At 45.1% G+C, this 217,553-nt stretch overlaps 3 protein-coding genes, 4 long non-coding RNA genes and 2 pseudogenes across 15 annotated transcripts, besides 23 other annotated features; 7 read left to right on the forward strand and 2 right to left on the reverse strand.

Annotated features, from left to right (window-relative positions):
• Window positions 455-524: a silencer, noted in NCBI's record as "silent region_6351". NCBI's record gives its function as "represses an Ori minimal core promoter by ATAC-STARR-seq in GM12878 lymphoblastoid cells {active_cell/tissue: GM12878}" and the evidence as "EXISTENCE:reporter gene assay evidence [ECO:0000049][PMID:35858748]".
• Window positions 1,118-1,207: a silencer, noted in NCBI's record as "silent region_6352". NCBI's record gives its function as "represses an Ori minimal core promoter by ATAC-STARR-seq in GM12878 lymphoblastoid cells {active_cell/tissue: GM12878}" and the evidence as "EXISTENCE:reporter gene assay evidence [ECO:0000049][PMID:35858748]".
• DLL4 (delta like canonical Notch ligand 4) lies at window positions 1,313-11,046 on the forward strand. The gene is made up of 11 exons (NM_019074.4): window positions 1,313-1,707; window positions 1,820-2,089; window positions 2,598-2,655; window positions 3,476-3,739; window positions 4,144-4,204; window positions 4,290-4,420; window positions 6,521-6,690; window positions 6,871-7,090; window positions 8,201-8,903; window positions 9,391-9,499; window positions 10,002-11,046. The coding sequence occupies exons 1-11, from the start codon at window positions 1,642-1,644 to the stop codon at window positions 10,005-10,007; spliced, it is 2,058 nt and encodes a 685-aa protein (NP_061947.1). The 5' UTR covers window positions 1,313-1,641; the 3' UTR covers window positions 10,008-11,046.
• Window positions 10,174-10,990: an enhancer, noted in NCBI's record as "H3K4me1 hESC enhancer chr15:41230399-41231215 (GRCh37/hg19 assembly coordinates)". NCBI's record gives its function as "activates a minimal SCP1, AML or CMV promoter by ChIP-STARR-seq in naive and primed H9 embryonic stem cells {active_cell/tissue: H9 hESC(naive and primed)}" and the evidence as "EXISTENCE:reporter gene assay evidence [ECO:0000049][PMID:30033119]".
• Window positions 12,273-12,332: an enhancer, noted in NCBI's record as "active region_9272". NCBI's record gives its function as "activates an Ori minimal core promoter by ATAC-STARR-seq in GM12878 lymphoblastoid cells {active_cell/tissue: GM12878}" and the evidence as "EXISTENCE:reporter gene assay evidence [ECO:0000049][PMID:35858748]".
• Window positions 13,623-14,202: a silencer, noted in NCBI's record as "silent region_6353". NCBI's record gives its function as "represses an Ori minimal core promoter by ATAC-STARR-seq in GM12878 lymphoblastoid cells {active_cell/tissue: GM12878}" and the evidence as "EXISTENCE:reporter gene assay evidence [ECO:0000049][PMID:35858748]".
• Window positions 20,273-20,922, reverse strand: ISCA1P4 (iron-sulfur cluster assembly 1 pseudogene 4; annotated as a pseudogene).
• Window positions 24,653-25,246: an enhancer, noted in NCBI's record as "NANOG-H3K27ac-H3K4me1 hESC enhancer chr15:41244878-41245471 (GRCh37/hg19 assembly coordinates)". NCBI's record gives its function as "activates a minimal SCP1, AML or CMV promoter by ChIP-STARR-seq in primed H9 embryonic stem cells {active_cell/tissue: H9 hESC(primed)}" and the evidence as "EXISTENCE:reporter gene assay evidence [ECO:0000049][PMID:30033119]".
• Window positions 24,918-25,177: a silencer, noted in NCBI's record as "silent region_6354". NCBI's record gives its function as "represses an Ori minimal core promoter by ATAC-STARR-seq in GM12878 lymphoblastoid cells {active_cell/tissue: GM12878}" and the evidence as "EXISTENCE:reporter gene assay evidence [ECO:0000049][PMID:35858748]".
• Window positions 25,444-28,485, forward strand: CHAC1 (ChaC glutathione specific gamma-glutamylcyclotransferase 1). Of its 2 annotated transcripts, NM_001142776.4 has the most exons (4): window positions 25,444-25,787; window positions 26,201-26,236; window positions 27,346-27,387; window positions 27,523-28,485. In NM_001142776.4, the coding sequence occupies exons 1-4, from the start codon at window positions 25,557-25,559 to the stop codon at window positions 27,745-27,747; spliced, it is 534 nt and encodes a 177-aa protein (NP_001136248.2). In that variant the 5' UTR covers window positions 25,444-25,556; the 3' UTR covers window positions 27,748-28,485. The 2 variants fall into 2 exon arrangements, with proteins under 2 accessions (NP_001136248.2, NP_077016.3); NM_024111.6 differs by having other exon boundaries at window positions 27,346-28,485.
• Window positions 27,672-28,222: an enhancer, noted in NCBI's record as "H3K27ac-H3K4me1 hESC enhancer chr15:41247897-41248447 (GRCh37/hg19 assembly coordinates)". NCBI's record gives its function as "activates a minimal SCP1, AML or CMV promoter by ChIP-STARR-seq in naive H9 embryonic stem cells {active_cell/tissue: H9 hESC(naive)}" and the evidence as "EXISTENCE:reporter gene assay evidence [ECO:0000049][PMID:30033119]".
• Window positions 29,725-30,261: an enhancer, noted in NCBI's record as "H3K4me1 hESC enhancer chr15:41249950-41250486 (GRCh37/hg19 assembly coordinates)". NCBI's record gives its function as "activates a minimal SCP1, AML or CMV promoter by ChIP-STARR-seq in naive H9 embryonic stem cells {active_cell/tissue: H9 hESC(naive)}" and the evidence as "EXISTENCE:reporter gene assay evidence [ECO:0000049][PMID:30033119]".
• On the forward strand, window positions 34,462-46,934 carry LOC105370789 (uncharacterized). Of its 3 annotated transcripts, none has more exons than XR_007064601.1 (4): window positions 34,462-35,620; window positions 35,974-36,040; window positions 36,612-36,713; window positions 46,871-46,934. It is a non-coding gene; the product is annotated as an uncharacterized LOC105370789 (long non-coding RNA). The 3 variants fall into 3 exon arrangements; XR_001751507.3 differs by lacking the exon at window positions 46,871-46,934 and having other exon boundaries at window positions 34,462-34,512; window positions 34,586-35,620; window positions 36,612-36,786; XR_932166.4 differs by lacking the exon at window positions 46,871-46,934 and having other exon boundaries at window positions 36,612-36,786.
• Window positions 40,066-40,717: an enhancer, noted in NCBI's record as "NANOG hESC enhancer chr15:41260291-41260942 (GRCh37/hg19 assembly coordinates)". NCBI's record gives its function as "activates a minimal SCP1, AML or CMV promoter by ChIP-STARR-seq in naive and primed H9 embryonic stem cells {active_cell/tissue: H9 hESC(naive and primed)}" and the evidence as "EXISTENCE:reporter gene assay evidence [ECO:0000049][PMID:30033119]".
• Window positions 47,862-49,061: an enhancer, noted in NCBI's record as "CDK7 strongly-dependent group 2 enhancer chr15:41268087-41269286 (GRCh37/hg19 assembly coordinates)". NCBI's record gives its function as "activates an origin of replication core promoter dependent on BRD2, BRD4, P300/CBP, MED14 and CDK7 cofactors, with strong dependence on CDK7, by STARR-seq in HCT116 cells {active_cell/tissue: HCT116}" and the evidence as "EXISTENCE:reporter gene assay evidence [ECO:0000049][PMID:35650434]".
• Window positions 50,853-188,253, reverse strand: INO80 (INO80 complex ATPase subunit). 6 transcript variants are annotated; one of them, NM_017553.3, is made up of 36 exons: window positions 187,946-188,253; window positions 168,141-168,326; window positions 167,732-167,901; window positions 167,574-167,641; window positions 164,000-164,155; window positions 159,535-159,655; window positions 157,342-157,556; window positions 152,993-153,046; window positions 151,674-151,877; window positions 146,343-146,538; window positions 145,401-145,468; window positions 143,822-144,031; window positions 142,440-142,520; window positions 141,543-141,638; window positions 131,840-131,899; window positions 130,612-130,754; window positions 128,595-128,679; window positions 127,220-127,337; window positions 125,902-125,987; window positions 121,908-122,075; window positions 121,260-121,393; window positions 120,185-120,249; window positions 119,381-119,474; window positions 116,877-117,048; window positions 99,569-99,709; window positions 92,873-93,098; window positions 88,061-88,188; window positions 77,566-77,660; window positions 69,502-69,574; window positions 59,789-59,947; window positions 59,064-59,166; window positions 57,311-57,399; window positions 56,170-56,325; window positions 55,735-55,894; window positions 54,835-55,050; window positions 50,853-52,413 (listed from the first exon to the last, which is right to left on the reverse strand). In NM_017553.3, the coding sequence occupies exons 2-36, from the start codon at window positions 168,281-168,283 to the stop codon at window positions 52,196-52,198; spliced, it is 4,671 nt and encodes a 1,556-aa protein (NP_060023.1). In that variant the 5' UTR covers window positions 168,284-168,326; window positions 187,946-188,253; the 3' UTR covers window positions 50,853-52,195. The 6 variants fall into 6 exon arrangements, 4 of the variants coding, with proteins under 4 accessions (NP_060023.1, XP_047288654.1, XP_011519988.1 ...); XM_047432698.1 differs by having other exon boundaries at window positions 187,817-187,957; NR_104038.2 differs by lacking the exon at window positions 88,061-88,188.
• Window positions 52,350-56,176, forward strand: LOC124903476 (uncharacterized). The gene is made up of 3 exons (XR_007064602.1): window positions 52,350-52,439; window positions 53,283-53,393; window positions 56,038-56,176. It is a non-coding gene; the product is annotated as an uncharacterized LOC124903476 (long non-coding RNA).
• Window positions 71,247-76,831, forward strand: LOC105376713 (uncharacterized). Its single transcript, XR_001751508.2, has 2 exons — window positions 71,247-71,413; window positions 76,506-76,831. It is a non-coding gene; the product is annotated as an uncharacterized LOC105376713 (long non-coding RNA).
• INO80-AS1 (INO80 antisense RNA 1) lies at window positions 88,773-99,864 on the forward strand. Its single transcript, NR_170322.1, has 5 exons — window positions 88,773-88,808; window positions 90,475-90,601; window positions 91,436-91,535; window positions 96,460-96,610; window positions 99,562-99,864. It is a non-coding gene; the product is annotated as an INO80 antisense RNA 1 (long non-coding RNA).
• Window positions 103,483-103,983: an enhancer, noted in NCBI's record as "OCT4-H3K4me1 hESC enhancer chr15:41323708-41324208 (GRCh37/hg19 assembly coordinates)". NCBI's record gives its function as "activates a minimal SCP1, AML or CMV promoter by ChIP-STARR-seq in naive H9 embryonic stem cells {active_cell/tissue: H9 hESC(naive)}" and the evidence as "EXISTENCE:reporter gene assay evidence [ECO:0000049][PMID:30033119]".
• Window positions 103,984-104,484: an enhancer, noted in NCBI's record as "OCT4-H3K4me1 hESC enhancer chr15:41324209-41324709 (GRCh37/hg19 assembly coordinates)". NCBI's record gives its function as "activates a minimal SCP1, AML or CMV promoter by ChIP-STARR-seq in naive H9 embryonic stem cells {active_cell/tissue: H9 hESC(naive)}" and the evidence as "EXISTENCE:reporter gene assay evidence [ECO:0000049][PMID:30033119]".
• Window positions 178,570-178,770: a silencer, noted in NCBI's record as "peak2303 fragment used in MPRA reporter construct". NCBI's record gives its function as "represses an SCP1 promoter by STARR-seq MPRAs in K562 erythroleukemia cells {active_cell/tissue: K562}" and the evidence as "EXISTENCE:reporter gene assay evidence [ECO:0000049][PMID:32103011]".
• On the forward strand, window positions 180,838-181,150 carry CYCSP2 (CYCS pseudogene 2; annotated as a pseudogene).
• Window positions 187,115-187,895: an enhancer, noted in NCBI's record as "H3K27ac hESC enhancer chr15:41407340-41408120 (GRCh37/hg19 assembly coordinates)". NCBI's record gives its function as "activates a minimal SCP1, AML or CMV promoter by ChIP-STARR-seq in naive H9 embryonic stem cells {active_cell/tissue: H9 hESC(naive)}" and the evidence as "EXISTENCE:reporter gene assay evidence [ECO:0000049][PMID:30033119]".
• Window positions 187,521-187,570: an enhancer, noted in NCBI's record as "active region_9273". NCBI's record gives its function as "activates an Ori minimal core promoter by ATAC-STARR-seq in GM12878 lymphoblastoid cells {active_cell/tissue: GM12878}" and the evidence as "EXISTENCE:reporter gene assay evidence [ECO:0000049][PMID:35858748]".
• Window positions 187,651-187,700: an enhancer, noted in NCBI's record as "active region_9274". NCBI's record gives its function as "activates an Ori minimal core promoter by ATAC-STARR-seq in GM12878 lymphoblastoid cells {active_cell/tissue: GM12878}" and the evidence as "EXISTENCE:reporter gene assay evidence [ECO:0000049][PMID:35858748]".
• Window positions 187,751-187,830: an enhancer, noted in NCBI's record as "active region_9275". NCBI's record gives its function as "activates an Ori minimal core promoter by ATAC-STARR-seq in GM12878 lymphoblastoid cells {active_cell/tissue: GM12878}" and the evidence as "EXISTENCE:reporter gene assay evidence [ECO:0000049][PMID:35858748]".
• Window positions 187,896-188,675: an enhancer, noted in NCBI's record as "H3K27ac hESC enhancer chr15:41408121-41408900 (GRCh37/hg19 assembly coordinates)". NCBI's record gives its function as "activates a minimal SCP1, AML or CMV promoter by ChIP-STARR-seq in primed H9 embryonic stem cells {active_cell/tissue: H9 hESC(primed)}" and the evidence as "EXISTENCE:reporter gene assay evidence [ECO:0000049][PMID:30033119]".
• Window positions 187,896-188,740: a biological region, named in NCBI's record as "H3K27ac hESC enhancer GRCh37_chr15:41408121-41408900".
• Window positions 187,931-188,200: a silencer, noted in NCBI's record as "silent region_6355". NCBI's record gives its function as "represses an Ori minimal core promoter by ATAC-STARR-seq in GM12878 lymphoblastoid cells {active_cell/tissue: GM12878}" and the evidence as "EXISTENCE:reporter gene assay evidence [ECO:0000049][PMID:35858748]".
• Window positions 188,641-188,740: an enhancer, noted in NCBI's record as "active region_9276". NCBI's record gives its function as "activates an Ori minimal core promoter by ATAC-STARR-seq in GM12878 lymphoblastoid cells {active_cell/tissue: GM12878}" and the evidence as "EXISTENCE:reporter gene assay evidence [ECO:0000049][PMID:35858748]".
• Window positions 189,457-190,236: an enhancer, noted in NCBI's record as "H3K27ac hESC enhancer chr15:41409682-41410461 (GRCh37/hg19 assembly coordinates)". NCBI's record gives its function as "activates a minimal SCP1, AML or CMV promoter by ChIP-STARR-seq in primed H9 embryonic stem cells {active_cell/tissue: H9 hESC(primed)}" and the evidence as "EXISTENCE:reporter gene assay evidence [ECO:0000049][PMID:30033119]".

Genomic DNA, 217,553 nt, shown 5'->3' on the forward strand with positions numbered 1-217,553 from the left:
TGACAGCTGAAGCCACAGGGCCCCCGCTGCCCTCGGCGTCGCAAAGAGAGAGCTCCCCGGCACCCCTGAGACTGGGAGAAGCCGGCCCTCCCCGGTCTGCGGTCTCCGGGGATCACGCCGGGTTCCGAGAAAGCAGCTGCGCTGCTGCCGCTTGGAGGAGTGGGGCCACCCAGGGGACCCTCTCGGGCGAGACTTGGGAAGCCGCCTGAAACTCAAACAGCTCCGCAAGCCTCCAGTTCCACCCCACATCCCGCCTTATGAGGCGAGGACCCGGGCCGACCCGGCCTCAGTCCCTCACCTTGATTCTCCAGTGGCCTGAGCCAACTCTGGCGTCAGGAGAGTTCCTCCTTGCCCCAGCTGAGCGACAGGGCGCGGCCGGGGGCTTGGGGCTGCTGGGGTGGGGGGAGGCAGTGGGCGCAGGAACTGAAGCTGGACTCAGGTGAGGGGACGCGCTGGAGGCGGGGCCAGAACCTCATTACCATACAGCTGAGGACGCGCCCCCCTCCTACCTCCGGGACCACGCCCCGCCCTCCCCCACCTCAGGGACCGCGCGTCTGGGTCTCTGGCACGCGCCAAGCCCTGGCAGGGGGCAGAAGGGAGAAGGCACGCGCTGGGCACGCCCCCCCTTAGCTAGAGAGGGAGACGCCCAACAGGTGCACAGAGAGGGCCCCGAGCCTTAGACCCTTAGCCCCTAGCCTTGCTCAGAGTGGCCACAGAGAGGTTAACGCTTCTGCTGGCTTCCCTGCTGCGCTGGGGACGCGTGGTGGGTGGGCACTCATAGGTTGGGGGCCGTTGAGACAAGGGCTCCAGAAGCTCCAGGAAGGAAAAGGAGATCGGATTTCCCTAGCGCTGGTTTTTGCATTCCGGGCTTAAGTTCTTTTTACCTGCTTTGGAACACTAGGTAACTAGCGCCTGCTGCGGATGCACAGCCTACAGGGACTGCCTAGTGTCTCCGCCCCCAAGACCATCCCCGAACCACCCACTCACCTCCTGCCCCATTACCGGGCAACCCCTCTATCCTCCGGCGGCCAGGGTCTCAGCCCTTAACCCCGCCATCACGGAGGACTGGTCACCTCGGCACGCGCAGAGCTGGGGGACCTAGAGGTTGGGAGCGGCACGGAGGGGCGGGGACCTGCGCCCGACTGGCTGACGGGGAGGGGGGAGCGGCGGGGGCGGAGGCCCCCTCCGGGCGGCGCTGGGACTGTAGCAGCTAGAGGCCGGGAGGGGAGGGGAGAATGACCATGAGTCTGAGTGACAGGCGGCGAGGAGAGGAGCCAATATATATAAGGAAGGCCCCCAGCGCGCAGGTTTCAGTAGCGGCGCTGCGCGCAGGCCGGGAACACGAGGCCAAGAGCCGCAGCCCCAGCCGCCTTGGTGCAGCGTACACCGGCACTAGCCCGCTTGCAGCCCCAGGATTAGACAGAAGACGCGTCCTCGGCGCGGTCGCCGCCCAGCCGTAGTCACCTGGATTACCTACAGCGGCAGCTGCAGCGGAGCCAGCGAGAAGGCCAAAGGGGAGCAGCGTCCCGAGAGGAGCGCCTCTTTTCAGGGACCCCGCCGGCTGGCGGACGCGCGGGAAAGCGGCGTCGCGAACAGAGCCAGATTGAGGGCCCGCGGGTGGAGAGAGCGACGCCCGAGGGGATGGCGGCAGCGTCCCGGAGCGCCTCTGGCTGGGCGCTACTGCTGCTGGTGGCACTTTGGCAGCAGGTAACACGTCCCGCGCCCTCTCCGTCCCCTCTGCCGCGCTCTGGGCCTCAGCCCCGGGCACCAGCTGAGCTGACCGGTCCCCTCCCTCCTTCCCTCGGTCCCTGTGCAATAGCGCGCGGCCGGCTCCGGCGTCTTCCAGCTGCAGCTGCAGGAGTTCATCAACGAGCGCGGCGTACTGGCCAGTGGGCGGCCTTGCGAGCCCGGCTGCCGGACTTTCTTCCGCGTCTGCCTTAAGCACTTCCAGGCGGTCGTCTCGCCCGGACCCTGCACCTTCGGGACCGTCTCCACGCCGGTATTGGGCACCAACTCCTTCGCTGTCCGGGACGACAGTAGCGGCGGGGGGCGCAACCCTCTCCAACTGCCCTTCAATTTCACCTGGCCGGTGAGCACAGCCTGGGCGCACTGGGAGGTCGCAGAAGCCGAGAGAGGAGGCGCCCTGGGACCAAAGCCCCCTCCCCAGATTTCCTTGTACACACACCCCCACCCCCAAAAAGCCCAGGATGCATTCTTTCCTGGCTCTTCCCGACTCTCTCCTGAGACTGATCCCAGAAAAGGCTCTCACCAGTCTCCGTCTTCCCAGTTTATGTCCTCCCGTCCCCAGCTCTTGGGACACGATTTTCATTACCTACCACTCTGGGGCGGTACCCTACCACCCCCTCCTCCAGTGGCTCTCCCTTACACTCTCCCGTCTCTCAACCCTCCCTCTACCGGGGGTTCTCCTCTCGCCTTCCCTGCTCAAGCGCTACACTGTGCACAGCCCCGTTATGTTGACCCGGGCGCAGTAACTGAATCCTGCAATTAGATTAATTAAACAGGCTGCCGCAAGGCACCCCCACCTCTCCCCGCTTGCTCATCTCGCCATCTCTCCGTCCCCCCACCCCCTTTCCCAGGGTACCTTCTCGCTCATCATCGAAGCTTGGCACGCGCCAGGAGACGACCTGCGGCCAGGTGAGTAGCTCGCTCCGCCACCACAGGGGGGCGACACGGCGCAGCGCCGAAAGAGTTAATCTGTTCTAGGCGGGGGAAGTGCGGGCTTGGGGGTGGGAGGCAGGACGCTTAGCTTGGCCTGGAGCTGCGCCCCGCGCTGGACGCTCGGATTCCGCTCGCTGCCTGGACTCAGAGCACAATTGCGTTTCCTGCGGGTTATTTTTGGCGTGGGAACGCGGGGAGTACGGCGGTGAGAAAGGCTGAAGCTGCCAGCGCCGCTGACGGGCCCCTTCCTGTATTTTACACCTTTCGCGAATTCCGCTCCTTTGGAAAGGGAATAATGGCTTTGGGATGTTGTTCTGACACAGAGGAAAAGGATATTTCAGCAGCACAACAATTCTCACTTTGAAAAGGAAAAAAGAAAACCATTACCCACCTCTGGAGGCAGAACCCCTGAATGGGCACCAAAGGACCCCCTGCTCCCAGGGTCCTCTCTAGCCTGGGGAGCTTTTCTTTCTTTTTCTCTTTTTTCCATTTTGACCTCTTTTCCTCTTTCCCCTCCCTATCTGCCTCCAAGACCCTGGGATATCTTAACATCCTTCTATTGTCCCCTTTTTGAATACTATCAGGCCCCCTGCACATGCACACACGTAGGGCAGCTACGTAGCGGGGCTTTGGGTCCCTCTGGCCTGTTCTTGCTGGCAGGCGGGGGTCATCTGGATAACTGGGCTGATTGGTTGGCTGATCACCATCATCACAGCCAAGAAGGACATTGGCCAGCCGTCACTGGCACCCTTGGGGACTGGCGACCCTTCCCTGACCCGACCCTCTGCCCCCTCAGAGGCCTTGCCACCAGATGCACTCATCAGCAAGATCGCCATCCAGGGCTCCCTAGCTGTGGGTCAGAACTGGTTATTGGATGAGCAAACCAGCACCCTCACAAGGCTGCGCTACTCTTACCGGGTCATCTGCAGTGACAACTACTATGGAGACAACTGCTCCCGCCTGTGCAAGAAGCGCAATGACCACTTCGGCCACTATGTGTGCCAGCCAGATGGCAACTTGTCCTGCCTGCCCGGTTGGACTGGGGAATATTGCCAACAGCGTAAGCAGTCAAGCTCCCACCTGTGTGGAAGGGGAGGGTCCCCTGAGGAAACACAGTGGAGCTTCTTGGTCACAGCTTGCCTCCCTTGAAGAGTGGGTCTGGGCCTCCTACTAGCTGGGCCTCAGGGATGCTGAGGGTGGGCTTGACCTCAGACCTCCTGTCTCTTCCCAGTGCTCCTCCCATCATGCCAAAGCCCACAAGAACCCCATCATGACATTCCATCCAGTTTGGCTTCTCCTTCCCTGTGCCATTATTTCACTTTAAGACACTCGGGGCTCCTCTGGGAGGCCAGGAGTAGGAAGAGGGCCCAGGAGAGCTAGGGGATCCCCAGGGCCAGCAGGTGAGAATGGGGCTTAAGAGTCCTTGGTATCCCAGCCTCACCCAGCTCTGTGTTCTTCCCTTAGCTATCTGTCTTTCGGGCTGTCATGAACAGAATGGCTACTGCAGCAAGCCAGCAGAGTGCCTGTGAGTAGGGGACAGGAAGTGGTGAGTGGGAGCCCTCCCTTGGCCAAGGCCTCTCACCTCACTCTGCCTCTCTCTTGTTCCCCAGCTGCCGCCCAGGCTGGCAGGGCCGGCTGTGTAACGAATGCATCCCCCACAATGGCTGTCGCCACGGCACCTGCAGCACTCCCTGGCAATGTACTTGTGATGAGGGCTGGGGAGGCCTGTTTTGTGACCAAGGTGAGTCAGGGTGAAGAGAGGGTGCAGAGGGTGCAAGAGATATGGGGCTGGGGGGTGGAAATCCGATTCGTCACCTGGATCCTTCTTACTTGGTGACTGCAGACTTGGCTTTCCCATGATCTTCCAAGGATCTTGGGTCTTTTAAGGATCTTTACAACTGGCCCAGAATGAGGCGGTGGGTCCTTCTCCAGGTGCGGCGGCAGGGGGTGGTGGAGCCAGGGTGGCTGAAAAACCCAGGGGGGTGACAAGGTCGGCAGCCTGGAGGTTGCACTCATAAATCCTAGCAAAGCCAAAGAGAGAGGGATGGCAGGCTCAGTTCCTCTTTCAACCCCGTAGTTACCTATTAACCCCCTGAGTGTTTGCTTACCTTCCAGGGCTGTTTGAGCAGCTCTCCCCTAAACAGCTGTCCGGTGGGGTGTGCCCACCGGCCACCTGAGGCTGTGGGTGAGCTGGGCCTCTGGGCGGAGTGGCATCTAACCGACTTTTCGGTGTGGGCACAAACGGCCTCCCCTGCTCTTACCTAGTTACCACCTGCCTGAACCCATGCGGTCTCTACCTGGTGTTTAGGGGTAGTCACTCTCTGGCTATACAGGGGCCTTTCAGCCCCAACCTTGGGGGAGGAGGAAGCCTTTTTTCTTGCATCCTGCTAGCCAGCTGCAGCCAGCTGCAGCTCCCATTTTCAGGATCAAATGGGTGCACCTGCTGCCCAGAGACACCGGCGCAGGCCTGGGTAGGGTGGGCAGAGAGCTTGCCAGGGTGGAAAGAAATTGCCTAGGCCCTGACTTGCTGTCAACAAGGGGCTTGGGATTCAGTCCCTGTGTTGTGTGTGTGTGTGTGTGTGTGTGTGTGTGTCTGTCCCTTTACTACCATCCCCACCCCAACACTCACACACCTGGTTCCTGCTCATTCTCTTCCCTCTCCACCATATTTGCTCCCAGGTGACACAGTCATATACTCATCATATGCAAACACAGCACTTGCAGGCCATATATTTACTCTGTCTGGTTCTCCCTCCCTGTCCTTCCCAAATAAAAAAACAAATACTTATATTTCAAAATACCCTTGTAACACCTCTTCCTTTAAAAAATGCCCGATTACTGCCTATGGTGGCTCTCATCTCTCCTCTACCATTTCTACCTGTTGAAATTTTATCCCTCCTTCCAGGCTTATCTCAGCTGCCCCTCCTCCATGAAGCCTTTTCTGACTTCCTCCCCGACATGTGGCCTTGCCCTCTGCTCTTCTTCCTTATCTTCATCCTACTTGGGTTGGCAGTTTGTGAGTTTCCCTGGCAGGACGTCTTCCAGTTCCAGTTGTGTTGTTTCACTTTTGGTTGACTGCACTGGTCATATGTGATTCAAGGTGCTTTAAGAAACATGATTTTCATCCTGGCTAACACAGTGAAACCCTGTCTGTATTAAAAATACAAAAGTTAGCCAGGTGTGGTGGCAGGCACCTGTAGCCCCAGCTGCTGGGAAGGCTGAGGCAGGAGAATGGCGAAGTAGAGCTTGCAGTGAGCCGAGGTCGTGCCACTGCACTCCAGCCTGAGTGACAGAGCAAGACTCCGTCTCAAAAAAAAAAAAAAAAAAAAAAAAAAGAAACATGATTTTAGGCTGGGTGCGATGGCCTGTAATCCCAGCACTTTGGGAGGCCGAGGTAGGTGGATCACTTGAAGTCAGGAGTTCGAGACCATCCTGGCCATCCTGGTGAAACCCCTGTAAAAATACAAATATTAATCGGGCACAGTGGCGCATGCCTGTAATCCCAGCTACTTAGAAGGTTGAGGTATGAGAATCGCTTGAACCCGGAAGGCGAAGGTTGTAGTGAGCCTATATCACATCACTGCACTCCAGCCTGGGCGACAGAGTGAGACTCTGTTAAAAAAAAAAAAAAAAGAAGGAAAGAAAGAGAAAGAGAGAGAAAGAAAGAAAGAAAGAGAAAGAAAAAAGATTTTATTGGTGGTGGAGGAAGGATGTTTGGGCCTGGGAGACTTTGAGTTGAGGTGTCTTTGAGCCAAACATGGGGGCAAACATGGACTGCAAGGAGCCTGGAGGTGAGTGCATTCCCTGGCCCTGCTCAGCTGCTTGGTTCCTGTTTCTGCAGATCTCAACTACTGCACCCACCACTCCCCATGCAAGAATGGGGCAACGTGCTCCAACAGTGGGCAGCGAAGCTACACCTGCACCTGTCGCCCAGGCTACACTGGTGTGGACTGTGAGCTGGAGCTCAGCGAGTGTGACAGCAACCCCTGTCGCAATGGAGGCAGCTGTAAGGTGAGGCCCAGACCAGCGCAGGAAGACAGAGGTGTCAGGTGGTGTCTGGGCATCCCTAACCTAGGCAGTTAGTGGATGTACAGCCATGGACAGGCATTGTGGGCAGGTGGAGCCCAGCCTTCAGTCACACATCCCTGCCCCCCAGGGTCTGACTTTGGCCCCTTTATGGTCTCTCTCCAGGACCAGGAGGATGGCTACCACTGCCTGTGTCCTCCGGGCTACTATGGCCTGCATTGTGAACACAGCACCTTGAGCTGCGCCGACTCCCCCTGCTTCAATGGGGGCTCCTGCCGGGAGCGCAACCAGGGGGCCAACTATGCTTGTGAATGTCCCCCCAACTTCACCGGCTCCAACTGCGAGAAGAAAGTGGACAGGTGCACCAGCAACCCCTGTGCCAACGGTGCGTGCTGCTGCCCTGCTAACCTGGTGGACTGGCCCTGGGGCTGAGAGAGACTTCTGGTGAGGGAGGGTCAGGAGAGGAGCGAGGCATTGTCTGCCACTCTGGCCCCCCATCTGCTCTGGAGGGCGAAGAGCTTGCTTGATCAGCTGGGGGGCTGTGGAAGCGGAGCTGGTTAGTTGCACGCAGGCCTTAGGAGCAGGGGTGGTATGCACCCTGCATAGCTTCCATTCCTATTCCCATGTCAGAACCCCGTCCTGGCTGGGGTGGCCTCTGACCCTCCCCAGGAAGTCCTGAGCTGGAGAGAGGGATGTTGGAGGCTTCATGTTTCTCCTCAAAGGAGGCAGTGATTCAGTCAGAGCCCTGCTCCTGGAGGCCTCATCTTGCCCCGTGCCCAGGTAGAGCATGAGGTAGCATGAGGCATCTTGAATGTTTGCACCTTTTGAGGCACAAAGCCTGTTGGTAATCCTTGTCTATCTGGCTCCCAGGTGACCCTCTGTGAGGCAGGCAGGCAGGCAGCGCTCAGGAGCTGGAGAGGGGTGGGAAGGGCTGAGAGGGAGTCTGCTCTCTCACTGAAGCCTCTGGCACTGCCATTTCTTCATCACTGAATGGGAAACTATAATACCTGTCCTCTGTCCTTCATGTGGTTGTGAAGATGAAGTAAAACAGTCATGATTGTACTTATCCGAGCATTAACTATATACCAAACATGGGCTCTTGCCTTCATGTACCTTCCCGGCTATCCTATGAAGGGGCTAGCATTCTACTCCAGTCTAACAAATGGGGAAACTGAGGCTTAGAGACACGGTTAAGCAGCAAGTGCCAGATCTCAGGCCACAGAGTGACAGCTGAGGTCCCAACTCAAGCCTATCTGTCTGATTCTACGTTAAAGTTCTGTAAGATGCTAGTCATTTTTATACATGAGCCCACTGAGGCCGAGAGAATCAAGGTCATGCTAAACTCCAGGTCTCCTGACTCTGTGCAGTTCTCTTTGTAGTGGGCTCTGCAGGTGGAGGTAGAAGGGCCCGAACGTGTTCCTGGAATGGGGCTCCCACCCCCTGCCCCAGGGAGCTCCCAGGCTATCACTGACTTGTGTCTCATGCGTCCTCACAGGGGGACAGTGCCTGAACCGAGGTCCAAGCCGCATGTGCCGCTGCCGTCCTGGATTCACGGGCACCTACTGTGAACTCCACGTCAGCGACTGTGCCCGTAACCCTTGCGCCCACGGTGGCACTTGCCATGACCTGGAGAATGGGCTCATGTGCACCTGCCCTGCCGGCTTCTCTGGCCGACGCTGTGAGGTGCGGACATCCATCGATGCCTGTGCCTCGAGTCCCTGCTTCAACAGGGCCACCTGCTACACCGACCTCTCCACAGACACCTTTGTGTGCAACTGCCCTTATGGCTTTGTGGGCAGCCGCTGCGAGTTCCCCGTGGGCTTGCCGCCCAGCTTCCCCTGGGTGGCCGTCTCGCTGGGTGTGGGGCTGGCAGTGCTGCTGGTACTGCTGGGCATGGTGGCAGTGGCTGTGCGGCAGCTGCGGCTTCGACGGCCGGACGACGGCAGCAGGGAAGCCATGAACAACTTGTCGGACTTCCAGAAGGACAACCTGATTCCTGCCGCCCAGCTTAAAAACACAAACCAGAAGAAGGAGCTGGAAGTGGACTGTGGCCTGGACAAGTCCAACTGTGGCAAACAGCAAAACCACACATTGGACTATAATCTGGCCCCAGGGCCCCTGGGGCGGGGGACCATGCCAGGAAAGTTTCCCCACAGTGACAAGAGCTTAGGAGAGAAGGCGCCACTGCGGTTACACAGGTGAGTGGCACCCAGAAGCCCAGGGCCTGGCCACCGGCCCCGACATGGTTCTGCCTAGGCTCCTCTTAGGCCAGGCGGGAAGCAGTTAAGCAGCTGAGGTTTTGTTACTGACAGGAAGATCCTCCAGTAGGATTTCTGTCAGGGGTCCTTTGTCCTTCCCTCCCATTCATTCATTTGTTCATTCACACATGTCAAGTGTCCCTAGGGTGTCTCTTGTGACTTCCGTCTTTCCACAGTGTGGCTTGCCTCTAGTGGCAGCACTGGCTTTATGCAGGGCTCAGACCCTTCTGGTGAGGTTGGGAGGCCTGTGACTCTCTTAGGGGCCTTTTCCTAAGTGCCCCCCTGCAGCAGCCCAGCACTGGGCACGTCCAGCCCCTGTGTCTTCCCCAAGAACCACCCTGCAGATGCCCTTTGGCTCTCCAGGGTCCTCCCTCCCCCCAAGCCTCTCCCCGTCCCTCCCTTACACGCCTGTCTTGTGTTCCCTCAGTGAAAAGCCAGAGTGTCGGATATCAGCGATATGCTCCCCCAGGGACTCCATGTACCAGTCTGTGTGTTTGATATCAGAGGAGAGGAATGAATGTGTCATTGCCACGGAGGTGAGTGCTGGGCTCGCCTTTCCTTCTGCCTTTTGTGGGAGGGAAAGTGGCCTGGTCACTCTTGACCCATGGGCCATTCCTGAAGGGTAGGTCAGAACCCTGCCTTGGCAGGCCAAGTTCAGTGGACTCTTGGGTCCCTGCTGGCCTCATTGCCACTAAGGGTGTGAAACAGGAACCATGGCGGCAAGCCTGGTCTGGTCCTTTCCTGCTGTATTGGTGCTGGGTTGGGCAGCCACGGCACTGCTGGCCAGCCTCTGATGGGTGAGGGGGCCCCTCACCCCTTGTGCCCTTCCTGCCCCTTCCCACTGGCTTCCTCCATTGACCTCATGAGCGCAAGCTCCCAGGCCCGTGTGTGTGTTGGGCCGAAGACTGGGGAGGACTGCCCCACCTGCCCTTAGCCCCTGCCTGCCCCATCGCCTTCTCCCAGGGAGGCCCAGGGAGGGCCTGGAGGGAGTGCGCATGCCCAGGGTAACCTGTTTCCCTGCCTTCCGCTTGCTCCCAGGTATAAGGCAGGAGCCTACCTGGACATCCCTGCTCAGCCCCGCGGCTGGACCTTCCTTCTGCATTGTTTACATTGCATCCTGGATGGGACGTTTTTCATATGCAACGTGCTGCTCTCAGGAGGAGGAGGGAATGGCAGGAACCGGACAGACTGTGAACTTGCCAAGAGATGCAATACCCTTCCACACCTTTGGGTGTCTGTCTGGCATCAGATTGGCAGCTGCACCAACCAGAGGAACAGAAGAGAAGAGAGATGCCACTGGGCACTGCCCTGCCAGTAGTGGCCTTCAGGGGGCTCCTTCCGGGGCTCCGGCCTGTTTTCCAGAGAGAGTGGCAGTAGCCCCATGGGGCCCGGAGCTGCTGTGGCCTCCACTGGCATCCGTGTTTCCAAAAGTGCCTTTGGCCCAGGCTCCACGGCGACAGTTGGGCCCAAATCAGAAAGGAGAGAGGGGGCCAATGAGGGCAGGGCCTCCTGTGGGCTGGAAAACCACTGGGTGCGTCTCTTGCTGGGGTTTGCCCTGGAGGTGAGGTGAGTGCTCGAGGGAGGGGAGTGCTTTCTGCCCCATGCCTCCAACTACTGTATGCAGGCCTGGCTCTCTGGTCTAGGCCCTTTGGGCAAGAATGTCCGTCTACCCGGCTTCCACCACCCTCTGGCCCTGGGCTTCTGTAAGCAGACAGGCAGAGGGCCTGCCCCTCCCACCAGCCAAGGGTGCCAGGCCTAACTGGGGCACTCAGGGCAGTGTGTTGGAAATTCCACTGAGGGGGAAATCAGGTGCTGCGGCCGCCTGGGCCCTTTCCTCCCTCAAGCCCATCTCCACAACCTCGAGCCTGGGCTCTGGTCCACTACTGCCCCAGACCACCCTCAAAGCTGGTCTTCAGAAATCAATAATATGAGTTTTTATTTTGTTTTTTTTTTTTTTTTTGTAGTTTATTTTGGAGTCTAGTATTTCAATAATTTAAGAATCAGAAGCACTGACCTTTCTACATTTTATAACATTATTTTGTATATAATGTGTATTTATAATATGAAACAGATGTGTACAGGAGTTTATTACTTATTGGGTCCTGTCTTTGTGATGGTACCCCTGCCCTCTCACCCAAAAAACTCTAAACTCCCTTCTACTGCTGCCATGTGCCCCGCCGGAACCCCTGGGACCCGTGCAGACACTTGGATTTGGCATGTCGTACCCCAGGCCCTTGTCTTCTTCCATTCGTTGAGGAGCCGAGCCTCACCCATCTAGTCCCCAGCCTCAGCCAGCCTTCCTTGCCTGCTGACTTTGAGTTGGTACAGTGCCCCCTTCCCTCTTTATGCCCTCACCATTCCTGGGGCATGTTCCTCCTGACCTGAATCACTTCTTCCTTCCTCTCTTCAAGCCTGAAAAAGCTTATGGGGCTCCCTAGTTCTGCCTGTTTTTCTCATATTCAAAAGGATTCTCTTGGCCGGGAGCGGTGGCTCACGCCTATAATCCCAGCACTTTGGGAGGTCAAGGCGGGCAGATCACGAGGTCAAGAGATCGAGACCATCCTGGCTAATAGGGTGAAACCCCGTCTCTACTAAAAATACAAAAAATTAGCCCAGTGTGGTGGCGGGTGCCTGTAGTCCCAGCTACTCGGGAGGCTGAGGCAGGAGAATGGCATGAACCCAGGAGGTGGAGCTTGCAGTGAGCCAAGATAGCGCAACTGCACTCCAGCCTGGGCGACAGAGCGAGACTCCATCTCAAAAAAAAAAAAAAAAAAAAAAGCATTCTCTCGTCGGTGGATGGGATAGGGCCTCTGCACCCTGGTGACATCTGAGTCCTTCCTCCTGCTGTTGCAGGGTGCCTGGCTCTTTTCTTAGCCCCAGCAGGGTACAGGTCTCAGGAGACAGGGCAGGAGGGAGGTTTGCCTTGTTTTTCCTCTTTGTAGCAGACAAGAGCGCTGAGAGTCTGAGCACCTTGTCTGCCCAGGGCTGCTAGAATTTATTGAAGACTGCAAAGACAGGGAGAAAGGGGAGGAGGAGGTAGCCTTCCCTGAGTCCAGGTTTCTCTTGCTGAGGCACTAATGAGGGGGTTTCCAGTCTCACTAGGAGTTTCATGCCTAGCTTCCTCTAAGGCACAGGATAGTCCCTAGGGTGCCACAGCCCTCTCTATAGCCGAAAATATGCTCCTCCATGGAGAGCAAATTATGAAAAAATGAGCCACTGACAAAAAGCTGAGCAGATGCTCCCAGCTCTCAGCCTGTCCACAGTAAAGCAAAATAGACCCATTAGATGCCCTGCTCCTAATGGAGTCCAAGGGTTTGGAGTGCTACTTGCCCTCCCTTTTTTCCTCTCTCCTTGACACAGACACACCATGCCCACCCCAGACCTGGGTGCTTATGCCAGAGACACAGGAGCACGCACACGCTCCACGCCTCACTCATCGCTCCCTGTTCCCTTCACTGTACACACAGGGTATCAAACAGGAAAGCATTCAGGGAACCGTTCCCACAGCCTGAGCCGGCAGCAGGGGGAAGAACAACACGACCTCACTCTTCCTGCCCAAAATGAAACAGGAAAGCAGCTCCCAGGCCCTAGGGGTGTACGGGAGGGGGGAACTGGGCTGGGACACGAAGGCAAGATGACGAGGCTCCCATGTGGGGGACAGGTAGGACACCCGCAGCCCTGCACGTCCACAACACCAGGCTGTGACGGGCTGCACAGGCTGCCAGACTCGCAGAGAAGAGCCCCGGAGAGGAGTTGGCTGGCAAAGCTCACAGCTGCTCTGATGCACTAGATGGGGAGCTGGAGAGCCCACCAAAAAAGCTGGCTTTCTGGGGAAAGTGGGGACCCGTGGGGAACTTGGTCTGGGCAGCTCCGACCTGCAGCTCATGCCAGGCTCCACCTTTAACAACATCCCACAAGCTGGGCAGGCACTTGGGGTGTAAACAGGCCACAGCGGAGGAAGCCCCTTCTCCCCAGGATTTCCTGAGAGTCCAGCCCCTTCTGATAGGTAAGGCACCCAAGACCCTCATGATCACTTGAGTGTCCTGGGGTACAGGAGATTTCCTAGGCTTGGCAGAAAGGAGGCCAGATAATGGTTCTAGACTCACTGTGAGGTGCCTTCCACAGGTTAGCAAATGCCCACCTTTAATTTGCATGGGTATTTCACCAGGGAATTCGGAGTTTAGTAGTTCCTTAACAGCCTGGAGCCAGTGCCCTGCCTGGAGAATCAATTTGACCCCACGGTGACCTGAGGACAGCTGCTTTTCCAGGGCCCCTCGGCTGGTAGAGTCAGGGAGGGGTTGTGCAGAAGGAGAAATGACTTTATCCTGCTTGCTCAGCCAGGGTTCCTCTCCTGCCTCAGGGCCAGGGTCAGCCTGGTCAGGGGGTAGGGAAAAAAGGACAGTGGCTCCCACCTCCCCCATCCCAGGCTAGAAAAGGCCACCAGACTAAACCACGGTGGTGTGGATGCTCCATCTCTTGACTGGGACCCACAGAGCTCTCCGTAGCTTCCCTCGCCGCAGCTCTCCCAGCCTCTCCCTCTGGATCCACAGGATCAGCGGCCCCAGCCCTCCGCCCCACGTGGCTTGCTGCATTCCGGGAAGGGGGTGGAAATGATTCACTGGGGGAACTGTGACTGTCCCTTCCTCGGGCGGGGATGCGCCTGCGAGGTCCCAGCGGCCTTCCCTGGGCGGCTGCGCCCTCCCTCGCGCCCAGGGCGCCCCGAGGCCTGCGCGGCGGCGGAAGGGGCAGGTGCGCCTGCCCGCCCGGGTCAGCCCTCCACCTGCCGCCGCCGTGCCCCGCAGCTCCCGCGGCTCCCCGCCCCCCGCGCTCTTTGTTACAGCCCGACTTCCTGTTTGCGGCAGCCGACCCGGCTCACTTCCCGGGCCGGGAAGCCGCCGAAGGCCGCGAGCTTCTCGGAGGCTCCCCCGCCCGCTCGGCTCCGCCTCCTGCCTCCCCAATCTCGCTCCGGCCGCGGCCGCGGGAAGCGGAGCCGCGGGCGGGCAGGCGGGCTGGACCGCGCGGGCCCCGCTGCCCGGCACTAGAGGGCGCTGCGCGGCCGTCGGGGCTGCGCGCGGGAGGGGCCGCCGACCCCGGGAGGCTCTCTGGGGCCGCCCTTTCTCCGTTCGGGGCCGATGGGACGAAGGCGGCAGGGGGCGGCCAGACGCCCGAGCTCCCTCCGGGCTCCGAGCCCCTAAGCCGAGCGGGCAAAATGGGGAGAACCCAGTGCGGGGCTTTCCCCCAAATATCCTCCCAGTGTCCTGGGGAACAGGCCCTTTCCCCTGCCCCCGCCGTCGCAGCAGCCAGTCCCCCTCGCCACCCAACAGGCCTCCGGCCATCCTGGTCCAGAGACATCCTCAAGGGAAGAGAATGGGGTCGAGGAGGGCCGGACACCGGTGTGAGTTATGGGGCTGGAGCTCCCTTCCAGCGCCACCCCTCATTGCCGGGTGCTCTGGGACAAGTCCATCTACTTCATTCCTTCAACACTGATTAGCATTGGAGGCAGGACTTGCTGTCTGCCCAGGGCCGCTAACTATCTAGCTGCTTATCCTTAACCTCCCTGCTAACTATCTAGCTGCTTATCCTTAACCTCTCTGCGGGTAATGCCTGTTAGGCGTTGCTAGGGGGGTTGAAATGAGGATGTATGGAAGCGTTTGTGAGCAGTGTTGTAACCTCTGCTGGTGGGTTAATCCTCCTCACGCATCTCTAAGTGAGCCACTTTCTGGAGCTCCCACTGCTCCGGCCCGCATCAGCGGGGTGGGACCTAGGGAGGTTGGGGTCTAGCAGGATAGTCCCAGTGTTAGCAGCATCCAGTCCGTGGGGGTCTGCGGCAACCTCAGTTCTTGCCTCCTGAGAAGAAAGAGTTCCACCAAGGGGCATAAGGCAGAAGGAGAGACTGGGGCAATTTTTAGAGCAGGAGTGAAAGTTTATTACAACGTATTAGAGCAGGAACAAAAGGAAGTAAAGTACACTTGGAAGAGGGTCAAGTGGGCGACTTGAGAGATTCAAGTGCGCGTTTGAACTCTGATTTGGGGTTTTCTATGTTGGCGTGCATCCCCCCTCCCTGGTTCTTCCCTGAGGATGGGCGGTCCGCATGCCTGAGGCCTGCCAGCTCTTGGGAGGGGTCGCGTGTGCAGTGTGCTTACTGGAGTTGTGCACATGCTCACCTGAGGCATTTTTCCCTCAATACTCGAGCATTCCTAGAGGAAGGTCAGATACCACTTGAGCTCCGCCATTTTGCCTCCTAGTGTAATCGCTTGAGCCCACTTGCCCACCTCCTGAGATCTTGTCGGGAAGCTGCTGATCAGTTTCAGGTGTTCCTCTCTATTCAGAGACTGCCTTTCCCCGGTGCGGGCTGCAACAATTGTTATTTTAGAGAGACAGGGTAACAACCACCTGACCATCACCTGACGGTTGCCTGAGATTCCTGATGGGGGTCGAGGGCCCTCTCCTTTGCTGCTTATGCCTGTCTACTACCTACTGTTACACCAGCAGTAGCCCTAGGACCAAGCAAGGCAGCTGAGATCACAGGTTTCCGTCACCATCACTTCCATGTGCTCCTGCCTTCCAGGAGCATCACTAATCTACGTCAACCTCCTCTGATGTAGGCAGAGGTAGAAGGGAGGCCCTTGCTGTGGGAAGGGGCAGCAGGACCCCCAAGTCCTTAAGAGTCACCTTCCCTTTGGAGATCTGCCACAAGTGACTTTTTACCACCTTTCTCTGGTCTCTGGGGCATGGTACCCCTTAACACTCTGGTCAAGAGTGGGCTCAGCTTATTTCCTTCATCCCCAAAGTTTCTCTGAGGCCAGGACGCAGGGCCCAAGAAGCCAAGTGAGTCTACAGCCAGACCCTCATGATGGTAACCAGCATCACAGGAATCCGGATTTAGCAACAGGTCGGCTCTGGCGCAGAAGTGCCCCGTGTCATGGCACCCCCTGCAGGGTAGAGCCACAGCCCTGCCAGGCATGGCTAGCCTGTCTGTCTCTAGTGACCCCTCCTCCTGGTGAGGCTTGGGGTTTTGCACACCGGCACTGGCCATTTGACTTGTTGGAGGATTGCTGTCCTTTTCCCACAGTGGCAGGTGTTGGGGCAAGGCTCATGGTACTAAGCCCAGTCTGTTCCGTTTCATTCCTATACCAGCAACTGCCATCCTCAGCGCTTCCTCTTCTGTCTCTCTGGTAGAGGAGATCTGAAAGGCCCTGGACATTCTCCATTCTATTAGCAGTGGGCCCTAGGGAAGAAGGGATCCCAGTTGCTCTCATTCATTTAAAGGGCTTCACTGCCTTGGCTCCCTGTGGGCCGCAGAATCTACACCACCACCCAGGCCCCTTGTGAGCACCTTGACTTCTCCACAATGTAGGTTTTCTGAGGCTTCTCTTCTAGAGCCAGGTCCCACTACACCACAGCATTTCCATGAGATCTGAGGCTCACCCCAACCCTGTGGATCTCCTCTCTTTACAGCCCTGTCGCCCCACTGAAATGCTCCCCACTACAGCTTCTCCTCAGCCCTGCAATGGGTTGCTTCCTGTCCCCACAAATTGTACTTTTCTGTCTCCTTGGAATTGGGAGCACCACCCACCAGTCCTCTGTTGGAACCCCAGCTTCTTTCCTTCCAGGTAGACGAGGACTGAGCTCTGGATAACTGGAATACCGGCCACCCCAGAGGTGCCTGGTCAGCCGGACCTCTCCACCTCCTTGGAGGCTAGAAAATGGGCAGAAAGCCAGGTTTTTCCGCCATCCCAGGCACCCTTTTGCTAGGATATGAGTGAATCTTTACAGTCCCTGCTTTCGTGGACCAATGGCCAAGCAGCCTTCCCCACTTGGCCCTGGGTTTGGCTGGTACGCCCTGCAGAACAGCTGCCTGGGACTGTCTCTCCCTCTTCTGAGGAGGACTGTATGCAGGGATCCACTACTCCATCTGCCCCTCCTTTGGCCAGAATGTCGGTGGGACCTAGGTCCTCTTCGCACAAGACCTGAAGACCTGCAGACACACTTACCTCTCAGAGGTCCGTGGGAGGTATGGTTCCTCATAGATGGTGGATTATTTACTAATTTATTTATTTTAGCACCTTCACCCTATGCATACACAGAAAATCTCTCTTGGCTCAAGCAACTGTTTGTTCTGTCAATAGGATGTTTGTTCTGCTAATAGTGTGCTTGGGTAAGACCATTACCCATTCTGTCTCTTAGAAACATGCCTTGGCTGGGCACGATGGCTCACACCTATAATCCCAGCACTTTGGGAGGCCAAGGCAGGTGGATCGCTTGAGGCCAGGAGTTCAAGACCAGCCTGGGCAACATGGGGAGACCCCATCTCTATAAAAATACAAAACAATTAGCCGGGTGTTGTGGGATGCACCTGTAGTCCCAGCTAATCAGTAGGCTGAGGTGAGAGGATTGCTTGAGCCTGGGAGACAGAGGCTGCAGTGAGCTGAGATTGTGCCATTGCACTCCAGCCTGGGTGACAGAGCTAGATCCTGTCTCAAAAACAAACAAAAACAATTAACTGGGCATGGTGGTGCATACCTGCAGGTCTCAGCCACTTGGGAGGCTGAAGTGAGAGGATCGCTTGAACCCAGGAGATCAAGGCTGCAGTAAGCCATGATCGTGCCACTACACTCCTGCCTGGGGGACAGAGTGAGACCCTGTGTCAAACAAACAAAAAACACAGCCGGATGCAGTGGCTCACACCTGTAATCCCATCACTTTGGAAGGCCAAGGTGGACGGATCACTTGAGCGCAGAAGTTTGAGACCAGCCTGGGAAACATGACAAAACCCAGTCTCTAACAACAACAACAAAAATTAGCTGGATGGTGGCACGTGCCTGTAGTCCCAGCTACTCAGGAGGCTGAGATGGGAGAATCACTTGAGCCCGGGAGGTTGAGGCTGCAGTGAGCCGAGATTGAGACACTTCAGTTGCCTGGATGACAGAGCAAGACCCTGTCTCAAAACACTCCACATTTCTTTGGCACCCTACTTGCTAGAACAATCTGTGAATTGCATGGCGAGGATGGAGAGTGAGATAGCTGGAGATTTCCTCTACTGATCCTAAAATGCTTACCTTGATCACTCCCTCCTGACTTTGTTCTGAGCTATTTCAGAATGAGAGGTTCACTTATGGCTCTGCCTTGAATGAAACGGAAAGTGAAATTGTCTGAAGTAAAGAGAATAAGAAGTCAACATTTGCTGAGTGTTCCTATGTGACGGGTACTGCCTACGGTATTATTTCTTTCAATCTTTTTCAGACCCTGCAAGGTCAATTCTATTACCTATTCCCTCTTTACAGTTGAGAAAACCAAGAACTAAAGACACCGTGCCTAGGGTCACTCAGCTGGTACGTGGTGGAGCTGAGCTCAAATCTGAGCAAGGTGAACTTAGAGGCAATGTCTGGGAAGGCTTTTCTTTTCTTCTTTTTTTTTATGATCACAGAGAGACCACATTTTTAAAATTGACAACTGAATCTCTACGTACGTACAGTTTTGCCCAAATTATAAGTGGCTCAACAATTATATTAATGATGCAAACTCTTGAATGTTTACATAAAACTGCTGCTTTAGGTTTTGGTGCATTTTTTTTTCCTCTGGTTTTTTTTTTTTTTTTTTTTTTGAGATTGAGTCTCGCTCTCTCACCCAGGCTGGAGTGCAATGGCACGATCTTGGCTCACTGCAACCTCTGCCTCCCAGGTTCAAGTGATTCTCCTGCCTCAGCCTCCTGAGTAGCTAGCTGGGATTACAGGCATGTGCAACCATGCCCAGCTAATTTTTGTGTTTTTAGTAGAGATGGGATTTCAACATCTTGGCCAGGCTGGTCTTGAACTCCTAACCTCAGGTGATCCGCCTGCCTCGGCCTCCCAAAGTGCTGAGATTACAGGTGTGAGCCACCATACCCGGCAGTTTTGGTGCATTTTTGTGCCAGCTACTTTAGTAGGTAAAACAAAAATAATGGAACTCAGCTACTTGATTTCCATGAGAACCAGCTTTCAAAAAAAGCACGCAGAAAGTGTATGCATAGTAGCGTTTTAAGAAAAGATCCCCATGTTCTCCTTCACAATTAGGACCACATTCCAAAAGCATAATTCTAGGTTGCTACAATGTCTTCTCTGCTACAAACCATTGTTTCAAAGGTTAAAGAAACAAGAAAGTAACTCACATAAAAGGGTTTTAAAATATTTTTCCTATTCAAAATAAAATAAAAATATATGATCTCCATAAAATTTTATTTATGTGTATATATACATATGTATATGTGTGTGTACATATATATATATATATACACACACACACACACACACATATATGTATATATTATTTATTTATTTATTTTGGGATGGAGTCTCACTCTGTTGCCCAGGCTGGAGTACAGTAGAGTGATCTCAGCTCATTGCAACCTCCACCACCATGCCTGGCTAATTTTTGTTTTTTGTATTTTTTAGTAGAGACAGGGTTTCACCATGTTGGCCAGGCTGGTCTCAAACTCCTGGCCTCAAGTGATCCACCCAGAGTGCTGGGATGACAGGCGTGAGCCACCGCACCCAGCTGATCTCCATAAAACTGTAAAGAAATTATATCAAAATGTTGACCAGACAAGCCAGACCATTTGCCTTCACTGATTGCCTTGGAGGGCAGAGCACATGTGTCATCTACAAGGAAGGGGAGTTGGGGGTAGAGTTCCTGCTCTCCCCGAGCCTGTGGAGTGGGAGCGGACAGGAGCCCTTTGCCTTCCCTGGGGTTTTGCTTCCTTGTGTACAGAATTGAGAGAGGTGGCCTAGATGGCTTTTAAGAGACCCCTCAACTAAAAGTCAGCTTGAGATCCCATCTTTGAGCAGACATATAGGGTGGCAAAAGAAATGGATTAAAAAAGAGATGGATGAAGTCTTTCTCACCTTTTGATACCATCACTCAGAACTATTCTGTACTATAGTTCAAAGAAATCTTTGCCCGGTACTATTAAAGGGTATGCAGTGAGGCATCTGACAATGAAATTTTTGATAAAAAAGAAAAAACAACAACAAAAAGAAAGTTTTGATAAAAATGTAAACAGATTGTGTTAAGTTTGGGTGGAAAAACAAGGCACCACCATGTTACTACCAGCAGTCAGGACGTCCTGTCACTGAATTGTAGGAGTCCCCAATCTGGTTGGGAGAAATGTCGAGGGAGATGCACGTTCAGGCCATCCAACAGAGACCTAATGAGTGCACACTGCTCAGGACATGGAGAAACAGGGGCCCAGGAAGACAACTTTAATGAAACTGGTTCTAAAACAAAGGATGCAAGAGAGTTAAATGGTCCAAAGAGAGTGATGGCTTCTCATTTTCTGTCCCTTACAGAGACTACAAATATCATTTCTTCTGGAATCTAGCACATTTCCAAAATGCATCACTTATATTTTCCTCACAAGGCAGGCACACATTAAGCACGTGACAATCATATGATTTATTTGTGAGCCCCAGGGCTTCCAGGAGCTTTCCCAGAGCTTATGGTCAGAGGCGTCCTGAGATGTCAAATAGTAAAGCTTTCTCCACGGCCACATGTTCCTTTGATGTTTGGGTTATTGAACACAAACTCACTGGATAGTTTGTCTTCAGCATGGTCTTTCTGTTCCTAAAAGTGTTAGTTGTGCTTTCTTTTCGATGAACACTCTGACTCCATCTTGAATGACTTCTTCATCGAAATCTCCCTTGTCTTCGTTTATTCTAGACTATAAGAAAGGTCATTACAGGCCCTGGTTCGGACACCAACTTTTACACCTAATACTCAGGCTTATCTTGAAGAAGTTATTTTATCTTGTTTACTGCTGAAGGTGTCAGGCTGCGGGTGGCCCTCGTGGGCTGTAGCTTCCTCTTGCTCACAGTCCGGACAGTCCTCCGGACTAAGGAAGCCGACCTCTTTGTCGTCTGGTCCAGGTGCTTCAGGCCGGAGCTCGGCTGCCTCAGCCTCTTTCTTTGGACACAGCAGGCCCATTGATGCCACAAGCTCCGGCACACAGCGCACTCAGGCCTCTGGGAAGGTTTTTCATCCTTCAGAAATCAGCAGCTTTATAAGGCAACTTCATCCTTTAGCATATGAATTAGCATCATTCCCTAGCTCCTACAACAGCCTTCCACTGTTTCAGATAAACATGCTGACTAACACCAGGAGGTGATGCCAATCTCTGGTAAGAGAAGAGAGAAGGAACAGATCCTCAGGAGATGAGAGGTAGCCACCTGGAGGGGAACAACAAGGAAACGTTAATTTGGGAAAGATCTAAAAAAGGAAACCACCACGTGCACATCACGTGCACATCATGTGCGACTCTGCAAGGTGGAGGTGATGCCTGGGCCCATCGCTGCTCATAAACTGGCACCTCTGTGGGTATGACATCGGCGGCCCCTTCCTGTGGGGCGTTAGAAGGAAAGACGGGAAGGGTTTGCCGTTGAAGTTACAGAGAGGAACCAGCTAAGTGAGTGGTTTGCTGCCTGGGAGTGTCCTGCTGGGAGGAAAAGAGACAGATGTTGTTGGCAAGAATAAGCAAGGAATGGGAACAGGAAAGACATGTTCCCAGGGAGACATTGCAGATCCCCTGGGCCAGCTTCTGTGGAGATTCCTATTTTGAGGGTCAAGGTTGAACTTGTGTTACACAGGACATGGGATATAGCCCTGGCCTTTTCCAAGCAATAGCCTCACTTATTCTACCTATATTTGTGGAGGATCTTCCACATGCCTGGCTTGTGTTGGTTCTCTTGGGCCTTCAACCATGAACCATACTCTGGGGAAGTGCTCAGGTGAGTGAGAGGCAGGACGCAAACGATTCCCAGCAAGGAGGCTCTGGAGCTGGCCCAGCTGCCTTCAGATCCAGGCTCCACTACTTTCTGCCACGTCACCAACAGGGTTTACCTAGCTTTCCTGCATGCTTATCTGTGAAATGATATTTACCTCACAAAGTAGTGAAGAAATGTGTAATTAGAATGGATGATGTAAAGGCGTTTAGCAAATTGCCTGGCACATGTTATACACATAATAAATGAGTGTTTCTGTTGTAAGCACGAGTTGGAAGGGACAGATAAGTAAACTGCAGTGGCGTAAAGTGTTGTGGGAGTGTAGAGGAGGGAGTGTCTGACTCTGCCAGGAGCAAGATCAGGTTATTGAGGACATTGCCAAAAGAGTTATGAAACACTGGGACTTTGGTCAGGGTGGGAGGAGGTCTGAGAACGGGCATCATGAAAATGTTCCCTAAATGTTTCAGGTATGCTATCCATCCCTCCCCCTCCAGAAAACCACTAATGACTCTTTAAAAGTAACTTTTTTTTTTTTTTTTAGACAGGATCTTGCTCTGTTGCCCAGGTTAGAGAGCAGTGGCACAATCATGGCTCACTACAGCCTCGACCTCCTGGGCTCAAGCAACCCTCCTGCCTCGGTCTCCTGAGTAGCTGGGACTACAGGTGCATGTTGCTAAGCCCGGCTAATTTTTAAAAATTTTTTTGTAGAGATGAGGTTTCATTATGTTTCCCAGGCTGGTCTCAAACTCCTGAGCTCAAGTGATCCTCCTGCTTGGCCTCCCAAAGTGCTGAGATTACAGGTGTGAACCACCACGCCCAGCAAAAATTAACTTATTATTATTTAAAAATTACTTTTCATAAAACTTGGAAAATAGAGGAAAGAATTGCTCACAATCCCAACACACTAGTATTTGCTGCCTCCCTATCTTTATTGTTACTGTTTTTAAGTTTTAATCATAGTTCATGTGAAAATTTATATTTTGCATTTTTGCCTTAATATGCAATCATACACATGTTTACTACGTTTTTTTTGTTTGTTTTGTTTGTTTGTTTCCCGAGACAAACTCGTGCTCTGTTGCCCAGGCTGGACTGCAGTGGTGGGATCTTGGCTCACTGCAACCTCTGCCTCCTGGGTTGAAGTAATTCTCCTGCCTCAGCCTCCCGAGTAACTGGGATTTCAGGCACCTGCCACCATGCCCGGCTAATTTTTTTTGTATTTTTAGAAGAGACGGGGTTTCACCATGTTGCCCAGGCTGGTCTCGAACTCCTGAGCTCAGGCAGTCTGCCCACCTTGGCCTCCCATAGTGCTAAGACTACTGGCGTGAGCCACTGCACCCGGCCCAACATACATATTGTTTCTAATGTCTGCACAAATTTAATGGACTATATCATATTTATGTAACTAATTATCTATTGCTGGGTATTTAGGTTGTTTTCTTTGTGTTTGTGTGTGTGTGTATGTGCACATTTTTCTGTCATGTGAATGGTAAATTGACATAATTTCCTTAAACATTTAGCTAATTTTGGATATTTAAGTAGTTTTTCTTCTTTTGTTTTTGCTATAATATGTAAAGGTCGGGCGTGGTGGCTCACGCCTGTAATCTCAGCACTTTGGGAGGCCAAGGTGGGCGGATCACAAAATCAGGAGTTTGAGATCAGCCTGGCCAATATGGCGAAACCTCGTGTCTACTAAAAATACAAAAATTATCCAGGCGTGGTGGCAGGTGCCTGTAGTCCCAGCTACTCGGGAGGCTCAGGCAGGAGAATCGCTTGAACCTGGGAGGCGGAGGTTGCAGTGAGCCGAGATTGTGCCACTGCACTCCAGCCTGGGCAACAGAGAGAGACTCCACCTCAAAAAAAAAAAAAAAAAAAAAAAAAAAAAAAAAAAGTAACAATGCATTGAAAATCTTCAGGCATATGGCTTTTCCCGTATTTTGAATAATTTCCTGAAGGAGTATTGGGTCAAAGGGCAGGGATATTTTGTGATTCTTGACTTGTATCACCAAGCTGCTTTCTCAAAGGGTTGTTTGTGCCAATTCAGATACTTCAGCAATATGTGGATACCAGTTTCCCACTTCCCGGACTACAACCCACAGCTGGTGAGTGGAAAAGAGGACATTCTTCTAAGAAGCTACCAACAAAGGAGGTGCTCATATGAACGAAAGGGGACAGGATAGAAGAGAAGAGGGAGACTGAATGTGGGAAATGGAGAGAAAGCGAAAAAGAAAGGAATAACCAGAAAGGACCATTTGCTGGTAATTTTTTTTTTTTCCTGATTGGAAAAGTAATTCATGCTCCCTGTAAAAATCCAGACTTTTTCATTACTGTTTAAGTTTGATACTGAAAGTCCTCCTCTGGTGCCAGCCTCTGCTAACTGTTTAGGTATATTCTTCCAGATTATTTATTACACGAATACTTTTTGTTTTTAAAGAAATAGCTTTGTACTATACACACTGTTGTGCAAGTTTCCCACTTATATCTGCGACACCTTCGGAATGAATATGTGAAGTGTGAAGATCACGTTTAGTTTAAATATTGAATTAGAATCGAATGAGAAGCCATGTTGCACATTGCCCCTGCCAGCCATCTCCTGGCCAGTTTAGAGAGAAGGCCTTCAGCTGCCTCTGTTTCCCTTTTACAGTCAGTGACATCCCCTGAGGGCAGTCCCTTGCTGCGTATTGGGTCAACCCCCGGCGGCCTGTGGACTCGGCTGGGAGGCCAGAAGCCGAGGGAGAAGACCAGTAGCTGGCCATAGTCTTGTGGGGGCCTCACTGGGCCCTCCTTGCCCGCTGCTCCCGGAACCTTGTGCCTATGGATTAATCATTGCTGCAAAATCTCACGTCCAGGAAGAATTAAACCCATCGCCTTGGGGGCAAGACTAGCCTGGCTTTTGCATCTTTATAGCCTTTCTCCGCAGGTGCAGCCACCACCTCCAAAGTGACTGCCGGTCGGTCCAAGCGCTCTAACAGGCTCTTCCCCGAGCCTACCTGGGCTCGAGGGGTCCCACACCTGGTCCGGGGCGTAGCCCATGTGAGGCCTGCAAGCTCCGGGCGCCTGGCCTACCTAACTCAGCCCCGCAGTCTCTGCAGAACCCCCTGCAGCCCCGTGGCCCAGTTTCTCCATTTGCTCACAATGGCCAACGGCGTGAGGCACTTGAGCGGAATGCGGACGGTGCCTCCGACAGCTTTCCCGCAGTGCATGATCTCAGGAGGGGCCCCAGAGACGGAAGTTTACGACGCCCAGAGCGCTCCTTCTGGACGTGCCCTGGACTCGACTTGGGACTGAGTCTGTGCCGCCTAGGCTGGCAGGGACTCGGCCAGATGCACTAGCGGCAAGGCTGGGCTGACACCGCCTGGGACTCGCTCGCCGTACCTCCAAGGGGCCCAGGTCATGAGGGGGCGGCTGGGGAGACGCCCGCCCGGTGCCCGCCCTGGGCCCGGCGGGTGCCCCCTGCCCGCCGCCTGACGCAATCCGAGGCGCCCTTGCTGCATGCCGGCGCTGGAGAAACCTCCCCTGCCGTTGCATCACTCCTGCCAGGTTTGCCACAGAGGTGGAGCTGAACCAATCAGCGGGCGCGCTGGGCCCGCGGCGCGGTTAAGTGAGAAGCAGAATCCGAAGTTGATTGGCCAAAAGGGGATTTGCCCCACCCCAATCACCGCGGCAGCTGGCCGCGGTGGGCGTGGTCTCCCGGCAAGAAGGTTTAAAGGGCGCCTCCATGGGGGGCGCTCAGCTGGAGCTACCGAGCGGTGCCAGGCCAGGTGTGTGCGTCCGTCGGTCTTTCCGTGCCCACGCCGGAGACCAGCCCCGGAGGCCGCCTGGGCCTATCCCTGTGCCAGGCACCATGAAGCAGGAGTCTGCAGCCCCGAACACCCCGCCCACCTCGCAGTCCCCTACGCCGTCCGCTCAGTTCCCCCGAAACGACGGCGACCCTCAAGCGCTGTGGATTTTCGGGTACGGCTCCCTGGTGTGGAGGCCCGACTTCGCCTACAGCGACAGCCGTGTGGGCTTCGTGCGCGGCTACAGCCGCCGTTTCTGGCAGGGAGACACCTTCCATCGGGGCAGCGACAAGATGGTGAGCATCCAACCGTGCCCAGGGGAGTGAGGGGGTTGGGGGCGGGATACTGGGCGCCAGTGCCCTGGAATGTCCGGGGCTCTCTGGGCCAATAGAAAGAAATGTGTAAACCTGTGTCTGGGGTTTGTGGCTCATTTAAATGTATGTGCCCAGTGCATCACTGTGATGGCTGGAGTCTGTGAACCTGTGGATCCCTGTGTTGATCACCAACTGGGACCACTGACATGTCAGTGTTTCTGGACGTTTCTCCTACATCCGTGCATCGCTCCCCCACCTTCCCCTGCATGAATGGGACTCAGCATGCAGAGTGGGGCACTTGGAGGCCCGGGTCAGCGGGATTGATAAAGGTTTCCTTGCTGATGGCAGAGCTGATTTCTAACTTGTCTATTTCAAAATATTTCTTCCCTCCCTAGCCTGGCCGTGTGGTGACGCTCCTTGAAGATCATGAGGTAAGTGCCCGAATCATGAAGGGGAACCCTGGCCCAGTGTGAAGGGGGACCAGCAGAGAGAGCTCATAGGCTCTTGGCTGCAGGCTAGCTCTGTCTGATGCTTCTCTGGCAGAGTAGAAACGTGTTCTAGCTCAGTGCTTCTCACCAAATCACATGAGGATCTTGTTAGAATGCAGATTTTAGTTCAGTAGCATGAGAATGGGTCCTGAGACACAGCATTCCTAACTAGCTTACAGGTGATGCCACCACATCCTGGACCACACTTTGAGGAGGAATCCTGTCTTCCCTGGTACTAGACCACTTTGTCAACTGTTTTTTTTTTTTGTTGTTGTTGTTGTTGTTTTGTTTGTTTGTTTTTGAGACAGAGTCTTGCTCTGTTGCCCAGGCTGGAGTGCAGTGATGCAATCTTGGCTCACTGCAACATCTGCCTTCCAGATTCAAGCGATTCTCCCACCTCAGCCTCCCGAGTAGCTGGGATTACAGGCATGCGCTACCACACTCAGCTAATTTTTGTATTTTTAGTAGAGACGGAGTTTCACCATATTGGCCAGGCTGGTCTGGAACTCCTGATCTCAAGTGATCTGCCCACCCTCAGCCTCCCAAAATGCTGGGATTACAGGCATGAGCTACTGCACCTGGCCTCAACTATGCCTTTTTTTTTTTTTTTAAGACGGAGTCTTACCCTTGTCACCCAGGCTGAAGTCACTGCAACCTCCACCTCCTGGGTTCAAACGATTCTACTGCCTCACCCTCCCGAGTAGCTGGGTTACAGGCGTACGCCACCATGCCTGGCTAATTTTTGTATTTTTAGTAGAGATGGGGTTTCACCATTTTGGCCAGGCCGGTCTCGAACACCTGACCTGAAGTGATCCACCTGCCTTGGCCTCTCAAAGTGTTGGGATTACAAGCATGAGCCACCACGCCTGGCCTTTCAACTGTTCTTAACAAAGAGAGTACAAGGGCTTGAGGTACTGCCACCAGATGGCTCATCAGCCGACCACAGCCTCCCTTATAGAGCACAGTCCTGGGTGGGGGTGGCATGTTAGGATAGGAGAGGGAGCAGCAAGGAGCTGTCATGACTGACCCCGGGTGTCCCTATTTCTTCCCAGGGCTGCACTTGGGGCGTGGCATACCAAGTGCAAGGGGAGCAGGTAAGCAAGGCCCTGAAGTACCTGAATGTGCGAGAGGCAGTGCTTGGTGGCTACGATACCAAGGAGGTCACCTTCTATCCCCAAGATGCTCCTGACCAACCACTGAAGGCATTGGCCTATGTGGCCACCCCACAGAACCCTGGTTACCTGGGCCCTGCGCCTGAAGAGGCCATTGCCACGCAGATCCTGGCCTGCCGGGGCTTCTCCGGCCACAACCTTGAATACTTGCTGCGTCTGGCAGACTTCATGCAGCTCTGTGGGCCTCAGGCGCAGGACGAGCACCTGGCAGCCATCGTGGACGCTGTGGGCACCATGTTGCCCTGCTTCTGCCCCACCGAGCAGGCTCTGGCGCTGGTGTGAGGGGCTGAGCCCCTGCGGGGAGTGCTCATGTGGACATCAGGGCCAGACACCCACTCCAGTGCACAAGACAGACTTGCGACCGCTTGAGCCCACTGAGCAGATATGGTGGGTGGCTGGAGGCTTCTCTTTCTCAGTCCCTGCCTGTCTGCCAGCCTGCAGCTCTCCTGCTTGACACTGACTTACTACTTGAAACTTTATTTATTGCACCATGTTGGTGTGGTGGGCAGGTGGAGGGCCTGCCCTGGACACAGGGGCCCTGCTGAGCAGTGGCCCCATCCTGGAACTTGACCAGATTCCCCCCAGTGCTGCTGCTAACCCCACACCACCCAGGCCTCCACCTCCCCAGGGAGTCTCCAAGAGCCTCGATCCTCTGCTCACTCAGCCCAGCCATCCATAGCCCTGGGAATTCCACCTGCCAAGGATCCCAGCAGGCTGGATGAGGGATAGTAGGGCATGAGGAGAAGGAGCCCTGTAAGGACTGAGGCCCCGGCCAGCCCTTCTCCTCCACCAGTTCCCCAGAGCAGAGCTGGAGCTGATGCCTGGACACAGCTGCTGAGCCTGGCCTGGGCCTCTTACCCACTTGGTTGTTTTCTTGTCCCTCTGTCTGTCTGTCTATCTACTTGTCTGTCTGGGCCACTCCTGCCTGTGTGTTGGTCTATTCCTGGGAAGCTCATCACTACAGGCCCTGGCAACCTTCCCAGTCTGTCCCATACTGTTACCCATAAAACTATCTCTTTATCTGTGCTGTGCCGGAATGTGGTTCTTTCTCAGATGGGGGTTTGGGGCAAGTGAGGTGGTGATGCCCTGGAAGGCTCCTAAGAGGGGAAAGGGCTCCCTCTTCCTCTCCTTCCCTCTCTTCCCAGGAGGGGCAGCTGGGCAGGCAGAATTAGCAGGTGACATCACTCTCATGGGTACAGTTCATGCCTTACGCATGCAAATAGTACCCCCTGAGTTGTGCAGAATTCAGCTCATGCTCTACTTGGCAGCCCTGTGAGCAGTGTCCTTGCCACCAACCTGGACTCTGTCTCATCCTGCCCAGCTGCCCCAAGGAGGCTGGCAGGCTTGGAGCTCAGACCAGCTCTTCCTCCAGCTGCAGGGCCAGCGGCTGCCTCTTCCTAACAGCTAGGCCAGAACCCTGGTGTCCTGCTAAAGGAGCACGTGGGTTAGGGTAGGGTGATGACAACTTCTAAGGCAAGGCTAATGGCAGGGACCTGTAGCCTGGAGGACCTGGTGTCCCTTTTACTTTCAGAGTCTGAGTGCTCACTGTTGCCTCCGGGAGTGTGGTGTTGCCTGTGCCTTCCCCATTGCCATCACCTGCCCTGGTTTACCCACACTGGAATGCGGGCCCCAAGTTTACCCCCTGCCTGTCCCCAGATGTTCTTGTCTAGCCCTTGGGGACAGATCACAGCTCCAGGATCTCAGCCTGGGCCTGAGCTCCTCATCAGGAGTGGCCTCTTAGTGCTACTCAATCCCTGAACTTGCAGAATGGGGCAGACCCAAAATGACAGGCTCTAGCAGCAGAAGAGCTTGAGGCCAAGGGCTGGGTGTGGTGGCTCATGCCTGTAATCCCAGTACTTTGGGAGGCCAAGGTGGGAGAATCACTTGAGCCCAGGAATTCGAGACCAGCCTGGACAACACAGTGAGACCCCATCTCTATAAAAAATACAAAGGAAATTAAAAAAAAAAAAAGTGCCTTGAGAGTCCAACCCAGCCTCCTCCTCATTGCCCAGTCACCTCGGAAAAAGCCTTCAGCCCCCTGGGTACAAGTTCACTGTGAGGGGACGATGCCGTGGGATGATGTATGGGGCAGGCTGGGTGGTATGTGTTGCTGCTGTTCTTGCGGCTGGTGTCCTGGATTGGTCTGGGTGTCTCCAGCAGGGTCAACTCCGATCAGGTTGTGCAGCCGTTGTGGCTGGGGAGGGTGCCATGCCTGGGCCGTGTGCTCATGTCTTGGCGGCCTTGTGTCTTGGCCATTGATGGGAAGAGTGTGGAGTCCAGCCAGCTTCTTCTGGGTGCCTGGTGAGGGCAACACAAAAGGAGGAGGCAGCAGGTGGCAGGGAGCCCTGGGCAGCTGCCTCCTGTGTTTCCTGGGCCTCTTGCCAGACAGCCAGAGCACAGCCCTGCTCCATCCTGGGAGCTGATGGTGGGGAGGGCTGCTTGCCAGCTGCACGTAGGGGGCTTTCACCCATCAAGCCATTCGATCAGCAAGTATTTCCTTAAGCTCCCACTGTGTGCCATGCACCATTCCAGGCACGGGGATACAGCGGTAAAGAACTCCTCCTCCTCAAGGAACTTGGAGTCTAGAAACTGATGGTGACCATTCAGCGTGGAATGGGAGAAGAGGGCCTTGAGCACCCAGAAAGGGCTTCTGACTTGAGCAGGGCAGTCAGGGAAGGCCTTCTTGGCTTTCTTGGAGAGGGAACCTGAGAAGGGGCCTCTGAGGAACAGAGAGTAAGGGAACAACACGTGCCTGAGGGGAGGCAAGCTCAGACCAGCTGGAACAGAGTGGCCCGGACAGGAGACACGAGCCAGACAGGTGGCAGGACTGCCGGCCTGGTGAATTGCGCTGTGCCATGCTGCGGGGTGGCATTCCTCCTGGGTCAGTGGGGGCCTCTGGTGGATTCTGAGAAGGGCAGAGATGTGCTTAAGAGAGAACACTGGCTGAAGTCAGATTGGAGGAGAGAGGCCAGAGGGAGCTGTAGGGTGCCCAAGCTGAGGTGTGCCAGTGGGAATGGACAGTGGAGGGATTGCAGAATTGTTTAGGGGTGAGGTTGACAGCATTTGGTGGCTGGTTTGATGAGCAGAGTGAAAGGAGGGTAGAGACAGTAGGGCTGGGGCTCCTGGGACAGTGGCAGATCTGGAAAGAGTCGGGGGTAGATAGCCTTGCGTTTAAGTTAGGGGTGCCTGTGAGGGGAGGAATGACTTCTACGGGGATGTTCAGGGCAGCTGGATATGTTGGTGTGGGAGTCAGGAGAGAAAGCTGGGCTGGAGTTAGAGACTTGGGAACCATACATGTGGAGACTGGGCTTAAAGCCCTGGTAGGGGAGGAGAGGAGAACAGGGCCCGGCCAGGCCCTGAGGACCCCAGCCGCGGTGGTCTGAGCAAAGCAAGAAGAGGTGTCGGGAACAAGCGCTGGAGAGGTAGGCGGAGAACGAGGAGAGGGCAGGGTGAGGAGAGCCAGGGTGGAAGGTGTCTCCAGGAGGTGCACAACATGGTCATGTTGCCAAGATGGCCAAGATGTCAAGAGAAACGAGGACAGAAGAGTGTCCACTGGATGAAATGCCAGGGGGGGTCCCTTGTGGCTTCAGTGAGAGCAATTTCAGGAACAGTATGGAAAGCCACAAGGCAGGGCTGAGGGGCCAGTGGGAGGGGAAGCAGCTTTCAGGAAACATGGTTGCTAAGAAGAGAGAGAAACAGGGATAACTGAGGGCACAGGAGTTGCGGGGGTCTCAGGACCCCTTCACAAATGAAAAATTGTGGAGGACCCCAAGAGCTTTTGTTTATGTCGGATATAGTTATTAACATTTACTGTAGTAGTGCGGTGGCTCATGCCTGTAATCCCAGCACTTTGGGAGGCCAAAAGCGGGCAGATCACTTGAGGTCAGGAGTTCAAGATCAGCCTGGACAACATGGTGAAACCCAGTCTCTACTAAAAAATACAAAAATTAGCCAGGCGTGGTGGTGGGCACCCGTAGTACCAACTACTTGGGAGGCTGAGGCAGGAGAATCACTTGAACCCAGGAGGTGGAGGTTGCAGTGAGCCAAGATCGCGCCACTGCACTCCGCCTAGGCGACAGAGCAAGACTCTGTCTTAAAAAACAAACAAAAAAAAAGGTTTTCTGATTGTTTCTTTTCCTTTTCAGTTGGGAAAGACTTGAGCAGGGTGATGTTTGGGTTTCCAGCCTTAGGCCGCAGCATTAGGGAATTTCAGAGTTAGCAGGGGCTGCAGAATCATCCTATCTGTGCCTCTAGGGCATGCTCCTGGAGAGCCAGGAGTCGGTGGGAAGGATCGGCCGATTCATTGCTTTTTATTGAATCTACAACAGCCCAGGCCCCTTGGCCTCCCACTGCTGTCGGCAGCAGACAAACACAACCACCCCCGCACCTGGCCTGGGAAGGGTAACCGGAGCTCAGGGGTGGGCAAGGCTGGCTGGCTCTGGGGGCCTTAGAGAAGCGGTAGAAATCCAGTGGGTAGAAGGGGCATTCCGGCAAAGGAGAAAGGGCCACGCCGAGTGGCTGACGCTCTGGGGCGCTGGGGAGGAGGCAGGAAGCTGCTCTGGGGTCCGATGGTGGAGGAAATATTAGAGATTCTTTTTTAGAGAAGTTGACTTCTGTAGTGATGCTTGTGTTTTTTTCACGTTTTCCTTCCCACCGCAGGGTCTCTTGTTTGTTTTGTTCTTTTTCTTTGTTTTGTCTGCTTTAAGGTAGACTAGTGTCTTGTTCAGGCCCGGAGGCTTGTACTTGTAGCCAGAGAAAGATGGGTTGCTGGCGCAAGACGTGGTGGGAGTCTGCTGAGATGTTCCGGGCAGGTGTTGGCGAGGCCTGGAGGAAAGGCAGGAGCTGGGACGGTGGTGGATCTGCCTCCTGGCAGCCCACTGGAGATAGAGGCAAGCAGGAGGGAGGAGACTGGGGATCCCAGGATTTTGCCAAGAGGGTGGGGGTCTCTCATCAGCAGGGGACAGGGACTGTGCAGGACGATGTAGCCTTCGTGTACCTTTCTAGGGCTGGTGGGATTCTCTCCAGGTTGTCCCCCACTGGGCTACAGAAAGGACCCCATTCCTCTGGGGGCTGTCATGCCCTTGAAGAGGGAAATGTCAGTTGGAGAAGCAGAAGGTGTGGGAAGAAGGACCACAAATGGGGGAGACCCCCCGTTCCCCAGGCCTGGATCCGAAGAGGGATCGGATGCTCCAGGGCTGAGGCCAGGAGAGGGGAGGCAATGATCACGGGGCGTGTCCCAGATGGCCGGAGTGTGAGCAGAGGGCCCTGCTGCTCCCTGAGGGTAGGGCGACCGTGGACCCCAGCATGGCCAGGTCAGCCCTAGTTTACTCTGTTGTTCTGGAGTAATTATGACTTTGACTCTCAAAAGTGTCTCAGTTTGGACACTAAATTACATGATAGCTGTAGAGAATTGGGACACAGCAGGGTCACTTTATTAGTGGAGCTGGTGGCTGTCAGACGGGCTTGGCCAGAGCCTGCAGGAGCCTGTCCTCTACCCTTCACCACCAGCCCAGCGGCTGGGGCCCGGCTTAGGTCACAAAGCCCGGGTTGGCAGCCAGGGAAGGCCACCGTCCTCTATCCTTCCTCTTGCTGCCTGTGGAGAGTCCCCTGCAGGCCTGTCCTTCCTCCTCAGCCTGCCCTGGCCTCACCCTTGCCTCAGGCATTTCCTTGGGCGTGAGGAGAGCTGGACACGCCCTGAAGGCTCAGCCAGGTCCTCAGCCCTTCCTGGTGGCACCATCACCCCAGGGAACTCCTGGGGTATTTTCCGCGCCCCTGCCCCGCCCCACCACCCTAGCTGATCCTTCCTGCCTCTCCTCCTTCGCCTGGGACTCTGTGCTGCGCACTCCTGGCTCTAACCCCCTGTGCCTCTGTTCCTCGGCCTGGCACTGCCGTCCCCATTTTGGCTCCATCCTGGGTCCTGCCCCTTGCTAGGCCTCTGCCTGTGAGAGGTGACAGCGTGCTGGCAGTCCTCAGAGCCTTCGCTTGCTCTCGGCACCTCCTCTGCCTGGGCTCCCACTTTGGCAGCATTTGAGGAGCCCTTCAGCCCACCACTGCACTGTGGGAGCCCCTTTCTGGGCTGGCCAAGGCCGGAGCCCACTCCCTCAGCTTGCAGGGAGGTGTGGAGGGAGAGGCGCGAGCGGGAACCGGGGCTGCGTGCGGCGCTTGCGGGCCAGCTGGAGTTCCGGGTGGGCGTGGGCTTGGCAGGCCCCGCACTCGGAGCAGTCGGCCAGCCCTGCTGGCCCCGGGCAATGAGGGACTTAGCACCCGGGCCAGCAGCTGCGGAGGGTGTACTGGGTCCCCCAGCAGTGCCAGCCCACCAGCGCTGTGCTCTATTTCTCACCGAGCCTTAGCTCTCTTCCCGCGGGGCAGGGCTCGGGACCTGCAGCCCGCCATGCCTCAGCCTCCCACCCACTCCGTGGGTTCCTGTGCAGCCCGAGCCTCCCCGACGAGCGCCGCCCCCTGCTCCACGGCGCCCAGTCCCATCGACCATCCAAGGGCTGAGGAGTGCGGGCGCACGGCACCGGGACTGGCAGGCAGCTCCACCTGCAGCCCCGGTGCGGGATCCACTAGGTGAAGCCAGCTGGGCTCCTGAGTCGTGGGGACGTGGAGAGTCTTTATGTCTAGCTCAGGGATTGTAAATACACCAATCAGCACTCTGTGTTTAGCTCAAGGTTTGTGAGTGCACCAATCTACACTCTGTATCTAGCTCAAGGTTTGTAAACACACCAATCAGCACACTGTGTTTAGCTCAAGGTTTGTGAATGCACCAATTGACACTCTGTATCTAGCTGCTCTAGTGGGGCCTTGGAGAACCTGTGTGTGGAAACTCTGTATCTAAGTAATCTGATGGGGAGGTGGAGAACCTTTGTATCTAGCTCAGGGATTGTAAACGCACCAATCAGCGCCCTGACAAAACAGGCCACTCGGCTCTACCAATCAGCAAGATGTGGGTGGGGCCAGATAAGAGAATAAAAGCAGGCTGCCCGAGCTTGCATTAGTAACTCGCTCGGGTCCCCTTCCGGATTGTGGAAACTTTGTTCTTTCGCTGTATGTAATAACTCTTGCTACTGTAGCTCGCTTTTTGGGTCTACGCTGCTTCTATAAGCTGTAACATTCACAGGGAAGATCTGCAGCTTCACTCCTGAGACCACGAGCCCACTGGAAAGAACAAACAACTCCCGAAGTGCTACCTTATAGAGCTATAACACTCACCGCGAAGGTCTGCAGCTTCACTCCTGAGCCAGGGAGACCACAAACCCACCAGAAGGAAAAAACTCCGAATACATCTGAACATCAGGAGGGACAGACTCCAGACGGGCCACCTGAAAAGCTGTAACACTCACCGTGAGGGTCCGGGGCTTCATTCTTGAAGTTAGTGAGACCAAGAACCCACCAATTCGGGACACACTTGGACCATCCGCTTCCCAGGAAGCGTCAGCCCTGGGGTGCCCATGCCCAGAAGCCCACTCCAGCCCTGATAGTCGCCTCCCAGCTGAGCCAGGAACCTGGGGCTGAGCTCCATCCTCAACCTTAAAAACTTGTCATCTCACCTGTCCCGAGGATGTGCGGTACCTGCCCTACTTCTACCATCCTCACCCTACTCTTTTCCTGGGCTAGCGTTATGATGTCTAAACCTATCTATCATCCCGTTCTGTGCTCTGTATATTCATTTTCCACATAACGTAAAATGTAGGTCTGGCTAAGCCCCCTCCACATGGACAACGTGGGCCCTACTCTCCACAGACTCCAGCCACCTGCGACCCCTTCTGCCTCATGCTACGTGTGATCACAGCCTTTTCTCCTGTTGCTATCCTGACCGAGATGCTCCTCTAACAAGCTTGTCCACCCTTTCACACCCCTCAGCACACGCCCTGGCTTCATATGGCCGCCTGGTACCCTCCCTGCCGTTTCTGCCCAGATCTGTTCTGTGCCCAGCAGGTGTTATTGGCTTCATCTACTTGCAGGTCTGTCCTTACTAACTGGAACACCCCCGAGGGCAGGAACGGTTTACCCCAGCATGGAGCACAGTTCCGGGGCCCTAGGAGGAGCTCAGAGGACCTGTGGGAAATGTTCCCATGGGCAATGACTCCCTGAATGTAACGTCGTATGTCACCTTGGAGGGAAAGACCCCATAAAAACCTAATCATATTCAAGGGTAAGTGCCAGCTTGGCTCCCCAGGCTATTATTCAATCTGAAGGTTTATGTGCAAAGCACAGGAATGTGGGGCTGGAAGCCACATGGGCAAGGGCAGACCAGCCGGGCATGGCGCCCCTGGTGGGTGCCTGATTGCGGCAGCGCAGACCACGCTGCTGGCCCCCCCCCCCTCCATTTTGGATCGGTTTTTTTTCTTCTTTGATCTGTGAGAGGCCAGGGCCCTAAATGCATACCAGGGGAAGGGGCTGCCTCTTGCTAGTTCCCCCACCTGCAGTGCTAAGCTAGAGGGGCGTTTGTGCATCTTTCATGGAGTGGCGCCCCCACATCCGCCATCTCTCTCCCTGTCCCCACAGGAAAGGAGCTTGGCTTTCCTGGGTACAGCCTAATGGTGTTGGTGACTGGGGTAGGAAGGGGACTCAGGTAAGTAATGTACCCACTTGCAGCTTTCCCCCAGCCAGTCACGTCCAGCCAGGCACAGCCACTCATGGGGCCCAGTCGTGTCCTATGCCAGGCAGAGGGTGGCAGGAGAAGGGAAGGGGCTCTGGCAGGAAGGACGGGGGAGCCCATGGGTGGTGAAAGCTGATGACAAGCTGCCCACGTGGGATGCCTTCCATAGGAGCAGGCCCTCGCCTATGGGGGTTTCCAGAGGGAGACCCAGTTCCTGCTCACAGGCCAGCTGCAGCCCAAGCAACGTGGTATGCACTGATAGGAGCTGGTGGGGCAGAAACCTGGGACCCACCCCCCCCCCCGCTTCCCCGCCACAGGCAGGGACCCTCTCACCTTGGAGCTCGAACCCTCCTCCATTCCCTCATTCTAAAATCTCATCCCTACCAGCTCTAGCCTAGCTAATTTGTCACTCAGGCTTCAGGGCTCAGCTGAGATGTCACCTTCTCTGAGAAGCCTTCCCTGAAGCTTCCCTACCCCTGACCACCTAGATCTGGCTTTGGGGCCCTGCCATGCATCTCTGCCACCCGTGTTGTTTCTCTTGCAGCTTCTATTGTATCATGTTCTCGTCGATTCCTCCTTATCCTGACTGTGAGCCCGAGAGGGCAGGGACCAAGGTCCTAATGTATCCCAGCGGAGCGTACACATAGTAGGTACCTACGTCGTGTTGGTTGACTGAAAGTCTTCTCACCCAGCAGGAGGCAGGCAGTGATGAGGGGACCTCAGAGGGGTGCTCTGGACTGTTACCTCAGAAGAGGAACTATGCAGAGCGGGGCGGGCTAGCTGGGGATGCAGCTCAGGGAGGAGACTGACCTACCGTGACCATCCCACACCTCCGCAGGCACCAGGGCTTGCCCCCTGGGTCAGGGCATCGGACTGTTTAGATGCAAAGAAAGAGTCCTGGGCTGGGAGTCTGGAGCTTCCAGTCTGTTTTCAGCGGTGTGTTTTAGTCAAGGCATTTTTACACTCTCTGGACCTCTGTCTCCTCAAATGCAAAATGAAGAGCTGGACCGGAAACTTTTTCTCGTCCAGTTCCAGTAGCTCATCTTTCTGCACGAAGGATATGGGCTCGGAGTCGGAGGAACTGGGTTCAAGAGCTGGGGCTCCACTTACCAGGTGTAAGTCCTTGGCCAGGTTACTTAATCTCCCAAAGCTGCAATTTTCTCACCTGTAGAGCAGGACTGACAATCATTAGCTACCTCTCAGATTCTTGGGATTAGGTATGCTTTCAGGTGAAAACACTCCATACGCTAAGGCACTATGTGAATGTTGGTGGTGGTGGTTGTTTTTCTTATTTACTTAATTACTTGGCGACAGGGTCTCCATAGGTTGCCTAGGCTGCTCTCAAAACCCCGGGCTCAAATGATCCTCCCATCTTGGCCTTCCAAAATGCTGGATTTATAGGCAGGAGCCACCCACCCAGCCTGGTTATTATTGCTCTTGATAGTATTATTTTTCACCAATACCCAATTAGTTATTGGCTGATTTCTCATCTCACTAGAGTTAAGCTCCAGTAAGGCAGGAGCTGGCATGTTCCTGTTTTTTTGTTTGTTTTTTGAGATGGAGTCTCTATCTGTTGCCCAGGCAGGCTGGAGTGCAGTGACACAATCTCAGCTCACTGCAACCTCCGCCTCCCAGGTTCAAGCGATCCTGCCTCAGCCTCCCAAGTAGCTGGGATTACAGGTGCACACCACCATGCCCAGGTGTTTTGTATTTTTAGTAGAGACGGGGTTTCACCATGTTGGCCAGGCTGATCTCAAACTCCTGGCCTCAGGTGATCCGCCTGCCTCAGCCTCCCAAAGTGCTGGGATTACAGGCGTGTGAACCATTGCACCTGGCCTAGTGTTGTATTCTTGGTGGCCAGCTCAAAGCCTGGCTTGTCTTAGGCCCTTGAAAGATTTATTTGCTCAATAAATAAATGCTAAATGAGTTGAATGGAATGAATGAATGAACTGCACTTACTTAGCAGGGCAAATAAGGTAGACTGGGTTGGAGGGACAGAGGGAAGTGTGGGAGGAGGCAGGGAGCAGAAATGCCGCGCGGGCTGCGGCAGGAGGGAAATAAGGAAAAAAACAACTAAGGGCAGTGAGACAAGGCCACTTCCCAATCCTTCCTGGGCGAGATGCCTTGCAGGGGCCCCTGTGTCTGAGCCGTCTCCCTGGTCATGCTCTCCTCCACTTCTCACACCCCCTGGCGGGTCAGCAGGCGGAGGAAGGAGGGCTGGCTGCAGCCAGGCCATTCTGGTTTGTTTACCAACAGCACAATCCTCCTGGGTCATGACACAGTCAGCAGCATCTGACCCAGTTAAATATATCTGCTCTACTGGCCTGGACCACACAGCCAGCCCCTGCAGGCCATGTAGACCAGGGACCACCTGCTTATCCTTCTGGCTTGGCGCTGGGCCACCTCCTGACCCCAGAGCCCTGTGTCCCCAGGGAGCAAATGGCTGATCTGGGTCTAAACTAAACTGCAGTCTCTAGTTGAACTCATGTAGATAGTTTCATCTTGGACAGAATCGGAGAATTTAAGAGGAGAAAACTATTTGTCCAGCAGTAAACAATAAAATGGTTCATCTCCCTTGGACGGCATATTTGCAGTCATGAATGTTTATGAAGAGTATTTGCTAATGTTAAGAAACATTTTAATCTCTTTACATAACTATTAATGTTATTACTGTAGTGTTAAGTGGGACAAAAAGCATACAAAATTAGACATATAACGTGAGTGTAATCCTGTTTTTTAAAAAGCATGTAAATGTGTCTGGAAGGAATCTTAAACTGTCAACATAATTTGCCTCCCAGGAGGGGAACCGGGCTCCAGGGGATGGGATGGGAGAGAGACTTTCTTTTTATGCCCTTTTGTATGTTTTTAATTTTGAACTGTGCAAGTTTATCATGTATTCATAAGTAGAGAAGTAAAAAAATAGATCTGACAAAAAGCTTTTATGCCAAAAAGAGAAGGTCCACAAATAACACTCAGAGGGTAAAGAGGTGCTCACTTTGGTGATGGGCGGTGAAGAGGGGCTCCCTTCTCTACCGAGAGAAAAGCTGGTCCTATGCCCAGATAAACCAAAACATCAGCCTTACAAACCGGTGCAAGTGATTATCAAAGCTCAGCATCTGAGGCATAACAAAGACATACCTGCTTTAAAATATTTCCCCATGGCGCCTTAAATTGCAGCCTTTGGAGTCATTCCTTAGTCTGAAGTACAGCTTCTCCAAAGTCTCCTTGCAAACATTCAGGGGTAGCGGGGGTTACCATGTTATCTTTGTTTAGTGTTATATTATTTTTTGAGATGGAGTCTTGCTCTCTGGCCCAGGCTGGAGTGCAGTGGCATGATCTCAGCTTACTGCAACCTCTGCCTCCCAGGTTCAAGCTATTCTTCTGCCTCAGCCTCCTGTGTACCTGGGATTACAGGTGCTGCCGCCATGCCCGGCTAATTTTTTTGTATTTTTAGTAGAGACGGGATTTCACCATGTTGGGCAGGCTGTTCTGGAACTCCTCACCTCCAGTGATCAGCCTACCTCAGCCTCCCAAAGTGCTGGGGTTACAGGCATGAGCCGCCGTGCCTGGCCATGTTATTTTATCACATGAACTGAATTGAAATAGGGAGACACACTATAAGAAAGTTTTAACTGGTGTCTCACTCCTGTAATCCCAGCACTTTGGGAGGCCAAGATAGGAGGATCACTTGAGCCCGTGAGTTTGAGACCAGTTTGAGCAATACAGTGAGACCTTAGCTTTACAAAAAAAAATTTTTTAAAAAGTTCTGATTGAAGTCATTTCTTGTTTTTGAGTTTTCTTAATTTTCCCTAAAAATATAAACTTTCTCTTAATAGCACTGATTATAAAATAGCACATGATCAAGTAGCAAATTTGGAAAATACAGAATGTTATAAAGAATTTAAAAATCAGGCATGGTGGCTCACACCTATAATTCACGTACTTTGGGAGGCAGAGGTAGGAGGATCACTTGAGTCCAGGAGTTCAAGGACCAGCCTGGGCAACATGGCAAAACCCTGTCTCTTAAAAAAAAAAAAAAAAAAAAAAAAAAAAATCAGCTGGGCATGGTGGAAGGCACCTATAGTCTCAGTTACTCAGAAGTCTGAGGTGGGAGGATCACTTGAGCCTGGGAGATTGAGGCTGCAGCGAGCCAAGATCATGCCGCTGTACTCCAGCCTAGGCGACAGAGTGAAACCCTGTCTCAAGAAAAAAAAATTTAAAAATTGAACCATGTGCATCACATCCCTGAGGGAGCACTGAGCCTGGCACATTCCAAGAGAAAAAAAAATGTTAGATAGCAGGGTCGCAGGCTAAAGTTGCAAGGCCTGAGGATCCCATTAGTTCTGCAGCCTTTGTTGAGCCCAGCAGGAAACCACTAAGGACTTGGAAGAACAGTGACAGAAGTGTTTTTTGTTTGTTTACATGCCGGGTCTTGCTATTGTTGTCCAGGCTGGTCCTGAACTCCTGGCCTCAAGCAATGCTTCCACCTCAGCCCCCCAAGTATCTAGGATTACAGGGAAAAGCCACTGTGCCTGGCTCAGTGACAGGTTTTTAAAAGAACACTTGAGCTGGGCCGGGCACAGTGGCTCACACCTGTAGTTCCAGCACTTTGAGAGGCTGAGGCAGGAGGATGGCTTGAGCTCACAAGTTCAAGATCAGCCTGGGCAACACAGATCCCATCTCTACGTTTTTTTTTTTTTTTTTAAATTAGCCAGGTATGATGTCGCACCCTTGTAGTTCCAGCTACTCAAGAGGCTCAGGTAGGAGGATCTCTTGAGCCTGGGAGGTCAAGGTTACAGTGAGTCGTGATCATGTCACTGCACTTCAGCCTGGGTGACAGAGTGACATCCCTGTCTCAAAAGACAACACTTGAGCTGTAGATTGTATCACGATAAGAGGTATCCATTATGCTTGGAGAAATTTAAAAATGAGATAAAGGGTATTCTGGAATAGGCTGTTCATATGTACTAGAAATAGAAAGGAATATGAGAAGTAGGATATGCTAGAAATACAGAAATAAAATGACATAAAAGAACTTAGAAATCATTCATAATTCCACCATCTAGGAAAGCTGACTTCCTTCTAGTGCTCCCTCTTTGTGCCCTACTTTTCTCCTAAGAGTATATTCTGAGCATTTTCCCATGATACCAAATATTCTTGAGAATGATTTTTAATGACCACCTAATCATTCTATCATATAGATATGCAAACATTTATTTCACCAGTCCTATGTTGTGAGGCTTTTGGGTTGTCTCAATTTTTTGCTAGGTTCAATTATGCTGTCACGGACTTTTCGTCCAAGTTGCATGTAACGGAAAACCGAGTTCAAACAAGCATGAAGCAAACAGGAGTCAGTGGTGAAACCCAACAGTTAAGAGGAAGGGAGCTTTGGGTAAGGCTCAGTCAGGGATCCTGCTCCATTTCCCTGGAGTTTGCCCTTCTCTGTTGGCAGTGGTGCCCTCAGGCTGGCTCCTCTGCAGCCCTTGGGTGATAAACTTTTCTGTTCATGACCATGGGAGTGGCCTGTTTTGCTCTGACTGGGCCACCTGATGAAAGGTTAGGGATGAGGGAGGGAAGCTAGCCCTGACTGCCTTGGGTCTGGGTTCCCTGTCTGTCCTTGAGCGGGCAACTGTGGCAAGACGTAAGGGTGGCTGTTGCGTGATGTCGGGGGTGGGGGGAAATTTTGAGGAGATAACCAAAGAACATCCTCTGGCTACTCAGAGAGGGCCTGTAGACCAGCAGCCTCCACATCACCTGGGAGCTTACTGGATATGACTCCCAGACCTAGCAGATCAGTCTGCATTTTTAATAAGAGTCCCAGGAGACAGTTCTCACATTAAAGTTGAGAGGCCCTGCCCTCTGGCACCCTTGTGTAGGGATCCCTGAAAATAGAATGGCTGGAACAACAGCAGGGATGTTTTAAAAATTTTTTTTTTTTTTTGAGATGGAGTTTCTCTCGTTGCCCAGGCTGGAGTGCAATGGCGCGATCGCTGCTCACCGCAACCTCCGCCTCCCGGGTTCAAGAGATTCTCCTGCCTCAGCCTCTTGAGTAGCTGGGATTACAGGCATGCGTCACCACGCCTGGCTAATTTTGTATTTTTAGTAGAGATGGAGTTTCTCCATGTTGGTCAGGCTGGTCTTAACTCTCGACCTCAGGTGATCCACCCGCCTCGGCCTCCCAAAGTGCTGGGATTACAGGCGTGAGCCACTGCGTCCGGCATAAATTTTTTTTTTTTTTTTCTTTTGAGATGGAGTCTCGCTCTGATGCCCAGGCTGGAGTCCAGTGGCCCAATATCGGCTCACTGCAACCTCCGCCTTCCGGTTCAAGCAATTCTCCTGCCTCAGCCTCCCGAGTAGCGGGCTACAGGCACACGCTGCCACGCCTGGCTAATTTTTCGTATTTTTAGTAGAGACGGGGTTTCACCGTGTTAGCGAGGATGGTCTCTATCTCCTGACCTTGTGATCCGCCCGCCTCGGCCTCCCAAAGTGCTGGGATTACCAGCGTGAGCCACTGCGCCTGGCCGGCCTAAAAATTCTTAATACACATTGTGAAATTGTCCTATAAAAGGTTCTGTCTCTTCACATTCCCACCCTGGGATCTGGGTGTTTGAGGCCTAAAACTCATGCAATTTGCGGAAGCCTTCTTTAAGAAAAAGAATAAAGAAATTAAGTACAAAAGTACAAAAGTGAATTAAGTACAAAAGTGAGTATTTAGAATAATAGAAAATTTAAAGATACCTTGGCCAGGCATATGGTGGCTCATGCCTGTAATCTCAGTACTTTGGGAGGGCGAGGTGGGATGATTGCTTGAGCTCAGGAGTTGACCAGCCTGGACAACATAGTGAGACCCTGTCTCTACCAAAGTTAAAAAAAAAAAATTAGCTGGGCATAGTGGTGCACACCTGTAGTCCCAGCTGCTTGAGGGGCTGAGGTAGGAGGATCACTTGAACCCTGAAAGTCAAGGGTGCAGTGAGCCCTGATCACACCACTGCACTACAGCCTGGGTGACACAGCAAGACCCTGTCTCCAAAAAAAAAAAAAAAAAAAAAAAAAAGCCTAAAAAATCTTAACATCATTGGTTTTAATTACCAATAGGTTGAAACATTTGAAACTGCCACATTTGTAAGTAAAAATAGTCATATGGTGAGAGAGCAATTCCATGTTGTTCAACCTACTTTTTCACTACATTTCTGGCTGCATTTTCTTTTTCTTAGCAACTTTATTGAAATGAAATTACCCTACCATACAAATTACCCATTAAAGTGTACAATTCAATGGCTTTTACTATATATTCACAGAACTATGCAGCTTTCATCACTATCATTTTTAGGACATTTTCTTTCATCAGACCAAAAAGAAACCCTATTCCCCTTAGCTCTCATACCACTCAGTCCCCTCATCCCTAGGTAACCATGAATATATTTTCCGTTTCTATAGATTTTCCTGTTCTGGACATTTCATAATCATACAATGGTCGTTTGTGTGAATTCTTTCATTTTTTTTTTCTGAGATCTGGCAGAAATTGTTTTCAAGTTTCATTCACGTCGTAGCATATATCAAGTTCATTCCTTTCTATTGCTAAATAGTATTGCATTGTATGGACATATCACATTTTATCCATTCATCAGTTAATGGATGTTCAGTTGTTTCTATTTTTTTAACTGTTGTGAATAATCCTGCTCTGAACATTTGTGTTATAGGTTTCTTTTTCTTTTTTTTTTTGATACAGAGTCTTGCTCTGTCACCCAGGCTGGTGTGCAGTGGTGCGATCTCAGCTCAGTGCACCCTCTGCCTCCTGGGTTCAAGCGATTCTCCTGCCTCAGCCTCCCGAGTAGTTGGGAATTATAGGTATCCACCACCATGCCTGGCTAATTTTTGCGTTTTTAGTGCAGACAGGGTTTCACCATGTTGACCAGGCTGGTCTCAAACTCCTGACCTTAGATGATCCACCCACCTCAGCCTCCCAAAGTGCTGGGATTACAGGCATGAGCCACCGTGCCCGGCCTGTGTACAGGTTTATGTGTGGATGTTTTTTCATTTCTATTTCTCCTGGGTATGTACCTAGGAATGGAATTCGTGGGTCACATGACAAACTATCTTAATAAAAGTTCTCTAGAGAAACAAAACCAATAGGATGTAGATTATGAAGCAGAGATTTCTTATAATGAGCAAGCTGGAGATTCAGGAGAGCTGATGGGTGCAGTTCTAGTCCAGACGCCAGCAGGCTTGAAATCCAGAAAGAGCCAATGTTTCAGTGCAAGTCTGAAGGCAGGAAGAAGCCATCATCTCAGTCATGTAGGAGGAGTTCTCTCTCACTAGGGGAGGGAAGGGCAGGCTTTTTGTTCTATTCAGGCCTTCAACTGATTGGATGAGGCCTGCCCACATTAGGGAGGGCAATCCACTTCACTCGGCCCACAGATGTAAATGTTAATCTTGTCCAAGAACATGCTCACAGACACACCCAGAATGTTTGACCAAATATCTGCACATTGTGTGGCTCAGCCAAGTAGACAAAATCTTAGTAACTATATGTTTAACTTTTTGAGCAATTGCCAAACTGTTTCCAAAGTACCTGCACTATTTTATGTCCCCGCCAGCAATGAATGACTCCAATTTCTCTATATCCTCATCACTTATTTTTTTGTGAAGAGCTACACACATTCTTTGCCTTTTTGAGTGATAATGATATTGCAATATCACTTTCTATAAAAATAATAGGAAGAAAATGTAGTCCTGTGTTTTAGTACATGGGTATAAAATGTTTGATAGTTTTGGAACGTTTTCCATAGCCACCTCTAACTTACTCGCAGATACTTGTCCAGGCTGGGCCTCACTCATTGATCTCTGCAGGTGTGGTCCAGCCAGCCAGGTGCTCATTGCTCCTGGCCCTCAGCCCCCACCGTGCCGATCATTGAGGGGTTCATTGGCAATAAAGCTGGGGTTGTGGTGGTCCAGATCATTCTCCTTGAGGTCAACTTTGAGGTCTGGATGTTGGATGAGGCCCACTAGGGGCAGGTGTCACTGGAGGTAAAGGGACAGCCCTAGGACCACCTCTTCCAAGGCGCAGAGGGTGGCCCCCAGTCTAGAGCCATGCTTCATGCCACATATGCAGAGGGCACACACACACACACACACACACACACGACTCTTGAAGATTAAGCTACAATGTTTCATTTATTATAGCTTAGCCAACTTTAGCAATTATGTGAAAACAAATTTCACCCAGTATGACAGGAAATGCTAGGAATCTCCTTGTTTTATTTTGCATTTATTAATGAGGTTGATGTGATGGTTAATTTTAGGTGTCAACTTGACTGGATTATAGTATGGGGCCCACGTAGAACAAAAAGGCAGAGGAAAGGCAAATTCCCTCTTTTCTAAAGTGGGGACACCCTCCTTCTCCTGCCGCTGGACATCAGGGCTCCGGGTTCTCTGGGATTTGGACTCTGGGACTTGCACCAGAGGCTCCCTAGGCTTTCAGGTCTTCAGGTTCAGACTGAGAGTTACAGCACTGGCTTCCCTGGTTCTAAGGCTTTCAGACTTGGATGAACCATGCTGCCAGCTTCCCTGGTTCTCCATCTTGCACACCACCTATCGTGGGACTTTCCAGTCTCTATAATCATGTGAGCCTATTCCCCCAGTATGTCCCCTCTCATATATCTATATCCTATTGGTTGTCTCTCTGTAGAGCCCTAATATGGCTGAACATTTCCCATGGCTATTACCCATTTGCATGTGTGTATATTTTCTATTTATGTACAGTGCTTGGCACAAAGTGCTTTAAAAAATAAATCTATAGTGTTTTAGCCCACTTTCCATTGGAGTGTTGTGTCCGGACTATTAGCTGTCCATTCAAATCTGTTCTCTTCTTCCCTAATTACATGGCAGCCTCCTTTGGAGTTAGATAGGTTCTTAGGTCTAAAGTTCTCTCTGATAGTGTGTGAGCCACTTAAGGGTCTAAGTCTTAAGGCAATACAGTAGGTGGATCCCCTCCCCAGTCTTCCCCTCCCATAGAACATTTCATTTTCTTTTTTTTTTTTTTGAGATGGAGTCTTGCTCTGTTGCCCAGGCTGGAGTACAGTGGCACAATCTTGGCTCACTGCAACTTCCGCTTTCTGCATTCAACTGATTCTCCTGCCTCAGCCTCCTGAGTAGGTGGGATTACAGGTGCCCGCCACCATGCCCATCTAATTTTTGTATTTTTAGTAGAGATGGGGTTTCACCATGTTGGCAAGGCTGGTCTCGAACTCCTGACCTCAAGTGATCCGCCTGCCTCAGCCTCCCAAAGTGCTGGGATTACAGGTGTGAGCCACTGTGTCCGGCCCCATAGGACATTTCTATAAACCAGTAATGACCATGCTGATGAGGACAAAAGCATCAAAACAGCAGAGAAACAAGATGGAAAGAATGTGGGACCTTCAATGTTCGTGTAGAGCAGATCCAAATTCAAACTCTTACATGTGAGAGATAAGAATTTATATCTTATTTAAGCCATTAAATAAGATATTTAAGCATTTTGGGGTCTGTTACAGCATCATGTGTTACCCTAACCAATATGAACAATGATATTAATTGGTCAGAGGGCTTATGGCCCAACCAGTGGACAGACACTGCAATTACTCCCTAGGGATGACCAGCCTAGTCCAAATTACTCCCTAGGGATGACCAGCCTAGTCCAATAAAGATGAGGCATGGGTAGTGGAGATGAAGTGCAAAGACACTGGCTTTTGAGCTTGCCCATTTCATTTTCACTGCTCCTACTAAAATCCGGTGATGGACTATACTGACTTACTCTGCCTGCAGATGGAGTCCGAGAGGGAGCATGCACCAGTCTACTACCTAGACCCCTTGGCAGAACTTTTCCTAGATGTGCAAGGTGATCTATACTTTTTTTTTTTTTCAAAGAATGAAAAAAAGGAGTAAAATCAACAAACTTTATTGAACTGGTTCAAACCGGAACACCCTTATCTAGAACATGTTACTTTACTTAACCAGAACTGTGGTACTGCGGCCCAGCAGAGGGCCACAGGCATCCGTGGAAAGCATGCACTGAAGCTCAGTCACTTAATTCCTAGGACATCCTACAATCCTCCTCTGAAGTTCTTTTTGTTAGCTCAGAAGTTCTGAGTTAGTTAAATGATTTCCAAGCCCCCAACAATTTAGAAAAGGTACATTAGAAGAAGGGGTGTTAAGATCAGTGTTTGGGGGAAAAAAAGATTTTATTTTTATTTTTTTTGAGACGGAGTCTTGCTCTGTCGCCCAGGCTGGAGTGCAGTGGCGCAATCTCAGCTCACTGCAAGCTCTGCCTCCCGGGTTCATGCCATTCTCCTGCCTCAGCCTCCTGAGTAGCTGGGACTACAGGCGCCCACCACCACGCCCAGCTAATTTTTTGTATTTTTAGTAGAGACAGGGTTTTACCCTGTTAGCCAGGATGGTCTCAATCTCCTGACCTTGTGATCCACCCGCCCTGGCATCCCAAAGTGCTGGGATTACAGGCGTGAGCCACCGCGCCCAGCCCAGATTTTATTTTTTAAGAGGAGCAGCTATCTCATCATATAAATACAAAAACACTGAGGCAGCTGGCACTGGCACTGGTACTATTCAGAGCTTAAGAACTGTGGCTGGAACCCCAGCACTATGGTAGAGGCTGATCAGGGAGGATTGCTTGAACCTGGGAGGTCGAGGCTGCAGTGAGCTGTTATTGCACCATTGCACTCCAGCCTGGGTGACAGAGCAAAATCCTGTCTCACAGACAATTTGTGGCAGTGTAGCTGTTGGCATGATTTAATCCAGGGGAAACAGTAGTACGTCCCAGTGGGCCTGAGAGCACCAGATGCCCACATGACCCCAAGCCCTTAGGAAAGGTTAAGGTATGTTCGGTATGTTCTGTTTAGCCATGCAGTGACACAGTATCCTTAAAAGAGAGTTCTAACCAAGCCAAATTCTGGTGCTTAGAATACCGGGTTAAAATGTTAGCCCTCTGAAAGACTTAGCTATTCAGAAAAATTCTAGGTAAGAGTTTATGCTGCTCTTCCCAATTCCACCGGGCCGAAGGCAAACTAAGACTGCTGAAGCTGAACTGCACTGACAATCCATTGGACCTGAACTCTCCCCACCACTCTGCTCAGACATCCCCAGGTAACTGGCACCATCTCTTCAAGGGTGCAAGGCATGGAGCAGCATAGGTCTTCTGGGACCTCTCATCTGGGAAATGGGAGGGGAGCTCCTTTCTTCTCTGGCAGCCAGGAACAGCTTGGGGGGTGGGCCTCTAGTTCAGGGTGGGGTTTGTGGTGATGTGCTGGGGGGGTGGTAGGAGGGTGGAACATTCTGAGCTGAGGCCGGGCATTCTCTCCCAGAGCTGCTTTAGGGGGGCATCAGCTGAGCAAACTTAGAAAACTCCCCACCACCTCCAACTTTGAACCTCTGTGCCCCCTTCCTTCTTCCCCTGAGGCTGTTGCCAAGTCAGACCCAGAGGGGCCTCCCCAATCCTTGGGCCACATATTTATCTTTGAGATTTGTGTGCCAGAACAATGAAATCCCAAGTGGCAGGAGAGCAGAGGCCTTGTGGGCACTCACAGATGCACATTCCATATGCCTTTCTGGAAGAAAGAACTCAGCTCTCTAGGAAGGAGGTAAGAGTCCAGGAGCCTCTCCCTCAGGAATCCTTGTTTCTCACCAAAGGTGCCAGGAACTGTAGGCAGGGATTCTGTGAGGACTGTGAAGTATCTCAAGCTTTGTAATTCTCTGTATACAGTATTGTTTTTGCCTGGTGTCCTTGTTGTGATGAGCAAGAAAATCCTTAATTTAAAAAAAAGAAAAGCATGATGCTCACTTCTGGCAGCAGCTAGGAGAGAACCAGGAGTCCATCCCCCAGCAGCTTGCCACGGGGGTGGGGGTTGGGGGAGAAACTGGAGCGAGAGAGTGGGTGGTGGCAGTTTTGAAGAGGAAAGGGAAGCCAGCTAAGTCCCAGGACCTGAAGCAAGAAAGAAATGAGGGCGCAGGAAGAGGCCAGATAAGGGAGGCACCCAGCTTCCTCAGGGTCCTTTGATGAGGCAGTGGGCCGCCTTAGTACTTGGACACACAATTTCGTGACAACCGGACGTCTCTGCTTTCTCTAGAACACAACCTGCCTTCTCCCTACCCCACCATCTAAGTGGTCTGAATGTGCACCATGAGGCTGGCTGAACTGGGCACCCATGGTCAACACGCTGCCTCCCCAGTTGGGGGTTTCGCGACTCTCTGGTAGTCTCAGAGAAGCGTGGGAGAGCAGCCAAACGGTCTCCATGCCCCCTGAGAGGGGCTTAGGAATTAGTTGAGAAAGATGACTGATCCAGGAGTCTGGTGGTCACAATAAAAGGACACAGGCACAGGAAACACTGAGTCCAGGGGTCACAGACTCTTCATGACATATTGCATCTTGGTGGAGGCCACACAGGAGAGGGACAGTAGCAAATCTGAGGCCTTCTCTCATACCTAACATGCCCAACAGAGGTGCTACCCAGGAAGTGATGGAGAAAATGATGAACAGTTAGTTTAAAAATGAAAAAACAAAACAAAAATGGAGAAAACATATAAGGGATTGAATTTCTCTAGAAATGCTAGGATTTCATTTTCTGTCATCAGGTGTATTAAGCTGGGTAAGAGGAAAAATAAAGTATTTCCTGCACCGGGCTTCCTGGCTGGGGTGCGGGCATATAAGCAAAGAGCAGAGATTTTTCCTGCTTGGCAGGGCTGGAAGGCACCCTAGGGCCTTGTTATTCCAGGGGTAGTCCAAGGACTAGCAAGCAGCATGGCCATCACCTGGGATCTTCTCAAGAAACTCAGTCTCAAGCCTCAACCTAGACCTTCAGAAACAGAACTTGCATGTTATGATCTCAAGGTGATTTGTGTGCACATTAACACTGGAGAAGCGTTGCCTTAAGGGACAATTCAGGTTTCAAATTACTATCTTTTCTTATGAAAAATCTTTACATAGCATGTAAAGGCAGAGCTGCTTAGTTCTGATGTTGGTTTATTCTGTGTGAGGCCTTGGTCAAGTTCACCAGCAAGATAAACAAGATCCAGAGTATCTAGTAATGTACTTGATGTCAATGAAGAAAGGCTGATCCTTGTGACTGTGGTGGGCATCAGCTGCCCAGGAGCCAGCCCACCCTGACCAACAGCGTGCAGGGTGAGCAAGGCTAGGGAGGCCACACAGCCAGCATACTTGGGAACCACATGAGCCCTACCCAAAAGTGATACAAGAGCTTATCAGTGTTTCACCCAGTCAGAGAAACGCTGGCTGCCAGGCCAGGCTGGGAACTAGGGCTCTTTTCCCAACTATCACCAAGGTAAGTTTTCACAGCCTGGATGTCTCTGGCATCCTTAGGAATGTATTTCACCATTTTCTTTCATGATTCTTAAGAGTGCAGCTAACTTTGAGAACACTGCCACTATTAAGATGACCACTATGTAGCTCTGCTTAATGGCGCCTAGGCCAAGCCGCCCACACCTCAGTCCTGGGGTCTAAGTCCTGAGTCATAAAGAGCCCACCATGGAGACAAGGGCGTTGACCACTGCATGTCAGACAGTTGGTCAAGCTTCCTTTCTGATGGCCAGAGGCAAATTCATAAGCCCAATCAATTCTGCTACTAAGGAAACACCCACAGTCCACTCCTTGTCCCACCAACCCCTGTCCTCTCTGATCACAGGCGAGGGCTCTGCTTTCCCTGTATCCTGCCACATCCACCAAGGGCTCTAGTTTGCCTCCAAGGAGGGGCAGCTGCAAAGACCACAGACACCTCAATTTACATAAAATTATCTCACTCCATTTTATTTAAGATTTTTTTATCCAGTTAGTAAAAGGAAGATGTGTCTCTCTTTATACATATGTACAAGTTCAGTTATAAAAATAGCACATTCAAAGAGAAAAGGCTTGGCATTTTTCTGATTCCCTCTAAATAGCATCTGTACACAGGAATCTGGGTTTGAGCAGGGGAATCTTAATGATTTAAATTAAATGATTCCCCTATACCCCCTACTCCAAAAAAGTTTTAAAAATCAATCTATCGAAACTCAATTCCGCGATTTTCAGGTGTGCAAATCAGAGGCTTGCCCGCCCGGAGGTACCTGCTCCACCAGGGACATCAGGCAGGGACAGGCAGAAACACCTCCCATGCAAACACTGCCCCTCTGTCTCTACTGGAGGGCAGCAAGCTCAGGCTGGCCGGGCTGGGAGGGCCGGTGCCGAGCCTGCCCCCTCTCTCCGCCCTCTTCACCTCACTCCTGCTGTCCCTTCCTCTCTCAGTGCAATATAGACAGTGCATACAGCCAAGCAGGGGACTGAAGGGCATGAGCAGGGAGACTGTGCATTCAGGATGGGCAAAGGGGACTCTGCAAGAGGGGCAGTGAGGCTGTCCTGCTGATTGAGGTGGCTCCTGGTCTCTCTACTGGCTTCTGGGAGTCCCCTGGGTGGAAGGTGCTACGGTTGCTGGTAGGATCTGAAGGTTCTCTTGGTGTGAACCATGCAGGATGGGAGGAATTGCTGGGAACACAACTGCCTGTGGATAGACTTCCTCTAGCCTCTACCATGCTTAGCGGCCTCCACCATCTCTCGCAGTCACTGCTCTCTCCAATGATGACACTCTGGGGTTCAGAGACCTGGGGAGCTGCCTGAAGACTGTGGACAACAGGTATACAATCTCCCTTACTAGCCCTATGAGAAATCACACTCTTAAGAGAAATCTCTACCATGGAAGGCTCTTCACAGCACCTGCGGAGACTTTGCAAGGGACGTGTCAGAGCCGAAGAGTGGAATCGGGATGGAAACAGTATGCCTGAGCATCTAAAGGGGGTCTGTGTCAGGCTTGCCCCGTGAGAGGTTTAAGACTTGGCTATACAGTTCACTTGAGATGCAGTGGGGCTGATCCATGCCCTGTGGCCTTCCTCCTACAGGCACCCCAGATGCTCCTGATGAGACACAGATGATAAAAGTGCTCACACCATCCACCTGCCTGTCCTTCCCCTGCTGGACATTTCCACTTCTGACTCAGGATGCAAGATGCTGCACGGGGCAAGCCATCCAAAGACCACTGGCAGGTCAGGACTCTAGCCCTGGTTTGGTTGAAGGAAGTCGGAGGGCCCAGATGGTTACCGTCCTCCAGAGGGGTTGGTGCCTTTGCCCTGTTTCCGGACCAGAGAGTCTGGGGCTAGGCTGCTGGTCATGTGGAGGTTCTTGGGATTCCCAGGAACATTATTTCCCTTGCTCAAAGGGGAACTCAAAGGAGAAGAGGCGCTTGAAGGTCCAAAGTCAGCAAGGCCAGCAGGCCGAACAAGGGATGTCTGCAGAGGACTGCTGGCGGAGATTCCTGTGGGGACGGAGAGAGACAAGAACGTAAGCACCAGTCCCGCGTAAGCTTCCTTGGAGCCTGTGGCCTTGGTTACCAGAGTCTGAGCTGGAGGAGAAGTGGTGGGCAATTCCTCCCTGCCACTCCTTGCTAACAACTTCTTGGCATGTTTGCTTGCTCTTCCTGTCAACTGTCTTTTCAGTAAGAGGAATAGATTTTTAAGAGAAAATGATACCTACCCAACCCTCTCTATACTACTTCATCCACAGATGGTAAAATGTTCATCTTGACACTCTAGATAGAGCACACATTTTACAATCTGAGACACCAAAGTTACAGGATGAGAGCTGTAACTTACTAGGCACAAACAGGTTTTTCCTTTCTTCTTTCTTGGAACATCAAGTTTGATAAGATGTTTCCTTTTCAATTTCATGCTCCTGCTACTCTCCAGTAAGTCGGGCCAGAGGGTACAAGGCTGCCCACTCTCTATCCTGTGTCTATATTCATACAGTTCTCCTTGCGCTGGCAATGGCCACCCCTGCTCTCCAAGGCCTGTGTCACTTCAAGGGCACAGCTCAAATCCCCCATCTTGAGTGATGACTCCCTGGGCAACAGTGAACTTCCCTTTTTCCTACATAAGCCAAATCCACTTACATGTGATAACACATTGATTCTTCAATTGTTTCATATGTACTGGTTTTACTTTCCAAAAAAGAATTCTAAGTGCTTGATGGGCAGACATGTCTCTCTCCTCATCCACAGTGGAACCACGGGTACTCTCTGAACCACTCCTTTCCCTTGATTTCCATTTCCAGTTGCCAAGCACTGTTGGTTTTTCTTGTGCTGCTCTACCCCCTCTATCTCCCTCACCCTTTCTGCCCTCTACACAGTGCAGGTTCTGAGGAGAAACCCTGATGAGTATATGCAATGCCCCAGCCATGGGTGAGACCCTGCCACGGCAGCCTGGACTACTGGCATGACTGTTGTTTTCCAAGGATGTGGTAAGTTGGCAAAGGGCTAAGAAACACTGGGCGAGGCTATTATACTTCATATTTCCTCTATCATACTTCATATTTCCTGGAAGAACCAATAAATGAAAGCTGAGATTTCTGCAGTAAGAGAAAAGGCAAGTAAACTAACAATTACTGAGCAATTACTACACTCCAAGCACTTTCTATACTAGTATGCCTTTACTTGCTACAACTATGAGCTCATACTAAGCCCACGTATTGAATGGGAAGAAAGGTCTGTAAGTGGCTCTCTCTTTCTCACCACACTCAAATGTCCTGTACTTTATAGCTACAATCATCCTTCACATATCACGGTCACAACAGCCACTTTTTTCCTCAAACTGTCTGCAGCCCCTTGTCACACATCTGCTAAGCTCCTGCCCAGCAGGCCTCGCCATGTGTTTACAACCTTGACTCCTACTGCTCCTCTTCCATGGAACCTAAGCTGCTCAGTGACCCCCAGTATGCCTTGGCCACTGCCAGCTCTCTGTCACCAGTCCAAATCCTTCCTCATTCTTCTCCTCCCTTTTGAATACAGACAGGCAACTTATCAGCAGGACCATGGTTCCCTCTCCTCCTGACCTACAACTGCTGTGGCTGCCTTCTTTTCATTCCCCTGTATTTTGCCGTGGATTGCTGTTAAGAGTACTGCATGCATGGCTTCCCCTTCTCATTGCTATTATACACTCAGGAGCAAGGTCCATGTGGAATACTCCTTTTTACGTTTTTTAGTTTTTGAGAGAGTCTTGCTCTGTCACCCATGCTGGAGTGCAGTGACCTGATCTCAGTGCACTGAAACCTCCACCTCCAGGGTTCAGTCAATTCTCGTGCCTCAGCCTCCCAAGTAGCTGGGACTACAGGCGTGAGCCACCACGCCCATCTAATTTTTTGTGTTTTTTGGTAGAGACAGGGTTTCCTCATGTTGGCCAGGCTGGTCTCGAACTCCTGGCCTCAAGTGATCTGCCTGCCTCAGTCTCCCAAAGTGTTGGGATTACAGGTGTGAGCCACTGTGCCTGGCCCATGTGGTATACGCCTATGCATGCAGCAGGTGCCTCATATCTAGGTGATAAATCACACAGCTGAATGAACGTTAACTATGCTAATTTGGATTACTAAAATGTGGATCTCAGAAATGAAAGCCTAGGAAGAAAACAAATCCCCAAAGCAAGAAAAATTCAGAATGTTTAAAGTAGTACAGTTCACAATTCAGCTCTCCCTTTTTACAACTACTTCCAATCCACAGACAGCCCTGTACCGTCAGGAGGGCAAGGGGTGAGTCAACAGTGCTTATTACAAAGAAGAAGAACCCCAATTGGGGCTCTAGGAAGAAAGCTCCCGGCTTCAGGGTTTCCTACATGTTCTACCTGACTGACAGAATTTCTAGACTGTCTCTGACCAGAACAAAGTCTGCAGCCACCCTGGGCTTCTGTACCTTTAGACACGTTGTACCCGTATGCGGCATAGGCAGCTGCAGAGGCCGCTGCAGCCCCGGCTTTGGCTCCTGCCATTGCAGCAGCACTGCCTGCCGTGGACTTTCGGCTCCGGCCCTTCCCTGCTCCTTTGGCTGTGCTTCCTGAACCTTTGGGGCGGCCTCGGCTTCGGGCTGAGTGACCACGTCCTGCAGCTGGCATTTCCTGAATGGAAATTCCTGTGGGAACAAATGGGCCAAAAGGGAAAGAAAAAAAAAAAAAGTCAATCTCCAAGATGTTAACATCACCTTCTCCTGACAGGGAAAGCGAGCTCTTAGGGCATTTGTTTTAGGACCCATGAGGAGGTCTATGTCTCCACTTAATGATGGCTAGACCACTGAGTCACACAGAATACTAAGAATTCTAAACAATGAAAACATCCTAACTCCTCAAGCTGCTTTTCATTCTGAAGAGCAGTTACATTACTCCTGAGTTTCCTCTTTAAATTTGTCCATTACAAAGGGAAGCGACTTGCTACCTGGGACTCATCTGCACACTCTAATGTGCTCTTGCCTTGGAGAGTCAAATTTTACCCTCGAGTTTTGAACCCAGAGCTCCCCAAGAAATGGCAGCAACACTAGACCCCACACAGCAAAGTGAGGAAAGGCCCAGAAAAGCTAACATTAATTAAAAATCAGCAAAAATAATGGTGAATCTGAAAGTCGGGGATGACTAGAAAAGTTTTAAATCTTTATAAAGTTACTTATTTTGCTTTCCCTAAACCTCGTTTTCTCATTTCACTTGACAAAGCTATTGAAAGAATAAAAATACCATTATCCTAGAAGGAATCAGGACCTTACCCACAACCAAACCAGTGCTGGGCAGTGGACCAGGCCCAAGCTGTACAAGACAGCAGCAATTACCATTCACGGTATCTGAGACGGAGCCTGTTATGGATGCGGGAGAGTTGGTAGCTCGAGACTGAGGGGCTGAGGAGGCTGGGTCATCCACAATGACCAGCATGTCACTGCTGCTCTCGTCCAGGGGAATGGAGCCAGTGTGCAGCTCACTGCTGATGGAGATCTAGAAGAGGAAGGGTTAAGATCATTACGACCCCCTGTGCTCACCGCCCATGGCCTTGCACCCAGCTAGGAACATGCTTCACAGTTGAGGCTGCTTTGGCTTCTGAGAAACCAACCTGTCCTCATTTGTTTTTCTCCTTACAGACCTCATGTGCAACCTACTTCAACAAGGCTGGAGAACTCCAGGAGAAGCAAAGACTGCCCAGCAGTGTGTCCCTGCTACACGGTCAGGACACTCCTTACGGCTGTGATGCAGGCATCTAAAAGGAGCCTCACCTCACTGAAAGGGCTTGGCATGGCTGAGTCCACGCTAATGAAGGAGTCATCTCCGTCAGCAGAGAGGTTGGAGTTATCAGCCGAGGGAACAAATGGGATCACCAGGTTCACACCCTCTTTTCTCCTTTTCCCATCCAATTCATCTTCTTTTTTCTTCTGGGAACACACGGATAAATATGGAAAACGTGTGAGGATGCACCCCAAAAGAAAAGCGGGATTTGGGAAGAAAAGGATAACAGAACTTTTATTCTTTAGTTTATAAACTTCTCAATTAGCATATTTTTACGGAAGAAAAACTGCATAAGGAAGAAGGGATAGCTTAACAGGAGTTTGTGTGTATTTCAGTCGAGTACTGTGGCACATGCCTGTAATTCCAACTACTTAGGCTGAGGTGGGAGGATTACTTGAGCCCAGAAATTGGACCCCAGCTCAAAAGAAAAAAAAAAAAAAGAGCTTATGAATATCTGCCACAATAATAGAGTTTAAAGTTGGGGCAGTCACACTGAACCAGAGCCACACCAACCCTGATCCTAATGGGCCGAAGAGCCTCACCAGCCGCTGGCACATCCAGCACTTATTGAGGCTGACTGAATGCAGTCCCACAAAAGAGAGGGCCAATGCTTTCAATATATTTTCTACATATCTGTTTTTAAGACAAATTTTTAAGACAGTTCAAATCCTTGGTGTGAACTAGAGAAAAACAGATGAACAGACATTTAGAAATAAACCGGGGGTTTATTTTTCTAGTGACAGATGACACTGAGTGGTACACTAGCAGAATTATGGTAGGTTTGTGGATCTCATGACCTCTTAGGCCCCTTCTAAGATTCTATGGAGCCTTATAAGTAATGCCCATCTTAGTCACATTTTAGCCTTCCACGCTTTGTAACAGCCCTGACAAATGGTTTCCATAATTAAACTGTGACCACCGTAAGGGTGAGTTTGTGTGGAGAGTACAGATCTACCAAGGCCACATTTCTCCTGAGCAAAGCGTGAGTCAGCCCAGAAATGTAGCTGATCATACACAGCTGGAGCTTGATAGCAACCAGTAACCAAGATGAGAAGCCATGTACCCCAAAGCCTTTTTGGTAAGTACCCCAGGCCCCATTAGCCCCTATCCACCATTCCAGGCTGGAAATACCTTCTCTGCATACTTTTCCCGCTTCCGCTTGCGCTCTTTCACTCGGTTGGTTTCCTCCTGTTGCCGTTTCTCTTCCTGCCGCAGCCTCACTATCAAGAAAATGAATTAAGACCTGATGAAGTACCTGTGGTAATCATAATCCTCACTCTCTTAATTAAGGTGGCCATATCCCCTGATGTTTATTTTCCAAGTATCACTTCTATCTGTTTAAGGCAGATAACCAGTGGTTTTCTAACTTGGATTCTCAATTTTGGGTTTAAATCACACTCTTATTTTAAGCATTATGGGCTGGCTCGGTGTGGTGACTCACGTCTGTAATCCCAGCACTTTGGGAGGCTGGGGCAGGCTGATGGCTCAAGCCCAGGAGCTTGAGACCAGCCGGGCCAACATAGTGAAACCCCATCTCTATAAAAATACAAAAATTAGCCAGGCACAGTGGTACGCGCCTGGGTCCCAGCTACCCCAGAGGCTGAGTCAGGAGGACTGCCTGAGCCCAGGAAGTGGAGGTTGTGGTGAGCCAGGATTGTGACACTGTACTCCAGTCTGGGCAACACAGCAAAACTCTGTCTAAAAAAAAATTATTATAGGCCTTTCCTCATGTTATTCTTTTTCCCTTTTTCATTTCAGCCTTTTAATCTCTGCTTTGCACACATTGAGCATGGCTGTAGAGTTCTGAAAGGTTTTAGAAGGTGCTGGCAAATGTGAACTTACTTTCTGCTCTAATGCTGTGGAAGGCTTCAGAGGCTCACAGGATGAATCTGAAACCCAATGCTCTCAAAAGCCAGAAAACACATGGGAGGAGGGTTTGTATGGTTACAGCTGCGTGCTTCTCCAACTTTTCCATAAAAACATTTTTCTGGGCAGAAGAGCAAATTCACTACTGCTAAGGAGTCAGCTGCCTTCCTTGTGCAAGCTACATTATTTGAAGCCACATTTACCTTTAAAATACACACAAATTTTGCCTTCTACTCCACAATGCTTTTTTTTTTTTTTTTTTTTTTTTTGAGATGGAATCTTGCTCTTGTTGTCCAGGCTGGAGTGCAATGGCACGATCTTGGCTCACTGCAACCTCTGCCTCCTAGCTTCAAGGGATTCTCCTGCCTCAGCCTCCCGAGTAGCTGGGATTACACGTGCCCACCACCACGCCCGACTAATATTTGTATTTTTAGTAGAGACGGGGCTTCACCAGGTTGGCCAGGCTAGTCTTGGAACTCCTGACCTCGTGATCCACCTGCCTCGGCCTCCCAAAGTGCTGGGATTACAGGTGTGAGCCGTCTTGTGTTTTTTGTTTTTGTTTGTTTTTAAAAGATGGAGTTTCACTCTTATTGCCCGGGCTGGAGTGCAATGGCATGATCTCGGCTCACTGCAATCTCCACCTCCTGGGTTCAAGCAATTCTTCTGCTTTAGCTTCCCAAAGTGCTGGAATTACAGGTGCCCGCTACCATGCCCAACTAATTTTTTGTATTTTTAGTAGAGGTGGGGTTTCACAATGTTGGCCAGGCTGGTCTCAAACTCAAACTCCTGACCTCAGGTGATCTGCCCACTTTGGCCTCCCGAAATGCTGAGATTAGAGGCGTGAGCCACCATGCCTGGCCTACAAACACATTCTTGTTTGGGTTTTTATATAAAATATGAGCACAAAAATACTTTCCCTAAATACAGCCTCTGGCTTTGCCTACCCTTGGCACACAGCCAAGTACCTCTTCCATTCTCAGATACGTGAGGGGAGTGTATAGAGGTTTAGAGTACATACGTTTCTTCTCCAACTCTTCGTCGTCTAGAAGAAGACTAACCACCTCTTTGGGTTTCAAGGTATCTGGTTTGAAGTTCCCACCTGAAATCACCATCCGCTGAATCTACACCAAAGCAGATCAAAATGTCACCTCCAGGCATCCATTCCCTTATGGCAAATATCCAGAAAAAGATACACATCGTTCTCAACCCACTCCTCAGGGGAGGCCTCTGGTTTCCTATTTCTTCTTTTCTCCCTTTTCATTTCAGTTCATCTGATTGGCTCATCCAGATTATTTGTCCGACAGAAGGAAAATGATAACTTCTTTGCTTGGAACTGCTAACTAGAAAATCTAAGGCTACTGAATCAGGATGAAAAAAACAAAAAATAACAAATTTGGCATACAATTCAGAGGCAGATAAGCTGAGAGTACTAGGATAGGAACTAAAAAATGTCCATCCTTCTTCCACTGAATGCGAGAGGCCATTACCGGTGTCAGTCTCCACATGAACAACAGCTGGATCCAGGCTATGGAAACCATTCTAGGGGAAAGGGAATGAGGCATGGCCAGGGAAGTCAAAATTGCTATTGCATGGGACCTGATTTTATTTTCTATTCAGAAGAAATTGTAGTTTCGTCAGGACCAATGAAAGGCAAGAGAGTTTTAAAATAGTCTCAATGCAGTCAATGTGGTTGGACTTTCTGTTTGCTCCACCAGTGTAGGAATTTCTTTCTCTTGTGCTTACCTCACTCTTCTCCTTGGCTCTTTGCAGAATGCGTTCTTCAATGGTGCCTTTACAGATGAGCCGGTACACAGTAACCTGCTTTGTCTGCCCTAAGCGGTGGGCCCTGTCCATGGCCTGCTGGTCCACAGTGGGGTTCCAGTCGCTATCATAGAAAATCACCTGCATAGAATATAGCAAAAACTGAAGCACTCTTAGGGAAGGACCAGAAATTCTGAGAGCAACCCAGCCAATTGTCTGTTTGCGAGTTTGGCGTCAGTAGGGTCTGATTCGTTTCTATGATATTGAGCTAAGTAAGATACATCTTAGAAGATACAAAGCCGTTCCTTCACATGCCCTGAGCAAAAGATACATGCTCCTGTTTTATTTTTTTCAGTTTTCACTTAAAAAGAGTGGCAATAATATTAATAGTTAAAACGTAGTGTTTAGTACATTAATAACATTAACGGTTAACACTTACAGTGCATTGTTCTAAGTGCATTAACTCATTTAAATCCCAGAATTATCACTGTTATTTGTGCTGAGAAAAAAAATCCCATAATCGTCATTATTTAAATGCTGTTAAGACTCACATATTTTGTAGTTTAGGAGAATGAGGCACAAATGAGCTAGACAATTTATCCAAGATCACATTGCTTAACTAAGCACCACTGCTCCCAACTATTCACAAGGCTGAGGTGGGAGGATTGCTTGAGCCTGGGAGGCAGAGGTTGCGGTGAGCTGAGATTGTACCACTGCACTCCAGCCTGGGTGACAGAGCAATACCCTGTCTCAAAAACAAAACAGGTCAGCTGTGGTGGCTCACACCTGTAATCCCAGCACTTTGGGAAGCTGAGGTAGGTAGATCACCTGAGGTCAGGAGTTAGAGACCAGCCTGGCCAACATAGTGAATCCCCATCTCTGCTAAAAATACAAAAACTAACCAGGCTTGGTGGCTCACGCCTGTAATCCCATCACTTTGGGAGGCCAAGGCGAGTGGATTACTTGAGGTCAGGAGTTTGAGACCAGCCTGGCTAACATGGTGAAACCCCATCTCTACTAAAAATACAAAAATTAGCTGGGCGTGGCAGTGCGTGCCTGCAATCCCAGCTATCTGGGAGGCTAAGGCAGGGGAATTGTTTGAACCTGGGAGGCAGAGGTTGCAGTGAGCCGACACTGCATCACTGCACTCCAGCCTGGGCGACACAGTGAGCCTCCGTCTCAAAAAAAAAAAAAAATTAGCCAGGTGTGGTGGCAGGCACCTGTGGTCCCAGCTACTCAGGAGGCTGAGGCAGGAGAATTGCTTGAACCCAGGAGGCGGGGAGTACAGTGAGCTGAGATCATGCCATTGCACTCCAGCCTGGGCAACAAGAGAGAAACTCTGTCACAAAACAAAACACTGGGGCTATGCTGGAAACAGGCATGGCTTTCCCTAGAATTCTCAGGCTCTCATCAACAGTCATTTACTAGCCCATGAATTCCCAGGATGGAATGTTTAAAGGGTTCTCTGGAAGTGACTTCTAGTTTGCTGAGCAACAAACAAATTAACAACAAAATATATCACCACTAAGTGAGTGATCCTAAAACAAACTCCTCAGTCCTCAACCCTTGAGGCTACCATCCAACATGGCGGACCAGTTCAAAATGGCCCTCATATCTCATGTGTTGTCCTTTATATCCAATCAAAAGTCACCAAATCCAGCCACTGCTTCAAAAATGAACCTGTCCTTTCTACTGTAACAATCCCACTGTTTCCATTCTAGACCAGGCCCTCACAACCTACATCTGGATTAGCACTCTGTTACATCAGCAGGACTCTTAGATCTCGGTCTCTTTCCTCTTCAGTCTACCTTGGCTACCACTGTGGGCCACTCCAGCTCTCTGCCAGTTACACACCTGCCTCAGCCTCCTGAGTAGCTGAGATCACAGGTGCCTGCCACCATGTCCAAACTCTCCTAAATAATCAGGCCCTGCTATAGAGAGCCAACTTTATTTTCTATTCTTTCCTAACACAAATATGCCCTTTCCCTTTAGTCAGATGGGTCTCTTCAGTGGTCCTGGCTTATAATACATTTGTGTACACCTCTTATTGCTCAAGCTGTTTCTCTGAACTAGAATCCCAAAACTCTTCTTTATTGGTCCTTTCAGGTTTAGTTCAAGCTTCTAGGAAGCTCGCCCTGTTTTCTCTTGCCTATAATAATGTCTCCTTTTCTTTTCTTATCCCTATTCCCCCTGGATTCCTATTAGAAATAATAATGGCTAAAATTTGTTGGGTACTTATGAGCCCAGGACTAGTATGCATATATCTCTCACTGAATTCTAAAAAAAAAAAAATCCTATGTCTATCCTCCATCTTACAAGCAAGGAAGAGACTGGTCTGAAATCACAGCAAGGGGCTGGGGTGGGGAGTGACCTAACAGTCTCCCTCCACAACCTACAGTAGTAACAAAACTTGGCATTGCCTACCTACCTTGGTCCAAGTCCCCACTTAATCACTAACTTCTATGGTGTCAATTATTTCATGTGTACTATTTGAAAGAGTGAGTCATCTTTCTTGAAACTGTTTCTGTCTCTCTTTTTCTTTTCTGAGACAGGGTCTTGCTCTGTCATCCAGGCTGAAGTACAGTGGCATGATCTTGGCTCACTGCAGCCCCAAACTCCTGGGCTCAAGCAATCCTACCATCTCAGCTTCCCAAAGTGTTGGAATTACAGGTATGAGCCACTGCACCTGGCCAAAATGGTTTCCCTCCATTTTTAGCACAGGTTAGAATCCTTGGGAAGAACAATGTAAACTGCTGGCGAAAGAAAGTCACCGTGAATGCTTATTGTTAATCTAGTGTCCTGCAAACCTAAGATTTAGAAGTGCACAATGCTTGTTGCCTCTAGAGGAACTTAACAAACCTGACCACACGACATTTTGGTTTCAAAGAGGACATAAGAACTTCCAGAAGACCAAGTTTGAACTAGAAGACCAAGTTTGAACTTTCAGGGAGAACAGAGCTAACAAAAGTGAAGACCTTCAGTTGGACTAGAGGATAACATTACTTGCCCAGTGTATTTTTTTCATCTTTTTTTCTGGTTCATGTTGTCCCATGATGCCCAATGTATTTAAAATGACCACAAATGTGGAATTTGAGGGCTGATGTCACACCCAAAAGACAGTATCTTGAGCTGTCTAAGCTTGAGGCTATGGTTCAGCACGAATTCATAATGTGGGGATGTGGGTGGTGGAGGTGGGTGGAGGGAGAGCCATATAATGAATTGTTTCATAAGTACTGTCTTAACATTTACATTTTTTCCTAGAAGACCCAGTGGCAACCAAACCTGATTCAACTTGTGTTCTTTTGAGCTCATGAACAGTAAGATTAAAGCCTAAGGAGATGGGTTTACAATCTTAACTTCAAAAATCTCCAAATATGGAAGATATTTATCCTTTACATGGATTCCAAGAGGTGGGGAATTTGGGAGGAAAACAGAAAAAAATAGGATTGTTTAGAAAAATACCTGTGCAGCGGAAAATATGAAATACGTACAAACTAATAGGTTAAGAACAAGAGTGAGAGAACTAAAAACCAAGGCAGATGTATGGTTACCATCTAATCTAACACTGAATTAACCGTGATGTGAACTGGAGGGAGTGGTGAGGGAGACAATGCACCACTGTGGAACAGGGATGATGCCTATATTTGGCAGTTGGGTTTATGGAGCTCAGTGAGACATTCCAGAAAAAAACAAGTAACAATTAAAGGATTAGAACAACTGATTTAACTAGGAAAGATTAAGGCAAGTCAATCCACAAAGCGTGGCCCAGCAGTGACTAAGGAGAAATAGTAGTCAATGCCTTCATGACATTGTAAACACCAAGCAGGGCAGGCACAAGGGAAGAGAGGTGAGAGTTACCATGCGGTAGAGGGGCCTGGCTGTATAGGTCAGTGAGAAGGAGTTTCAGGGGATGAGAGAATGAGATTTAAAACAGGAAAATTTCTTTCTTTTTTTTTTTGAGATGGAGTCTTGCTCTGTCGCCCAGGCTGGAGTGCAGTGGCAAGATCTTGACTCACTGCAAGCTCCGCCTCCCGAGTTCACGCCATTCTCCTGCCTCAGCCTCCCGAGTAGCTGGGAGGGACTACAGGCGTCCGCCACCATGCCCGGCTCATTTTTTGCATTTTTAGAGAGACGGGGTTTCACTGTGTTAGCCAGGATGGTCTCGATCTCCTGACCTCGTGATCCGCCAGCCTGGGCTTCCCAAAGTGCTGGGATTACAGGCGTGAGCCACCGGGCCCTGCTGAAACAGGAAAATTTCTAGAAGAACAAGTGGGAAAAGTTGGACCAACACTTGGAGGGTGGAGCTTTTTCTCCCAAGAGAATAAGCGGAGGTTCGGCCTCTGCAGAGGGCTAAAAGCTGTCCTGTGAGACAGGACTTCTTGAATCCCTGCAAAGGGAGAAAAGCTCTTCATTCTCACTACACATAAGCATTTAAAACAGGTCTGACACAGAAACACAAACAGTGCAGTTTATAACAACCCCTTACTAAACAGAGTCAAATGCAAAGACAACCCTACTTCAGGAAGCATATACAGTGACACAGTAAAAGGCAGCTGCCATACATCATTTGCTAAAACCATGTTTTTACTAACCAAGTAGGCCAGATAGAGTCCCACTATTTATAAATACATTTTTACATATGCATTCTCAATCATAAGACATTAGGTTTTTCCTGACATTTTTAGGTTGATTAATCTCTTCCTTGTCCATAAATGGTTCTGGGGAAATCCCAAAGCTAAATAAATCTCAGGGCAAAGGAAAAATGCCAGACAAGCAACTAATCCTACTGTTTCTCTAGCAACACACACACAGTATATCCTCGGAATTAATTTCAATCTTGCTGTCTCATTTTTCTAAGAACTATTCCAGGAGCTTCTGATTTACAAGTGAATCCCCAAGCCCTTCCCCCAAAATTAAAATGTAAATTACTTCAGAATTCAGAAATCAGAGTATTCAGAGCCTTTCTCTTTTTTTCTTGAGGCAGGAGCTCTCTGTGTTGCCCATGTTGGAGTGCAGCGGCACAATCACAGCTCACTGCAGTCTTGACCTTCTGGGCCCAAGCAAACCTCCCACCTCAGCCTCCCGAGTATCTGGGATCACAGGCATGTGCCACCACGCCTGACTAATTTAAAAAACTTTTTTGTACAGATGGGGTCTTGCTATGTGGCCCAGGCTGGTTTCAAACATCTGCCCTCAAGCAATCCACCCACATCGGCCTCCCAAACTGCAGGGATTACAGGCATGAGCCACCATGCCCAGCCTAGAGCCCCTTTCTGGCCTTCAGGATGAAAAAAGAATTCCTACTCTTATTCCTCTACTTATGGATCAGAGGCCTAGGCCTACTTTGCTTCTTTGTGGCTGGCAGGACGCTCTTTACTCCTACAGGGCAAACTATGTGAACCTTGGAAGCAAGGTGCAGATCTCTCTTTAAATCTGCTTAGTTTTTTTTTTTCTTTAACCATTTAAATGAACAACCGGAGAAACTATTCCTTAAGAAACCATAGACTAAACCTGAGATAGGCAAGCTGAGAAGAAGAGAAACATACTTTAATAAAATGAAATTGTGCTAGACCTTCCCAGGTGACCTCATACAGCCTCTTAAATATCATCTACAACCTGATGATTTGAAAATACAGCTTTAAGGCCAGGAGTGGTGGCTCACGCCTGTAATCCCAGCACTTTGGGAGGCGGAGGCAGGCAGATCACCTGAGGTCAGGAGTTTTGAGACCAGCCTGGCCAACGTGGTAAAACCCCATCTCTACTAAAAATATAAAAATTAACTGGGAATGGTGGTGCCCGCCTGTAGTCCCAGCTACTCGGGAGGCTGAGGTGGGAGAATCACTTGAACCTGAGAGGTGGAGGTTGAAGTGAGCCGAGATCAAGCCACTGCACTCCAGCCTGAATGACAGAGCAAGACTCTGTCTCAAAAAATAAATAAATAAATAAAAAGAAAAAGAAAATACAGCTTTAACCCCAATCTTTCTCCTGAACTTCAGACTCTGCTGCCTGGGTGATATTGCCACTTAACCTCTGATACTCCTAACTGATCTTCCTGTTTATGTCTCCTTGTAGCATTTCATTTTTTTCTCCCACTCTAAACAGAAGCTAGAAGGATGCATTTAAAACTCAAACCAGATCATGTTACTCCTCTGTTCAAATTCTTGCAATCGCTCCCCATCTCAAAGTCCTTACCATGGCTACTAACCCCTATATGATCTGCTTCTGCAATAGCCATCTCATACTACTCTCCCCATAGTTGATTCTGTTCTACCTGCTCTGGGCTGCTTCCTTTTGCTTGATTATGCCAAGCATGTTCTCACCTTAGGGCTTTGCACTTATCTCCTCTGCCTGGAATGCTCTTCTTTCTGCCAGGTATATGCTTAGGTTGCCGCCTTACTTTCTTCAGATCTTGGCTCAAATGTCACCTTATCAGAGATGCCTTACCAATCCATATAAAACAGCAACCCCTGATCATTCTCATGCTACCACTCCTTACCTGATGAATTTTTCTTCATAGCATTCATATTATCAGTTTTTTGTTTGTTTTTGAGATGGAGTCTCACTGTGTCACCCAGGCTGGAGTACAGTGGCACGATCTTGGCGCACTGCAACCTCTGCCTCCCGGGTTCAAGCAATTCTCCTGCCTCAGCCTCCCGAGTAGCTGGGACTACAGGCGCCCACCACCAAGCTCAGCTAAATTTTTTTGTATTTTTATTAGAGACAGGGTTTCACCATATTGGCCAGGCTGGTGTCGAACTCCTGACCTTGTGATCCGCCTGCCTCTGCCTCCCAAAGTGTTAGGATTACAGGTGTGAGCCACTGCACCTGGCCCCATATTATCAGTATTTTTTCCATTTCTTTATGCTTTGTCTCCTCTCCTGCCACTGGAAATGTAATTTATAGTAACTATGAAGATAGAAATGGAACTTTGTTTTGTTGCATGCTGAATTCCCAGTGCCTAAAACAACGCTGGGCCCTTGGTGGATGCTCATTAAACATTTGTTGAATGAATCAATGAATGAATGAACAAATGAACAAACTGTTCCAGGTACTAGAAATAGACTTAGGCTGGAGTGCAGTGGTGCAATCTTGGCTCACTGCAACCTCCGCCTCCTGGGTTCAAGTGATTCTCCTGCCTCAGCCTCCCGAGTAGCTGGGACCACAGGCATGCGCCAGCACATACGGCTAATTTTTGTATATTTAGCAGAGATATGGTTTCACCATGCAGGCCAGGCTGGTCTTGAACTCCTGACCTCAAGCCATCTGCCCACCTCAGCCTCCCAAAGTGCTGGGATTACAAGCGTGAGCCACCGCGTTCAGCCTAGAAATGCAGACTTTTGACTTCCTTCCATTGTTGAGGCCAAAGTCTAGTATGTAAAATAATTACTTACAATGTATTTTGATTAACTTGAATAAAGGGAGGGGCTGGGAAAGGAATATTGACACCTGAATGGGGTTTTAAAGAACAAACAGAAGTTCACCAGGTGGAAGAGGAGACTCATGGGAGGATGACTTAGGCTGAGGGAACAGTTTATCCAACAGTGTGATATGGCATGGTGTGTTCAGGGAACTAGAAGTCAATCATTATTTCTGGAATATAAAATTTGGAAGGGAAAGTGGTCTGATAATTAAGCTATAAAGGTAGATAAAGGACACAAATGAAGAGCCTTATACTTTATTTTATAATTGATGAAGAATTCCTGAAGAGTTTTAATCAAAGGAGTGGCATGATTAATAAAGGGCAGAGAGAAACTAACAGAGTACCAGCATAGCAAAGAATGGATTTGGATCAACAGGTATGAAGCCGGGAACTGAGAGTGGAGTCCAAAAGAGCAGCTGGGACAAAGTGATGAATCTTGTACTCACATTGAGAGTATGACTATGCTGAAATTCTTAAAAGATACAGAGAGCAGGGAACCAAGAGATAACAAGGAAAAAGGCAAGTTTCTACTATCTGATATGGTAGAAACTATGTGATATGGCTCAAGTGAGCCACCACATCAGAGAACCCACAGGAACAACACATGCCACACTGACAGCCCTCCCATAGTATGACAGATGCTGATGATGTACAGCTACCCAGCAATGCCTCCAGTGGCCCTCAGGCGCTGACGTCTTGCCGTACCTGGTTAACTGAAAGTTTAGATGCCAAGGAAGGTGCATCCTATAGTTGCTATTACAGAATGTGTAGTATCAGATTAGTGAGAGAGAGAGAGAGAGAGATTCCCCCTGCTGCTGTGAATCTATTCAAGCCTCTACACTCTTGCACCTCATTTCTCCACTACCCTCATGAGTTTGCTTTCTCCTCACAGTTGTGGGGATTTTGATGTTCTATATGTCAGAGAGGCACCACGATAGTTACATTAAGTGCCATTTTTAGAGTCATGCCTTTTATAAAATAATTTCCCATTTACGTATTTTTAAATCTCAAAGTTACTAAAATTCTTATTAAATATATTTGAATCTTAGCAATAATTTTGAGATTCAAAAAGAATCCTCTTTTCTTTTTGAGACAGTCTCACTCTGTCGCCCAGAGTGGAGTGCAGTGGCATGATCTTGGCTCACTGCAGCCTCTGCCTCCCGGGTTCAAGCGACTCTCCTGCCTCACCTCCCGAGTAGCTGGGACTACAGGCATGTGTCACCACGCCCGGCTATTTTTTTTGTTTTTTTTTGGTAGAGACGTGGTTTCACCATGTTGGCCAGGATGATCTTGATCTTCTGACCTGGTGATCCACCCGCCTTGGCCTCCCAAAGTGCTGGGATTACAGGCATGAGCCACCACGCCCAGCCAGGAATCCTCTTTTCTTCACCCTTTCAAACACTGAAGCATTCCTGCAAGAAGACTGGGTAGGAAAGAGTGGATAATTTGTTGGAATATCTTTTCTACTTTATTTTTGAAATTACCCTTTTCATTGCTCTCCAACCACCTTTTGAAGTTCAGGATACAAAAAATGGGTTTTTCCATTAATGGAATAATGCATAAGAGTAACAAAACAATCCTTTCTGATGTGTTCAATTATAGCTCCTAAAACAAATCTGGATGGACTGATTGTTTTTCCAGTCTGTTTTCCCTGATGTACCCTAAATGTCTCAAACAGTATCAGACACATAGTAGGCATTAGTGAAATATTTGTCGAATGAATGTGTAAGACACTTATTCAGGCGAGGTGCAGTGGCTCACACCTGTAATCCCAGTACTTTGGGAGGCTGAGGCAGGTGGATCACTTGGGCCTCAGAGTTCAAGACCAGCCTGGGCAACATGGCAAAACCCCATCTCTACAAAAAATACAAAAATTAGCTGGGCATGGTGGCGCATGCCTATAGTCCCAGCTACTTGGGAGGGTGAGGTGGGAGGATCACCTGAGGCTGGGGAGGTTGAAGCTACAGTGACCCATGATCATGCCACTGCACTCCAGCCTGGGCAACAGAGTGAGGCCCCATCTCAAAAAACAAAAACAAAAAAACTTGTTCAAAGAAAATGAATAGTAAAGTCCATAAGGAAAGCTAAAATACTCTAGTTCCAGTCAAAGAGCAACTAGAGTCTTTTAACACAAGAGGCAAAGAAATAAAAAGTTTGCAAGTTTGTGACACAAAAGCAAAGGGTAAAACAAACAATGCCATATTAGAAAAACCTACATAGTAGGTTTCATAGTAGAAAACCTGCATATCTAGTTGATTGTGCTCTCATTACTTACTGTGTCTGCAGCAGTGAGATTGATACCCAGTCCTCCAGCTCGTGTGCTTAACAGGAACACAAAGATGTCATTCCTGCAGAAAAGGGAGAGATATGTTAAAGGAAAAACTGAAAAGAAAAAATGGCATGTATCAATAGAGAGAGATCTCTGAATACAGAACATAAAGTCTAGGACTAAAAAGAGTTTTGGTGGTTACCTAGGCCTGACTGTATTTCTGTAAAGCATTATACAATGTTGCTCTGTTGTTACAACCAAACATGGAGGTCATCTTCCAATTTGCAGATAAACTTTTGCTGCCCACTAATAGATGACTGATAGGCAACACAAGTATAAACATGTAGCAAATATAACAGAAAAATGTTACCATAGATGTACAGACCTCTCTCACTGTCATATTTTTAAATCAAACCATTCCTAGCTTCCTGGTTTTCTCTAAGAATCATGACTTATAATAGTCTGGGGACTAATGTTATTATTCCAAAACACTCTTTTTTTTTTTTTTTTTTTTTTTTAGACGTAGTCTTGTTCTGTCGCCCAGGCTGGAGTGTAGAGGCGCGATCTCAGCTCACTGCAACCTCTGCCTCCTGGGTTCAAGCAATTCTCCTGCCTCAGCCTCCCAAGTAGCTGGGACTATAGGCGCTCGCCACCACACCTGCCTAATTTTTAATATTTTTAGTAGAGACGGGGTTTCATCATATTGGCCAGGCTGGTCTTGAACTCCTGACCTCGTGATCCGCCCGCCTCGGCCTCCCAAAGTGCTGGGATTATAGACGCGAGCCACCGTGCGGGGCCCCAAAGCATTCATTTTAAGATGAAGAAAGTTGAGTCCCAGAAAAATGACTCAAATAACTAAGACCCAGGCTGTGACTTTTATGTGCTAACTTGAATTTAGGATCAGTCCATGAAGACAGGCTGGAATTAAATACTTCTGGATGAATGTCAACATACCCCTTACATACAAATGATTAAATATGGTTTTCTCAGTTTCCTTCTACTTCCTATGTTCTTTCAAAGAAACACTGAATTACAAATAAACCAATAGGTACCACTGTCACTCACTCGAGCAACAAATATTTACGGAATGTCTTCTGGGAACAAGCCCATACCAGATCACAAAGGACAAGTTTTGTTTTTTTTTTTTTGAAGATGGAGTCTAGCTCTGTCACTCAGGCTGGAGTGCAGTGGCACGATCTCGGCTCACTGCAACCTCCACCTCCTTGGTTCAAGCAGTTCTCCTGCCTCAGCCTCCCGAGTAGCTGGGATTACGGGATTACAGGTGCCCACCACCATGCCTGGCTAATTTTTGTATTTTTAGTAGAGATGGGATTTCACCATGTTGACCAGGCTGGTCTCCTACCTCAGGTGATGCACGTGCCTCAGCCTCCCAAAGTGCTGGGATTCCAGGCGTGAGCCACTGTGCCCGGCAGAACAGGCTTTTGACTCTAAGATTTATCTACACACACACACACACACACACACACACACACACACAAATAAGGGCTCAGTTTGGTGCTTTAGATGGCATTAAGAAATTAATTAAAGAAAGAAAAAAGATTAGAAAATATTCTAATGCATTACAGGTCATAAAGGTAAGTAATGTTTTGTGAAGTTTCAAATATAGAATAAAGGTACTAAAATCACAGTGTAAAATTAATTTTATTTTGTGGATTCCAGTAAGGAAAACAAAAAACAAAAAACACCAGAAACAAACATACTGACATCAGGATGCTCTCATCCCTTCAGGCTATTCTTCCTTGGTAAAGTCACTTGACTGCTGACAGTCTGTTTCCTGGACTATAAAATGAAGATGCTATGAATACTGCTGAAGTGACTAACTGATGACGTATCAATGTCAAACATAAGTATCGGTGAAAGAACTATTTTGAAATAAACATCCTGGTTAATCACTAAGGTAGGTATGTCCTGTACAAATCTGCCCATTATTTACATTGAATTAAACACAACTTTCCTACAGAGGCATGGATAACAGACCACGGGTGGCGGTCTCTCAGTTAGTGATTCCAAATGCTTTGTGCTCCCATGCAAGTTCTACTAGCTTATCCTTAAATTTTATCACAAAGGTTAATATTTCGTAATTGTATTTATTTAATTCATAAAACGCCATCTTTATGATTAAATTGTGTAGTGTAAACCAAAAAGTTGAAGGGCATCTGCCAGTTTTTAAACACATTTTCCCACAGATATGGGATGATGTAAATGGAAGGAGGCAGGGTATCTCACAGGCCCAAAGAAGAGTATTTAACCACAATAAGGCTTCAAATAAAAACTGATTGAGCTTTTTAGGGCCGTACTAATCTCTGGAAGGCTGAGGTGTGAGGATCACTTGAGCCTAGGAGTTCGAGATCAGCTTGGGCAATACAGAAAGACCCTGCATCTACATAAAATTTTTTTTAAAAAAATTAGCCAGGCATGGTGGCACACACCTGTAGACCCAGCTACCTGGGAGGCTGAGGCAGCAGGATCATTTGAGCCCGAGTCCAAGGATACAGTGAGCTATATATCATACCAATGCACTCCAGCCTAAGCAACAAAGTGAGATCCCATCTCTTAAAAAGGATAAGTAATCCTTCCCACTTCCGCACTGAGAAGACTGCTCTTGCTCCATACATCTTCCTCTCCTGCTTTGGTGGGTACAAAGGCAAGGAATCAAAGGCTCCTCTCTGATACCTGCGTGAGAGTTGATGGGGTCATCCAATGGCTAGGACTTTTTTTTGTTAATTCTTGAGGAGACCCAAAATATGAGCATGGGGTAGGCGTCAGGGAATGGGTACAGGGTGGGAGTATGGGGGACTGGTGGGAAAAGACAAGGCATTTGAGAAGTACAACAAAATAAAGTATTAGAAGCAAAAAGATAAGAAATTTCTGGCCAGGTGCGGTGGCTCATGCCTGTAATCCCAACACTTTGAGAGGCTGAGGTGGGTAGATCACTTGAGGTCAGGAGTTCAAGACCAGCCTTGGCAACAGGGCGAAACCTTGTCTCTACAAAAATCCAAAAATTAGCTGGGTGTGGTGGTACGAGCCTGTAGTCTCAGCTACTTGGGAGGCTGAGGTAGGAGAGTCACTAGAGCCTGGGAGGTCAAGGATGCAGTGAGTTCTAATTGCTCTACTGTGTTCTACTGCACTCCAGAGCCTGGGTGACAGAGTGGCACCCTGTCTCAAAAAAAAAAAAAAAAAAAAAAAAGAAAGAAAAGAAAAGAGAAAGAAAAAGATGGGTAATTTCCATAGTCTGTACAGCCAGAGATTAGTTCAGATGTAATCACTTACAAATAGGGGCTATATACAGAAGAACACTAGTGAAAGAAATGTAGGTAAAAATAAATTAGTAGAAAAACTTAGAAATACAATGGTTTCTTTTGGATATCAATTATGTATTGAAAAGATGCCTTGTGATGATGAGGTAGATGAATTCAATGTAATTTTATCATATTGTAATAAAAAATAAGAATTGCAGACACCTTGGGTTCTTATAATCAAAGAAATTAGTTCCTACCGTGGACTATACTGCTGTAAAAAACAAAAGTATCTAAATCAAACTACTAAGAAGTTCCTTTCTACTGAATAACGCTATAATAGTATTGATAATGTGAATTAACATTTTAGGGGCTCTGACTAAACAGGAGAAAACAAAATCCCAGAAGGCAGCATGGTGGTCTGGGTGCCCTCTCTAGGAGGCTGAAAAGGCATCTCAACTCAGGGTCTCTTAGAACAGACCTTAAAGACTAGGCATCTGGCTGGTCTGTAAAGAGGCCTATAAAACCACACAGCAAAGACATGTGTAGGTCTCGCTCTCACTCTTCTTTAATAACCCACTGAGGTGACTTTGCACCAACATACCCAAATAGTGCTAGGCACATAGCTGACTGCAGTAAAGGCTTGTTGAATGACTGAAAAACAACCACAATGAAAGACAACTGTGAATCTCTACAACACTCACAAAGAAAAAATCCATGCTACAGTCACTTTTTCCTCATGTTTTCCAAAGAGTCACACTGAGTGGTCAGATAATGGGGAGAGGATCCATTTGGTAAAGGTCATGGGTTAGGAGGAAGGGAAGCAAAGGCCAAAGCACCACAGAGCAAAGACCTTGTGAATGGCTTCCAGGATCACGCACTGGTCACATGCCCTGAATGCTGCCCCGTCAGGACATCCTGGCCAAACAGTCTTTAGTCTCAGTCAGACTTTTTCCTGGAAGGATCCTTCATAAATAAATCTTGTATGAAAGGAATGTAAATGGCTTTTTATAGGCGTTGTTGTTTACTCTGGCTGACCTTTGACCACAGGGCTTTCCAGTTGAAACTGCAATTTTTTCTTTTGATGTCCTTCATTAACAGTAATTAAAATATTTGGGAAGGAGTGCTTGTGTCCAAAAACACCTGTCTTTTTCTCTATATCAGGCGATTGCAGTCACTCAAATTTATAAGTTGAGCATTTTCCGCCCTTTGGAGGGGTCAGCATATGCATAGTCCAGATTCTACACATGAGAAATAGATTACTTCTTTGCCATAATCCCAACTCTAAGCAACCAGTTTGTAATGTAGGCAGGGATCAGAAGGAGACTTTAGTCTCTTTTTCCATTTTGCCCAATATTAGACAGAGGGTGTTAAAATGATGGTTACCCAAATGTTGACTCTAAATAACATTCACTGTTACCTAAGTAATTCTAAGTTGTAGAGTCTGAAGGCTCAAGCAAGATTTCCTAATAAAATCTGTGAAAAATTACATTTTTACTAAGTAGAGCCAAGTAAAATTTAATGGTGAAAATGCCACTCTTTTAGAGCTAAACTTTTCAAAATCATTGTGCACTACTACTGGGACTGCCCAAGTAATTCTGCTTCCCAAGTTAAGTAAGATATTTCAGAGGTAATAAATTATACACCTCCTGATTTTTTTCCACCACAAAGGTACTGCAAAATATACTGAGCCCTGGGTCTCACAGCCCAGTTTTCTAATAATTGGGTAAGCCAGGAGAACGACTGCGGCTCTAAAACTCAGAAGCCCAAATCACTAGAAGTCAACATACTACAGCTCTGGTTGGGGTCTATATTAGCAGAATTTTCTACAAAGAAATATACATAGTCTTAAATGTTCTTATCCTTTCACTCAGTAATTTCCCATGTTTGAATCTATGCTAAGACAGTAATCTAAAATAGTGACAAAGCTTTATACACAAAAATATTCACTCAACATTTCTAGTAGATATTTCTATTCAATAGAAAAGTGGTATATATACCCAGTGTTAACAGAATAGTGATCATTAAAAATGTTGTCGGCAAGGCTGGATGCGGTGGCTCACGCCTGTAATCCCAGCATTCTGGGAGGCCGAGGCGGGTGGATCATGAGGTCAGGAGATTGAGACCATCCTGGCTAACATAGTGAAACCTTGTCTCTACTAAAAATACAAAAATACAAAAATACAAAAAATTAGCCAGGCGTGGTGGCAGGCGCCTGTAGTCCCAGCTACTCGGGAGGCTGAGGCAGGAGAATCGCTTGAACCCAGGAGGTGGAGGTTGCAGTGAGCCAAGATCACGCCACTGCACTCCAGCCTGGGTGACAGAGCGAGACTCTGTCTCAGAAAAAACAAAAACAAAAACAAAAGTTGTTGGCAAAGGCTTTTTAATGATATATGAAAATGGTTATGACAGAATATTAAGTAGAAGAAATCAGGATACAAAATCCCACCTATAATATAATAGTATAAATATAACCCTATACATACATTAAAGACTAGAGGATATACCAAAATGTTAAAAGTAGTGGGATTGTGGGTGATTTTTCTTTTCTTTTCTTTTTTTTTTTTTTGAGATGGAGTCTCGCTCTGTCACCCAGGCTGGAGTGGAGTGGTGGATCTCTGCTCACTCTAACCTCCAACTCCCGAATTCAAGTGATTCTCCTGCCTCAGCCTCCCGAGTAGCTGGGATTACAGGCGCCCACCACCACGCCCAGCTAATTTTTGTATTTTTAGTAGAGACGGGGTTTCACCATGTTGGCTGGGCTGGTCTCGAACTCCTGACCTCAGATGACCCGCCCACCTCGGCCTCCCAAAGTGCTGGGATTACAGGCGTGAGCCACTGTGCCTGGACTTTATTTTCATCTTTAAATATTTTTCAAATTTTTCTCAATAGGCATTTCATTATAATCTATAAAGTCCCCAACTGTTACTGAAGAAAAACAAAACATTACTGTTAAAAAGATCCTTAAATGTACAGTATCAAATATACTAGTGGAAAATAAAAACAGTATCAGGTGAAATACCTATTACTTAATGGCTTTTCTCATAATTCACAAAGCATGCCACCCCATACCAGTATGCCCACATCACAGATATACTGGCATGACTGGAGAAAATACAGGCACTCTGAGGAAACATACAGTCTATAGCTCGCACATAAGATTCTTGTCAAGTTGCAGCTCTGAGGCTGGAGTAGGTAAGGACATGACATGATAAAATATGTATCACTGATTTCAGAATTAAGAAAAGATGAAGATCACCCAGTAATTTTTTTTCCTCTTTTTGCCAAAACAATGTGGTGGAATAAGGAGGCACAATGCTTATGTTTCAAATAATTGGTTTTAGAATCTACTGGTAGCTTCCGCTAGGTGAGAAGCTAGGTTAGGCTATCCACACAGCTGCACGAGGGTAACAAATGGAAACGGGTTTGAAGCAGATCTTCTCCTTATTGTTGGTCAAACAGGCACCTGGAATTCTGGTGTGTAGTTTTAACTTAGGAAAAATTCTTTAAACAGAGGACACTCTATGTTGAATTGTGGATGTGTTTTATGCCAAATTATTTTATGTCTGAATTAAACTATGCTTTAGAACTGAATGGAATTAAAAATTGTAATCTAAATAAAATGGCTATGTGCTTAATTTTCTTAATAAGAATTCAGAAGTGAAATATTAAGAGGCCATGCAATTAAAAGCCAAAGTCAAAGCTGTTCTGATTTACTGACATTAAGATCTGCTTTATTCCTTGGCTCTCCAGGTCTAAGGAGGAAAACTGAAGACGAAGTTCAACAGACCCGTCACTAGTGGAGCCTGGCTTTCTCCTTGGAGAAAGCAGTAACCAGACTCTACCTATTACAATGAGAAGCTGCACTCAGGATAATTATGGCTCGGTAAACCATCAGCATTCAGCAGGCAGTAATTGAAATTTCATAGGCTCATTAGCAGGTGGGAGAGGTACTGTGGCTGAGAGCTGCCAGCTGAGTAGATTGTACAGTATTGCAATTTGTCATAAGGCACTGTACTGCTACTATGTTAAAAGGAAAGCAGGAAAATAAAAGGTACTTTTTCTTATACAAAATGAAACACAGAAACAAACTAATAACTTTAAGTCATTACTCAGAAAGTGCTACTGTTAGTGGCCGGGATCACTGGTTCATCCCTATAATCCTAGCACTTTGGGAGGTGGAAGTGGGTGGATCACTTGAGCCCAGGATTTCAAGACCAGTCTGGCCAACATGGTGAAATCCTGTCCCTACTAAAAATACAAAAATTAGCTGGATGTGGTGGCGCATGTCTGTAATCCCAGCTACTTGGGAGGCCGAGGCACAAGAATTGTTTGAACCGGGGAGGCGGAGGCTGCAGTGAGCTGAGATCATGCCACTGCACTCCAGCCTGGGTGACAGGGAGAGACTGTCTCACACACACAAAAAAAAAAAAAAAAAAAAAGAAATGGCTACTGTAAGCAATGAGGAATACAGGCTGGTGGATTTTTTTCTACATACCTATTATCCATTGAGGAGGATCTTGGTTCATACTTAGAAATGATTTCTTTTATTATCCAAAGAAATAGGCACTGGTGTCATAAGAAAGCATACTTCAAACATACAAACTATCAGGTATATTCTCTTTTTCTCTCCCAGACACATAGATCTGAATTATGATAAGCAGATTTAGTAACTTCTTAAAATGGCAGGAATTACATCTTGATTCCTTAACAATCTCAGATGTCCTGGCATTTAAAAAAAAAAAAAAACTTACCATTTCAAGCACTAGAGGGAAATTAAAAAGATAATTTTTGTAATTCCCATGAACATTACCTGTTCTGAAAATCAGCAACCATGTCTCGCCTCTCCGAGATCTTGGATGAGCCATCAAGCCTCATGTAGGTATGCTTCCTGTAAACCATGTATTCCTGCCAACCAGGATAAAAGGACACAGTAAATCTGATGCAAATTACTGTATTCTGATTTCCACAGGCATCTACCCATCTTCTACCTTGTCCACACTGGAGGCAAGCCATTATAACCAGAATGGGGAGAGAGTAACCCCAAGAGTACAAGAAGTTAATCTGTAAATGAGTTTACTGCCAATGTGTGAAAATCCAGGGCAATCTGAAGATTATAATCACTCTCAATTTCAGTTTGGAACCTAATCTTATTCCTGTAAATTCCTGTAGGTTTCATTAAAAAAAAAAAAAAAAAAAATTCCACAAACCAAAATAGTTTTTCAGTCATCAACCAGATATCTTTCACAGCTATGAAAATACCTACTTTTTTTGTCAGTGAATAACATTCACTGAAACGAATGTGTTTCCCCAGAGCAAACCTTTACTGATTAAAATGCTTAAATTTACAGCCTAAGCTTCCTTCTCCCAACAGAGCATGCATCACTGTTATGGGAGGCCTAAGCATCAGAGTAAAACAAAAGACAAGGTAATTTTCTATGGCAGAGAATGTTCTTGACATCATCAAGAGGAATTACAACTTTTAAGAATGAAGAGACTCCAAAAGATACAATAGAGAGACTGCCTCTCCATTCTTAGAAATTGCAATTCTTCTTATAGTTATGTCCAAATGAACATTTATTTCCTCTTTTGTTATCTCTGATTATGCTACAAAAAGTCCACTTGTAGAAGAACTAGTATCAAAAACTCAACACAGCTGCCTATTTATAAGAAACAGCATAAAATAGTTGATTCGGTTCTAAAATAACTTCTCTATTGAAAAAGACTAATCATTTCTACATTTGGGAAATGTTTGTGTTAATTAGTTTTCTGTGGTCAAATGTTCTTATACTGCAATATTTTCATATGTAACTCTTATACTTGGTGGGGCATTTTAGCACATCAGGTTGCTGTAGTTTGGAATATCTGGTGCAGCGTATGTGACAGCCTATTCTTAGATGGAGTGAGTGCCAAGAACTTGGCAGAGGTCTCTGGCTAGGGTACATGTGAAGCGAAGCTGGTCAACAAAGTAGACAAGCTCATTGACATATGCATCTTCATTGTGTTTTATATTTGGTTTAATTTTGATTTTTTAATTTTTTACCATTTCTGTCTCAAAGTGGTTCCTTAAGAGCTGTGATAATCAAAGAGAAGCATAAAATAAAGTGAGCTTCAAGTTCATACTTAGTGGTATTGCTATATCGTAGGACTGAACTAATGGCAGAAGGGTAGGGGGCGTTTTGGATAAAAAGGACTTCAAGAAAGAAGGTATAAAATGATAGCAAGATGATGGTCCTTAGAGGCTTGCTATACCTTTTGCAGCTAATCCAATCACAGAACGTTGCAATCAGAACAACAAAGTAACTAGACAATACCAAGACAGTTTACAGAGACACCCAAAACACAGATTATAATTTTAGCAAAAAGGTAGGCTTCCTGCACAGGCACTCTTTTTTTTTTTTTCTTTTTTTTTTTTTTTTTTTTAGACACTGTCTTGCTCGTCACCCAAGCTGGAGTGCAGTGGCACAATCGTGGTTCACTGCAACCTCCTCCTCCCAGGTTCAAGCGATTCTCCTGCCTCAGCCTCCCTAGCAGCTGGGATTACAGGCAACTGCCACCACACCTGGCTAATTTTTCTATTTTTAGTAGAGATGGGGTTTCGCCATGTTGGCCAGGCTGGTCTTGAACTCCTGACCTCAGGTGATCTGCCCACCTCAGCCTCCCAAAGTGTTGGGATTACAGGTGTGACCCACTGAGCCAAGCCTGATTTGCCTTTTAAACTGAACTTCTAGCCTCATAAAAGCATTGATGAATGAATCTTCTAGTAAATTTTGCTGTTTATATATTTATATATCAAGGCCAGCACAACCCCGGGGATATTAATCCTAGACCATAATCAAACCAACCCTGATTATAGAGAGCCTGTTACTGAGGCAACAGAAGTGAATTATTCCCTTCCACTGCTTCAAGTCTTAGCTCTTGAACTAAGACGAGCAGTGGGACTTCAGGCTTTAGTAAATTTAGAGTCTATTTCAGTAAATAGCTTCAAAAAAAAAAAAAACAAGAAAATGGACATGGAAAGATGTGTTAAAAGGCTGAATAGAGCGACATCTACATCCTCACACTATAGGAAAACACCTAAAAGACAAAGGTTGGGGCCAGGTATGGTGGTTGGCTGGACGAAGTGGCTCACGCCTGTAATCCCAGCACTGTGGAAGGTCGAGGTGGGTGGATCACTTGAGATCAAGAGTTCGAGACAAGCCTGGCCAACATGGCGAAACCCCATCTCTACTGAAAATACAAAAATTAGCTGGGTGTGCTGGTATGTGCCTGTAGTCCCAGCTACTCAGGAGGCTGAGGTGGGAAGATCATCTGAGCCCAGGGAGTTTGAGGCTGCAGTGAGCCAAGATCATGCCACAGCACTGCAGCCTGGGCAACAGGGTGATTGTCTCAAAATAAACAAACAAAACAGGTGAATGGATAAAGAATATGTGATATATATACATACACACACACACACACACACACACACACACGAATATTATTCAGCCTTAAAAAGAAGGAAATCAACATGAATAAACCTGATTCTGTTAAGTAAAATATGCCAGACATGGAAAGACAAATACTGCATGGTTCAACTTATATGTGCAAGCTTAAAAAGTTAAAACTCATAAAAGTAGAGAGTAGAAGGGTGGTTGCCAGGGGGTAGGGGAAATGGGGAGATGTTGGTCAAAGGGTACAAAGGTTCAGTTATGCAAAATGAAAAAATCCTGGAGATCTAATGTACATCATGGTAACTAGAGCTAATAATATTGTATCGTATATGTGAACTCTTCTAAGAGAGACAATATCACATGGTCGACCTTAAATATATACAATTTTTATTTATCAAGCATACATCAATAAAGCTGTAGCTGGAAAAAGCTTCAAAGATTATTCTGATAGCCTATATCAGCAGCTGAGAGCAACCACTAGAAAGGGAAGGCAAGGCAGTTTCCCTTTGAACCTTGCCATTCAGCATGGCCCTCAAATGGGCAGCACTTGTACCACCTGAGGTCTGTTAGAAATGCAGAACTGAGGGACACATCCCTTACCTAGTAAATCATAATCTGCATTTTATTTTTATTTTTTTTGAGATGGAGTCTCGCTCTGTTGCCCAGGCTGGAGCGCAATGGTGAGATCTTGGCTCACAGCAACTTCCACTTCCGGGGTTCAAGCGATTCTCCTGCCTCAGTCTCCCAGGTAGCTGGATTATAGGCATGCGCCACCATGCCTGGCTAAGTTTGTATTTTTAGTGGAGATGGGGTTTCACCATGTTGGTCGGGCTGATCTCAAACTCCTGACCTCAGGTGATACATGCGCCTTGGCTTCCCAAAGTGCTGGGATTGCAGGCATCAGCCACCACACCTGGCATAACGTGCGTTTTAATAACATTTGATTCGAAAGCATTAATTTTGAGAAACACTATTGTAGAACATATGCGGTTTTTGTTTTTAAGTTCCTTATACTGTTCTTTTTTTTTTTTTATTATACTTTAAGTTTTAGGGTACATGTGCACAATGTGCAGGTTAGTTACATATGTATACATGTGCCATGCTGGTGCACTGCACCCACTAACTCGTCATCTAGCATTAGGTATATCTCCCAATGCTATCCCTCCCCCCTCCCCCCACCCCACAACAGTCCCCAGAGTGTTATGTTCCCCTTCCTGTGTCCATGTGTTCTCATTGTTCAATTCCCACCTATGAGTGAGAATATGCAGTGTTTGGTTTTTTGTTCTTGCGATAGTTTACTGAGAATGATGATTTCCAATTTCATCCATGTCCCTACAAAGGACATGAACTCATCATTTTTTATGGCTGACATATGCGTTTTGGTTTTGTTTTGTTTTTGAGGCAGGGTCTTGCTCTATTGCACAGGATGAAGTATAGTTTTCTTGGATCACTGCAGCCTCGACCTCCTGGGCTCAAATGATCCTCTCACCTCAGCCTCCCAAGTAGTTGGAACTATAGGCATGCACTACTATGCCCAGCTAATTTTTAAATTTAAATTTAAATTTTTATAGAGATGGGGGTCTTGCTATGTTGTCCAGGCTGGTCTTGAACTCCTGGGCTCAAGTGATTCTCCTCCCTTGGCCTTCCAAAGTGCTAGGATTACAGGTGTAAGCCACTGTGCCCGGCCAAACATACCTGTTTTAAAAGCATCGGAACACTTTCTTCAAGCAAATTCTTACACGGAACCCCTCTAATATATAAAATAGATAAAAGCATCGCTATCCTGACTGATAAAGAGTGGCCATCTCCGCTTAATATCTACTGGTCCTCTAACACATCCCATCAGTCTGAAAACCACTGTTTTACTATACAAGTTGAGAAGACAATGCTCTGCTTGCATGCCACTGATTAAAAAGTAGGACTTACAGATCACATCCACACACCACATCAGTGGCATGCAAACAGAGCTGCCAGCATAACTCAAGATAGTTTTACTGAGCATTCACTAACTGCCAGTCACTGTTCTATTTTACCTGGTTATGTTTATCCAATCATTATGGCAACCTTTAAGGTAGGTGCTATTAAATATTTTTTTAATTTCTCTTTTAATTTTTTTTCCCCCAGGATCAGAGATCACAATCAAAATCTTCATGATCTGTTCTGTAACAGCTTCCAATCACCTCCTTTTTAAATTTTTTTTTTTTAGATTTTTAATTTTCATGGGTATATAGTAAGGGTAGGTGTTATTATTGTCCCTCCTATCTTACAGATGTTAAGGTCCCTAAAGTGACACAGGCAGTAGGTGGCAGACCTAGGACTGAAACTCAAGCAGATTGGTTCCAGAGTCCATGGCTTAACCCTCCTACTGTTTCCCAGATGGAAGGGATGATCAGTACTACTAAGATGAAAATAGAAAGGGAGCCCCATTTAACCCTAAGGTTCTTAATATATCCTGTCCATAACCTGATCTATCATCATCATAAAGGATAATTGGACACTTGAAAAAATAAAGGCAAATGTTTATATATCCTATTACCAACCTTTCATTCTGAAACTTCTATTCCAAAGCTGGCTCTGACTTTCATTTTAACCAGATTTCATTTTGATAAAACAATTTAGGGGAAGGACTCAATATGGTCCACAAACCTGCAGATCTGATGTAATTTTATTTTCTTGGACATGCTGTTTTCCATCTTTTGGGGTATATCATTAGCAAAAGGCTACTCTATTACAATTTTTCTGCAGTCCAAGCAAATTGAACCAAGAGTTAAATATGACAGCCGTAATTCCCTTATCTAATACAGAGCCCTTTGGAGCAAGACTAGCAAAAGGCAATCATGGGCCCAAAATAATCTGACTTCAACCTACTCCTGTTATTTCCCTTTCTTCTATGCCATATGTTCCAGTCACAATGGACTACTCTTGTACCTTTCTATCTCTCTTTTTACATCTGGCTTCCTTAGTCTCAAATTCCTTTCTCCCTGATGGTTGAAATTCTATTTGTTCTTAAGTTCAGATGCCACTGTCTTTGTGATGCTTTCCTCAAGAGTGACTCAGTTAGAAATAAACATATCCTTCTTGCTATCCTCAGCTCTGTTCACGCTTCATTTTGACATTAGTATCAGGGTACACTGACAGGTATTTGTGTATGTATATGTCTCCTCCACTAAATAGATTCCTTAAAGTCAAACATCACGTCTAACTAATATTTGCATCTGCCTAGCATTAATGCCTTGCTCAAAGGTAGCATGGAGGAAAAAAGAATTTAAAAAAGCTTATACACAGCATGGTTGTAAGCTGACAAATTTCCTTCTACAATTCTTAAGACCTAATAAGAACTCTAGTTAACAGTGGCCCCAATTTTCTTTCTTTTTTTTTTTTTGAAAGGAAGTAAAGTACACTTGGAAGAAGGCCAAGAAGGCAACTTAAGATATCAAGTGTGCCAATCCAATTTGCTTTTCATTCCATGGGGCATTTTCAGAATACCCAGCTTCCCAGTATCTTCAGAATCACAGCTTCCAAAGGTAACCTGCATTTCTAAGAGAGGCCAACTCATAAATGACAGAATGTCTGCTCAGGATAAATCTTCCCCCAGTGAGGCACTGCGCTTGGATAGATGACTGAGCAAGTTACACAACCCAGGGTCTCAAATGTCATTATGTATGGATTACCTGGATTTAATTCTATATTACACTATTATCATATGTTGGTAGAGTTCAAGATTTGTCTGGATTTCAGTATTTAACAATTACACCACATATAGCATAAGCTGATTAACTCTTTCCAAGTACTCTTTATTGTATAGGAAGTATCAAGTGGCCTATTTCCTTAAACTACAAACTCAGTTGCTAGATGCAATAGGAATGAAACTCAAAAGAGAAGACTCAGAGATAAGTCATCTGTAATAAGTTAAAAGCTCTTTGCTACTAGAATACAGAGAAGAGTCCCTAACCATGGTAAAACTGGTGGTAGCAGGAAAAGTTCTGCCTGACATCCAGCTGGATACCACCATCCCAAATGCACAGGGATTATGTGTTCCCCTAGTATGCCCAACAGCCAAGATCCTATAGGTGGCCAGGCGTGGTGGCTCACGCCTGTAATCCCAACACTTTGGGAGGCCAAGATGGGAGGATTACTTGAGGTCAGGAGTTTGAGACCAGCCTGGCCAACATGGTGAAACCCCATCTCTACAAAAATACAAAAATTAGCCAGGCGTGGTGATGCGCGCCTGAAATCCCAGCTGCTCTGGAGGCTGAGGAAGAATTGCTTGAACCCGGCAGCTGGAGGTTGCAGTGAGCTGAGATCCCGCCATTGCACTCCAGCCTGGGTGACAGAGCGAGACTCTTTTTAAAAAAAAAAAAAAAAGATCCTATAGGCGATTCAGTAAATATAAAATAAACTCATAATGACATTTATTGATCTATGATTTCCTCACCTATTTATGTCCTTGGCTTCTGCCCGTGGCAAACTAAAAACTCCTGGCTTGGAAATTAAGCAGTCTCCTCTTCACTATTTTTGTTTTTCTTAGTGCCCATTTGTTACAGCAAAAGCACTCTCCTTTTAAAAATCCCCTATCTAGAAATACTACTATTTGGATGCCATGTGAAAGAATACAACATTTCTGAATATAGTCTATTTGGAAGAAGATCTGATATATACACAAGAAATTTAAAGTCAGATTTTTACCCAAGGGAAAAAGGAAGCGATCAATGACTTTAAAAAATACTGTGCAAATAGTAATGTCCAAAACTAGTATTTCTCACAGAATGGAAACCTGGCCATAGAGAAGTATGTGAATTCTTAATGTCTTCTAGTTCTGCCAAGTCCCAGAAACAGACAGCCAGCCATGGCTAAGGCACATAACAACAACAACAACAACAACAACAACAACCACCACAACAAAAACCCAAAAAGGCTGTTGGATGAAAGAGAGTTGCTCACATACTCCACAGCAACACAGAGCTTTGATACCCGCAATGTGAGTTTCTAACTCTTACTCTATTGGAAGCATTTCTTTCTCTCTTTGAAGAGGGTATACGATTTCAAGAGAAAAAGGAAAATCCTGAAATAAAAACAAAACAACCAACATTTTGAGACTTAAGTTTGTGTTTTTTCTTAAGATCAAGTATACTCAATGGACAGGATCTATTCAGAAGGTCCCACTGCAAGATCATGTACCAGGTCATGCTTTAATGCTGAAACATGGCTTTAATGAATGTTAATACTCAGAGTTTCTATTATGAAAGTGACTGAAAAACACTCTTTCAAAGATAAAAAAACGCAGACCTAGTGCTGCACCATCTCAAGTCGTACAATATGTTTATATTTCAATCAATGATTAAATATATGGTAAACACTTTGGGCATTGTAATTCCATGCTCATAAATTAAATTCTATTTCAGTACTAATCTCCTGGAATACAGAATGTGGTTCATTTGAGTGGGTAATATTAAAACAAATTAAAAATGAATAAACTTTAAGAAATTAAAGGAAGAACCATTAGTGTAGTATTAAGGAAACCAGAGAAGAATTTCATTTTAGTTTTTAAAACATACAAATAGTTGCAACATTTTCTGGTTTCAACATCCAAGATGCATGTTATACATATGGCTAAGCAATGTCAGCAGTTGTGAAATTCAGGCTTTGAATTTGCATTTCCCTAATTTGGAATTCCCCTTAGAAATACATCTATGTTTAGAGAGGTTCTCAAGCTGCTTGTTTGCAAAACCTACCCACTAGGTCCATAACCCAAAAATAACTGTTGGATTATAGATAGAGAGGAAGTGATCCTGGTGGGTAGAGTTTACAGCACTTATCCTGAACAAAGCTTATCATACTCTGAATTACTTATTTTAGTAATATTTAATGAGAACCTAGAAGTGTGCGATACACCGAGGGAAGGACTATAATAAAGGCTGTATCAAACTTAAACCACCTACACTCACCTTCACCTACCGAAGCTAGTTTATTTTTGGATTGCTCATTCACATTCCCTTGGAACTTTCCTTTCATATGAATCAACATGTAAGACTATAGTCTTGGAAAAGAAATACCATTATGTCCCTTACCAGTATCCTTAGCATACTGCTTTTTCTTTAATTGTTAGCAGCTGAAGATCACTACTTTAGCTATACTTTCCCTGCCTCTTGAGGACAAGGAAAGTGCACTTTACCTAAAAAGAGCCCCACTGCAGGAAAAGTTACTCATGTTGTTTTGGCTGTTGGGATCATCTGTTTGAACAGAACACTAGACATGCAGGCAGTCCTTTTATTTTGGATTACTACTGTTAGGATATTTAACATAGTTAATATATACATCAAACACAACAGCTTAATCACCTCTCTTATGGTGACTTACATTCACTCATAAGCACTTCCATCATTTAGGAATAAGTGGCCTACTCATAATACAAACCAGAGAGTTTAGTCTGTCAACAGCATTCAAGGGGCTATGAAACCTAAGACTTAGTGCTGAAACTGACCCCAAAAATCATTTATGTCTCTTGCTAAAAGAAGTTGCCGGATTATTAAAAGAAACCTCCCACTGATTTCAGATAAATTCATTGCAAAATTCAACAAGCCAATCTTGGCTTCCAAAAAGCCTGAAAACCCTCCTTAATGCTAGCCTTCATTCCTTCTGTACTGATATGGTCCCTATTGCTTTATTCCTAGATAAGGAAAATAACAGTACAATTTCCACTTACTTATTACGATTCCCTGGTGTAGCAGGGCGAGGGTATGAAGCCTTACACATGTAAAAACATGAGAACATTTATGTACTTCTGACAACCAGGTACTTCTGCCTCTCAAACTTTATTTATATAAAGACTTATTGTACTAGTTTGTGATTATCTGTTCTCATTTTCACTCTCCTGTTTCTAGGTCTGTGACCTCCTGTCCCTTAAAAAATAAGTCACCACTCAGACAAGAAAAAGAAAAACTTCAACAAAGAAGCAATTAAAGAAACAAAAGCTGCCTTGCACAGTCATATCTTTTCCACTAACTTAGTAGCTGTCAAGCCTGGTTGCATATTAGAATCACCCCAGGACCTTTTAAATATCCTGATGCCCAGGCCTCATTTCAAATGTAATAAATAAGAATCTCTGGAAATAGGACTAGAAATCCATATTTTTTTAAAGCTTCTCAGGTGATTGCGATATGTAGTCAAGTTGAGAATCACTATATTAACTCAGGTTGAATAGCTGTTCTCTGCTTTTTTACGCAGAGAACTAATCCTAAATCTTGTTTTCCATACATAATTTTAGATTCCTAGGCTGTGACCTACTTTAAAATTAAGAAATGTCTTCCCTAGTAAAAGGATGTAAGGGGTGTTCTATTTCACTGGTGTAGGGCAGGGGGCAGAAGTCCTTCACATACTCCCCATGCCAGGAGCTAACTCTGCTCCCTTTATAGATTGTAAAATCAAAAAAAGGAGTTTTGGGGGCTGCGTGTGGTGGCTCATGCCTGTAATCCCAACTCTTTGAGAGGCTGAGGTGGGTGGATCACTTGAGGCCAGGAGTTCAAGACCAGCCTGGCTAACATGGCGAAACCCCATCTCTACTTAAAAAAAAAAAAAAAAAAAAAAAAGAGCTGAGTGTGGTGGTGCACGCCTGTAATCCCAGCTACTCGGGAGACTGGAGCAGAAGAATTCCTTGAACCTGGAAGGCAGAGGTTGCAGAGCCGAGATCGCATCACTGCACTCCAGCCTGGGTGATAGAGTGAGACTCTGTCTCAAAAAAAAAAAAAAAGGAAAAAGAAAAAAGACAAAAGGGAGTTTTGGGGCTCCCATTAAGCAGGACTAACATTAGTCATGGACATCTGATTCCTACAAATTAAATGTCAAGGTATCCTAGGTCCCCAAGATTCCCTCTCCTACCTCCAGTAGGTCTATCATCCTGGTCATCTGGGAGTAGATAAGGACCCTATGCCCTTGAGACTTGAGCCGAGTCAGCAGGACATCAAGGGCATACAGCTTTCCACTGTCAGTGATGAGGCTCTCCTTGCCTGGGGAGAAGAAAAGGGGGTGAGGGGGAACTGTATTTAATTGAAGCGACAAAATCACTCAATGCAAAGCTGTATGCAACCACAATCACTAAAACCAAGATGCTTGTCATCATGAGATCAGAAAAGTGCTCTAAAGGGAGAATGCAACGCCCTGAAAATATCACGACTCCAGGAGTGCCCTGGGAAAAAACATCCCCAAAGGGGGAAGTGCAGATTCCCTGATCACTCCCAATCAGACATGTGCTCTTAAGGCACTTAAAAGCATCCCTGCTCCACATCCTTACTCAGAGGACACCAGGTATACATGGACATCTATGGGTGACATCTATGTCAATCTGCTGTTAAGTGACCTGAAAATTTTGTTTTTTCTTTGTTCATCCTATCTCTAGATATCTGTTTCTGCTAGTTCTGAAAGCATTGAGAACGTATCCTACCTGCCTTTGGAGAAAAGTAAACAAAGAGATTTATAACCTCTCTCTTTTTTTTCCCTTTTTCAAGACAGGGTTCCACTCTGTCACCCAGGCTGGAATGCAGCAGCGCAATGACAGCTCATGGCAGCCTCGACCTCCTGGGCTCAAGTGATCCTCCCATCTCAGCCTCCTGAGTAGCTTGGACTACAAGTGAGCTATCACACCCAGTTAATTTTGTTTCTCTTTTTTTGTAGAAACAGGGTATTGCCATATTGCCTAGGCTGGTCTTGAACTCCTGGGCTCAAGGGATCCTCCCAGCTCAGCCTCCTAAAGTGCTGAGCCATGGTACCCAGCCCCCCTACCCTTTTTTTTTTTTAAACCCAAAACTAGCTCTCTTGGAGGACTGCAAATAGGTTGACTGGTAAATGTCGTTAACCCTAGTTGTATGTTAATTCAATAAAGAAAGCAGGGCTTTTCAGAAAGACTGACTTTGAGTTTCTCTGCAGTGAAGCTCCTCTCACTCACTAACTTGTGCTTTCTCTTTCCTCTTCTCACAAGAAAAGCATTTCAGCAACAGATCTTTAAAGAACACTTAACTCACAAATTTTCATCTTATCCAGTTAGTATCATTTAACTCCTATCATATTCAGGAAGTAGAGTTTCCTGTTTGCAGACTGGTCCATAAACATGCCCTGAACAATTGCTGTCATTAAGAGGGGAAGAGTTTAGGTTTAAGGGGTTGGGTAAGAGTATATGTGGAAGTGGCCATAGGACACAAAAAGGGAGAGAGAAAGAATGGAGATATTATATAGACAACTAACAACTAAAAGAAAAACACAATGTTCCTCCTCAGTTTCTGGGTTTGAACCTATGGCTTTTCTTCAGAACCACAGTCTGACCGTTGACAGCAATCCAAAAGTTCTCAACAGTCATTCTCTGTTCTTGCCACAATTTGCCAAATGCACAATTATTGTATACAAGGAACAAGAACGGATGTGCTGACAGCACCATAACAAATCATCAGCCACTCTGTTTTTGCTACAAAGCCACAGGTCCTGGCTGTTTACTCCCTCTGCACTGCAGCCTGCCATTTCCCACCTTCAGAATGCTGCCAGGCCATGTCTCCTTCCACCACCCGCTCCCTGAAGCTGTGGCACACACCTTTGTTCAGTCTCTTTGTTTGGTCCTGTTTAGATTATTGAAATGCTCTTCTTTTTGTTGGTCTCCTTACCAACACAATCAAATGACTGCAGCTGGGACAGAATTGACTGCTAAGCCCTCTCCCTGGCACCAGACAAGGAGTACTGTATAAATTCCAAGTCTGAGCAGGCAGCAAAGCTTTCATAACAACTTTTAAGGTTTTATTCTTACCACAATTACCCTTCTCCAGTAATTGAATTCCCTAAGGTCTCTCAATTTTGATAGCTCCTAAACATTCACCACAGAGCTACCAATCAGCTTTAGACATACTTCTTTCCGTTCTCATTAAAAGCACAAGGTGAAAAAAAAAAAGACCACATATTTTTCAGCCCTTGAGTGAGGGTGGGCAAGCTAAGTTCGTAAGATTTCTGTAGCCTGCTTATCTTCTTTCTCCATTTAGATATACTCTCTTAGCACAAATGTTAATGCATATAAAAATTTGTTTTATGTCTGAATTTTGAGAAACTTCAATTATTTCAAAATCATGATTCAATGGTTTTCAAACAGTCCTGCCTCCCACATCTACTTTACTTTGCTAATCAGAATGAACTGTTCCTAGGATTAGAAAAGCTCAGAAATAAAGATGTGCATATACTTATAAAGACAGAACTCTAACATGACTAAAGGAGGCAAGAAGTGGTACCTGCTGTCAGCTTGTTATCTTGTTATTGTGTAGGTGGGGAAGGGAGAAGTGGATGGACTGGACTTCTTTGTACTGCCCTGAAGGAAAATGACTAAGAAGAAACACTTCAGCAACAGCCTTAAAACACTTCAGCAAAATGAACACTATCTCTGATTTGCTGGTGAGCATGGAGAAAATCAGTCTCTAGTATTTGTCCTTAGTAAGATATGCAGGAAAAACAGGTTTCTTTCTCTGAACACACTAGAGTGACTTCTGGGGCTGGTATTTGTTAGCCAAGTTTTTAGCAGTCACTTAAGTTGCACTGGACAAGAGCTCCACCTGTCGCTAAGCAGGATACAGAGACACAAGGAACACACTTCTCTGGAAATCCAGCTGATTCTGCTAAGTCAAACCTGTGCCCAGACCCTTCTTTAAAACAGGAGCTTTCTGGATCATTGGGTGTTAAAAATAAATAAAATAAAACAGGAGCTTAAAAAATGTTTAAATGAACAAACCTATCCTACTCTCTTACAAACTTTCCTACAATCCTATAGTACTTTCATTAGACACAGGTTTTTACCATCCACGGTGTAAGATCCTGTTCAGAGATAAAAAGAATGTAGCCTATGGCAGTAAAATTAGGGCAAAAGATTAAATAATATCTCATTTTTCCAAGGAAAGGGGACTTTTGAAGGGATTGTACATCTTTCTGGTGAAACATGGAGAAGAAAAGGTGTGAAACCCAGAAGATTTTGGTCAGTCTCTCAAGGAATATGGAAGCAACCCTTCTCAGGGAAAGAGAAAACGTAAAAGTATAAAGGAAAGAGAGATGATAAAGGGTTCCAGTGAGACACCCCCAACCCCCGCCCTGTCCCAGCTAGTCTACAGAGCACAATGGGGTGAGGAGCTGGTTGGTTCTCACAGTAAACAGCCAGTGAGGCTGGTGCTTTTTATCGATGCAAAAAGAACTCAGACGCTTCCTGCTATTTAAACAAGGTCCATTTTTCTTTCAAAGAACAGGAAAAGCCACAAGAGATTCCCACAACGCCAGCAATAAGCCATCTACTCCTGTAATGGGAACTTAGGAGCCAGAACCAAGAAGGGAGAAAAAAGAAGTAAGGTGCTATCTTGCTTCTTTCAATAACGGTGCTCATCTCTTGCCTGGGATTCTGTAGTTTCCTTACCAGCTTGCTTTACACTTAGGTTCCCCCACTGATTTTCAAACAATATATTTCCACTCACTGCATGTGCTTTAAGTCAGCTACAAGGCCATGTGTAATACTGCCTTCAGATACGCAGAAAGACATCTTGGAGTTCTCAAAGCACTAACAGGCTGGGGCAAACCCCTTGACACTTGACAAAGTTAAAATAAAGTGGAAAAACCAGGCCTTACACACTGGAATCCAGTTATCTCTTAGAGACAGAAGAAGACCTCTGTTGAATGCTTAGCTCTAGTTTATTTCCATTACATGCCAGTAAAAGGGATATAGTTGGCCGGGCGCGGTGGCTCACGCCTGTAATCCCAGCACTTTGGGAGGCTGAGGCAGGCAGATCACGAGGTCAGGAGATCGAGACCATCCTGGCTAACATAGTGAAACCCCATGTCTACTAAAAATACAAAAAATTAGCCAGGCGTGGTGGTGGGCGCCTGTAGTCCCAGCTACTTGGAAGGCTGAGGCAGGAGAATGGCTTGAACCCAGGAGGCGGGGCTTGCAGTGAGCCGAGATCACGCCACTGCACTCCAGCCTGGGCAACAGAGCGGGACTCCATCTCAAAAAAAAAAGGAATGTAGTCAAAATGTCAGAGATTTTGGACAACCAAAACTAACACTATAGCTCCAAGCTACCATTCCAGTTTGCCTGCAGGTGTAAGCAAAGAACGTGAGCCTATGAATTATCTGTGTTCAGTTTCCTTAAAAGTAGTCTCACTAAGGCAAAGATGAAAACCTAGTTTCCTTTCAACCCCCGACTTTGACCCTAGGGGATCTGGGAATCTGCTAGTATTTTGGCATAGAATGCACTGTTTTTCCTCTTGTTATCATTCAGATCTCTAGTGCTTCATGTAGGACACTGTTTATGCTATTTAAATGAGGCTTTCTGTGAGTGACGACATTCTCATTCATTCCACTGGCAATGGCACAAGACAACCGTACTCATTCAACCTAGAGCCTTTCCTACTAAGTTTATTTCTACCTTTTTTTTTTTAAGAGTGGCATTTCTTTCTCAGCTGTAAGCATGTCAAAGGAGTGTATTTAAGCACAAATCTAAAAACATTTCTCTCTCCACTCATCATAAATTACTAATATTCTTACCTATGAATTACTAAGGCCAAAAAAGGAAGCAGAAACCTCAAGAACAGTAAATTCCAAATATCTGAAAGGACCACATGAAGATAACCCTGGTTCTCCCCTTGCCAAAGCGAGGAACACATTCCAAGAGGATTGAGAACTCACCTGGAATCCTGATGAAAGACCAGCCATTCTGAGGTCTGATGCTCCACAGACCTCCAGCTGGCTCTGGGAAGAACTGTGATCGTCTATTTAGCCAGTCTGCAGCCAGTTCAGGGGCCCCATTCAACAAACACTGCTTGGCTGCCAGACTCCCTCCTTCCTTCAGAACTCGCCTTTCATATTCTGCACTTCGGTCATTGCAGTAAGAATCCAATGGCACTGCGGTAACCTGCAGTTAAAGATTCACATGAGATGGCTCTTTCACGTTGTCCATACACACTATGCCTTTTGGGAACCTCAACTTTGAAATCAGACTAATGTGGATAGTTCTTAGACTAGTGGTTTTAAATATCTGTTCTGGCACACTAAGCTGTCCCTAATGAATGACTTAGTGAGCTTTTCCAGATAAAAAGCCAACCTCTTATAAAATGAAACCTGCAAACAAACTAAAGATCCAAAGAGAGCTGGAGTTTGCAGATAAATGAGAATACCAGGTCAGCAATAACTCTATTATATGCATATATATCTGATCATTTTGCCACCTCCCCTTCACTGCTAGATATTGTTCTTGGCAAAGTTCTCTTAACCATATGCATGATGGTGATGCCAGAAAGGGAGCTGCAGCTAGTCAGACTTCATTTAAAAACTAAAGAATATTGGCCTGGCATATTTGAAGTCATCTTTAATGCTTTTGTGGCAAAGCTCCCAAATTTATCAACAGCTTTCTCCTCTTCCCTGACCAGGTTGCTGACTGACAAACCTAATGGAAGAGAAACTTTCTTTCAGGCCATAAACTGGGGAAGGGGGAGTGCGGAGGCAGGGGAGGGTAGGGAAGCAATTGCCAGAGAGTAGCAGATTTGTTTCCTGGCTTGGCCAAAGGCTATACACAAATTCTTATCTCAATACAAGGTATAACCAAACAACACTCAGCTGCTGCTCACTCGATGGAGTAGAGGGCTCCTGCCAATTCAGAAACACAGATTTTATCCTTCTTTGGCTATCTGGGTTTATTCCTACTCTAATAGGCAGTATTCAGATACCTGTGAAGTCAACTGGTAAGGAACTTGAAGATGACAAGGCTAGCTTTTGTTAAAATGTGGAGGCTGTGATTATCTGTCAAGCCCACGCTGACAAATATGCTGAAAGCCCATTTCAGGTTGAATATCCCTAATCTGAAAATCTAAAACTTTGAGTGCCTACATGATGCACTAAGGAAATGCTCATTGGAGCATTTTGGGTTTGGGATTTTTGGATAAGAGATACTCAATCTGCATACGCAGAATTGCTCAGAAGAACCCTAAAGCTAGACTAAGACATGGGGAGAAACAGCGTATGAGAAGCAAAGGCCACAGCACAGGAGAGATCAGAACATAAAACACCGGCTGTATCTAGTTAGGTAGTTCTATCATTTCGTGGAAGTTAGGCACCAAGGGAACTTGATCTTGCTATTAACTTTTCTCCTTTTGTGTTGATCAAGCTTTAGGGAAATGGCTGTCAGGTTTTGGTACACATAAGGACCTCCTTTGAAGCGGACCAAAAGTGTAGATTTTGAACCAGAAGAACTGAGGGAGGGGCCAATAGACCTATGTTTTTGACAAGCACCCCAGCGTCCCAAGTTGAACCTTGAGAAATACTGCCTTGAGACATATGAACAGCTGACCATGGGCTGTAGGTGCCTCTGGAGGGTACCAACGTGACAGAAAGAGCATCATTTACCAATAACCAGAGAGTACTCTGGCTTGCAGATGAAGCTGAACTGAGTTTGCTAGGGAGCAGTGCCATCTATGGTCCAGATGCAAAACTACAGAGGGTCACAGCAAACTGGGCCTGGAGTTCCAAAACCAGTTCACAACAAAAATAGTTTATCCAAACAATACTAGAATCTCATATCACCTTTATCCTCTCCAAAAGGAACTTGTTTTCGGCTGAGCATGGTGGCTCACACCTGTAATCCCAGCACTTTGGAAGGCTGAGGTGGCAGATCGCCTAAGGTCAGGAGTTCAAGACTAGCCTGGCCAAGATGGCAAAACCCCATCTCTACAAAAAATACAAAAATTAGCCTGGCATGGTGGCGTTCACCTCTAATCCCAGATAGTTGGGAGGCTGAGGCACAAGAATGGCTTGAACCTAGGAGGCAGATGTTGCAATGAGCCAAGACTGTGCCACTGCACTCCAGCCTGGGCAACAGGGTGACAGACTGTCTCAAAAAAAAAAAAAAAAAAGTTAAAAAAAGAAGGAACTTGTTTTCTTGCTTCCAACTTATTCATTTTTCCCACTAATACATGAGCATGGGCAAATAAATATGGACCAAAAGAAAGCAAATAAATACAGGAATACAAAGCAGGTGGATGAAAATTGGGTCTCTCTCCCTTCTATGACTTGACATGGCAGTATCCCAGCAGATCGTGGGTCAGAGCAAACATCTCCCATGTAGGATGTGTGTCGCAGACCTGCAAAATTAATAGCAGCTATACTTCTATAAAAAGTTTAAAAAGTAAGTCTAGACTATAGAAATATGACCAGTTCTATATGTCTTGAACAGCATGCATACTCTTAGATAAGTAAAGCATATTTAGTCTTCTCTAGTAAGACTAAAGCGCGGTGGCTCACACCTGTAATCCCAGCAGTTTGGGAGGCCGAGGTGGGTGAATCACCTGAGGTCAGGAGTTCGAGACTGGCCTGGCCAACATGGTGAAACCCCGTCTCTACTAAAAATACAAAAATTAGCTGGGCATGGTGGTGCCTGCCTGTAATCTCTGCTACTCTGGAGGCTGAGGTGGGAGAATCACTTGAATCCAAGAGGTGGAGGTTACAGTGAGCTGAGATTGCACCACTGCACTCCAGCCTGGGTGACAGAGTGAGACTCTGTCTCAAAAAAAAAAAAAAACAAAACAAAACGAAAAAAAGAAACAAAAAAAAACAACAAAAAAACCTCATACAGACCAATTTTTATACTCACAGATAACCGTTTTGATTTAAAAATTTTTATTTATTTATTTATTTTGTAAAAAAGCAGAACTTATATTGGAATTATACATAAAGACTCTGGGCTCATAGTCTCGAGATGAAAAGCCAAAAGCTAGAATCTCAGCATGAAAGAACAGAGAAACAGGAAAAATGGTTTTTCTGCCTGGGATTCATTTCTAGGCACTCTTATAGTTTAAAAACAAAACAACTTTTTCCAGTTATAAACTTTCATCTATTTTTCAATTTTCATTTTGATGATACCCTTCCAGGTCTAGGATTGAATGCTTAAGAGGTTTGCAAGACACTGTTCTTAGTGAAATATTTTTCAGTGTTTTGAGAGGCTTCTTTGGCCAGGAGCCCAGGATCAAGATATTAATATATTCAGAATCATACAATGTCATGTTGTAAGTATGTAAGCAATGTACTTATGAGGTCCAAAAGAGGGCAAAAATGTCCAATATACTTAGAGTAAATCCTGCTTTCTAAGTCAGCTGTATCCCAGACAGCCTCCCCCTATTCTGCTAACCCCAAGTGACCTCCCGATTTGATCAGAAGGAGAGATGAAGCATGACGTACCGTTCTTCCCTCCCCACAAAAAATGCATACTCTCCCTCGTCCTACAGGAGCTAACCCCTTTCTTGCTTCATTAACCTCTGAAACTACAGTACCTTCAGGGGCTGCCCCCTTAAGCGTTCAGCGCGTCCTTCCTGAGGACACGTATGTTCCTGCTCTAGCTGAAGGAAGCGTAACCGCTCCAAGCGCTGCAGTATTTTGGTAAGAATAATTCCTAAGGCCTTAATTTATTAACCCTGCAGAATTATTTCCTCAGCTAATGATAAAACAGCTCCTATAATTCCTTCCATAGTGGCACAGTTCTTCCTGAACTAACCCTCAAGTTTTCATAGCATGTGTCAGAGAAATTAATTTGCCTAATTCAAGGCCAGGGTTGGCTTCAAAGGACATCAGTTTCTCTCTCCCCAATACAGATGGGTTAGAAGTCAATATAAGATATAATTAGGGTATCTCATGAAATTTTGCCTTATTCACTGATCTGAATCCCTAGGACTGATCTGAAAGGTAAAAGTTGTAGATCTGTGTATGAAATAGAGATATCTAAACTCTTCTTCCTGTCCTCCTAATAATCACGGTGTAATTACTCCCATTTTCAGGTTTAGCACATACTATGTAAAGAAACTCTACAAACATGGGAGGGGCCAAGTGGGAAAGGAGCACCCTTTCAGCCAAACGATAAAAGCTTTCTCCTGCTCCCTGCTTGCCAACACATGTTCACAGCAATTAGAGTTTTCCTCAAGCTACATTTACTTTTCTTGAGAGAAACAGCAGCAGCAGGCATGGTAGCTGGGATTTCTGGCTCCTCTAAAAACAATACTGAAGTAGTATAGATGGGGCATGCATGTGTGAGAGAGTGGGACTGTTCTTGAGAGTGGTGGGTTATAGATATTTGGGGAGCTCCAAGTGGTAAAAAATGAAGAACTTTCAGGTCAACAAATAAATACAATTACAGGCCAAGAGAGCTCATCTTTATTGGCTCTTTAAACACTGGGAACAGGCTGGGCACAGTGGCTCAGGCCTGTAATCCCAGCACTTTGGGAGGCTTAGGCAGGAGGATCACATGAGGTTAGGAGTTCGAGCCCAGCCTGGCTAACATGGTGAAACCCTGTCTCTACTAAAAATACAAAAATGAGCTGGGCGTGATGGCATGCACCTGTAATCCCAGCTACCTGGGGGGCTGAGGCACGATAATTGCTTGAACCTGGGAGGCGAAGGCTGCATTCAACCAAGGTTGTGTCACTGCACTCCAGCCTGGGTGAGAGAGCAAGGCTCCATCTCAAAAACAAAAACAAAAAACCCCAACAACCAAAAAACAAAACACTGGGAACAGGAGAAGTTAAAAAGACTTGATGTGCCTCTCTCAGAAATCTAAACTTCCTTTTATTAGGTCTCTTGGTATACACCTATCATACTAAGAGAACAAAACCAACCACACAACCATGAAAGACTGAAGCCTGCCTTCTATGGAAGCTCTTGGCTTTAAATGCTTCCTAGAAAAAGTGCATTTCCCTGCACTAACTTAAGCTTCTGAGACCAAGAATACTTTGGAAGAACAGGATATGTACAAAATCCAAATACTTTCTGGATAGCCAGTATAAACCAAACAAAGTTGATAGTGACAAGGGAATTAAACTCATATAGCACAGGAGCAGCAGACAGAAATCTAGGCAGGCAGGAGTCAACAGGATTCATCATCTTTCTAGGGGTCCCCTGTCAGATTCTGTCTTTTGATAAACTGAATAAAGAACGCAAGCTGATAAAAAATAATGGTAGAAAAATATTAACAAGGGAGACAGAAAAGGCTCCTTCTTCTTTTAATAGAACTGTGAAAACAGGCTGGGCACGGTGGCTCACATCTGTGATCCCAGCACTTTGGGAGGCCAAGACAGGTAGATAGCTTGAACTCAGGAGTTGGAGAATAGCCTGGGCGACATGACAAAACCTCGTCTTTACAAAAAATTTAAAAAGTAGCCAGGAGCGGTGGTGCGCACCTGTAGTCCCAGCTACTTGGGAGGCTGAGGTGGGAGGATCACTTGAGCCCAGGAGGTTGAGGTTGCAGTGAGCTGAAATAATGCCACTGCACTCCAGGCTGGGTAACAGAGTGAAACCCTGTCTCAAAAGCATTAAAAAAAACAAAAACAAAAAAAACCAACAAACCTGTAAAAACAGTACACTTGCTAAGATGAGTGGAGAAACAAGAGAAAAACATAAAAGGGTAAGAAATGTCAACCTCTTAGAGCTTCCTGGCTAACGGAAAGTTGCCTCTTGGAGCAAAAAGAAATGAACTGGGAAGACAGAAATTCATTCTTGGCTCTAACCACAGAACCTGGCCACAGTTCGATTATTTCCCTTCTTGGTAGATCTTTTCTCTGGCTCTGATCAACATGGATAAAAAAGAGGATGGAAGATGTAGGCAAAGTAAATAACCCCAGTGTGCCAATTAAAGCCTTTCCAGCAATGCTTGTCAGCAATGGCAAGAGGGCTCTATTTTGATAAACAGGGTATTAGGAAGGATGCAGACAACTGCTAAAGTTGAAACCACAATAGAAACTAAGCCCAATCTGCAAACAACAGTGGACAAATGGTGAATAGCAAAGAAGATACAACAGTCACTTTTCAGATGGAACAGACATGTGAATGACAGTCCAAGTGAGGCTGCTTTGGAAAGCAAGAAAACACAACACTGAGAAGGTTCTTGATGCTGGAGTGTTATGTTTCCTTTTGTTATCTGGAGACTGTACTGAGGTGATATGACCGGATCAAATCTCCCCCAATCCTTACCAATCTGACGCCCTCTCATGAAAACCCTCAAAACCTCAACACAGGTGACAAATGGTTCCCTCGCCCCGACCCTGCTATTGGGTGATATATATTCTACCTGACAGATGGTTTATTCCCACTATAGTTTAGAGCCCCTGACTAAATAAAAAGAAGCTATCGACCATACAACTATTCTTAAATCAACAAATGAAGGTGAATATAAGTGTTGTCTGGGGCAGGCCAGAATCACAAATGCCCACATTTTAAAATACTAGAATTTATATGTTTCTTAAAGTCCAAATAGTTTAAAACAATTCTGTTTAAGAAATAAATCCCTTAAAAATTGGTTTATTTCTCCTATTGCCATCTATTTCATCTCTTCCCTCCTGGAGCACTTACTCGTGGACTGGCCACACACAAAAAAGATGGCAGCTCAGTGAGCAGGCAGCGACGCAGCGAGGAGGTAGCTGATCTCCGCTGATGGACAACCTGGTCTGAGTAGCCACTCACTGCTTTACAGTGGCTGCTGAAAACAAGAGACTGCAAAATAAAAATGCAAATGAATGCCAACTATAATTATGTTTAATGTAAGCAAAATGAAAAAAAAAGCCACATATTAAACATCTAACTTTAAGAGCTTTCTTCCCTGTAAATACTATTAATTCTAATAAACAACCACTAATTAGAACCAAGTATATAATACAGTTGAAGCCCATGTTAATTTCAAAATGTGGTTTTATTAATATACCTTAAACAACTGTCATTTATAATTCTACCTTTTTCTGGAAGAGATATTGTTAATCAAAAACAGGCACAGCAAAACTTCATTAGACAAATCACTTGTATGGGAATGTCAGGGGAAGTTTGGTTCATCTGTTGCACTGTGGATGCAAACTCATGTCTTGTGTTGAAAACAATGATGACCAACACAATTTCCTTCTAAATTTTTTTTTTTTTGAGACACAGTCTTGCTCTGTCACCTAGGCTAGAGTACAGTGGCATGACCTCAGCTCACTGCAACCTCCACCTCCCAGATTCAAGCTATTCTCATGCCTCATCCTCCCGAGTAGTTGCGACTACAGGCGTGCACCACCACACCTGGCAAATTGTTGCATTTTTGGTAGAGACAGGGTTTCACCATGTTGGCCAGGCTGGTCTCGAACTCCTGACCTCAGGTGATCCGCCTGCCTTGGCCTCCCAAAGTGCTGGGATTACAGGCATGAGCCACTGCACCTGGCAATTTCCTTCTAAATTTTTCTTTAAGGCAGTTTAGCACCATTTGTTTTCTTATTAATTTATTCAGAGTAATCAATACAAGGGGTCAGTAACAGGAAATTCTATCTCTTTAGTGCCTCTGACAACCATTTAAAATATATTTATTGTTCACTTATGTTGCCGTATCAAAAATGTATTTTAGGCCGGGATCACCTTTAGGTGATCACCTGAGGTCAGGGGTTTGAGACTAGCCTGGCCAACATGGCGAAACTCTGTCTCTACTAAAAATACAGAAATTAGCCAGCATGGTGGCGGATGCCTGTAATCCCAGCTACTCAGGAGGCTGAGGCAGGGGAATCGTTTGAACCCAGGAGGCGGAGGTTGCAGTGAGCTGAGATCGCACCATTGCACTCCAGCTGGGTGAAAGAGTGAAATTCCGTCCCAAAAAAAAAAAGTATTTTAACAGACTTCATAACTCATGTTACAGCTTCAGGTCACAGCCAGTCATATGAAAGATTTTAAGTATGAAATGTTCACATACAAATCACTCCTCAGTGGGACATGGTGTTCTATATAAGAAATGCAGAAGTTCCTTCCTCAGTATGTTATTCGTTTTATCTTTGGATCTGCATTCTTATTTGTTTTACTGATATCTCAATAAGGCAGGTTGATGACCAAAATAACCATGTAGATGAAGATAACATACAAGGCAGTCTAATTTATACATTGTTGTAAGGTCAAGAATACAAACTGCAAGATCAGAACAGCAACCTGGATCCTCTGTAAGAGAATAATAGTTATAATACCAGTACCAAATCACTCTGAGGATAATTTGTTCAGCTCATATCCTGCTCTTCCACTTATACAGCTTTATTTTCCACAGGGCTTACATCTCTGTAAGGAAATGGGTTCTTAAGGCTCATAGTTTGAAAGCAGTGATCTCAAGTTGTCTAGTACGACATATGCACTGTTATCTGTTTCCCTGAACCAATCAGCATCTTCTAAATAACTGTCATCAACAATTTGAAGACTATAGCTATTTTCCAGGATAGCTGGGCTGTCTTTAGGTGGTTTCTGACTACAGACTACAGAAGTGTTTACAACATTTGATATACTGCTAGGCCCATGTAGCTATGATATGTTTGGCCTTTTCTCTAAATGTTGAGGTCCCTGTCATTACCCAAAGAAGAATTTTAACATTCTGACAGCTTTTCAATAACATCTGTGTTCCCATCTTGATTTTGGGTAGCATCTCCGTTGAAGTTCATTATCTCTCTACATGTTTATGCCCATTATCACTTGAATGTCTAACATGAGTATCGTTACAAAGATTAGCAGGCTAGGTGTCAGACTGTTCTTCCAATACTGAATAATTAGGAGGAAAAAGGTAAAAAGATGTAGCCACGTTTTTTGTTTGTTTCCTGAAAGTGCATTTCTGACATCAGCAGTAGCCCATCTTGCTCCCTCACTGGGGAGGAGAGATGACAAGTCTAGCAACTTCTGCTCATCACCGCCAGCTAAGTAGTAGTTCAGGGCTGCCAGCTGGGACATCCACTGTCAATCAGACCATTCCTGGGCAGATGGCTGAGGCAGCAGCAGTAGCTGACCTGAAGACTTCTGAATTCTTACTAACTTCTACAGACCAGTCACTAAATAATGTCTCTATCAGGTATCGCATTAATTCATCTTCATTTTGAGTATTCTAAAATTCAAAATTCAACAGAAACCTGTTTCTTACTTTGTTCCAATAATATAAAGGTAGAAAATAAAAGAATGAACATTTCCTCCAATTATCTTCTCTTCAGCACTGTAGTTATTACTAAGAAAAGAATACAACTCACCATAGGGAGTTCTTTTAACAAAGCACATTATTTGTTATTACCTTTCTGGAAAAAGTCTGACTAGCAATAATTCTATTCCCAGGGGTGGTCATTCCCAAATTAGAACACATTCATTTATTTTTATTTTTGGGACAGAGTCTTTCTCTGTCACCCAGGCTGGAGTGCAGTGGTGCGATCTCGGCTCACTGTAACCTCTGCCTTCCCAGGTTCAAGCGATTCTCCCACCTCAGCCTCCTGAGTAGGTGGGCCTACAGGTGCGCACCACCACGCCTTTAATTTTTGTATTTTTAGTAGTGATGGGGTTTCACCATGTTGGCCAGGCTGGTCTTGAACTCCTGGCCACAAGTGATCCCCTCTCCTCAGCCTCCCAAAGTGCTGGGATTATAGGCATGAGCCACCACACCTGGCCAACATTCACTTATTTTATTTTATTTCTTTTGGAGACAGAGTCTCACTCTGTAGCCCAGGCTGGAGTACAGTGGTGTGATCTTATCTCACTGCAGCCTCTGCCTCCAGGGTTCAAGCAATTCTCCTGCCTCAGCCTCCCGAGTAGCTGGGATTACAGGTGTGCGCCACACCTGGCTAATTTTTGTATTTTCAGTAGAGATGGGGTTTCACCATATTGGCCCGGCTGGTCTCAAACTCCTGACCTCATGATCCGTCCACCTTGGCCTCCCAAAGTGCTGGGATTACAGGCGTGAGCCACTGTGCCTGGCTCATTCACTTATTTTTTATGAGCTGGGTTAAAATAGTATTCTCATTGAAGTTGCTAAGTCAAGGTGATGTATAGCTTTCTGATTCCAGGTTTTAAAAAATAATAACTATGTTCAAAATGCTCAACATATAGCCTCAACTTTAGAGAAACCCTGACTACCCCTAGAATGTTTTACCCAATATATACTTTTCTAGATTCTTTTCTCTTAACATTAGTTCCATCAAATCTGGTTTAGTATATGTGAACCTTGGTACCACCACACTATCCAATTTCCCTTCATGTAGCAACATGAACTGCTAGACATTGCTAGATATAGAAAAATGTATGCCTGACATGGAAGAATACAAAGAATACCTTAAGCAATATTGTAGATAGAAAAGAAAGTTTGTTCATTACTTCTTTAGTCTAACTTGGTCATGAAAGAAAGAAAGAAGAAAAGTGAAAGAGAAGGGAAGAGGGAGAAAGAAAGAAGGAAAGGAGGGGAAGGAAAAGAGAGGGAAGGAGGGAGAGAAGGAGAGAGGGAGGGGAGGAAGGAGAAGGAAGGAAGGGGAAGGGAGGAAGGAGAAGGGAGGAAGGGAGGAGGGAGGAAGGGAGGAAGGGAGGAAGGGAGGAAGGGAGGAAGGGAGGGAGGGAGGGAGGAAGGGAGGAGGGAGGAAGGGAGGAAGGGAGGAAGGGAGGAAGGGAGGGAGAATGCCATACTATGGGGAATTTGACCTGGTTTTCACGTGGTCACAGCTTTTGCTATTCTTCTGTCCCTTTCTCATGCTCTTGAATGTCTCATTACCCCGGAAGCACTGGCAGATGTGTGCGTCTTGCCGCCAGGACTATAATATGCACACAGTAGTGAAGTCAGCCTTTTCTAAAGACTCTTTTCGCACCATACAAAAGTCTCAAGTGAAAATAAATAGGCCAGGATGACAGGCTCCATAGCTGCATACTCCTTGCCACAGCACAGCACAGCACAGCACAGCACAGCACAGCACAGCACAGCACAGGACAGCACAGCACAGCACAGCACAGCACAGCACAGGACAGCACAGCACAGCACAGCACAGCACAGCACAGCACAGCACAGCACAGCACAGCACAGCACAGGACAGCACAGGACAGCACAGCACAGCACAGCACAGCACAGCACAGCACAGCACAGAAAACACACCGATGTTTTTCCCTCAGACCTAGACTTACTCATTTAATAAGAGGTCATGCTTTGTACTACATGTTTTATTTAAAATTAAAAATGCTTATGTTAAAAATTTAGGTCTCCAGTACTCAAAATTAGCTTTCTACATCTTTTCTTAAAGAGCATGTCAAATTTAGATACAGAGGAAAAAGTTTCACTTTAAATGAAACAGCACAGTGTTGATAAATCAGCTCTTAGATTATACGGATTATATTTCCATGGATATTTTAAGCATCCAAACAAAAAGAGGGAAAATTAATGCAGAGAAACACAATAGTTTCCCAGAGCTTTCCATAAGGGGCATTTGCAGCACTCACGATCTCAGGAAATGATGATATAGATACAGGTACTGTAGCTGAAAACTAACATTTAGTGGAAGAGTTTTTGAAAACTTCCTGTTTGGGGGGTGAAATCTTCAATCAATAGCCCGTCAAAAAACTCTAAGGATTTAATACAGAATAGTGTTTAAAACTTCAACATATGCCACTCTCTTCAAAACAACTCTATGTTTAGAACCTTTGTGTATTTTAAATTGCAAAATCTGAAATGCCCCCGATTTTTAGGAGTCACTTGACTCACTAGAACTGTAGAGTATATAAAATGTTCAGGCCAGGCGTGGTAGCTCATGCCTGTAATCCCAGCACTCTGGGCGGCTGAGGAGGGCGGATCACGAGGTCAGGAGTTCGAAACCAGCCTGGCCAACATAATGAAACCCCGTCTCTACTACAAACACAAAAATTAGCCAGGGGTGGTGGCATGCGCCTATAGTCCCAGCTACTCAGGAGGCTGAGGCAGGAGAATCACTTGAACCCGGGAGGCGGAGGTTGCAGTGAGCCAAGACCACACCATTGCACTCCAGCCTGGGTGACAGAGACTCCGTCTCAACAACAACAACAAAAAAACAAACAAAAAAAACTTTCAGCACGTACTATGCATAAGTAGACCATTACCATGACAACAGTTTCAATGAGACAGACAGGAGACAGAATCAATACTGGTACTGTACTCTGTGTCTGCCAACCATCATTTTTAATTTTTAACATGACATTTAATTGGAATAGACTCAAATCTGTTCTGCCCCAAGAAAGATAACTAAATGGCATATTTACGACAGGCTCTCTTTTTTGTCTTTATTCTTCTAAGCAAAATAAAATTTTATTTTTCTATCTCTGCTGCCTGAATCAGAATTTTTTTTTTTTTTTTTTGGAGACACAATCTCGTTACCCAGGCTGGGGTGCAGTAGTGTGATCATAGCTCACTGTAATCTCAAACTCCTGGACTCAAGGGATCCTCCCACCTCAGCCTCCTTGAGTAGAGAGACAGAGTGAGACCCTGTCTCAAAACAAACAAACAAACAAAATCACACTCTTTATCCACTGCAAAACAGTGTAAGAAAATAACTCTGGCCAGAGGTACCACAGTGTGCAGGGAAGGTGTGCGAAAGTTCTGACCCAAATCTACTCATTCCTGAAATTCTTAATAGCAATGCAGGGTAGAACACAAGAAAATTAAGTAGAATACAGGGAGCCATGCTAGTTTTTGTTCTACAAACATAAGAGAAGGAAATCTCTGAAAAGTATTCACATCAATTAAGAGATTTTTTAAAAACCCCAAACTTAGGCCAGGCGCAGTGGCTCACGCCTGTAATCCCAGTACTCTGGGAGGCCAAGGCGGGAGGATCACGAGGTCAGGAGATCAAGACCATCCTGGCTAACGCTAGAGTAGAAACCCTATCTCTACTAAAAAAAAAAATACAAAAAAATTAGCCGGGCGTGGTGGCAGGCGCCTGTAGTCCCAGCTTCTCGGGAGGCTGAGGCAGGAGAATGGCGTGAACCTGGGAGGCAGAGCTTGCAGTGAGCTGAGATGGTGCCACTGCACTCCAGTCTTGGTGACAGAGCGAGACTCTGTCTCAAAAAACAAACAAAAAAACCCAAAACTTTATCCAAAACACCTCTAAGTATCAACCGATCTGTGTCCTTAGCCTAGTTCTTAGCTTCTTGATGTTTATGTGTATCATCCTGAAGCTAATAATACAAGAATGGTACTTCTTTGGATTCTGTAACAAAAAATTCATATTTTATCTTCACCATAGGGTGGGTGAGTGCAAGGGTTTTATAGGCACATTATGGGGTTGGGGGAGGTAAGGAGAAGAGAGCTTCTCACTGTTTGGATTCATTCCTTTCCCTGGGGAGTAAGAGAAGAAGGGGAGGACTGGGTTAGACTGCTGAATATGGCTCAGGTAGTATGTGACCTCACACAGCTTACCAAGACCAATATGACAACATGTAGCTAAGTGAACACTGATCTGTCTCCACAGAGGAAGAAAAACAAAGTCTTTACCTTGATCTGATGATAGGAAGTTATATTTAGGAGACAGGCTACAGGAACAATAACTCTCTTTATACAACAAATGAAGGCGTAGAAGGAAACAGAATGAAAAATTTTCTGCCTTAAGATGACAAAGCTGAATATGGGGAAATTAACTCAAAACTAACTTGTTAGCTCCAAAGGAGCTTTAGTCTAAAATATTATTTGAATTTCGTAAGAAAAAGAATGATGAGACCCCTTCCAACTTTTACATTTCCCCATGTCTCTTCTCAGGTTTGTTGGCCGAAGAATAACCCCAAACTTTTTAAGACTGATCTGGAACATGGAATCTGGGTTCAACTTGCATACTCTTCCATTAAAACCTTGAAACATAATTTGTCTTCACTGGAGAACTGCTTCTCTTCTGCATTATGTTTCCAAATAATTAAAGTTACATAATCAGAACTAATGTGGCAAATTAAATGAAAATACAGAGCTTGCAATGAAAAGAAAAAAAATGCTCACAAGGAGTTAAGAGTTTATGAGTAAAGAATCCCTGCTGAAAATGAAACCTCGTTATTATACTATAGTTACTATCTTTCCCAGCTAACATTTGCTGTGAAGAAACACGGGTAACAGAGCACAAGGATAGAGTCCAAAATCCTTTCTAGTTGAAAAACTAGTTAAGAACTAGTACTACAGTCAGAACCATCTACAGTCTAAGCCAGAATCTCAGAACAGGAAATCCAAAACAAATTTCATAATGAAATATCTGATATAATGGGATCAGCATGGAAATAAGGGGCTGTGGTAGTTTTATATGGCCACAAATTCCTTGGCCAGGTGTGATGGCTCACACCTGATCCTAACACTCTGGGAGGCTGAGGCAGGGGAATCCCTTGAGGCCAAAATCCAAAAATTAGCTGGGTGTAGTGGCACCTGCCTGTAATCCCAGCTACTTGAGAGGCTGAGGTGGGAGGACTGCTTGAGCCCCAAAGGTGGAGGTTGTAGTGAGCCATGACTATACCACTACGCTCTTGCCTGGGTGACAAAGCAAGACTACATCTCTAAAAAAAAAAAAAGACCGGGCGCGGTGGCTCACGCCTGTAATCCCAGCACTTTGAGAGGCCGAGGCAGATGGATCACGAGGTCGGGAGATCAAGACCATCCTGGCCAACATGGTGAAACCCCGTTTCTATTAAAAAATATAAAAAATTAGCTGGGTGTGGTGGCGGGCACCTGTAGGCCCAGCTACTCGGGAGGCTGACGCAGGAGAATGGCGTGAAACTGGGAGGCGGAGGTTGCAGTGAGCCGAGATCACACCACTGCACTCCAATCTGGGGGACAGAGTGAGACTCTGTCTCAAAAAAAAAAAAAAAAAAAAAAAAAAGTCTGGCGCCTTGGCTTACACCTGTAATCGGAGCACTCAGGGAGGCCAAGGTGGGCAGATCACTTGAGGCCAGGAGTTTGAGACCAGTCTGGTCAACATGGTGAAACCCCATCTCTGCTTTAAAAACAAAACAAAACAAAACAAAAAAACCCATAAAATTAGCTGGGCATGATGGCCCACACCTGTAATCCCAGCTACTCAAGGAGGCTGAGGCAGGAGAATCACTGGAACCCAGGAGGCGGAAGTTGCAGTGAGCCGAGATCGCACCACTGCACTCCAGCCTGGGCAACAGAGTGCAACTCTCTCTCGAAAAAAAAAAAAAAAAAAAAAAAAAAAAACCCAAAAAAACCACATAGCTAAGCTGCTCCCAAGTTCCCAGCCAACAGAAACAGTGTGAGATATCAAGTGTTTATTGTTTTAGTCTCTAGGTTTTAAGATAACATGTTATATAACTACTACTACAGGGGCTAAAATCCATAGTTGAGCTCATTAGCAACCTCTATTGCAAGTTTCTATAGATTCACTTCTCTCTGGTGTTCCTTACTACCCAAGGAACGTGTCACCTCTAGTTCTCAGATCAAATGCAGGGCAAAAATAACTAAGTGCAATAAGATCAATGAATGATCAAACAGATTACCTATCCTGCCCACTTTCCCTAAACCCCTAGAAGTTAGTGCTCTTCACAAAATTCTATTTAAAATATTAAGAGTAAAACTGTACTTTTAATTTTAGGCTAGAAGACATTCCCTCAGATTAATACATACCATGTTCCAAAGATTAGTACCAATCCACCAATATTGTTATTAATATTAATACTGGTGCATTAATATAATGTGCCATTATTCACTAGGTCATTCAGCAAACACTTATTTAACCTTAAAAGTGCCCAAAATAACCAGACCACAAAGGGAAGATGAATTATATAAAATGTCCAAACATTTAAATTGGTTTTAGCCAGGCACGGTGGCTCACGACTGTAATCCCAGAACTTTGGGAGGCCGAGGCAGGCCAGTTACTTGAGGTCAGGCCGGTTACTTGAGATCAGGAGTTTGAGATCAGTCTAGCCAATATGGCAAAACCCCGTCTCTCTACTAAAAATACGAAAATTAGCCAGGTGTGGTGGCAGATGCCTGTAATCCCAGCTACTTGGGAGGCTGAGGCAAGAGAATCGCTCAAACCCGGGAGGTGGAGGTTACAGTGAGCCAAGGTCACTCCACTGCACTCCAGCCTGGGTGACAGAGCAAGACTCTATCTCAAAAAACAAAACAAAACAAAACAAAAACTAAAAATAGATTGATTTCTCACTTGAAAAAAGAACAAAAAGAGAGAGAAAGAGAACCACTTAATAGGACTTTTTTTTTTTTTAATGTTAAGCTTAAGGCCGGGCACGATGGCTCAAGCCTATAATTCCAGCACTCTGGGAAGCTGAGGTGGGAAACTACCTGAGGTCAGGAGTTCGAGATCAGCCTGGCTAACATGGTGAAACCCCATCTCTACTAAAAACACAAAAATTAGCCGGGCGTGTTGGCACATGTCTGCAGTCCTACTTGGGAGGCTGAGGCAGGAGACTACTTTGAACCCAGGAGGCAGAGGTTGCAGTGAGCCAATATCGTGCCACTGCACTCGAGCCTGGGCAATAGAGCAAGACTCCATCTCCAAAAAAATTAATTAATTAAATAAAATAATGTTAAGCTTAGTGTTAGTTGTTCTGGACATTTTAAAACATTCTTTGTGGCAGAGAAATAGCTTTCTGTTAATTATACAGCCTGCCAGTATTCACAAGAGTTTTTCATCCTATTAAAAAGTATAGTTGGGCTGGGTGTGGTGGCTCACGCCTGTAATCCCAGCACTTTGAAAGGCCGAGGCGAGAGGATCACTTGAGACCAGGAGTTCGAGACCAGCCTGGCCCACATGGCGAAACCCCACCTCTACTAAAAATACAAAAATTAGCTTGGAGTGGTGGTGCACGCCTGTAGTCCCAGCTACTCAGGAGGCTGAGGCAGGAGAATCACTTGAACCCGGGACGCAGAGGTTGCAGTGAGCCAAGATTGTGCCACTGCACTTTAGCCTGGGCGACAGAGTAAGACTCTGTCTCAAAAAAAAAGTGTAGTTAACCAACTTGCGCACCCCCACCAAATGCCTCTCTTGCCCCTCTTCCCTTTTCTTTTTTTTTTTTTTTTTTTTTGAGATGGAGTCTTGCTTTGTCGTCCAGGCTGGAGTGCAGTGGCATGATCTCAGCTCACTGCAACCTTCGTCTCCCGTTTTCAAGTGATTCTCCTGCCTCAGCCTCCGTAGTAGCTGGGATTACAGCCACAGGCCACCATGCCTGGCTAGTTTTTTTTATTTTTAGTAGAGACAGGGTTTTGCCATGTTTGCCAGGCTGGTCTCCTGACCTCAGGTGATCCGCCCACCTCAGCCTCCCAAAGTGCTGGGATTACAGGCATGAGCTACTGCACCCGACATCTTCCCTTTTCGTTGTGAAATCTGCAAGACTCTTTTCTCTTAAAAAAGTCAACTTTCACTTAAACCAAACTCCCCTCCTGAAATACCTTACTTTTTAACTGTCACACTTCAATACTCATTCTCTACACCTCCTAACCAGGATCTTTCTCCCTAAAAATCCTTACAACTGGGCTTCTGCCTTCTCTTTTTAATCTGTACTCACAATCAAAGAGTTCTTAATCTCACTCTTTAGTTTTTGCTTTAAACTTGATATGGAACTTAAGATTCCCTCTGGATCCTCTCTTGAACTCTGGCTTTTTGAAGTAATTTTTCCATCTCCAGTGCCCATCCATATCCAAACTGATCAAAGTCCCTTGATCCCTTTTCTATAATCTTTCTGTTACAACCATTGCTATCGGGTCTTTAGTACCTGACACTTGAAACTTTTGCTTAACATCTGCCTTAACATGGATTGCTGCCTCCATTCTTCCTGATATCACACTCTGAGGTTAATCTTCATAAAATACAAATAACAAAGATCCCAACTGGTTTGATATAATGACTCTGGTAATTTAGCAGCCTTACTGAACCTGCTACCAGAATACTACTTCTCATGGCTTCACATTGGCTACCAACACTTGACCCCGAGGAATACAACTTTAAGCATCTGTTGAAGAAAGTAAGACAAATAGGGCTGGGACGACAAGCTTATTATCTAAACCCGCATAGGGTGGCATTCAAAGACTTTCCAAACTTACCCTTCTAGACTTTTCTGTCATTACTGTCCTTTATTTTGGCTCAAATCCTTAACTTGGAATTATGTTCCTCCTATCCAAATCTCTACCACTCAAAATCCAACTTTTTCAAAATTAGAGACACAGTCTCACTATGTTGCCCAGGCTGGTCTTGCCTCCTGGCTCCAAGCAATCCTCCCACCTCAGCCTCCTAAAGTACTGAGATTAAAGGCATGAGCCAACACCACACCTGGCCTAGATCCAATTTAACAATACTATTTCTATAAAGTGATCTTCTCCCATCTGAACTCTACCATTCATTATCTACCATTACTCAGGCAGTTAATTGTGTAGTATTTAAAGTCTTATCTTGAACCACATTCAGTGTGTGTGTGTGTTTTTAAGCATGAGTGTATATTTTCAATATGTGCATGAGTGACTCTTCCAAATACAGCACAGGGATAATGATTGTTAACACACTTTGCCTACTGTGGTATGCAGTAATATGTTTGTAAACAACATTAATTACGTATGTTTCTCCTTGCTGGACTGGACTAACATTGGGAAAAGGCTGTTCTGAAGGTAGCCTAGAGCAATGAAAAAAGAAGCACCAGACAATTCCCAAAGATCACAGTCTACACTGGAGATTCATTCAATCGATAAGCACTTACGATATACAAATCCATGCCCTCCACGGACCTTTGAGGTCAAATAATTTAAAATAGTTTGAAAAACAATGTACAGCATGTAAAACACAGGAATATCTTCTGTAGTAAACACTGAGTCTCCACTCTACCACCATTCCCTACTCAAATAAACTGCTCACATCGGTGGTTTCCAAGGTAGGCACACGTAAACTTCACAATGTAAATATTAATATGTGAATACATGTATATAATTTAAAACAAAATAGCATACAGACATTGGAGAAATAGAGTACGAATGTTGTTATTACAGAGGAACATAATCAAAACATTTGGGGACTACTGACCTATACTACCTAGACTGCTAAAAAGAGGTGAGATTAAAATAAGATTTAGCCGAGTACACGGGCTCACAACTGTGATCGCAGCACTTTGGGAGACCAAGGTGGGAGAACTGCTTAAGCCTAGGAGTTCAAGACCAGCCTGGACACAACATAGTGAGACCCTGCTGCTACCAAAAAAAAAGGAAAGAAAATATGATAAAATAAAATTTATATGCCAATTCTAAAATTTACATGAATACACGAAGGGCTAAGAACAGCCAAAACAATACAGAAGAAATGCAAAGTCAGAGGATCTGTGCACCAGTTATCAAGACTTACCGTGAAGCTGTACTTATTAAGATAGAGTAGCACTGGTTCAAGGATAGTCAAATGGGTTCATGGAAGAGAACAGAGTTCAGAAACTGACCAACACATATATAGACACCTGCTTGACAAGTGATGCTACAGTCCAGTAAGAATGGTCTTTTCAATAAACGGGATATGGAGAGAAATAGAATTATCTTCGCGAATTTGTTGGAGGCAAAGAATTCTTCAACAGGACACAAAAATTATTCACTATTCATCAGAAGACAACATTGAGGCTGGGTGCAGTGGGTCATGCCTAAGTCCCAGCACTTTGGGAGGCTGAGGCCGGAGGATTGTTTGAGGCCAGAGTTCGAGGCCGGCCTGAACAACACAGCAAACCTAACCCTAACCTAACCCTAATCCTGAGCTACGACTGCATCAGTGCATTCCAGCCTGGGCAACAGAACAATTCAGATCCTGTTTCAAAAAAAAAAGGGTGGGCAGGGGAAGGTACCACTGAAAATGAGAAAGTTACAGAGTAGAAGATATTTGTAATATACAAAGAACTACAAATCATAAGAAAAATACAGTCAGCCCAATAGAAAAATAAACAAGAATTCTGAACAAACATTTCATAAAGGCAATTATCCAAATGGCCAATAAACACCAGAAAAGGTATTCAATATCATTTTCACAGGAGAAATTTAACTAAAGACATAATAAGACACCACTACCCAACAAAGTTTAAATGAAGAGACAGACAATGCCACATTCCTGCAAAGACGTAGAGGGTCTCACTCTGTCACTCTCCGAGGCTCAGAGTGCAGTGGTGGGATCACCGTTTATTGTAGCCTCAACCTCCTGGGCTCAGGCGATCCTTCCACCTCAGCCTTCCAATCCTCCCACCTCAGCCTCCCAAGTAGCTGGAACTACAGGTACACGGCATCATGCTTGGCTAATTTTTGTATTTTTCTGGTAGAGATGGGGTTTTGTCATGTTGGCCAGGCTGGTCTCTAACTCCTGGGCTCAAGCGATCATCCCGCCTCAGCCTCCCAAAGTGCTGGAATTACGGGAATGAGCCACGATGCCTAGCCTCTACATTGTTGTTAATTGTTACACCTGGAGCTTCTAGTTCTTTTTTTTTTTTTTCTTTCTTTTTTTGAGACGGAGTTTTGCTCCTGTTCCCCAGGCTGGAGTGTAATGGCGCGATCTTGGCTCATTGCAACCTCCACCTCCTGGGTTCAAGCAATTCTCCTGCCTCAGCCTCCCTAGTAGTTGGGATTACAGGCGCACACCGCCACGCCCAGCTAATTTTTGTATTTTTTTAGTAGAGACGGGGTTTCACTACATTGGCCAGGCTGGTCTTGAACTCCTGACCTCAGGTGCTCTGCCCGCCTTGGCCTCCCAAAGTACTGGGATTAACAGGCATGAGCCACTGTACCCAGCCGGCTTCTAGTTCTTTATTCAGAACCTAGGCTAACCTTTAAGAGTGGATAATATCTAACGATCATTTTGCTTGGCTGAAAGGAAAGATTTCCTTTTTTTTTTTTTTTTTTGAGGCAGGGTCTCGCTCTGTCACTGAGGCTGGAGTACAGTGGTGCACTCAGGGTTCACTGCAGCCTTGACATCCTGGGTTCAAGGGATTCTCCTGCCTCAGACTACTGAGTAGCTGGGACTACAGGCACCCACCACCATGCTTGGCTAATTTTTAATTTTTAATTTTTTTTTTTTTTTTGAGACAGAATCTTGCTCTGTTGCCCAGGCTGGAGTGCAGGTGCATGATCTCAGCTCACTGCAACTTCTGCCTCCGGGTTCAAGAGATTCTCCTACCTCAGGCTCCTGAGTAGCTGAGATTACAGGTATGTGCCACCACACCCGGCTAATTGTTTTTGTATTTTTAATAGAGACAGGGTTTCACCATTGGCCAAGCTAGTCTTGAATTCCTAACCTCAAGGGATCCGCCCACCTCATCCTCCCCAAGTGCTGGGATTACAAGGGTAAGCCACCACGCCCCACCTAATTTTTAAAATTTTTTAGTAGATATGGGGTCTCACTATATTGCCTAGGCTGGTCTTGAACTCCTGGGCTCAAATGATACTCTCACCTTGGCCTTCCGAAGTGCTAGGATTACAGGCCCAAGCCAACACTCCTGGCCCTGAAAGCAGAGATCTTTTAAAACTGACAGTCTTTTTTCTGAGAGGGAGTCTCGCTCTGTCACCCAGGCTGGAGTGCAGTGGTGTGATCTCCACTCACTGTAACCTCAGCCTCCCGTGTTCAAGAGTTTCTCATGCCTCAGCCTCCCGAGTAGCTGGGATTACAGGCGTGTGCCACCACACCCAGCTAATTTTTGTATTTTTAGTAGATGTGGGGTTTCACTACGTTGGCCAGGCTGGTCTTGAACTCCTGACCTCAAGGGATCCGCCTGCCTCGGACTCAAAAAGTGCTGGGATTACAGGTGTGAGCCACCACGCCCGGCTGACAGTCTTATCATTAATTATGAGAACCATAAGCTCTAGCAAAATACACTACTTGGTTGGTATTTCAATATACATACATATGTTGGAGATAAGGATGATGAGATTGAAAGCAGAACAGTGTCTCCACACATATATAAGCTTTCAGCTCCCCGTGGCCCAATAGCTCATTAATTCAGTGTATACTCTAAACCACTACAAGAGCAAATTAAAATGAGTAAATATAAGTGAATCTTTCAACTGCGTAAACATATTTTATGACCAGTTTCCCATAAAGCATACTACCCACATCTGCATTTCTCAGACGGTTCTAACTGATATAAGGACCTCACTAAGCAGACGCTCTGGAACATACTACAATATTTTCAGAAAACAGAGAAGAATACAAATGAGTGATGCATATCTCTAGCGTTAAGAAAAATGCAGGTGTCCATATAACAGGGAACAACAATGTCTTGGAAGAATGGTGCTTTTTGTATAAAAAGCAGAACTGATAAAAATGTATTACAGTAGTAACATATATTACCAAATTTAGGGGTTGAGAGAAGGAATTAATCTTTACAGAAGATTAAGCAACTCTTCAGACATACCAGTGTTCCCAGTAGACATACTAGGAATATTTCACCAGCAGGAAATCACCCTGCCACCACTGACAGCATTACTCCAAACAGGCTGGAATCCAATTACATTAATTTGCATTACTGATTCCCTCTCCAAAGTCCAAAAATTACATGAAGCAATGCTTAAGAAACCAACTGGGAAAACAGAAGAGAAGGAAATCATGTGAGCTTTTCAGTGTACAGGGGGCAAATACTGAATGAGCTAGCCAAAGAATGTCCTTCATTCTACAACAGTAACTGTAAAACTACCCCATAACATTTTCTATAGGATACAAGGAAAATGACCTAGTTTCTAAACTTCAATCTAGCTGAAGGACTATAACAAAGAACTGTCACTCCTCTTCTCAAAACTCTCTAGCATTACTCATTTCACTCAGAATAAATTCCAAACCCTCAGCAATTCTTATGAGGTTCCATATGACCTGGACCTACATCTATAACTTCAGTTCCTGTCACCTTCTTTCACCTTCTTTGTCACCTACTATTCTGTAAGGGCCAAGAATTATATGAAACTGTACACAACATCATTACTTTTCATGGAAATATAATTCAAGATCACGAGATGCCACTACACATTCACAAAAATAATTAAAACTGTAAGGAATGATTATTCATAAGGAGTCACACAACAAAACAAAACAAAACAGACTGCCATTCCCAGGTGTAGTGGAGGATGCTGAATAATAGCAAATCTCACATACCGTAGGTGCAAATGTAAATTTATAAAACTATTTTAGAAAAACGTTTGGCAAAAGCTACTAACTCTAAACAGGGTTATACTTGACAGTGTAGCAATTCCATTCCTGGATATAAACACCAAAGAAAGGAGTGTTTGCATTCATCAAATAACATGTAGACAAATGTGCATAGGGGTTTTATTCATAATAGCCTAGAACTGGAAACAAACAAAATATCTACCACAGTAGAACAGATTAATAAATTGTGGTCCATTCAGACAATGTAATACTTCATAGCCATAAAAAAAGAATGCTATATATGACATGGACAAATCTCATAAACAATACTGAGTGAAAAATCCCAGTTACAAAAGAGTACATACAAGATAATTCCATTTATATAAAGTTCACAAACAGGCAAAAATAATCTACGGTGACAGAAGTAGAATATGGCAATTACCTTTAATTGTTGGTTTGTCTTTTTCTAAACTAGAGCTACTAAACGGAAAGGAGCATGAGGGAGCTGGAAGTATTCTATATATTGATCTAGGTGGTTGTTACACAAGTGTATACACATATATAAATTCACAGAGCTGTACACTTAAGATCTGTGTACTTCACAGTATTGTAAAAAAAACATTTTGAAAATATAAATACACTCAAAAATATATATACAAAGTGTAAATTAAGTTAGAACTCAATATGCTGCACCGCCCACTCCTCTGGGAACTTTTTGGTTCTCTCAGGCCTTCATTTACTTTACTATTATTTTTACTTATTCAAGGAAAAGGAAAGAAGATACTAAGTAGGTAATTTATGCTCAAATAATTGCTTACCTTTAACAAAGGGCAGCTGCAAAGGTTTGGAAAGGAGAGTGGAAAATTAACCCCAAGAAGGAAATCCTTGTTCCTCAGGTATCTCTGGTGGCTCTCCCCTTCTGGCGCTCCCCAGGAGCGTAGCTGATGGAGCCTGTAGGAGGCTTTCAGAGACAGGAAAAGAGCTAACCATCTGAAACAAACCACAGCAGACACGCTTATTCAGTGCTCCATGGAGGTTTGAGGGTCGTTCATAGCAGCAAGGATTGTCTCTCATTAACATAACTCTTTTGTAAATCTTTATCATTTTAGAAACAGTTCTTTCCTACTTTCCTACTTTCAGATACATTATTTCGCATTACATGGTTTGCTACTATGAAAACTAAAATCCTCCGCAAAGCTCCTATCAGTATTTAAAAAAATTTGCCAGGCGCAGTGGCTCACGCCTGTAATTTCAACACTTTGGGAGGCCGAGGCAGGTGGAACATCTGAGGTCAGGAGTTTGAGACCAGGCTGACCTAGATGGCAAAATACAGTCTCTACTAAAACTACAAAAGGGCGTGGTGTCAGGCACCTGTAATACCAGCTACTTGGGAGGCTGACGCATGAGAATCGCTTGAACCTGGGAGATGGAGATTGCAGTGAGCCGAGATTGCCCCATTGTACTCCAGCCTGGGCGACAGAGCGAGACTCTGTCTCAAAAAAAAAAAAAAAAAAAAATTCACCTTGGCCGGGCACAGTGGCTCACACCTTTAATCCCAGCACTTTGGGAGAATGAGACAGGCAGATCAATTGAGGCCAGGAGTTCGGGAACAGCCTGGCCAAAATGGTGAAACCTCACCTCTACAAAAAAAAAAGAATACAAAAAATTAGCCAGGCGTGGTTGTGCACGCCTGTAATCCCAGCTACTTGGGAGGCTGAGGCAGGAGAATAACTTGAACCCAGGAAGCGGAGGTTGCAGTGAGCCAAAATCGAGCCACTGCACTCCAACCTAGGCGACCGAGTGAGACTTCATCTCGGGAAAAAAAAAAAATTCCTTCATATTAAGGAGATAACCATTTCTGATTACATAAATCAAAAGTAATAAAATCAGTGAGAACCATTATACCAGAGAACAGAGAATTAAACTTCCCAGAACACTTGAGGCAGGCTATGCTGCAATCACTAACTAAATGAATCACCAGCCTCCGTTTGCCCTGTAGAAACAAGTAAACAAGACTTACTAGAAATTATGGGAGAAAAGCCTAAACAGTTTATATTTAAGGGGTGTGTGTGTGTCTGTGTGTGTGTGTGTCTGTGTGTGTCTCTGTGTGCGTATACATACATATATATATATATATATATATATATATATATATATATATATATATATATTCTTGTTCTGTTGCCCGGGCTGGGGTACAATGGCATGATCTAGGCTCACTGCAACCTCCACCTCCTGGGTTCCAGTGATTCTCCCACCTCGGCCTCCTGAGTAGCTGAAACAGGCGCGTGGCACCATGCCTGGCTAATTTTTGTGTTTTTATTACAGACGGGGTTTCAGCATGTTGGCCAGGCTGCTCTCAAACTCCTGACCTCAGGTGACCCACCTGCCTCGGCCTCCCAAAGTGCTGGATTACAGGCATGAGCCACTGCGCCTGGCCTATTTAAGATATATTATGAAGCATCATACAATTACTAAATGAGCAAAAGAAAGGTACAATTCACTTATGAATAACAAATTACAGTCTTTTTGTTTGTTTTGTTCTGTTTTGAGACCGAGTCTCATTCTGTTGTCCAGGTGGGAGCGCAGTGGAGCGATCTTGACTCACTGCAACCTCCACCTCCTGGGTTCAAGCAATTCTCCTGCCTCGGCCTCCCGAGTAGCTGGGACTACAGTGGTGTACCACCACACCCAGCTAATTTTTGTATTTTTGGTAGAAATGGGGTTTCACCATGTTAGCCAGGCTGGTCTTGAACTCCTGACCTTAAGTGATCCACCCACCTTGGCCTCCCAAAGTGCTGGGATTACAAGTGTGAGCCACTGCGCCTGGGCCTGGTCAACAAACTGTACTATTTTTTTTTTTTTTCTTGAGACGGAGTTTTGAACTTGTTGCCTCAATTGATCCAGGCTGGCCTCAACTGATCCAGGCTGGAGTGCAATGGCATGATCTCAGCTCACGGCAACCTCCACTTCCCAGGTTCAAGCAATTCTCCTGCCTCAGCCTCCCAAGTAGCTGGAATTACAGGCATGCACCACCATGTCCGGCTACTTTTGTATTTTTTAGAGATGGGGTTTCTCCATGTTGGTCAGGCTGGTCTTGAACTGCCGACCTCAGGTGATCCACCCGCCTCGGCCTCCCAAAGTGTTGGGATTACAGGCATGAGTCACCGTGCCCAGCCTACAAACTTTATTCTTAACAAAAGAAAATTAATGACAAGTTCTCTAAGATGATATCATATTAAATATTTAATTCCACAGTATTCAATATCTATCCCATTTATTCCTAACTGGCCTCTTATCAAGCAATAAGCAAACCTCTCACCTGGCCAAAAGTCCCTGAAGCATAAGGTTTGCCATTTCTGCTGGAGATATATCAATAAAGCGAAGGAAAGAGAAACAGCTTTCTTCATTAATACCTGAAATATAAAAGACAATTTGAAACCCAACAGCAAACCAAGAGACGATGCTCAGTTAAAGCCTGCTCAACTGCTGAGTTTTGACTTAAGAACAAAAACACTATTCTAAAGGTTCTGATCTAGCCACTTTGGTGCAAGTTAGGGTGCCACACCTTTATACTACAATAACAGATAAGAGAGGCAGGCCTATGAGATATGGCATATATATATGGACCAGACTAGAGATGGCTCCTACATTACCTTTGGGATTTTTGGATGCTTGCCTAAATGCCTTCTCTTTGTCCAATGCTAGGAAAAAGAAAAGGACAGGACAGAGGTGAAAGGTTCTGAACCTTGGCCTTAATATTTTGGACAATGAGCAAAGCTGAGTAGCTTCTTTTCCTTAGGCTAAGACGGAAGGAAGTCTCATTAATGAGACAGTCCAGCACCGACTTTGTCAAGTTTCAAGGGCAAGAAATTCTTGAAAGGCAGGTATAAAATAAAGATGGAAAGTCAATAATACTATTTTCTACTTTTTCCTCTCATAGCTACAAATCACAGAGCCTATAAAGATAACTAATTTCCTTAATTAAATCTTATCAAGATTTTATAAATAAGGGCCTACCATATAGGCAAAACTAATACTCGTTCTAAATCAGTCTCTCAGCAAAACAAAGAGCATCCTGGTAAAACCCTGACAAACCTACTTTCCCAAAGATCAAAACACCTACCTTTTCTGTGAAAGAGAGACCGTTGGATATAGTCTGGTGCAAATGGAGAAAGAACCCTTAACCACCTGCAAAGTAAGTAAATAAAATAAAGCCAAACCCAAACATAAATAATGGAAAGTTAACTAGACTAGAGGTTCCATAGCAAGTAAAACCTTTTAGTTTTGAAACTGTTTCACTTTTAAGAAGTTTCTTGCCATATTACCAGGCAAAAATCATAGCATACATTTAAAAAAATACAAAATATTTAGTGAAAGTGTAAGAAGATAATACAAATTAAAAGTAGTCTCATTTTATTTCAGAGAATCACAATTCTAGTGCCCTAAGGTATCATATACCATACTAAACAAAAGGCAATACAGCTCTGGCCTGTTCCTCCCAGCTCAAGTTAAATATTAACCTGGAGCTACAAATAACTCATGAAGTAAAATCCAAGAAATGTGTTTCAATTTCAGTTTCATTAAACTAAATATTGGTGATGAGTTTCTCTATAAAACAGCTTTCTAAATCCATGGTTCTCAAATGTTGATATGCAGAAAAAACCTCTGGGAACTTGTTTAAAAATTCAGAAGCCAGGGCCATACTAACTCACAGGTGTGGAATGGACCACACATCTATTTTCTGAATGGAAGTCGTCTCTAGTGCATTACCTTAACAACCACTTCAAACTTTACTAAATTTATCGTTGCTGACTCTGAGAAAAAGGTAAATTTGATTAACTTACAATACAATCAGTTCACCCACAAGTGCAATTCCAAATGTAAAGTAAGCCACCACAAACCAATTTCAGCAATGGGGCATAGATATGCATACTTGCTGCAAGTACATATTTACAAATTGGTGCACATTCCTGATTCAAAGAAGAACCAGAAGTGACTAGGGCCTTTAAGGCCACCTAGCTGAAGTTTTAACAGTGCTCAAATTCCTTCCATAAGATCCCTCAACAAATAGTTGTCCACCCTTTGCTTAAATGTCTCATTGCTGGGAACTCATATTCTCTCCACTAAATTTATCTACTAAGCCATAAAACTGTAAATTATAAAACACTAATAGTGAACAGATAGTAATACTTCCCTACCTGTCTCGTGAATGATTGAAGACCCTGATCTGTCCATGACGGTAGATAAACTTTGAAATGTGGTATGGCTTTAGGGAAATATGAAATGGAGACCAAGTTTCTTGCCGTTCAAATAACTCCGGGTGATTACACACCTAAAAGGAAGGGAAATGGTAAGACAATATTACCACATGCAGACATCATACGTAATGACAGGGGATCCCAAATCCCAAATGTTTACCTTTGGGAATGGATACTTTCCCATTTTCATCTCATTAATAGCCTTTGCTTATCTGGCATCAAGGATAGACTGTTTTTCTTGAAAAAGGTTAATAAAGACAACTTCAAGGCCAGGCGCAGTGGCTCACCCAGCACTTTGGGAGGCCGAGGCGGGTGGATCCCTTGAGGCCAAGAGTTTGAGAGCAGCCTGACCAACATGGGGAAGCCTCATCTCTACTAAAAATACAAAAATTAGCCAGGCGTGGTGGCAGGCTCCTGTAGTCTCAGCTCCTTGGGAGGCTGAGGCAGGAGAATTGCCTGAACCTGGGAGCCAGAGGTTGCAGTGAGCCGAAATCACGCCATTGCACTCCAGCCTGGGCAACAGAGCAAGACAATTCTATCTCAAAAAACAAAAAACAAAACTTCAAGGGAACTGACGTAAGCTCTTACCTTCCTAAACTGCATGACCAGATTCATGAGGCTGCTGGTGGTGTTCTGTGCTTGTTGGGTAGAGCCCATAGAAGACTGCAATAAATCCTCAATGGAAATTTTGTTCTTTAGTGCCTGATATAGCAGCTTCTGTCGGCTGGTCAGTTGGCAATACATTAGAATCTCAATCTAAAAATCAATAAGAACATTTATATTTGGAAAAGTAGTTTTTAAGAAAATTCAGCATCAGCTTAAAGTTGAAAACACACACAAACCATATTATGATTGAGAATAAACATATGTGAACTCAGTATCTCTATAAACCTGTGAATGTGGACAATCATTCAGAAAAAAATGTATATTCCTTGGCCCTCTTCTCTTCATCACTCATTCCATTTGCTTTCCCTGGGCAATTTCTTCCATTTCTAACTGTGCCAACTAACACCCATCACAGTAACATACAAAAGTACATTCCCAAACATAACCCAGGCCAGTACCTGCAACTACTAACTCTAAGAGTACCACTCAGTCTGCAGCAATGGCATATGTGATGTGTCAGAAAAACAGTTCTCTTTTCCACAATTTACTAAATTGGTTAACAGCATTACCATTCCTTCAGTTGGGAAAGACAAACTTAACTCACCTCTGAATGCTCTCTCACACCTCATGTTCTAGTATTTCCTAAATCCTTCAATTCAGCTTGGAAATCTACCACCTTTTCTAACCATACCCATTGCCCTACTGCTGGCCCTCATCTGATATAGTATAGACTGATAATATTTTGTGGTCTTCCTGCCTCCAGTTTCTTCCGGTTGTGATATACTTTCCACATATAGCTTATAAAGGAATTCAACTGCTGAAAAATCTTCAATGTGCATTTTTGCCTAAAGTAAAATGTTGAAACTTCTCATCTCAGCAAAGAAAGCCTCCAATAATCAGGCCGGACGCAGTGGCTCACGCCTGTAATCCCAGGACTTTGGGAGGCCGAGGCAGGCAGATCACAGGTCAGGAGTTCAAGACCAGCCTGGCCAACATAGTGAAACCCCATCTCTACTAAATACAAAAATTAGCAGGGTGTGGTACCACGTGCCTCTAATCCCAGCTACTCAGGAGGCTGAGGCAGGAGAATCACTTGAACCCGGGAGGCAGAAGTTGCAGTGAGCCGAGATTGCACCATTGCACTCCAGCCTGGGTGACAGAATGAGACTCCATCTCAAAAAAAAAAAAAAAGAAAGTTCTCCCATAATCAAACCTACCTTACTGTCTGAGTTTCTCATCATCATAACCTCCTCACATACCACTTAGCCACAATGATCTGAAAATTAGCCAAAACAGGCTGCATATTTCGATGTTACTCTATCTTTGCTCACACTGCCCTTGTTGCCTAGCCCCCCATTCCCACCATATTTTCCTAGTAAATGCCAACTCATCATTTGAAACCTAGCTCACATGTCATCTTTGCTTTAATGCCTTCTCTAACTTTCCCTAGCAAAACTATAGTAAGATAGGAAACGCTAAATGATGTTTAAGAAACACATACTATACACAGTGGTTAGGAACCATACTAGATCTTCAGATCACCTCTCTATGTAGCACTAAACAACAATCATGAACTAGCTGGGTGCACTGACTCACACCTGCAATCCCAGCACTTTGGGAGGCCAAGGCAGGAGAATCGCTTGAGCCCAGGAGTTCTGAGACCAGCTTGGGCAACACAGTGAGACCCTGACTCTATAAAAATTAAAAAATAAAAAATTAGGGCTGGGCATAGTGGCTCATGCCTATAATCCCAGCACTTTGGGAGGCCGAGGTGGGTGGATCACGAAGTCAAGAGATCGAGACCATCCTGGCCAACCAACATGGTGAAACCTCATCTCTACTAAAAATACAAAAATTAGCTGGGCGTTAGTGGTACACACCTGTAGTCCCAGCTACTAGGGAGGCTGAGGCAGGCGAGTCGCTTGAATCCGGCAGGCGGAGGTTGCAGTGAGCTGAGATCGCGCCACTGCACTCCAGCCTGGTCGACAGAGCAAGACTCAGTCTCAAAAAAATAAAAAATAAATAAAAAATAAAAAATTAGCCAGGCATGGTGGTGTGCACCTATAGTACCATCTACTAGGGAGGCTGAGGTGGGGGGATCCCATGAACCCTAGAGTATGAGGCTGCAGTTAGCCATGATCATGCTACTGCATTCCAGCCTGGGTGACAGAGTAAAAAATCCAGTCTCAAAAAAAAAAAATTTTAAACAATGAACTATTGTTTACATGACCCTTTAAATATAAATGCATTAGGGATTCATTTTTTAAATAAAATGTTTTCCTTCTCTCAGTTGTATCTATGTGACATTGCTATTTATTAGCTAAAATCAGCCAATTTCAAAAAACTACCCATCAAGATTTTGAGAAAAAAAGACTAAATAAAGGTACAGTTCTACTCCTCTCTTTGAAGAGGATATATATACAATCCCTGATTTTTTAAGTCCAGCACGGTGGCTCATGCTTATAGTCCTAGCACTCTGGGAGGTTGAGGTGGGAGGATTGCTGGAGTCCAGGAGTTCAAGACTAGTCTGGGCAACATAGCAAGATCCTGTCTCTAGAAAAAAATGAAAAATTAGCCAGGTGTGGTGGTGTACACCTGTAGACCCAGCTACTAGGGAAGCTGAGGTGGGAGGACTGCTTGAGCCAAGGAGGTCAAAGCTGAAGTGAGCCGTGATTGCACCACTGCATTCCACCATGGGTGACAGAGCGAGCCCTTGTCTTACAAAAAAAAAAAAAAAAAAAAAAAAATACAAGGGGAAAAAACGGAGGGAGAGATTAAAAGATACTAAGAGGTCGGGCACAGTGGCTCACACCTGTAATCCTAGCACTTTCAGAGGCCCAGGCGGGTGAATCCTTTGAACTCAGTTTGAGACCAGCATGGGGAACATGGCAAAACTGGTCGCTACAAAAAAAAAAAAAAAAAATACAAAAATTAGCCAGGTGTTGTGGCACACACCTGTAGTCCCAGCTACTTGGGAGGCTGACAGGGGAGGATCACTGGAGCCCAGGTGGTCAAGGCAACAGTAAGCCAAGATTGTGTCACTGCACTCCAGTGTGGGTGAAGGAGTAAGAACCTGCCTCAAAAGAAACAACAAACCAGATGCTGAGAGACAGACCATCCAAATGCTATGTATGGACCTTGCTTGTATCCTTATTCTGACATTTTTTTTTTGAGACAGACATTCGCTTTGTCGCCCAGGCTGGAGTGCAGTGGCACAATTTTGGCTCACTGCAAGCTCCGCCTCCCAGATTCATGCCATTCTCCTGCCTCAGCCTCCCGAGTAACTGGGACTACAGGCGCCTGCTGCCATGCCTGGCTAATTTTTTGTATTTTTAGTAGAGACGGGGTTTCACTGTGTTAGCCAGGATGGTCTCGATTTCCTGACCTCATGATCCGCCCACCTCAGCCTCCCAAAGTGCTGGGATTACAGGCATGAGCCACCGTGCCCGGCTACAAATTAATTCTTTGAAGAAGAGAGACAGACACACAAAGACAACTGGAGATATCTGAACACTGACTAGATACGTGATGCTATCATGGAACTGGTCTTTTTAAATAGGTGTGATAATGGCATGTGGTTAGGCAGTGTTTAAAAAAACCAAATCTTTTAGAAATATACATGAAAATACTTCATAAACAAATATTCATTTATAAAACATCTGGGATTTGCTTTTGAATAAGAGAGAGGTAGAGTTAATGATTATTGTCACGGAACAATGGGTCAAGGGGATTCATTATACTATCTTTCTATTTTTGTAATGTTTCAAATTCTCCAGTAAAAAGCATTTCAAAAAAAGAAAAAAAGATGTTATTTTCCTCAATTATTTGCCTCATTTTAAGTCCTCTTTGATCCATGCAAGTTTAAACGTCTTCCTTCAAGCAAACTTCAACTAAACATATATCAATAAATTTCTCCCCCTGGAATCTTAAGTTGGTGCCTATTGAGGCTTAAACACATGAGGTCTTCTTTACTTACCTTGTCAGATAATTCATTTTCCACATCTTTCTTGATTCTCCTCAGCATAAATGGCTTCAAAATCATGTGTAAGCGAGAAAGTTGATCTGAAATGCCGGGAGGCCCCCAAATAATACATTATAGTGATTTCACAAAAACAACAGAAACAAATACCACATTCACCTCTCACCAAACTCTTCAAAACTCCTTTGGCTCAATGATTCTCTAAAAGCAGACTGAAACTTTTTCCCAAGTAGGAAAGCAAGGAATTTTAATTTTTTATACCATCTTGCTATAGTCAACAGGATAAATATACTAGGCTCTATTTTCATTAGAATTCATTTTTAGGTTTTAGGGACATTTTATCACTAATAGGGTTGTAAGTATAAGAAAAATTATCTGAGACTCTCAGTGTTCCCCAAAAATTACCTTCCAAAGGATGTCAGCAAATTAACAACTCATAGTGTAAAATCACATAAGGATTTTTCTAATAGTGAGCAAGCTCATGTCTGTGTAATAAACACTTCAGAATGCTCTTAAAATCAGAGAGATATTATTCAACAATATCAAAAGTATTGATAAGGTTAAAAATGCTCACAATGAAAACAAATTCTAATACATAGAGAAAAATAACAAAAATGGTCCTTCTAATATTTGCTGTTTTTATCACAGGAAAAAAGCTTTGACCCATTAGACCCATAGCATTTGACCCATTTGACCCACAAAGAATTAAATATGAATTTTCTTTTGAGATGGAGTCTGGCTCTATCACCCAGGCTGGAGTGCAATGATGCAATCTCGGCTCACCGCAAACTCCATCTCCTGGGTTCAAGCGATTCACCCGCCTCAGCCTCCCGTGTAGCTGGGATTACAGGTACCCGCCATCATGCCCGGCTAATTTTTGCGTTTTTGTAGAGACAGGGTTTCACCATGTTGGCCAGGTTGGTCTTGAACTCCTGACCTAACGTGATCCGCCCACCTTAGCCTCCCAAAGTGCTGGGATTACAGATGTGAGCCACCATGCCTGGCCAATATGAATTTTTCAAGATCTAAATGGGAAATGTGAATTCTGCAAGCTAAAATATAATACTTTATGAATCAAGCCTGATCTGCCTTGATTAGACAAGACTACAGTAGTAATCATCTAAATTAGTTCTTTTTTGACTGTTAAATATGTACAAAAAACAAAATTATTTTATAAGCAAAAAATGTGGTTTTCTTCCCCGCTGATTTGTCTATGTATACTGGAAGAAAAATTATTCAAATAAAAGAAAATATGCAATTACGTGGTTGCCTACACTGATAGGTAGATAGAAAGCCAGCTCATAACAGTACTCACTCTCATCAATAGCAGATTTGTTTTCGGCATGGCTCTCAATGTCCTTGGAAAACCATTCATTAAATTCCTCATGTGAATCAAATAATGTTGGCATAATGAAATGCAGCAGAGCCCAAAGCTGTAAACAAAGACAAAAATGAAATAGCTATAGAGCAATAAAATGACAGCGTGTAAGGATGTATTAGATAGAGAAAATTGCAGGTGTATTAGTGTGTAAGTGCCTAGATGCATGTGTATGTGTGAATGAAAGACAGAAAATGAATGAATTCAACTACATTCTTGCCTCATCAACCAACCCTAATTTTATTAGGTGCTGTAGCAAAATGTGATTCTTTTTCAACTAATTTCAAACTAAAAGTTTCAAAGCGCAAGTCATGCTCAGATTTTGCAATGGGATAGTTTTAACGATCTTCTTATAAAAATCTATTCCATAATTGAACACAACCTAAGGTATGATAACTTGCTACTAATAATCCTAGATTAGGGGTTAGAAAAATATGGCCTGTTGGGCCAAGTCTGGTCTACCACTATTTTAAATCAAGTTTTATTGAAACATAGCCATGGCCATTCACTTATGTATTGCCTATGGCTACTTTATTACACAAGCAAAGTTGAGTAGCTGCAACCATGATTGCATGGCCTCCAAACTCTATAAAATATATACTATCTGTCAGTTTCTATAAAGTTTTCTTCTTTTGGTTTTTTTTTTTTTTTTTGAGATGGAGTCTCACTCTGTTGCCCAGGCTGGCATACGGTGGCACAATCTCGGCTCATTGTAACTTTGACCTCAGGATTCAAGCAATCATCCCAACTCTGCCTCCTAAGTAGCTAAGACTACAGGCATGCACCACTATGCCTGGCTAATTTTTTGATTTTTTTTGTAGCGTCCGGGTTTCACCACGTTGCCCAGGCTGGTCTTGAACTGCTGGGTTCAAGGCATCCTCCCACTTCGACCTCCCAAGTTGTTGGGATTACAGGCATGAGCAGCTGCACGCAGCCTCTATAAGGATTTCTGACCCTTATTCTAGATGATCAATTAACTCCCCCCAAAAATTTTAGCTCCCCTCTGTGTTAACAAATATTACATTTCAACTCTAGCAAAAACACGTCTCTGCATTAAATGTTTACATTTTCTAATGTGGTCAGTATTCCTTAAATACAAAAGAATACAGTAATTCATTGGCCTTATGCCAGAGAATAAGAAAACAGGAATGATGCCTATGCCTAAAAGACGACTTGGGGCAAGTCTTTTATGTGGGGACTATAATTTATACAAAGCAGTAGCACTGCAAGGGAATGGGTAAAGAATTCTATGCTCTGCTGGAATCCTTCTGTTTTATGAAGATATAAACCTGTGACCTGGACTAGTGCCTACCTCTGCCATGGTGTTCTGAATTGGGGTCCCGGTTAGCAAAAGCCGATTCCGACACTGGAACTGTAAGAGGATCTTCCAACGAACACTGTTTGATAAAATAAGTTACAAATTCATGTTAGCAATAAATTGTTCTTTAATTATCCTACTGAGACCCCATATTGACAAAAATGCCTTCCAAAAAACTAACATTCAGAATCAAGTACTCCATCATGTATTCAACTGAAAAACATTATTCAACAAAGCTGAAAACAGGACACTTCCAAGGGAAATGAGTCCTCTCTACTGAAAACACGGTATTTGGATTTAGAAAAAAATAGCCTCAAATAGGCAGAGTTGTATCATTTCTGGCTTTATAAACTCTTCTATTATCTTTAGTCATTTTTGCTGACATAAGTCATTTAATTAGAAAGTACATATCTGTGGTATAAAGTGTCAAAATTATTAATCTGTGCACTTCCAGTATGAGTTTGGAGAGAGCAGTTATGAGGAGTGTTGGTGAGAAGAAAATGTAAAATGAATCTTCATTGCTCCTGGCCAAAGGCATATGCTCCTTCGAACAACTGCAGTATGCCAAGCATGGTGGCTCATGTCTGTACTCCCAGCACTTTGGGAGGCTTGAGTGCAGGAGTTCAAGACCAACCTGTGCAGCATGGAGAAACCCCGTGTCTACTATAAATACAAAAAATTAGCCCAGCATGGTGGCACACGCCTATAGTCCCAGCTCTGAGACTGAGATGGGAGGATCGTTTGAGACAGGGAGGTCGAGGCTGCAGTGAGCCCCAACTGCGCCACTGCACCACTCCATCCTGGGCAACAGAGCAAGACCCTATCCCCTGTCTCAAAAAAAAAAAAAAAAGATTGCTGTAGGAAGTAAGACCTTTCTGAGGATAGAAAGTTCCACAGAAGGGCTCACGCCTGTAATCCCAGCACTTTGGGAGGCAGAGGCAGGTGGATAACCTGAGGTCAGGAGTTCGAGACAAGCCTGGCCACCATGGCAAAACCCCATCTCTACTAAAAATACAAAAATTAGCCGGACATGGTGGTGAGCACTTGTAATCCCAGCTACTCGGGAGGCTGAGGCAGGAGAATTGCTTGAATCTGGGAGGTGGAGGTTGCAGTGAGCCGAGACTGCGCCACTGCACACCAGCCTGGGCAACAAGAGTGAAACTACATCTCAAAAAAAAAAAAAAAAAAAAAAAGAAAGAAAGAAAAGAATAGAAAAAACAAAGTTCTACAGAAAATATCATCTAGCCAGTTAACATGGACCTCTAATAAATTTCTAACGACTCACCATGAGTTAATAAAAAAAATATCAAGCCTGAGGTTTAATATCACCAAATAACACTTTTTATTTACTTTGGGACCTCAAAGGTATTGGAATATTTTAAACACATAACTTAGAATAAAAGGATTCTTGGAGATCTGAAAACCATCCAGGGTCTCAGATAATCAACATAAAACAAACAGAGCATCCAATCCACATAACCTAACATTCTACCTCCTACTTAGAACTCCTATCTAAAATAATACCTTAAAGCAAGGGCAGAGACTCCTTCCTCTATAGAAATTTTCCCTGAAGAGATGACCTGTAAAAATGTCACCTTCTTGAACAGGGAGATAAAAGTTGAGAAAAGTCTTGGTATTCTTGGCATTAACATTTGTGTTCCATGAAAAAATAAAAAAAGGGAATTTTTGCCTTCTGATCAGGTACACGACTGATGCAGAGATCATGTCACGTCATATTTAAAACCTCTCATATATTGGACGGGTGGCTCATCCCTCTAATCCCAACACCTGGGGAGGCCGATGCGAGAGGATCGCTTGAAGCCAGGAGTTCAAGACTAGCCTGGGCAGCAAAGCGAGACCTTGTCTCTATTAAAAAAATTAAATAAAACTTCTCATATCTTGATTTTATTCATATATACAAGTCTGTGTGTGTGTGTGTGTGCGTGTGTGTGTGTGTGTGTGTGTGTACTTAACCCAATGCATTGAGTTTGGTTTCTACTACTCATGTTACCTGGAACTACTCTTGAGCGCCTGAGCCTCATCCAGTACCATGTATTGCCACTTGACCCGCTGGAAATACTTTACATCCTGCACCACCAGCTGATAGCTGGTAATAACCACATGGAAGGGGGCATCCTGAGTGTAGAGGGTCTTCTGTAAATATAAAAGGGGAAGGGTGAAAAGAGAAACCTAATAATTCATAATAAGGAACTGATGTATGGACTGTTTTTCTAGGGCCAAAATGTTTAAGACAGCCCTGAAGATGTGCTTCTCCCATATGGTAGGGAGATGTGCAGTGAAGTGAACCATACTGTGGGGTTTTGTCTGTTGTTTTGCTGTTGTTGAGAGGGTCTCACTCCGTTACCCAGACTAGAGTCCAGCAGCGTGAACATGGCTCACTGCAAACACAACCTCCTGGGCTCACGTGATCCTCCTGCCTTAGTCTCCCAAACAGCTGGGACTACAGGCATATACCACCATGCCCGGCTAATTTTTTTATTTTATTTTATTTTATGTAGAGATGGGGTCTCACTATGTTACCCAGGCTGGTCTCGAACTCCTGGACTCAAGTGATCCTCCTGCCTCGGCCTCCCAAAATGCTGGGATTATAGGCATGAGCCACCATGCCCGGCCACTATAACTGTTTTTAAAGCAGTCACATTTACCACAAACTAGGCTGAAACTAGTCTTCAGCTTATTAAAGAAAAAAGTTCTGGCCAGGTGTGGTGGCTCACACCTGTAATCCCAGCACTTTGGGAGGCCGAGGCAGGAGGATCACTTAAGCCCAGGAGTTTGAGACCACCCTGGGCAACAGGTTGAAACCACATCTCTATAAAAAATACAAAAATTAGCCGGGCATGGTGTAGCGAGCCTATAGTCCCAAAAATTAGCTGGGTGTGCTGTCTCCTGCTTGTAGTTTGGGTGGCTGAGGTGGGAGGATTGCTTGAGCCAGGAGGTCAAGGCTACAGTGAAATGTGATCATGCCACTGCACTCCAGCCTGGGCAACAGAGCAAGACCTTGTCTCAAAAAAAAAGATTCTTAATTAATCCTGGAAATCAAGTCCAGCTGATTGCCTACAACAGGAAAAGTATTGTATCAGAAAAATGGAAACTTGATCAGTGTCCAGAAATATATAATAGATAAGAAGATTTTTGTCTAAAAGAAATTATCCACATCAATTAGAGAAATAATGACTGCATGTACGGTACGTATGTATGCAGTTTAAGTAGAATGTTACCTGACTCCAGAACCTTCTGATGACTTTTCTATCATGAGGATTTCCCCAATATGGTAGCACCTAGAAAAAGGGCCAATATATACATTACTTTCTATAGATGATCTTAAAAGTATTAGAACAAATATATAATTCGGAACAATTTAAAAAGAAACTAATAAAATGAGCATAGGAATTCCTCTCCTGCCAATGGTGGAATAAATGGTTTAACCAACCCTGTTGTCCAAATAGAAAGACACACACACAATTCATTTGTCTGAAGGCATAAAACAGCTACTGAGACAGTGGGCAATTACAGAGGCCCAAATCAGAAAACAACGGAAGCCCAGAGAGGTAAGCCTAGTATGTGGTATACTTTATCACTGATGGTATCATGGCATTACAAAAGTTCTAGTTGAGAGGGTAAGAAACTGAGGACACTTTTTCTTAAGAGATGTAAGATAGGCTGGGCATGGTAGCTCACGCCTGTAATCCCAGCACTTTGGGAGGTCGAGGCAGGCGGATCACCTGAGGTCAGGAGTTGGAGACCAGCCTGGCCAACATGGTGAAACGTCTCTACTGAAAATACAAAAATTAGCCGGGTGTGGTGGCACGCGCCTGTAATCCCAGCTACTAGGGAGGCAGAGGTTGCAGTGAGCAGAGATGGCGCCACTGCACTCCAGCCTGGGGGACAAGAGCAAGACTTTGTCTCAGGAAAAAAAAAAAACAAAAAGATGTAAGACATAGAGAACAAAAATTGTAGTTCAAGGAAAAAGACTCTTGTAACCAGCCACATCCCTGGCTTTAAGTTGGAAGTCAAAGGCTACAAGGTAGTAGTAACAGTAAATCATACATAGACTTGCCTAGACTTCCCTGAATAGGTACCGACTCCCCGCCTCAAGACATCTGAATTCCAGATTAAAAAGGCTTTGAATAATTTGCATCCCCACCAACCCCCAAATAATTACTAGTGGCAAAAAAACACATAAATCCTCTCTAGAAGAAAACAGTTGTGAGAGCCCACACTTATCTCTATAGCTTTTCCTATACAATGTCTGGCATAGCATTAAAAAATAACCAGACATATAGAAAGACCGTATCACATGAATGAAAGCCTACATGAAAGAAAGATAACGTACACAGAGGAGATTAAAATAATAAAAATATTAAAAACAGACTTTTGGCCAGGAGTAGTGGCTCATGCCTGTAATCCCAGCATTTTGGGAGACTGAGGCTGGCAGATCACCTGAGCATGGGAGTTTCAGACCAGCCTGGGCAACATGGTGAAACTCTCTCTCTACAAAAAATACAAAAGTTAGCTAGGTGTGGTGACACGCGCCTGCAGTCCCAGGAACTCACGAGTCTAAGGCAGAATTGCTTGAGCCTGGGAGAGGTTGCAGTGAGCCAAGATTGTGCCACTGCACTCCAGCCTGGGCAACAGAGCAAGACTTTGTTTCAAAAAAATAAATAAATAAAAGTTTAGGCCGGGCACAGTGGCTCACACCTGGAATCCTAGCACTTTGCAAGGCCAAAGCAGGTGGATCACGAGCTCAGGAGATAGAGACCACCCTGGCCAACATGGTGAAACACCGTCTCTACCAAAAATACAAAAAAAAAAAAAAAAAAAAAAATTAGCCAGGAGTGGTGGCACACACCTGTAGTCGCAACTATTCGGGAGGCTGAGGCAGGAAAATCGCTTGAACCCAGGAAGCAGAAGTTGCAGTGAGCCGAGATCGTGCCACTGCACTCCAGCCTGGGCGACAGAGTGAGACTGTGTTTCAAAAAAATAAATAAAATAAAAAAATTTAAAAATAAAAATGAAAAATACTTTAAAAAATGCTAATTTGTTAATGAAAAACAAGATAGAGAATTTCAATGGTATGCTATAAATTATAAAAGAATCAAAGCGAATTTTTAGAACTGAAAAATATAGTAACTAAAATCAAGAAATTAATGAATGGATCTAATGACAGATTAGATGCAGCTAAAGAGAAAATTAGTGAACTAGATGACAAGTCAGAAGAAAATATCCAGATTAAAGCACAAAGAAACAACAGAATGCAAGATTCAGCACTTTTTCTGTGATGTTTTCTAGATGTGGTTTTCTTTCTCCTTATCCCTGCACCTCACAGGGCTTCTTGAATCTACAGACCGCTATCTTTTGTTGTTCTGAAAAATTTCAGCCAAATGGAAGCAGAAATATGCAGGAAGAAATGAAGATTAATAAAAATTGAATATACAATATGAAAAAATCTAAACATAAAATATATAAGCAATAATAAAATGTCTCATGGGGTTTAAAATATAAAAAGTATACAAAACCTACAGCATATAAGTCGAGACAAAAGGGATGTAGTCCAAGTATACCGAAGTCTTTATATTATCCAGAAAGTAGTAACTCTTAATTTATATTATTATTATTTTTTAAGTCAAGAAGGCAAGTTTTTCCCCCAGATTATCTACTAGAGAATAAAATAGGCCAAGTATGGTGGCTCATGCCTGTAATCTCAGCACTCTGGGAGGCTGAGGCGGATGGATCACCTGAGGCCAGGAGTTCAAGACCAGCCTGGCCAACATGGCAAAACCCTGTCTCTACTAAAAATACAAAAATTAGCTGGGCGCAGAGGTTGCAGTGAGTGGAGATCACACCACTGCACTGAAGCGTGGGTGACAGAGTGAGACTCTGTCTCCAAAAAAAACCAAAAAGAATAAAATAAATACATGACTAGTGCTATGGTTTGAACATCTCTCTCGAGGTTTATGTGCTGGAAACTTAATCTCCAATGCAACAGTACTGAGAGGTGGGAGCTTTCAGGGGTGAGAAGGTCATGGGGGCTTTGCCCTCATGAATGAATTAATGCCATTATCACAGGAGTCCCCCTCACCCTGGGCTCTTCTGCTCCTCTGCCTTCCAATCTGGAGTGATGCAACAAGAAGGCCCTTGTGAGATGAGGACGCCTCACTTTTTGACTTCTCAGGCCCTCTGGAACTATAACAAATAAATCTCTTTTCTTTATAAATTACTCAGTTTTCTGTGTTTTGTTATAGCAGCACAAAACAAACTAAGACAAATAATAAGCTAAGAGAGGGAGGGAGAGCAGTAACATTTAATCAGTCCAAAAGGACATAAGAAAGGAGAGAACCAAAACACTGGGACACATTTCTCAGGATCTCCTGAGCGCTGTCATGGGCCAAAAAATGTTTTTAAAATAGGGTGGGCGCAGTGGCTCATGCCTGTAATCCCAGCACTTTGGGAAGCTAAGGTGGGCAGATTACCTGAGGTCAGGAGTCCAAGACCAGCCTGGCCAACATGGTGAAACCCCATCTCTAGTAAAAATACCAAAATTAGTTGGGTGTGGTGGTAGGTGCCTGTTATTCTAGCTACTCAGGATGTTGAGGCAGGAGAATTGCTTGAACCTGGGAGGCAGAGGTTGCAGTAAGCTGAGATCACATCACTGCACTCCAGCCTGGGCCACAGAGCCAGACTCCGTCTCAAAAAAAATTTTAATGTAAAAATAAGGAAAAGAGAAAAATTAAACAGGTGCCACAAGTAGAAAAACAATTAGGAAGGAAGACTTAAAACTCAATATATCAGCATTTACATTAAAAGCACAAATATTCCCAACAAGAGGCAAGAAATACACCTTAAGGTCGGGCACGGTGGCTCACACCTATAATCCCAGCACTTTGGGAAGCTGAGGCAGGCGGATCACTTGAGGTCAGGAGTTAGAGACCAGCCTGGCTAACATGGTGAAACCCCGTCTGTACTAAAAATACAAAAATTAGCCGGGCGTGGTGGCATGCGCCTGTAATCCCAGCTACTAGGAAGGCTGAGACAGAATTGCTTGAACCCTGGAGACGGAGGTTGCAGTGAGCTGAGATTGCGCCACTGCACTCCAGCCTGGCGACAGATAGACTCCGTCTCAAAAAGAGAAATGCACCATAAATGATGTAAAATGATTACAAATAAAAGGAAGAAAAAAAGCCATGTAAAAATTAAGCAAAGACGCCCTCACATTCTGTATTCAGAAAAAAATTAAAGAAAAACAATATATATCAGAAAATACAGACTTTTAGTCAAAAAGTCTTTAAAAGGAAAATTTCATAATAATAAAAGGTTCAGTTCACCAGGAAGAGTATAAATCTTACAGCCTCAAAATATATAAAGCAAAAATGGACAGAAGAGAAATGGACAAATCCATAATCATGGTATGTTTTAATATACCACTCTCAGTCAGTGACAGAATAGGCAGACGAATCAGTAAAGACATGAAAGAGCTGAACAACTTAACAAACTTTGACCTAAATCAACATATATGCAACACTGCAATGAATAAGGGCAGAATACCTATAATTTTCCAATACACAAAGGACATATAAACACTGACAATATGCTGAGACATAAAAATGAGGGTTCAACAAATTTCAAAGTATTAAAGTCATAAAAAGTTTCTTTTACCAATGTGAATTTAAGGTATCAATTAATAACAAACAAGACATCTAGACAATCCTCCACTGTTTGAAAATTATGAATTACACTTTTTATTTTTTAAAAGAGATAGGGTCTCGCCCTGTTGCCTAGGCTGGAGTACAGTGGTGTGATCATAGCTCACTGTAGCCTTGAACTCCAGGGCTCAAGTGATCATCCCACCTAGAAATACACTTTTAAATAAACCATAGATCAAAAATGAACTTGCAATGGAAGTTAGAGATTATGATGAAGTGAAAGACAATGTATATATGACACATCAAACCTTTGGATGGCTAAAGTCATGCTCAGAAAGCAATGAGTATCCTTAAATGTACATCTATTAGAAGCTGAAAATCAATACTCTAAGCTCCATCTCAAGACATCAGATAAAGAAAAAAGCTGGCTGGGCATGGTGGCTAACGTCTGTAATCCAAGCAGTTTGAGAAGCCAAGGTAGAAGGATCGCTTGAGCTCAGGAATTTGAGACCAGCCTGGCCAACGTGGGGAAACTCAGCCTCTACTAAGAATAAAGAAATTCACTGGGCATGGTGGCAGGCTCCTGTAGTCCCAGTTACACGGGAGCTTGAGGCAGAAGAACTGCTTGAACCCGGAGGAGGCAGAGGTTGCAGTGAGCCAAGATCATGTCACTGCACTCCAGCCTGGGAAACAGAGCGAGACACTGTCTCAAAAAAAAGGTAGAAAAAGAGTGCAGTGTGGGGCTGTGTTCCAATACGTATGACTTTCAACTTTGTATGTCACATTCTATGAAAGTTTATTTTTTTATCAATAATTTTAAAAAGTAAAAACTATTCTTAGTTTACAGCCATTCAAAAACAGGTAGCAGGCCAGGCTCGGTGATTCACGCCTGTAATCCTAGCACCTTGGGAGGCAGAGGAGGGCAGATCACCTGAGGTCAGGAGTTCAAGACCAGCCTGGCTAACATGGTGAAACTCCGTCTCTACCAAAAATACAAAAATTAGCTGGGTGTGGTGGTACACCCCTGTAGTCCCAGCTACTCGGGAGGCTGAGGCAAAATTGCTTGAACCTGGGAGGCGGAGGTTGCAGCGAGCCAAGATCACGCCACTGCACTCCAGCCTGGGCGACAGAGCAAGACTCTGTGTCATAAAACAAAAAACAAAAAACAAAAAAAACAGGTGGAAGATTCCTTAATAAGTAGAATTACCATATGACCTAGCAATTCTACTCATAGGTACATACCCAAAAGAAGTGAAAACAGTAAAAGTGTTCAAACAAAAACTTGCACAGGAATGTTCATAGCAGTACTACTCACAACAGCCAAAAGGTGGAAACAACCCAAATATTCATCAACAGATGAATGGATGAACAAAATGTGATATATATATACACAATGGAATATTACTCAGCCATATAAAGGAATAAAGCACTGACACATGCTATAATATGGATGAAGCTTGAAAACTTTATACTCAGTAAAAGAAGCCAGACAGAAACAGCATTCACAAAGTGTTCAGAATAAGCAAATCCAGCCACAGCAGTCAAATTTGTGGTTGCCAGAGGCTACAGCACAAGGTGAATAGAACGTGATTGCTTAGTGGGTAAAGGCCTTCTGTTTGGGCTGATGAAAAAGTTATGAAACTAGACAGCAGTGATGGTTACACAAGATTGTGAATGCACCTAATGCTACTACATTGTACTTTTTTTTTTTTTTTTTTTTTGAGACAGAGTTGTGCTCTTGTTGCCCAGGCACAATCTCGGCTCACCACAACCTCTGCCTCCTGGGTTCAAGCGATTCTCCTGCCTCAGCCTCCCGAGTAGCTGGGATTACAGGCATGTGCCACCATGCCCAGCTAATTTTGTATTTTTAGTAGAGATGGGGTTTCTCCACATTGGTTAGGCTGGTTTAGAACTCCCGACCTCAGGTGACCCCCCTGCCTCAGCCTTCCGAAGTGCTGGGATTACAGGCGTGAGCCACCGCACCCGGCCCATTTTTTTATAAGCTTGGTCTGCAGGCATGCACTACCATATCCAACTAACTTTTAAATTTTTTGTAGAGACAAGGTCTACGTTGGCAAGGCTGTTCTTGAACTTCTGGACTCAAGTGATCTTCCCACCTTGGCCTCCCAAAGTACTGGGATTACAGGCATGACCCACCAGGCCCAGCCCATTTTTAAATAGTTAAAATGGTAAATACTATGTTCTATGTATTTTGTCACAATAAAAAATATATTGGGGCACTAGGAAAAAAAAAATCAAGCCAACTGCAGTGGCTCGTGCCTATAATCCCAGCACTTTAAGAGGCCAAGGTGGGATGATTGTGTGAGGCCAGGAGTTAGAGACCAGCCTTGGCAACATAGCAAGACGGCACCATAAAATTAAAAAAAAAAAATTAGCAGGGTGTGGCGCTGCATGCCGGTAGTCCTAGCTACTTGGGAGGCTGATGTGGGAGAATGGCTTGAGGTGGAGTTCAGGGCTGCGGTGAGCTATGATCACGTCTCAGCACTCCACCTTGGGAGACAGAAGGAGAAAATGTCTCTAAGAAAAAAAAAAAAAGCAAAAAAAAAAAAAAAAATCAAAAGAGGTGGCAACACCCACAGGGTATATAATCCTAAATTAGGATATCGAAAGAAAGTTCAACATGCAAATGATAGCTCTGTTTCAGGCATACTTATAAAGTCAAAGGAAAGGCATCAATGACATTAGTAATATCACATTGCCATCTATCAGCAGTGGAAGAGCTACTGAAAACTTAAGTGGTTTGGTGAAAAAATTTTAAGACCTTTTATTTTTCTTTTTTCTTTTTGAGACGGATTCTCACTCTGTCGCCCAGGCTGGAGTGCAGTGGCATGATCTCGGCTCACTGCAAACTCTGCCCCCCGGGTTCAAGCAATTTTCCTGCCTCAGCCTCCCGAGTAGCTGGGATTACAGGCGCCCGCCATAACACCTGGCTGATTTTTGTATTTTTAGTAGAGACAGGGTTTCACCATCTTGGCCAGGCTGGTCTTAAACTCCTGACCTTGTGATCCACCCGCCTCACCTCCTAAAGTGCTGAGATTACAGGCATGAGCCACCATGCCCGGCCAAGATCTTTTATTTTTCAAGATCTGCATTGTTCAATATATACTGAACATCATATGAAAAAAAAAGCAGAAAAAGATGGTGATCACCATTCCACAAGACAAACAATTTAAGAGAAAATAGTCAACAAACTGCATTAGAATGATCTCATCATCATCTCAGCAAGATGAAAATGAGTCAGTCAAATTAAAAGCTATATATCCTAACACTCCTTATACAGTTTCTACATCTACAATTTAGCCACAAAATGGGACCACAGCCATAAAGCTGCCTCAAAGTGGGAAATCCCAGACAATTTCCTATTCCATACAAAGCATAAGCCAGAAAAATACCTGCCTCACATTTCTACCCTATCCCAAGCTCCAACTACAGGAAACCCATCACTATTACAGAGACCCAAAATCACAGAGATCATGTCAACATATTTTGATATATAATCTCCAAAATACTATCTTAACTGTGCAACTTCATTATCATATTCCTTTAGGGACAGAACACATATTTAACTCATTTTCAATTCTTTTAAATTGCAAACAATAAATCCTATTCATTCTTTCTTAAATTCCTCCAACTTTTCATAACTAAGCAGCTGTTTAAATCTAATCAATGTCTTGCCCAATGGATGCCAAATACTTCCCTGATCACCCCCTACTTCAACCTGAATTCTTTTCCTCTGAATTAATTAAATCGATGTTCACATTATCTACCTTAGACATTATAAGCTGGACTAAGACTAGAGATCAGACTTTAGAGTATTAAGAAAATGAACTGGCTGGGTTTGGTGGCTCGTGCCTGTAATCCCAGGACTCTGGGAGGCTGACGCAGAAGGATGACTAGAGGCCAGGAGTTCAAGACCAGCCTGGGCAACATAGTGAGACCTGCCTCTACTAAAAAAGCAAAATGGGCTGGATGGAGTGGCTCACACCTGTAATCTCAGCACTTCAGGAGGCTGACATGGGTGGATCACCTGAGGTCGGGAGTTCGAGACCAGCCTGACCAACATCGTCAGTAGAGAAACCCCGTCTCTACTAAAAATACAAAATTAGCCGGGCATGGTGGCACATGCCTGTAATCCCAGCTACTCGGGAGGCTGAGGCAGAAGAATCACTTCAACCCTGGAGGCAAAGGTTGCGGTGAGCAGAGTTTGCACCATTACACTCTAGCCTGGGTAACAAGAGTGAAACTCTGATTAAAAAAAAAAACAACAGCTGTGTGCGGTGGCTCATGCCTGTAATCCTTGCGTTTTCGGAGGCCCAGGCATGTGGATCACCTGAGGTCAAGAGTTTGAGACCAGCCTGGACAACATGGTGAAACCCTCTCTCTATTAAAAATACAAAACAATTAGCTGGGCATGGTGGCAGACACCTGTAATCCCAGTTACTCAGGAGGCTGAGGCAGGAGGATTGCTTGAACCTGGGAGATGGAGGTTGCAGTGAGCCGAGATTGTGCCACTGCACTCTAGCCTCGGCGACAGAGTGAGACTCCATCTCAAAACAAAAACAAAAACAAGACATGTATTAAAAAAAAGAAATGAATTATTTACAATAGATTTAAATGAAAAGAGAAATGCCGTAAATGATAGGATGTGTACTGATGGTATGATTTGTCAAAAATCTATGTTAAACCAAATAAGGTAGATGTTTTCTACCGTGGCAGTTTGACCACGAGTATCCATTTATCAGGCTAAATGCAATATGCACTCATTGTTCCCAGCAGTAAGTTTTATAGTGATTATATGCAAGTTATTTTGGAACAATGTATATTTTTGTTTTTGTGACGGAAGGAGTCTTGCTCTGTCGCCCTGGATGGAGTGCAGCGGCACATTCTCGGCTTGCTACAACCTCCCTTCACTGCAACCTCCCCTCGCCCCCTCACCCCCCTGGCCCTGCCCCGTTCAAGCGATTCTCCTGCCTCAGCCTCCTGAGCAGCTGGGACTACAGACACATGGCACCATGCCCGGCTAATTTTTTTTTTGTATTTTTAGTAGAGACGGGGTTTCACCATGTTAGCCAGGATGATCTCGACTTCCTGACCTCGTGATCCACCCACCTCAACCTCCCAAAGTGCTGAGATTACAAGTGTGAGCCCCCAAGTCCGGCCAAAATTTAAAACTGTTATGAGTAATTAGTAGGGCAAGAAAAGGAGAGTCAAAAAGTTTATTTTAAAGAGCAATAGATGTTTTGGTTGGACTGATATTTACCTTAAATTTAGGAACAAATCTAGTAAACTCCTGGTGCCAATTGTTAAGTGTAGACGCAGGTGAAATTATTAAGAAAGGTCCCCAAATGTTCTCTCTCTGCAACAGAAAAACCCAGTCAGCCAACTACAGGAAAAGGGAAGGTATTTAATTCAAAATTATAATTAATGACAAGAACAATCTAAGAATAGGAAACAAATAACAAGAGAAACAGTGAGTAAATCCCAAATCTGCACATTCAATAGTAATATCCTATGTTAATAATAAGAACATAAAGACACACCTGAGAAAAAAATGGCAAGCAACTATTCCCTCTTCTGACCTCTTATAGGTCTTATCCACAAAGCATTCATGACACACTGACTTGTATGTATTGTTTTCTACTATACTAGTTATCCGACAATCTTGTAGTTATTTAATAGGTATAGAGCTTTTGCTTTTTTTTCAGTTTTACGCATTTTTAAAATTTAATTCTTATAAAATTCCTATAAAGTAGATAACGTCTCCATAGAAGAGGAAGAGGAAGAGGAAACTAAGCCTCAGAGAGTTAAGTTGAAAAAGAGGCTAAATTGCCCAAGTTTACACTGGTAATAAGAGTAGAGCTGAAATGTTAGGCAAGGTGTTCTGATCTAACTATATGGCCCTTGCCACTACACTGGTGGTAATTAATGCAGAGCGGAAAGGAGTGTCTCAAAATCACATGCTCAAAAATTGTCCTAGCCCTCTTAAAAACCAAAAAGTTATAAAACACTGTCCCCTTATAAAGCTCTGAGGCAAGAACCCAGTCCCACTATCTTGGAATGCTACACAGCTTAACATAGTGCTTTTAAGTGGCTGATTTTCAACAGAAATTACCCTAAATTCTAGAGAAATGAAGATAGAAAGATTGCATCTACCCACCTCAGCCAGATGGGCCAGAAGGGCAATGCTCTGTACTGTTTTACCAAGGCCCATTTCATCAGCAAGAATGCCATTAATACCCTGGGGAAAAAAAATACATGGTCAACACCTCATGCATTTCATCAAATAAAGTTCAACCTGTTACCAAAAAGAACGACCAAGATAACAGGCTTGTTTAAAGAGAAGTGACCAGAGATACTCAGCCTCAGCACTTTTACCCACTGCTATAGTAATTGCTTTTGCCAATGCTACAGCTACAACTATGAACCATGATACATGAGACAGGGCAAGGCCAATCTGTTAGCTAATACAACCCAGACACAAAAGCAATTAGATTTACCAAGTCCATATAAGACAAACCATAAGAAATACACAAATATTCTCCAGTAGGATCTCCAGGTTACAAAAAAACAAAAAGACATCAGCTGGGTGCAGTGGCTCATGCCCGTCCCGGCACTTTGGGAGGCCGAGGCAGGCATATCGCATGAGCCCAGGAGTTTGAGACCAGTCTGGGCAACATGGAGACAGCCCGTTTCTACAAAAAATACAAAAATTAGTCAGGCGTGGTGGCATGTGTCTGCAGTCCCAGCTATTCTGGGGGCTGAGGCAGGAGGGTCACTTGAGCCCAGGAGTTTAAGGCTACAGTGAGCCATAAACGCACCACTCCACTTCAGCCTGGGTGACAGAGTAAGATCCTGTCTCAAAAAGAAAGAGAAACAGAGACATCCTTCTGCCTCTTGTCAAAGGATATAGCTTTTTATTTTTTAATAAATCTACATTAATTTATTTTTAATTATACTTTAAGTTCTAGGGTACATGTGCACAACGTGCAGGTTTGTTACATATGTATACATGTGCCATGTTGGTGTGCTGCACCCATTAACTCGTCATTTACATTAGGTATTTCTCCTACTGCTATCCCTCCCCAGGATACAGCTTTTTAAAAGGGTGAAATCTAAAACATGATCTTGTACTCATTTCCTTTTTTTTTTTTTTTTTTTTTTTGAGATAGAGTTTTGCTCTTGTTGCCCAGGCTACAGTGCAATGGCGCCATCTTAGCTCACCGCAATCTCCGCCTCCCAGATTCAAATGATTCTCCTGCCTCAGCCTCCCAAGTAGCTGGGATCACAGGCATGCACCACCATGCCAGGCTAATTTTGTATTTTTTTTTTTTAGTAGAGATGGGGTTTCACCATGTTGGTCAGGCTGGTCTCGAACTCCCAACCTCAGGTGATCCGCCTGCCTTGGCCTCCCAAAGTGCTGGAATTGCAGGCATGAGCCACCGCGCTCAGCCAGATCTTGTACTCATTTCACAATCACATTGAACAAATGACTTTAGGAAAAGAGATAATAGAAGAGAATGACACGGTTCTAAAATTCACCTGTTCATATAGATTGGCCAACCAATTCATGCCTTTCAGTTGATAACCTTTCAATTTGCCATTAAAAATTGTGGGCTGTGGAATATCCTCACCAGCCCGGATAGATGGGTTAGCCAGGCTATAACTCTCCCCAAACCCAGTGCCAGACTTGTTTGCTGCCCGTAGGGCAGCTGCTCGACTTTCTTTTGCATCTTCATCAAATGACCTTGTCTGGAAAGTAAAAAAAAAAAAAATTAGAAAAAAAAAAAAGAGGAAAAATATTACATGAAAATAAGACTCAAGATAACAATATATCTACCCTGTGCTAAGAAAAATAATTGGAACAAAATTTCTCATAATCTGATAATATAACGTAGTATCATATGACATCATTTCTATAAAACATATTACTAATATTATTTAATGTAACAATTATATTAGAAATTGGGGAAGGTCACATTCGTCTATCTTTGACTTACACTCTGTCAATGTTAAATAGGGGCTCCTATGCAGTATATTAAAAACAGCAAATTTTTTACTTAATTCAACCTGATTGTAGTTTCTTTCTGATTTTGTTAAACATCACTATATCATACATAACAAAGAGCTTGGGCCAGGCGCAGTGGCTCACGCCTGTAATCCCAGCACTTTGGGAGGCCAAGGCGGGCGGATCACGAGGTCAGGAGATCGAGACCATCCTGGCCAACATGGTGAAACCCCGTCTCTACTAAAATAAAAAAAATTAGCTGGGTGTGGTGGTGCGCACCTGTAGTCCCAGCTACTCAGGAGGGTGACAAAGCAAGACTCCCGCCTCAAAAAAAAAAAAAAAAAAAGAATAAATAAATAAATAAATAACAAAGAGCAAGTTATTACTTAAGTGAAAGAAGGCATTAAATAACGTAGCAGTTTTTTGAAACCATGATATGGCTCTCTTAACAAGCCAAGAGTGTGGTCTTTTTCTTTTTTTTTTTGAGATGCAGTCTCAATCTGTCGCCCAGGCTGGAGTGCAGTGGCACAATCTCGGCTCACAGCAAGCTCCGCCTACCGGGTTCACGTCATTCTCCTGCCTCAGCCTCCCGAGTAGCTGGGACTACAAGCGCCCTCCGCCACCCCCGGCTAATTTTTTGTATTTTAGTAGAGATGGGGTTTCACCGTGTTAGCCTGGATGGTCTCGATCTCCTGACCTCGTGATCCACCCACCTCAGCCTCCCAAAGTGCTAGGATTACAGGAGTGAGCCACCACGCCCGGTGAGTATGGTCTTTTTCATTAAACATCTATGATACATTTCATACTGTATTGCCCATGATTACTCAAGAGAAAGAAAAAAAAATACAAACTGTTCTAACTTGAAATTAACACATTGCTAAAGCTAGAAAACTGAATATTCGTTTTTCTGCCTTTCTTCTAGTATCCCTACTAATCTAAAGTGAAAGAGACCCAGCTCCACCCCCTACACACAGCTACTCACACACATATACACAAGCTAGTCTATGCTTTTAATTGCAAATGTGATTAAGACTAAAGGAAGACCACCTAAGTAAAGGCTTGTGGGGTATTTCCAGGGCCAATTACAGTAAACCTTTCTATCTGAAGACTCACCCGAGCTTGGTGAATATGGTAAGCATTTTCAGCATTCTTCAGGGCCTGGGCTTTAAAATGGTTACTATCTGAAAAGCAAAATTTATGGATTATCACACTTTATCAACTGATTTTGTTCTAAGATACAATTAACACCAATGTATGTGGATCCCTGATTCCCTCATTCTACTTATCCCTGGGTTCACGGAGGGTGGGGGAAGAGAAAGGCTAAATTCTCAGAGGTAAGAAGCTGGAAATGCAATGGAGGTGGAGGACTGCCATGGTCTCCAGTAGCCAAAGCAAGCTCACAAAAAACATCACGGCACTGCCTCTCAGTACTGGGGTTTCTTCTACCAAATAATACCAAGCTACAACAATCAAGACAATCAGGATTCAAAATTTTAATATATTTATGATAGGTGAAACTATTTTAACAGGAGAAATACAGACATATTTAAACCCCAAGATACTATAAAGCAGTTACAATCTCTACTATTTCTAGCTCAACACAATCTTAATCAGCATTCTCCATGAAATTCCTCTCAAACTTCATCCCAATTCCTCCCTCTCCTTGTGATCACATAAAGACAACTGAACAGCTGCTTTCTTGTGCTTAAATAAACAAGAATCGTATTATGTGAGAGATGTTTTCCTCTGCTGAAACACAGTTCAGTTCTACTGAACTGTGATTACAATACCTGTTATTTCTACTAACAAATCACAACAAAAATATTCCCAAACTTGCAAGATCATATAACCACAACGCTTCCTATTCAAATTCTTTAATAAATGGTCTTATACTTCTGTTATAGAAACACACTTTCCCTACTCCAGTACAATAAATCTCTCTTTTCTGGTAAATTACCTATGAATCAATAAAAAATTCGCAAAAATTAATGTATATAACCTTTAGATATAAAAAATAAGAGGTAGCCTTCCTCTAAGTCCTGACTGAGGACTCACCATAATCCTCCTGTGTGATGTTAACTACCACTCCTCCACCTATATCGATTTGTCTCTGGGTAGAACTGTCTTCCAGTTTCCTTAGGATTTCTTCCTGGATACCATCATGACCCATATCTCGTTTGCGACTCATGAAATGGGCATACAACTCTGTCTGGGTAATTAAGAAGTTGAGTTTTCGCTGTTGCCTCTTGGCCTAAAGAGGGAAAAAAGTGAAAACAGAGCCAAATTATCAATGATATCCAAGAAGTAGTCCAGAATTCACCACTTATATTTGCATACAATTCCTTTACCAACTGTTTACTTTTAAAAATGTAAACATCACTGATAAACAATTTTAATTTAGCCAAGTCAGTGGCACTAAAAGCAATGAATAAATTTCTTTTCCTTTTTCAGACAGAGTCTCAGCTGGTCGCATGGGCTGGAGTATAGTGGCACGATCTCGGCTCACTGCGACCTCCGCCTCCCGGGTTCAAGCTAGTCTCGTACCTCAGCCTCCAGAGTAGCTGGGATTACAAGTGAGCACCACTAAACTCGGCTAATTTGTATATTACTAGTAAAGACAGGGTTTCACCATGTTGGCCAGGCTGGTCTCGAACTGAGGTGATCCACTGGCTTCAGCATCCCAAAGTGCTGGGATTACAGGCATGAGCCACCACACCTGGCACAATGAATAACTTTCATTCATAATCTGCTAGTAACAAGTGTTTTGCTCTCCTTTATACTGTGAATCTTTTCTCTATTAGGCTTCTGACTAAAATGTTTCTTTCTTACATTACTTTTCTATGGTGGCACAGAGACAACAACTAAATTCAAACAGTATATTCCATTTTATAACCTGGATGGTGGATACATGTCTATGTAGCTTTATTATTTTTGAAAATGTACACATGTCAGAAACTTTTCTTTTTTTTTTTTTTGAGACAAGTCTAACTGTGTGGGCCAGGCTGGAGTGCAATGGCACAATCTGAGCCTCACCGTAACCTCTGCCTCCCAGGTTCAAGTGATTCTCCTGCCTTGCTCTCCCAAGTAGCTGGGACTATAGGCGTCCACCACAATGCCTGGCTAATTTTTCTATTTTTTTTTGGCGGCGGGGGAGGCGGGGGGCAGAGTCTCCCTCTGTCGCCCAGGCTGGAGTGCAGTGGCGTGATCTTGGCTAACTGCAAGCACTGCCTCCTGGGTTCATGCCATTCTCCTGTCTCAGCCTCCTGAGTAGCTGGGACTACAGGCGCCTGCCAACATGCCCGGCTAATTTTTTGTATTTTTAGTAGAGACGCGGTTTCACTGCGTTAGCCAGGATGGTCTCAATCTCCCGACCTCATGATCTGCCCGTCTCAGCCTCCCAAAGTGCTGGGATTAAAGGTGTGAGCCACCATGCCCAGCCCGTATTGTTGTATTTTTTTAGTAGAGACGGGTTTCACCATATTGACCAGGCTGGTCTCGAACTCCTGACCTCATGTGATCGGCCCACATTCAGCCTCACAAAGTGCTGGGATTATAGGTGTGAGCCACTGCACCTGGCCAGCCACCACACCGGCCCTAAAACTCTTACCACCAAAAGTCAAAATAGCTGACAAAGAGCTATAAATTATTCTGAAAGCCAATACAATAGGTATATGAAATTAACAAGTTAATGGAAGAAAGAAAATACTCCCCAAAACAATCTACAGGAAGGAACAAAATACTCCCCAACACAATCTGTATTTTTTGGCCAGGCATGGTAGCTCATGCCTATAATCCCGGCACTTTGGGAGACCAAGGCTGGCAGATCACCTGAGGTCAGGAGTTCGAGATCAGCCTGGTCAACATGGAGAAACCTCGTCTCTGATAAAAATACAAAAATTAGCCAGGCATGGTGGCAGGCGCCTGTAATCCCAGCTACTTAGGAGGCTGAAGCAGGAGAATCGCTTGAACCCAGGAGGAAAGGTTGCAGTGAGCCGAGGTCACGCCACTGCACTTCAGACTGGGTAACAGAGCAAGACTCTGTCTCAAAACAAAACAAAACAAAACAAAACCCAACAACCTATATTTCATCTGTGATAATAATAGCTACAAAAAACGAATATAGACTGAATACACATACATGTGCAAACTTTCTTTTTTTTTTTTTTAATGTCAGAAGGCTAAATTAAAAGTGCCTTTCAGGTGGACTGCTTGATCTCAGGAGTTTGAGACCAGACTGGGCAACATGGCAAAACCTTGTTTCTACAAAAAATAAAAAAATTTGCCAGGCATGGTAGCATGTACCTGCAGTCCCAGCTACACTGGAGGCTGAGGCGGGAGGACTGCTTGAGCCCAAGAGATTGATGCTGCACTGAGCCAAGATTATGCCACTGCACTCCAGCCTGGGTGACAGAGTAAGATATCACTTTTTTTCTAAGTGCCTCTACTCTAAAATAACCTAAGAAAAATAATCATTGTGTCGATAAATAAAATCATTCCTAAGATAAACAATAAAATGAAAACATAATCCAAAATACCAAATTATATGGAACACAGAACACAGTATAAGTAGCATATTAAAGAGTCATTATTTTGTTTTCTTTTTCTTTTTTTGAGATGGAGTCTCGCTCTCTCACCCTGGCTGGAGTGCAGTGGTGCAATCTCGGCTCACTGCAACCTCCATCTCCCCGGTTCAAGCGATTCTGCTGTCTCAGCCTCCCGAGTAGCTAGGACTACAGGTGTATGCCACCACACCCAGCTAATTTTTTGTATTTTTAGTAAAGACGGGGTTTCACCGTGTTAGCCAGGATGGTCTCGATCTCCCGATCTCTTGATCCGCCCACCTCGGCCTCCCAAAGTGCTGGGATTACAAGCGTGAGCCACCGCGCCCAGCCTTGTTTGCTTTATTTTTTTTTTTTTCCAAAAAAGAGCATTATTGGTCCAAGAGTCATTATTTTGAATTATTTCATAACAAAATTCATAAAATATACTTGATTTATCCTTGATCCACTCTCCCAAAAGAAAAACAATACAATAGGGAATACAGCAAAAAAAAAAAAAAAAACCCAAAAGGCTGAAAGTATATTTTATAAAGCAGTAACCTACGTAAAACTATCCTGTCTCTTTAAAGCTTTATAGCACTTGAGCCAGATCCAAAATAGAAGAAAACTTGAGAAAGAGAGTGAGAGAAAATTAAGTTTTTGTCTTCATGAATGTTCATGTTTCAAACCTAAAGTGCTATCAAGAAAATCTTTGTTTTTTTCTGAAGAGATGGTATCTTACTCTGTCACCCAGGCTGGAGGCAGTAACAAGAACACAGCTCACTGCAGCCTCAACATCCCAGGCTCAAGCAATACTCCCACCTCAGCCTCCAAAGTAACTGGGACTATAGGCATGTGCCACTACACCTGTCTAATTTTTCTACTGTTTATAGATATGAAGTATCACTATGTTGCCCACACTGGTCTTGAACTCCTAGATTCCAGCGATCCTCCCGTCTCTGCCTTTCTGCTAGGATTATGGGCATGAGCCAATACACTCAGCCTAAGGAAAACTTTCTAAAGTAAAACAATTAAGAAAAAGAATAACATCTTTTTTTTTTTTTTTGAGATGGATTCTTCCTCTGTCACCCAGGCTGGAGTGTAGTGGCACGATCTCAGCTCACTGCAACCTCCACCTCCCGGGTTCAAGCAATTCTCTGCCTCAGCCTCCCAAGCAGCTGAGATTACAGGCGGCCGCCACCATGCCCGGCTAATTTTTGTATTTTTAGTAGAGACAGGGTTTCACCATGTTGGCCAAGCTGGTCTTGAACTCCTGACCTTGTGATCCACCCACCTCGGCCTCCCAAAGTGCTGAGATTACAGACGTGAGCCACCGCGCCCGGCCAAGAATAATATCTTTAACCCTAAAGAAGTTAACTACCATATGATTAAATGAACGAAGTAGATTAAGAAAACAGAAAGGATATGTCAAAATTTTATTTCAGAAGTTCAAAGAAAAATGCATAAGTCAGCATAACCATCAGTTAGCTATCAACATAACTAAGAATCTAGGTCTCAGAAATCTAGAATATAGGCCAAGTTGCCTGCAAAACTTCAAGATCTGTGGCTAACTCTGAAATGACTTTAAATTCTCTGAGTTAAGAATTCCCAAAAGCATCAAATGTTTACTAACTTGATAATTATGATTACCTTGCATGCAAATATACGAATTAACCAGGAGACTTAAGAGAACTGAGCAAAATCCATCTTCATTCTCGAAGTCATGATAAAATAAGGGAAGATCAAGAGCTCAGAAAAGGCTCCAAAGCTCCACTTTGACATGAGTTACTACATATACCTGAAAGAAAACATCATCCAAACCACTAATTCCCTTCTTTCTTCAAATCTCAACTCTCCTTCCATTCATCTCAGCTGGTTTATCAATGGCAATACAATGATTTGCCTTCTTACTCTCTCCTCTTGCTTCCCTCAGCAATATACACAGCCTACATCAGCTGGCATCAGGTTTACCAACAGTACTGGCTGCAAGTTAAAACAGTAAAGTAGGCTGGGCATGGTGGCTCACGCCTGTAATCTCAGCACTTTGGGAGGCCGAGGCAGGCGTATCATCTGAGCTCAGGAATTCAAAACCAGCCTGGCCAACATAGTGAAACCCTGTCTCTACTAAAAATACAAAAAATTAGCCAGGCATGGTGGTGGGTGCCTATAGTCCCAGCTACTCAGGAAGCTGAGGCAGAATTGCTTGAATGTGGGAGGCAAAGGTTGCAGAGCCGAGATTACGCCACTGCACTCCAGCCTGGGCGACAAGAGTGAAACTTCATCTCAAAACAAAAAAATAAATAAAACAGTACAGTAGGTGAAGGGTAAGTCTTAGAAAACTGGGCTCATTGTCCACTGTCCCTATCTGGCCCTGAATTTGGCATCTATTTCTTACTGTCCAAAAAAAGCAAAACTGCAGTCAGCACCTACAAACAAACCAAGATGAATTAAAAGCTACTTTCTTTCTCTTTTGCTCATTCCTTTTTCTTGAGGAATAAGAGCCCAGAATAGAGGAAGACAGCTTAGAAGAAAAGAGAAAAAGGCCTGAGGAGGGCCTTACCAAAAGACTAAAAGCAGAATTGGTTTACTAGTCTAAAATCACCATCCTCAAAATTAAGTCTTTAAAAAAATTTCTGACGGTAGGAGATCAAGGCAGGCGGATCACTCGAAGCTCAGGAGTTTGAGACCAGCCTGGGCAATGTGGAGAAACCGCATCTCTACCAAAAAAAAAAAAAAAACAAAAAATTGACAGTGTCATTGGTTAGATGTACAATTTTCAAAATGCAAACGAATCTCTTCAAATGGCTGTAGTAATTAGGGTTTTCAAAATGTTATGCTTTTGCCCTACCTCCCGCATTTCCTCATCCAACTTCCGCTGCTCCAAAGCTTCCTTCTCTGCTCTCTTGCGGTGCTCCTTCTCTACTTTCTCATATTTCTTCCAGTACAGAAGCATCTCCTTGGTGAGGCGGCGGGCACGAGGCAAGGTTTCCTTACAGTTCTTCTGGGCCTGCAAGGCAGCTCGACGCACCTCCTTCATGCACTGGTGAGCAAGCTGAAAACAACAACAGCATTACAGCGGAAAGGACCCCATACCAGAAGCTGGTTCTTCCTGGACTCTAAACCACATCATTCCTCAATCTGTTCAGCCAAACTGTCATCCTTGACCACATCTTTCTCCTGCAACTTGATTAATGTCCTTGTACAGTACTGTGACATAGGCCCAGACCCTGTGGTATTATCAGGGATAAGAAATCTATCCAATTTCTATCACCTTAGAAGATGAAAAATTATAATGATGAAGAAGGACCTGGGATGTGCTTGGAAGTTACAAAATGTTATTGCACACATTAATAACAGCTATCACTGCTTATTACATCTTTAGCACCACTGAAAAATATATTAAACCAATTTACTCTTCACAAAAACCCTATGAAATTGGCATTACCATCACCCTCATTTATAAATGAGGAAACACAGTTGAATGACTACCCCAGAGAAACACAACTAATAACATGGCCTAATCTGATCCTCACAATTCTTAAAGGAAGTTGTTTTAGTCTCCTCTAAGGGAAGGTATTCACATCATTATTTCTTAGACGAGACTGAAGACAGGAAGATTCCATGATCTGCTCAAGAAATCAGGGTGGGCTATGGTCTTATCCAAAAAGGTTCAAATACCAGAAATGTGAGGAAGAACAATTTTATTTAATAAACAGATTGAGGCCGGGCGCGGTGGCTCATGCCTGTAATCCTAGCACTTTGGGAGGCTGAGGCAGGCAGATCACCTGAGGTCAGGAGTTCAAGACCAGCCTGGCCAACATGGTGAAACTGTCTCTACTAAAATACAAAAATTATAGGGCATGATGGCAGGTGCCTATAATCCCAGCTACTCGGGAGGCTGAGATGGGAGAATCGCTTGAACCTGGGAGACGGTGGTTGCAGTGAGCCAAGATCACTGCCACTGCACTCCAGCCTGGGTGGCTGAGACTCTGTCTCAAAAAATAAAAATAAAAAATAAACAGCTTGAGAACATTCAGAAACTCTCTTACGAACTATTAGATTCATGATCAACAGGTTACGACGGACAAGAGCAGCAAGATGGACCCCAAAGAAGAAGAATATATTCCAGCAAAACATGAAATGGAAAATACAAAACTACAATTTTACCTTTCGGCTATTGGTGAGAAACAGGTTACGAGCTGAAGCTTTCTGCTTATTTGCCTAAAATATTTAAAAAACAATATTTCATTTAGGATTCATTTTTGAACTAAGACTATGTAGAATGAACAGTCTTTTACTCAATTCCTAGAGGGTTAGAAAATGTCAAGCCAAGCAAGATATATTACTTCTATAAGTCATCCAGATGTATTGTCTCAACGCCATACATAAAACGATTAAAGAAGCATTCAAGAAGAATAAGTCAGCATTGTGGATGCCTTAAATAGTCTTCTGTATACTTTTGGGAAGATGTTAAGTTACATGTAAGGCTTGAAGTGGACTAGAAAAATGTTACAATACCTAAACCTTAGCACTATCCTGATTAAAAACATGTTGCTTACCAGGGCCAATCTGCAAGGCTGAGAGAGCAGGGCATCCAGATACAGGAATCATTAGGAGAAAGATAAACTAGTCTCCTAAGTGTGATTCTAGCCCCACCTCCAGCCTAGGCAAACCTGATGTCACTATTACTCAGTTTCTGCCACCACATAAGCCTAATCTTCTCTAAAACTAAACTCCAAGGAAGACCTAACACAAAATGACCCAGCAGCCCACAACCCAGCTATTTGTGTTTTCCACTCTAGCTAAGGGGAAAAACAAAAGTCAGTACAGAAACCTGACTCCCCATGATGTCTATTTGACATGGAAGAAGATGCTGAAGAGGCAGAGCTGGGTGGCTCTTTCAGTACTGAAGAGTACTCTCCTTGATGTTAAAGAAACAATGGGTTCAAAGTGACAAAGAAGGTCTGAAAGCCATTTCTTTAATGTTTGCACGTAAGACAGCAAATTTAAGGGAATATATGAGCCTTTTATAAAAAAAAAACTCTTACTAATTAAAGAGCTATTGTCACTCTGAAGCCAGGAACCTCAAATATTCCCACTAAAAAGTCATTTCCTGGCCAGGAATGGTGGTTCACGCCTGTAATCCCAGCACTTTGGGAGGCCGAGGCGGGTGGATCACTTGAGGTAATGAGTTTGAGACCAGACTGGCCAATGTGGTGAAGCCCCATTTCTACTAAAAATAGAAAACTTAGCCAGGCATGGTGGCACATGCCTGTAATCCTAGCTACTCGGGAGGCTGAAGCAGGAGAATCACTTGAACTCAGGAGGCGGAGGCTGCAGTGAGCCGAGATCGTACCACTGCACTCCAGCCTGGGTGACAAGAGCAAAACTCCGTCTCAAAAAAAAAAAAAAAAAAAAAGTCATTTCTTGGCCAGGCGCAGTGGCTTACACCTGCAACCCCGGCACTTTGGGAGGTTGAGGCAGGAGGATCACTTGAGTCCAGGAGTTCGAGACTAGCCTGGGCAAGATAGTGAGACCTCGTCTCTATAAAAAATAAACAGAATTGGGCCGGGCGTGGTGGCTCACGCCTGTAATCCCAGCACTTTGGGAGGCCGAGGTGGTTGGATCACCTGAGGTCAGGACTTCAACACCAGCCTGGTCAACATGGTGAATCCCCGTCTCTACTAAAAATACAAAAATTAGCTGAGTGTGGTGGCAGGCGCCTGTAATCCCAGCTACCCAGGAGGGAGCTACCTCAGGAGAATTGCTTGAACCCGGGAGGTGGAGGTTGCAGTGAGTCGAGATCATGCCATTGTACTCCAACCTGGGTGACAAGAGCGAAACTCCGTCTCAAAAAACAAAAAAAAATTAAATAAACAGAATTAGCTCAGTGTGGTGGCACACACTTATAGCCCCAGGTACTAAGGAGGCTGAGGTGCGAGGACTGCTTGAGCCTGGGAGATCAACGCTGAAGTGAACCAAGATGAGTCCACTGCACTCCAGCCTGGGCAACAGAACAAGACCCTATCTCAAAAAGAAATGAAAACTCATTTCTTTCATTGAAAGGACACCATCTGAGGCCTCTTCATCAGGTACTAAGTCATGGGAAAGTTTCCCATAACTTTCCCATCAAGAATGCTCAAGCACAGGCCGGGTGCAGTGGCTCACGTCTGCAATCCCGGCACTATGGGAGGCCGAGGCGCACAGATCATGAGGTCAGAAGATCGAGACCAGCCTGGCTAATAGGGTGAAACCTTGTCTCTACTAAAAATACAAAAAAAAATTAGCCAGGTGTCGTGGCGGGTGCCTGTAGTCCCAGCTACTCCGGAGGCTGAAGGAGGAGAATGGCGTGAACCCGGGAGGCGGAGCTTGCAGTGAGCCGAGATCGCACTCCAGCCTGGGCGACAAAGCCAGACTCCGTCTCAAAAAAAAAAAAAAAAAGAATGCTCAAGCATCAACTATGTCTCCAGAAATACTTATTAACTGCTATGGAAAAAAAATTTTAATTTTACAGTAGCAAAACACCACCATACCAAGGGATCAAAGGTAATATCCTCAAAACATTAAAACAGGTTGGGCATGGTGGCTCACACCTATAATTCCAGCACTTTGGAAAGCTGAGGTGAGCAGCTCACTTGAGGTCGGGAGTTCAAGACCAGCCTGACCAACATGGCGAAACCTCGTCTCTTCCAAAAATACAAAAATTAGCTGGGTGTGACGGCGCGCACCTGTAGTCCCAGCTACTCAGCTACTTGGGAGGCAGAAGTGGGAGAATCGCTGAAACCCAGGAGGCAGAGGTTGCAGTGAGCCAAGATCACACACCTGTACTCCAGCCAGGGCAAGAGACGAGACTCCGTCTCAAAAAAAAAAAAAAAAAAAAATTAAAACACACTATAACCTCCATAGTTTAAAAAGTGTCATACTAACCTATATGAAGTATATGTGTAAGATGCAGATCTAGTTTTATCTAAATTGCTACCCAGTTGTCTCGGCACTACTAATTTGTAAGTCCACCAGCTTATTCTACTCATCTATTTGCCTATTCATGTGCCAGTACCATACTTTTTTAACTGTAGAGGTTTTGTAGCGTGTTCTAACGTTTAGTGGGGATTTTTCCAATTCTTCCCCAGCTACTCCTACATTCTGACTTCATCACATGGACTTTAGTATCAACTTTTCTCAATTCATAAAATATCCCGTTTCTAAAAAAAATCCAATTTATAATGAAATATCCTGTTCCTATCAGGATTGCACTCAATTCATCCTTAAGAGTAATATGTAAACAACTGGTGAATCTCACTTAAGGGTAAACAGACATTCCTTGGACTATAATTGCAACTTCTTTAAAAAAAAAAAAAAAACGCTACATATGGCATCTGGTTTGCAACTATTAATTTTGAAATTATATCAAAATAACATGTTATTGGCTGGGCGTGGTGGCGCACACCTGTAATCCCAACACTTTATGAGGCGGAGCCAGGCAGATCACCTGGGGTCAAGAGTTCGAGACCAGCCTGGCCAACATGGTGAAACCCCATCTCTACCAAAATACAAAAATTAGCTGGGCATGGTGGCATCTGCCTGTAGCCCCAGGTACTTGGAAGGCTAAGGAAGGAGAATTGTTTGAACCTGGGAAGCGGAGGTTGCAGTGAGCCGAGATGATGACACTGCAATCCAGCCCAGGCGACAGAGCAAGACTCCATCTCAAAAATAATAATAATAAAATAAAATGTTATCAAAACCAAATGAATTAAGAGGAAAAATGCTTATACATGTTTAACTCGTTCACATTTTATTCTAGTGCCTGTGATTATCCAGCAACATTCAAACATTTGTAAATTCTCTAAGAAACATATCAACTCCTTTTTATTTTATTTAATTTTTGAGATAAAATAAATAAATATTTATTATGTTACACATTCTGTTACACAAGCTAGAGTGCAGTGGTGCGATCTCAGCTCGCTGCAGCCTCAACCTCCTGGGCTCTATCTATCCTGCCTCAGCCACTTGCATAGGGAGGGCTACAAACATGTGCCGCTACGCCCAGTTCATTTTTGTAGTTTTTGGAGAGATGGGGTTTCACCATGCTGTCCAGACTGGTCTCAAACTCCTGGGCTCAAGCGATCTACCCACCTCAGCCTCCCAAAGTGCTGGGATTACAGGTGTGACCTGCCATGCCTGGCCTCTTTTTAATTTTTTCTAATATCACCTATAAATTGGCTGTCAAGTATCTATTGCTATATTTAGGAAAACTGCATTCTTTTCTTGAAGAAGTTGTCCTCCAATTTTTTGACCACGGAGCATCACACAATAACTAATTGTCTTGTGAATTCTGACCACATTCTAGAAGAAACTGTTAACTGAAAGAGTACTACTCAGCATTTTCTTGATTCCAACAGATTAGTTTCTTTGCAGAATTCCTATCTGTGAAAGTATCTAGCTCTCAGAGTTCCTCTTTAGTGGGTGGGGAGAGAAAACATTCTCCTAATTTCCATCTCCTGGAGGCATTCACTTACCTTTGGTAGTTCCTTTTTCACAATGCTGAGCCATACTTTCCTGCGACGAGCATTCAGCTGCTCAATGGATAAGTGCTTTTTCTTAGTGCCAGGGGGAGGTGCATCGTGAGAAAACTTGGCAAAGACTTTGGTCTGGTGGTGATGGCGACGAGGGGATTCTTCAGAGGAAAGTTCTTCATCTCTTCGTCTTTTTTTCTTCACTTTTTTCAACTTAGCTGCAAAAGAAACAGATGCAACAGGTTGCACTTCCACAGGAGATAGTCACAAAGCAACCTCATGACTTAAAACATGCAAGGTTCTTTCCTTATTCCACCTGACACTGACAACACATATCCCTTTATCTACTCAGACCCATGAATATTCCTTGAGGAAGAAAAGTAACAGAGAAGAAGAAACATACTGATTGATACCTCACTAACCTGGAAAAGAACACTGGATACTCACTCTGTTTATATGAAAGTGAAATACAGAATAAAACCCGAGAACCAAATTTCTTTTATTTTTTTTCCGAGACGGAGCCTCGCCCTGTCGCCCAGGTTGGAGTGCAATGGTGCAATCTCGGCTCACTGCAACCTCCACCTCCCAGGTTCAAGCGATTCTCCCGCTTCAGCCTCCCGAGTAGCTGGGACTACAGGCGCGTGGCAAGAACCAAATTTCTTTTGAACCTAATAGGTAAGGATGTGTCTGAGGTATCACAGACTCAAGTAATAGTCAAAGGAAGGAAACTTATTTCTACTTGGTGGCAATATAAGGTGGCTATACATCTATGCAGTGTGGGGAAAATAAGAAAAAAGTATACCTATAAGGTGGATAAAGAAAAATAAAAGAGAAGAAAAAGACATATTGATATGTCACTAAGACTTGCAAGACAAAAATACATGAAACAAAACCTTAATTCAGGTTGGAGAAAGTGTGTGGAGGGTGAGAAAACACTAATAAAGATAATAGAGAAAGAAGGGAAGGCTAAAAGGAGCCTTTTTGAGTACAATTCATACCTTTAAGCCAGGTGCGATGGCTCACGCCGGTAATCCCAGCACTTTGAGAGGCCAAGGCAGGCGGATCACCTGAGGTCAGGAGTTCAAGACCAGCCTGGCCAACATGGTGAAACCCCATCTCTACTAAAAATACAAAAATTAGCCAGGTATAGTGGCGTGCACCTTTAATCCCAACTACTCGGGAGGCTGAGGCATGAGAATTGCGTGAACTCAGGAGGTAGAGGTTGCAGTGAGCTGAGATCACGCCACTGCACTCCAGCCTGGGTGACAGAGCGAGACTCCATCTCAAAAAAAAAAAAAAAGAAATTAATACTTTCAGGGGAATAAAATTTGCCTCACAAAGATAGTTTAAAACTTTCTCTTTCAGTTTCCTTCCTGATATCCAGCTGCTGAGAGCTCAGTAAGAGAGGAAAGGACATTTCCTGGCAAACATGCAAACAAACACTACAGAAGATCATCAGGAGGTGATCTATTTTAAATCACCTCGGACAGCAACAATGATAACTTATTCCAAACACTTCAGGTTACTTTTCTTACTTCTCTGTGCATAACCAACTTCCTATCCCAGAACATTTGCAATATTTGCAGAGTGTGTATAAGAAAAATGGAATAAACTAATTTTGCCTAAACCTTTAGCTAGGAATCTGTCTTTCCAATTCTAGAACTAAAGACTATAAGCCAAATATGAATTAAGGTTAATAATATAGTCTACCCTTCCTATCTGTGGGTTCCACATCATAGATTCAACCGAGGATCAAAAATATTCAGGAAAAAAAAAAAAGAATGGTTGCAGCAGCTGTACTGAATATGTACAAACTTTTTTTGGTCATTATTCTCTAAACAATATAGGATAACAAGTATTTACATAGCATTTACATCATATGAGGTATTATAAGTAATCCAGAGATGACTTAAAGTATACGAGAGGATGTGCACAGCTCATATGCAAATACTATACCATTTTACATAATGAATTTGAGCATCTCTGGATTTTGGTACCTGCCAGGGGTCCAGAATCCAATCACCCATGGATACCAAAGGGAAAACTGTACTTGCTACTAATTAGAAAGGAGAGTTTTTCAGATAAAGCAAATTTCTACCATATGGACTTATATATAAAGTCCAAATGCACCAGTAGGCCACATGCAATTCTGAAACTAAGAATGAATATACGTGGAAGGCAGTTCAACATGCTCACCTTTAAGTTTCTTTTCCTCCTTAAATTTCTTTTTCTTGGGTCCAAGTAGGTGCCGTTGTTGCTCATAGAAAGGGTCATATGTGGAGAGCAGGCCTGCACTGTAGTACTGATATTGCTGCAACTGAAGCAGGCAAAGACCATGATGGGCCTGTTTTCTATAGTACAGCTTTCAAATTACCTTTACTACAGAAAACTAAGCCAGAGGAAATCATAGCTCCTAAATACAGTATTCTTCCCACAAAGAGATCAGTAACATCTAGTATATCTAAGGGAATCACTTACTTAACTTCAAACAAAATGAGTTCAACTCCTATACACGTAACAAGTCACTGAAAATAATTTAAGAAAGCAAAACTCTTCATGCTTCTGAATTTCTACATACTTACTTAAACCTGACATATACTAAGACATGAAATTAATTCCTTGCAGAAATGTCTCCCCTTGGAAATTCACCACCAAGAAATAAGCCATACTTCTATTACCAACAGTTCCTCAGATTTACTAAGGTTCCTCATGCTTGCTTTTCTTTTTTTTTTTTTTTTTTTTTTGAGACAGAGTCTTGCTCTGTCGCCAGGCTGGAGTGCAGCGGCATGATCTGGGCTCACTGCAACCTCCGCCCCTTGGTTCAAGCGATTCTCGTGTCTCAGCCTCCCAAGTAGCTGGGATTACAAGCACACGCCACCACACCCAGCTGATTTTTGTATTTTTAGTAGACACGAGGTTTCACCACGTTGGCCAGGATGGTCTTGATCTCCTGACCTCGTGGTCAGCCCATCTCAGTGTCAGCCCACCTCAGCCTCCCAAAGTGCTGGGATTAACAAGTGTGAGCCACTTCAACTGGCCCTTCATGCTTGCTTTTCTATTAGTCATATGTCTGCTTCAAATAGTCACCAGTCATCCCAATTCTTGAATCTTTCAAGTCTTTCCTCTCTTCATCTCCCACTAAGACAGTCTGCTATTATTATAAATAGTGCCTACATTGCCAGAATTCTAACATATGAATAACGTAACTCTTTCCATCCAGGAAGTGGTAAGTAAATGCTTCCAAATATTTCACTTACTCCCCAAATCTCATATTAATTTTGTTTCACATATTACTAATGCATAAATATAAATTAAAATTAGGTAGCCCACTATTAAATCTCTTTCCTGGATTATAGCCAAATAAATTGTCTGAGGACTGAAATAAGACTGAAAGATTAACATGGGGAACTATTACAATGTCCTCTGTTAAAAATCAAAATTAAATTAGCATGCACTGAGCTGTACACTTAAAGTCTGATAACTTTCCTATATGTATGTTTTATCTGAATTTAAAAAACAAGCAGGCCAGGCATGGTGGCTCAGCTGGGCGCCATGGCTCATGCCTGTAATACCAGCACTTTGGAAGGCCAAGGTGGGCAAATTATTTGAGGTCAGGAAGTCGAGACCAGCCTGGCCAACATGATGAAACCACATCTCTACTAAAAATAAAAAAAATTAGCCAGGCATGGTGGCAGGCTTCTGTAGTCCCAGCTACTTGGGAGACTAAGACAGGAGAACTGCCTGAACCCAGGAGGCAGAGGTTGCAGTGAGCCAAGATCATGCCACTGCATTTCAGTCTGGGTAACAGAGCCTCCATCTCAAAAAATAAAACAAAAATAAATAAAAAATAAACATAAAAAACAAGCAAATACTTGGAGCGCCAAGTACCTTACTGCTGGAGTTTAAGAAGGAAGGAACTTTTTACATCAAAAGGGTCAGATACTCTGTTAACCACTTCTACAGGTTTATAAGGTTCAGAATATTATTCCAATCTCTCTGAACTAACTTTGGACCTTAACTAATTGCTAGAAAATTCTTAGGTCTTCAAATATACTATTGCTCATTATGTACAACGTTCCACACTTGTAGAAATAGTCAGAAGGCGGCTGGGCGGGGTGGCTCACCCCTGTAATCCCAGCACTTTGGGAGGCCGAGGCGGGTGGATCACCTGAGTCTGAGACAAGCCTGACGAACATTGAAAAACCGTATCTCTACTAAAAATACAAAAATAGCCAGGCGCAGTGGCGCATGCCTGTAATCCCAGCTACTCGGGAGACTGAGGCAGGAGTACTGCTTGAACTCAGAAGGCGGAGGTGGCAGTGAGCCGAGATCACGCCATTGCACTCGAGCCTGGGCAACAAAAGTGAAACTCAATCTCAAAAAAAAAAAAAAAGAAAGAAAGAGTCAGAAGGCTTTGGTAACGGCATTCAAATAGTTGTCACTCAAAACTATCATCATTTTAATGTTAGTGTATGAAGAGCTTTCTAAGAGAGAAACACTACACCCAAAGAGCAACTGCATGAATAAGCAACACTAGAATGTAAGCATTCTGGCAATTCCTCAAAAGGCTAAGCAAGGTGTTTCCATATGACCCAGCAATTTCACTGTTAAGTATATAATGAAGAGAAACGAAAACACATCAACACAAAACCTGTACACAAATCTTCATACCATCATTATTCAAAATAGCCAAAAAGTAGAAATATGCTAATCATAGTTCATGAACTGGACAATGCATATATAAGATAAGGTATAAATACAACGAATATTTGCAATAAGAAGAAATGAAATGCTGATACATGCTACAACATTAATCAATCTTGAAAATATGACATTAAGTGAGAGAAGCTGGACACAGGCACATGTTGCATGATTGCATTTGTATGAAATGTCTAGAATGGGCACATTTATAGAAACAGAGCAGATTGGGCTGGGGATGGTGGCTCACGCCTGTAATCCCAGCACTTTGGTAGGCTAAGGCGGGAGGATCACCTGAGGTCAGGAGTTCGAGACCAACCTGGCCAACATGGTGAAAACCCGTCTTTACTAAAAACGCAAAAAAAAAGCCGGGCGTGGTGGCACACGCCTGTAATCTCAGCTACTCAGCAGGCTGAGCAGGAGAATCGCTTGACCCTGGGAAGCAGAGGCTGCAGTGAGCCAAGATCGCGCCACTGCACTCCAGCCTGGGCAACAGAGCGAGACTCTGTCCAAAAAAAAGAAAAAAGGAACAGAGTGGATTGGTGGTTGTCTGGACTGAGGGACAGAAAGAATGAGGGGCAACAGCTAAGAGGCATGCGGTTTCTTTATGAGGTGATGCAAATGTTCTGGAATTAGGCAGTAATGATAGTAACACAACTATGAATATATTAAAAAAACACTGAATTGCACACTATATAAGGCTGAAGTTTTGTTATGTGAATTACATCTCAATAAAGCTGCTCCACTGCTACCTAAAGTTAAAATGATGTATCTTTTTTTTTTTAAGAACATATCTTTTAGTCTAGTACATCCGAAGTATTAGTAGTTTAATTTCATTGATTCCAGAGAATTTTAGAAATTCTTTTTTTTTTTTTTTTTGAGATGAAGTCTTGCTCTGTCACCCAGGCAAGAGTGCAGTGGCTCAATCTCGGCTCACTGCAACCTCCACCTCCCGGGTTCAAGCGATTCTCCTGCCTCAGCCTCCTGAGTACCTGGGATTACAGGCATGCACCACCACGCCCAGCTAATTTTGTATTTTTAGTAGAGACACAGTTTCCTTATGTTGGTCAGGCTGGTCTCGAACTCCTGACCTCAGGTGATTCACCCGCCTGGGCCTCCCAAAGTGCTGGGATTACAGGCGTGAGTCACTGCGCCCAGCCAACTTTTTGTATTTTTAGTAGAGATGGAGTTTCACCAAGTTGGCTGGGCTGGGCTCGAACTCCTGACCTCAACTGATCTGCCCACTTCAGCCTCCCAAAGTGCTGGGATTACAGGCGTGAGCCACCGCACCCAGTCAGGAATTTTCTCTTTTTTTTAAGTACCAGGGTACATGTGCAAGATGTGCAGGTTTGCTACACGGGTAAACATGTGCCATGTGGTTTGCTGCACCTATCAACCCATCACCTAAGTATTAAGCCCAGCAAGCATTAGCTGTTTTTCCTGATGCTCTCCCTCCTCCTGCACCCACCTGCCCAGGCCCAGTGTGTCTTGTTCCCCTTCCTGTGTCCATGTGTTCTCATTGTTCAGCTCCCACTTACACTCACTACTGAGGATAATGATTTCCAGCTCCATAAAATGATGTATCTCTTTTTTTTTTTTTTTTTTTTTTTGAGACAGAGTCTCGCTCTGTCGCCAGGCTGGAGTGCAGTGCTGTGATCTCGGCTCACTGCAACCTCCGCCTCTGGGTTCGAGCAATTCTCCTGCCTCAGCCTCCTGAGTAGCTGGGACTACAGGCGCACGCCACCACACCCAGCTAAATTTTGTATTTTTAGTAGACAGGGGGTTTCACCATGTTGGCCGGGATGGTTTCAATTTCTTGACCTCATGATCCGCCCGCCTCGTCCTCCCAAAGTGCTGGGATTATAGGTGTGAGCCACCACGCCCAGCCAAAATGATGTATCTTTAATGACTATAAAGCAGAGGGTGAATATTCAGTTTGAAGTGTTTCTCCTGAAACTCTTACCTCCTTGTCTTTACTATACTTATTTTGGTGAAGTTTCTTATATTTGTGTAGTCGAAGCATGTTGTGAAGTTCTTCTCTGCTGAGATTGAGTTCTTCTTCATCATCGTCTTCACTCTGAGAATCAGCCTCGCTGGATTCATCACTTAGCAGAATGCTCTGAAAAGGGTGAAAATAGAAATGTATCTTTTGCTGTGAAGCAATCCCATTTATAATCCAAGCATTTTTTCCTAGATCCAAAACAATGACAAAAACAGCAGAAAGATAGTCACTCCAGTTCCCCTTATGACATGCTTTATAAATTCAACTGAAAAACATTAAGAATACTAATTAAACTTAGGGAATACAAACTAAAATGCAATAAAACATGGGACATGTTATCAGCAACAAGGCTAAAAATTCCTCTGAATACTTACAAAAGTATAAATAATACATAAATATCATATACATACAAACTATACATACATGCCAAACAGGAAGGCAAAAAAAACAACTACCTATAGGGTATAAAAAAATATAGAAAGCAAGCTGTAATGGCCCAAAAGGAGAAATATCCCAAATATCCATTTATTGATAAATGGATAAATAAAATGTGGAATATCCAGATAATGAGATGTAATTCAGCCATGAAAAGGAATAACACATGAGTAGGGGCTACAATATGAAGAATCTTGAAAATATTATGCTCAATTAAAGAAGTCAATCATAAAAGGTCACATTATGATAGGATTCAATTTATACGAAATGTCTAGGCTGGGAGTGGTGGCTCACACCTGTAATCCCAACACTTTGGCAGGCCCAGGCATGAGGATTGCTTGAGGCCGGGAGTTCGAGACTAGCTTGGGCAACCTAATAAGATCTCTTCTCTACAGAAAAAGACATGTGCCTATAGTCCCAGCTACTTGGGAGACAGAGGAGGAAGGATTGCTTGACCCCAGGAGTTCAAGGGTGCAGTGAGCTATGGCTGCACCACTGCACTCCAACCTAGGAAACAGAGCAAGAGCCTGTCTCCTAAAAAGAAAACAAAAACAAAAATTCCAGAAGAGGCACATCAATACAGACAAAAAGCAGATTAGTCGCTGCCAAAGGACAGAGGAAATAGAAAATGGAGAGTGACTACCGGCCGGGCTCAGTGGCTCATGTCTGTAATCCCAGCACTTCGGGAGGCTGAGGCGGGGGGATCACAAGGTCAGGAGTTTGAGAACAGCCTGGCTAACATGGTGAAACCCTGTCTCTACTAAAAATACAAAAATTAGCCAGGCGTGGTGGCAAGCGCCTGTAGTTTCAGCTACTCAGGAGGCTGAGACAGGAGAATCGCTTGAACCCAGGAGGGAGAGGTTGCAGTGAGCTGAGATCACGCCACTGCACTACAGCCTGGGCGACAGAGCAAGACTCCGTCTCAAAAAAAAGAAAAAAGAAAATGGAGAGTGACTGCTAACGGGTACGGGGTTCATTTCAGAATGTTAAAAATTTTCTGAGATTACATTGTAATCATGGGTATACAACTTTGTAAATACACGAAAAACTACTAAATTTTAACCTGTAAAAGGGTGAATTTGGCCAGGCACGGTGGCTCACACCTGTAATCCCAGCACTTTGAGAGGCTGAGGCAGGCAGATTGCTTGAGCTCAGGAGTTCGACACCAGCCTGGGCAACATGGTGAAACCCCCAAAAATTAGTTGAACGTGGTGGTGCGGGCCTGTAGTCCTACTTCACAGGGGTGAGGCTGGAGGATCACTAGAACCCAGGAGGTCGAAGCTGCACTAAGCTGAGATTGTGCCACCGCACTCCAGCCAGGGTGAAAAAGTGAGACCCTGTCTCAAAAATAAATAAATAAAAATAAAATAAAATGAAAAGGTGAATTTTATGACAATGAATTATAACTCAATTTTTCAAAATATGACGGCTAAGCATAACAATTTCTGCATTTCCAACAGCCTAAAGTGCAACTGATATTAACCAAATCGGACCTTTTACACATGAGCCTTTTGAAGGACCTAGTGATAATAATGAAGGGTTTTAATTGCTTTTGAGTACTTCATAGCAAAAGTATAAAAGAGAAATAATTAGTTTCAATAAAAGAAATACTATCCTTAATTCAGTTTGGCCACTGACAGTAATCTTGTAAGAGTGTAAATGAGATTAACAACCTCTCTGCTTGTAAACACTCCAACGGCTTATGCCTACGACAGTAAAACACGAACTCCTTAACATAGACAAAGCCTGTGTGATCACAGTCTTGTAACTTCATCTTCCACCATCCTCCTCATTCACTGTGCTCTAGCCATATTAGACTTCTTTTTCCACCAAACATACTAAGTTGTTTCTTTTCTCAGGACTTTTGCAGTTGTTCCTTCTGACCGAAATGCCGTTACCCTGGATATAAGATGGTTCTCTGTGATCATTCAGAATCAGTTGAAATGTTACGTCTTTAAAGAAGCCATGTTTATTTACTTGTTTACAGGCTTACTAACTGCCTGCCTCCTTTAGAATGTAAGCACCACTGGGCAGGAAACTTGCCCAACCATAATCGTACCTGGCACATGCACATGGATGCACTAAATCAACATCTGTTAAATGAATAAACTACTCAGGAACTTATGGAAGTTATGGAATTAATATAAATTATGGAACTTATGGAATTAATATTCCTGATTATGTGACCCAATGAGTGCAAGGACTTCATCTGATAAATTTTTGTACTTCCTGTTTCCCCTCAGTACGTTATAACAGGTTGAGCATCCCTATTCTAAAAACCCAAAATACTCCAAAATCTCAAAGGTTTTGAGCACCAATAAGATGCCACAAGTGGAAAATTCCACACCTGACCTCACGCGACAGGTCACAGTCAAAACACAGGTATACAAAACAGAGTTTATTCAACATCCCCAAGGGAAAAATATAATTACCTTCAGACTATGTGTATAAGGTGTATATAAAAGATAAATGAATTTGGTGTTTATTAACTTGGGTCCCATCTCCAAGATATCTCATTTTGTATTGCAAATATTCAAAAAAAAAAAAAAAATCTGAGGCTGGGTGCGGTGGCTCACGCCTATAATCCCAGCACTTTGGGAGGCTGAGGCAGGCAGATCACCTGAGGTCAGGAGTTCGAGACCAACCTAGCTAACATGGTGAAACCCCATTTCTACTAAAAATACAAAAAAATTAGCTGGGCGTGGTGGCGCATGCCTGTAATCCCAGCTACTCAGGAGGCTGAGGCAGGAGAATTGCTTGAACCTAGGAGGCGGAGGTTGCAGTGAGCTGAGATCATGCCATTGCACTCCAGCTTGGGCAACAAGAGCAAAATGTTGTCTCAAAAACAAAATCTGAAACACGTCTGGTCTCAAGCATTTCAGATTAGCAATACTCAACCTGTACTCAATTCATGTTTGCTAAATGACTTCATTGAATCCTCCAGATTTTCTCAATAATCTCTTCAAAAAAACCACATCCAGTATAAGAGAATCATATTTGAAAAACTCTGTCAATCTGCCAAAATGAGTTGATAACTTTCCCATCTATTAGTAACTTTAGTAGACTATCTGCACTGTAAACACCCTGCTTTATCTCTTACCTTTAGCCACTTTCTGCTTTTCTTCAGCTTAGAGAAATTATATAAATTCCCCTTATCACATTTTGATTCTGTATAAAGAAACACAAAGAATAAAAAAATTAAAGGATGACTGCCCCAAGATAACGATAGTCCAAAGGGGGATGTCACACCACACTGACCTGACTGTAGAACTCCATTCAGAGAATATGTGTTTAACATTCCAGAACTGCCTGCTCCAGAAGTTTCACCAAGCAATGAATTTGGAGGTTCTTCCTTAACTTGTATTAAGGGATCCCCAGACTGGGGCAATAATGGATTACTGTCATCCAGTCCATCTTCACTGTCATCACTATAAATTGAAGAATGAGTCCACAATTACAGCTGACCCAATAAAATATAATTTAAAGTTAGAACTGGACACTTTACAGAAGAAACTGTTCCTCTGAAATAAATTGACTTTTTTATTTGAAAGAGGCAAAAGAAAATATCAAACATAAAAATCATAAGATACTTTAATCCTGTAAAATCTGTAAGGATGATGGAAATCAGGAATTTGGTAAAACATATTGCAAAGATACAATAACATACCTAGAAATATTCCTATTGAAGATAGCTGACGTTTGTCGCAGAAAATGGTCCAACCGGAGGGCCCTCTCCAAGTACTGAAGATAGAGGGGCTTTGCCAGCTCAGTGCAGCCTCCATCATCCCTGGCACCCAACTCCGAGGCCATAGAACAAATCTGTCTTCATGCACAAGGACCTCCGACTGCACGGCTGCAGAACAGAGATAAGAAGTGAAAGATGAAATTACTATCCATTCTCCCTTTCTCTTGCCTGCTTGTTCCCAATGTGAAGAGAAATCAGACCTTCTAGAACACAAGACACTGAAAAGACAGGAGTCTGCAGAAAGATCATGATAAAGCTCTTGTTAGACACTGCCTCCTAAAGCAAAGGCAGAAGTTAAAAGGATATAAAGAATATAAAAATACAGCAACACAGTTACATTTCACAATGAAAATTCATACTATACTTTTTCAAAACAGTATCTTAAAATGTATACCCACTTCCTTTATCCCTTTCAATAAAAAATTACCCAAAACTATGAATAAACAACTATCCAAATCTACACCCCAAGCTCACTGTTGTGCACCTCAGAAAGGAAAGTACTAGAGGAGCACTCGTTCTCAGCATCACCTTCAAAATAGGTGCTGCCCTCTTCATTTTGAATTCATATTCATACATATATGTAAGGTATCTTATTTACAAGGGAATAGATGTATTGGCAGAGTATTTTACTATCCTTTGTAAAAATGCCATAATGAGTAAAATTTAAATTTAGAAAATTGGAGCTAAAAGAGTAAAAGTGAGGGTGAGAAACACAGGTATAGCCTAAGCATTCTCTTTGCTACCTTACATTGTTAAAGACAACATTAGGGTCAGAACATCTTCACTAGAGACACAATCACACAATCACACAATCAGTATAACAACGCTTCTCCCACCACTTTCTTGTTTGTTTTTGTTTTTTGAGACGGAGTCTCGCTCTGTCACCCAGGCTGGAGTTCAAGCAATTCTCCTGCCTCAGCCTCCTGAGTAGCTGGGATTACAGGCGCCCACCACCACGCCCAGCTGATTTTTGTATTTTTAGTGGAGACGGGGTTTCACCATGTTGGTCAGGCTGGTCTTGAACTCCTGACCTCAAGCAATCCACCCACCTTGGCCTCCCAAAGTGCTGGGATTACAGGCTTGAGCCACCGCGCCCAGCCTTCTCCCACCACTTTCAAACAGTAGCATCTGCCTTATACCTGGTTATCTCTAAATACTTAAAGGGTTACACGAAGACTAAATAATGACATAATTTAGACTAATAAGCCCACCAAATGACATAAATACTCAATAAACCATAAATTATTGTTATGATTTTTTTCAGACGGAGTTTCGCTCTTGCAGTAGGGTGATCTCAGCTCACTGCAACCTCTGCCTCACAGGTTCAAGTGATTCTCCTGCCTCAGGCTCCCAAGTAGCTGGGATTACAGGCGTCCACCACCACACCTAGCTAATTTGTTGTATTTTTAGTAGAGATGGGGTTTCACCATGTTGGTCAGGCTGGTCTGGAACTCCTGACCTCAGGTGATCCACCAGTCCCAACCTCCCAAAGTGCTACGATTACAGGCATGAGCCACTGTACCCAGCCTAAAATACAAAAATACTAAAAATACAAAAATTAGCTGGGCATGGTGGCAGGCGTCTGTAATCCCACCTACTCAGGAGACTGAGGCAGGAGAATCACTTGAACCTGGGAGGCAGAAGTTGCAGTGAGCCGAGACTGTGCCACTGCACTCCAGGCTGGGCAACGAGAGCAAAACCCCATCTCAAAAAACAACAACAACAACAACAACTAAATGAAATGATAAGTTTTTTTGTTTATTTGTGGCGGTTTTTTTGTATTTTTAGTAGAGACAGGGTTTCACCGTGTTGGCCAGAATGGTCTTGATCTCCTGACCTTGTGATCCGCCTGTCTCAGCCTCCCAAAGTGCAGGGATTACAGGCGTGAGCCACCACGCCCGGCCAACTAAGTGATAAGCTTTAAAGGCAATCATACATCTTTGAGTTGTCTTCTCTTTTTTTTACAATTTTCTAATATAACTTTCCTATCTAAAACAGTGTAACTTCTAGAAAAACCAGGAGAAAATCTTCATGACTGACCATAAAAAATTCTAGATATGCAATCAAAAGCACAAAAGATCAAAAATTAGCCCATGCGAATTAAAAATGTTTACACTTTAAAATATATCATTAAGAAAATGAAGACAAACTAGGCACAGTGGCTCATGCCTGTAATCCCAGCACTCTGGGAGACTGAAGTGGGAGGATCACTTCAGCCCAGGAAAACAAGATCAACCTGGGCAACACAGTGAGATCTCATCTCTTCAAAAGAATTTAAAATTAGCTGGGCATGGTGGCACAGGCCTCTGGACAAACTATTCGGGAGGCTGAAGTGGGAGGATCACTTACAGCCCAGGAGGTTGAGGCTACAGTGAGCCATGATCTTGCAACTGTACTCCAGCCTGGGTGACAAAAAAAAGAAAAAGAAAATGAAGACAAGCCACAGACTAGAAGATACTTGCAAATCATCTATCTGATAAAGGTCTTGTATCCACATATACAACTTTTTTTTTACACAGTTGTTTGTCAGTGTGTACACATAAAACCTACAACTCTATAAGATAAATAACCCAATTTAAAAATGAGCAAAAGATTTTGAACATTTTACCAACAAAGATGTATGACTAGCTAATAGACACATGAAAAAATGCTAAATATTAATAAATTAAAATTAAAGCACCATACTACTTCATACCCACTAGAATAATAAAAAAGACAGGCTAGACACAGTGGCTCTCACCTATAATCTCAACATTTAGGAGGCTGAAGTGGGTGGATCCCTTGAGCCCAGGAGTTTGAGACCAGCCTGGGCAACATAGCAGGACCGTGTCCCTACAAAAAATTTAAAAATTAGCCAAGTATGGTGATGCGTGCCTGTAGTGCCAGCTACTCAAGAGGCTGAGGTGAGAGGATTGCTTAAGCCCAGGAAGTCAAGGCTGCAGTGAGCTATCATTGTGCCACTGTGCTCCAGCCTGGAGTAAGACCCTGTCTCAAAAAAAAAAAAAAAAAAAAAAAAAAAAAACAAACACACACACACACACACAACAAGAGAGTGAGAGAGAGGGAAAGAAAAAGGGAAAAAAAAAATGTTCCAAACTCCCATTGTGGCGATAGTTCCACAATTCTGTAAATCTACCAAAAATATATTCAAAATATACTGAACTGTATATTTTATTTAAATTATGTGAATTTCATAGTTTGTAAATTGTCAGTCTTGGTAATATAAAGAAAAAAGAATGCTAAAAAATACTTTTGGCCAGGAGCAGTGGCTGAAGCTTGTAATCCCAGCACTTTGGGAGGTGAGGCAGGAGGAGAGCTTGAGCCCAAGAGTTCAAGACCAGCCTGAGTAACATGGCGAGACCTTGTCTCTACAAAAAAATTTAAAAATTAGCTGAGTGTAGTGGCATGCACCTGTAAACCCAGCCACTTGGGAGGCTGAGGAGGGAGGATGGTTTGAGCCCAGGAGGTTGAGACCTCAGTAAGTCATGAACGCACCACTGTACTCCAGCCTGCATAACAGAGTGAGACTATCCAAAAAAAAAAAAACTTTAAATTTCACCTTTTCAAAATGAGACCTAACGTGTACCCACCCACTCCAGAAGATTTCAAAGAAATTGGTTTTTAAAATACAACAAAACTCCCTTAAGAGAACAGCAAATAATTCATCTTGATACATGTATAAATGTAAAACTACTCTGCTTGGCTCCATCCCAAGCTTTTATTACAGAACAATTAATCCATGCTCTAGTTATTTTACCTGATAAGGAAAATGACACTAATTAAGGAGGTATGACTACCAAGTAATACGGAGTGATTCGAAATGAATGGAATATTTTCTTTTCTTTTTTTTTTGAGACAAAGTCTTGTAGCCGAGGCTGGAATGCTGTGGCCCAATCTCGGCTCACTGCAAGCTCTGCCTCCCAGGTTCACGCCATTCTCCTGCCTCAGCCTCCCGAGTAGCTGGGACTACAGGCGCCTGCCACCACGCCAGGCTAACTTTTTGTATTTTTAGTACAGACGGGGTTTCACTGTGTTAGCCAGGATGGTCTCGATCTCCTGACCTCGTGATTCGCCCGCCTCGGCCTCCCAAAGTGCTGGGATTACAGGTGTGAGCCACTGTGCCCGGCCAATGAATGGAATATTTTCAAAACTTATTCCTCAGTACCTATGTGAGTATGAAATCAAAAACAATTTGTTGAAGAAAGATCACAGTTAACTTCTAGTCTTACAATCCTCAATATATGCTCCCTTTTGACACCCAGTATACATCAGTCCTGTCAACTGATTCATCCCAGAAATCATCTTTGCAGCATATCACCACTGATGGCTGAAATGACAGCTGCAATGAATTCCCTTATGTCCACAATACCACCAAAAAAAGGTGCTGTAAGCACAAAATTCTCCACAAGAAGTCCTATGATGACATCTGGAGAACCAAGTTATATTTTTTAAGTGTTCAATTTTTTTCTTTATGGTGGCAAAAGACATAAAACTTACCATTTTAACCATTTTTAAGTGTACACTTCAGTGGCATTATATACATTCACATTGTTGTGCAACCATTACTACCATTCACAATTTTTTCTTTTTTTTTTTTTTTTGAGACAGAGGCTCCCTCTGTCGCCCAGGCTGGAGCACAATGGGGTGATCTCCGCTCACTACAATCTCCGCCTCCTGGGTTCAAGTGATTCTCTCACCTCCAGCCTCCCAAGTAGCTGGGACTACAGGCGCACCCCACCACACACAGCTAATTTTTGTATTTTTAGTAGAGATGGAGTTTTACCATGTTGGCCAGGCTGGTCTCAAACGCCTGGCATCAAGTGATCCACCCACCTCAGCCTCCCAAAGTAGTGGGATTATAGGCATGAGCCACCCACCCGGCTGACAATCATTTCTTAATCACCTTTTAAGATTGCTGGCCTCTCAATTCAGCCTAGTCTTGATTAGCATGTTAAAAGCTGCTGCTGCAATAACCACTTTCATCTCCTCATTTGTCTCTTATTCCCTACAAGGAAACTGCATGGCCATCAACCTGACCCATCTGTTATCGTCCAACTTCAGCAAAACACTTGATAATTCTCAATAACCCTTTTACCCACCTTCTACCAATTGTTTCTCATTCTCTACCAAGATTACTTCAAATCTTTTTTCCCTCTTCCTCAAAATGCTGAAGTCATTCCCCGCTCATCTTGGAAGAGCCTGAAGAGCAAATCATTCCATCCTCTTTTATTTCACCTTAGCTCAATAGTTTCCTCTTACTTGCTGTGATATTTGAGTCACCAACACAAACAGACTTTATTTGTAACTTTTTTTTTTTTTTTTGAGACAGAGTCTTGCTCTGTCACCCAGGCTGGAGTGCAGTGGCGAGATCTCTGCTCACTGCAAGCTCCGCCTCCCAGGTTCAAGCCATTCTCCTGCCTCAGCCTCCCGAGTAGCTGGGACTGCAGGCGCCCGCCACAACGCCTGGCTAAGTTTTTTTGTATTTTAGTAGAGACGGGGTTTCACTGTGTTAGCCAGGATGATCTCGATCTCCTGACCTCGTGATCCACCCACCTCGGCCTCCCAAAGTGCTGGGATTACAGGCGTGAGCCACCGCACCCGGCCTATTTGTAACTCTTAGTCAAGGTGATTCTCCATACTAGTACAAAAGATATGACTATTTCTTGGCGGGCATGGTGGCTCATGCCTGTAATCCCAGCACTTTGGGAGGCTGAGACGAGCAGATTACAAGGTCAGGAATTCGAGACCAACCTGGCTAACACAGTGAAATCCCGCCTTTACTAAAAATACAAAAAAGTAGCTGGGCTTGGTGGCACGCACCTGTAGTCCCAGCTACTCAGGAGGCTGAGGCAGGAGAATCGCTTGAACCTGGGAGGTGGAGGTTGCAGTGAGCCAAGACTGTGCCACTGAACTCCAGCCTGGGCAACAAAGCAAGACTCCATCTCAAAAAAAGAAGATACGACTATGTCTTATGTCACTTATTATGGGTTCATGCCCATGCATTTGCATTTTAAAGTACATACTGTGTAAGTTACTTTATTTATGTTTCCCCAATATATTACAATTAGGGCATCATACTGCTTTTTAAAATTATATATTACCTATAGATTTCATTTCAGGATTTTAAAAAGGGCATATTAGGCCAGGCGCAGTGGCTCATGCCTGTAATCCTAGCACTTTGGGAGGCCGAGGCGGGCAATCACCTGAGATCAGGAGTTCGAGACCAGCCTGACCAATATGGTGAAACCCCATCTCTACTAAAAAATACAAAAATTAGCCAGGTGTGGTGGCGGGTTTGCCTGTAGTCCCAGCAACTTGGGAGCCTGAGGCAGGAGAATCGCTTGAACCTGGGAGGCGGAGGTTACAGTGAGCCAGTATCGTGCACACTGCACTACACCCTGGGCAACAGAGCAAGACTGTCTCAAAGGAAAAAAAAAGGGTGTATTATAAAATATTTGTAATAAAAAAGGAGAGTTGGGTCTGATACAGTTGAGAACCATGCTCTCTGATAACCACTGTTTATCAGAATGAATGAAGTTGATATTGTTGAGTGACTCTTGCTTTTGGATACTCTATTTAATAATCTTTGAAAACTTGGACTATTCCTTAACTCCTTGACTGAAACTTTATTCTAAATGCGGAGTACACCAAAGTTCTGTCATCTATTCCTACGCCTTAGAAAATCTCATCTTCTACCAGGAATTCAATTAACACTGCTGTATGACTGACCCTCTGGCTCTCAACTTGCACAGCATACAATCCACATTTCTAGATGCTTCTAGAAAGGCTTTCTAGATGTTTTCTAGCCCCTACAAACCCAAACTTCTCATATGCCTCCACAGCAGCTAGTTCATCTGTCTTTCCTATTTATATAACAATTATTCAGACTCAAAATCTATGAATCATTTTTTACACCCCCTTCTACTTCTCTCCTGGCATGCAGTGAGTCCCAATGTGTAGTTAATTCTTCTTTGGGAATAATGTCTGGAATATGTCAGTTTCTTCCTATTATCAGTGTTTTCATTTAGCTTCTTAGCCTCACACCTAGACTACTGCTTCCTAATTGACTTTCCCACCTCCAGGTTCTTCTCACTCTAATTCATCTATGCAGATACTTCCAGATCAGTATTCCCAAATCATCGTTCTTGTTTTATATTTTTTTGAGACAGAGTCTCGCTTTGTCACCCAGGGTGGAGTCCAGTGGCGCGATCTCAGCTCACTGCAACCTCCGCCTCCCTGGCTCAAGCAATTTTCCTGCCTCAGCCTCCCAGGTAGCTGGGATTAGAGGCGCCCGCCACCACGCCCGGCTAATTTTTCCTATTTTCAGTAGAGACGGGATTTTATCATGTTGGCCAGGCTAGTCTCAAACTCCTGAACTCAAGTGATCCACCTGCCTCGGCCTCCCAAAGCGCTGGGATTACAGGTGTGAGCCACTGTGCCCAGCCCAAATTCATCATTCTGATTATGCCATTAGTTCCTCAATAGTTTTCCAAAACTCAATAAAATCTAAATTCTTCAGCCTGAAATTTAAAGACCTTTATCATCTGGTTTTGAGTTACTTTTTACAATTTAATCTTTTACTACTTCCCCACATTCCAGGCAAATTAAGAGTTCCTTTAAAATGTCTCTTAACTTCCTATCAGACCTGTCTCACTTCGCGCAAAGAGGCTCTTTAAAATTCATCTGACTGCCAGGCGCAGTGGCTCACGCCTGTAATCCCAGCACCTTGGGAGGCCAAGGAAGGCTGATCACCTGAGGTCAGGAGTTCGAGACCAGCCATCTGACCAACATGGAGAAACCTCGTCTCTACTAAAAATACAACAAAGTTAGTCAGGTGTGGTGGTGCATGCCTGTAATCCCAGCTACTTGGGAGGCTGAGGCAGCAGCATCACTTGAACCCAGGAGGCAGAGGTTGCGGTCACTGCACTCCAGCCTGGGCAATGAGAGCAAAACTCCATCTCAAAAAAAAAAAAAAAAAAAAAAAAAGTAATAAAATAAAATAAAATTCATCTGACCAGAGGCTCATACTGTATTGCTAAGGATGAAAGAACTATTCAATATGTTTTTGGAACAATTCTTCATTGAATAGCCTGTTCCACACCCTGAACTCTGGCTCATTATCCTGAATCCGAACTCTGATCATATTTCAGCTGCCCTGCCAACAGCTTCATGTTAATGGTAAATGTATGCTTCAGAATCATACCCACATATATCAGACTTCCTGAGCTGTGTTCATGAGTAATCCTGGGCTGATTGCTTTGTACTCTCTAGTTACTGCCAGGCCCTTATTTCTTTTCTTTTCTTTTTTTTAAAGGGGAGTCTTGCTCTTTCTCCCAGGCTGGAGTGCAGTGGTCCAATCTTGGCTCACTGCAACCTCCGCCTCCCAGATTCAAGGGATTCTCCTGCCTCAGTCTTCCGAGTAGCTGGGATTACAAGCATGAGCCACCACACCTGGCTAATTTTTTTTGTATTTTAGTAGAGACGAGGTTTCACCATGTTGGCCAGGCTGGTCTCAAACTCCTGACCTCAAATGATTTGTCTGCCTTGGCCTCCCAAAGTGCTGGAATTACAGGTGTGAGCCACCACACCCGGCCAACTTATCAGTATTTATATTGTACAGAATTATGTATTCTGTACAAAATTCACTTTTATATTTAATTTTACTATACTAAAAGTCAGTTTTCATTATGGGAGTGGATACACTTAACCAGTGTGGGTAGTAACAGACAAGTTATGTAGAACTGTGCTCCTCAAAGAAGTCTGAAAATCAAAGTTCAGGTAATTCATCCCAAAGACAAACCATCTGCAAATAAGCATGAGTTGAACTGTACACTAACTGGATCCTGCTTTTCAAACTGTAGATATTTAAGTCAGTCATATCTGTGATAATTACATAAAGAGCAAATGTAACTACTTTCACTCTATTAACTATGTGGTCTAACAATCAACAAGGAGATATGTTTACATCAAACCAGGTGGTTGATAAACACTTCTTTAAATGTTAAACATTATCCTTTATGCAAAAAGCTTGGGGGTTGGGGGGGCACCTCCATTATAAAGAATTCCAAGTGGGGATCCAAATGTCCCTATTTTCTCAAATACTTAGTAAGGAGGCTACATGCTCACCCATTCTACTGAGATTTATATGCCAAATGTTTCATATGTGTTTGCATTTTCATTTAAACCTTATATGATGCAGATACTATTACAACCACCATTTTACATACAAAGAAACTGAGCTTAACTAACTCGCCCAAGATCATACAAACAGAAGTGCGCCAAGATTGGAATCCAAGAAGTGTGACTTCAAAGCCCCACAAGATTAAGTACTCCAAGCATGAAGTACTTCCAGCAAATTAGAGGCTCCTACGACATAAAACTATGCCACTGGAGTACTTCAAGGAGAATTTTAATTTATTCAATCATTTGTTTATATCAATATAAAACTTTATTTTATACTATGGGTCATAATCCAATTCTGCTTTAATTTTGCTACTCAAATTGTTCCAGCTTTGGCCACTGGAAACTTTCAGTTGGTTCCTTTGCTCCTTCGACATAACCCATTAACGTGAAATGTTGTTGTTTTTAGAGCACTTCCTTATTTTTTGGCACAACAAGATACTCAAGGTTCATCTTATGTATATTTCCTGCCCCAATCACAGAATCAACCATTTCTCCAAGGAGCACTAGTTTCTTTTATTGGAGAATAATATTAGAAACTAAGATCCGGGGCCAGGTGTGTTGGCTCACACCTGTAATCCCAACACTTTGGGAGGCTGAGGCAGGAGGACTGCTTGAGCCCAGGAGTTCAACACCAGCCTGGGTAACATAGGGAGACCCACCTCTCTATAAAAATAGAAAACTTTGGCCAACCGCAGTGACTCATGCCTGTAATGCCAGCACTTTGGGAAGCTAATCACTTGAGCTCTGGAGTTTGAGACCAGCCTGGGCAACATAGCGAAATCCTGTCTGCATGAAAAATACAAAAATTAGCCACACGTGGTGGCGAGCACCTATAGTCCCAGCTACCTGGGAGGCTGGGGTGTGAGGATGGCTTAAGCCCAAGAGACAGAGGTTGCTGCGGGCTGAGATCATGCCACCACACTCCAGCCTGGGTGACAGGGCCAGACCCTGTCTCAAAAAAAAAAAAAAAAAAGAGAAAGAAAGAAAAAAATTAGATTAGCTGTGCATAGTGGCACACAGTTAAACTCTGTAAACTCATACAGTGAGCATACAGTAAACTCATATAGTGGCATACCTGTAGTCCCAGCCCCAGCTATTTGGGAGGCTGAGGTGGGAGGATAGCTTGAGTCTGGAAGGTCATGGCTGCAGTGAGCATGCCATTGCACTCCAGCCTGGGTGACAGGGCAAGACCCCTGTCTCAACAAAAAAAAAGAAACCAAGATCTGGGCACTAGGTGCACTCCTAGGTGTTGTTTCTTTCAACTCTCAGCTGACAATGAATGGAAATATATTTGTGTATATTAACTCAAGTATGTACATATATCTATAAATATTTCTACATATAAACATGGAACTATTTTGTACTGGTATCTCCAACCTGAATCCATTACCACAAAGATTATTCTAGCCTCCTGCCTCGCTTATCTGTAAATTCCACTCCAACAGTGAAAAGCCTGCCTCCTGCCATCCATTTACTTAACTGTTCAATTGTAGTTACCTATGTAATCAGTACTGATTCCTTTAAACCAGTATCAGAATTGTTAACCTCTGCCCCTTCGGAATGTAACTTTATCAATTAAAGTATAACGCTTATGTACAGTCCCTTTTGTCTTACAGATTCCACTCATTTCCAAAGTTACTTAAATCAGCACCTTCCTCCCGTTTAGCAAGGTTGTTTCACACATTTGTGATACAGTTAGTTTCTCCTGTCAAGATTTGCATGCCTGAAAGGCCTTGACCTCTAAAAAAATTTTTTTTAATTTGCATACATTAAAGTTTACTCTTAGGCCCAGAACAGCAGATCACACCCAGAACTTCAGGAGGCCAAGGCAGGCGATCATTTGAGGCCAGGAGTTCAAGACCAGGAGTTCGAGACCAGCCTGGTCAACAAGGTGAAACCCCATCTCTACTAAAAATACAAAAATTAGCCAGGCATTGTGGCACACACCTGCAATCCCGGCTACTTCGGAGGCTGAGGCAGGAGAATTGCTTGAACCCAGGAGATGAAGGTTGCAGTGAGCCATGATGGTGCCACTGCACTCCAGCCCAGGTGACAGAACAAGACTCTGTCATTAAAAAATAACTAACTAGGCCAGGTGTGATGGCTCATGCCTATAATCCCAGCACTTTGGGAGGCCAAGGAGGGTGGATCATTTGAGGTCAGGAGTTCGAGGCCAGCCTGGCCAACATGGTGAAACCCTGTCTCTACTAAAAATATAAAAATTAGCTGGGTGTCCTGGTGGGCACCTGTAATCCCAGCTACTCAGGAGGCTAAGACAGGAGAATTGCTTGAGCCTGGGAAACAGAGGTGGCAGTGAGCTGAGACCATGCCACTGCACTTCAGCCTGGGCAACAGAGCGAGACTATGTCTCAATAAATAAATAAATAAATAGGCCGGGCATGGTGGCTCACGCCTGTAATGCCAGCACTTTGGGAGGCCAAGGAGGGTGGATCACGAGGTCAGAAGTTTGAGACCAGCCTGACCAACACAGTGAAACCCCATCTCTACTAAAAATACAAAAATTAGCCGGGCATGGTGGTGCATGCCTGTAATCCCAGCTACTAGGGAGACTGAGGCAGGAGAATCGCTTGAACTCGGGAGGCAGAGGTTGTGGTGGGCCGAGATCACACCACTGCACTCCAGCCTTGGCAACAGAGCAATACTATGTCTCAAAAAATAAACAAACTTTACTCTTCGTGCTGTAAAGTTCTATGGGTTTTGACATGTCATGTGTCCACCATTACAGTATCAAACAGAATACTTTTATCAAGCAGTAACTTTAACTGAATTAAATGATACAACTTTCAGTGGAAACAGCATGGTAAGAAAGAAGATGAAGTCAAGAGCTGTGAGCTGAATCCATTGAAAAGCCACAGATAGGCCGGGCGTGGTGGCTCACACCTGTAATCCCAGCACTTTGGGAGGCCGAGGCAGGCGGATCACAAGGTCAGGAGATCTAGACCATTCTGGCTAACACCAGTAGAAACCCTGTCTCTACTAAAAAATACAAAAAATTAGCCGGGCGTGGTGGTGGGCGCTTGTAGTCCCAGCTACTTGGGAGGCTGAGGCAGGAGAATGGCATGAACTCGGGAGGCGGAGCTTGCAGTGAGCCGAGATCTCGCCACTGCATTCCAGCCTGGGGGACACAGCGAGACTCCGTCTCAAAAAAAAAAAAAAAAAAAGGAAAAAAAGAAAAGCCACAAATAGACTAGGACAGGCAGCTACTCACTCTGGGTCTCACTAGTTCCACTGTAAAATGGGGGTTCAATTCGACTAATCATATATAGCATTTATTAAACATTATGTATCAGGAATGGTACTAAGTACGTCACATGGATTGCCTCATTTATATCTAACAACACTATAAAGTAGACACTGATAGAGCAGGACGTCCATCCTCAGAACCGGAACCTTTGTACAAAACAGATAATTAAATAAGGGTGATGTTGAAAAACAAGAATATGTGTGCTCAGAAGCACGCCCAGTGCCACATCATGGAAGAGGGAGGCCAGCAAAAGACTGGGCCAAATCTCCACGGTCTCTTTGGAAAGAAGACAGGTCAGGCTGTTGGATTCACTTACACAGACGCCAATAAGAAAAAAAGCATTGCCTGGGGAGAGGATACACTGATACAGTATTTGGAGAATCCCAAGAAGTCTATTCCTGGAACAAAAATTATCTTTGCCAGCATTAATAAGGTAGAAAGGGCAGATTTGATAGCTTACCTCAAAAAAGCTACTAATGGCTAGGCACAGTGGCTCATGCCTGTAATCCCAGCACTTTGGGAGGCTGAGGCAGGCGGATCACTTGAGGTCAAGAGCTCGAGACCAGCCTGGCCAACATGGTGAAACCCCATCTCTACTAAAAATACAAAAATTAGCCAGGCATGGTGGCGGGCACCTGTAATTCCAGCTACTGGGGAGGCTGAGGCAGAACTGCCTGAACCCGGGAGGCGGAGGTTGCACTGAGCTGAGATTGCCCCACTGCACTACAGCCTGGGCGACAGAGTAAGGCACTTCAAAAAAAGTACTAATGAGTAATTGGCCACTGCCGTATTTATTACAAAATAGAAATGTCTGGCCAGGCACAGTGGCTCATGGCTGTAACCCCGGCACTTTGGGAGGTTGGGAGGCTGAGGCGGGTGGATCACCTGAGGTCAGGAGTTCGAGATCAGCCTGGCTAACATGGTGAAACCCTATCTTACTAAAAATACAAAAATTATGCCAGGTGCGGTGGCTCACACCTGTAATCCCAGCACTTTGGGAGGCCGAGGCAGATGGATCACCTGAGGTCAGGAGTTTGAGACCAGCCTGGTCAACATGGTGAAACCCCATCTCTACTAAAAATATGAAAATTAGCCAGGCATGGTGGCACACACCTGTAGTCCTAGCTACTCAGGAGGCTGAGGCAGGAGAATCACTTGAACCTGGGAGATGGAGGTTGCAGTGAACCGAGATAGTACCACTGCACTCCAGCCTGGACGACAGAGCGAGACTCCACCTCAAAAAAAAAAAAAACTGTCCAGGCGTGGTGATGGGTGGCTGTAATCCCAGCTGCTGGGGAGGCTGAGGCAGGAGAATTGCTTGAGCCCGGGAGGCAGAGGTTGCAGTGAGCTGAGATCGTGCTACTGCACACCAACCTGGGCAACAAGCGAAACTCCGTCTCAAAAAAAAAAAAAGAAAACTGGCTGTGGTTAAATGAATATATTTGGCTTTCTGGATTTTATTTTTATTTTGAGATGGAGTTCCCCTCTGTCGCCAGGCTGGAGTGCAGTGGCATGATCTCGGCTCACTGCAACCTCTACCTCCAGGGTTCAAGCTATTCTACTGCCTCAGCCTCCCAAGTAGCTGGGACTACAGGCACGTGCCAGCACACTCACCCAATTTTTGTGTTTTTAGTAGAGACGGGGTTTCACCATGTTGGTCAGGATGGTCTCGATCTCTTGACGTCATGATCCACCCGCCTCAGCCTCCCAAAGTGCTGGGATTACAGATTTAAGAAGCCACAGCACCCGGCCTCTTTTATTTTTTAGACAGGGTCTCGCTTGTCACCCAGGCTGGAGTGCAGTGGCAGGATCACAGCGCACTATAGCCTTGACCTGCTGAGCTCAGGTGATCCTCCCATTTCGGCCTCCAGAGTAGCTGGGACTACAGGCATGCACCACCACACCCGGCTAATTTTTTGTAGAGATGGGGTTTTGGCATATTGCCCAGGCTGGTCTCAAACTCCTAGACTCAAGTGATTTGCCTGCCTTGGTCTCCCAAAGTGCTGAGATTACAGGTGTGAGCTACCATGAAGGTCTTGGTTTTTTATTTTAACAGTAATTCCAATTAAGTAAATGATATCACTGTTTTCCCCTTCTAAAAACATGATTGAACTTCATTAGTAATGTTCAACTTTTCATCAAGATGGTGAATGCCATCTTAAAATCTACTGGAGATTGATTTTATATTTAGATTTATATAACTGGTTATGTGAGCATATTTAAATACTGGCAAAATTCCTTCATTGTCTCAGAACCAAGCATAATTCACCTGTGTTTTGTGTTTATTTGCCTCTTAAAGGCAAGGGCTGAAGATAAGGCAGCAATGTCTACATTTTTGGCCTTAACTATGCCAAGCTAATTAGAATTCCTTGTAACTAAAATGGTTCCTTTTACTTACTGAAAAGCACTTTAGGGTGTGGTTTATGTGTAATATCAAATAAAGAATAGTTAACGCTTAAAAAATAAAATAGGCCAGCCGTGGTGGTTCACGCCTATAATCCTAGCACTTTGGGAGGTAGAGGCAGGCAAATCACCTGAGGTCAGGAGTTCCAGATCAGCCTGGTCAACATGGTGAAACCCCATCTCTACTAAAGATACAAAAATTAGCTGGGTGTGGTGGCACATGCCTGTAGTCCCGGTTACTCAGGAGGCTGAGGCAGGAGAATTGCTTGAACCCAGGAGGCAGAGGTTGCAGTGAGCCAAGATGGCGCCACTGCACTCCAGCCTGGCGAGAGAGCGAGACTCCGTCTCAAAAAAAAGAATTTTTTTTTTAATGGTCTGGTCTGTTCTTAAGCCTTAACCATCTTATTCACTAAGAAGTTTCAAAAACAGGCCACACAGTGGCTCACACCTGTAATCCCAGCACTTTGGGAGGCTAAGGTGGGCGGATCATGAGGTCAGGAGTTTGAAACCAGCCTAGCTAACATGGTGAAATCCTGTCTCTACCAAAAATACAAAAATTAGCCGGGCGTGGTGGTGCACGCCTGTAATCCTAGCTACTCGGGAGGCTGAGGCAGGAGAATCACTTGAACTCGGGAGGCGGAGGTTGCAGTGAGCTGAGATCACGCCACTGTACTCCAGCCTGGGCTACAAGAGCAAAACTCTGTCTCAAGAAAAAAAAAAACGTTTTTGCGGGGAGGAGGAAAAAAAAAACCTCTTACCCAACAGAATAGGTGTCTTCAGACTACAAAGCCGTCCAAGATACATTAAAAAATGTTAAGAACCTTGCTCTGGAGGGAATAGCTCTGTTGCCCAGGCTGGAGTGCAGTGGCACAATCAGGGTTCACTGTAGCCTCAACCTTCCAGGCTCAACCAAACCTCCCATCTCAGCTTTCCAAGTAGCTGAACTATAGGCACACGCCACCCTAGTCCAAAAATTTTATTTTCTGTAGAGATGAGGTCTCCCTATATTGACCAGGCTGGTCTCAAGCTCCTCAAGCTCACGTGATCCTCCCTCCTCTGCCTCCCAAAGTGCTGGGATTACAGGTGGAAACCACTACGCCTGGCCAAAAATACTCTTCAAAATATTTTTGGGGAAGGCAGAAGGACTATAACAAAAATAGAATAGTGGTTCTGTCATTTACTGGCTATATGATTTAACTTGGTTTCAATTTTCTCATCTGTAAAATGAGAATTACTACCAAGAAGTTTCAAGAAAATTAAAATGATAATATATAAAGTATCTACCATACTCACTGACTCACAAGAGTTGTCTGATATTAGTGCCTATGCCCTTCTCATTCTCTATATGCTATAGCCTATCATATCAAGATTTTGATACGTTAGATCCAACTTTAAAACTTTTCAACTGTTAGCTGGACACAGTGGCTCACGCCTGTAATCCCAGCACTTTGGGATGCCAAGGCAGGCAGATCACAAGGTCAAGAGATCGAGACCATCCTGGCCAAACATGGTGAAACCCCATCTCTACTAAAAATACAAAAATTAGCCAGGCGTGGTGGCATGCGCCTGTAGTCCCAGCTACTTGGGAGAATGAAGCAGGAGAATTTCTTGAACCCGGGAGGCAGAGGGTGCAGTGAGCCTAGATCGTGCCACTGCATTCCAGCCTGGCGACAGGGCAAGACTCCATCTCAAAAAAAAAAAAAAAAAAAAAAAAAAACTTTTCAACTGTTTTCCTACAAAAACTTAGTCTCCTATTAACCCCAACCCACTTTGTCCACTCTAAAATCCACTGCATCCTAGCGTTTATATTTCATGTGTATTTTGTTGTTGTTGTTGTTGAGCCAGCTCGGGCTCTGTCGCCCAGGCTGGAGTGCAGTGGCTCGATCTCGGCTCACTGCAATCTCTGCCTCCTGGGCTCAAGCCATCCTCTCACCTCAGCATCCCAAGTAGCTGGGACTACAGGTGCACATCACCATGCTTAGCTAATTTTTGTATTTTCTGTAGAGACAGGGTTTTGCCATGTTGCCCATGCTGATTTCAAACTCCTGAGCTCAAACGATCCGCCTGCTCAGCCTCCCAAAGTGCCGGGATTACAGGTGTGAGCCACCAAGCCTAACCTATTTAATGTGAATTTGTATGTTGGCATATAAAATCCCCTAGCCAGTTTTGTTTTGTTTTGTTTTTTTGAGACAGAGTTTTGCTCTTGTTGCACTCCACTGGAGTGCAGTGGCTCAATCTCGGCTCACTGCAACCTCCGCCTCCCGGGTTCAAGCGATTCTCCTGCCTCAGCCTCCTGAGTAGCTGGGATTACAGGTGCGCGCCACCACGCCCAGCTAATTTTTTGTATTTTTGGTAGAGTCAGAGTTTAACCATGTTGGCCAGGCTGGTTTCGAACTCCTGACCTCAGGTGATCCACCTGCCTCAGTCTCCCAAAGTGCAGGGATTACAGGCGTGAGCCACCGCACCCGGCCAACAAACTTTCATTAAGTGAACCTCTAACACCACAGCTTATAATTAGTTTTGTTTTGTTTTTAGAGACAGGGTCTCGCTCTCCACCCAGGCTTGAGTGCGCTGGCACAATCATAGCTCACTAGGGACTCAAGTGATCCTCTTGCCTCCTGAGTAACTGGGACTACAGGCTTGAGACACCATGCCCAGCAGAATAGCTCTCGATTTGTTGCTTTGGCTTAATCACATTTCCACCTTGATGTACTCAAAATGTTTTTATTAGTCATAAACTTTTCTAATCACATTTGTGCTCACTACAATTATTTCCTATCACAATTTACAGACTTTCAAAAATTGATTTGGTTTCTACTGAAATAAAACGTAGAGGAAAAGAACACAGTAAGCTAAAATGATGGAATTCAATCCCTTAAAAACAAAATTCAGCCGGGCACGGTGGCTCACGCCTGTAATCTCAGCACTTTGGGAGGCCAAGGTAGGTGGATCACGAGGTCAGGGGCTCGAGACCAGCCTGACCAACATGGTGAAACCCCGTCTCTACTAAAAATACAAAAATTAGCTGGGTGTGGTGGCGGGCGCCTGTAATACCAGCTACTCAGGAGGCTGAGGCAGGAGAATTGCTTGAACCCGGGAGGCGGAAGCTGCAGTGAGCCGAGATCACGCCACTATACTCCAGCCTGGGCGACAGAGCCAGACTCCGTCTCAAAAAACAAAAAAAAAAAAACATTCATTTTAAAGTCTAGAAGGTATGCAACTTTTACCACACATAATGATCTCAAATTGTTTTATAGGAGGAGGAGCTTGGAAATTTCAAACATAAAATGCAACTAGAACAGAATATTATTTGGCATTAAAAGCAAATGAGGCCATGTGCGGTGGCTCATGCCTATAATCCCAGCACTCTGGGAGGCCAAGGCAGGCGGATCACTTGAGGTCAGGAGTTCGAGACCGGCCTAGCCAACATGGTGAAACCCCGTTTCTACTAAAAATACAAAAATTAGCCGGGTGTGGTGGCAGCCGCCTGTAATCCCAGCTACTGGGGAGGCTGAGGCACGAGAAGTGCTTGAACCTGGGAGGCGGAGGTCGCAGTGAGTCGGGACCCCGCCACTGCACTCCAGCCTGGACGACAGAGCGAGACTCAGTCTCAAAAAAAAAAAAAAAAAGGAATTAAGTACTGATACCTGCTACAACACGGATGAACCTTGAAAACACCATGTTAAGTGAAACAAACTAGGCAAAGAAAGATACATATGTTTCTTTTTTAGGTAAATTTAGGCAAAAAATATATTAATAGTTACCTAAGACTGGAGGGAGGGGGAATGGGGAGTGACTGCTAAATGGCTTCTAGAGATTCTCTTTTAGGGTGATGAATTAAATAGTGGTTGATGGCTACAGAATTTAATAAATATAGTTTCAGAAAATTACTTAATTATACGCTTTAGAAAGCGGAATTTTTTGGTATTTGAATCATATTTCAATAAAGCTATTATTTAATTTAAGTTGCCACTGAAAAGCCACAATAATTTTGTTGTGGAGGAAATAATGAAAGTCACTGACTGGAAAAGTAACCTGTGACGTTAGCCAGGTCAACCTCCAAATTCCTTCCCCCATTTCTAACAAGTACATCAAACTAGAGACAGTGTGTGAATCAAAGAATTCCAGGCACAGTTGGCTGTTAACTAGAATAGTAAGTGGCTGCCTAGGTTCTGTCATTCCTAAACTGTAGGGGGCTTCTAGCCTCGGAGATTACGGAAGTAGTACTTTCCATTAGCGAGCTCAAGAAGGAATGTCAAAATAGGATGACACTTTCCTAGTCGCTATGTAAAAACCTAAAAAACCAGAAGAGGTGTCATCTAGACACTCCCAAGTCTATGCAGGTGTCAGCCTGCCCCCACCCAACACCAGCCAGCAGCGTGCACCATTCAACCGTATCTCAACTTGCCCCTTACAAAATGACACACTAACAAGCCCTTAGATCTCATTTGTTTAAAATGACAGATACACAACCTTCACGGGGTTCCCACTCAAGGCCTTCCAGCCTCCGCCCTGCCCCTGCCCACCCCCAAACCTACACACGTGTTAGCCCGACACCGCCCCACCGGGTCCCACGTGCACCTGGTCTAACACACTCCCCACGTGTGGGCGCCCCACGGGCTTCCTCAGGTGGCTGAGGTCACCGCATGACCCCGGGTCTCCAGAGATATGAAACGGGAAGGACAAGGCCCTAGTCCCTGAGGTCCCAACCCTGCGGGGAGTGTCCACACCCATCCTCCATACTAACCCCAACAAATCCAAGGGCCGGGGGCGACGGCCCCTTTAAGACGCGGCCCAGTTGTCGCCCGCAGAGAGGGGCGCAACAAGACCTACACAACCCCCACTCCGTTCGCCCGCCCACGTCTAGTTGCCTCACCTCGGGCCGCCTGGCCCCGCCGCCGCGACGGCGGCGGAGGGGGGGCGGGGTGCGGGCGGGGTCCGGAGGGGGGGGTCGCCCCGCCGACGGTGGAGCCGCGGTTCGCTCTCTGAGGCCGTGGGACGGTGACTGCGTTGGGCGTGGACGCTCCTAGCTCGCTCCCTCCGCGGCTCCTGGGACCCCAAGATGGCGGCGGCGCTGAGGCGGCTGCGGGCGCTGGGCCGGCGGCGGCGGCGGCCACTTTCACTCACTGAGAGGAGCGGAGCAGGGACACGGGGAGCCATGGCGGGGGGGAGGAGAGGCGCCATAGCCAGGCCAGAACAATCGAGCCGCTACACGGGTGGCTTACCCCCACCCCGCCCACACTCACTGCTCGTCGCCTGCCCGTGGCCACCCGTAGTGCCGCTGCCGTCGGCCTCGCGCAGCTCGCACCCCGCCGCTGCCACCTGACGCCCCGTGCGAACCGGGGTTCGAGGGGAGACCCTGATCCATGCCATCTGAGTACAGATTAGTCGGGACTGGGACTGGCGAAGATTGCCGAAAGGCGGCGGGGAGGAGGAGGAGGATGTCATCGCTACAGTGAGCAAGCAGATCTCGCAGGAGAAAATGTCGCGAGAGCTTTCCAGGCCCGCAACCGCCGATGCAAGGTTACTTTTCCCGGAAGTAACGTCAATCGAAACCGCCCGGGATCCTGGGATATTTGTTCCCGCAGGCTAGAGGTGGGAAGGTGCAGCCAAGTTGATAAGATCTCTTTAGGGGAAGGAGAGGCTCGCAGCTGGTATTTTGTTACTAGTTTCTGACCCCTTTGGATGGGGTTGTAGATTGTCGGGGAAGTGCCTGGTGTGTAGTTCGACTACTATACAGTAATTAGTTTGGGGCTCCCATTTAGACTCTGGGAGCAAGAACGCTATAGGTTGGGTAGGACAGCATAGTTAGATAAGATGTCTACGTGAAGGTTGTGGGATACAAGGACTTGGGAACACGCAGACCTGTTATCGGAAATGCCAGCCTGTTCTCACATCCACACAGTGTGCCTCTGAAAAGCGAATAATTGCTTTTACCTGTGCCAATTCTACAATTTGAGTCCACTGCCACCCACATTTACTAAACTTGGGGTCTCGCTATGTTGCCCAGTCTACTGGGCTGGTTCCCAGTCTCCTGGCCTGAAGTGATCCTCCTGCCTGGAAGGATCACCTCAGGCCAAACGTCTCAGAGCAGTCCATTAGACTGGTCAACATAGCGAGACCCCGTCTCTACAAAAAAGACAACATAATAAATGTAATCGACCCAACTACCAGGATGTGTGGTGAGAATTGCCTAGGGTAAGGCCTAGGTGTAGATAAGAATTAGAACTTACTGAAAGTTAAATATGCTGTTAATTCAGTTCCTTTGGGTCTCATTCTTTAATCCATTTTAACCTGGCCCTTAGCATTTAACTAAAAAGTACTTTATTAAGGTCATCAAGTAGCCTTCTTGTGCTGAGTTAACTGACCTTTAAAAAGTTAAATTTGTGTCAGGGTGCAGTGCCACACGCCTGTAATCCCAGCACTTTGGGAGGTCAGGTGGTCGAATCACCTGAGGTCAGGAGCTCGAGACCAGCCTGACCAATATGGTGAAACCCCATCTCTACTAAAAATACAAAAATTAGCCGGGCGTGGTGGCGGGTGCCTGTAGTCCAGCTACTTGGGAGCCTGAGGCAGGAGAATCGCTTGAACCTGGGAGGCGGAGGTTACAGTGAACCGAGATCGCACCATTGCACTCCAGCCTGGGCAGCAAGAGCGAAATTCCGTATCAAAAAGAAAAAAAAAAAAATCCATCTCAAAAAGAAAAAAAAAAAGTTACATTTGCAAGCCAAGCGCGGTAGCTCACGCGTGTAATCCCGGCACTTTGGGAGGCTGAGGCGGGTGGATCACTTGAGGTCGGGATTTTGAGACCAGCCTGGCCAACATGGTGAAACCTCGTCTCTACTGAAAAAAAAAAAAAAAAAAAAAAAAAAAGATTAGCCGGGCGTGGTGGCGGGCACCTGTAATCCCAGCTACTCGGGAGTCTGAGGCAGGAGAATCTCTTGAACCTGGGAGGCAGGGGTTGCAGTGAGCCGAGACTGAGCCACTGTACTCCAACCTGGGACAGAGCGAGACTCTGCCTCAAGAAAAAAAACCAAGAGTTAAATTTGCTTGAATGCATGGCCAGGCACGGTGGCTCACGCCTGTAATCCCAGTACTTTGGGAGGCCTAGGCAGGCAGATCACGAGGTCAGGAGTTTGAGACCAGCCTGACCAACCTTGAAACCCTGTCTCTACTAAAAATACAAAAATTAGCTGGGCATGATGGCGCGCGCCTGTAATCCCCCCAGCTACTCAGGAGGCTGAGGCAGGGGAATCGCTTGAACCCCGGAGGCGGAGGTTGCCGTGAGCGGAGATCTAGCCATTGCACTCCAGCCTGGGCAACAGAGTAAGACTGTCTTTAAAAAAAAAAAATGCTTAAAGGCAAAAGTATGATATATAATTGGCCCTTATATCTGCGGGTTCAATATCCGTGGATTCAACCAACAGCAAATCAAAAATACTCAAAAAATAGGCTGGGCTCAGTGGCATACACCTGTAATCCCCAGCACTTTGAGAGGCTGAGCCAAAGTGTCACTTGAAGCCAGGAGTTACAGATTGGCTTGGGCAACAAAAGAAGACCCCATTTCTACCAAATGTTCAAAAAATAAATAATAACTCATTTCAAAATACACTATAATTATTTGCATAACATTTGCATTGTATTGGGTATTATAAGTAATCTAGAGATGATTTAAAGTATATGGGAGGATGTGTAGGTGATATGCAAATGCTACACAATTTTGTCACACACGCCTGTAATCCCAGCACTTTGGGAGGCCGAGGCTGGCAGATCACGAGGTCAGGAGATCGAGACCATCCTGTCTATCGCGGTGAAACCCCGTCTCTACTAAAAAAATACAAAAAAATTAGCCAGGCGTGGTGGCAGGCGCCTGTAGTCCCAGCTACTCAGGAGGCTGAGGCAGGAGAATGGCGTGAACCTGGGAGGCAGAGCTTGCAGTGAGCCGAGATCACGCCACTGAACTCCAGCCTGGGCGACAGAGCGAGACTCCATCTCAAACAAAATTTTTTTAAAAAGTTTTAACCAGGAACTAATGTGATTGATTTCTTACATGAGGAGAATGGAAGAAGGGAAGGAATGGGAATTATGTAGCAGGATTGAGGCAGAAATGGCAAAGTTTCCAGCATGGGTGACAACTGCAAACTCTGTTTCAAAAAAAAAAAAACAGAAACCACAGAAGGCAACCTGAAAGAACTCCTAATGGCCAAGGCAACAAAGTAAATCATAATAGCATTGGATCATGAACCACAGATGACCCATATATATTAATTTTAATATTCATGCCGATATAAGTAAATATCTGATATAAATACTAATATAAATAAATGAGAAGAGAAGAAAGAAGAAAAGAATGCTTTCTTAGAGTAGGATTTTAGTAAATGTGGAAGGAATGAGGGATAACAAAACTCACCATTAGACAAACACTTCAGCAATCACTGCTGCAGACAAGATCCACTAAGGAATGCTAAATTAGTGGTTAAAAATTTGCTATGAAACAGAATTTGCACAGATTCAAAGTGTCTCACCCAAGATACATTTTAGCACAAAGGGAAAGACAGTAACTTTATAGTGGTGAAACTCAGCAGAAACCACCTTAACCAACCAATTAAGGTAAACAATAAGACATGTTTACGTCCTGAACCCCTTGATATTTTGCATTGAGAAAGACCCAACATAATTTCTGTGGTATTCTTACCAAAATTCATAACCACATTCCATTCATGAAAAAACACCACACTATTTCAAATTCAGGGACTTACCACAAAATAATTGATCAATACTCTTCAAAACCATCAAGGTCATGAAAGACAAGGAAAGACCCAAGGACCCTTACAGACCTACACACCAAGGAGAAATAACAAGTAAATGCAATGTGGAGTCCTAGGAGGGAACCTGGAACAGAAACTGGACATCAGTGGAAAAACTTACGACACTTGTATAAGTTTTTTAATGTAGTTCGTAGTATTGTATCAATGCTGACTTCCTCGTCTTAGAAATTGTACTATTGGCCAGGCGCAGTGGCTCACACCTGTAATCCTAGCACTTTGGGAGGCCGAGGTGGGCAGATCACCTGAGGTTGGGAGTTCAAGACCAGCCTGACCAACATGGAGAAACCCTGTCTCTACTAAAAATACAAAATTAGCTGGGCATGGTGGCGCATGCCTGTAATCCCAGCTACTCGAGAGGCTGAGGCAGGAGAATCGCTTGAACCCGGGAGGCAGAGGTTGCAGTGAGCTGAGATCGTGCCACTGCGTTCCAGCCTGGGCATAAAGAGTGAAACTCCATGTCAAAAAAAAAAAAAGAAAAGAAAGAAAGAAATTGTACTGTTGTGGCCAGGCACGGTGGCTCATGCTTATAATCCTAGCACTTTGGGTGGCCATGGTCGGTGGATCACCTGAGATCAGGAGTTCAAGACCAGCCTGGCCAACATGATGAAATCCCGTCTCTACTAAAAATACAAAAAATGAGCCAGGCGTGGTGGCACATGCCTGTAATCCCAGATACTCGGGAGGCTGAGGCAGGAGAATCACTTGAACCCAGGAGGTGGAGGTTGCAGTGAGCTGAGATCGCACCAGTGCACACCAACCTGGGTGGCAGAGCAAGACTCTGTCTCAAAAAAAAAAAAAAGAAAGAAAGAAAGAAAAAGCTTAAACTATTAAACTGAGAATTTCAATCATTTTTCAAGCATACAGTGAATATTAACAATGAGGGTCTCAAAAAAAAAAAAAAAGGGCCAGGGCCAGGCGTGGTGGCTCACACCTGTCAGTAATTCCAGCACTTTGGGAGGCCGAGGTGGGTGGATCACCTGAGGTCAGGAGTTCAAGACCAGCCTAGCCAAGATGGTGAAACCCCATCTCTACTAAAAATACAAAAATTAGCTGGGCGCGATGGCTGGCACCTGTAATCCCAGCTGCTCGGGAGGCTGAAGCAGGAGAATCCCTTGAACCCAGGAGGCGGAGGTTATAATGAGCTGAGACCACGCCATTGCGCTCCGGCCTGGGTGACAGAGGGAGACTCCATTTCAAAAAAAAAAAAAAAAGTTTCTCAGATGTAGCAGAGATGGCAACAATATGAATAATAATAACCATAAGGCTGTGCCCACCAACCACCAATTCCACTGAGGAAATAGTTACCACCACCCTCATTGTTATCTGAGATTCCAGGGAAAACAGGCAGGTAAAGAACAAGTGCATTCAGCTGGGGATAAACGGGATGCACATGCATTTTAAGCATTAAAGCAAGGGACAGAAACTGGTCTCTGTCCATAACCAGCCTTCAGGTGTGTGATTTTGTTTTGAGTTTTTTTTTCTTGAAAACTAGGACAATCTAGCAACGCTTATGCAACAGCGAAATGGAAGTGAACCACAGCTTCACCCTTTAGGCACAGTATACCTGCCCACTTCTTTCCTGCTCACCTGAGTCCCTGTCACTACCAGTTACTTAAACCCAATCCACTGATACTGTTTCAAACTTCTGCAGAATTTCAGTTTGCAGTTACTACAATAAAAGGTTCATTTTGGGCCGGGCACAGTGGCTCACGCCTGTAATCCCAGCCCTTTTGGAGGCCAAGGCGGGCGGATCACCTGAAGTCGGGAGTTCAAGACCAGCCTGACCAACATGGAGAAACCCCATCTCTACTAAAAATACAAAATTAGTCGAGCATGGTGGCGCATGCCTAATCCCAATTACTTGGGAGGGTGAGGCAGAAGAATTGCTTGAACCAAGAGGCGGAGATTGTGGTGAGCCAAGATCGTGCCATTGCAATCCAGCCTGGGCAATAGGGTGAGACTCTGTCTCAAAAAAAAAAAAAGAATTGGTTTAGGCCGGGTGCAGTGGCTCACGCCTATAATCCTAGCAATTTGGCAGGGTAACGTGGGCAAATGGCTTCTGTTCAGAAGTTTGAGAGCAGTAAGGGCAACATGGCAAAACCTCACCTCTACAAAAAAAACAAAAATTAGCCAGGAGTGTAACACATACCTGTAGTTCCAACTATTCAAGAAGCTGAGGTAGGAGCATTACTTGAGCCCAGGAGACGGAGGCTCCAATGAGCTGAGATTGCACCACTGCTCTCCAGCCTGGGCAACACAGCAAGACCCTACTCAAAAAATAAAAAAAAAAAAAAAAGAAAGCGGCAGGCACAATGGCTCATGCCTGTAATCCCACCACTTTGGGAGGCTGAGGCAGGCAGATCACCTGAGGTCCAGAGTTCGAGACCAGCCTGGCCAACATGGCGAAACCTGGTCTGTACTAAAAATACAAAAATTAGCCGGGCGTGGTGGTGCACACCTGTAGTCCCAGCTACTCGGACATCTGAGGCAGGAGAATCACTTGAACGTGGGCAGCAGAGGTTGCAGTGAGTCAAGATTGTACCACTGCATTCCAGCCTGGGTAAGAGTGAGACTCCATCTCAAAAAAAAAAAAAAAAAGAAAGGAGGGAGGGAGGGGCAGGGAAGGGAAGGAAAAAAGAAAGTTTTATTCAAATCTTTTGCCCATTTTTACAATGGATTTTTCTTTTTAAGTTGTAATTGTTCTCTACATGTTCAAGATACAAGTTCTTTTTCAGATCTCTGATTGCTAAATATTTTCTCTCATCTATAGGTTGTTTTTTTACTTTCTTGATGGGGTCCTCTGAAGTAGAAAAGGTAAATTTTTTTGTCATTTTTAAGATGGATTTTCGTCCTCGGCACCCAGGCTGGAATGTAATGGCGCAATCTTGGCTCACTGCAACCTCCGCCTCCTGGGTTCAAGCGATTCTCCTGTCTCAGCCTCCCAAGTAGCTGCTGGGATTACAGGCATGAGCCACAGTGCCTGGCCAGAAAAGTTAATTTTGATGTTTACTTTGTCTACTTTACCTTTGATCACTGATGCTTTTGATGTCATATATAAGAATTAATGGCCGTCCAGGTGCAGTGGCTCATGCCTGTAATCCCACCACTTTGGGAGGCCAACACAAGAGGATCACTTGAGCCCAGGAATTTGAGAGCAACCTGGGCAACATAGTGAGATCCCTTCTCTACAAAAAAATAGAAATATTAGTTGGGCATGGTAGCATGCACCTGTAGTCTCAGCTCCTTGGGAGGCCGGAACTAAAAATACAATTTTTTTTTACAAGTAAAAATAAAAATAAATATGTGAGCCTGGGAGGTCAAGGCTGCAGTGAGCCTTGACCACACCCCTGCACTCCAGACTCGGTGACTGAGTGAAAACCCGTCTCAAAGAAAAAAAATAATTTATTGCCAAATCTATGATCATAAAGATTTACTTGTCTTTTTCTAAGAATTTTGTGGATTTTGCTCTTACATCTATGTCTATGCCCAATTTTTAGTTAATCTCTGTATATGGAGTGAGGTAAGACTCCAACTTCATTCTTTTGCATGTGAATATCCAGCACCATTTGTTTAAAAAATGGTTCTTTTATAGAAGACATTTACAACCACATTAAATGGTCTTGCCACCCTTATTAAAAATCAGCCAAACAGGCCGGGCAAGATGGCTCACACCTGTAATCCCAGCACTTTGGGAGGCCAAGGCAGGCGGATCACGAGGTCAGGAGATAGAGACCATCCTGGCTAACACAGTGAAAATCTGTCTGTACTAAAAATACAAAAATTAGCTGGGCGTGATGGCGGGCACCTGTAGTCCCAGCTACTTGGGAGGCTGAGGCAGGAGAATGGCATGAACCCAGGAGGTGGAGCTTGCAGTGAGCCGAGATTGGGCCACTGCACTCCAGCCTGGGCGACAGAGTGAGACTCCGTCTCAAAAAAAAAAAAAAAAAAATCAGTCAAACGTAGACACATGATTTTTTTCCCTCCTTTGAGTACTTTTCCTTCTTTTGAGTACTCCCATTATGTATTTTTTTGTATGCTCAATGGTGTCCAATGAGTCTCTGAGGCTCTGTTCATTTTTCTGCATTCACTTTTCTGTCTGTTCCCCGGATTGCGTAAAACCTGTCAATCTATTTTCATGTCCGCTAATTTGTTCTTCTGATAATTCAGATCAAAAATTGAGTCCTACTAGTGACTTTTTCATTTCGGTTACTGTATTTTTCAACATTAGAATTCCTTTTTTCTGTTTTTTGTTTGTTTTTGAAACAGGGTCTAACTCTGTCATCCAAGCTGGAATACAGTGGTGCAATCACAGCTCACTGCATCCTTGACCTTCTGGACTCAAGCGATCCTCCCACCTCAGCCTCCCAAGTAGCTGGGACAAGGGACATACACCACCATGCCCAGCTAGTTTTTGTATTTATGTTTTACCATGTTGTCCAGGCTGGTCTCAAACTCCTGGGCTCAAGACATCCGCCCACCTCAGCCTCCCAAGTGCTGGGATTATAGGTGTGACCCACGGAGCCCAGCCAACATCAGAATTTCTATGTAGTTCTTTTTTAGAATTTCTGTGTCTTCGACCTGGTGCGGTGGCTCACGCCTGTAATCCCAGCACTTTGGGAGGCTGAGGCAGGCGTATCACCTGAGGTCAGGAGTTCGAGACCAGCCTGGCCAACATGGCGAAATCCCGTCTCCACCAAAAATACTAAACTTAGCCGGGCATGGTGGCAGACGCCTATAATACCAGCTACTCAGGAAGCTGAAGCAGGAGAATCACTTGAACCCAGGAGGCAGAGGTTGCAGTGATCGGAGATCAAGCCACTACACTTCAGCCTGGGCAACAGAGCAAGACTGTCTCAAAAAAAAAAAAAAGAATTTTTATGTCTTCATTGATAATAATCTCTATTTCATAAGGCATTGTTATCATACCTTCCTTCATAAACCATGTTTTCCTTTAGTTCTTTGAAAGTATTATAATGGGTACTATGAAGCCTTTTAAATGGAACATTTAAAATTGCAAACACTGTTTGCAATTGCAGGCAGTGTATGTTTCCTGCTTTTTTCCAGTGTATGGATCATGGTTCCCTGTTTTTTCATAAGTCTTATAATTTGTTTATGGGAAACTAGCATATTTAAAATAATATATTAGGCCAGGTACAGTGGCACACACTTGTAATCCCAGAACTTTGGGAGGCTGAGGCAAGTAAATTGCTTGAGCTCTGGAGTTCAAGACCAGTTTGGGCAACATGGTGAAACCCCATCTCTACAAAAAATATAAAAATTAGCCAGGCATGGTGGTGCATGCCTGTAGTCTCAGCTTATTGGGAGGCTGAGGCGGGAGGATTGCTTGAGCCCAGGAGATCAAGGATACAGTGAGCCATGATCATGCCTTTGCACTCCAGCCTGGTCCACAGAGTGAGACCTTGTCAAAATAAATAAATAATAAATAAGTAATCTAGTAACTCTGGGTACTGATCTGCTATTAAAGGGCTGGTCCTGCTATTTGCTTGTTTGTTTAGTGAGTAGGTGGAATGCTTTAGTGCAACCTATTCCCTACTCCCAACAGTTCTTTTTTTTTTTTTTTGAGACAGTCTCACTCTGTTGCCCAGGCTGGGGTGCAGTGCTGCCATCTTGCCTCCCTGCAACCTCTGCCTCCTGGTTCAAGCAATTCTCCTGCCTGGGCCTCCCAAGTTGCTGGGATTACAGGCACACACAACCATGCCCAGCTAATTTTTGTATTTTTAGTAGAGACGGGGTTCGCCATGTTGGCCAGGCTGGACTTGAACTTCTGACCTCAGGTGATCTGCCCGCCTGAGCCTCCCAAAGTGCTGGGATTATAGGCATGAGCCACTGCACCTGGCTTCCTACTCCCAACAGTTCTAAGCCTCTGATGTTGGCCGCTCAGGACCATCCCACAATCTGGGATGACAGATTTTGGCAGGGATCTCTTTGACAGTGTCTCTTCCCTGAACGCACCTAGTTATTAAATTCCATTCACTACTGATTGCTCTATTCCTTTCAATAATGCCCTTGGTCACAAATTGCTTCACAGAATAATCCAATCAAATTCAGGCTCCTTTAAGGAGATGGTTGTCAAAGTCAATTTTTAAGATTTGAGATTTGTTCAGTCCCAAGGCAGGTTTCTCACAAATGTCTACCTTCCTGGTTCTCTTGGGCACATTAGCTAACCTACATTTTAGTCTGTATATCCAATGACTCCTCCCAATTGCCTCATCACAACCTCCACTATTTTTGAGAGAACCCTTAGGCTCAAATTCTCCCACACTCTGTTGCAAATTAAGTCAGTTCTTCTGGGAAGAGATTAGGAGCTACTTGCTTTTTTTTTTTTTTTTTCATTTCTTTTAGGAGCTACTTGCTTTAAAAACCCGCTTCTCCTGCCAGGCAAAATCTCTAGGCCAAGTCTGGAGTGTAGGAGAGACAATGACATCATTCCCTCCAAATGGTCTTTCTGCCTAGGAGCTGAGAGCTCAGCGGATGCGGTGTAGAAGCCACAGGTGTTGGTTTGCCTCGGTGTGGAACCACCACCTTCAGAGCCACTGCTAGAGCAATGAATGGCTCAGTGTTCTCAGCACAGCCACACCCAAGGTACAGCTTCTGTCCCACAGCAGGAGCTAGGCAGAAGAAAGGATCCCTGCACATTTGCCCAGAATTTGGTGTCAGCAACAGGTAGCTGGGAGCTGGATGAGAATTGCTGACATCCTGCCCTTACCAGGAAGCTGGCTCTCCAACTGGAAGCTGGGGAGAGAGGAAGCCCTGTGCTCTTGGCTGCACCACCCTGTAGTGGTCTCCACTTGGCTGAACTGGAAGGGGAGAGGAGGGAAATGAATCCTGGTTCAAACACCACACTGTTCATTAAGTGGAAGTGGAGCATCATAAAGGTCTTCATCCTCATTGCCTTCATACTGAGTAGGCTGAGGAGGAGGAGGAAGAGAAGGGTCTTAACTGTCTCAGGGGTGGCAGACTTGAAGAAAATTCGTAGATATGTGGATCTGTGCAGATCAAACCCGTGTTGGTCTCAACTGTATACAAAAATTAATTATATTTTCATATAATAGAAACAAACAATTGAAAGTTAAAATATTGAAAATACAATTTATAATAACAAAAAAGCCATGAAATACTTTGGTTTGGATGTTTTTCCCTACCAAATCTCATGTTGAAATGTGACTCCCGGGGCCGGGCACGGTGGCTCATGCCTGTAATCCCAGCGCCTTGGGAGGCCAAGGAAGACGGATCACGAGGTCAGGAGTTCGAGACCAGCTTGGCCAAGATGGTGAAACCCCATCTCTACTAAAAATACAAAAATTAGCTGGGTGTGGTGGCAGGCACCTGTAATCCCAGCTACTTGGAAAGCTGAGGCAGGAGAATTGTTTGAACCCGGGAGTCAGAGGTTAGTCGGAGGTTGCAGTGAGCCAAGATCACGCCACTGCACTCCAGCCTGGCAACAGAGCAAGATTCCATCTCAAAAAAAAAGAAAAAAGAAAAAAAGAAATTTGAGTCCCAATGTTGGAGGTAGGGCCTGATGAGAGGTGATTGGATCATGGGGGTGGATCCCTCACACATGGCATAGCACCATCCCCTCGGTGGTAAGTGAGTTCCCCCTCTGAGTTCATATGAGATCTGGTTGTTTAAAACTGTATGGCACAGGCCAGGCACGGTGGCTCATGGCTGTAATCCCAGCACTTTGGGAGGCCGAGGTGGGCGGATCACTAGATCAAGAGATCAAGACCATCCCAGCCAACATGGTGAAATCCATCTCTACTAAAAATACAAAAAATTAGCTGGGCGTGGTGGCGGGCGCCTGTAGTCCCAGCTACACAGGAGGCTGAGGCAGGAGGATGACTTGAACCTGGGAGGTGGAGATTGCAGCAAGCCGAGATCGTGCCACCGCACTCCAGCCTGGCCACAGAGCAAGACTCCGTCTTAAAAAAAAAAAAATAGCCGGGCGCGGTGGCTCATGCCTGTAATCCCAGCACTTTCGGAGGCCAAGGCGGGCAGATCACCTGAGGTCAGGAGTTCGAGACCAGCCTGACCAACATAAAGAAACCCAGTCTCTACTAAAAATACAAAATTAGCCATGCATGGTGGCACGTGCCTGTAATCCCAGCTACTTGGGAGGCTGAGGCAGGAGAATCGCTTGAACCCAGGTGGCAGAGGATGCTGTGAGCCAAGATTCTGCCATTGCACTCCAGCCTGAGCAACAAGAGCAAAACCCCATCTCAAAAAAAAAAAAAAAAACAAATTAATGAATAATGAATGAATGAATGATGGAGAAGATAAATTCCTTTTTTTTTTTTTTTTTTTTGAGACAGAATCTAGCTCTGTCATCCAGGCTGGAGGGCAGTGGAGCAATCTCAGCTCGCTGCAACCTCCACAGGTTCAAGCGATTCTCCTGACTCAGCCTCCCGTGTAGCTGGGATTACAGGCATGCAACACCACGCCTAGCTATTTTTTTTGTATTTTTAGTAGAGACAAGGTTTCTCCTTGTTGATCAGTCTGGTCTTGAACTCCTGACCTCAAGTGATTGGCCTGCCTCGGCCTCCCAAAGTGCTGGGATTAAAGGCATGAGCCACTGCTCCTGGTCAGAAAGTTCTTTCAGGATAATGCAAAATAGTAAGTGAAGAAGGAATAATGGAATTGGAAAATCACCATTTGATAACCATCATAATAATTGATTCAGTTATCAATGCATCACTGTACACTGTACAATGCTAAAACTAGTGAGTAAAAGTTTAAGGAGTAAGAGGATGTTTACACAATCTCAACTATCTCCCTACAAGATACTTATTAACTATAAAAGGTAAAATAGTAACTTCACAGTGGAGAAGCCTGGCAAACATCACCTTTACCAAGTGATCAAAGCTAACAAAGTTAACATCACTGATAATGATATTAATTGATAACATGTGCTTTCTGATATGATGCACTGAAAAGAACTCAGCATCACTTCTGCGGAATTACTGCTAAATTAATCTAAACCAAATCTAATCACGAGGGAATATCAGAGAAACAAATTGAGATTCATTAACTTGCAAAATAACAGGGTTTTGAGGAAGACACAGTAGACAAACTTTTCCCTAGTCCTCCCACTAAATACAACTAAAACTCCTAGACATTATATTTAAATTCAACATAAGACTCTGAAAAGTAGAAAACAAAGAGACCAGCAAGGACCCTCAGGGCTCAAGGAACAACACTGTGGTGATCTCCTTGTGTTTCCTTTTTTTTTTCTGAGACAGAGTTTCACTCTTGTTGCCCAGGCTGGAGTACAATGGTGCAATCTTGGCTCACTGCAACCTCTGCCTCCCGGGTTCAAGCGATTCTCCTGCCTCAGCCTCCCGAGTAGCTGGGATTACAGACGCCCACCACCATGCCCAGCTAATTTTTGAATTTTTTGTAGAGACGGGTTTTCTCCATGTTGGTCAGGCTGGTCTCGATCTCTGGACCTCAGGTGATCCACCCACCTCGGCGTCCCAAAGTGCTGGGATTACAGGCGTGAGTCACCGCGCCTGGACTTCCCTGTGTTTTCTTTTTGTTTCATATCTCAGACTCGGATCTAAAGAAGGTAGCAACTATGGGCCAGGCGCCATGGCTCACACCTGTAATCCCAGCACTTTGGGAGGCTGAGGGTGGCGGATCACCTGAGGTCAGGAGTTCGAGACCAGCCTAGCTAACATGGTGAAACCCCATCTCTACTAAAAATACAAAAATTAGCCCACTGAAACCAATGCATATAACAAGAAGGCCCCAATGAAAGTCGGCTGTCTTGCCAAACAACCAGGAAAGGTGCAGCCTAGTAAGAAAGAACATTTTTACACAGTAACTACTTTACTCTAAATACCACAGTAAAAAGTGGCCCAGCCAATATTCTTGTCATCAAGGGCTGAGTGAGGAGCCTAGACTTCTACTATTGAAGACTATACCAAGGTGTCCAACACCCCTCCTAAGCAGGGAAAGGCCGAGGGAGCCAGGACTTTCATTAACATCTGGGTATAACAAGGGCCCCTACCCCATAGCATCAGTGAAGACCATGTGGTTATCTGGAACTCCAACCCTCATGTCAATGTAGAGCAAGTGAGGGATCTGGACTTCTCCCTCTACATGGCAGTAATGAGATTGTATCCTCCCCTTCCCTGGCTGGAATAGTGTCAGAGAAAGTCAACTAAAATAGATTTAGGATGGGCACGGTGGCTTACGCCTGTAATCCCAGCACTTTGGGAGGCCGACGCAGGCGGATTAAGAGGTCAGGAGTTCAAGACCAGCCTGGTCAATATGGTGAAACCCCATCTCTACTAAAAAATACCAAAATTAGCCCAGCGTGGTGGTGGGCACCTATAGTCCCAGCTACTCGGGAGGCTGAGGCAGAAGAATCTCTAGAACCCAGGAGGTGGAGGTTGCAGTGAGCCAAGATCATGCCACTGCACTCCAGCCTGGGTGACAGAGCGAGACTCCATCTCAAAAAAAAAAAAAAAATTTAAATAAGACTAGAGTCTTATTTTAAGATATAATGTGAAAATGTTCAAGTTTCCATGCAGAATCACCAAGAACCAGGAAAATCTTAAACTAAATTGAAAAAAGACAATCACTAGAAGTCAACACCAAGAAGACAGATATAATGCATTACTTATAGAAGAAAAACAATTCAAATGACAGTGAATTTCTTATCAGAAACCATGGAAGTCAGAGAAAAGTAGCAAAATATTTTTCTAGTCATGGAAGAACTGACAACTCAGAATCTTATACCCAGTGAAAATGTCCTTCAAGGGTAAATGGAAAATCAAGATATTGTCAGATGAAGGAACACACTGTCTGATGAAGAGAGTTCATAGTCATCAAACCTATCTTGAAAGAACAGGCCAGGCACTGTGGCTTATGCCAGTAATCCCAGCACTTTGGGAGGCTGAGACAGGTGAATCACCTGAGGTCAGAAGTTCAAGACCAACCTGGCCAACATGGTGAAACCCCGTCTCTACTAAAAATACAAAAATTAGCTGGGCATGGTGGCAGGCACCTGTAATCTCAGCTACTTGGGAGGCTGAGGCGGAAGAATTCCTTGAACCCGGGAGGCGGAGGTTGCAGTGAGCTGAGATTACACCATTGCACTCCAGCCTGGGCAACTGAGTGAGACTCCCTCACGAAACAAAACAAAACAAAATCCCAGCACTTTGGCAGGCCGAGGTGGGTGGATAACGTGAGGTCAGGAGTTTGAGACAAGCCTGGCCAACGTGGTAAAACCCAATCTCTACTAAATATACAAAAATTAGCTGGGCATGGTGGTGCACACCTGTAACTACAGCTACTCAGGAGGGTGAGGCAGGAGAATTGCTTGAACCTGGGGGACGGAGGTTGCAGTTGTCAGGCCTCTGAGCCCAAGCTAAGCTATCGTATCCCCTGTGACCTGCACGTATACATCCAGATGGCCTGAAGCAACTGAAGATCCACAAAAGAAGAGAAAATAGCCAGTTCCTGCCTTAACTGATGATATTCCAACATTGTGATTTGTTCCTGCCCCACCCTAACTGATCAGTTGACTTTGTGACAATATACCCTCCCTGCCCTTGCGATAATGTACTTTGTGATATTCCCCTGCCCTTGTGAATGTACTTTGTATGATACATTCTCCCCACCCTTAAGAAGGTACTTTGTAATATTCTCCCCGCCCTTGAGAATGTACTTTGTAAGATCCACCCCCTGCCCACAAAAAATTGCTCCAACCTCCACCGCCTATCCCAAACCTATAAGGACTAATGATAATCCCACCCCCCTTTGCTGACTCTCTTTTCAGACTCAGCCCACCTGCACTCATTTGATTAAACAGCTTTGTTCCTCACACAAAGCCTGTTTGGTCGTCTCTTCACACGGACTCATGTGACATTTGGTGCCGAAGACCCGGGACAGGGGGAGTCCTTCAGGAGACTGGTCCCCTGTCCTCGCCCTCACTCCATGAGGAGCTCCACCTATGATCTCGGGTCCTCAGACCAACCAGCCCAAGGAACATTTAACATCTCACCAATTTCAAATCAGGTAAGCAGTCTTTTCGGTCTCTTCTCCAACCTCTCTCACTATCCCTTCACCCTTCAATCTCTCCCTTCCTTAATTTCGGTTCCTTTCCCTTTCTGGTAGAGACAGAAGAGACGCATTTTATCCATGAACTCAAAACTCTGGTGCCAGTTACAGACTCAGGAAGATAGTCTTCCCTTGGTATTTAATCACTGCAGGGACGCCTGCCTGATTATTAACCTACATTTCAGAAGTTTCTGATCACCACAGGACACCTGCCTTGATCCTTCACCTTGGTGGCAAGCCCCACCTCCCCTGGGTGGCAAGCCCCACCTCCCCTGGGTGGCAAGCCCCACCTCCCCTGGGTGGCAAGTACCACCCCCTGCCCCTGGTGTCCCTACCCTCTCTTTCCTCTGGGCTTGCCTCCTTCACTATGGGCAACCTTCCACCCTCCATTCCTCCTTCTTCTCCTTTAGCCTGTGTTCTCAAGAACTTAAAGCCTCTTCAACTCTCGCCTGACCTAAAACCTAAGCATCTTATTTTCTTCTGCAACACCACTTGGCCCCAGTACAAACTTGATAACAGCTCTAAATGGCCAGAAAATGGCACTTTCAATTTCTCCATCCTACAAGACCTAGATAATTTTTGTCGAAAAGTGGGCAAATGATCTGAGGTGCCTTACATCCAGGCATTTTTCACATTTCGTTCCCTCCCTAGTCTCTGTTCCCAATGAGACTCGTCCCAAATCCTCCTTCTTTCCCTCCCGCCTGTCCCTTCAGTCCCAACCCCAAGCGTCTCTGAGTCTTTTGAATCTTCCTTTTCAACTGATCCATCTGACCTCTCCCCTCCTCCCCAGACTACTCCTCCTCAGGTCGCTCCCCACCAGGCTGAATCAGGCTCCAACTCATCTTCAGCCTCCACTCCCCAACCCTATAACCCTCCTGTTACCTCCCCTCCTCACACCCGGTCTGGCTTACAGTTTTGTTCCACAACTAGCTCTCCCCCACTTGCCCAACAATTTCCTCTAAGAGAGGTGGCTGGAGCTGAAGGCATAGTCAGGGTACATGTGCCTTTTTCTCTATTAGACCTTTCCCAAATCAGCCAGAGTTTAGGCTCTTTCTCGTCAGACCCCACTGAATATATACAGGAGTTCCAATATCTAACTCTGTCCTACAATTTAACCTGGAGAGACTTAAATGTCATCCTAACTTCTACCCTCTCCCCAGATGAACGGGAAAGAGTTTTTTCTCTAGCCCAATCTCATGTGGACAACTACCGGCTTCATGAGCCAGGCCTCCAGGAAGGCATTAGAGCAGTTCCCTGAGAGGATCCCCAGTGGAACTATCAGGCAGATTCCCCAGGTATAGCTCAGTGAGATTACACGATTTCTTGCCTAGTTGAAGGGCTTTAAAAGGCAGCATAGAAATCTGTTAATTATGACGAACCTGAAGAAACCACCCAAGGAAAGGTTGAAAACGCAGCCAGTTCATGGCTCACTTAGCAGCAATCCTGAGACGCTTTACAGCCTTGGACCCAGAGGGGCCAGAAGGCCGTCTTGTTCTCAATATGCGTTTTATCACTCAGTCCACCCATTTGAAAGAAACTCCAAAAGCTAGACTCCGGCCCTCAAACCCCACAACAAGACTTAATTAACTTTGCCTTCAAGGTGTACGATAATAGAGAAGAGGCAGCCAAGCGGCAACGTATTTCTGAGTTGCGATTAGTTGCCTCCACTGTGAGAGAAACCCCAGCCACATCTCCAGCACACAAGAACTTCAAAACGCCTAAACTGCAGCAGCCAGGCATTCCTCCAGGGCCTCCTCCCCCAGGATCTTGTTTCAAGTGCCAGAAATCTGGCCAATGGGCCAAGGAATGCCCACAGCCCGGGATTCCTCCTAAGCTGTGTCCCATCTGTGCAGGACCCCACTGGAAATTGGACTGTCCAACTTGCCTGGCAGCCACTCCCAGAGCCCCCAGAGCACTGGCCCAAGGCTCTCTGACTGACTCCTTCCTAGATCTGCTCGGCTTAGCGGCTGAAGACTGATGCTGCCCGATCCCCTCAGAGGCCCCCTGGACCATCACAGACGCCGAGTTTCAGGTAACTCTCACAATGGATGGTAAGTCCATCCTCTTTTTAATCAATACTGGGGCTACCCACTCCGCATTACCTTCTTTTCAAGGGCCTGTTTCCCTTGCCCCCATAACTGTTGTGGTTATTGACGGCCAGTCTTCTAAACCTCTTAAAACTCCCAAACTTTGCTGCCAACTTGGACAATATTCTTTTATGCATTCCTTTTTAGTTATCCCCACCTGCCCAGTTCCCTTATTAGGTCAAGACATTTTAACAAAATTATCCGCTACCCTAACTATTCCTAGACTACAGTCACACCTCATTCCTGCCCTTTTCCCCAGTTCAAAGCCTCCTTTGAATCCTTCCCTTGTGTCTCCCTACCTTCATCCACAAGTATGGGACACCTCTACTCCCTCCTCAGCGACTGATCATGCACCCCTTATCATCCCATTAAAACCTAATCACCCTTACCCCCTTCAACGCCAATATCCCATCCCACAGCAGGCTTTAAAAAGGTTAAAGCCTGTTATCACCCGCCTGTTACAACATGGCCTCTTAAAGCCTACAAACTCTCCTTACAACTCTCCTATCCTACCTGTCCAAAAACTGGACAAGTCTTACAGGCTGATCTAAGATCTTCACCTTATCAACCAAATTGTCTTGTCTGTCCAGCCAAACCCATATACTCTCCTATCCTCAATACCTCCCTCCACAACCCATTATTCTGTTCTGGATCTCAAAAATGCTTTCTTTACTACTCCTTTACACCCTTCATTCCAGCCTCTCTTCGCTTTCACTTGGACTGACCCTGACACCCATCAGTCTCAGCAGCTTACCTGGGCTGTACTGCTGCAAGGCTTCAGGGACAGGCCCCATTACTTCAGTCAAGCCCTTTCTCATGATTTACTTTCTTTCCATCCATATGCTTCTCACCTTATTCAATATTTTGATGACCTTCTACTTTACAACCCCCCTTACAAATCTTCTCAACAGGACACCCTCCTGCTCCTGCAACATCTATTCTGAAAGGGATATCACGTATCCCCCTCCAAAGCCCAAATTTCTTCCTCATCCGTTACCTATCTCGGCACAATTCTTCATAAAAACACACATGCTCTTGGGCCAGGTGTGGTGGCTCACACCTGTAATTCCAGCACTTTGGGAGGCTGAGGCAGGTGGATCATGAGGTCAGGAGATCAAGACCATCCTGGCTAACACGGTGAAACCTCATCTCTACTAAAAATACAACAACAACAAAAAATTAACCAGGCATGGTGGCATGCACCTGTAGTCCCAGCTACTCGGGAGGCTGAGGCAGGAGAGTCCCTTGAACCCAGGAGGCGGAGCTTGCAGTGAGCTGAGATCATGCCACTGCACTCCAGCCTGAGCAACAGAGCGAGACTCTGTGTCAAAACAAACAAAACAACAACGAAAAACACACGTGCTTTCCCTGCTGATCATGTCCGGCTAATCTCCCAAATTCCAACCCCTTCTACAAAGCAACAACTCCTTTCCTTCCTAGCCATGATTGGGTACTTTTGTCTTTGGATACCTGGTTTTGCCATCCTGACTAAACCATCATATGTACTCACAAAAGCAAACCTAGCTGACCCCATAGATCCTAAATCCTTTCGCCGCTTAGGATTCCATTCCTTAAAACAGCCCTAGAAGCTGCTCCCACACTAGCTCTCCCTAACTCATCCCAACACTTTTCATTACACACAGCCGAAGTACAGGGCTGTGCAGTCAGAATTCTTACACAAGAGCCGGGACCACGCCCTGTAGCCTTTCTGTTCAAACAACTTTACCTTACTGTTTTAGCCTAGCCCTCATGTCTGCATGCAGCAGCTGCCACTGGTTTAATATTTAGAGGCCCTGAAAATCACAAACTATGTTCAACTCACGCTACAGTTCTCATAACTTCTAAAATCTATTTTCTTCCTCACACCTGACACATATACTTTCTGTCCCCCAGCTCCTTCAGCTATACTCACTCTTTGTTGAGTCTCCCACAATTACCATTGTTCCTGGCCCAGACTTCAATCTGGCCTCCCACATTATTCCTGATACCACACCTGACCCCCATGACTGTATCTCTCTGATCCACCTGACATTCACTCCATTTCCCCACCCTTCTTTTCTGTTCCTCACCCCAATCACACTTGGTTTATTGATGGCAGTTCCACCAGGCCTAATTGCCACTCACCAGCAAAGGCAGGCTATGCTATAGTAGCTTCCACATCTATCCTTGAGGCTACCGCTCTGCCCCCTCCACTACCTCTCAGCAAGCCGAACTCATTGCCTTAACTTAGTCTCTCACTCTTGCAAAGGGACTATGCATCAATATTTATACTGACTGTAAATATGCCTTCCATATCCTGCAGCACCATGCTGTTACATAGGCAGAAAGAAATTTCCTCACTACACAAGGGTCCTCCATCATTAATACCTCCTTAATAAAAAGGAGGCATTAAAGCTGCTCAACTTCCAAAGAAGCTAGGGTCATTCACTGCACGGGCCATCAAAAGGCATCAGATCCCATCGCTCAAGGCAATGCTTATGGTAATACGGTAACTAAAGAAGTAGCTAGCCTTCCAACTTCTGTCCCTCACGGCCAGTTTTTCTCCTTCTCATCTTTTCCCTTTACATTTCCAGTTTTGCCTTAAAAAGGTCTCTTCTTCCCCTGTGGCTCCTCCACCTACCTGTGTTTACCTGCTAGCTGGACAGGCACATGCACACTAGTTTTCCTTCCTCCCAAAATTCCATTTGCAAATAGGACCGAACAGCTTCCTCTTCCCCTCATGACACCAACACTTCACCACTGTTTTGTTTTATTTTTCTTATTCACAAAAAAACACAGGAATAGGCCTTGACTTACTGACTGCTGAAAAAGGAGGACTCTGTATATTTTTAAATGAGGAGTGTTGTTTTACCTAAATCAATCTGGCCTGGTATATGACAACATAAAAAAAAAAAAAAAAAAAAAAAACTCAAGGATAGAGCCCAAAAACTTGCCAACCAAACAAGTAATTACACTGAATCCCCTTGGGCACTCTCTAATTGAATGTCTTGGGTCCTCCCAATTCTTAGCCCTTTAATACCTGTTTTTCTCCTCTCTTATTTGGACCTTGTGTCTTCCACTTAGTTTCTCAATTCATACAAAACCGCATCCAGGCCATCATCAATCATTCTATACGACAAATGCTCCTTCTAACAACCCCACAATATCACTCCCTACCCCAAAAGCTTTCCTCAGTTTAATCTCTCCCACTCTAGGTTCCCACGCCACCCCTAATATCACTCGAAGCAGCCCTGAGAAACATCGCCCATTATCTCTCCATATCACCCCCAAAAATTTTCACCACCCCAACACTTCACCACTATTTTATTTTATTTTTCTTATTAATATAAGAAGACAGGAATGTCAGGCCTCTGAGCCCAAGCTAAGCCATCATATCCCCTGTGACCTGCACGTATACATCCAGATGGCCCGAAGCAACAGAAGATCCACAAAAGAAGTGAAAATAGCCAGTTCCTGCCTTAACTGATGACATTCCACCATTGTGATCTGTTCCTGCCCCACCCTAACTGATCAATTGGCTTTGTGACACTACAGGTGTATGCCACCATGCCCAGGTAATTTTTGTATTTTTAGTAGAGATGGGGTTTGGCCAGGCAGGTCTTGAACTCCTTTCCTCAGGTGATCTGCCCACCTCGGCCTCCCAAAGTGCTGGGATTACAAGCGTGAGCAAACTCGCCCAGCCTATACCATTTAAATTGTTTAAAAAACACATATATAAATCTAGCACATAGGAGTTATTTGCTTAAAACCATAAAATATTGGTGAAGAAAATCAAAGAAGTTCTAAGAGAGAGATATCCCATGATTATGGACTATAAGATGCAACATAGTATAGCTGTTAATTCTCCCCAAACTGCTACATATATTTAATTTATTTTTTTAATATTTTTATTTTTTGAGACTGTGTATCACTCTGTTGCCCAGGCTGGAGTGCAGTGGCTCAATCTTAGCTCACTGCAACTTCCGCTTCCTGGTTTCAATTGATTCTTGTGCCTCAGCCTCCTGAGTAGCTAGGACTACAGGCGCTTGCCACTACACCTGGCTAGTTTTTGTATTTTTAGTAGAGATGGGGTTTCACCATGTTGGCCAGGCTGGTCTCGAACTCCTGACCTCAGGTGATCGACCCAACTCGGCCTCCCAAAGTGCTGGGATTACAGGCGTGAGCCACCATGCCTAGTCTATTTTTTATTATTTATTTATTTATTTATTTATTTTTGAGATGAAGTTTCACTCTTGTTTCCCAGGCTGGCGTGCAATGGCAAGATCTCAGCTCACTGCAACCTCCGCCTTCCAGGTTCAAGCGATTCTCCTGCTTCGGCTTCCTGAGTAGCTGGAATTACAGGCATGTGCCACCATGCCTGGCTAATTTTTTTGTAGAGACGGGGTTTCTCCATGTTGGTCAGGCTGATCTTGAACTCCTGGCCTTAAGTGATCCACCTGCGTGGTCAGAATTTTGAGACCAGGCTGGCCAACATGGTAAAACCCTGTCTCTACTAAAAATATAAAAATTAGCCTGGGGTGGTGGCATGTACCTGTACTCCCAGCTACTTGAGTCTGAGGCAGGAGAATTGCTTGAACCTGGGAGGTGGAGGTCGGGGTGAGCCGAAGTTGTACCACTGCACTCCAGCCTGGGTGACAGGGCAAGACTCTGTCTCAAAAGAAAAATAAAATAAAATTAAATTAAAATTAAAATTAAAAAACCAGCAAGATTTATATGATGATACAGGAAAACTTTTTCTAAAAGAAAAGCAAGGCAGGGCACAGTGGCTCATGCCTGTAATCCCAGCACTTTGGGGAGCCAAGGCCAGCAGATCACTTGCGGTTAGGAATTTGAGACCAGCCTGGCCAACATGGTGAAATCCCATCTCTACTAAAAGTACAAAAATTAGCCGGGCATGGTGGTGGATGCCTGTAGTCTCAGCTACTCAGGAGGCTGAGGCAGGAGAATATCTTGAACCCAGGAGGCAGAGGTTGAAGTGAGCTGAGATCGTACCACTGCACTCCAGCCTGGGAGACAAAACAAGACTGTTTCAAAATAAATAAATAAATAAATAAATAAATAAAAGAAAAGCAAAGAAATTGTCAGAGGCATTTGAACAAGAGCGACTCCATCTTGAATAGGGCCTGGATAAATAAGGCTGAGACCTGCTGGACTGCATTCCCAGGAGCTTAGGTGTTCTTAGTCACAGGATGAGATAGGAGGTTGGCACAAGATACAGGTCACAAAAAGTCTGCTGATAAAACAAGATGTGGTAAAGAAGCCAGCCAAAACCTGCCAAAACCAAGAGGGCTATGAAAGTAACCTTTGGGGGCCGGGCGCGGTGGCTCATGCCTGTACTCCCAGCACTTTGGGAGGCCGAGGTGGGCGGATTACCTGAGGTCAGGAGTTCGAGGCCAGACTGGCCAAAATGGTGAAACCTCGTCTCTACTAAAAGTACAAAAATTAGCTGGGCTTGGTGGCAGTCGCCTGTAATCCCAGCTACTTGGGAGGCTGAGGCAGGAGAAATGCTTGAACCTGGGAGTTGGAGGTTGCAGTGAGCCGAGATCGCGCCATTGCACTCCAGCCTGGGAAACGAGCAAAACTCCATCCCAAAAAAAAAAAAAAAAAAAGAAAGAAAGTGACCTTTGGTTGTCCTCACTGCTCATTAAATACTAATTGTAACACATTAGCATACTAAAGAACACTCCCACCAGTACCATGACAGTTTACAAATGCCATGGAAACACCCAGAAATTACCCTATATGGTCTAAAAAGGGGAGGAATCCCCAGTTGTGATTTCTGGGAAATCTCCACCTGTTTTCCAGAAAACTCATGAATAATCCACACCTTGTTTAGCATATAATCCAGAAATAACTATAAGTATACTCAGTTGAGCAGCCTATACATTGCTCCGCCTATGGAGTAGCCACTCTTTATTTACTTTTTTTTTTCACTTTGTAATATTTTAATTTTTAACTTTTGTTGGCACATGGTAGGTGTATTATATATTTATAGGGTACATGAGATTTTTTATTTTCACATTTAAGGTATTACAAATTGGAAGGACACAGTGGCTCACGCCTGTAATCCCAACACTTTGGGAGGCCAAGGTGGGTGGATCACCTAAAGTCACGAGTTTGAGACCAGCTTGGCCCACATGGTGAAACCCTGTTTCTACTAAAAATACAAAAATAAATGGGGAATGGTGGCGGGCGCCTGTAATCCCAGCTACTAGGGATGCTGAGGCAGGAGAATTGCTTGAACCCAGGAGGCAGAGGTTGCAGTGAGCCAAGTTTGCACCATTGCACTCCAGCCTGGGCAACAAGAGCAAAACTCCATTTCAAAAAAAAAAAAAAGATTTTACAAATTGATTTTGTGCTAAGAAAGATGAGCTTTAATTCTCTTGCCCTAACGTTTTTTTCTCCTTTTTTAAAAAAAAAAATTTATTTCCATAGATTTTGGGGGAAAAGTTGGTTACATGAGTAAGTTCTTTAGTGGAGATTTGTGAGATTTTGGTGCACCCATCACCCGAGCAGTATATGCCGAACCCAATTTGTAGTCTTTTATCCCTCAGCCCGTCCCATACTTTTTTTTTTTTTTTTTTTTTTTTTTGAGATGGGATCTCTTGTGCAGTGACACAATCGTGGCTCATTGAAACCTCCACCTCCCAGGATCAAGCGATTCTCCTGCCTCAGCCTCCCAAGTAGCTGGGATTCCAAGCACGCACCACCACACTCAGCTAATTTTTGTATTTTTAGTAGAGATGGGGTTTTGCCAAGTTGGCCAGGTTGTTCTCGAACTCCTGACCTCAGGTGATCTGCTTGCCTCAGCCTCCCAAAATGCTGGGATTACAGGAGTGAACCACCACTCCCAGCCTCATACTTTCTAATAAAATTGCTTTTGCTTTTCTCTGTTGCCTTACCCCAAATTCTTTCTTGTGAGAGGTCCAAGAACTATCTCTTGGGGTCTGGACTGGGAACCGTTTCAGTAATAGAATGAGAATAGCTGAAACAATTTTGAAGATGCAGTATAAAGGGAGAAGAATCAGTCTATCTAATTTCAAAACTTACTAGATAGCTAAATGAATTAATGCTGTATAGTATTGGTGGAGAGATAGACACGCAGATCTTGAAACTGCCTTTCCAAATATTATAACAGTGAGAAAATGACCGGGGCTGGGCGTGGTGGCTCACACCAGTAATCCCAGCAGTTTTGGAGGCCGAGGTGGGTGGATCACCTGAGGTCAGGAGTTCGAGACCAGCCTGACAAATACGGTGAAACCCCTTCTCTACTAAAAATACAAAAATCAGCCAGCTGTGGTGGTGTGCGTCTGTAGTCCCAGCTATTGGGGAGGCTGAGACAGGAGAATTGCTTGAACCTGGGAGGCAGAGGTTGCAGTGAGCCAAGATCACGCCACTGCACGCCAGCCTGTGTGAGCCAGACTCTGTCTCAAAAAAAAAAAAGAAAGGAAGGAAGAAAGAAAATAATGACCCTGTAAGAGGTAAGAACTAACCAACCCCCATCTTGCCTCTAAAGTCCAAACTGGGGGTTCTCTCTCTTGGCTTTGGAGTGCCCCCTCCCTCTGTCTCTGTACAGGGGAGTTTCTTCCTTCTTTCTTCCCCCTTCATCTTGCCTATTAAATTCTCTGCTCCTTAAAAACACAAATAAATAAATAAATAAAGTCCAAAATGTGGCCAGGTGCAGTGCCTCCCCCGGGCAGATAATGAGGTCAGGAGATGGAGACCATCCTGGCCAACATGGTGAAACACCATCTCTACTAAAAATACAAAAATTAGCCAGGCATGGTGGCGGGCGCCTGTAATCCCAGCTGCTCGGAAGGCTGACGCAGGAGAATCCCTTGAACCTGGGAGGCGGAGGTTGCAGTGAGCCGAGATCGTGCCACTGCATTCCAGCCTGAGCAACAGAGGGAGACTCCATCTCAAAAACAAAGCAAAAAAACCCACCAGGTTAGGAGGATGAGATGAATTTTACTAAGGTGTACAGATAAGTGATTACCAGCCATTATTCTGGAGATCACAAAATTTACAAGTTCCCCAATTACTCTTGCAGATAACATCACTATTACAGAACCTAAGATTGGCCTTTTGAGATATTTCTTTTAGGCTTTTGCATTTCTGAGGACCCATAGCCCCACCCGGATCTGTGACTCTTAACTTAACTTCTCCTGTGACCCCACCCAGAAGCTGACTCACCACACAAGGACCGTTTTCCACACCCCTATGAATGCATCCACAACCAATCAGTAGTACCCATTCCCTTGCCTCCCAAACTATCCTTTAAAAACCCTAGCCTCGGCCAGGCACAGTGGCTCATGCCTGTAATCCCAGCACTTTGGGAGGCCGAGGTGGGTGGAAGGCTTGAGGCCTGGAGTTCCAGACCAGCCACGGCCAACATGGTGAAACCCCATCTCTACTAAAAATACACAAATTAGCCAGGCCGTGGTGGCACATGGCTGTAGTCCCATCTACTCAGGAGGCTGAGGATGGCTTGAACCCAGGAGGCAGAGGTTGCAGTGAGCCGGGATTGCGCAACTGCAATCCAGCCTGGGCAACAGAGCAAGATTCTGTCACAAAACAAAACAGAACACAACACAACAAAAACCCCTAGCCTCTGAATTTTCAGAGACTGATTTGATTAAGAATAAAGCTCTGGTCCCCCATTTAGCCAACTCTACATGTATTAAACACTTTACTCCAATTCCCCTGCCTTGATAAATATACCTATGCAAATATCCTGACTCTTAATCAGTTTTATTGACATTTAATTCACATAACAAAATCACCTTTTAGTGGTTTTTAGTAGATTCACAATTTTAGAACATTTCATCACTCCAAAAAGACCACCCATAAAACAAGAGCAAAATTCCATCTCAAAAAAAAAAAAAAAAAAGAAAGAAACATCTAGGCCAGGCATAGTGGCTCACACCTGTATTCCTAGCACATTGGGAGGCTAAGGTGGGCAGATCACCTGAGGTCAGGATGTTACCAGTAGAAGGTGTCCAGGTTCTTGGCATCTCAAACAAAGAATTGGACAAAACGCACAAACAAAGCAAGGAAAGAATGAAGGGATTTATTGAAAATGAAAGTAGCTAGGCAAGGTGACTTGAGCCTGTAATCCCAACACTTTAGGAGGCCAAGGCCGGGGAACACTTGAGGCCAGGAGTTCAAGACCAGTCTGGCCAACAGGCTGAAACCCTATCTCTGCTAAAAGTACAAAAATTAGCCAGACGTGGTGGGCGTGCCTGAATCCCAGCTACTCGGGAGGCTGATGCAGGAGAATGGCTTGAACCCAGGAGGTGGAGGTTGCAGTCAGTCGAGATCATGTCACTGCACTCCAGCCTGGATGACAAAGGAAGACTCTTTCTCAAAAAAAAAAAAAAAAAAAAAAAAGGAAAATGAAAATGCAATCTACAGTATGGGAGGGGGCCTGAGCATAGGGGTTCAAAGGCTCTGCTACAGAATTTTTGGGAGTTTAAATACCCCCTAGAGGATTCCATTGGTTACTTCGGGTACACCCTGTGTAAATGGAGAGGATGAAGTAAAGTTACAAAGTCATGTACAGCATAGGCCCTATGGAGAGGATATTTCCTGTTGTAGCTGAAGTGTGAATCGGCCTTATGTTCTCTGCCTCCAGACCCTATTTTCCTGCCTCATCTCCCCGCTGAGAGATGTGATCCCCATAAATCTTTATGGGAGGCAGAGGGATTAATGGTTTTTTGTTTGTTTGTTTCTTTGTTTTCCTCTAACTGCTTCATTCTGGCTTGGGGCATAGTCCTTACCTATTGGGATCACAGAACTTTTGCCCTGTTCTTTCTAGTGAAGGCAGGGTAACTTCTTTTTTTTTTGAGATGGAGTCTCGCTCTGTCGCCCAGGCTGGAGTGCAGTAGTGCAATCTCTGCTCACCACAACCTCTGCCTCCCGGGTTCAAGTGATTCTCCTGTCTCAGCCTCCCAAGTAGCTGGGATTACAGGCACGCGACCCCATGCCCAGCTAATTTTTCTATTGTTAGTAGAGATGGGGTTTCACTATGTTGGTCAGGCTGGTCTTGAACTCCTGACCTCGTGATCCACCTGCCTCAGCCTTCCAAAGTGCTGGGATTACAGGCATGAGCCACCGCTCCCGGTCCAGCAGGGTAACTTCTTTATGGCCAGGGGTGGTGTCTTCACCTGGAACTGGCTGGAACTTCTGTTGCATGATCATCTGAAACTCGATGGTCTCTAGGCAAGAGGAAATGAATTTGATTAAAAGATTTAATGGAAACTTCAAGGAGTGGATATCTATGCTGTCAGAAATGTTTGTTATAGAGATTTGCAGTAAAAAAAAAAAAAAAAAAAAAAAACACCTGGGCCAGTGCGGTGGCTCATGCCTGTAATCCTAGCACTTTTGGGAGGCTGCGGCGGGTGGATTGCCTGAGCTCTGGAGTTCGAGACCAGCCTGGGCAACACGGTGAAACCCCGTCTCTATTAAAATACAAAAAAATTAGCCAGGTGTGGTGGCATGCACCTGTAGTCCCAGCTACTTGGGAGGCTGAGGCAGGAGAATCGCTTGAACCCAGGAGGCGGAGGTTGCAGTGGGCGGGGAGCGCACCACTGCACTCCAGCCTGGGCGACAGAGTGAGACTCCGTCTCCAAAAAAAAAAAAAAAAAAAAAACACAAAAAACCTGATCTGTTCTAGAACCCCGGTGTTTCCTTAAAGTCTTAGCAGGAGGGATTCCATTTTAGTTTGGTTTGGTCTCTTGGTGCCTAGTGCATGCACTCAGTCCATAACAATGACCTGCCAGAATTTTGTTTACTATTAGGAGGGTAGTACCAAGAGTTCAGAGTATGATCCTTATCCAAGGTCCCCATAAACCAAACCTTCTAAAATCAAATAGATAAAAGAATGAACTAGATAAAGAGTTTACTCACTTGACTAGGCAATTTCTTCATCAGTCCCCTACCACTGAATCTCTATAATCTTCATTTGATGTATTTCTCCACAGGCCACAAGTGCCAGCAGCTGCACAGATACTTCTCTGTTTAGCCAATTATATCATAACTTTTATAAGAGAATTTAGTGTCTGTTGTGTAACTGTGGCCTTTACAGTAGAATTTGCTATAGAACTTAACATGAGGGAAACATTTCTTTTTTTTTTTTCCCCTAGATGGAGTCTTGCTCTGTCTTCCAGAGCTGGAGTGCAGTAGTGCAATCTCTGCTCACTGCAACCTCCACCTCCGAGGTTCAAGCAATTCTCCTACTTCAGCCTCCCAAGTAGCTGGGATTACAGGCACATGCCACCACGCCCGGCTAATTTTTGTATTTTTAGTAGAGATGGGGTTACATCATGTTGGACAGGCTGGTCTAGAACTCCTGACCTTGTGATCTGCCCACCTCAGCCTCCCAAAATGCTGGGATTACAGGCGTGAGCCACTGTGCCCAGCCAAGGGATCCATTTCTAATCATTGCTTCTTTTACATTAAACCATGGAAAAAGGACCTAACAAAT

Source organism: Homo sapiens, chromosome 15 (assembly GCF_000001405.40).
Source record: "Homo sapiens chromosome 15, GRCh38.p14 Primary Assembly".
Taxonomy (NCBI): Eukaryota; Metazoa; Chordata; class Mammalia; order Primates; family Hominidae; genus Homo; species Homo sapiens.

Coding starts and splice junctions, on each gene's coding strand:
- DLL4 (NM_019074.4), top strand. CDS start 1,642: ATGGCGGCAGCGTCCCGGAGCGCCTCTGGCTGGGCGCTACTGCTGCTG. Junction 3,740..4,143: donor TGGGGAATATTGCCAACAGC/GTAAGCAGTCAA, acceptor TTCTTCCCTTAG/CTATCTGTCTTTCGGGCTGT. Junction 4,421..6,520: donor AGGCCTGTTTTGTGACCAAG/GTGAGTCAGGGT, acceptor CTGTTTCTGCAG/ATCTCAACTACTGCACCCAC.
- CHAC1 (NM_024111.6), top strand. CDS start 25,557: ATGAAGCAGGAGTCTGCAGCCCCGAACACCCCGCCCACCTCGCAGTCC. Junction 25,788..26,200: donor ATCGGGGCAGCGACAAGATG/GTGAGCATCCAA, acceptor TTCCCTCCCTAG/CCTGGCCGTGTGGTGACGCT. Junction 26,237..27,345: donor CGCTCCTTGAAGATCATGAG/GTAAGTGCCCGA, acceptor ATTTCTTCCCAG/GGCTGCACTTGGGGCGTGGC.
- INO80 (NM_017553.3), bottom strand. CDS start 168,283: ATGGCCTCGGAGTTGGGTGCCAGGGATGATGGAGGCTGCACTGAGCTG. Junction 122,076..125,901: donor AAAATGAATTATCTGACAAG/GTAAGTAAAGAA, acceptor ATTGATTTTTAG/ATTGAGATTCTAATGTATTG. Junction 93,099..99,568: donor TGTGTGTGGCCAGTCCACGA/GTAAGTGCTCCA, acceptor CTTTAACTGCAG/GTTACCGCAGTGCCATTGGA.